Source organism: Malaclemys terrapin, chromosome 7, assembly GCF_027887155.1.
Source record: "Malaclemys terrapin pileata isolate rMalTer1 chromosome 7, rMalTer1.hap1, whole genome shotgun sequence".
Lineage (NCBI taxonomy): Eukaryota > Metazoa > Chordata > Testudines > Emydidae > Malaclemys > Malaclemys terrapin.
The window spans coordinates 40,046,001-40,334,358 of NC_071511.1; the positions used below are offsets into that span (position 1 = coordinate 40,046,001).

The window sequence follows — 288,358 nt, forward strand, 5'->3', positions numbered from 1 at the left end:
GTGCATTAACACATTACTGTAGTTTACTCTGCTTTGGTGCATTTGTGCTGATATGTTTAATGATACAAAAACTGTGAACCAAGTGGGAATGTTTGAACCAGTTAACTACTCAGTAAGTTTTAGAATAAAGGGATACTAAAATCCTAATGACTATTTAGATTGAAATTCTGTTATCAGATTTACACAGCAGAGATGTACTCTGATATTATCCCTCTCTACATGCACACACATCTGTGAGCTTTATACATGAAGGGAATTCTTATTCTTTGAATAACAGTAGTCCCTACAGACACCAACTGAGATTTTGGTCACATTGAGCCAAACATTGACTGATTGAACCTATAGCAAGTGCTGCTACTTGCCCAGAACACCATACTATTTAACGAGATGAGACAGATGAAATTGTGGAGAAAGATAGAATTATTTCCATTTTACTGATAGAGAATTGAGGCCCAGAAACAGTAAGGGCCAAGTCATCAGCTGGAGCAAACTGTGGTAGCTCTAGTGAAGACAATGGGTGCTCTGCCAATGTATAGTATCTGAAGATGGTGCCTTAACTGATTAAAGCTGGAGTTGATCTCTCAGAACAGCTCAAGGGGTAAGAATTTCACCCTTCTTGAACCCAAGAATAGGACCTACATATACAAGCCAAATTATAAATCTAAACATGTTGGACATTTAAGATCTCCAAAACTAATTGGGTTGTATTGTGTATGAATTACTGGACAAAATGTAAGCAGCTGGGGAAGTGGTACATCTTGTAAAATAATCCTGAAGCAGGATATTTTTTTTTATACTTGAAAAGATGTATGAGGGGTGGGGACACGGAAGGAGTAACTATACTTTATGGTTTAAATTGCAGCCTGGAGCAACTATACTTTATGGTCAAGTTATAAACCTTTGATAATAGAGGTTGTAAAGAAAACTAATTCTACACCATTGCAGCATACAAATGATGCTGTATTAATAATTTATGGCATACGTGTGATTTAAATATTTGCAGCAATAACTTCCTGTTTGTAAAGTCCTGCTATTTTGTCCATAAACAATATTTACTGTCTTTTCAATTGAAAAGTATTATGGTTCGTTAATTGATTCTCCTTTTTATACTCTTTCTAAGAACCTTACCAGATGTGCACTTTGGCAATGCAAGGATAGCACTGCTTGCTTTAGTGCAGACTGGTGAGATGAGATTTAATATAGTATGAAAGACACTGAGCATCAGAGAGAGAGAGAAAGTTTATGCTCCATTCTTGTCAGTGTAGTTTTTCTCTTGGAATATCTATTCTTTTGCTGTGCACTAGAAGGAACTAAAGCATGTGAAGCAGCCACGTTGCCTAGCAACTAGAGGTGACCAAACCTGTTTGGAGAAATAAAGGCTAAGGGGAGGGAGAGGGATCATTCACATACATTGATCTGAAATTTCCTGATTTCACTTTTCTGTAGAAATAAGACAGAGAATCATTTGCTGAGGCTTTTTCTATTAGTCTTATTTTTCTCCCCATAGCAAACATCCTTTCTGACTGTCTTGCTAAGCAGCATGCATCCAGCATGCATAATATTGTGAATGTCATGTGGGAAGAAATTTGTTGGCCTGGAAACCACAGAAAAGAAGGCTCCCCAGAGTGAATAAGATGCAAAATATAGTAGGGGGAACTTGGATTCAATCTGTTTCATTGTTTGAATGTAGAAAGCTAGATCCAGGACTAGCTCATCCCAGTTCTTCTGGCTGAGTTCTGCAAAGCCAGGTGGGATCAGGGCCGACTCCAGGCACCAGCTGACTAAGCACGTGCTTGGGGCTGCACCTTGGAGCGGGGCGGTGCTAGGATTTTTATTTATTTAGTTAGTTAGTTTGGTTCGGCGGCGGGGCGCTCGGGGTGGCTTGGCGCGGTACTCGGAGGGGGGTGGGGGCTTCGGGCGGCGCTTGGAGGGGGCGGGGCTTCAGGCGGCGCGGCGGCGGGGGCTTGGCGTGGTGCTGGGGAGGGGGTGGGGGCTTGGCACGGTGCTCGGAGGGGGGGGAGGGCAGTAAGGTCTGCAGCCATAAAGGTTAGAAAATTATCTTGACAACATGAACCCAATATACCTTAAAGGCTCAGAAATCAGAAAGGAAATAAAAAGATCCCTAAATGTATTCTTTAAAAAAATCTCATGAATCTTTGGGGCCTCACTTATGATGTTTGAATGCTTCAGGTTGTCAGTATTGTATTACCTCTCTGTATGTCCCCAGCCTCTGCCACTATTGGATATTAAACAAAAAGATGTGCAAAGGCACATTACTATTAAGGTCAGCTGTAAGAAATGCCTCATTCAGTTTCCAGCTGAAAGAAAGTTAGCATGGCTCCTTCTAGCCTGACCAGAGGAAAACTTTTGGCTCACCTTTTAGGGATTAATGCAGGGGGAAAATGAGTAAGGAAGTTTGTTCCATGTTGTTTACCATTAGATATCTTTTGAGTCTAATAGCATGTCTGACGTGGTTTTAATGAAGGTAGTAAAGAGAGCAGAGTTGGAACAGCAAACTCATTCCGCTTACACATTTTGCTATATACGACCAGAATCATCTGAGTCACTCCAGTAAGGGTTGAATTGGCCTTTGGTCTCAAAAGAGACCATTGTCTGTATGTAAGCTTCCAAGGATAAAGACAGATCTTGTGTGAAACAATAAGGGCTACATTAATAAAAATGTGTGGGCAGCTCATTTTGCCCCTGTGGTAAAGTGTGTGGAATGCATGTGTGTGTTTAAGCGTGTTAAAAAACTGCTGGGCTTTCTGTGTGTAAAGGCAGGGTAGGGACATAAAGTATTTTTTACTTTAAATTTTAGCTTATAGCCTGAGTGCTAGGTGAATAATCAGTTATCTTTGAAAGCACATATATAGAATAATTCAAGCTGACCTAATGCTGAGACTGAAATACTTTCCAGCCCCCCAAACAGCCCTGGCATCTTATCCCACCTCCTTAGAAAATGTCAGGGTAAACAGAGAGTCGTTGTAGTGAGCCTGGAAAATTAACAAGCACACAGTATGGTATGTTGCGGAGGGGATTAACTGGAGGTTACTAAGAGTACATATTTCTATTCAAAATCAGAGCCATGTACTAGTGTGGAGTTACTTCACAACATACTCATAAATGAAAATATCCCTGTGATTAAATCCTGCTTTACATACTCATGCCAGCAGTCCTATTTACTTCAGTGAGACCAACATTTATTTAGACCTGTCACAAACATAGGCCCTGATCCTGCAAGTCAGTTCAGCACTACAGACCTCTGTACAGAGGAACAGGGGTTCATTGTAGGATCAAGACCAGAGTTGATGCAGAAAACTTTAATGTGACCTGAAATATTTGGGGCCTGATTGAGAATCCCATGCAACAGGTGACATGGATGTGTGTCACTCAGACTTTGCTTCATAGGATTTTTTCCTCACAAGCAAGGCTTTCCTGTAGATTTGCTGCATCCCATAGTTCAATCTATTTAGCTTAACAGAAAGAAGGTTTCTGGGTGACTTGAGCACAGTCTATATCAGAGATCGGCAACCTTTGGCACGTGGCCCGCCAGATCCCAGATCCCTTGGCCAGCGCTGCTTCCTGCCATCCCCATTGGCCTGGGACGGCGAACCGTGGCCAGTGGGAGCCGCGATCGGCTGAACCTGTGGACACGGCAGGTAAACAAACTGGCCCGCCAGGGTGCTTACCCTGGTGGGCCGTGTGCCGAAGATTGCCGATCCCTGGTCTATATGTACCTATACGGGGAACATAAATTGGATAATACAGAGCTTGTCAGTCTAGCAGACAAAGGTATAATAAGATTGAATGGCTGGAAATTGAAGCTAGACAATTTCAGACCAGAAATAAGGCGTACATTTTTAACAGCAAGGGTAATTATTAGAACAATTTACCAAGGATTGAAGTGTATTCTCCATCGCTGGCAATTTTAAAATAAAGATTGGATCTTTTTAAAGATATGCTCTAGTTAAAAAGGAATCTTCTGGGGGCACTTCTGTGACCTGTGTTATTCAGGAGACAACACTAGATGATCAGAATGGTCCCTTCTGGCCTTGGAATCCATGATCTACTGAGTTCCAGTGCCCTAACTTTGAGCCCATTTTTGCTTCCTCAACCGCTAAAGTTCTCTGGTACTCTGGTGGGTCTCAAGATGATCGCATTCTACTATTGTAAACTGCCACCATGGTATTCAGTTATCAGGGACTTTGGATGTAGGCATTGCTCTAGATAGTCCAAATGCCTGCTTATGGCTTCACTTGGCCTTTGCGTAGAAAGACAATTGTGTGTATATGGTGGAAGTTGGGTAGGGGAACTGCTACCTTCCCATCCACTTCCTGTTCAGATTTGATTCATAGTTTGCTTTGACTGTGAACTGAGACAAATGTTCATGTCTTGAAAACCTGTGGGTTTTTTTCTTTTCTTCTTCTTCTTTTTTTTTTTTCTCTTTAAGTAGTGGAGGGGGAAGGCTATTTGTACCTGAGTAGAGTTTTCTCATCAACATTTTAATTTTTTAATTGTGTTTTTAAAGCCTGTTATCTTAGCACATAATTCATTTTAATAAGCAATCTGTGCATAGCACTCAGTATGGTTAACACAGGATCACCTTACAGCTGGGGTGTGATTAAAATATAGCCAGGAAAAGGGTTCGTGTTTATATCTGTTGTTCTGATATCTTTCAGATTTACATACAAACAAATCATTTAACAAATGATTTGTTAAATTAGGTTGATCCCCAATATGTTCCATTTAATAAGATAGCATTTTAATGTTGAGGCTGACATGATTAATCAACTTAGCAGAGCAACATTGCGCTGCTCTTCATCCAAACTGTCTTTTTAATTGAAGCTAATTTAAGCATGAGTTTTTGTAAATAAGGCATATAGAATCACATGCTATCTTGATGTTTTTGTGTAGGTCTTTGAAATGTTCATCTAGAGTTAAACCCTTTAACAGGGAAAGCTTTGCTGGTGGTGTTCTTGACCTTGGCATGTCCTCCAGAATTACTGAAAGCATTGCTGAATTGCTTTGAGGCTAATCTCAGTGAAGAATCCCATGTATATATGATGTCAGTTACATGCCCCAAGGCTGGGAAGGTAGCAAGTGCAGAAGAAAAAATAATATTCTCTGCATTTTGTTTCAAAATCTTCTCTAAAAATATTATTTTGTGACAAGAACAAATTTTACTTCAGCCTTTTTTGTTGGGGGAAGAAAGAGTGGGAGAAAGGAAATAGTTGGGGGTGGGGAGGGATGTGATAAGGAAATACTCAGACAAATATAGAATATTAACTCTTCAAATATATACCTGCTTAGCAGAAGAGGGAATAAAACAAACATGCACAATTCTTGCAGTAAGAGAGGGGAAGACTGCAAAAATCCAAGAATGTTACTGGTTCAGATTATACTGACTGATCCAGGGAAGGGAGTTACGTTAATGTGGGCTGTTCTGCTCAGAAGCCTAAACTGGATTAATTGTGTCTGTAATTTTATTTTAATATATATTACATTGCTGTTGCGAGGCTTCTATTTAGACAAAAGAGTTATGGGGAAAATGGAACATTTTGGTTTAAAAATAAAAATAAGAGCTGATCTGTAATCCAGTAGATTTTAAAATTCCCAGCAAGAGTGGTGTTTGTTTATGAGCAAATGGAATATACCAGCCCTTCAAGGTCACTTATATGGGCAGTGTTTTCATCCTGCTCTACACATTCTATGCAAATTGGGAGTTAAATATGTATTTCATAGGTGAAAGTAGAGATGTTTATTATTTCATTCTGTGGCAACTACTTCTAATAAACATCCAATAAATAGCTGCAGTATTTTGCATCCGGCATCAAACAGAACCTTTGAAAATACCAGAAAAGGAATTTCTGATGAAAAACTGGGATCCGTCAGTGTTGTTTCAAAATTTTCGAGATGAGAGTAGTGGATGTCTTCTCTCTTCATGGGCAAGGTTGCAAATGACAATGAAAAACACGAGACTAATTGTTCATATATTGTAAGAAATAAAAACAACCTTTTCCCATTTTACTACAGCTTTGTTTCCATTTAGTAAGTCTGTAATTGTAAAGTACTTGACCATGAGGAAAGAATGGTTTAAAAATATCAAACAAGAGGATTATACTTTGGCAGGACTGGCTGTCCCAGGGAATGAGTAATGGAATATAGGGTCTGTTGTTGCAAATGCTTACTTGTCCCAGGTTTCTAAAGAAACTTGGGTTTCATTCAAACTGGTAACATTACTAGAAATGAAAGGCTCTATGTGTCATGATCCTGCATACCCTTATTTATGCAAATACTCTCACTGATTCCTGTGGGGCTACTGGCGTAATTAAAGGTTTGCATGCCCATCTCTAGGTCACCAGTTTAAATCCAGTCAGAGTTAGTAACAGTGATTTGCCCTGATTGAGCAAGACTTGCTTGCTAGCTATCTGACCGATCTCAAAAAGTAGTTGTCAATGGGGGAATCATCACCAATTGGGAGTGTTTCTAGGGTTCTGCAGGAATCGATACCAACCATGATGCTAGCCAGCATTTTCATCACTTCTCTGGAATTAAATATAAAGTCACTGCTGATAAAAATTGCAGATGACACAAAGATTGACAGAGGAGTAATGAATGATGAGGCTATGCAGAGTGATCTGTATTTGCTTGGTAAGTGGGCCCATTCAAACAAAATGCTTATTTAATAAAGCCAAATGCAAAGTTATGCATCTAGGAATGAGGCGTGCAGGAGGTACCTAGAGAATGGGGGACTGCATCCTGGAAAGCAGTGACTCTGAAAAGGATTAAGCTGTCACACTGGGTAAGTAACTCAACATGAGCTCCCAATGCAATGCTGTGACAAGAAGGGCTAGTGTGAGCCACAGATGTACAAACAGGTGAGGAGGAGTAGGGAGGTGATTTTACCTCTATAAAGGGTTTTGGTAATGCCTGTCTTGGAATCCTGCAGGTGCCAATATTTGTGCATAAAAGAATGCCTAAAAGAACCACAGAAATGATTTGAGGATTGGAGAGAGTGCCTTACAGTGAGTGACTCTAAAAGCTTGACCAGTTTAGCTTATCAGAAAGAAAATTGAGAGGTGACTTAATTACAGTGTATGAGTGCCTTTATGGGGGGAAAATAGTGGGTACTAAAGGGCTCTTGAATTTAGTGGAGAAAGGCGTAACAAGAACCAATGGTGGAAAACTGAAGCCAGACAAACTCAAAATTGAAATCAATCTCTCTCATTGTTTTTTTTTAATTGCCTAATGTTTGAAACAAACTGCAAAGGATTTGCCATTTCTGGAAGTCTTCCAGTCAAGATGGGATACCTTTCTCAAAGATAGGCTTTAGCGAGGGCCGGCTCTAGGCACCAGCAAAACAAGCTGGTGCTTGGGGCGGCACATTTTTAGGGGCAGCATGGCCGGCGCCAGAATGCCGCCCCTAAAAATGTGCCCCGGCCGCCCTAGCTCACCTCAGCTGCTGCTGCCATGGCGCGTGAAACAGCTGATTGGCGCGCCGCTACTCGCCCTCCCTCCCAGGCTCTCAAACCTGGGAGGGAGGGGGAGCAGCGGCGCACGAATCAGCTGTTTCGCGCGCCGCAGCGGCTCGGGGTCTCCCCCTCCCTCCCAGGCTCTCAAACCTGGGAGGGAGGGGGAGATCCCGAGCTAGGCCTCCTCCTCCCAGGCTTGAGAGCCTGGGAGGGAGGGGGAGACTCCGAGTGGCCGCGGCGTGGTGCCGCTTCTCCCCCTCCCTCCCTCCCTCCTAGGCTTGAAAGCCTGGGGGGAGGAGGCAGGGCTGGGGATTTGGGGAAGGGGCGGAGTTGAGGTGGGGCCGGGGGTGGGATAATTAAAAAAGGGGGGGGCGGCCAAAATTGTTTTTGCCACCACTTCCCTAGGTAACCCATTCCAGTGCTTCACCACCCTCCTAGTGAAAAAGTTTTTCCTAATATCCAACCTAAACCTCCCCCTCTGCAACTTGAGACCCTTACTCCTTGTTCTGGTATCACTGAGAACAGTCTAGATCCATCCTCTTTGGAACCCCCTTTCAGGTAGTTGAAAGCAGCTATCAAATCCCCCCTCATTCTTCTCTTTTGCAGACTAAACAATCCCAGTTCCCTCAGCCTTTCCTCATAAGTCATGTGCTCCAGACCCCTAATCATTTTTGTTGCCCTCCACTGGACTCTTTCCAATTTTTCCACATCCTTCTTGCAGTGAGGGGCCCAAAACTGGACACTGTACTCCAGATGAGGCCTCAGTAATGTCAAATAGAGGGGAACGATCACGTCCCTCGATCTGCTGGCTATGCTCCTACTTATACAGCCCAAAATGCCTAGGTGGTGGTATAAACTCTAAGTGGTGGAGTCTCCTTCCTTAGAGGTTTTTAAGGTCAGGCTTGACAAAGCCCTGGCTGGGATGATTTAGTTGGGAATTGGTCCTGCTTTGAGCAGGGGGGTTGGTCTAGATGACCTCCTGAGGTCCCTTCCAACCCTGATATTCTATGATTCTATGAACCTGCTAAATTGTGTTTGACTAAAGCATAACTTGTATTTTGCTAAAGCCAGGGCCGGCTCTAGGATTTTTGGCAACAAGGGCACACTGTTGACTCATATCCAGTTTCTCTTCCACTGTAACCCCTAGGTCCTTTTCTGCAGAACTGCTTCCTAGCCATTCGGTCCCTAGTCTGTAACTGTGAATGGGATTCTTCCGTCCTAAGTGCAGGACTCTGCACTTGTCCTTGTTGAACCTCATCAGGTTTCTTTTGGCCCAATCGTCTAATTTGTTTAGGTCCCTCTGTATCCTATCCCTACCCTCCAGCGTATCTACCACTCCTCCCAGTTTAGTGTCATCTGCAAACTTGCTGAGAGTGCAATCCACGCCATCCTCCAGATCATTAATGAAGATTTTGAACAAAACCGGCCCCAGGACCGACCTTGGGGCATTCCGCTTGAAACCGGCTGCCAACTAGACATGGCGCCGTTGATCACTACCCGTTGAGCCCGACGATCTAGCCAGCTTTCTATCCACCTTACAGTCCATTCAACCAGCCCATACTTCTTTTACTTGCTGGCAAGAATACTGTGGGAGACTGTATCAAAAGCTTTGCTAAAGTCAAGGAATAACACATCCACCGCTTTCCCCTCATCCACAGAGCCAGTTATCTCCTCATAGAAGGCAATTAGGTTAGTCAGGCATGACTTGCCCTTGGTGAATCCATGCTGCCTGTTCCTGATCACTTTCCTCTCCTCTAAGTGCTTCAGAATTGATTCCTTGAGGACCTGCTCCAGGATTTTTCCAGGGACTGAGGTGAGGCTGACTGGCCTGTAGTTCCCTGGATCCTCCTTCCCTTTTTTAAAGATGGGCACTACATTAGTTTTTTTCCAGTCATCCAGGACCTTCCCTGATTGCCATGAGTTTTCAAAGATAATGGCCAATGGCTTTGGAATCACATCTGCCAACTCCTTTAGCACCCTCGGATGCAGCACATCTAGCCCCATGGACTTGTGCTCGTCCAGTTTTTTTAAATAGTCCTGAACCACTTCTTTTTCCACAGAGGGCTGGTCACCTCCTCCCCATGCTGTGCTGCCCAGTGCAGCAGTCTGGGAGCTGACCTTGTTTGTGAAGACAGAGGCAAAAAAATCATTGAGTATATTAGCTTTTTCCACATCCTCTGTCACTAGGTTGCCTTCCTCATTCAGTAAGGAGCCCACACTTTCCTTGACTTTCTTCTTGTTGCTAACATAGCTGAAGAAACCCTTCTTGTTACTCTTAACATCTCTTGCTAGCTGCAACTCCAAGTGTGATTTAGCCTTCCTGATTTCACTCCTGCATGCCTGAACAATATTTTTATACTTCTCCCTGGTCATTTGTCCAATCTTCCACTTCTTGTAGGCTTCTTTTTTGTGTTTAAGATCAGCAAGGATTTCACTGTTAAGCCAAGCTGGTCGCCTGCCATATTTACTATTCTTTCTACAAATCGGGATGGGTTTTTCCTGCACCCTCAATAAGGATTCTTTAAAATACAGCCAGCTCCCCTGGACTCCTTTCCCCCTCATGTTATTCACCCAGGGGATCCTGCCCATCAGTTCCCTGAGGGAGTCAAAGTCTGCTTTTCTGAAGTCCAGGGTCCGTATTCTGATGCTCTCCTTTCTTCCTTGTGTCAGGATCCTGAACTCGACCATCTCATGGTAACTGCCTCCCAGGTACCCATCCACTTTTGCTTCCCCTACTAATTCTTCCCGGTTTGTGAGCAGCAGGTCTAGAAGAGCTCTGCCCCTAGTTGGTTCCTCCAGCACTTGCACCAGGAAATTGTCCCCTACACTTTCCAAAAACTTCCTGGATTGTCTGTGCACCGCTGTATTGCTCTCAGATATCAGGGTGATTAAAGTCTCCCATGAGAACCAGGGCCTGTGATCTAGAAACTTCTGCTAGTTGCCGGAAGAAAGCCTCGTCCACCTCATCCCCCCGGTCTGGTGGTCTATAGCAGACTCCCACCATGACATCACCCTTGTTGCTCACACTTCTAAACTTAATCCAGAGACTCTCAGGTTTTTCTGCAGTTTCATACCGGAGCTCTGAGCAGTCATACTCCTCTCTTACATACAATGCAACTCCCCCACCTTTTCTGCCCTGCCTGTCCTTCCTGAACAGTTTATATCCATCCATGACAGTACTCCAGTCCTGTGAGTTATCCCACCAAGTCTCTGTTATTCCAATCACATCATAGTTCCTTGACTGTGCCAGGACTTCCAGTTCTCCCTGCTTGTTTCCCAGGCTTCTTGCATTTCTGTATAGGCACTTAAGGTAACTCGCTGATTGTCCTGCTTTCTCAGTCTGAGACAGGAGTCCTCCCCTCTTGCACTCTCCTGCTCATGCTTCCTCCTGGTATCCCATTTCCCCACTTACCTCAGGGCTTTGGTCTCCTTGTGAACTTAGTTTAAAGCCGTCCTCACTAGGTTAGCCAGCCTGCCTGTGAAGATGCTCTTCCCTCTCTTTGTTAGGTGGAGCCTGTCTCTGCCTAGCACTCCTTCTTGGAACACCATCCCAGGGTTGAAGAATCCAAAGCCTTCTCTCCGACACCACCTGCATAGCCATTCGTTGACTTCCACAATTCAACGGGCTCTTCCCAGGCCTTTTCCCTGCAGAGGGAGGATGGACGAGAATTCCACTTGCACCTCAAACTCCTTTATCCTTCTTCCCAGAGCCATGTAGTCTGCAGTGATCCACTCAAGGTCATTCTTGGCAGTGTCATTGGTGCCCACGTGGAGAAGCAGGAAGGGGTAGCGATCCGAGGGCTTGATGAGTCTTGGCAGTCTCTCCGTCACATCGTGAATCCTAGCTCCTGGCAAGCAGCAGACCTCTTGGTTTTCTTGGTCGGGGCGGCAGATAGATGACTCAGTCCCCCTGAGGAGGGAGTCCCCGACCACCACCACCACCTTCCTCCTTCTCTTGGGAGCGGTGGTCATGGAACTCGCATCCCTAGGACAGTGCATCTCATGCCTTCCAATCGGTGGAGTCTCCTTCTGCTCCCTTCCCTCAGATGTATCATCTAGTCCACTCTCTGCATTAGTACCTGTGGAGAGAACATGAAAATGGTTGCTCACCTGTATCTCCATTGCTGGTACATGGATGCTCCTCTTTCTTCTTCTGGAGGTAACATGCTGCCAAATTTCCTCACCGTCCCGCAGTCCCCTCAATATATGGGCAACGGGGTGACATTTAATAACCTGTGATATACAGGAGGTCAGATTAGATGGTTCCGTCTGGCCATAAGCTCTATGAATATGTATTTAACCACATGAGTAGTGTCATTGCAATCAGCTTGCTGGATCGGGGCCTGAAAGTTGCTACTAGTCTGGTAGACTTGTGTGAAATGTGTTTGTTGATTAATCCAATTCCCGCACAACATTGCAACTCCCCTCCTTCTTGGCACTTTCAGTGGAGAGGCTGACAAATGACTGATGTGGAGACTACTCATAGGTGGTCCCTCCTGACTGTAATTATCATATATCTGTGGAGTAGCATTGGGAAGCTTTTACTGCTACTTCCAAGGCCAAAAATGTTTAGCAGCAGTCATAAACGTGGAGGATGGGATTATCTAGAAATTGACACTTACAAAATTTTAATTAATTGGGTCCAAAATATGAGTTAAATGTTTCCTTATTTTTTAAGTTCCTGCATAGATTATTGCAGAAAATAGAGCAATCTGATATTTTTAAGCCAATCTAGATACTCTGCTTTGCAAAGAAATGCCTGGGAGGCATGTGTGGAGGATATACATGAATGAAGGAATTGCAGTTGATCCTGGAGCAAATATTAAACAGAGAAAAATTCTTAGTTGATGTGTCTGGAATTATGGGGTCACGCCATCAGTGTGATGGGGGTGGACTCCCCACACTAGCCCTGCAAGAAGAGAATTAGGTCAGGTGGGCCCAATGAGTTAATTAAACTACAAGCAGGAGCAATTTAGGCTGGAGGCAGATAATTAAGGACAGACTTACCTGTGTAGGAACAGAGAGAGTCTGTAAAAAGCCAGATAGCTGACTGCAGAGAGTGGGGCTGATGCTGGGAAAAGCTTCAGGGAAGTAGGCTGCAATCACTCCCTGAGCAGAGGCTGGCAAACCCAGAGAGGGGGAAGCCAGATATGTAGGAAGAAGTCCCAGGAAACAGCAGCAAGAGGTTGGATTGTACAGGGACTGTGGCCGCTTTTATAGGGTTTCTGGGCTGGAACCCAGTATAGAGGGTGGGTCTGGGTTCCCCTACCAGCCACTGGGGAGTGGCAAGGGCGTTGGAAGCACCAGTCAGCCAGCAGCTCTGGAAAGACTGTGAATTCCCCAGAAGGGGAGGACTTTAGTGATCTAGTACTTTAGTGCCCAATTTACGTTGGCATACAGCCACCACAGTTATTAAATCACTTGTGCGTGTGCACACTTGGCTCCTTGTGCTGATAGTGCGTATCCTCACTAGGGGCATTGTATCGATTGTACTGTCAACTTGGGGCATTGTGGGATGGCTCTTGAAAGCCAATAACAGTTGATGTAAGCAACACAATGTCTGCAGGGACACTGCGTCAACCTAATTACATTGACCGACTCTATGCCTCTCGGGGAGGTAGTGTTACTAAATTGGCATAGAGAGGCACTTATGTCGGTGGAAGCCAAATGTAAGTGAAGATGCTTCCACAGCTGGATCAACGCAAGGCAGCTTATATTGACCTAACCATATAGTGTAGACCAGGCTTTAATGTCCTATTCAGTCAGTCAATTTCTCTTAGGGCTTTCAACTCCCAAAGAAGGTGGATAGGGGGGATATTCAAGTTCCAGTTTCTAGAGCAGCCTTCACAAAACTGTTTCCACTCCTGGTCCAGCTCTCAGCATCAGCCTTGCTTCTTGGTGCCACATGCAGCTCATTTCCCCCCGTTCTCCTGGGCTACCAACATCCTTTTAAACTGTTCCTCCACTGGGAACATGCCTTCCAACTTTTGAGGGGCAGGGCATCCCTAGCCTAATATTGCTCTCCTCTCTGCACTGGTTCAGCATAGGGCCTGTGGACCCCATCACAGGAAGATAGTTAATGTGCAGAATGAGTGTCTAATGAATTAGAATTTCTGCATCCTAATCAATCAGTCGACCCAGTTCTGCTGTAGAAATCCTTAAAGCAATATCATAAGCTTACTAGAGTCTGTTGATATTGCAACAAATTGAAGGAAAGGAAATATAGAAAAAGTGCTCTTTATCTGCTGTGTAGGTTATAAGTGCATTCACAATCAGCTCCTTAACTAGATTAAGAATTTAATCTTCTATCCCTAACGCAAGCTCACAATGAAACTTTTTCTCCTGGAAAATAGGGTTGCCAACTTTAGTAGGATGAATTCCTGGAGATTTTATCACATGTCACAATCTTTAATTAAAGATTAATCTTTAATTCCTGGAGACTCCAGGACAATACTGCAGGGTTGGAAACCCTAATGGAAAAGCATTTCAGATCTCCAAAGTCCTAAAGCCTGCATGTACAGTTCAAACCACTGTTAATATCTTATTGCTGTGTCAACAGGTATTTTAATTCCAGATTCTTGTATGTGGTCTATAGCAGAGCCTTTGAGTGAAAGAATTGACTTTTCATGACTATGGATAGTCATGTATGTAAGAGATAAAAGCAAGTTCATTCTATGTGATTCCACTGACGGCTCATATGGAATGAATGAACCTGTGTCTTGTTAGACACATGCAGAGGGGTGGTGAAGGGAAACAATTGGAAAACGATCACTTTACAGTGGCAATGCTTCAGGACTTAACTCTGGTTTTTAACACTCTAGGAGAAAATTGGTCCAGGCATGTACACTAAGCAGCATCTCTAGAGTTTGTTTTTCAAAACCAGCTGGTTCCCAAGCCCTCAAATTTGTTCCAGCTGCAAAGCTCATGTGATGTGGTTATTAGCTTGATTGGTAGGCAAAGCAAGATGTTTTAAAGACAGTTTAATGAGGTAAATTATTGTGTTGCTGGGCCTAGTTTTAAAATACTTTGTGTGCAACAAATTCTCTTAGAACATTGGAAAGAACAGTCTATTCTTCCCTAGAATTCATTTTCAAAGTGGTCCTTAGTCCACATACAAGTGGACAGACTGTCCATATCCAAAGCAATGAAACCCCAAAGGACCCTATTAAAAAAGCTTGTAGAATCTCATGGTTCATTGAAACTTTAGAAGGAGGGATGAGCATCATGGGAAACTCTTCTTGGCCCTTTTCTGCCTACTGTTATTTGGGCAGAGGGGACTTTTTTGTTTATCTTCAGGATATCTCAAGTCATGATGACCATCCTGCATTGAAAGCTGAGGATGTTAAAAGAGGCACTGAACATATACTGTGATTGAGGGGTGGCCAAGAAGAGGCTGTATAGAGCATGATCCCTGGTGGACAGCTCTGGAATGATGTGAAGTAGTTTGTGGGAATTCAGGTGAATTATTTTCCCTGTTCACATATGTGCTGTTATTGTTATTAGTATTACAGTATAATCCAGAGTCCCAACTGAGAGTAGGTCCCCATTGTAATATGTGCTGTACAAAAACATAGTGAGGGACAGCTCCTGTCCTGAGGTCCTTTAAGTCTAAATAGAAAGAGAGACAAAGGATGGAGGGGAAACAGGAAGAGAGGTGGCTAGTGTACTTAGGTTTTCAGAAGCCTTTGACAAGGTCCCTCACCAAAGGCTCTTAAGCAAAGTAAGCTGTCATGGGATAAGAGGGAAGTCTCTCATGGACTGGTAACTGGTTAAAAGATAGGAAACAAAGGGTAGGAATAAATGGTCAATTTTCAGAATGGAGAGAGGTAAATAGTGGTGTCCTCCAGGAGTCTGTACTGGCCCCGTTCTATTCAACATATTCATAAATGAGCTGGAAAAAGGGGTGAACAGTGAGGTGGCAAAATTTGCAGATCATACAAAACTTCTCAAGATAATTAAGTCCCAGGCAGACTGTGAAGAGCTACAAAAGTATCTCTCAAAACTGGGTGACTGGGAAACAAAATGGCAGATAAAATTCAATGTTGCTAAATTCAAAGTAATGCACATTGGAAAACATAATCTCAACTATACATATAAAATGAGGGGGGTCTAAATTAGCTTTTACCATTCAAGAAAGAGATCTTGGAGTGATTGTGGATAGTTCTCTGAAAACATCCACTCAATGTGCAGTGGCAGTTAAAAAAGCAAACAGAATGCTGGGAATCATTAAGAAAGGTATAGATAATAAGACAGAAAATATTATATTGCCTCTATATAAATCCATGGTACACCCACATCTTGAATACTGTGTGCAGATTTGGTCGCCCCATCTCAAAAAATAAAAATAAAATTGGAATTGGAAAAGGTTCAGAAAAGGGCAACAAAATGATTAGGGTATGGAACAGCTGCCATACGAGGAGAGATTAATAAGACTGGGACTTTTCAATTTGGAAAAGAGACGACTAAGGGGGGATCTGATTGAGGTCTATACAATCATGACGGATGTGGAGAAAGTAAATAAGGAAGTGTTATTTACTCCTTCTCATAACACAAGAACTAGGGGTCACCAAATGAAATTAATAGGCAGCAGGTTTAAAACAAACAAAAGGAAGTATTTTTTCACACAACGCACAGTCAACCTCTGGAACTCTTTGCCAGAGGATGTTGTGAAGGCCAAGACTATAACAGGGTTCAAAAAAGAACTAGATAAATTCATAGAGATAGGTCCATCAATGGCTATTAGCCAGGATGGACAGGAATGGTGTCCCTAGCCTCTGTTTGCCAGAAGCTGGGAATGGGCAACAGGGGATGGATCACTTGATTACCTGTTCTGTTCATTCCCTCTGGGGCACCTGGCATTGGCTACTGTCGGAAGACAGGATACTGGGCTAGATGGACCTTTGGTCTGACCAAGTATGGCCATTGTTATGGCTTACCCAAAGTGGCAGACATAGGAATAGAACACAGGTTTTTGGATTACCAATATCATGCTCTCTCCACTGGATGACACTCCCTCTCCCAGTCAAGATTCACACGTGTCGAATATACCAAGTAAGGTCCTGCATGCATGTGATACATGGAAGGCCGGTTGAAGGGAATTGGCATTCTGCATGCAAAGCTCATGCAGGATTGAGTCCAGAAAGGGCAAAGTTGACGTACATTCATCTTGTCAACAATATTTTTCTATTTGTAAATGTAGAACATAGTGCTACAAAGTACAAACGTGCTGTACAGCCCAGCATCTCTAATCTCTGAGCAAGGGAAAGGAAAACAGTGATGCCTTTGGGATGACTAAAATAAATTATGTGGTTTCATGTTAAAGTATTTGCTCTGCAAGCAGATCTGCAGAAGTGCAGTGAGTGCACGTGTCTCATCTGAGCATGTGCAACTCAAAATGTGTGTGTGCAAATACACATACACTGGTTGGTGATCAGGGTTGCGTGCATGCAAATTCAATATGTGTAAAATTGCACCTTTTAAAAACCTAGTTTAATATGAACCAGTGAAATTATGTTGTCGATTACACTGATGTAACTTCTGGTCAGTTATGCTAGAGTTATAAGGGATACATGAGTAGAATATGGCCCAAGAACTTGGCAATTAGTTGCAAATGACATTTAGGGGGAACACTGAGCATTTGTACAGTGAGATTGCCAATAGTAATGAGTGGTGTTTTCAACCTTCTGTTAGAATATGAATTTATATTTGTGGTAATACATGGTGGAGGTTATGGTACCTTGACCTCATACATGCCATTGTAAAGATACACTTTTCTGGTGGTGTCAGTCAAATGAAGGGCCTGTACATAGTGGAACATCAAGAAGTCTGAAAAATAAGCAAGCAATAGGGTAGGAGAAACATCCATTCAGGAACATTTTTCATCTCCCACCTCTATTGAGAGACTGATGTTGGCTAATATAAGCACACTTAAATCTACAGACCATTAGTTTGATCCAAATGGAATCTTTCCATTAACTTCAGTGGTCTTTTGACCAGGCCATACATGTCATCATGTGTCCCTGAGCCTTTGGAGATGCTGATCACACTAACTAGTCCCTGGCTGTCTTTGGAAATTTTAAAAGAAAATCAATTAAAACAGTTTTCCAAGTTGTGTGTCTACTTCAGGCCACAATGCTGCAAGCTCTCTCGATATGAAACAGCCACTGAAGTTGGTGGAAGTTCTGCATGTAGAGAGCTTGTAAAAGGAAGCCCTCAGTGGATGTCTCTGCTATGACTGCAATAGCTACGACAGTGAATATGATTATAATTTTGAGGGTACTTTCTATTTTTTGTTTTCTGTAGGAGCTTCAGAAAAGGTTAAAGTCCCAACAAAGGCAGACGCCTGATGCAGTCTCAGTTGTGGTGGAGTCACTATTGCTTCACCATACTACATGGAAAATGCTCAGTTTTTGTCCCTACAACTGAAATGTATATTAAAGTTTCAAACAAATTTATTGATGGGTTGAGATTTAGCTCTTCGACTTTCAGAATTCATTTCAGTGAGGATGGGATACTCAAAAACACTCGCCACTGGCCTGACTCTGCTCTCATTGACACTAGTGGGAGTTTTACTTTCTCCTGCAATAGGTGGTGTTAGGTCAATGAGCAGTTTTGATAACCATGCCTATAGTGTACAATGTGATGAGATGGGAGAGAGACATCTTTTTTTTTCTAGCCATATATGCAATATTTTTTTAGCTTCATTTTGGCTTCAAAAGTAATTGGCCCTGAGAATGTAAGCAGTTTTTCATTTCACTTGTGGCAGGTTTTTTTACGTCAGCATGAGGGGTGAGGTTCGGTGTCTCTGCCTTTTTATAATGGCAGGAAAATGTCTTTCTCTCCTGCAATTAGTAATATGTGATTGAAAAAGAGCAAAGGGGATTGTAGTAGGTCCTAGCCGGGGCTCGACCCTTCCGGGCAGGAGGGGAGCCACACCGACTCACTACTCTGGGAACAAGCAGTCAGTTAGTCCTGAAACTCCGGCTCTTTGGTGCAGAGTCGGAGCAACCACAGTTAAAGCTCAGGAGCCCAGGCCCTGGATCAGGGCGGGGCAAACACAGTTAGCTCAGACCCTTGCTTGCTGGGCTGAGCGGGCAAATAGTTCAGAGCCCAGGCCCTGGATCAGGGCGGGGCAAACACAGTTAGGTTCAGGCCCTTGTTTGCAGGGGCTGAGCGAACAAATAGTTCAAAGCCCAGGCCCTGGATCAGGGCGGGGCAAACACAGTTAGGCTCAGGCCCTTGTTGCAGGGGCTGAGCGAGCAAACAGTTCAAAGCCCAGGCCCTGGGTCAGGGCGGGGCAAACACAGTTAACTCAGGCCCTTGCTGCAGGGGCTGAGCGAGCAAATAGTTCAGCGCCCAGGCCCTGGATCAGGGCGGGGCAAACACAGTTAAGCTCAGGCCCTTGTTGCAGGGGCTGAGCGAGCAAATAGTTCAGAGCCCAGGCCCTGGATCAGGGCGGGGCAAACACAGTTAACTCAGGCCCTTGTTGCAGGGGCTGAGTGAGCAAACAGTTCAAAGCCCAGGCCCTGGATCAGGGCGGGGCAAACACAGTTAACTCAGGCCCTTGTTGCAGGGGCTGAGCGAGCAAATAGTTCAAGGCCCAGGCTTCTGTAGCCGAGCGTTGGGTGAGGGGGAAGCCTGCCACCCGTACGGAGGGTGGCAGGGGGGAACGCAGGCCCACCCACTCCACTGCGTTCCAGCCCGGGGCCCTAACAGCGGTTGCTGCCGCTGCTGGTCAGTGGGGTATCCAGACCGCAACACACTGACATAGGCTCACACTCAGTTGCAGCCGGACCGGGGTCGGCTATCCCCGGGCTACTTCCGTGATCCCCCTCCCAGCCTACCTCGGTCGTTGCGCCGGGATCGGGCCAGTCCACCTGCATGGGCTCCTCTCTGCCCGGGCTCGGCGGCAAGTCTGGTAGCTCTGCCGGGAAGTCCGGCCAATGGTCCTCAGGCGGCTCCTCTGGATAGCAGCAGGGGCTGAGGGGTTCGGGTCCAGTCTCACCCTCAGGGTTAGCGGGGTTCGGTTCCCAGGGGTTCTCCCAGTGGCGGGCGTGAACGGGCTCCGGCGGCTCCTCCTCGTAGCGGGCCCGGGGTAGCTCAGGCCAGCTAGGGTCTTCGACGGTCTCCTGGCCGGGAGCTCCCGGCCGCACGTCTGCTCCCTGTGGTGGCTGGCCGCCAACTGAGCTCTGGCGGCCGGCCTTTATACTTCCTGTCCCGCCCCTTGACTTCCGGGGGGCGGGGACAGGTGGTGGTGGTCCCACCCACTCTGGTGCCGGCACGTGGGCTCCCTCTTCTGGGCAGGAGGGGAGCCACACCGACTCACTACACACCCCCCCCCTTAAGACTGGCTCCCGCCTGTCGGGGCCAGGTCCTGCCATCTCCCCCATGCGGGATAGGAAGTCCGCATTCGTATGGTCCTTACCTGCTCGATGCTGGACCGTAAATGCGTAGGGTTGTAAGGCGAGGTACCACCGCATAATGCGGGCATTATTATCTTTCATCCGCATTAGCCACCGGAGGGGGGCGTGGTCTGTGACGAGGGTGAACGGGGCCCCGAGGAGGTAGAAGCGCAGGGCATCGCAGGCCCACTTCACCGCGAGGGCCTCTTTTTCCACCACGGCGTAATTCCTCTCCCGGGGGAACAGCTTCCGGCTGAGATATACCACGGGGTGGTCCTTTCCCTCCACTTCTTGGGACAGGACTGCCCCTAATCCTACGCCGGAGGCGTCGGTCTGCAGGATGAATGGGCGTTTAAAGTCTGGGCTATAGAGAACCGGCTCCTGGCAGAGGCACTTCTGCAGTGTCCGGAAGGCCGCTTCACATTCGGGGGACCATCGTACCTGCCGGGGGCTGTCCTTCGTCAGAAGCCCAGTTAAGGGTGCTGCGATGGTCGCGAACTGGGGGATGAACCGTCTGTAATACCCAACGAGGCCCAGGAACTGCCGAACGTGCCGTTTGGTTGATGGGGTGGGACAGTCCAGGAGGGCCTGGACTTTCCCGACGAGGGGCTTGACCTGCCCGCCCCCGACGGTATAGCCGAGATAGTTGGTCTCTTGCCAGGCAATCCGGCACTTTTTGGGGTTGGCGGTCAGGCCCGCCTGTCGTAGGGACCTTAGGACCGCCGCAACCCGGGGCAGATGATCCTCCCAGCTGCGGCTATAGATGACCACGTCGTCTATGTACGCCGCCGCATAGTCCTGATGGGGCTGCAGAAGTTGGTCCATCAGCCGCTGGAAGGTGGCTGGGGCTCCATGGAGACCGAATGGCATCCGTGTGAATTGGTACAGCCCCGTTGGAGTGGCAAAGGCGGTCTTCTCTTTTGAGGTCTCCTCGAGGGGGATCTGCCAGTAGCCTTTGCTAAGATCTAAGGTGGTGATATACTGGGCCTCCCCCAGGCGGCCCAGTAACTCGTCTACACGGGGCATCGGGTAGGCATCGAAGCGCGAGATGGCGTTTACCCTCCGAAAGTCGATGCAGAAGCGGCGGGTACCGTCCGGCTTGGGCACCAGGACCACCGGACTACGCCACTCGCTCTGGGACGGTTCGATGACGCCCAGAGCCAGCATGGCTCTTACTTCCTCCTCGACCGCACCCCGCATCCGATAGGGCAGGGGCCGGGTCGTCTCTCGAACCACCTTTCCCGGCTCGGTCTGGATGGAGTGTTTGACCAGGGACGTGTGGCCCGGTACGGCCGTGAAGGTCCACTTGAAGGTTTGCAGCAGGCAGTTAGTCTGTTTACATTGCTCTTCCGTGAGCGATTGTCCTAATTGGGGTGCCGGGGGGTCATCCGTCGAGGGTACCTGGGGTCCCAATTCCGGCTCGGGCGGGCATGGGTTGATTAAGAGGCCCTCCCGGTCCTGCCACCGTTTCAGCAGGTTGACGTGATACCGCTGGGTTTCCTTCCGCTTGTCCGGTTGCCGCACCTCGTAGGTGACGGGACCGACCTTACGCACGACTTCGTAAGGTCCCTGCCACCGGGCTAACAATTTTGACTCACTAGACGGGAGGAGGAGTAGGACACGGTCTCCTGGTTGGAACTCCCGGACTTGGGCTCCCTGATCGTAGGTCCGTTTCTGCCGTTCCTGCGCCGTCTTTAAATTTTCGCGGGCCAGGGCTCCGGCCTGGGCAAGGTACTCCTGTAACTGGGTGACATATTTCAGGAGGCCCTGGGCTGGGGACGCTGACTGTTCCCAGGTCTCTCTCATCAGGTCTAAGAGGCCCCGCGGTCTGCGTCCGTACAGCAGCTCGAAAGGGGAAAATTTTGTTGAGGTCTGCGGGACTTCTCGGATGGCTAGCAGCAAGGGTGGAAGGAATTGGTCCCAGTGGCGGAGGTCCTCTGCGGGGAATTTCCGCAACATGCTTTTCAAAGTGCGGTTAAACCGCTCCACCAACCCGTCCGTCTGCGGGTGGTACACGGACGTCCGGAGTTGTTTGATGCCTAAGAGGGCACAGACCTGTCGCAACAATTGGGACGTGAAGTTCGTTCCTTGGTCGGTCAGTATCTCTCTAGGCAGTCCTACTCGGGCGAAGATTTTCAGCAATTCCCCCGCGATAGACCGGGCGGTAATACTTCGCAGGGGGATGGCTTCGGGGAACCGAGAGGCATAGTCCACCAAGACCAGGATGTATTGAAACCCCGCAGCACTTTTCGGGAGGGGGCCCACGAGGTCCATGGCGACCCGTTCAAAGGGCGTCTCCATCACTGGCATGGGGACCAGGGGTGCCTTGGGGATCCCGGGCGGGGCGACCCTCTGACACTCTGGGCAGGAGGCGCAATATTCTTTCACCTCCTGAGAGATTCCTGGCCAAAAGAAGCGCGCCAGGATTCGAGCGAGGGTCTTCTCTCGCCCCAGGTGCCCGGCGGCTGGCACATCGTGGGCCAACTTCATCACCGCCCGCCGGTGACACAGGGGCACTAACAGTTGGGTTTGTGGTTCCTGGGTGCGGGGGTCACGGTCCAGGCGGTAGAGCCGGTCCCGGCGTAGCTCAAAATGGGGCCACAGGGTGGCCCGCTGGGGGTCCACAACCTTCCCGTCTACTGCCGCGAGCTGCTCGTAGAAGCGGCTAAGGGTGGGATCCTCTCGCTGGTCCCGACAGAAATCGGTATCGAAGCGGGGCTGAGGGGCCGGCTCCGGCGGCGGTCCCGCTGCGTCCGTGTTGTCTATCTCGGTCGCTGGACCCTGCTCGGGGGTCTCGGAGGAGGACCCCAACCGATCAGCCTCCAGGGCCGGCGTGGACCGTAGGACTTCCTCAAAGGCCGGCCAGTCCCGACCGAGGATCACAGGGTATGCAAGATGGGGGGCTACCCCAACCACCAGGTGTCGGGTGATCCCCGCGATGGTTAGGGGGACCCGGGCGCTGGGGTATGGTCGGACATCCCCATGGATGCATTGTAGATGAATACATCCGAGGCGGTTATCACCCGGCGGTACCAGGTCCTTCCGGACCAACGTCTGGCCACAACCCGAATCGATCAAGGCCCGCGTAGTCCGTCCTCCGACGGCTGCCGGGACGGTCAGCTTGGGGTTCATGGCTGGCCTGGCTCGAGTGTGGCCCGCCCACACTTGCCCATAGCTGCAATCCATCTCCGGACAGTCTCGCCGGAGGTGTCCCATCTTCCCACAACTGAAGCAGGGTCCAAGTTCAGGTCGTCTGCTCCGGGGGCCTTCCCGGCTTGGGCTCCGGGGGGGGCTTCGTCGAGCCCTTGGGGGCCCCTGGCCCGGGGCCACTGGTCCGGTCCGAGGAGCCGGGTCCGCGTGCCGGGTCCGGGTCTCGCGGCGGGGTTCGGGCCTCGGTGCGGGGGGTCGTGGTCCGCTCAGGGGTTCCCCTTTCTTTTCGCCGCGGGCTGGTTCGGGCCCGGGGCGGCGGAAGGTGGGCCCTACTGCACCTTCGGCGGCTAGGAAGTCCTCCATTAGCGACACTGCCTGGGCCAGTGTCGTCGGCCGGTGGCGAAGCACCCAGGCGCGCCCTCGGGAGGGTAGGGTGTGCACGAACTGTTCCAACACCACCTGCTCGGTTACCTCCTCCGCCGTCCGGGTGCCGGGCTGTAGCCACCGTCGGCAAGCCTCTTTTAAGGTTTGGGCCACTACCCGCGGTCGGGCCCCGGTGGGGTAAGTCTGGCCCCGAAACCTTTGTCGGAAAGTCTCGGGACTGACGTCGAGGGCGTCCAATATCGCGGCCTTCACCAGGTCGTAGTCCCGTGCTTCCTCAGCCGCCAATCCCCGATAGGCCACCTGGGCCGCCCCCGTCAGGTAGGGGGCTAAGAGGGTAGCCCACTGGTCCCTGGGCCACCCGGCGACGAGGGCTACCCGCTCGAACGTGACCAGGAATGCCTCCGGGTCGTCGTCTGGGCTCATCTTAGTCAAGCGAAGGGGGGCAGCTAACCGCGGCATCTCCGCAGCCTCCCCTGCCGGCCCCGGTGCGGGGCGAGGGAGCGTGACCAGCAGCTGCTGCAGCTGGACTCCCAACTGCCGCACCAGCTGTTGCTGTTGCTCGAGCTGGGCTGTGTGCTGCTCCTGCTGCAACTGGAGTTGGGCGGCATCTCGCTGCTGTTGCTGTGCGAGCTGAGCGGCCTGCTGTTGCTGTTGCTGCTGCAGCTGGGCCGTCTGCTGCCGCTCCTGGCTCTCCGTGAGCAGCTGAAACAGCCGCTCCATATCCATCCTTAGAACGGGGGGGGGGCAACGGCCACTCCCCCTCTAGCCCCTTCTCACAGGGGCAGGGGCTCGTGCCCCACGTTGGGCGCCAAATGTAGTAGGTCCTAGCCGGGGCTCGACCCTTCCGGGCAGGAGGGGAGCCACACCGACTCACTACTCTGGGAACAAGCAGTCAGTTAGTCCTGAAACTCCGGCTCTTTGGTGCAGAGTCGGAGCAACCACAGTTAAAGCTCAGGAGCCCAGGCCCTGGATCAGGGCGGGGCAAACACAGTTAGCTCAGACCCTTGCTTGCTGGGCTGAGCGGGCAAATAGTTCAGAGCCCAGGCCCTGGATCAGGGCGGGGCAAACACAGTTAGGTTCAGGCCCTTGTTTGCAGGGGCTGAGCGAACAAATAGTTCAAAGCCCAGGCCCTGGATCAGGGCGGGGCAAACACAGTTAGGCTCAGGCCCTTGTTGCAGGGGCTGAGCGAGCAAACAGTTCAAAGCCCAGGCCCTGGGTCAGGGCGGGGCAAACACAGTTAACTCAGGCCCTTGTTGCAGGGGCTGAGCGAGCAAATAGTTCAGCGCCCAGGCCCTGGATCAGGGCGGGGCAAACACAGTTAAGCTCAGGCCCTTGTTGCAGGGGCTGAGCGAGCAAATAGTTCAGAGCCCAGGCCCTGGATCAGGGCGGGGCAAACACAGTTAACTCAGGCCCTTGTTGCAGGGGCTGAGTGAGCAAACAGTTCAAAGCCCAGGCCCTGGATCAGGGCGGGGCAAACACAGTTAAGCTCAGGCCCTTGTTGCAGGGGCTGAGCAGGCAAATAGTTCAAGGCCCAGGCTTCTGTAGCCGAGCGTTGGGTGAGGGGGAAGCCTGCCACCCGTACGGAGGGTGGCAGGGGGGAACGCAGGCCCACCCACTCCACTGCGTTCCAGCCCGGGGCCTTAACAGCGGTTGCTGCCGCTGCTGGTCAGTGGGGTATCCAGACCGCAACACACTGACATAGGCTCACACTCAGTTGCAGCCGGACCGGGGTCGGCTATCCCCGGGCTACTTCCGTGATCCCCCTCCCAGCCTACCTCGGTCGTTGCGCCGGGATCGGGCCAGTCCACCTGCATGGGCTCCTCTCTGCCCGGGCTCGGCGGCAAGTCTGGTAGCTCTGCCGGGAAGTCCGGCCAATGGTCCTCAGGCGGCTCCTCTGGATAGCAGCAGGGGCTGAGGGGTTCGGGTCCAGTCTCACCCTCAGGGTTAGCGGGGTTCGGTTCCCAGGGGTTCTCCCAGTGGCGGGCGTGAACGGGCTCCGGCGGCTCCTCCTCGTAGCGGGCCCGGGGTAGCTCAGGCCAGCTAGGGTCTTCGACGGTCTCCTGGCCGGGAGCTCCCGGCCGCACGTCTGCTCCCTGTGGTGGCTGGCCGCCAACTGAGCTCTGGCGGCCGGCCTTTATACTTCCTGTCCCGCCCCTTGACTTCCGGGGGGCGGGGACAGGCGGTGGTGGTCCCACCCACTCTGGTGCCGGCACGTGGGCTCCCTCTTCTGGGCAGGAGGGGAGCCACACCGACTCACTACAGGGATGTTTTGGCCTTAGTTGAACATCATAAAAGCTCATGTGCTTTAATCGCTTATTTAAATGTTATTCCCTGATGCTCTAATTGGGGAATGATCTCTGGGCTCATACAGTCCTTCACCTATCTACCTATCTCCCATTCCACAGTGAGAGGAAACAAAGTCAAAATAAATGGCTGGCTTATTTCTGCTGTCACACCTCCATTTAGAGTAAATATCTCTCTACAGGTCACGCTTTATTGTGAAGGATCCTAAAAGTTAATGCTTAAGGAAATTATTACGATATTATTTGGATTGTAGTTATTGAATGGGAATGGGAAATTAGGGCTGATAAAATAGGATTACCTTAAACTCCCTTCCTTAGCCTGAACTTTCTTAGGGTAAAAAGCTCTCTGAGCTACTTTGAAATTTTAATTATTATTCACTTTCACATGCCTGCATGCTTCCGTGTACCAGCTGGGAACAGCAGTGTTGTGGACTGGCTGTTTGCTCCAACCCTCTTCTCACCCCCTGAGTTTCTTCACCTCAGTCTCACTCCGCACCCACACCTGTTATCCTCTCTTCCCCTGCCCTGGTCCAGTAACTCCGTGGTGCAGAATTCCCCCCACACACACTTCCCTTCAGTGTCCCTCTCCCTTCACTTTTCTTTCCATTTACACTCCTGGGGGAATTCTGCACCACGGTGCATGCATAATTAATGAGCCATGCATACTTTTAATTTTTTGCGCAGAAAAAAGCTTCTGCTGAAAGGCAGCAAGGGTGCAAGGCAACATGGGGATGGGGAATGGGTTTCTGAATGGAGGTGGAGGGACAGGTGGAGGTGGAGGGATACATGGACATGGGATGCAAGTCATATGGGGGTGCAGGGACACATGGGGGCAGGGGCAGATGTGCCTGACTGAATGGGAGAGGCTGGGGTCAGCCAGGGTCTGCATGGGAGAAGGTCCCTAACAGTCCCTCCCTGCCCTCCCTCAAAAAAACCTTGTTCCATACTTTTTCCACCCATACCCAATAGCCCTCCAAGTTCACACGTAGGCTCCTTCCCAGCAATTATTTCTGTCTCCCTCAGCTCTTCCCTTACCCCTGACTCCCCCCAGCCTTTGCACTGCTTCTGGGGTGTGTGTGAAATATGGTTCTGTATTGTAGTTTAAATGAATTATTTCTCAGAGTTTTGTACTAAGGTATCTAATAAGAAATCTGTGTCAAAAAACATTTTCTGAATCTTTTTTTGTTGTCTGTATTGTTACAGACATATTTGCTGACAGGTATTTTGAAATAAATGGCCAAAAATAATTAAAACTGGTGTGATTATATTGTGTTATTTTGACAAATAGAATACGCAGAATGTTGCAGATTTTGAAAATATTGTGCACAGAATTTTTTATTTTTGGCACAGAATTCCCCCAGAAGTACATTTAGTTGATCCCCTTCTAACTAAAGTGACACACAAAATAAGTGCAATTAACCTGACATTTGCTGTCATCACATTGTTCACTTTGCTTGTGTGTTCTACACCTTCCCCCACCCTGAGTCTGTCTTGTCTTGTCTATTTAGATTTAAGCTTTCAGGGTAGAGATTGTCTCCTACTGTATGTGCAGTGCCTAGCACCCATTCTTGGGTTAGTCTTTAGGCACTACCTTAATAAACATGATTATTATTAATGAAATAGAAGAGTAATGCTGTTCAAAGACTGCTAGAAGCTGCAAGTCCTGGAAATGTCATGAGAGAACTTGTTCTCGTGCTAGTTCCAGCCCATCTGACTTGAAGAGTTGTGGAATCAGTCAGGTCAGCAAATAACAGGTTGGGTGCTTATCTAAACATAACTGAAGCCATTACTACTCAGGACCTATAGTTGGTAGTGCTTGAGAAACACTAATTAATTACAGTTGACAACAGTCCAGTGAGGAGATCCCCAGTTAGGGGAATTTGTGCCCCTTAGATCTAAGTATGACAGAAGCCCTCCGCACATGGATCTCCGAGTGCCCCATGGAAGGGGTGATCAGCTGCCTCCATGGCTAGTGCCTCCTCATTAATCCCCCATATTCCATGGCAGGTGACTGTGGTGTGTGAAGGGTCAGCCAGGCCCAGTATTACCCCTGTTTTACAGTCGTCAAGCAGACACAGGGAAAAGCCTATATTTTCAAAAATGTCAACTGCTGTCTCACATTGGGCTGTCAACACTTAGGGCTTGGTTGTTTTCGGTCTACTAAGTGACCACCCTCCAATCAGCTTCAGTGGCAGGGGTGGCTGCCTGGCACTCTTAAAAATAAAGCCTTACATGTCTCAATTTGGACACCCAAAAATGGGGAGGCACAAAATTAACAGGCTCCTTTTTAAAGGTAGGCTTAGGTGATGCCCCTCAGGGCACACATCATATCTGCTGCTTGGTAGAGACAGGATATGAACTTGTGTGTGCCCGAGTTGTAATCTTTTGCTTACTTCTCTAGATAGTACTGCTTCTTCCAACCTCTGACCCTTTCGAGGCTCACACATTGCTAGTCTTGACATCTCACTCTAAGAGCACTGCAAGCCCCAAACTGATGGGCAATCTCCAGCTGCCACTGCTTCTTAAGTGTTCAACATGTGCAACTGGATATGATTGGTTCATAGTGAGTTTAGTAGGGATTGTTGCTAAGCAAAGCATGAAATGTGTGTTCTATAAGAAAGGCAATTCTAGACCTGGCATTTTCATTTAATTATAAGAAAAATGGCTAACTATTAGCACCCCTGCTACCAACAAAGGAAATAAAAAGATGGCAAAGCACTGTCAACAATTAGTAGGGTTCATTTGTGTGTGAAGTCATTTCTAACTTTCCAAGTGAGTTCATGTGGCTTAAGAACATATTTTAGTCTAGATCTTCAAGAGAAACATGCATTGCTTAAGCCATTAATACAGCTGAAGAAATGTGTCATCCACTATAATTTATTCTCAATTTTTTTAATTGTAATTTCTTTCAAATGTTAGATTTGCAAGATATATTTGTGTTACAAAGTCCTTGATGTTCTAGTTTGTTTAAAATAATGAAAATAAAACCAGCCATCCGTGATCTAAGAATTACCAAGAAATACAATGTGATCTAATACCCATTCTTCTGTAGCAAACTGGCTTTCATTTTTAATCATAAATGCTGCCATTCATAGCTTTTGAATAATTACAATTTATAGCAAACTGCCTAATAAATGTACTGTGCTCTGAATGAAGGGGACTAGATTATTTCTGTCTTCTGTTGAAAAGGGCTAAACCAGAGTATCAGAGTTCTGGTACTTCAGTAAGAAAAATAGGAACGTTATGCCCAGTATGTCTACAGCAGAACCACAGTTCTTTCCTCTCTGTGACTGCTATTTTTCATTTTGTGCTGATGACAAGTAAAGGCATAGTTATATACTATGGGACTGGATTAACACAGTAGAAGGATAGCCTTCCCCAAACTCCTTGCAGAGCTCTGGCTTGAAGGCAAATAAATGAGCCAAATATGGATCTGACCATACCCTTTGAAACTAGGGGTACATAAGGAGGACATAATTACTTTCAATATGTTCACACTACAGTTGTGACCATGTTTTAATGCATGTTAATTAATCCAAAGGTCATATACTGCTATTGACTTTAGTGGAGCAGGATTTAGTGTCAAAGTTAGGTGACAACTTAATCTTGACCCCATATGAACTGATGGCCAAACTTGCATTTGACTTCACTGGCACAAGGATTAGAACCTAGGTGATAAATATGGCTCATATACAATAGAATGAAATGCGGGTGAGTTCCCCCGCTCTCCTCCCAGCCTCCGTCCCCACTTTCATTGCATACACAACACCGTATACAGCACAGTCACTTTAAATTATCAACTGTTATCTCAGTTCTTGAGTTGAATCTTAGCCCTTAGGAAAGAAAACAAGTATAAGCATTAAAAATCCTTGTATCTAGCTGCACATGTAGCAAGAATTTCCATAAGATGATTATTCCTGAATAATCACCAGCTCATTTTGCTGCACACTACAGTGATCACATTACCATAAATTTGCAAGGCAATTTCAGGTTTGTTTAAAAAACATGCTTGACACTCTTTTGTGAACAGCAACAAGCTAGTGATTGTTCATATGTTGATCAAGGTGCTATTCCAAAGTTACACATAGTGTGATGCCTTAGAGGTTAAATCAATTACAAATAACCATTCAAAATGCCAACTGGTTTAATAAAATTGCTCTATTTGAGGATAACTTGCAAGCAGTAGAGATGGCTGGAGGACACAAAATGTCATCCATGCTGATGATGGGTTCTGCTCGATAACGATCCAAAGCAGTGCAGACTGACGCATGTTCATTTTCATCATCTGAGTCAAATGCCACCAGGAGAAGGTTGATTTTCTTTTTTGGTGCTTCAGGTTCTGTAGTTTCCTCATCTGAGTGTTGCTCTTTTAAGACTTCTGAAAGGATGCTCCACACCACATCCCTCTTAGATTTTGGATGGCACTTCAGATTCTTAAATCTTGGGTTAAGTGCTGTAGCTATCTTTAGAAATCTCACATTGGTACCTTCTCTGCGCTTTGTCAAATCTGCAGTGAAAGTGTTCTTAAAATGAACAACATGTGCTGGGTCATCATCTGAGACTGCTATAACATGAAATATATGGCAGTATAGAGGAAAACAAAACAGGAGACATACAGTTCTCCCCCAAGGAGGTCAGTGTCAAATTTAATTAACGCATCATTTTATTAACAAGCATGGAAGCATATCCTCTGGAATGGTGGCCAAAGCATGAAGGGACATACGAATGTTTAGCATATCTGGCATGTAAATACCTTGCAACATCAGTTACAAAAGTGCCATGTGAACGTCTGTTCTCACTTTCAGGTGACATTGTAAATAAGAAGCAGGCAGCATTATCTCCGGTAAATGTAAACAAACTTATTTCTCTTAGTGATTGGCTGAACAAGAAGTAGGACTGAATGGACTTGTAGGCGCTAAAGTTTTACACTGTTTTGTTTTTGAGTACAGTTATATAACCAAAAAAAATCTACAATTGTAAATTGTGCTTTGATAATAAAGAGATTGCACTACAGTGCTTGTATGAGGTGAATTGAAAAATACTATTTCTTTTATCATTTTTACAGTGCAAATATTTTTAATAAAAATAATATAAAATGAGCACTGTATAATTTGTATTCTGTGTTGTAATAGAAATCAATTGAAAATATAGAAAAATATCCAAAAATATTTAATACATTTCAATTGCTATTCTATTGTTAACAGTGCGAATAATCATGATTAATTTTTTGAGTTAACTGCGATTAATCACGTGAGTTAATTTTGATTAATCAACAGCCCTAGTTCTGAATCATGGTGTACTGGAAACCTTTCAGCTACTGTGAAGTGGTTGCTTTAGAAAGGGGATTGTCCGTTTTTGGGGTATACTACTGATGCTGGCTTCACTGGATAGCAATGGAGCAGAAGCATCGATGGGTGATGGGGGCAGAAGAATGATGGATTTTCTAGTAAACACCTGACATACCCTGTAATGTCAGAAATGTTATTTTAAAAGCTGATAGGTGCTACCGGAGTGAACAATCAGCTCTGAGCTGAAGGAAATATTATCAAGCAGTGGAAAACTCATTAAAACCCCTACAAGTCTTGGGACAGGCCACTACTTCCCTATCTATCTATCTATCTATCTATCTATCTATCTATCTATCTATCTATCTCTAATTATACTGCATGCACTCAGGGGATTTCACATGTGTTATCTCCAGATAGTGCAACTTGGTGTTCCGTGAGAATGGGCTATTGTCTGTGTCCTAGTACCGATGCAAAATGTTGTGCACAATGCCAGTATAAGTTTATACACCAACACAGTTTTGTTGAACCATTTGTTGATTATGCAGCTCTTGGTGAAGGTTTATAGATGGTCTGTCTGTCAAAACCTTTCATGCAGCTTTACAGCTGTTTCTCAACAATGTTTTTATCTGAAAAAGTTACTGTTCTAGCAGTTTGCAAGATGCTACTTCCTGCAGCTGTTCTGATAGACAGCTTTTCAAGGTGTATATGGAGAAACCAATTCAAGGGAGATATTTGAAAAATGGATATTGAAAGATGCTCATACTGTTCTCCCCTCGCTTTAAAGTAGAGCTGGTTACTTGCCAGTCACTTGATTGCAAATTTAGCTCTTTGTCTGAAAGTTTGCTTGTGTCCTGCTCTTGATTCATATATGTATAGATATAGTCATTATTCATAATTCACTGAACAGATTATGTCACCAATTCAGCCTATGGAGTGTTTGTGTTCACTTAGAATATTATATATTCACTATTCGTTACTTGTGGTTGGTTGCTTAAGTCACATGGTATTGTTTTGGAAATGTTTTAGCTAGGGTAATAGCATAGGAAGAGTAGCAAATCACATGTTACTGGTGCAAGTGATGAATAATTTGACCACAGCAACATTAATGAATCAGATTCTGAGATTTTATTCACAAAAATATCCATGGAACTATTATAACCTTCAACCAGCTCTACTTCAAAGAAGCAAATAGTGGAATGTATTTATTAAGGCACTGCTACGTCCACTTATGAGAAGATGGGCTGAGCTGCAATATTTTGCATTTACATAGGTAAGATCCTCAGCTGGTGTAAATCATGCTAATCCATTGACCACAGTTGGAAAGCAAATGTAAGCTTGATAAAAGGAGAGAGAAGTTTATTTATAGTAGTTTGGAGCTGAGTACACCCTCTATCCCTCGCTTTCTGTCACATGACCACACTTCTTTCTTACCAGAAGAACAATCCCATGAAGAATGATGTGATACCGCATTTTCATTCAGAGCATTACTTTTTATTCCAGAATCTCCACTGAACAGGTTGTATTTAGGTGGTTCGGTTTTGGGGAGCCCTTATTTAAATTTGATCTTCCTCATGAGTTTAAGGGCTCATTCAGGCTCCTGACCAAGAACAATTGTGTAATGCAAACTTCAAACAACTTTAGGGGTCATTTGGGATTCTAATAAAGAGTTTGTTACAGATCCAGTTAAAATGAATCACATGCTGGTCCCTTATGCCACACTGTTATGGTGCAAGCTATACTCAGTAATTAAAACAAGTGATGAATGCTCCCTCCCCCGTGTCTTTTAAAGATTTTGTTAAGTCATTTGAGAACCTTGGTTACTGACTGAAATCTTCTGCTAATCTATAGAGAAAATCCAGTCACAAGGTAAACTTCTCCACAATTCCCCAATCCATTTGAACATCTGACTTGTGGCTGCAGCTGCCAACAGAAGTGTCAATTAATATTAGTTATGAAGGTGGATTTTGTGCTGTGTGGATAGTTATCAGCAAGAAACTGGGGTGATAACACCAACTCACAGTTCCTTCATTTATGTCCCTGTTCTTTTTATAGGCTGCCTCTCTCCTAAAGCCAGTCAGATAATGGGGTACTCGGTGGGAGAGTTGCTAAATATTTTGATGACAGTCTTTTTTTTCCCTGATGTTTGTTTTTGACTTTTTTTCAAAAGACAGAAAACCTAAAACCTTTTCAGTTATTGGTTGCTAAAAACTGAAACATTTTGGGCCTCAAAATGAAAATGTTTGGGTCCAAAACCAAGAATATGTTGGTTTTCTAACTTTTTTGAAGAAAGAAAACATTTTCATTTAGTCAGGAACACAAATATTTAGATGGAAATTTTTCAACAAGTTTATCATTCCAGCAGTTGAGATCTGCTGAGATGCTCTTGCTAATGGTCCCCTGGCCATTTAGAGTTGGGGTATTTGCTTCCTCCTTGGGTCTTTTAAAACTCTTAGTGTGCACTGGAGATTACAAACTAACACTTCTCTATTCACTTCAGTTTGTGGTTGAGTGGCTATAACTTTGTGAATTGAAGAGAGGTTTCTTTGATTGACTTGTTGCCTATTCTCTGTTTTGTTACTTGGGGCTTTACATTGTTGTATGTATATCCAGAGATCACAGTGGATTTAATATATTAAAAATAAATAAATCCACAGTAGGCAGCTGGTCACTACTAATCTAGGCTAGATTCAAAGCAATGACCTAAGGTAAAAGGCTCCAGGTGGCGGAATCAGGAATCCATGCCAGAGCCATGACCAAGTTGGAAGGGACCAGGGCTTCTGTGAGTGTCATATCAAACCTTGGACACTGTGTTGGGCTATTTAGAGACTTGGACACCTCTATTCCTAATAATTGTATGTGTGAGGTCATGCCACATGGAGGGAGCCATTTTATACAGAAACATGCCAGATGCTTCAGAGGGAATGAGCAGATCAGGGCAATTTATCAAATGATCCATCCTCTGTCATCCAGCCTCAGCTTCTGGCAGTCAGAGGTTTAGGGACACTCGGAGCATGGGGTTACGTCTATGGCCAACTTCACTAATAGCTGTTGTGGCACCTATCTTCCATGAACTTTTCCAATTCTTTTTTTAACCCAGTTATACTTTTCTGCGGCATCCATAACTTTCAGTACATTGCAGTAACACATGCTTTTCCATGTCAAAAGTTACGGGAGGGCCAAAGTTAGTTGTAAAAGACTGTACAAATGTTTTTTTGTTTGTTTGTTTTGCTGAATCATTCCCCTATAATGAGTAGAAGGTATGGGCCTCCAGCTCCATAGATATACCAGGATCCACAGGGCAATCCTGCAGGGCTTGGTCCATTTGCAGGATCCTACCTTCCCCAGAGTGCAGCTACAGCCCCTTAGGGCCACATGGAACCTAGAGGTCTGTTCTTCTGCAGTGGGTCTGAAAAGACACACTCTACATTCTTGTGGGTTTGCAGGGGGATTATGCTCCAGAGGACACCTTGACCCCTTGGGCCACAGCTAATTTGCCAACCTAGCACCTCAGACAAAGAAGGCAGACTTCACATGGAGTGGGTGGAGCTGTGGAGACTGATGTGGATAATTCCACTTTGGCTCAGTCTTTCCCCACCCAATCTGAGATGTTTGACAAAGAAAGAGGACATCTTTCTGCTATTTTTCACCAAATGTGGGTGGAATTATATGGCCCTGTGAGAATTTGTAAATGTTTAGAAAGACAAGTGTTTCCTTAATGTTTGTTCTGATTTGTTGAATTATGTCTATTTTGCCTTAAATTCTGTGCTTTTCTGGTGAAACTCAGTTGATGCTATTCTGTATGAGCAAATTCAAAATACTGTAAATCCTCTTATCTCCAAAACTGTCAACTTGCAGCAATAGTGCTGTTTTCATTGAACTTCCAAAAGCATTGGTCATGGTGGATCATAGGATTGTACTGTTTTAAGGGTAGTGGTTGTTAGCTGTTAAATTTGAGTTTTCAGATTTCTCCAGGCCAAAATAGATGATACATTTTTCCATAGCGCTGGTATCAGACTTTTAGCTCGGGATCTATCTGACATTCTTTGCAAGTGGAAGAAGTCTGTTCAGGAAGTGATAAGCCAGATATGATTTTCATTTGGGTTTTTAAATATCAGTCTAATAAATTTCTATTAAATGAAGAGAAAACAGCATTGTGATCTTTGACTCCTAGGAGCATCTTCCCTTTGGCATTTTTTCTTATTTAGAATAGCTCAGTTGTGAACTATGAAAAGCAAGGTAAAAAGGATAGAAGAAAAGCCGTGATAGGAAAACATATTAGTGGAAGAACTTTTACATACACAAAAGCTTTTGCCAAATGTGTGTTTTTTGTTTTTTTTGTTTTTTGAAAATAGAACAAAATGAATATACTGACTAGATCTGCTCAGAACAGATGTAAGAGTTAGCATTCCAGATATGCAGCACATTATATTTGTTCATCATAACAAAATAATAATGTATCCTCAAATAAAAAGAACAAAAAATAATGTAGTTGTCTGAAATTAACAATTATTTTCACATCATTTTAGATAACTTTCAGGCACTTTTGTGCAAACAAAATCTTGATTTTGGGGGGAATCACAAAATCGGAGTTTTAACTTTAAATGCAAAATTTGAGTTTTTGTTGATTTCAATATGAAAATTAATCTTTTCAAAAATTGAGGTTTTTGCAAAATATAGATTTTTTTTTCAGAATGAAATTAAAAAATATATAAATTGGTCAAATTTCATTAGATCTTCATTAATAAAATATGAAAACCTCCAGTTTCAAGGTTTTTGCATTTGATCATGACTGCTTTGCAAAGCCCGGTTTCATTGGATTGTTTTCTTTATTTTTTCATTATTCCCCGGTGCTTCTCAGGATAGAACACTCCCAAGTAACAGAGGGATTTTCAAAATCACTCTGTACTGATCTAACTCTGCTGTCATTGAACTCACTGGAGTTTTACTGCTGGCTTAAGGGGAGATCAGTTATATCAATGACAATGATTTTTGAAATTCCCAGCCAAAATAAACATACAAGGTAACATTTTCAGAAGCACCTGAGTGATTTAAGAGCATACGTACCACTTTCAAAGATGACTTTCTCAGGGTATGTCTACACTACGAAATTAGTTCGAATTTATAGAAGCCGGTTTTATTGAAATCGGTTGTATACAGCCGATTGTGTATGTCCACACAATAAAATGCTCTAGGTGCTCTAGTCGGCAGACCGCGTCCACAGTACGAGGCTAGCGTCGACTTCCGGAGCATTGCACTATGGGTAGCTATCCCACAGCTATCCCACAGTTCCCGCAGTCTCCGCCGCCCCTTGGAATTCTGGGTTGAGATCCCAATGCCCGGATGATGCAAAACAGTGTCGCGGGCGGTTCTGGGTACATGTCGTCAGGCCCCTCCTTCCCCCCGTCACAGCAACGGCAGACAATAGATTCGCGCCTTTTTACCTGGGTTACCTGTGCAGACAACATGGAGCCCGCTCAGCACAGCTGAGCTCACCGTCACCATATGTCCTCTGGGTGCCGGCAGACGTGGGACTGCATTGCTACACAGCAGCAGCTGCTAACTGCCTTTTGGCGGTAGACGGTGTAGCATGAGTGATAGCCGTGGGGCTGGCAGCCGTAGGGCTGCATTGCACCAGCCCCTTCCAGGCGATGGTATATTATGACTGGTACCCATCATCGTCGTACTGGAGTGGCTGTCAATCATGGCCACCTGGGCAGACATGCTACTGTCTCGATGATGACGGTTACCAGTCATAATATACTATTTTCTGCCAATTGCCCAATATTGTCTGCTAAGCACCCAGAAGAGGCCGAGGGCGATGCTGGGTGCTGGCGGACGTGGGGCTGGCAGACGTGGGGCTGCATTGCTACACAGCAGCAGCCCCTTGCCTTTTGGCAGATGATGGTATATTATGATTGGTACCCATCGTCATCGTACTGGTATGGCTGTCACTCATGCTGCAGCGTCGGCTGCCACCTTAAGATGTAAAAAATAGATTTGTTCTGTATTCATTTGCTTCCCCTTCCTCCGTGAAATCAATGGCCTGCTAAGCCCAGGGTTTCCAGTTTAATCTTTGGGGGGACCATTCTGTGTGACAGTTGTTTGTATTTCTCCCTGTTCCTGTACCTGTACGCCATGTCGTCACTCGGCCCTCCCTCTCTCCCTCCCGCCCTCCTTCTCCTGGTCCATCAGATACTACTTTCGCGCCTTTTTTCTGACCAGGCGCCATAGCTAGCACTGGGATCATGGAGCCCGCTCAGATCACCGCGGCAATTATGAGCACTATGAACACCACGCGCATTGTCCTGGAGTATATGCAGAGCCAGAACATGCCAAGGCGAAACCCGGACCAGGCGAGGAGGCGATTGCAGCGCGGCGACGAGAGTGATGAGGAAATTGACATGGACATAGACCTCTCACAAGGCACAGGCCCCAGCAATGTGGAAATCATGGCGTCACTGGGGCAGGTTGATACCGTGGAACGCCGATTCTGGGCCCGGGAAACAAGCACAGACTGGTGGGATCGCATCGTGCTGCAGGTATGGGACGATTCCCAGTGGCTGCGAAACTTTCGCATGCGTAAGGCCACTTTCATGGAACTTTGTGACTTGCTTTCCCCTGCCCTGAAGCGCCAGAATACCAAGATGAGAGCAGCCCTCACAGTTGAGAAGCGAGTGGCGATAGCCCTGTGGAAGCTTGCAACGCCAGACAGCTACCGGTCAGTCGGGAATCAATTTGGAGTGGGCAAATCTACGGCGGGGGCTGCTGTGATCCAATTTGCCAGGGCAATGAAAGACCTGGTGATAACAAGGGTAGTGACTCTGGGCAACGTGCAGTCAATAGTGGATGGTTTTGCTGAAATGGGATTCCCAAACTGTGGCGGGGCCATAGACGGAACCCATATCCCTATCTTGTCACCGGAGCACCAAGCCACCGACTACGTAAACCGCAAGGGGTACTTTTCAATGCTGCTGCAAGCCCTGGTGGATCACAAGGGACGTTTCACCAACATCAACGTGGGATGGCCGGGAAAGGTACATGATGCTCGCGTCTTCAGGAACTCTGCTCTGTTTCGAAAGCTGGAGGAAGGGACTTTCTTCCCGGACCAGAAAGTGACCATTGGGGATGTTGAAATGCCTATCGTGATCCTTGGGGACCCAGCCTACCCCTTAATGCCATGGCTCATGAAGCCGTACACAGGCAGCCTGGACAGGAGTCAGGACCTGTTCAACTACAGGCTGAGCAAGTGCCGAATGGTGGTGGAATGTGCATTTGGAGGTTTAAAAGCGCGCTGGCGCAGCTTACTGACTCGCTCAGACCTCAGCGAAAAGAATATCCCCATTGTTATTGCTGCTTGCTGTGCGCTCCACAATATCTGTGAGAGTAAGGGGGAGACCTTTATGGCGGGGTGGGAGGTTGAGGCAACTCGCCTGGCCGCTGATTACGCGCAGCCAGACACCAGGGCGGTTAGAGGAGCACAGCAGGGCGCGGTGCGCATCAGAGAAGCTTTGAAAACGAGTTTTGTGACTGGCCAGGCTACTGTGTGAAACTTCTGTTTGTTGCTCCTTGATGAACCCTCCAACCCCCCCCCCGACCCGGTTCACTCTACTTCCCTGTAAACCAACCACCCCACCCCACCCTCCCCTCCCCTCCCTCCCCTCCCCTCCCGCTTGCAGAGGCAATAAAGTCATTGTTTTTTCACATTCATGCATTCTTTATTAGTTCCTTACAGAGGTAGGGGGATAATTGCCAAGGTAGCCTGGGATGGGTGGGGGAGGAGGGATGGAAAAGGACACACTGCATTTTAAAACTTTAACTCTTATTGAAGGCCAGCCTTCTGATGCTTTGGCGATCATCTGGGGTGGAGTGACTGGGTGGACGGAGGCCCCCCCACCGTGTTCTTGGGCGTCTGGGTGAGGAGGCTATGGAACTTGGGGAGGAGGGCTGTTGGTTACACAGGGGCTGTAGCGGCGGTCTCTGCTCCTGCTGCCTTTCCTGCAGCTCAACCATACGCTGGAGCATATCACTTTGATGCTCCAGCAGACGGAGCATTGCCTCTTGCCGTCTGTCTGCAAGCTGACGCCACCTATCGTCTTCAGCCCGCCACTTGCTCTGTTCTTCCCGCGATTCAGCCCGCCACCTCTCCTCTCGTTCATATTGGGCTTTTCTCATCTCCGACATTGACTGCCTCCACGCATTCTGCTGTGCTCTATCAGCCTGGGCGGACATCTGCAGCTCCGTGAACATCTCGTCCCTCGTCTTACGTTTTCTCTTTCTAATGTTCACGAGCCTCTGCGAAGGAGAAACATTTGCAGCTGGCGGAGGAGAAGGGAGAGGTGGTTAAAAAAGACACATTTTAGGGAACAATGGGTACACTCTTTCATTACAAGGTCGCATATTTCGGCTTGCAGGCAGCCATCGTAGGCCACAGTGTTTTGGCTTTTTTAACCTTCTTAACATGCGGGAAAGGTTGCAAACAGCAGCGCATTTCCCATATCAAGGATGAATTGGGTTGTCCATTTAAAATGGGGTTTCAATGTAAAAGGAGGGGGCTGCAGTTTCCCGGTTAACATGCGGCACAAACACAAGTAAACCACCCCCCCCCACACACACACACACGATTCTCTGGGATGATCACTTCACCCCTCCCCCCCACCGCGTGGTTAACAGCGGGGAACATTTCTGGTCAGAAGAGCAGGAACGGGCGCCTCTGAATGTCCCCCTTAATAAAATCACCCCATTTCAACCAGGAGAGCTTTCTGGAGATGTCCCTGGAGGATTTCCGCTCCATCCCCATACACGTTAACAGACTTGCTTGCTTTTTTTTTGTAATGTTTACAAATATTTACAAAGTTACACTCACCAGAGGTCTCCTGTGTGCCCTGAGGGTCTTGGGTGAGTTCGGGGGTTACTGGTTCCAGGTCCAGGGTCACAAACATATCCTGGCTGTTGGGGAAACCGGTTTCTCCGCTTCCTTGCTGCTGTGAGCTACCTACAGTACCTCCATCATCATCTTCCTCGTTCCCCGAACCGTCTTCCCTGTGTGTTTCTCCAGTGAGAGAGTCATAGCACACGGTTGGGGTAGTGGTGGCTACACCCCCTAGGATCGCATGCAGCTCCGCGTAGTAGCGGCAAGTTTGCGGCTCTGCCCCGGACCTTCCGTTTGCTTCTCTGGCTTTGTGGTAGGCTTGCCGTAGCTCCTTAATTTTCACGCGGCACTGCTGTGTGTCCCTGTTATGGCCTCGGTCCTTCATGGCCTTGGAGATCTTTTCTAATACTTTTCCATTTCTTTTACTGCTACGGAGTTCAGCTATCACTGCTTCATCTCCCCATATGGCGAGCAGATCTCGTACCTCCTGTTCGGTCCATGCTGGAGCTCTTTTGCGATCCTGGGAGGACTCCATGACGGTTACCTGTGCTGATGAGCTCTGCGTGGTCACCTGTGCTCTCCACACTGGGCAAACAGGAAATGAAATTCAAACCTTCGCGGGTCTTTTCCTGTCTACCTGGTCAGTGCATCTGAGTTGAGAGCGCTGTCCAGAGCGGTCACAATGAAGCACTGTGGGATAGCTCCCGGAGGCCAATAACATTGAATTCCGTCCACACTACCCCAATTCCGACCCGCAAAGGCCGGTTTTATCGCTAATCCCCTCGTCGGAGGTGGTGTAAAGAAACCGGTTTAAAGGGCCCTTTAAGTCGAAAGAAAGGGCCTCGTTGTGTGGACGTGTCCAGGCTTAATTCGGTTTAACGCTGCTAAAGTCGACCCAAACCCGTAGTGTAGACCAGGCCTCAGTTAGGTTTAAATCCTCAGAGGGACTTAGGCAGCTAAGTGCCACTTCAGCTCAGCATGGCAATGTGCAAGTCTCTTCATGGATTGAGGTCTTGGGAGCCTATGTCCCACTGACTTTCAATGAGACTGAGGCTTCTAAAGCCAGATTTTTAAAGACATTTTGGTGCGTAAAGATGCAGATAGGAGCCTAGTGGGATTTTCAGAAGTTCCTATGCAAATTAAGCATGGAATCAATGGGAGTTAGGCATCTAATGGGATTCTCAAAAGTGCCTATCTGCTTCTTTAGGCACTTAAATACCTTTGAAAATCTGGCCATTAGTGCATAAGGCTAATTTTTAAAGGTGTTTAGGCAGTGCTGCTCTTAACTTTGTAACACCTAAATGATTTAAGAGCCTAAATCTCATTTTCAAACGGGATTTAATCACTTAGAAGTGCCTAAATCCCTTTTGAAAATGAGACTGAATTTTTTTAAATCAGTTAGGCATGGTGACACTGAGCACTGCAATGCCGAAATAACTTTTAAAATTTGGCCTCAGTCAATTTTGCAGATTGGACTTCAGCACTTTTGAATATTTTATCCAAAAAACAAATTTTATACAGAAGTGTAAAGGGGCTTGATACTCCACCGACACCATTTTTACATTTATCTGGAGTTACAGCTGATCTACAACAGTGTAAATGAGAAGGGAATTAAGACCACAATCCTTAGACTGCATGCATTGATATGTGCATTCATATCATTATAAAATGGTAGTCAGACATGCCGTATAGTGATGGAATTGTAATATACAGAGGGAATTGTAAACTTCAGTCAAGGGATGTCTCTTAATATGCGATGTGCAGTACCTAGCACTAAGATCCTGACTGGAACTTCCTGGAGCTACTGCAATTTGAATATTAAATCATAAGTCATTTTTCAAAATTCATAATGAAGAAGAGCAAAGTTCTTATTCACCAATTTCCTAATGGAGGTAGAGATGGATTTTCATAAGAATGTACGGGGAATATACCCACAGCAGGTACAGTAGCTCACAGAAAGATTATCCCCAGATATTGTTTTAAACTCTCATTAGGAGAGACTTTCTGTGGTTATAGGCAAGAGGTATTTTGCATGGACAGCACGGACTAGGTAAGGATCTAGGAATAAATTTATCCCAGGCATGAGCAAGCCCAGTTTTTATGTAAATCAATTGAAAATGTTCTCAGTTGCACCAGAGCTAAATTTGGCCATGAGATTTGAGCAGTTTTACAATAGTTTATTTCTTAAATGGCTTTCTCTGGGTCTACACCCAGCAAGAAAACAGTATTTAAACCTTGTAAGCAGAAAGCATTATTAAGTCTGTGTTTAAAAATAGAGGTTTTTTTAAAATGGGTTAAAATAATAACAACTATTAATGCCTAGCTCTTATGTAGCCGTTTCCATCCATAGATCTCAAAGTAGGGTGACCAGATGTCCTGATTTTATAGGGACAGTCCCGATTTTTGGGTCTTTTTCTTATATATGCTCCTATTACCCTGCACCCCCTGTCCCAATTTTTCACTTTTGCTGTCTGGTCACCCTATCTCAAAGTGCTTTAAAAGGAGGACAGTATCATGACCCCTGTTTTACAGATGAGGAAAATTGGGTCCAGAGAGGGAAAGTGACTCACCCCAGGTCACCTAGCAGACCAGTGGCAGAGGCAGGGGTAGAACTCAGCTCCCTGAGTCCCAGTCCAGTGCTTTCGCACAAGTACGGTTGGGATCTGATATTAAAGGGAATTAGCACACATAAGCTTCCCGTGTTTCACTGAGGCTTTCTATGGGCAAAATTCAGACCTGTTGCTTTTCATCAGTGCAGCCCCTTCAATTGCAGCAAAGGTGGAAGTGGTGGTGCAGACAGGGTGAAGACGTTTTTTCCACTGTGTTTCCTAACCCAACTTTGAGTAAATATATACATACACATACACCCCCTACAGCATTTCTTCTTTGTAACTTTATGTCCATAAAGCACCTTGTTACATGGGAAGTGTAGCCCTCAGCTATTCAGAGCTAAGGTGTTTTGTTTTTTTTCATATGTTGAGGGAATGTGTTTTACAAATTATTTCTATTTTGAGACTAGTTGTGTGTACTCAGAAATCAGAGAATCAAATGGCAGCACAGATATTATTTCCTAATGGAAATTATTTTAAAAGTTTTTGCTGCATTTGCATATCTTATAAGAGCATTCATTCACTCTGATAAAGTAGTCTCAATACTGGTTGTCATGGAAATTGTACCCGCTCTGAAATCTCTTGCTTGATTTATCTCTTCAAATTATACACTCTGTTTCTTTACTTTGCTTGCTCCAGAAACCAGTGTTGGTATGAGATGGCAGAAGAAATCAGGACTGTTGTTTTTCTTTGAGTATTGAATAACCTCTAGGCCTGAAAATGACACAAGTTTTTAAAAATAAGTTCTTAAGTATATAATTACATTCTAATCACTATTTAAGAAGACAATGCAGGCTAGGCATAGACACTGGAATCAAAAATCTTTTAAATACCTTTGTGGGAGGCGTGGGGAATTTCTCATTTGAAGCCACTTTGTAATTAATCCTCTTTATCCAGTTAGCTGATGCTTATAAGAATATGAATGGAGTTTTTAGGCTAGGCTGACACCAGCTCTCCTGCTGATTAAAGGTAAAAGCATCATAATGATTCTTACCTGCTTAAAACAAACAAACAATAAAAACACCCCAACTTGCCATTTTGTACTTGGTGGTTAAATAAAAAAATCTGTACAGATCTCTGTTAGAGCAGGTTTATTTTGTTTTGCCTCAGGGAAGACACCAGTTAATCAGCCATCCAAAATGTCTTTGGAGCTGAACAGAAAATGACATGTTTTGCTCCAATAGTCAAGTTGTAACCATTCCAGGACCATGCAGGCTATTGCAAGGTACTCAGGAGTATGGGAGGAGGCAGCAGACATCACTGAAGCAAAAAAAGATTTTTGTGCCCTGTGTTGCTGAGGGAGAGGGGGCACACAATTGGCTTGGAAGGCAAGGAAAACCTGGTGCTGGTATATCTTCCAGGACTGCATTCACTTGCGAGGACCTGTCTTCTATTACTCCTCCCTCAGAGCTGGAGCATTTCTTCCTCCCTGCCCCTATCAACTGGGTCAGCATCGGGAGCTCATCTTGAGACCTTCTCAGCCCCTAGCTACTCAGGTGTTTTTCCTCTCAGTTCACCTCTCCATTGGTCACTCTCAGCGGCCACGGATAAACCAGGCTCTAGCTCTCCATCAGTGCCAGTGGAGGCCAATGTCCATGTGGGGAGAAATGGTGTTTACCCTGCTGACCACTTCCCTTCTGCAGGAGCTGTGCCAGAGGAGAAGCAGCTTCAGAGTGCAGTGTGGGGTACTTTGGCAGTGGAGGTACCTGGGGAATGTCATGAACCAGCCTATCCTCTGGCTTCCCTGGCAATGTCCACTTCCCTGTTGGGATTCCTCACCTTCAGGATGCTGTTTGCTGACTAGAGTCCTCATGGTAGAGCAGGGATTGAGGTTGTCGTGTATCACTGCAGTCCTTCTCTAGGTTGACTCTCTGCCACTGGGAGCTCTTTGTCCTGGCATAACCTGGAGCCGAATCAAACTCAGGACAGCAGTGACCAAAAACAGCATATGAAACCATAGTAGTAGTGAGTGATGTTTTGACTGTCTTCCACCTTCGTGGTAATTTGAGTTGGTCAAAATATTTTGGCAACATATGTGGCTTTGTCAAAGCTGAGATGTTTCACAGATAAAGAACTGGTAAAACTATGAGTCATGATGGCATCTGGTGACTCCCACTCTAACAATTGCTTGGATTACTAATAATTACTTAACAATGGTACTTATAGCCCCTCTCTCATACATACACACACACACACACACACACACAAAAGAGTATATGTAGCAACCATGACAAGCAAGGAATTGTGGGAAAACCTGATGCACTCAAATGGTACAGCGACAAGGGCCATATAAGTAGGCCCCTAGCAAATTCATGGCCATGAAAAACGTATCACGGACCTTGAAATCTGGTCTCTTGTGTGCTTTTACTCCATACTTTACAGACTTAACGGGGGGAGACCAACGTTTCTCAAATTGGGGTCCTGACCCAAAAGGGAGTTACAGGGGGTCATAAAGTTATTTTAGGGTGGGGTCATGGTATTGCCACCCTTACTTCTGCGCTGCCGTCAGAGCTGGGTGGTCAGAAGGTGGCAGCTGTTGGCTGGGCACCCAGCTCTGAGGGCAGTGCCCTGCCAGCAGCAACGCAGAAGTAATGGTGGCAATACCATACCATGCCACCCTTTCTACTGTGCTGCTGCCTTCAGAGCTGGGAGGTCAGATAGTGGCGGCTGCTGACTGAGGGTCCAGCTCTGCAGGCAGCAGTGCAGAAGTAAGGGTGGCAATACCGTACCATGCCATCCTTACATCTGCAGTGCTGCTGCTGGCGGCGTCTCTGCCTTCAGAGCTGGGCTCCCAGCCATCAGCTGCCACTCTCCAGCTGCCCAGCTCTGAGGGCAGCCACTGCTAGCAGCAGCGCAGAAGTAAGGGTAGCAATACCGCAACCCCCTACAATAACCTTGCGACCCTCCCACAACTCCTTTTTGGGTTGGACCCCTACAATTACAACACCATGAAATTTCAGATTTAAATAGCTGAAATCATGAAATTTACTATTTTAAAAATCCTATGACCATGAAATTGACCAAAATGGACCATGAATTTGGTGGGGCCCTACTTATAAGTAACCAAATAGGTAGAAAGTGAATGAATGTTGTAGCTTTGGTGCAAATGAGCTGAGTTTGATCTAAGCTAAACTGTAGCCTATTGTCTCCATCTGTAAATCTTCCTGCTGCACTGGGGAATGGAGGAGCAAAAACCACCAAGAAACCATTAAAGAAATACTATTTACTGTGGGACAGAGGAAGTTATGTACCAAGGGCTTGATCCTGCTCAATACAGGAGGAGGACAAAGCACATGTAAGTGCAAAATAAAAAGTGATGAGGCCAGAGACCACGGGGGGAGTCTGACCCTGAGTAAGAAATGCTGCTGCATGGCCGCACAGTTGACTTCTAGCTGGTGTTGGGAAACAGGTATTGTATCACTAGTAAGGAAATGGCAATGCTAATGAATTGATGTAATGTCTCTCTGGAACTGACAATGCTAATGGTCATATTAAACCACTGAGCAAGCTAGGGATCTAAATGCTTCTAGAAACCTGCATGTTCTTGGACAGTTGATGATAAATATTGTGCCTTGTCTTTTGATCATCTTGCTTCTGGAGTGTTTCAATATTTCACCCTAGCAGGAATTAAGAGAGGAAAGTGTAGCTTAGCATCTTTCTAGCACAACAAAGATCATGTGTCCTCAGACCTGCCCAGGCCTCTCCCCATTTAATGGGAGCAAGTGCTGAGGGGACTCAGTGCAGATGATACCTTGCCATTCATCTTATTTATGCCTGGTGTCCTTACATAGCCTTCACTTACATTTGTAGTAGAGCACAACAACCATGTATACCCTGCTGTATGTCACACTTGGGTCTGCAAGATAAAGGCCCAAGCAGCATTCCCCAGTCATACGTTTATTGGATTAAGGCAGGAAGGGAAGAGGGCATTGGTTTGAGGTTGAAGAGCAAAGGAAGAGACAGTACAAATACCTAAAAATAACTAGAGCAAATGCATTGAATTCTATCATCGCACAAGCTTTATTCAGCGTGGTCTGCACAGTTGCCTAATGCGTTAATATTAACTTTATCCTGGGCACTCAGGAAAATGATCCCTAGCAAGAACTTAAATTTAGTAAAGTCTTGGCAGTCTTTTGTGGTAATAGAATTTGCTAATATAAGAAACCTTGAAGAAATAACAACTAAATATTTTTGACAGAAACATTTCATGAATTCTTGTAGAATTCACTGAATTGTTTCATGTGGAAAACAAAATTCCAAAAGTCGAAACATTTCATTTTGATCTTATCAAATTGAAACATTTTGATTTTTTTTATTCAAAATGACTTTTTGATTAAATTTTTATTTCCATATTTTAAAAAGGTGTTAAAAAACCCCTTGAAAATGGAATACTTTGTTTTGGGTTAAACTATGAGTTTGTCTACATGGGAAGTTAGCGTGCAGCAAGTGAGGGTATGAATGTACAGTCCGCAAGCTACTGTGCACTAACTCCCTATGTGGATATTCTTACCGCACACTAAAAGTGTCTTTGTGCCCATTAGCTTTAAAGTGTACAAGACTAACCCACCTGAGGACACATAAGTGCACACATAAGAGTGTTCATGTAAGGAGTTAGTGTTCACTAGCTTCTCTATATAGACAAGTCCTAAATGTTTCATTTGACGCTTTTTGTTTTGCTAAATTTTTTTTTTATTTGATTTCACTGAATTGAAAAACTGGTTATTCACACAGCTCTACTCAGGAGCCATTATCTTACCTCAGGACTTAAGTCTCATGGAATGTCTACACAACAATTAAATACCTGCAGCTGGCTTGCATCAGCTGACTTGCAGGACTTGGGGTGTGGGGCTGTAAAATTGTTATGTAGATGTTTGGGCTTGGGTGGGAGCCCAAGCTCTGGAACTCTGTGAAGGGCGGAGGGTCCCAGAACTCGGGCTCTAGCCCAAGCCGAAAGATCTACACCCTGCAAGCCTGAGTCAGCTGATCTGGGCCAGTCATGTCACTTAGGCACTTTGAAAATTTTACCCTACAGCTTAAAACCTTCAGCTAGGTTATTTTGTCAAGCATTGTCCTGACCTAACTCAAGGTATTTCTGGAACAGCTAACTTGTATATCCTGCCAAACTTTGTAGGGATATGTGGTTACTTTTCTTTGTAATTACTGTTTCCAGTCCCATCTGTTCAGAAAGATTTCTATGGGAGTTCTCGCAGCATCATTGTTTGCTAGGGCTGTTTCATAATGTGCTGTCTTGAAGCTGCTGGTATGGTTTTATGTAGCTGGTGTGATGATCCATGGGGGTACTGGAGAGAGACAGTAAGATGTATTATGCTTTAGAATAGAGATAGAAGTTTGAGCCCATTGTTTGAGGCTGTTAAGGCTAGGCAGGATAAAATAACAGAATATGTTTATTATTGCATTAATAACTGTGTTAATATAAGGAATACTTTATTTAAATGTAGACCCTCTCTTCCTGTGGGTATTCTGCAAATACATCACTTCCTTATTGTGACCGAGTGAATATCTTTTCAAGTACTTTACATTTATGGATTATAAAAATGTTTGAAAATGTGGCTCTGCTGCTTAGTTGTAATTGGTCAGATAAGTCACATAGTGTCTTTCCTCTCTGACTGCATAAGCATTTCCTGCACAAATCCTTACTTGTGCAAATAATCTAATATTTGGTTTCTGCATATATCTATGCATGTGGCTTTGAAATTTGCTTTCTGTGGAGGTTTATGCTGGTTGAATTTGGGCCCCCAAATGTGTGTCAGCTTCCCCCCCCTGTAAAATGGGGATAAATCAGGTTTCTCTACCTCATTATGGGTGTGGTGAGGATAAATATATTAACAGTTGAGGTGCTCAGGTACTATGGGGTTGGGCACCATATAAGTACCTGTTGCGGTGCAAAGGGGGGTTTATTATGGGCCAGGATGAGGACTTCCATATGCAATAGTAGATTGCAAGCCTTTGGGGGCAAGGATCATCTTTTTTGTTCTGTGTTTATACAGCGCTGAACTCACTGGGGTTCTGTTCCATGGCTGGGGTTCCTAGGTTCCACTGCAATATAAATAACAATAATAGTAGTAATAATATCCAAGCGAGCTTTCTTAGTTGTGATAGTTTGTGTTATCAAATACATTTTGTCGTCTTTGGTTCTGGAAAACATCAAATGTCAAGTGAATAAATTATGGTAAAATGCTCTCACGGTTAAGCTAAATCACTGCCTGATTTTGTTGAAGAAGGGGACGCAAATATGAATTAAGTGCCTTCTAACTATGAATAACCTTTCTTTGGTCCTTTAACTTTTTTTAATGACCCTGTAATATTCCTTTATGCTTCATCATCTCTCCTTTGTCCTAAGGCAGTCATGTGGCTCAGGGTTCACGAGCAAAATTGACATATTCTAGTTTAACACATTAAAATCACATCTTAACCTTTCTACAGCTATCCCCACTCTAATGTTGCAAAGGATGTAGTAATGAAATAAAGTGATAGATTTACCAGGGGTGAAATTCACCTCTGAGCCGAGGATTGTTTCAAGGCCTGTGTGTTATACACTGTTCTTTCCTGTAGTGGGAGTCTGCCTTCCATTGTCCTACAACAAGAAATATTACTGTACATTTAAAGAATAGGTGCACTCGTGTAATAGTGAATGTAATGATGACCTTCTGTTTGTAGTACACATAGTGCTGTATTTCAAAATGGATTCCAAAGCACTTTGCAAAGTCAGCAAGCTTGTATGTAAATGATGTACCAGGATCATTTAATCAACTAAATATAGTCACTTCTGGGGTGGAATGTGCATGGGTGTGGTTTGCTGATCAGTATTATGTAATGAAAATGGTGGGGGAAGATTGGTGTTTGCAAGACTGACTCTGTCATATGAAAGGATCAGGCAAGTGGCATCAAAGAGACAGGCACTATTCCCTTCTGTGCAGATATGCACTGGGGCAAGAGCTAGGAGTGTGAAGTGGGCACATGGGGCAAGTGGGCTGGAATCTCTGTGCTTGCAATCTGTGAATATAAAGGAGCTATTCTGCCTGCATGTGTTTTCCACACACTGCTGGGACAGATCTATCCCAACATGGCAGCATCTTTAAAAAACACCTTTAGCTGCTTCATAAGAAGGTTCAAGAGAAACCAGCAGTAGCCAGTAGAAAGATAATCTTCCCCCTCAACCCCACCTGGTAAGTTTCCTCCTGACCCTGAATAATCAGAGGTTGAGTTATGTTTTTGCGAACAGGGGCTGCTAACAGGGAGTTTCGCAAGGGAGTTTGGAAGGGGAGCAGGAAGGGGGCGAGGGTCCCTTGCCGGTTCTATCTGTTTTCTCTTTATTCCCCTTTGAACCTATAACCAACTACATTCAAAACTTCTTGCTTAAACAACCCTTTCAGCGGACAGGGGGCTGCAGACGGGAGTTTGACAGAGGGAGGCTTACGATGGTTAGGAAGACCCGCAACACCTGTGCCAGCACTGCTTCTGTCTCCTCCACCAGTGCCTGTAGCCAGACAGAGCGCCTGAGCATGGATGCTTCTACCCAGATCCTGGTGTGGTTTTGCAGAGACTGTAACTTGCAATTTCCACTTACTGATATCCAGGCTGGGGGGATCATCCAATGTGAGAGGTGCCTGCTGGTGGAATCTCTCAGGCAGCAGGTGGGAGAGCTACAGGAGGAGGTGGCTAGGTTGAGGAGCATCCGAATCCATGAGCAATTCCTCGACAGTGTCCATGTGGAGACAGCTGAGGTAGCTGTCCCAGTACACAGGACTGCTGATACACCACTGGTGGAGGAGGAGATGGCTCAGGGTGGACACTGGCAGCTGGTTACTTCTGGCAGCAGGCAGTGCTCCACCCCTGCTCCGAACCGTCCTGCCATGGTAATAGATAACCGTTATGCTCTTCTTGATACAGGAAAGAAGGAATCACTCCCTACAGTAAAGGAGGAGAAGCCTCGTACCCCTAAGGCTGGGAGGTCTGCTGCCACCACTGCGAATAGGAAACGTAGGGTAGTGGTGGTCGGAGACTCTCTGCTGAGGGGGACGGAGGCGCCCATCTGTCACCCTGACATTTCATCTCGGGAGGTATGCTGCCTGCCGGGAGCCCGTATCCGAGACGTTACGGAGGCATAGTCGAGGATTATCCAGCCCTCTGACTACTACCCCATGCTACCGATCCATGTGGGCACAAATGATACTGCGCAGTGTGACACTGAGCGGATCAAGAGTGACTACAGGGCTCTGGGAGTACGGGTGAAGGAGTTTGGAGCGCAGGTGGTATTCTCTTCGATTCTTCCTGTCAAAGGTAGGGGCCCGGGCAGAAACAGATGCATCATGGAGGTGAATGCCTGGCTGCGAAGATGGTGTCACCAGGAGGGCTTTGGCTTCCTAGACCACGGGATGCTATTCAAGGAAGGACTGCTAGGCAGAGATGGTGTTCACCTTTCGAGGAGAGGAAAGACCCTATTTGGACACAGACTGGCTAACCTAGTGAGGAGGGCTTTAAACTAGGTTCAACTGGGACAGGTGAGCAAAGCCCACAGGTAAGTGGGGAACATGGAGACTGGGGAGATGGGTCGGAAACGAGAGGGAGTGTGGGCTATATTGTCAGAGAGAAAGGAGGGTCAGGACAAAACTGGGAGGAAAGATCAAACCAGTATCTTAGATGCCTATATACAAATGCGAGAAGTATGGGGAATAAGCAGGAAGAACTGGAAGTGCTAATAAAATAAATACAACTATGACATCACTGAAACTTGGTGGGATAATACACATGATTGGAATGTTGGTGTGGATGGGTACAGCTTGCTCAGGAAGGATAGACAGGGAAAAAAGGGAGGAGGTGTTGCCTTATATATTAAAAATGTACACACTTGGACTGAGGTAGAGATGGACATAGGAAACGGAAGTGTTGAGAGTCTCTGGGTTAGGCTAAAAGGGGTAAAAAACAAGGGAGATGTCATGCTAGGAGTCTACTACAGGCCACCTAACCAGGTGGAAGAGGTGGATGAGGCTTTTTTTAAGCAACTAACAAAATCATCCAAAGCCCAAGATTTGGTGGTGATGGGGGACTTCAACTATCTGGATATATGTTGGGAAAATAACACAGCGGGGCACAGACTATCCAACAAATTCTTGGACTGCATTGAAGACAACTTTTTATTTCAGAAGGTTGAAAAAGCTACTAGGGGGAAGCTGTTCCAGACTTGATTTTAACCAATATGGAGGAACTCGTTGAGAATTTGAAAGTAGAAGGCAGCCTGGGTGAAAGTGATCATGAAATCATAGAGTTTGCAATTCTAAGGAAGGGTAGAAGGGAGTACAGCAAAATAGAGACAATGGATTTCAGGAAGGCAGATTTTGGTAAGCTCAGAGAGCTGATAGGTAAGGTCCCATGGGAATCAAGTCTGAGGGGAAAAACAACTGAGGAGAGTTGGCAGTTTTTCAAAGGGACACTATTAAGGGCCCAAAAGCAAGCTATTCCGCTGGTTAGGAAAGATAGAAAATGTGGCAAAAGACCACCTTGGCTTAACCACGAGATCTTGCATGATCTAAAAAATAAAAAGGAGTCATATAAAAAATGGAAACTAGGACAGATTACAAAGGATGAATATAGGCAAACAACACAGGAATGCAGGGGCAACATTAGAAAGGCAAAGGCACAAAATGAGCTCAAACTAGCTACGGGAATAAAGGGAATCAAGAAGACTTTTTATCAATACATTAGAAGCAAGAGGAAGACCAAAGACAGGGTAGCCCCACTGCTTAGTGAAGAAGGAGAAACAGTAACAGGAAACTTGGAAATGGCAGAGATGCTAAATGACTTCTTTGTTTCGGTCTTCACCGAGAAGTCTGAAGGAATGCCTAACATAATGAATGCTAATGGGAAGGGGGTAGGTTTAGCAGATAAAATAAAAAAAGAACAAGTTAAAAATCACTTAGAAAAGTTAGATGCCTGCAAGTCACCAGGGCCTGATGAAATGCATCCTAGAATACTCAAGGAGCTAATAGAGGAGGTATCTGAGCCTATAGCTATTATCTTTGGAAAATCATGGGAGACGGGAGAGATTCCAGAAGACTGGAAAAGGGCAAATATAGTGCCCATCTATAAAAAGGGAAATAAAAACAACTCAGGAAACTACAGACCAGTTAGTTTAACTTCTGTGCCAGGGAAGATAATGGAGCAAGTAATTAAGGAAATCATCTGCAAACACTTGGAAGGTGGTAAGGTGATAGGGAACAGCCAGCATGGATTTGTGAAGAACAAATCATGTCAAACCAATCTGATAGCTTTCTTTGATAGGATAACGAGCCTTGTGGATAAGGGTGAAGCTGTGGATGTGGTATACCTAGACTTTAGTAAGGCATTTGATACGGTCTCGCATGATATTCTTATCGATAAACTAGGCAAATACAATTTAGATGGGGCTACTATAAGGTGGGTGCATAACTGGCTGGATAACCGTACTCAGAGAGTTGTTATTAATGGTTCCCAATCCTGCTGGAAAGGCATAACGAGTGGGGTACCGCAGGGTTTTGGGACCGGCGCTGTTCAATATCTTCATCAACGACTTAGATATTGGCATAGAAAGTATGCTTATTAAGTTTGCGGATGATACCAAACTGGGAGGGATTGCAACTGCTTTGGAGGACAGGGTCATAATTCAAAATGATCTGGACAAATTGGAGAAATGGGCTGAGGTAAACAGGATGAAGTTTAACAAAGACAAATGCAAAGTGCTCCACCTAGGAAGGAAAAATCAGTTTCACACATACAGAATGGGAAGAGACTGTCTAGGAAGGAGTACGGCAGAAAGGGATCTAGGGGTTATAGTGGACCACAAGCTAAATATGAGTCAACAGTGTGATGCTGTTGCAAAAAAAGCAAACATGATTCTGGGATGTATTGACAGGTGTGTTGTGAGCAAGACACGAGAAGTCAGTTTCCGCTCTACTCTGCTCTGGTTAGGCCTCAGCTGGAGTATTGTGTCCAGTTCTGGGCACCGCATTTTAAAAAATATGTGGTGAAATTGGAGCGGGTCCAGAGAAGAGCAACAAGAATGATTAAAGGTCTTGAGAACATGACCTATGAAGGAAGGCTGAAAGAATTGGGTTTGTTTAGTTTGGAAAAGAGAAGACCGAAAGGGGACATGATAGCAGTTTTCAGGTATTTAAAAGGGTGTCATAAGGAGGAGGGAGAAAACTTGTTCACCTTAGCCTCTAAGGATAGAACCAGAAGCAATGGGTTTAAACTGCAGCAAGGGAGGTCTAGGTTGGACATTAGGAAAAAGTTCCTAACTGTCAGGGTGGTTAAACACTGGAATAAATTGCCTAGGGAGGTTGTGGAATCTCCATCTCTGGCGATATTTAAGAGTAGGTTAGATAAATGGCTATCAGGGATGGTCTAGACGGTATTTGGTCCTGCCATGCGGGCAGGGGACTGGACTCGATGACCTCTCGAGGTCCCTTCCAGTCCTAGAATCTATGAATCTATGAATCTATGCCATGAAGTATGAGGGTGTATTATGTTAATTATAAAAATCCTGGATATTGTTGTTACCTTTATGAATGTCTAACCCTGTTTTGAATCCTGCTAGCCACAGGCTAATTGTGCATTGGGTGAAAAAGTACTTCCTTTTATTAGTTTTAAATTTGCCACATCTCAATTTCAATGAATGTCCCCTCGTTCTTGTGCTATAAGAGAGGGTGAAGAAAAGTCCCTGATCTATCTCATCTGTACCATTTGTTATTTGTATACCCTTATTCTCCATGTTATTTCTTTCCTTTCTCAGATAAAAAGTTCCAGACTTTCTTTATATGCAAGTTTTTGCATATCCTTAATCGTGTTCATAGGGTTCACCTGAAAAAATATGTTTATAATTCATGGATCTTAATACTTGTCAAGGCTGACAAGAGACTCTAATAGGATGGACAAATCTCTGCATTAGTGGTGTTTGGGGGAGAATGGAATTAGGAAAGACATCTGCATTTTTTGTGCTGTATCTGTTCCATCAGCTAATTTAGAGTGACTTTTAATCCTAACTGCTTGATAGCAGCCAGGAGACTCCTCTGCAATCAAGAATTCCTTTTGAGAACCTTCAAGAACTTTCTTTACGTGCTGTAAAGTTTTCATGAAGAACTCCACACTTCAGAGGCTGCACAATTTCCCGAGACGCTTGCATTTCAGGACAATTGAAAAGGGATTGTTCAAAAATTAATTCCTCTTTATCAGTTGCCAGAATATAAGGTTAAAAGATGGCTTCGGGAGAGAGCTGTTTCAGCTGTAGTTCAGTTCCTTGATAAAGTGCTGGTGGAATGTGGTGGGTAAAAATATTTCTCTTTCACCAGTGAAAATGAACACACATAACAGAGAGGCTTTACTGGGAGAGGCAGAAGAGTACTTTATGGCTGGAGGTATATTTATTCTTTTATATCCTGTTGTGGAATAAAGGAAGCATGCACTGGTACCCAGTCTGCAGGCACAAGTGTGAGAATTTCTTATACAGATTAGGCATTTGTAAACCCAGCTTCAAGCTGGTCAAAAATTTTCAGTTAGTGTGGTTTTGGTAATTTGTCAAAATTGGCATGTTCCACAAGAATGTGTTGATTTGAAAATTTCATTTTAAAATAATCAAAACCATTTGAAATGGTGTTGGGTTTCTTCTGCATTCCCAATCCTATAATTCTTCTGTGAAGAAAACTCCCTTTGATTTCACATTGTCCATGGCATATTGTCATCAAAATCAATAGGTCATTAATAAGAAGTTTTAGTACAGTTTATACTGATGCCAAAAGTTAACTGATAAGGTACTTGTAGAGTACAAGATACAATACTGTATACTGAAAAGTCAGCACTTACTAACAGTTACTACACAGCAGTTGTGTATCTCAGGGATGCCACAGTATTTAGTTATACTTAGAATAAGAAATAACTATGCTGTCTCAGATAGCACGGCTGATAAATGTTGAAATGTTAATGGCACCCACTCTATGAGCCTGAACTTGCATTCCCATTCTGCTAAGAGATTTCCATAAAGTTCAGTGCCAGTTTTGATGTGTAAAGGAAACAGGATCAAGCTTTAAGATTATGCAGTCTCGTTTCATAATAAACACAAGTCTTCAATAGTGCTATGCTGAGGGGTCTGCCTATGTGTTGTAACTTGCAGGATTGGAACCCAACTTGTTATCAATCCAGACATAGGTGGGGTGAAATAATAGAGAATGAAATAAAAGCAGAGTCATGTATTTTTTTTATCATGATCAAACATCAGTTTCTTAAAATGTTTACACTACATGATTCTCCAATCAGGCAACCTTCTTATAGTAACTTTGTTCATGATTTCTGTACTTGAATTTTATACTGTAAGAAACACAAACAAAAAGTAATAATCAAATGCTCTTTAGCTACAAAATGACAGCGTTATGATTGTACCAGGAGATGCTGTCATGTGGTATTTTTCAGAGCACGAATGGATAGAGTACTTAGACCAGCCTTTGGTGCAAGGAGACATATTTAGCTATGTTATCTAATCAATGGGACCTCCCACAGAGCAACATTCCTAGAAGATGACTGACAGTGTTTAACAAACACAAGCTTCTCCTGCTGTTTTCTTTGGCAGAATTACAATTGCTCTTTTTAGAGCTAATTTTTTCACATTATGAATACAGTGGACTATGTATAACCACTTCTAATCCATGAAGTTAGGAGCCAGTTTTCTAGTAGCTTTCTAACAGAAAGCCCCATAGGAAGTCCTATTGTATGCAGTTGTTGCTGTCAACTAGTAAATAGATATTTTCTTCCAAGTGATAATGCACAGGAAGAAAGGGAACGAATTCTAGTTCAGTAAGAATAGTAATGTCTGTATTTTCAGAAGTCACCAATGATTTTGGGAGCCTCTGGTTTTGAGTGCCCAACCTGAGTCACCCAAAAAGGGGCCTGATTTTTTTTTTGACTGTAGGTGCACATCGCTTCCTGAAAATCAAGCCCCGTTCAGATGTCTCTAGTTGAGCACCCATAAATTGAGACACCCAAAATCTCGAGTGATTTTTTTTAAAATATAGGCCATTTATCTTGTATTTATAATAGTGTAACCCACAGCAGAATGTGTGTTACAGGTCCCCCTCTGTACTTGTTACACGAAGGATGAGTTTTTACAATGCCCAGCACCCTAGACTTGGCTTTTTTGCTTAGCTGTACAGCTCATGCTTTTAGGTCTGTAGATCCCCAACTCACTTCCCAGTGTGTCAGGCAAGAGGGCAGCCATCACAATAGCACTAATTAAAGGCCTGCATGTGTGACCTTTATTCACATTGAGTGGCACTTAACGGAGTGTGTGACTACTTTTGTGAGTAACAACTACTCAGCATGAATATGGATTCAAGGATGAGGCCTGAGGTGTTTTTAGTCCAAGGCTGGCATTTTTAAAGGGTCTGAAGAGAATTCAGTGCCCAATTCCTGCTCCTGCCTTCTTTACAAACATGAAGGCCCCTATTCAGCACTGAAGCATGTTAATTTACCTTGGCAATACTTTGACTTCATTGGGATTTAAGCTTGTACTTAATTGCTTTGCTGATTGGGGATGGGATTACCCATCTGCTTAAAGCTAAACACGTTGCTAAGTATTTTGCTGAATTGGGGCCTTGTATAGCAACTTGCATCAATAGATTCCAATATGCTTCAAAAATTGTGCTTACAGTGAGTGTCACATTACTGTGCAAGAAGTCCCATTGGTATCAGGCATTGCCCCTATATAAGAAGTGCATTCACCTCTTCTGGTGAAAGGTGGCACAGCACAGTGCTGCTACACATCAAATTAAGAAAGGGAAGGATCTAGTTGAAGTCCTAGGAAAAACATCAGTAGGCAGAATGGAATTACCTCAGCTGGAATTTCACCAAAACTGGGGATTAGCACCCCCTTGGATGAGACTTTCAAAGATTATCGAGAGATTTATCCACACACCCACCATTGACATGAATGGGAGCTGTGTCCTAGTCTGCCTTGAAAATCTTGATGCTAGTATATTCATTCATAACAGGGTGGTTGAATTCCTGCTTTAAATGCAAAACTCAGATCAACCTTAATTCAGTTGGTGCCTCCTTAACAAACACAGTTAGAATGGCAGTGAATGTGTGATATACATGGGAGCAATGGGATGTTGTTATCATATTTTAAAGGAATCGATGTAGGGTTTTATATATTAGGTTTGAATGGAAAGTTGGTTTCACAGTTAATTTTTATCTCTCAAATTGAAACATTAAGCATCCTAATTAAGTTTACACAGTGGCTTATTGAGTTTATTCCACAATTACACTCTGTTTGTTAGTCCTGAGGGACAAAAAAATCATTACTTCTCAGCAGAGTGCTCTGGGAGATTGTCTGGCATGTGATGTTGGACAGGTGAAGATTAAATGACTGCTGGATCCATGGGAGACCGATCCCTATAGATGCTGAGCACTGAGAGATGCTGAGTGCTTCCCTCTCCTTTCCCATTGCAGTCCAGACATAGAAGCCCATTGGGACTCTTTTCAGATGACTGGTGTATGTAGGTCAATGGGAGCTCCTTGAATAAGGTCCTGTAGCCTAGAAGGTTAGCTTGCTTGCTTGCCTTTATATCTTATGGTTTTGATTGTTTGTTTTATAATAATAGGTTTATAGATTTATATTAAAGTAGTTTGGCTGTAATGTAAGAGACCTACAGGCCATATCCTGTTTGTTAAGCTAAGGCAAAGTTAGCATACATATGTCTGAGACCTTTCACCTAGATAGATAGTGATAAGTTAAACACATAAGGTCCGTATATGGCAGCGACCTTTAACTTAGATAGATAAAGGATGCATTGAAGCAGGGGGGCATAGGGGCTTTCCAAAGTTCATGCCCTCTGTAAACAGGTACTCCACAAGGAAAAAACCAAAATAACGGGGAGAGCAAAAATAAAAATGTGTGAATGTTCTAATGTCATTATAATATGTATGTATATGTCATCAATACGTACAAACATACCAGCCTATGGAGTAAGTGTATCCCAACATTTTGGTGGATGAGGGAACTAAATTTGGATATAGAAGGAGGGCTCAAGCACTCATGCCCTATAAGAGGGGTGACACACCTGTGCCACAACTCACCTTTTATCTAATCTAATCTAAGTGTCTATGCCTCTAAGCTTCAAGCGTCTTTCTTAGTTTATTAGTCTTTTTTAATTTAATTTTAAATTTTAAGTCAGTTAGTTAAGTGAAATTCTAAGCCAGCTTCCATAGCTCTTAGCTCTCGCTTCTCCTAAGCTCTGCACCTCCCACTCAAGAATTGAGGATTCCGAGGCGAGGCTGGTCCTTGGTCTCTGATAACCAGGTCATCATGGCTCCCAGGGAAAGGAGGTGCTTTACCTCCTGATCTAGAAGGAGCGCATGTTCCGGGTCCTCCGCCAACTCCCTGACCGGAGGGCAACTGGGAGGGGGCGAAACAAACTGCAACTTGTACCCCAGGGATATAGTGTTGAGGACCCAGTGGTCCATAGAGATATGGACGGAAGGCAGGTAAACGATTTGCAAACCTGAATTTTATTAACTGGGGGGGGGGTTAACCCGGCAACAGGCCCGGTGACCCCCCGCAAGCAGTCAAAAACCCTGCTTTCCCATCCTCCTGGCCTTAGAGGTCCCCGGACAAGGGGCCAAACGGGATTGGCGCTGTGACCGGCGCCTCTGCTCCTGCTGCTTCTTAGGTGGGGCCTCATATCTGCCCCAAGCCTGTGGCATGGAGATGTGAGGCCTGGGTTTGTCCTTGGCTGGTGGGACGTACAGGCCCAGGGTCTGCAGGGTGGTACAGGAGTCTTTCATCCCATGCAGACGCATGTCTGTTTGATCTGCAAACAGGGCCCGACCATCAAACGGCAGGTCCTGCATGATCGACTGGGACTCAGCCGATAGCCCAGAGAGCGAAAGCCAGGACGCCCTTCTCATGGAGACAGCCGCAGCCATCGAACGGGCGGCTGTGTCCGCCGCATCGGAGGCCGCCTGAAGCACTGCTTTAGCCGCCGCCGCACCTTCATCCACCAAAGCTCTGAACTCCTTCCTGTCCTTCTCGTGGAGAGAGGGCTCAGATTTGGGCAGGGACCCCCAAAGGTTAAAATCATATCCGCTCAAGAGCACCTGGTGGTTGGCCACTCTGAGCTGAAAGATCGCAGACGAATAAACCTTTCTTCCAAAGGAATCTAGCCTGCGAGCATCTTTGTCCTTGGGGCTGGGAACGGGTTGGCCGTGTCTCTCTCAGTGGGTCACGGACTCCACCATTAGAGAGTTCGGAGTTGGGTGGGAGTAGAGGTACTCGTGTCCCTTTGTGGGCACAAAGTACTTTCGCTCGGACTTTTTAGAGCTAGGGCCGAGAGAGGACGGGGTTTGCCAGAGGCCAATAGTAATATTGGCCACCCCCGATGAAGTGGGAAGGCCACATGTCCCGGCTTTGAGGAGGTAAGGACATTAAACCATGTGTCTGAGGGTTCCTCCATCTCCTTGGCCTGGAGCTGGAGGTTCGATGCCACCCTCCTGAGCAGCTCCTGGTGGGCCTTGAAATCCTCCTGAGAGACAGGAGGAAGGGTGGCCACGGAGTCATCTGGTGCTGAGGAGGTCGGTGCCGCGGTGTCGTTGGTACCCGGTGGTACCGGTAGCTAGACATCCTGACCCGGGGCCCTAGTCGGTGCCGAAGGGTCGGTGCCCACTGCCTCATCATGGTGCGGAGGCGGGGACGTCGGCTGGGCCTGGGACACTCCCGCCACGGAGCGAATTCCCGGCGGTGCCGGTCCCTGGGACCATGGTGCCCACTGGCACCACTGTCCCTGCCAGGGAATGGCCTGGCCCTGGGACCCAAGGGGCCCCGGGAGGGCTGACGGGTCCCGCGGCACCGAGCGAGTCAAAGAGGGACGGCTGGGTGCTGAAGCGGAGGTTCGGGACGAGCGGATGGTGCCATACAAATGGCTGGAGCGGTCCCGAACATGACGTCTACGACCCCTGGAGGAGGAAGACAGGTAGGAATCGGGAGTGCTGTCCCTGTATTCTCTCCGCCCGTGGCCACGACGCCTTGATCCCCAGGAATGGAGGAGCTAAGCTCGCTAGCAGATGACTCTGCTTGCAGCGTGGAGATGTGCCTCGGTCTGCGGTTCGGCCCTTCCTGCCAGGACAGCACCTCAACCACGGAGACGTCCAGCGAAGGTTGATGGGCGCTTAAAGGTGGCTTCCCACGGGATCGGGGGCCCAATTGAGGCGGCACTCCTGGCACTGGAAGCGTCAAGATGTCACACACGGCTTGAGCTGCCTCCAGCATCAAAGGCATTCTCACCTCTGACGAGGCCCGCGTGGAAGGCATCGGAATACTCCGTTCCACCCGAGTTGGAGGTCTCGGTCCCAATGGGGATCGTGGGCTGCCCAACAGGGTTTTTCTCCCGGTGCCGCTGAGTCTTCCCTTGCTTCTTAGAAGGGGAGCGGTGCCGGCTCGTCGACGGCGCCTCGCTGCGCACCGACAACACGGTACCAGGCGCGGAGTCAGGACGGCACACCGGAGGCGCTTCGCTGCACGCCGAAGACACGGTGCCTGGTGCTGGGTCAGCTCGACGTGCCGGTGCCGGGGCCAATGCCGATTCCATTAGGAGCGCTCAGAGTCGGATCTCACTCTCCTTAGTTCGCGGCTTGAAGGAGCAGCAAATTTTACACTTCTCACTAATGTGAGCCTCGCCCAGACATCAAAGACACTGAGTGTGTGGATTGCTTCTGGGCATAGAGTTGTGACAAGAGTCGCACGACTTGAAGCCTGGGCCATGGGGCATGCCCCGAACCAGGCACCGATCGAAAGAAAGTTCAGCAAGGAAAGTTCAGTGAAACAGGATACCACTAAAGCTATAAACGCTGCAGACAAGGCTGGAGCACAAGTTCCGACTATCTTCACTGGCGGCAAGAAGGAACTGAGGGTCGGGGGAGCACGCAGCCCCCTTTATGGCACGATATGTCGGCACCACTCCAGGGGTCGCAGCGGTGCTCCCCCACTACGGATGCTGCTAAGGGAAAAACTTCCAGCACTGTGCACGTGGCGAGCACGCACACCTACTGTGGAATACACAGGAGCAATCACTCGAAGAAGAAATCTGATTATTTTACCGTTTGATTACTATTTAATTATAATTCCTTTTTATCTCAATAGTATTTAAGACTATATTGGTTTCAGGGTGAGTGTCCTGTCATACCCCCCGAGAGTCCTGTGCATATTCTGTGTAACCTGATTCTGGGACAAGACCTTATTATCTTCTGATCAGATTGATTGGTGAGCCTATAACCCATACTATCCAAATTAATAATATTAACCTCCTAAATCAGGCAACAGCCCAATGCAGTGTTTTGTGTTTAACATTTTTATCATCAATTGTTCTTCATATACTTGAAGCTAATACTACTTTGTGCTAGGGTCAAATCTAGTGAGCTAAGTGGTACTGGATAAATTGTTTACATACTTGGAGATGTAAACAAATGGCAAAGATTTGGAATTAACAACTTTATGTTCAAGATAAGATTCCATGGGAAAGACGGGACAGAACCGCCTCACTCATTATCTGGCTGTGCAAACTAACAAGGACAATAAGTTCAAACTTAAGTAGCATCTAACACTGATGAGCTTCTATTTTGAGAGAGAATGATTGAATTCAAATTAGTCTCCTTCTTTTATTGTAAAACAGCTGTGGGGGGGAAAGTAATCCACCTCTTCCTTTACAGCTTTGGCCCCAGTTTCAGTAAAGTTATGACTGCATGACACCCGTACAAAAGTGGAAACCAGAGGTTAGCAAGTCTTGTAAGGACAGTCTAGCTGAATCTTTACTGTTACTGAAGGTAGAGTTGGATGAACTCTTCACAGGGAACAATCTGAATTGTTGAACTTAACCCTTTCTCCCTGTCTGTGATCTGTGATGCTACACAAAGGACTGTCTTTTGCTGATGGGCTCTGATCTGGTTAAGCCTCTAGGTGTTGTTATGATACAAACAACAGGAAGTAATAATAAACACTGCAGGGACGGACACAAACATTTGTGGAATGAGAAGTGATGGGGATGTTAATATATGGATCATTAATTGGGCTTCAGCAAAATCATACATGGTCTTTTATTAAGGTTCACCGGAATGTTGTCACGCCTCATTAAAGTAATAGCTGCCAAATTGTTCTGAACTCTCTCCACTAAGACTAAGCTGATATCATTAATCTCATGTCATTGAAGACATGAGCTGACCATGTGTCATAAAGCTAGAGGTTGAAAGCCACCGAGCTCTCAAGCATATGCATTTATTAGTGATTTTTAAGAAAACTGAATTCTCCTCCTCCTTTGCCTTCCATTGTTTGCATCAGTCACTAAAAAAATGTATGTGGTACGTTTGAAGACTTAGCCAGTTTTGGCATTTGTACTTACAGTGACAAAATGCTAGTCTATGCAGAGCATTGGAGGAACATTGTTCTGACAGCCCATTGAGTTGTATATCTCCAAACTTTTCCTGGTTAATGTACCATGCAGCATGTTCCACCCCTACCCCTCGTGACCCCTCCCTCCCCTCTTATGCTGATGACACTGTTCTCTGAAGCACTATTTATCATGGAACATACCAAAGAAACACTGCTTTGAGCTGGAAGCATCCCAGCACCCCTGTCTGAAATGCTTTCAGCTGCAAACAATGGGGGAAGTATCTTCCCCTATGTTTATTTCACAATACTCCTCACCAGAAGAAATCTGGGTATAGCAGCACATTATTACATTTAATGTAAAAATGGTGGCGATTCTGCTAAAAAAGATTTTAGAAAGAAATGCTAGGGAGAAGGCAATAAAAATACCCCAATTAAGCAGCACCACTTCAATGTATAACAATTTGACATCAATACAAGGCTGCAGTCGGTTTTGTTTTAATTTGTGTGCTTATGTTAATGGCACCTTCTAATTAGGGTATCCATTAAACCTCTATAGTACTAAATTAACAGGGAAACTTTTCAATTAAATGTATTCAAATTGGGCAGCAATAAACGTGATTTTTTTTTTTGCACAAAGTAATGCCAAGCCCATTATGTTCAGTTGCACAGGATTGTACAGTTTCATTGTATATGATAAACAGGTTATATAAAGCTGAGCAGAGTAGTAACATACATTGATAATGTATTTTTTAAGATTAATAAAAGCTTCTGAGGAAGCAAATGTTGCCATACAAACACAAAGGTGTATGGAATTCAAGCATCAAAATGCAAGTAATGTGGAGAATGTAAAGATCTAAAATGAGAGGTTATTACTTGAGTATTACTATATTCTTAGGAATCTGTTGTTCTTTTTTGTTTTGTTTTATTACCATTTTATAAGAAACACTTCTAAATTCTGTGAAATGGAGCCCATAAAAGAGGAAGGCTTGAAAGCATGACAGCAGTGTAGTCATAATATCGTTTCTGAACATGAAGATTTATTTCAGACCATTCAGGAAAACACATTTTAATTTTTTTGTATATGTCAAAAATGTACCTTTATGGTAGGAACCTGCAAAATGCTGAGCATCAAAATTAAGCACATGATTGATGGGAATGAGTGTTTTTCTTTACTGGTACTCTCCCCTCCCAATCGGCACTTGTAGAATGGGTCTGGTCATAACGTCCATGGGACTTTGCATGTGCTTAGTTATACAGATGCTTAATTTTGCTTTTCTAGGTGAAAGCCATGACACTTGGCCACTTGCAGGACTGAGGCTGTGAACGTGACCTGTCTAGGATACAAGAGAGGTAGAAATGTTAAAACTTCTTAAGTTGATACTTAGCTATTCAGTTCACAAAACTCATGTAATCTATCATTGTCTGACACAGCATAGCACAAATTCTGATTCAACTTGTGTTGTTTTGTTTTCACTTTTTTTTAAACTGCAAAAATTAAGTGAAAGGACTTTTTATGTCAAAGCAAAATGACCTTTTTTGTTTAATTTCAAAATGCCTATTTGAAATAAAAACTTGTAGTTCAACATTTCTTGATGTAAATTTGAAAATTTTCACTGGAATTGACAGTTTCTCATCAAAAACCAAACCAAACAGATTAAATGAAACTGTACTTTTATACAAGAAAACTTTCCAGATGAAAATTTTTAATAAATTCTAGTATTCTCTGCTATTAGTTTGCCCAGCCCTAGAAGGGATTAATTAAATCAAGGTAATTAGCCTACATCACAATGGGTTTAAGTAACCGAGTGTGGAAAAGCAAGTGAATGAGGTTGTCATTTCAGTCATACCATTTTCCTGGTCAGTAATCCGGCTGGTATTTAGCAAGCCCTTTCAGTTTATAATAATATAACGTAATGGCTTGTGACTACATATATTTTTATTTTCTAAATGATGAAACATGTCAGACTTGTTCATATGCACATAGCAGCCCTCATTACCTGAAGTAGTGCAGACACACTTTTAGTTCACTTCCTGTTTTTCTGATGTTTGCCATGAGTTATATCCCCAATATTATACGTCTGTGATTGGGTAATTGTTGTGTTATCTGTGAACATAAGTTTGCCAATTGAGGCCCAACTGTTGTACTAAGCTCCAAACTGCAGCTCAAAGAAAAATGAAAAAAAATCATGAACATTTGAAAAAAAAATTTCAAAGCATGAAAAAGACGTTATCAAGTTGTTTTTGAATAACAGTTTCAGTTTTTATTTTTTTAAGCATCTTATCAGCTTAGTTGCATGGTGGGATTTTAAAAAAAAAATCAAGATTTCCAAAAGTCAAATGTCATATTTGAAAAATTGAAAAATCTTGATTAGAAATTTGTGACGTTTACAGAATTTCAGAACAATTTTTTTGTGAAAAATGCCAATAAAGGGTATTTTCGATTAAATATTTTTGTTAAAAATTAATCAGCTCTACTACAAACTACAGATATTTTGCATACAGGTTAGGGATGAGATCTCTCTTAACTGGTCTTAGAAATCTACTAGTTGTGTATTGATTTACCAGTCCCGTCTCTTGCAAGGTATGTTAAACTTGTTATACCAGCTATCTCTGGTAGAGTGGATTTTTTTCCCCAGCTTATTGTGTAGCTAAAAGTTGCAAGTTCAAGTCCTGATGTTACATGTATTCATATTACTGAAGTAAGCTGTCCTATTTGTACATGTGACCAAAGATTGTGATGCCTCTGACTCAGCAAGGTACATAAACCCATGCCTAAACTTAAGTACGTGAGTTGTCCTACTGAAGTATAATATAGCAATGAAAAGTATTGTGCTAATTGAAAGTTCTGCATAGTAATTGATATTGATGGAGCTATTCATTGTGACCTTTCTCCTTTATTCCTCATTTTCAATATGACTATGTGTGTATTTACCATTTCCAGTTAGTAGCAGTCAGTGCCAATATTCTGTTTTCACATAGCCATTCATTTGATCAGAATTAGAAATAGTAATTTTTTTTTTTAACATGTAACTCTTGTAATACAAAATCACCTCTGGCTGGAATACAGCCAGTGTGTTTAGATAAAGTACTAATTTAAATTTGTTTTTTCCATGCCATTAACTATCAAAAAGAATATCCATGTGTTTCAGGTTTTCCATTGTTTTGAGTATGTAAATATATGTGCATTTTTTGCTCTCAGCTATTTACTTGGTGTGTACAGGAGATTTTATCTGAGCAGATACATGTATTCACAAATGGGCTACCCTGGACTTTGATCTTGTTGGACAGATGAAATATTTTCATACCTGTCTTGTTTTATTTATTTATATTGTTTTGCCTTTTTTCAATGCTATAAAAACGAGCTAACCATGAGATATTTACTCTAGATCCTCATTCCTTTACATCAGAAATACCATCTTTTCCCGAGGGATTTAGCTGAACACACAATGTTTTCATTATCTGAACCTCTAGCCTTCAGTTACAATCATCATCTCTATATAAATTACCTTTAAAAAGAAACAGTTTATCCTTTATACAAATCATCCAGTTTCCACAAGTCCCTTTATCACAAAACTACATTATGTTTGATGGAAGTGCTAGTAAAACAGCCATCAGCACAGCCTGCCTTGTCACCACTTCAACTAACAGTTTAATGGACTTACTGTAACTTTGGAGGCGTCGCTTATTTTCAGTCAGCTACATGGTAGCTTTGCTACAGCCCCTGGTGTCAGGGAGCACGTGGATGTACCGCCACAGGGAAGTGTGCCTCTTAGGTTTGTCCACACAGTAAAGCTATGCACAGGCTGGCCTGCCGAGCTAGCTTGAGTCCAGCCAGCGCGGCTAACAATAGCAAAGAAGACCGCACAGCGTGGGCTTCTGGGCAGGTAGTACAAGCCTGGCGCAGATGCTGGGTATACACTCAGCTTGCTAGCCTGCTCTGAATTGTCTTTGCTGCTATTGTTACCCAAAGTAGCTGGATTCAAGCTAGCTCAGGTAGTTAGATCCTGCAGAGCTTTTGCAATGTAGACATATAAGGTATGTCTACACTGCATACTAAGGCCGGACTCTGACTCTGGTCTGAACCTAAGCCTGCTTCTGTCTACATGCAGATCAGTCTGGCTTGGGTAAGAAAGCACTCAGGACCTGGATCCCAGAACCCTGCTGGGGGGGTGGATCAGAGCCTGAGTTCCACTGTGATGTGGATCCAAGCCTGTCATTTTACAGTGTGGATACAGCTCAAGCTACAGATCTGAGTCAGAAATATGGATGTGTTCACATAGCTGAGAGACCCAGGCCCAGCAATTGTAAACTCAGGTTTACAGTGCAGTGTGGATACTCAAGAACTGGTTTGGAAACATTGAGTCCACAAGCCCCATGTCCCACAGTGCCGGGTTTAGTGAACAGTAATCACATGCCCAAGAAGCCCCTTTTCAGCGGTCCATCCCTATTCAAAGCACATAAGCACATGTTTAACTTTAGGCATATGCTTAAGTCATATTGACTTTGATGGAACATAACCATGTGCTTTAACGCTTTGCTGAATTTCAGCCCAAGGACGCCAAAGCAATGGGGAAAGGTGTCATTAGACAATGATTTTGTTCAGTCAGGCTGAGCCTGACTCCTAAAGGTCACAGCTCACATTTGATTATAGTGATGCAGGACAATGGACCTAATTAATCACTGTGCCAATCTTCTGTCTTTGATGGAATTAAGCCTTGGATTAATTTAATCTAATTGGTTTGGGAGGGTTTATCCTTAGCTGGGTTTCTACTCAAATTCAGTTCAAAGAAATCCAGATTTTAATTTAAGGACTCTGAAGCAGACATTGACAACTAAAGCGTTGTGATCCTTTAGGTACCAGCACAGTTCAGTTTGTTGGAAAGTGGCAGTGATTGTCCTTTGTATGCTAAAGATAAGAGTTTGTGCAAAGATATCATTCATTGCTAATATACAACAATTGGTAAAGAGCGAATTAAAAATGCTGGGCTCTGTCATTTTCAGGGCAAAGTTACTGTTTCCTTCAGTGTAAATTGGTGTTTCTTCCGCAGTGTTTTGATTAATTATGGTGGTCACTCATTCAAGGAAACATTTTTGACACAGTGCAGTGAACTGAAATGACCTAGAAATAATTCCCTAACAGAACCTGACACTTCTGTTTATCTCTAGATAGATATTTATTGTCTTGCTCAGAGAAGATTTTTGGCAAAATACTACTGAGTTGCTCTCAGGGCAGCTGCATACCATAACCTGCAATACCAGAATGCATTAAACATGCCAAGACATTTAATGACTTTCTGCACCGGAAGTTCTGGGATTTGGGAATGAACATTTGCTTGTAAAGATTCAGAGGCTGCCTGTTGTCTTGATGCTTGGAAACATACAGTGGCACCAAGAAAAGATGCAGCATCTTTTTAGGAATCAGCTGTGGCAGCATCAGACTCCTCCGCACAAATTGGTTGGCCTTCCCCTTCCCTGTAATATAAAACCAATGCTGAGCACAGATGGAAGCAGCTCATTGCTGTTATTGTCTTTAAAGAGCCATGCTGGTAAAACCTCATATAATCAAGAAACTGGGGTTAACAAGGGTGGGATCCTATATCTGAGGTGTTCAGCATATCACTGTCATAACTATAAAGGGAAGGGTAACAGCCCTCCTGTGTACAGTACTATAAAATCCCTCCTGGCCAGAGACTCCAAAATCCTTTTCCCTGTAAAGGGTTAAGAAGCTCAGGTAACCTGGCTGACACCCGACCCAAAGGACCAATAAGGGGACAAGATACTTTCAAATCTTGGTGGGGGGAAGGCTTTTGTTTGTGCTCTTTGTTTTTTGCGGGGGGGTTTGCTCTTGGGTCTGAGAGGGACCAGACATCAATCCAGGCTCTTCAAATCTTTCTAAACAAGTCTCTCATATTTCAAACTTGTAAGTACAGCCAGGCAAGGCGTTTTAGTTTTATCTTTGTTTTCTCAACTTGTAAATGTACTTTTTGCTAGAGTGTTTACCTCTGTTTGCTGTAACTTTGAACCTAAGGCTAGAGGGGGTTCCTCTGGGCTCTTTAAATTTGATTACCCTGTAAAGTTATTTTCCATCCTGATTTTACAGAGATGATTTTACCTTTCTTTCTTTAATTAAAAGCCTTCTTTTTAGGAACCTGATTGATTTTTCCTTGTTTTAAGATCCAAGGTGTTTAGGATCAGTGTTCACCAGGGAATTGGTGGAAGAGTCTCTCAAGGCTACCCAGGGAAGGGACTTAGCACACTGGGAGTGGTGGCAGCGGACCAGATCTAAGCTGGTAGTTAAGCTTAGAAGTTTTCATGCAGGCCCCCACATCTGTACCCTAAAGTTCAGAGTGGGGAAGGAGCCTTGACAGTGCACAGCATATCGCAATATCAGACCCCATAATGTAGGGAGAGGAGTGGAAACACTGTCTTGTTCACATGTACGTGGTCCCTTCTTTGTTCTTCATGGACTTCTGTAATTGGCGTAGAAGTTTAGGTGAGTTGTGCTGGTATAGGAAATGTGCTTATTGCAAAGGTTTTTGAAAATCCTTTTTGGAAAATAAAACCAACCTCCCAGACCTTTCAAATTCACCTCTATTTGGCTTTTTTAGACTTCATTGCTTTGCACTAAAGTCCTTGTGTTGTACAGAAATTGTGCTTCTGCAATGTAATAAACATGCCAATCAGTTGATTGAGTTTTTACATGTACAGGTTGGGTATTACTTGATTTGCTCCAGTGTTGTTTGTGCAGAGAAAATTCCAGGCCCAAATATAAAGATTGTTCTTGTAAAATTTGATCCTTTTCTATGCAATGTTGCTTTAAAATGTTCAGTAACTGAGTGCTCCAGTTTTTATTCTATGCAAAGACAGATGATTAAGATATTGCATTATGACTAAAGCACCATTGCTGGCAAAACAAATTAATTTCTAGTTCTTGTGACACTTCCTCATCTGTCCTGTCCTTCTCTAAGGCAGTTTTGGCCACATTTAGCACCATCAAGTACTCATGACTCACAAATAATTCACCAGATTACTTCAGCCTTAACGATCAAAATAAGCATAAAGATCTGCTATTAACCCTAATATCGACCACTTAAGACCTGGAAAAATGGCACCTGCTAGATTGAAAAATAGTATAAAATCTGTTTTATTATTATACTATCATGAATTTTCAAACCCTGCTCCTGGAAATTAAGAGATGATGTTTATACAAGTATATTTTTCAGAGTGTTTTACCAGTACACTCAGCAATAGTTCTTTATTTTCTATAGAGAAGACTGATAATCAAGGATGCTATTGAGATACCAATACACATATTTCTCTTGTAAAAATTGAGTTGTTTATGTCAGCAAATGGGGTGCTCAGCTGGGAACTGTACAAACTATGATCTGCAGCATAAAAGTGTAAGTCTGGAAATGACCTCACCTTCCTGAAAATATCATAAAAAATAAATTTGCATAGTGGACCCAAAAAGTGATTTTTACATCACTTGAAAAAAAAGAAAAAAAGAAAACAAAAAAACCCTGCTAGCAAAGAAAGCTTCATCGAGATATATTTTCACCAGTGAGATTTAGCATGTAAATTGATTGAAATTGTTTTCTGGGGAATAAGACTAACAGACATCTGTAGAGTGATACTTTAAACTATTTGGACCAAATTGCCACCCTCATTCCACCTGTTCTGTCATGTTGATGCCGCCTCAAATCTCTTTCTTTCTATAACCTGTGCTCCTCCCTGCGAGTCCCATGCAGGTTACTACATTGGCCTTATGCCTCTACACAGAGCAATGACCCTTTTCTTGAAGCCATTCTGGGATTACATAGATACACTCTCAATTATAGTCTAACAGGTTTATTCCCAAAATGTCATTTTTAAAAGCAATATTAAAAACATTTCCAGGTCTTGAAGCTACTCCGACTTGTACCAGCTGAGGATCTGTCCTGTTGTCCAAATTGCATACTCTTCCTGGTATCGAAGGAAACCCCTTTAATTTACTCAGGTATCTGTTATGGTTGGCACCAGAATAAATCTGGAACTCTCAAGCCTCCAAACATTGAAATCAGAGTTCACAGTTATATTCCAAGACAAAAACTATGTTAAAATGGAGTTAAGGTTGGGAGTACATATCACTAACTTAAGGGTGAAAAAGCATTACAGGGATATTATAATTAACCCCAAATCCAGGCATTCCAAACCCAGGAAATTTAGAATTAATGTTACTTTTAAAAGAAATCCAAACTTCTTAAGGTACCCGAACAACCTTAATACTGCCCTATAGTGACTCCCTTCAATATCCATATCATTATCATAAGGACATTTTAGTGTTTGTGGTCCCAGATGAGATGAAACATAAATCTTTAAAATATATGTTTGCCTCATGATGTCACTAACTACGCAGGTGATTTTAGATCTGGGAAAAGAAAGAATTAAGAAATTCAAGGTGCGGGGGGAACCCCAATAAGCTAAGAGTATCTGAGGAATGAGGCTAGGTTATTTCTAGTGTCTTCACACACACTTACCTTACTGGTCATTTTCCATCTTGAATTTTTTAGTTATTCCTTGAGAAAGGAGGGACAATTATCTGCTAGAATCTCATGGTATGGAAAATGTTCTCTTTGGTGCTGTAAGACCTTTACCTGGTGTAAATGGGTGGGTAAATAAGTTCCAAACTTAACTCAATGCTGCTCCGCTGATTTCCACAGACTCTGGATCTAGCCCATAGCAATAAGAAGTTTACTGCAGGCCCTCCGGAGCGCTTCATGCTTCGAGTAGACTTGGCTCAAACTCTAGATCTTACCTAGCCATTATCACTGACCAGTGGAGCACCCTTGTGAAACTCTAACCCTTAGGGCCAAATTCAACCATACTCTTTTAGTCTCATTTTGTTTAATGTTTAATTAGGAAACAAAGGGCCAGGACATGCTTGGCAACCTTCAAGCTGTTCTGAGGTAATATGCCACTGAATGTGCATCATCCAGACAATACCCTAATTAGGTCCAGGACAGCGGATTTTCAAAGGGAAGCTAGGAAAACGAGGAAACAAATCAGCTTTTCAGCCAGTAATGTGAGCAGGAGTTACAATACACTGCACACGCTTCCCTTCCCTGCAAGGAGCATTCTGGGTGATTGACCATTTTGCACCTTAGGAGAGAGTGCGCTTAAAGATTCAACTTTTGTTCTTAATTGATTGGCGTCAAGAATTTTGAGTGCTGCCTGCTCATATATTCATGCTGTTCATGGCTAGAGACACAGTGACAAGTCTGACTCCATTTGTGACCAGAGACTTAGGGGAAAATCCCTCCACATCCCCAACCAGGAATGGGGTGTTGGATTAAAAGTAATAATTAATACATTAATTATTTGGGGGAAAATATGGTCCAGTACAGACCCCGGATTTGGCTTGTATTATTAGAAAGAAATATGTCTCTCAGCCTGTTCTCTCAGCCTGCTGAATTTGTGCTAAGTGAAGCAGGCCTGTTAGTTTGCAAGGTCTGTGCTAATTGTAGAAAAACATTCAGAGACAAAGAGTTTGTCCTAAAAGTGATAAGATAACAACATGTTACAAATGTTTTTTCTGAATTCGCGAACAAGATTTGTTATTCCTCCACTTTTACATTCCTATCTTGCTTGTGACAAGTGGGATGGATAGATTCATTGGCATCTGTAATGCCCCAATGATTTGAGAATAGTTATGTTAAGTGAAATAGGGTGTGATTGTAAATGTATGTTTGAATGAGTAATGAAAGGTTGATATGCCAGCCTAATAAATAATATATAAATAATATATATTTATATATATAATATAAATAATATCATATAAATAATAAATAATAATAAATAATATATATTTATATATATAATATAAATAATAATAATAAGAATACGCAGAATGGCCAGCCTAATAAATAATACATAAATAATATATATTTATATATATAATATAAATAATTATTTATTATTTATATAATATATAGTTATATATATAATATAAATTATATTATATAAATAATAAATAATATATAAATAATATATATATATTTATATATATAATATAAATAATAAGAATAAGAATACACAGAATGGAAATAACCGGATGACCCCATAGGGCAAAAAGGAATCCACCCCGAACTACCCCAAGGACAGAGGGGCAGAAGAACCGAAGAACAAAATAACAACAAGCTGTCACTGCTGTGCCATCTGCATGATGGACTATCATTTTAAATGTGAGAGCCGTGATTGATTATCACTTCAAATGTGAAAACAGCATGACGAAGCAAACCCTATAGATTTGAATGAGGATGAATCCCAATAAAGACAGACTCTAAAAATGGAGAACTTTGAGTCTGGTTCTGCAACCACCCTCCAGGAGCATCAGATGTGCATCTGACAATGACTCGGCTCCACCCTCGTGTCCAGGCTTCCTGGCCAGTAACATGGCACGAGCAACCGCTAGGCTGGTAACGATAACAACTTAAGCTTGCAGAACATGTGTGTGTGTGTGTGTGTGTGAATAAAGGATAGTAGTTATAGGACACTGTATTTTGTTTTTTCATATCTGAATTTCAACCTTGTATTCACAATAAATGTGGCTTTTTGCCTGATCCCCTTTACAAGATCCTGTTGGTCTTTATTGGTATAACAATAGCCCTGAAATAGGAGGAGGAAGGAGTCAGGATGGGACGATCCTATGATCCCTGCATATACATGGCTGTAGTCCACAGGGTTTCTTTTTGTCCCTGTGCACAGAAGGAATTTGGAAGGCGAAGGTAGTAGGGGCCACTGGGTCCATTGCTGTTGCTCTGCTATTCTTGTGATGTCTGGGGTGGAAAGGTTCCTTCCCTAATGAGTTTCACAGGACTCCAGTTTATATGGACTGGGGACAGTACTCAGGATTTAGTCCTTGATCAGTTTTATCTTCCAGTGTCTCCAGAGCCAGAAACCTTTGTATTTAATAGTGATACTATCTCAGTTTTTTACAGTGTAATGTCCTGCATCCACAAGGAGCCCCAAAACAATCTTCAAACCAGTCCTGTAGCTTTTTCACAAACAAAACTCCTACTGATGTGAATGTGACATCTTGCTTGAGTAACAAGTGTGGATGTGACCCCATAGAACAAACTTTCAAAACTAATTTCACCTTGCAAAATATGTTTGTGTTCAACAAACCAACCAGTCTACAGCAGCGCTATACAGCTGATCAGGACAGTAAATGAAGAAGAATCCTGTATTCATTTAGTATTTCTGTCCAGCACAGAGAGTGACGTAGAAAATAAAACATTTACTACACGGGGTTAATAAAACTTTGGGTTTTTGTCTATTGCCATCTAGTCTACGGCTGAGAAAGAACACTTCCATAAAATTATGTTGGGAAGTGGTGTGCTGGATTCAGAGCAAATACGTTTTCTTTTGATTTTTACAAATTTCTAGCCCAATGTTGGTAACATATAGAAGTGCTATGTGTGCATCATTATAAGCAATAAAAAGCAATACTGTTTAGAGTTGCTGTGATTTTTAGTTTTCATTATTCAGTGCAATTTATTTAGATTGAATTTCAAAGCACTGTTGGCCCTGGGATCATCCAGATAAAACCCCTAGTGTGTCTTCTCCAAACCAAGCCCGTCTGCAATGGCAGCGTGGTGTCTGAACATCTCTCTGGATATCAATTGGCACTTTGAAAAATAAATTATTTTAATCCTATGCAGTCAAATCTCTATTAAATCCTCTCCATTAAATTAATTTAAAATGCATGACATTTTATTTTAAAAATTGCATTTTAAAATATGACCTGTTTAACTACCCAAACTGTGTGTGTGTGTGTGTGTGTGTGTGTGTGAGAGAGAGAGGTGGGGGGAACACACCACACATGAACTATGCATTCTCTCTGCCCCATCTAAAAAGTGTCTTATTTAGATACTTCTATGGAACCCATTATCATAATATCTGAGAACCAGATTTTAAAGGTTTTTAGGCACCTAACTCTGGCTGATTTCATTGGACATTAGTGGCAAATTTTAAAAAGTATTTAAGTGTCTGAGTGCCCAACAATCTTTAATGTATTTACCCCTGTGAAGAGTAAATTTCTTTTTACTGTGAAGTAACTGACGTTACTGTGCAGTAACTGACATTCTTTGAGATGAGTGTCCCTGTGGGTGTGCCCCTGCGCCTTCGCTCGGAGATTTTTACAGCAGTATTTGTACTGGTCGCGCATGCGCAGAGCCTGCCCTCGCCCCCGCTCTGAGTGTACCTTAATAGTACACGTGCACGACCGGTCTCCTCAGTTCCTTCTCTACAAAGGAGGCTACTCCAACTCTGAAGTAGAGGAGGGTGAGGAGTGGAGCACCCACAGGGACACTCATCTCAAAGAACGTCAGTTACTGCACAGGTGAGTAACCTCCTCTTCTTCTTTGAGAGGTGTCCCTGTGGGTGCTCCACTCCAGGTGACTTGAGAGACACTGCTTTTAAGGAGGTAGGGACTTCAGATTTGGTAAGAATGCGGTAGATAATACAGCTCTGCCTAATCGTGTATCAGAGAGAGAGGGCCTTGAGTAAGGGTGTAATGCTTAATAAATGTGTGTTCAGAAGACCAAGTGGCCGCTTTGTAGATATCAGCCAGAGGAACTTTGCGTAGAAAAGCCATGGAGGTAGCCACAGATCTATTGGAGTGAGTTATGATGCCGGCAGGAGGCGTAACTTTCTTTATCTGGTAGCACAGTCAGATACACTCAGAAATCCAGTTTGAAAATCTCTGGGTAGAAATAGGTGTCCCCCTGGAGTGCTCCGCAATGGAGACAAAGAGTCTGGAAGAGTTCCCAAAGGGTTTGGTTTCATCCAGATTGAATGACAAAGCCCTGTGTACATCTAATGTATGCACTGTGGAGTCAAAAGAATTTGCACATGGTTTAGGAAAGAAGGTTGATAGGTGTATCGGCTCGTTGATGTGGAATGACAAATGCACAGTAGGGGACAGGTTGCGGAAGCTTGGCGAGGAGCTAAGTGGCGGACCAAGTATGTGACTGAATGTGAGCGGAAGCAGTTGAAGGCTGTGCAATGAACTTTGTTCGGCAGATCCTGCCAAAATGTAATTTAGCATAGTTCAGCATGTTTTTGTCTGTAAACAAGTTAGCTTATATAACGAGTACAATTTATGAATGCAATGAATGTAGCCAGCTGTTGACCCCATGTAACCTTGAGATAAGTGCGGGGGGATATAGCATTGCAGCGGACTCCCTTCAGTGAAGTCCTGCCTGCCAGCTGTCCCGGACGGTCAGAGTTCCCCCGCAGCCCCTCCGCGCATCTCAAGAGGCTCCCCGCGCCGCTTGGAGTGTAAGTTCTTCCCTCAGTAAAGCCTTGCTTTTTACTCTCAGGCACCGAGTGTCATTCTTTTGCTGGTATTACAGCCCCTCTTGTTGGCACAGCACCTTTGGAAGAAACTTGGGATGTAGTCGGAGGGTAACCTTGTCCTTGAAAAATAGTGTATAAGGTGGGTCTGCCATGAGAGCTGCTATTTCTCCTGCCCGTCTGGTGGAGGTGATTGTACTAAGAATGCTGTTTTCATAGAAAGATGTAAGAAGGAGCAAGTGGCTAGGGGCTCGAATGGTTGTTGAGTTAAGCATGATAATACTAACTGAAGGTCCCACGGAGGGGTAGGAGGTTTAATGTCCAGGTATAGGGATTGTAGCCCTTTAAGAAAACACTTGGTGATTGGCTGAGCAAAAACAGAGGTATCGTCAATCTTGTCATGAAAAGTTGTAATAGCAGCTAAGTGGACTTTGATGGAGCTGAAAGAAAGGCCCGATTCCTTGAGGTCTAAAAGGTAGTTGAGTATGAGCCAAAGAGGTGAAGAAGTAGGAGGATGTTGTTTACTTGAGCACCATTGTGTGAATCACTTCCACTTGCAGAGATAAGTGATTCGAGTAGATTGTGTTCTGCTATGTAGGAGCATGCTTTGAACCTGCTCAGAGCATGCTAGTTTGTTTTGGGAGAACCATGTAGGAACCAAGCTTTGAGATGAAGCATGGACAGGTTGGGATGAAGAAATCGGCCATGTTGCTGTGATAGGAGGTTTAGAGTGAGGGGCAACAAAATTGGTGGGCGAAGTGACATTCTGGTGAGGAACGGAAACCACGGTTGTCTGAGTCACGACGGGGCAATCAGAATTACTGTGGCATGATGTGTTCATATCTTTGTCAGAACTCTGTGGAGGACAGGTATTGGGGGAAATACATATAGCAGGTCCTGGTCCCATGAGATCATGAATGCGGATCCCAGGGAATGTTTGCCCAGTCCTGCTCTGGAGCAAAATTTGGGACATTTCATGTTTTTCACTGTTGCGAAAAGATCTATGGTTGGGTATCCCAAAATGCAAAATATATTGCGGATGATTGTGTTGTTTATCTCCCATTCATGATCCCAGGGAAAGCATCTGCTTAATTTGTCTGCTGTGGTATTCATAGCTCTGGGAAGATAGGCGGCTGATGTTGTTCGCAAGGCTCCAATTCCAGAGCTTTATAGCCTCTGTGCAAAGTGAATGAGAGCGAGCTCCTCCCTACCTGTTCAGATAGAACATGAGGGCGATGTTGTCTGTCATTATCCGTACATGTTGGTTCCAGATCAATGGGAGGAAGTGAAGGCAGGCACTGCATATGGCTCAAAGTTCTAGGACATTTATGTGTAGGGAAGTTTTGGTTGAAGACCATAGCTCCTGAGCTGTGTGGTGAGATATGCATGCACCCGACCCTGTGAGGGATGCATCGGTAATCATTATGAGGGATGGAGCATCCTGTAGCAAGGGGACTTCAGAGCAGAGATTGGAGGGAACTGTCTACCATAGGAGAGAGTCTTTGACTCTGAAGGGTATGGATAGATGCTTGTTTAGAGCGTGTACATTTGGTCTGTAAACCGTGGCCAACCAAGCTCAGAAGCACCTCATGTTGTGCATTTTTGACCACGAAAGTGCATGAGGCCATGTGACCCAATAGATGTAGACCGTCTCAAGCAGTGACCTGAGGACTATTGCGAAGTTTCGTGGCCAGTAGTTTTATGGTGTTGAAGCGGTCGGGAGGGAGAGATGCTAATCCCGTCCAGGAATCAAGGTGAGCTCCAATGAACTCCAGGTGCTGGGTAGGAGCTAACCTGGATTTGTTTTTGTTTATTTGTAGGCTGAGGGATAGGAAGCAAGCGACGGTGAGTTGCGTGAATCAAAGCACTTCGTTGAGCATTGTGACTTTGAGGAAACAATCATCGAGGTAAGGAAATATTATGACCCCTTGTCTTGTGAGGTAGCCAGTGACTATGACTAGGAGCTTGGAAAAAACTCGGGGGGCGGTGGATAGGCTGAAGGGTAGCACCCTGTATTGAAAATGTATCGAGCCGAGGGTAAAATGAAGGAAATGTCTGCGGGCTGGATGTATAGTCACATGAAAATAGGCGTCCTGTAGGTCGAGGGTTGAAAACCAATCCAGCTCCAGCTCTGGGATTATGGTGGTGAGGGTAACCATTTTGAACTTTTGCTTTTTGATGAATTTGTTGAGATGCCTGAGGTCGAGAATTGGTTGCCATCCCCATTTTCTTTTCTGTTAAAACATAATGGGAGTAGAAATCTTTTCTTCTGTGTTGTTTGGGCACAAGTTCCACTGCTCCTAGTAGAAGGTGTTGTACTTCTTGGAGGAGCAGTTACTCGTGAGAGGAGTCCCTGAAGAGGTACGGGGAGGGAGGGTGGGTGGGAGGCAAGGATATGAAAGGGATGGAATAGCCAATTATGACGACCTCTATAACCCACTTGTCAGTGGTAATGTTTTGCCATTGGTGGTAGAATGGCCATAGGCGGGGTGTCCAAAAATAGGGACATGGGGTGTAAGTGCTGAAGTGGGAATGTTGTTTTCTATACCCTCGACCAAGGCTTCAAACCTGCTTATTAGTCGGAGCGGGTTGAGATGCTGCCGAAGAATTGGGGCAGCGATGCTGGTATCTGGGTCTCTGGAGTTGCTGCTGCTGTTGTTGCTCAGGTGACCTATGGAATTGCTGGGTGTATGCAGGGTACCGTGGGTGCTGGTAAGGTTGATATCTATATTGTCACCTTCTGGTCATAGGTGTTTGAATTCCCAGGGACCAGAGAGTTGCCCTTGAGTTCTTCATTGAGAGAAGTACGTCGTTCATCGTGGAGGCAAAGAGTTTGTCACCATCGAAGGGAAGATCTTCAATGGTACTCTGGGCCTCTCGAGGAAAGGAGGAGGAGGAGAGCCATGAACCTTGGCACATGACAACTGCTGTAGCAGTAGATTTTGCTGCAGTATTGGCTGCATCGAGGGATGCTTGAAGAGTGGTATGTGAGATGATTTGTCCCTCGGAAACTAGAGCCGTAAATTGTTGTTTCTTTTCTTCCAGAATTTCATCAATAAAGTCCATGAATTTGTTGTAATTTTTGTGGTCCTATTTTGCCAGAACAGCAGTATAATTAGCAATGCAAAATTGTAACGTAGAAGATGCATATACTTTGCGTCCGAGCAGATCTAATCGCTTACTGTCCTTATCAGATGGGGTGGATGGGGAAACTGGTGCTTGGTTTTTTGGTTGACTGCATCTACTACCAACGAGTTTGGCGCTGGATGTGTAAAAAGGAATTCACAGCCCTTGGAAGGGATGAAGTACTTGCGGTCTGCTCGCTTACAAGTTGGTAGGCTTGCAGCGGGAGTCTGCCAGATGGCCTTAACAGGTTCCAAAAGGACTGCGCTGATCGGTAATTCAATCCTAGAGGAAGAAGAGGGTTGCAGGATGTCCGTTAACTCATGCTGCTGTTCAGGAACCTCCTCCAAGCTAATTCTTAATTCACTTGCAACTCTTTTTTGAAAAGATCTTGAAATTTTGAGAAGTCATCTGAAGATGACTGGGGAGGAAGCAGTAGAGCTTCATCAGGCATAACAAATGGGTCTACTGGGTTGGAGACAGGTCGTGACTGATCCTGCAGTTGTGATGGTGCTGCCTGGATCCTTACGTCAGTGGCAGGTTCGTCAGCGGCGGTGGCGGGCAGGTGTCACGCCTGGCTGTGGCGATATAGCGAGTGTTGTCTCGAGGATAAGATGCCCATGGAGCCCAATATTGCCACTGTCGTGGAAAGGGCATGGGTGGTGCCATCCAAGGGTTCATGCACCACGGGGCAGGTTCCTGAGAGTATGACGAGGTGATTTTTCTATGAACTCTATTGATTGGAATCTGAGGGTGGGAGATTTGATATGGTGAAAACTCCCCCTGCAGACCAGCTTCCTCATCAGTGGAGGAAGGCTGGCTGGATCCTGACTGAGCATTTGGAGAGAAATAGGCATTAAGTAGGGGTGACTGCAGGATAGGTGACACCGGCAGGTCCCTCGGCTGTGTAAATTGAGGTGCTGGAGTTGAGTGCTGTGCAAGAGAAATCTGCTCTGAAGAAAGGTTCCTCTGCACTGGTGTCCTGAGCATTGTTTCATTGCCAGTCAGTTCAGTGGGAGATGGTGCTGGGAGAGCAAGAATAACCTGCGGTGGGTCAGAGATGTCGACATGTGTCAGCACCGCTTCCATCACGGTGCCGAATGGTGCCATGAGAGAGGCAGGCAACTGGAAGCCTGAAGCCTCGGCACCAGAGCTTCGCATTACCGCCGCAGCCATAGGTGGGTTTCGCACAGCACCGGAGGAGCTCCGTGTTTCAAAAGTGCTCAGTCAGGGAAGTGCCGGGAGGGAGGCTGTAGACCTGCCCGGAAAAGTCTTGTCCCACAAAGAACTCTTTGCCGGTGAGAGAGGGTGCCCTTTTTTTGAAGTCTTTTTGTCTTTCTTTGAGGTGGGGGTGTCACAACCCAATGCCCCCCTCCCATTAGGAAGTCCCCTGGGAAGATAGACCAGCACTGTATATTGCTAACACTGTTGCAAGAATCACAAAGCATTTTGCGGAGGGTTAAAGGTGTGTGAATGGAGAGTGGAAGATTCTTTTGCAGGAGTACGAGAGGCTGGGGGGGACGGGGAGAGAAAGAAGAAAGCAGAGAACAGTTAACTCAACCCTGCAGCTAGCAAGCTCAGTCCGAAGATAAGAAGCTGACTCCAGCCCAAGGCCACTGCTACCTGCCAAGACAGAAGGGGGGAAGTCGCTTTCTTTCTTTCTTAACGCTTTCTTTCTTCCCCTGAGTGACGTGGGGTCATTCCCAGCACTCTCTGCTGTTATTTTATTATTTTATCAATAAAGCTTTAAAATTTAAACAGTTGGTGTGCCTCGTCATCTCCTCCCCAAAAGATCCTGTGGCCCCAACCTGATCAATTGTGGCCTCAGGCAGATTGGTAACAAAAATCTGTCACGGGGGGGCTGTGGTGTGTAGTTGAGTTGGGACCTGGGTCTGAAGCTGGCCCTAGAGATTTCTGAAGGAGGAGCAGTTTTAATCTCAGCTCCCTGTCCTTACATTCCCTGGATTGAAGTTTGCTGCAGTGAGCACATTTGTGGGGATGTGGGACTCCCCCAAACATTTTATACATTTGGAATGGCCATCCGAAAGAGGGATGGCATCATTGCAATTAGAGCAGTGCTTAAAGCCTGGGGAGCCAGGCATGTCAGAAGCGGCTGCCGCTGACAAGAACAAAGTTTTTTTGTAGTTTTAGCGAGAAAAGACAGGAAAACATTATCTAATTACTACTGGTAACAAACTAACTAACAGGGAAGGTATATGAATAAAGGAAGAGAAAAGTCTCTAACGAGTCTGCTGAGCGCCGTCTCAGACCAGGTATGGTAGAGAAGGAACTGAGGAGACCGGTCGCGCATGCGTACTAGTAAGGTACACTCAGAGCGGGGGGGGAGGGGGGAAGGTACTGTGCATGCGTGACCGGTACAAGTACTGCTGTAAAAATCTCAGAGCGAAGGCGCAGGGACGCATCAACATCTGCAGTGGAGCACCCACAGGGACACCACTTGAAGAAGAACTAGGGATTTACTGCTATCCCCATTTTGCAGATGTGGAACTGAGGTACAGAGAAACTAAACCCTGGATCCTTGAAGGTATTTAAGACCCTAAGTGACTTGACCAAAATCGCAGAGGCATTCTGTGGTGGAACAGGGACATAAGCCCTAGTCTCCCAAGTGATATACTAGTGTCCTAACCACTGGACCATCCTTCCACTCAAAGTATCTATATCTACCAAAAGTTGTGTCTACATGCACACGCCTTTCAGTGCTGTGTAGAATACATACACTACACCTCCCCCAAGCATGGGTATAAATAGCAGTATAGTAGATGGGGAGGCACTGCCTAGGTGAGTAAAGACACACCTGAACCTTGTGGGTACATACCCTACACGGCTCTCTACTTACCCAAGCAGTGACTCCCCAGTCTATACTACTGTTTTTAGCTGTGTAGTGTCCCACAGCTACCTCCCTGCAGCAGGAGACTTTCCCTGTTGTGGGGACCTGCCAAAGCCTTTCCTCACTGAAAGGAAAGACTCTGGCAGGGGAAAGGCAGCAGAAAAAGGCTCCATCAGCTCCCAGATGCTTCCTCCCTGCCAGAGCCTTTCACTGACACATTACATGCCACAGGGTGGACACAGCCTGTTTTTCACTGTGGCATGTGGATACACATACGCTATATGCCACCACAAGTGGTGTGTAGTGTAGACGTATCCTTGGTCATCACTGAAATACACCTTCTAACAAAATGCTCCAATGACATACAACTCTAAACTGAATGCTGGGGTTTTGCTGAATGTATTTTTATTCTCCTGCAGAATAAAGAATCAGTCCCTGCAAAGTACATGTAAAACATGAAAATATCAATAACAGCTGTATTATTTTTAAACTAATTTTTGCACAGAAGACCAGCAATACATACATGAATTAAATCTTCACGAAAAAGATGTCAGCTACTGAAAGGCTTAAACTCATCCCCTTTAGGCTAACAAAGGCCTTTTCAACTCAAATCGAGAATAGAAATTTCAACAAAGGGGGAAAACAGTTATTATTTTATAAAAATCAGTAAGTATTTTTAGTTAGTCACAAGTCTTCTGCCTTTATGTCTGAAGCAGGAAGAAATGTCATATCTTATTGCATTCTAGGATTAGTTTGCTGGGTTGATTCCCGCATAGCTTAGAAGAGCAAAAGTAAGCCAGACAGGACAGAACTGACAAACATACAATACAAATGCTTAGAGGATTAGTCACTCACATTCATGATTCATTTCATTCTAAGGAATGGAAGGAGTGAGAGCAGTAGAATGAGGACAGTGGACTTCAGAAAAGCAGACTTTAAGAAACTCAGAGAACTGCTAGGTAAGGGTCCCGTACGAGAAAAGGATAAAGGAGTTTAGGAGAGCTGGCAGTTTCTCAAGGAAATAATATTAAAGGCAAAGCTGCAAACTAACCTAATGTGAATGAAAGATAGGAAGAATAGTACGAGGTCAATATGATTCCATCAGGAGCTCTTTAATGACCTGAAAATAAAAAAGGCATCCTACAGAAAGTGGAAAAATGGATGAATTGCTAAGGAGGCGTACAAAAAAAAATAGTACAACTATATAAGGACAAAAAGCAGAAAGGCTAAGGAAGAGCATGAGTTACACTAGCAAGGGACATAAAAGGCAACAAGAAGAGGTTCTTTAGACCTCTATTAGAAGCAAGAGAAAGATGAAGGAAAGTGTAGGTCTGCTACTTCACAGGGAAGGAAAGCTAATAATGGATGATATCAAGACACCTGAGGTGTTTAATGATTATTTTGTTTCTGTCTTCACTAAAAAGGTTAATATAGATATTCAAAACAATTAGAAAGGGGGAAGGACACAAGCGAAAATAGGGAAAGAATATTTAACTAAGTCAGATGTATTCAAGTCAACAGGGCCTTAGGAAATCAACCTATGGTACTTAAGGAACTAACTGAAACAATTTCAGAATCATTAGCAATTATCTTTGAGAACTCAGGAAGGACGGGTGAGGTCCCAGAGGACTGGAGAAGGGTAAACATAGTATCTATCTTTAAAGAGGGGAACAAAAAAGACCCAGGGATTTATAGACTGTTCAGCTTAACTTCAATACCTGGAAAGATACTGGAGCAAATTATTAAACAAAAACATTGTAGATACCTTGAGGCTAAGAGGGTTATAAGCAATAGCCAGATGGATTTGTCAAGAACAGATCATGCCAAACAAATCTAATTGTCTTTGGCAGGGTTACTGGCCTAGTGAATGGGGGGAAAGCAGGAGACATGAGATATATCTTGATTTTAGTAAGGCTTTTGCACAGTCCCATGTGACATTTACATGAGCAACCTAGGGAAATGTGGTCCAGATGAAATTACTATAAGGTGAGTGTACTACTGGTTGAATACCATACTCAGCGTAGTTATCAATGGTTTTCTGTCATACTGGGAGGGTGTATCTAATGAGGACTCTTGGGGTCAGTCCTGGGACTGATACCATTCAATATTTTCATAATTTACTTGGAGTGGAATGGAGCGTATGCTTATAATGTTTCCAGATGACATAAAGCTTGGAGGGAAGAAGGGGCTTCAGGCACTTTGGAGGACAGAATTAGAATTCAAAATGACCTTGACAAATTAGAGAAATGGGTCTGAAATCAGCATGCTCAAATTCAGTAAAGAAAAGTGCAAAGTATGTTGTTTTATATTCAAGTAATCCACTAGTCTTAATATTAATTCATGGCTAGTAACTTAACAACAGTCTTTATTAGATATGTAGTGATAACCATCTTAACTCAATCAGTCTAACCTAAAACCAACTTCCTGGAGATCCCATTCATTCTCTTAAAGCCACAATAACACCACCTCTTCTTTCAATTTTTTAGCACAAATTTATTCTTATATATATATATCAGAATTATCTTAACTTTCTATAAGTCTTTTAACAGGTCTCCTCTGAGGCAATGGCTGTCTAATTTCTATATTTGTGTATTATTTGTGGAAAAAGAAAATAAGAGAAAAAGGAGGATCTAGGGGTAAATGTCTTTAGGCCATTTTAAAGTTTTGAGCAAAAGGTAACTTTGATCCTAACAATGCGAGAGTTGTAAGTGATTCAGTTTTCGCCTTGCTTTAGTTAATAAAAATGGAATGCTGACTTAAGCAAAAACCTTGAAATAAGGTAGTGTCTGGAAAAAGTTTGTATAATCGAAGAATAACCGTTAGCTGTTGATGTATGTAATGGGAACCTATAAATACTTATCTTATGCTGCTTGTAGGGGGACGATCTGCCTAAGGTCAGGGGGACCCTCTGTCCGACCGCAGTCTTCCCTTGCAATTGCTTGTAATAAACTGTCTCTGACTTCTTGCTAGCAAACGCAGAGTGAGGACTTATTTTCTTCCACATATTGAATTTGTTCTTATTGCTTAGTGGAATTATGTCATTTTCACTTTCTTGGCGCTCTTGTTGCTGTACTTTATCATTTCTTGTTTCAGCTGAGTCTGGTCTTCCAGGTAACCATTGCAAATGTCTCCACTTTCATCTATACATTTAACCATTATTAGTCATGACATCATAAGATTGAGATGCTACCTCTTTTGTTACAGTAGCTTTCTGAGCCCAATTTCTACCATTATAGCTTCATATTCTATCATTCAGTTTCAAATAAGGTAGTTTGTGCAATCCTCTATCATGGCTCTGGATGTCACGTTCCTTTTTGAAATATTAACTAATGATTTATGCTCTATTTCTGCCAGTACAGCTCTACTAAATATAAATGTGATTTTTTTTTGCCTGCAAAAGCTAATGCCAAAGCATCTTTTTCTGTCTGAGTGTGCAGATATTCTGTTTTTGCCATATCTCTAGATTCATAAGCAACTGGTTTCAATGGATCACCATACTGTTGTAGTGGAACTGCTCCTAGGCCTTGTTTGGAAGACAATTTGAACATCTCTTACTATCAAATAGTTTTATACTGCTGCTATTTTTATTAGTTAATTAAGCTGCTTAAATTCTTGTTGATGTTGACAGTCCCAGATCGATTGATTATTTTTACAAAGTAAAGCCATTAAATCTGTTGTTTTTCTGATAGGATAGGTATGTATTTTTCTATTAAATTAACTATACCCAAAATGTTCTGTAAAGTTTCCTTTTCTTTTGGGTAAACAATATTATCAGTGGCTTGTATTCATTGTGGAGCAATCTGTAATCCTTGACTGGTCAGTATTTCTCCTAGAAACTTTAATTCCTGCTCTCTAATAACATTTATTTCAAATTCTGCTGCTTTTGCTCTAGATAATGCTTTAGTTAGTTAATCTCATAGCATGCTCTTCTAGAGTTCTTCCTCATTATTATATCATCTATGTACACTTGTGTGACAGCTATATTTTCAAAAATCTTTTGTATTTCTCTATGAAATACCTCTGGAGCTGAACATAATCCAAAGGGAATCTTTTTTAAAAGAGTAGCATTCAAAAGATGTGCTAAACATACATTGCAAGTGACTTTCTTGTGCCAATGGTATTTGCCAAAACCTATTAAAAGCATCTAAAGAAGAAAAGTATTTTCCTCCTATTTGTCCAAATATTTTTTTCCTATGAAATATTTTTAAATGTTCCTTTTTAACATACTACCTTAAGTCTTTTGGATCTAAACATAACCATAAGGATCTATCTTTCTTGTTACTATTATTAATGAATTTACCAACTCACTCAGCTCTTCCACTCTTTTAGTGATATCTAAATTAACTAACCTTTCCAATTCCTTTTGTAGCCTATTTCTTAAAAGCTAAGGGTATTTTTCTAGTTGCATGGATAACTGGTTTCTTTGCTTCATTTAACTGTATTTTATACATTGCATCCAATTTACCAATGCCAGGGCATAACTGTAAATTAACATTCTGTTTCCAGTATTTCAGAATCCTGAATAATCTAAAATCTGCCAATTAGATTTAGTGATGAATCTAAAATAGAAATTCCTTGTCCCTTAACTACTACAAATCTTATGTTTTCTAAATTATCTTTAGCTTACACCTGTAATTCATAAATGACATAAATGACATACCTATAACAGGATTTTTTTTCACCACTATACAATCGTAAATTAATATGTATTTGTTCCCTTACTACAGGTTTTACTTTTAGGCATTTTATAATTTCTTCTGAAATTACATTAGTTTGTGCACCTATACCTATTACATATTAAATAAATGTTCTATTAGTAGACAGTGAAACTGTCCAATCCTCCTTGTAGTTCAGAGTATTTCAAAATACCCAGAAATAAATTTTCTTAATCTATAATGACAGCTCTGTTTTTCTTACTCAATATCTTCTCTGAAACTTTTGAATTTTGAACTAAAGGAATATTTCTAATTTTTTTCAGACGTCTCAGTTTACAAAGTTTTGCAAAATGATTGATTTGAACATATGTTGAATATTATCTAGGTTGATGCCTCCTTCCACATCTAGAACATGCTCACATATTTTAACTTTCATTGGTTTCCTCTATAGATTTGTTTTTTTACTTTTTCTTATTAAGTTCATATTCACATCAATTTGTTTTCTTTCTAAAATGTGCAATTGTTGCTGATTAAGTTAATCAGATTGGCAAATTCTTACTGCTTTTTTCCAGTTTTCGATCTAGCTCCTCTAACAAAGTCTTTTTCTTACTCTGATATCTTTTTATACCCATCACAATTTGATCTCTTATCATTGACTCAGACAGATTTTGGAAATTACATGTCTGACTTCTTATTCAAAAGTCTCTTCATCCATTTGATTTCTGGAGTGAAACTGAAATATTTCCAATGTTTCATTCCTTTTTGGTAAACAATATTCCTCAAAAATTTTTAAGACAAACTCATTTTCAGCTTGTTCTCTAACATTTGAGCTCAAATGACTTATATAATGAAATTCCTTCAGTACTTGCAATATTCAAAAAAATGGCAATCTTTTGTTCAGCTTCCTCCTGAGTAAATCCTGATGCCCTTAAAATAAATCAAATTCTTCTTTAAAACTTTCCCAATTTTCTGCAGCATTTCTTGGCATTTTTAGAAGTGCAGGAAATCTTAATTGATCCATCTTATTCCATTCAAACTTGTTTTTCACTTCTGAGTCACTTTCACCTCAGGGTTTTTTGTTTTTAATTTCTTCTGGTTCTTTTTATCACTTACCCTACTTCTGGATCCATTTGTTGTTTTAATATTCAAGTAATTCATTGCTAGTAACTTAAGAGTCTTTATTAACATATATACAGAGCATCTTAACTCAATCAGTTCAACCTAAAACCAACTGCCTCCTCCCACTGTCAGCTCCCACACTCTGGAGATTCTATTCATTCTCTTTAGAGCCACAGTTGCACCATACAAAAGTACTACACTTGGGAAGGAAAAATCAAATGCACAAGTACAAAATGGGGAATAACTGGGTTGGTGGTAATACTGCTCCAAAGGATTGTGGGGTTATAGTGGATCAAAAATTGAATATTAGTCAACAATGTGATGCAGTTGCTAAAAAGCCTAATACTATTCTGGGCTGTATTAACAAGCCTGTTGTATGTTACCTCCACTGTATAATTGTCCCCCTGCTCACGACTTGTGAGGCCTCAGCTGTGTTCAATTCTGAGCACCACACTTCAGGAAAAATGTGAACAACGTGGTGAGAGTCCAAGGGAGAGCAACAAAAATAATAGGTTTAGAACAGTGGTTCTCAGCCAAGGGTACACGTACCATGGGGGTACGCAGAGGTCTTCCAGGGGTACCTCAACTCATGTAGATATTTGTCTAGTTTTACAACAGGCTACATAAAAAGCACTAGCAAAGCCAGTACAAACTAACATTTCATACAGACAATGACTTGCTTATACTGCTCTATGCACTATACACTGAAATGTAAGTACAATATTTATATGCCAGTTGATTTATTTTATAATTACATGGTAAAAATGAAAAAGTATACAATTTTTCAGTGCTAGTGCTTTTTATGTATCCTGTTGTAAAATTATGGAAATATCTAGATCAGTTGATGTAGCCCTTGGAAGAATTCTTAGTACCTCCAAGGGTACACATACCCCCGGTTGAGAACAACTGACCTACAGGCTTACTCAAAAGGTATTGTCTTCTGTCTGTTTTATGCTTTCTTCAGATTAGTTATAGGGAAACAAAGAATCATAGTTTCAAAAATAGCCTCTAAATTTTCACACTTTATCACTGACGTGCACATACATGCACATCAGAATTCTATTATTTAAGCATAGAAAACTACCAGAAAAAATCTAGTTGGGGCTTTTTGTGTTAACAGGCCAACAGTGAGGGATACTACTTAAAATATTGGACTAGCATTTGCATTTCATTGAGGAAAATTCAGTCATGGAATTTTTCTCTCTGGCCTGCCACAAGCATTCATGTTCATGCTGATCTTAGTTGTGTCAAGAGCTGGTGCAGCTGAGCATTGTGGGAAGGAGATTGTTGGCATGCCTAAAGGCTGAAAAATGGAAAAGGATCAAGGACAATTCTTGGTAATTGGCTCCCCAGGTGAACTGTTTTTTCCTAAGGTGATATGCAAGCTTCTTTCTGGTAAATTTTGGCAGGGAAGAGAGCTGGCCTACTTGTTATCTTTAGTACTGGTTGAAAAACTGGGGAACCTTATTTAGCAATCTGAAGATATGTTATTTACAGCGGTTTGGAAGATAAATGATTTTTTTGTACACTTGTAATTTTTCATGATCATTACAAAGTTTTTCTTTGCACTGTTGCTATTTCTCCATTTCCCCCGTTTGGCCTCCATTTTTTCCTTTTTATTTTGCCACAGAAAAGTGTGTGTGTTGGGGGTGGGGGGAGATAAGGGGGAAAACAATGAAAAATGGGAAATTCCGAAGAAACTTTGAGTAGATCTAGTTGTTTTCCGTTTTAGCCTCAATCTTGGTGAGGATTTTGTTCCCTTGGTGCCACCCAGGCACCACCAGTGTTTCAGAGACTTATTCTGGCTTGGTGAATTTTACCTTCTGCGCCACTGTGCACACAGGGGGAAGCGCAAGAAGAGTTTTAAATATTTACTCACTGAACTATCCCCCCCCACTAATGATTAAATGTCTGTAAAAATTAACCACTTAACTAATAGCTTACAACTGAAAGGGTTCTCAGCCGCTGGTTAAAGAAACGCGGCGGGGGGCAGGGGGGCGGCTAGATTCTCCTTTTCACTTTGGGAAGCAAAGCAGAACTGAACCAAATAGAATGTGATTGGCATGAGGTAGGTTAAAGATCAGCTGGCTCTGATGCATGCTCCCATGCACTTTGGGATGCTGTTGAAGCCCCTATGCCAGGGCTCCATAGGAGCCAGCCACCTAGCCAAGGATGCCCATTCAGGGGCCTGCAGGCCCATGACAGAACCATAATCAAAAAGCTTTGCAACATGCAATAGTGTCAAATCCCAGCTGCATCCAACATTGTGTCATGGCACAAAAGGGCAGGAGTGAACAGTACAAACAAGTACATAGCGCACAGCAGCAGCCTCCAGCATCTGACAACCCTTTGGTGCCTCTGAAAATTGAATATAGCAGAACAAGCTTTTCTTTTGCATGCTGAATTAGTTATAGCAATGTAACTGAAAGTGCAGCCACATCGGACTTGATCTTGATAATGCTAAACTGTCTTCTCTCGGTGTTTAGCCCAACTAAATAATTGTAGTAGTTGTACTAAATTTAAGGCATTGCATAGAGGGGTCTTGTGTTCCCAACACAGCTTCGGTTTTTTGGGGTATGAACACTAAAACACCAGCATTATTTTAGAGTTAAAACACAAGCAGTTCAAACAAATACTCCTGATATCCAAATATAAGAAGTTCATAGGGGGGCGTGCTGGGGGGGAAGAAGTGACCTTATTGGTATTTTCTCATCCAATTGCTGTCAGGATTCCTTCAGGAGAGGGAGAGAAAGTTCCTCGGGGAGAACATGGAAATATCACTGTGTTAACTAGCTATCCTTAAACTAGAACTGCTTTCCTTGCTCATGCCTAGCTCAGGGCCAATGCTACTACCTGCCCGAAATGTGGTGTTTGTCATGTGATGTTTAATTTAAAGACACTAGCCCACAAAATACCATGAATGAGATTTAGACTTGGTCAAAAATTTTCGAAAGAAACGTGTTTGGAAGTTGCCTCCACCCTCTCAAATAAGTTCCATGTTCTGATAAAATTGTAAAATAAAGTCATTTTCCTCCCAGTGTTTTTTTTAAAAAAAGGTGAGGGGAAGACCACCAATGGGGGAACAAATTTAATTAAAAAACAAACAAACTAGGAGCACATTAAGACTCCAAAGCAGGGTTATGGTACACTCATCATGAAGCCAGCAGCAGCCTCGCTGTTGAGTGTAGGCGTTGCTGGACTAGGACTAATTGGGGAAGTGCACCTTTGTCAGGTAAGGGAGTATATGCACCAGCTTTGAAGTAACTGTTTTTCAGAGACCCAGGCAATGGAGAAAAGCCAGGCCGGGGGTTAATGTTCTCCGGCTTCCAGTTTGGGGAGAGAGGAAGCTGCCATGCCTCTGTGTATCCCAGGCAGCATTTTAACATAAAGCTCATGTTAGAATGCTTCATTCCATTACAAATGGCATTCCCTTTGAAAATACACACGAGGATTGCCTAGTAATTACAAGGGTTTAGCTTTTCAAAGCTACCTAATTTTAATGGAACTTGCTTGGCTAAAGCAGCTTCGAAAATTTCAGCCAATAAGTAGATACTTTAGGCTTTTCCACAGCTTTTACTTCTGTGGCTTTTTTTAAATGCCTAAACAACACTGATGCGCTCAAACTATTTCTTTCACTGCCAATTTTTTCATTTTGATTTTTTTTTCTCTCCTGTGTTTCAACTTCCTAATGGATCAGCACCCACCATGAGTGCTTTGTTGTTGGTTCATTGTCATCTCTGATATGGTAAACTCCTGAAATGTTGTTGAAAGTCACTGCTGCATCACAGCTGGGAGCAATACATTGCTTTTTGTCAGCACCATAAACCATGTTGTTTTTTTTATTGCTTGGCAATGGAATAGTGTTTTATTTACAAAGAAGTATCAGGCTTGCATTACCCGATCCTACTTTGGTGAATAACTCTCATACAGGTATATACCTTGGGCCAGATTCTCCATTGCGTTATATTTTCTGTAGTTGTTTAGGCCTTAATACAGCTAAGCAGGTGCTAAAGTCCCTCCCTATTCAGCAAAGCACTTTAGCAGGGGCTAAATCCCATTGCCTTCAGGGCTTTGTTGAATCAATGTCTTATGCCTGTCCAATGTGGATACAAAATGCTTCCTATACAACTTGCAAGTAGGGTGACCAGACAGCAAGTGTGAAAAATCAGGACGGGGGTGGGGGGTAATAGGAGCCTATATAAGAAAAAGACCCAAAAATAGGGACTGTCCCTATAAAATCAGGACATCTGGTCACCCTACTTGCAAGGCAGTGGGGATCAGGCCAACTACATTCCCTGAGAACATTTGGGGAAGGGTTATTTACCGTAGTGAGGATTCCACAATTGGACCCTTTATTCTCTGGTTTTTACATAACTACCAGTAAGGCTGGTTCAGATGATATACTTGAATGTCAATTTGTCAATTGTATTGTGTGGTTAGCTGTTAAGTATTAATTTAAACTATTTATTCCAAATGAAAACCAATAATGGTGACAGTTGTGTGCCGCTGCTGCAAGAGACCTGAAATAAAGAAACGATTGGTTTGGGAGGGGTTATACAACATCTTTCCTGCGATCCTTGGTTATTGTGTAATTACAGGCAAATTATTGACTAATTTATAATTGCACCATACTGATGGATAAATACACATATACAGAGTGTGATAACACTAATTTCTTAAAAGTTTAAAACTTGCTTCATGGGATAGGAAAATAAAGCTATCTGAACAAACCTTGTTTTCATCTAGTGCAGGATATAAAAACATCACATCATTTAATGTATAATATAACCTTTATTTTTTTTCTAAACTCTTGGAAAGTTACATAACAACCGTGCTTTAATTATGACACCATGTATAGACATTTAAAATGCATCTTAATTTATAAATATTTTACATTTGGTCCATAGAACAGGTTGCAATTTACTAAATAATACTGTACTCTTTTAAACAGGCTCTGTATATATTTTAGAATATGCATATATTACATATATATTTTTATATAGAGATAGATTTGCTTGGTGTTCAGAGAATAATTCCTTATTGCAAAAAACATATATGATCATACAATAATTTTTCTTCTTTAGGGCAAATACTACAAAAAGATACAGCTATTCACAGTTTACACACAGTAGTTCTACAACACTATTTTTTGTGCTATATATGATAATAGTTTGTACAGTGCTCTGCTAAAGAGCAGGTCTGCCAAACATCTGTCATAATTGTTTACAATCAAACATTAAATACTGCATTTTTCTTAGAACAACATGGGACTTGATTACATTAAACAATAAAGCAAAAGTTGGAATTTTTCTTCTTAGTCTAATGAGAATCACAATTATCATGTGTATGTATGATTTTTTTTTCTAAACCCTGAAAACTTACAAGACTTTTGCATTTAGGTATGAATTCAGCTATAGACATTTAGAATGTATCTTAGATTTCAGAATATTTTTACAGTTGACCTACTGTATGAAACAGTTTAGAAGCTACTAAACAATACTTTGTGATTTTATGACATAGGTTGAAATATATGTATATATATATTTTCTACAATAATGTGCTTGACATTCTGAGAATAATACGTTATTGCAGGAACATATGTTTGTCACCTTCAGACAAAAACAACAAAAAACCCGACGTTCACAGTTAGTTAATATGTTTTTCACATAGTAGTTCTACATAAAATGAGTGCTATCTAACATCGTACGTTGCACAAAAGTTTGCTGAAAAAGCATGTTTCATTGCACAGTTCTGTCACAGTCATTTACAATCAAACATCAAATACTGCATTTCCCATAACTCTTGCCATCCTACTTATAGCTGCCAAATAAGAAACGCTGAATAGGGCCTGATCTTGCATTCTCTACACAGGAAGAACTTTCATTAGCTTCAGTGGGAGTTTTAGCTGTGTGGGAAATTCAGAGTAGAACCCATAATGGAGCTTTTGTATTATAGCAATAACCTTGTGCCTTCATCATCACCACGAACAATATGTATATCAATGAAAAAAATCAAAAGAATAAAAAATTTGTCTTCAAAGTGCTAGAGTGGTCCACAACTTATCATTTACTTGTTAGTTACAAACTGTTGAAAGACCTTTAAACAGACTGAATACCACAGTCCATGATCTAAAGCTCTAAATTAGAATTATAGGGAGATGGTTCAATATTTAAACTATTGTTTTGGTTTCTATTTTGGTGGCAATACAATATTCTTGTTAATGGTGTAATATAAACAGAAACACTACCTGGCTTCAACTACAAATAGTTTTGTACTGCTTTAACCTGGGAAGAGCTCATAATAGTTTCATATTATTATGCATTTTGCTAAAACATTAGAATGAAACATTTTGCTTCTACAATGTGTATCTGAAATTTATAAATATAAAAATAGAAATAAAATGTTTTTAAAAGATACAGTATATTTCACTATAAGACTATATTATGAGTTTGTGGAAGTAAATGCAGAAAGCCTAAGCGTAGATAATGTATTTAGCTAGTATGTAAGAAATTGTTTATACTGTATTTATATAAATATCAATCAAATTGAACATGTATCGGAGTGGTTTATAACATAGCTAAACTTAAGTTGCCTGAAAAATAATTAAAGAGAACCAAAAAAAGAATAGTGTTTGTTAATATGAATTTCAAGAGCGAAATTTTCATTGGAAATCACCTGTGTACAAAATTCTTGGTCTGTAAAAAACAGCTTTCAAATTTAATTGTACTTCCTGCAAAGTCAGAAATAACAGTCTTGGGATTCTGCTGTAAGAAATATTATCATTAAACTACTAAAAATCATCAGCACAAAACATCAAATTGTTATGCTAAAAGATAGATTAAAAATGTCCTGCACCTTAGTTTACAAATTCCAAGATAGTTAACTCTTATTGTGAAAGGATAAAAACATTAACAGTCTGTGGATTGCCAGAAAACATAACACTTCCAACATTTGGGCCCCCAAATGGTTTGATTGTACCCCCATCAATTCCCTTATAGTGGTGATGGTCTTTTTTTTTTCTTTTTTTCTTTTTGCCACTAGAGGTAGGTAATTATATTCTCAGACATAAATTTGTGGCCATATTCAACCATATTTTTTTTTCCAGAGTAGCATTTGTACCTCTCCAACACAGAAATTTAGATATATGCCTCTTTGTTTGCAGAGTTGCTCTGCTGGGCCTGGTCCGGACCATTTTCAGGATGAGTAATGTCTTCACTTGGCTGAATCATTATTTGGATGCGCTATTTAAAAAAAAAAAGAGTGAGAAGAAGTCACTGAATATTTCTAAACTTCACGTCCAATCTAAACATCTTTCTCTGGCCATTGCTGTTGAGAGAAACAATCCTGTCCAGTCCACCTGCTGATGCAAAGGTTTAAATATCTATGCAGTCACATTTGCTAAACATCTTAGTAACGAACACCATTAAAAGTGAGTATTTGGTCTTCTTAATCAGGACAGGAATGGGAATTATTTGTAAATGGAATTTGGCTTAATCAAGACAAAGGGGTTTCTGCTAGGCAAATCATACTTTTTTGGCAATAAATCTTGTTCCAATTATTGCATAAGATGTACCCAGACATCAACGTACTTTGATGGTTTTGGTTAGCTTTTGACATTGTGTTAACGAAAACAATGTTTAATGTAGGTACATGACAATGAAGAGCTTATTCCCCCTGTCACAATGCATGGCTTTAGACCTAACAGTGCTGCTAACTGTCTAACTTTAAACAGTTTGGCTTACATTGTACGATTGCTATACTTTTTTCCTCTCTTGATGTTTTTATTACTCAGGACATATTAAAAAAATAACGTGTTTGATCCTCAGTCACTTTCTGTAGCTCACTTGAAATCATAATCCTGCATTGGTAATGTCAAAGGTCCTGAGTGAGAGTTCTTTAGCAAAAGACTTGCAGGATTGAATCTGTGATCAGCAAGTAAGTTTTAGAGCTGGTCAGAAAATGGAATTTCCATTCTGTGGGAAATTCCAACATTTACACATTTGTTTTCATTCTGCAAAAAAGTGAAAAATAATCTTAACTAGAAAATTTCGACCCTCTACAGAAGATCACTTTGAATTTCGGATAAAGGTTAACATTGTTATAACTTTATCTGCATGGTTTGCCTATCTATACTTAGCAGTCAAACTCTATATTCAGTTACTACTTATAGTTTATAAAGGGTTGATAAATGATGTTTTAAAAATAGCTAATCAAATGTTATTGTTTGAGTCCAATTTATAACTACACAACGTCTACTGCTATTCTTTTAAACGTCTATAATGTTATTCATGTCTGTAATCATTTATCAATCCTTTCTAAATAGAATCTTAAGATAAAGGGTAACCAAGTTGGTGAACTTCTGTCATGGTATCATATAGCACCTCCGAAAAGCAGATCTGCTCCTAAGGTTCTATTTCCATATACATATCCCAGTACTAATAATAATTAGGGAAAAGAGATTCCAAAAATATGACACCCACCATCAGTGTCTCAAAAAATAGAAAGTTTTTCATAGTCTTCCATGAAACATCAGTGAGGCTTTAAGGCTGAGTAAAGACAAGTGTTTGGGCAGCAGATCTGAGCAATTCATGAGACATCACTAGTCAGCTGTGCTTAGGGTCATCTGTCTTCTTGCAAGGATTGCTGTTTATAAACTGACTTAAGGAATATTCTAGAAAATCTGACATGAATCTGACAAACTTTGGCTCCTACAGTCATGAAGGGAGGAAATATATATTCCTGCAATTTTGCTGAAGAAATCTTTCTCTAAAACAAAAATCACAATGTGTAAAGTATGTGGTCAGATAAAATCTATTTGGTGATGATGTTAGATCATTATGTAATGAAATATGTAACATTTTGCTGTTCTATAGGCATCTGCCCGATGGTCTCAAACAGCTTAGAAATATTAATGGTATAAGCCTCTAAACATCCCTGTTAAATTGGAAGTGCTGATATCCCCATTTTATAGATGGGAAAACGGGGCAGAGAGAGATTAAGAATACACTTGCAGAATAAAAAAAAAGGCCTTTATTCAAGTTGTTTAATTGAAAGATTAAACAATGGTAAAGCATAATTGTATTCAATGGACTTGATTTGGGGGGCAATTTCCCTGCCAGAATAGCACTTTGGGGCACTGGGCAGACAGACATAAATTAAAGCAGCCTCCAGGCTGCTCAACTATGTCAGGGGCCAGAACAGCTCCAAGATTGGGAGAACACAAAAGTGGGCTAAGGCTTCCTTTGCTGCCACCCTTTCCCCCTCAACCCCTTTCTACACCACAGCTTAACCACACCACTGGATCTAGGACAATATGTATGGGGATACTTTTGGGTAATCTCAAGACAGATTTCTCTCTCTCAGGTTCAGAGATTCAGGCCAAAAGGGACCATTATGATCACCTAGTCTGATTTCCTTCATGGCATGAACGATGAAACCTAACCCAGTGATTTTTGCATAAAGCCCATAACTTTGGATTGAGCTATAGCATATAATTTGGAAAGGTCTCCTCTCAAGTTACAAATCTTCAAGTGACAGAATCCACCACATCCCTAGGTCTTCACTTCCCTCATTTCTGGAGGACTTTGGCAAAATCTTTTAGAGTACAAATAATGATATTGCACAAAGCTTCTCTCCCTCCCCTAGGGAGGGGTCCACTTCAAGAGGCAGAACTGTCACTCATGTCATGGCCTCGTGTGACATCACTATCCCAGGGAAGTTAGGAGCCTATGTAAGTTTGAGGATCTAGGCCTTTCCAAATACACATTTATGATGTCACCTTCATACATGCTAAATGAGCCAGGAAGGGTAAAAACTAAACACTTTGCGTTGGCTTATATGTTGCCTTTCAGTGACTTTCTCCAAGACAGCAGGAAGTTTGTGGCAAGCCAGGAACAGATCCCAGACCTCCCGGTGAGGGGTCCTGTGCAGTGTGCACTGGCCTATTCTGCAGCCTTTGCTCATGAGAGTAGTCACACAAAAATATTAGGGCTACAGCATGTGGACTCCAGTTACACCATGCGGGATGTCCAGTCTCATCAAGAGCAGGGATATAGGAAGGAGTGACCAATTTTTATTTCCTTGTGGGAATCATTATCTGTATGGACTTCTGGGGGGTTTTATGTTCTTCAGCAGCAGCCAAATCCTTCACTCATTACACAGGGAGATTTTTATTCAACCTCACTGGGAATTTTGCCTGAGGAAGAACTGCAAGATAAGGCAGCAGAGCCCAGATTTTCCAGTCTGCTAAGGCCACTTGGTGCTGTTATGTCAACGGGGCAGGACAGATGGAGGTGGTGGGTTGGGGCAGACTGGGGGCTTGGTGAAGCTGAGCTCCACTGCTGTAAGTGCCCTTATGCCAGCACCACAAGTTAGAGCAGGATCCTGCTCTACATTGTGCTGAGGGCAGGCAGCCACAACCAACTCTCTGTAGCCCAGAGCAGGTTGAACACAGTGGAGAATTTGGGTCCAGATCTTCAGTAACAGGGAGGGATAGCTCAGTGGTTTGAGCATTGGCCTGCTAAACCCAGGGTTGTGAGTTCAATCCTTGAGGGGGCCATTTAGGGATCTGGGGCAAAAATCAGTCTGGGGATTGGTCCTGCTTTGAGCAGGGGATTGGGACTAGATGACCTCCTGAGGTCCCTTCCAACCTTCATATTCTCTAATCACAGCCAGAGCCTCAGATGGTATCCATTTGTCTAAAGCCACTAGAGTCAAGGGAGCTATACTGACTTGCTGCTGCAGATCTGGCCCCCAGATCCGTAGAACTACATCAGCCTTATCATTGATCTATTGTGCTACAGCTGCCTACTGTGTTAGGAGTAAATTGCACTTATTGGGCTAAAGATCGGCCATTTTGTTTGCCATCCTTGTACTTTGTAGCTGGCAGGCTTCCAGAGCTGACATTGTTATGGTAGCAAGCTATGTTAAGATCTGACGTCTTCAGAAAGACTATATGCTAAACTGAGGCCAGGAAGAGTAATCATGGCTTCCACATTCTTCCGTTCGCTGCAAAATGACTGAGCTAAGACAACTGATGCCAAGGCAACTAAGCTCACCAATCACATGTCAAGTATCACTGTACGTATAGCTTACAAAGTACAGTATAATCACATAAATAAAAAAGCCTTACCTGTTTTAAGGAGCCTTTTAAGGTAAGAAACATGTATGCCATGTAGCCTGGAATCAGCACCATAGACGAGAGAGCCATGAACCAGCCAACCCCTTGGCCCCATTTTGGGAAAACATAACTGCCCATCTTGAGAGGAGTCATTTGCACAGCGCTGAAGATAAACACTCCCTGAAAAAAAATGGAAAAAAATAATGAGACTTCGCTGTGACTTACATTCATCTCTGTGTCTTTCAAACCACTCTGCTGGACTTACTGGGCTCAATCCTCAGCCTGCCTCTATCCCCATGGAGAGGTGAGGAAAGGAAGGTAGGCAAAAAGTGTCCCCTTACTTCCCTGAATGAGTTACCCACATCACCAGACCCTACTTGGGGATGGGGGATAGCCGTCACTGCTGCAAGGTGGAAGAACCTTGGCTTGGCCCTCTCCACCCCACACTCTGTGCCAGCCAGCACAGCTCTGCCACTGCAGAAGGGGAACTGAACTGAGGCAGGGAAACAGCTGGCATGGGTCACTTCTCCCACAGAGCTAGGGGAAAGTAGGAACTGAATTCTGGCTGAGTCCCATTTTTGGCCCTGCCCTGCTCCAGTCCACCCCTGTGAGATGCCAAGAAGCATTAGTTTGAGGAATGGGAGGCATTTAACTGCTTTAGGCTTTTTACTGTAATACCCTGTAAAATGTTAAACAGCGTAACAGTTACTAAAAGAGGTGTGAACCTGTGATGTACATAGTGGCTACATTGGGCCAAATTTTGACTTGTGATGACTACTAGCTCATGCCAGAAAACCAACAGCCCCCTGTAGCAGGCTGACTTATCGGTCATTGTTTAGTGTCCCTTCAAAAACCTCCCAGGCAGGCTCCAAAGATGCTCCATGACCAGAGACCATGTTCTGGCCTAGGCGTTCAGCTTTGGTCTGCACGTTTTTGTACATAAACTCCTTGACCTTTTAGCATCCTCAATGCATATTCCCTAGGCAGGTTATCTCTACTCTTAGGAATAGATCCTGGAAGGTATGCATGTGTGGAACTTAGCCAGAAGACAGAACAATGCTTTTGCAGTATATATGATGACATAATTTAAGAGAAAGGTGTTCTTTCTTTCAAATTATATTAGGCCTTTTCCAAAGCACTTGCCAGAATTTGGCCTATAGGTTTTTAATTAAATGCACTTGTTAAAAGGACAGAGCATCCTACAATTAAACAGCTTTGGCAGATATTACAGCTGTTGGCCAGGTCAGCCATAACCATTCACTCAGGTCTAAAGCATGGCAGGTAGCATCTTAGCCCCAAAATGAAGGTATACTATGTTGACAAAAACTAACTGAAAAAGAACCATAGCTTTGGGTCAGCTACTCGCTAGTATAAAATTTCATCGCTACATTTAAGTTGATAGAGCTATACTGATTTATACCCTCTGAGGATCTGGCCACTTATTGAAGCTATAATTGCACATACAAAGAAAACAGGTTAGATTTTCACAAGTATGGCCAAATTTTGGTGTTTGTGCCTGCAGGGAACTGCTCATTCCCTCTTGAAACTGTGTTCCTAGTTCTTTCTTATTTCAGTTGCTGTCTATTGTATGCATTGGATTTAGGGGACAGATATATTGCATGTGATTCTTGTCAAGTTCTTACTCCTGTTCAATTACAAGAACAGAGGGAAGAGATCATGAGTGTGTATGTCTCAGTTTGGGTGAATCTCCCAACTCAAAAATGTTTTGAAAGATGACATTGCAATAGAAAGTTTGGGGTTTTTCGAGTAGCAATAACTTAGTCTAACTTTCTTTTAATCCTCTGTTTGTTTAAACAGATCAAAATCAAAGCGAAACATGTCAATTGACCTGAACTGAATGCTTTTTTGGTTTAGTGGTTCCCAACAGTGAAATTTTGACTCTCCATCCTGATTTGGGATGAGAGAATTTTTGAACTCCCCACTTCTCACTGGACAGGGAAACAGTTTTCTGTCCAGTTCTAGTGGGAGCGCAATCTATTGAAGCTTGAGGCTAAAGTGGAGTTGTTGCAGATTTTTGTCTATATCAAAGAGCAAAACATGGAATGGAAGGCCAGCACCTCCACTCACCAGGTACAATAGGACTGACTTTTGTTGGTAAGACAGAGAAAAGTTTTCAATATACCGCATGTGGAATACCATTTGCTTTGTACCACCCTGATGCCATCTTGTACTAATAGGACTTGCACTATCAAGTGATGTCCATCTAATCCCCCATTCATCATGTTGAAAAAATTACCTTTTGATATTTAATGCAGTCATTTTTCTATAAATTCACCAAAACAAAGTCCTTTCTTTCCTAGCCTGCTGCAATTGGCTAACGCAGCATACCTCGGGGGCAACCTTGTTAACTGAATCAAGAAAGAAAGCAAAGCTCACTTTGCTCACAAGTTCAATCTTTATTTGCAAAGGCCACACATAGAAAGTTTTGCCAAAGAGGGAAATGTAAGATGGCAGCTTTTAGATCACATTATCATCACCTGTGAACTCAATGTGAACAATGGATTCCCAGAAATAAAGATTTTTACAATGAAAAGCAATTATGCTCCCCTCACTCCTTCCATTGCAATTTATACAGTTCCCCAAACAATGTTTCTTTAATAATTATTCTCAGAGAATTGAGAGGTGGGTCACTGCATTTGGGGAATGGGTGAGTGCAAAATACTGGGTCAGTTCTCTTTAGTATTGTTGATCTGTTTGGCTGTGGCCTTCAGCTATTACAAATGATTACTCATTAATCCTTTAATGAAATGCACAAACTTTAACTGTACACATGCCTTATATATGATTCCAGAATCTGAATGCATGCATCTGTATGTGCACTGTGTCTTGCACACAACCAAGAGCCAGGTTCTGATTCCCTCACTCATGGTGAGTGGTATCTAAATAATCCTTCTGGTTTCAAATAGGACCACTGGTGAAGTAATGTGTTTTTATTTCAATGTAAGGATAGCATAATCTGTCTCTGAATATGAAATAAAGAACTTCTTTCTGAATAGGTGGCATCCCATAACCTCTAATTTATACAAGAAAACCAGATAGCAACGTTTGTAAAACAGGCATGGACTCCAGTAGCAAACCGTTAGCCTCCCAATTTGTAGAGTTATTTCTCCATCTAGGCCTTTGATCCAGCTTCTATGCACATACAGCCATACACTTTATATTAAAGAATGACATTAACATGATGCTATGCTGAAGCTTAAACTTCTCAGCAGTCAGGAAATCCCATTTATTTGAAAAGTAACTTTAACTTCACCTTTTGTATTTATGCATTATGCAGTTTTCATAACATTGAACATTACATAACATTGAACAATGTGAGCTAGAGGGCTTAAAAGTCCGAATTATATGTTTTTGTAATGAGTATAGTGACTTGTTATGAGCAAGCTAATGAAAAGTCCTTTTGTAACTTGTAAAACTTTCAGATTAATTGTAGTTTTTATAACATAATTGAAATTAAATGTAAATACATTTAAAATTAGTTTAGTGTTTCTCCCTACTAAATATAATATATGATGCAACACAATTAAATTTATAGCTTTTATTAATAAAATATTAGAAAAAGAACAGGAGTACTTGTGGCACCTTAGAGACTAACAAATTTATTAGAGCATAGACTATATGCATCTGAAGAAGTGGGCTGTAGTCCACGAAAGCTTATGCTTATCCTGTTCTTTTTGCGGATACAGACTAACACGGCTGCTACTCTGAAACCTAAAATATTAGATAATTTTGTTACCATATTGGCCATAACCATAAACAAAATTCATTAATTTGACCCGTAGAAAGGATTTGTTGAACCAGATGAGAAGGTTCCATCACGTCTGCTTTTATCACTGGCTTCAATAGAGTTACTGCAGATTCACATCAGTATAACATCTAGCAGAATTTGGACCATTAACTTCAAATGGGACTTCCTGCATGATTCATGTGAAAATGATGTGACATTTGATTAACTATTTTTGCATCTCTACATATTCAACTCAAATTTTTAAATGTTCAGTAAGATACTTAAGCATGTGTCTGATTTTAAGCAAGAGAGTAATTTCAGTAAAGTCACAAGCTTAACGTCAGATACATGCTTACATACTTTGCTGAAATGGGTCTATGCAGTTATTAGAGATGATCAGAAAATGTTTCCTTCCCTTACCTATGAGAAACATTGATAGAAACAAAATCATTTAATTCAAAACTTTCAGCAGAAATTTTAAACTTTTAATAAAAAAGAAAAACGCTGAAAGCTGAAAACGCTGAAAGCTGAAAACGCTGAAAGCTTCTGTTTTTTTAGCTTTTGGGGTTTCTAATAAAAAGTTCTTAGGAAAGTGGACACTTTTTGTGGAAATTTTCATTTTCGTCAAAACCCCAATTTTCCATTGACCAGCCCTACTGATTATGCCAGGAAAGATGAAATCATAACTCATATATACACAAGTGGGCAATGTTTCAAGATTTTTCTGCCTTATTTTTGTGGGTTTAAATCTCAATTTTAATACTGCATCAACATTGTCTTTGTGTTGCGAGCCCACAGAGACAATTAGCTTGAAGATGGGAAGGTTGAGAGAGGAAAAGAAAAATGGAGGGCTGAGACCCTTCTGATGTAAGGAGACTCAGCAATGTTCATTAAATATTTTCTCCTCAATTTAGCCCTCTATTTCCTCCAATTCGGTTAACCGAAACTCTTTCTAGTTAAAGAAAAGCTGCTGTTCTGCTCTCTCTGCTTATTAATCCTGAGAGAAATAAATATGGTTCATGCAGTTAAAGATACAGCTATAGTTCAAGTTGCACAGAAACCGTCTGGATTTGTCAGCAAAGCAGATACCAGCAGTTGATGACTCAATCTGGTGGCACAGTCAACAGTATTCCATAAAGGAAGTGACTCCAGCTTGCAGCACTTACATATTCTGTTGTCTCTATTTGTAACACCAGTGAATGAATATAGTTTACAGGAAGTGGGAACTTTTGGGGCATTCTAGACCTTGAAACAGGACAGCCTTATGTTTAACTGTACACAGGCCCGGCTCCAGACACCAATGCAGCAAGCAATTGCTTGGGGCGGCCAACGGTAAGGGGTGGGACGTCCGGCTCTTCGGTGGCAATTCTGCAGCAAGTCCCTCAGTTCCTCTTGGAGGGAAGGACCTGCCGCTGAATTGCTGCCAAAGAATGAAATGCTGGAGCCGGCCCTGACTGTACAGGATATACCATACACAATTTGCCATCTCCACCATCAAGCTACTTACCACTTCTGAAAGTATAAACCCTAGAATTCTGCAAGTCATTCGTTTCTTAGACCAATTCCAAAAGATTGGCATTCCAGGGGCCTGATTCTCCTCTCTCTTATATTGGTCTTAACGGTCAGGATTTGTATTAATGTGCTAAGATAGCATTACTATATTCTCACATATTGAAGTAATTTATATCCTTCATATCACAGTATAAATAATAATTTTGTTCCTTACTGCCACAATGATAGGAGTAAAGAAAGACCAGCAAAGTTTCCACCAGATGCAGGGTCTGTATCCCACCATCTCCTGGATGTTGTCATAAAATCTGTTAACACCTAGAACATAGAAATAAAAAGAAGAAATGCCAGATGATGAAAGCATAACGGGTCTGAGATAATAAAGACCCTTTTAATGCACATTCAGTAATGTGGTCAAGGAGCATTTCTCTCAAAGTCTATGAAAAACTTTGCAGTTAACTGAACAGGAGAAAAAAATGCATGCAAATGGCATGAAAAACAGGACTTTTATACATTATTCTCATTGCATCACACTGAGAAAGGAGGCTTTGTGTCAAATCAGTGACGTTGTACCCATTGCTGCCAGCAGTCAATTTAGCTCCAGGAGTATGCTGAAAAGTTCCTTAACATCATTAGATTGCAATGACAACACTATCACCCAGGTTAGCAAAAACTCCTCAAGCTTTGTTAGAATATAAGAGACTTAGTCTGGGATTTTTTAAAGAAGCCTTCATAATCTCAGCCTTAACTAGTAGGGGAGGGAACGAGAGTGTTCTTTAATGCCTTATATGGATGCATTAGTTGCAAACAGCAGTTTTTGTTTACATGTATGATGTACCACTATTCTGTCATCCTCCAAAAAGTGCAAACCTGCAGATCTGTGTATTGTCCTCATCTGGGATACCTACTGTTACATTTCTTTTTTATTCATATGTTGGATTCATATGGTGTATTGTTCCTTTCCATCCAAATATGGTTTATTCCTATTAAAGACCTCCAAAGCCCATTATATGCAATGGACTCCCACTGACTTCCGTGGGCTTTTGATCAAGCCCACAATGAAAATAAAAGTTGCTAAATTGTTCCTGTCTGAGACAGAAATGATGATTGTTACCATTCTGTCTTGGACAAGCATAATGAGGCAAATGGTAGTCAGCAAAGCCCTTACGTAAAGATTCACATATGGACATGACCATTTTTGGCATAAGCATGGAACTGGGGCCCCAACTCAATATCAAACTTGCAAACACCCAGGGCAGAATATGGTATACCAGGGGTCGGCAACGTTCGGCACGTGGCTCGCCAGGGTAAGCACCCTAGCAGGCTGGGCCAGTTTATTTACCTGCTGACGCGGCAGGTTCGGCCAATCGCGGCCCCCATTCACCGTGGTTCGCCGTCCCGGGCCAATGGGGGCGGTGGGAAGTGGCGTGGGCTGAGGGATATGCTGGCTGCGGCTTCCTGCTGCCCCCATTAGCCCGGGACGGCGAACTGCGGCCAATGGGGGCCGCGATCGGCCAAACCTGCCACGTCAGCAGGTAAATAAACTGGCCCGGCCCGCTAGGGTGCTTACCCTGGCGAACTGCGTGCCGAACGTTGCCGACCCCTGTGGTATACATTTTGTTGCCTTGCTTGTGTACAGGCAGCAACTTTTTTTCAGCAAGGCTTTTAATCTTCAAAAGAAAAAAAATTGGGCCAATCTGTTCTGCATTCCTGTGTATCACTCCAGCAGCGAAGACACAACTAGAGCTGGATTGGAAGAAAACGTCCTCATTCTAACACAGGATTACAAATAAATATGAAGACACACATGTAGCACTTTCCTTCACACAACTGCTGATATTATTCTCTGGGGTGTTTTAGAGAGGCGTACACCATAGACCAAATTCTACACTAAGATGTGCATAGCCTTCCAGGCCCTCGGGAAGTTGTACTCACGTGAATGAAAGCAAAATCTGCCCCCAAATTTAGGTAAACAGAATACTGAACAAAATGGGTCTTAAGTGAAATTGGCTCATCTTTTTCACAAAACTTATAGTCTCACTACCCCATGCAGCATAAAGAGACGAACACATCACATACCATAGCACCAGGATATAGAGATACACTCAAAGAATACAAGAAACAATAGGCTCATTCCACTTGCAGAGTAGTAGTCAAACAGCTTGAACACATATATTCCACCCTACGAGATATAAGAAACAAATGACTGAAGTTAGCACATTTCACCTGGTATTTGTTTTGAAGACAGGTTAACATTTCTCATTAATATTTTTGTAGTTATCTATTATTATTATTATTTTATAATTATTATTTAAAATTGTAGTTTATATAGTAATTTTCTGAAAAGCTATATAATGCTTAAGATTGTATTGATTTCCTTTTAAGAGATCAGTAGTTACCAAGAACTAGAATAATGTTAACTAATTAGCTTGCATATGTAAATTACAAACTCCTGATTGGCTCTGCACTTAGTAATTTTTCTGAACTAATTTGCAACCAGTCAATCATAATAAAAATGTTAATAATAATACTTTTTTGTTTCATAGTGTTGCCATTTAAGGATTTCAAAGATCCTTAGGAACGTTGGAAGAGATTCCCAACTGCGGTAAATCAGCATAGCTCTATTTACTTCAATATGCTAATCTTTGTGTCTTTAGCAAATCTTTAGAGGGTAATGATAGTTTTTGTTGATCTCCACTTTCTGCCCTCTTTAGTAGATTTCCTTATACATATATTAACCTTATAGCCACAGTGGAGGGTTTTTTCCATTCTTCAGCTTCTTAGTGAACTTGATTGAAACTATAAACATTGTAGGTAAGCTTGCAAAATAAAAATTCCTTTATATAAAACTTACCTGAGTAATATTGGACAGTCCTATCAGATAGGAAATAACGCACACTACAGCAATGAAGATTTCTCTTCGATTGCGTAGTAACTTTGGAAATTCATCCACCAAAGCTGTTATGAATCCTTCCACAGTACAGAACTGCAAGTAGAGTTACAGATAATACACAACACAATAAAACTGCGGTGTTAGATTTAGAGCAACATTTTCAAAAGCATTCAGCGCTGCCCTCCAGCTGCTCCCATTGAAGTCAATGGAAAATTCAGTAGGTGCAGTCGTAGGCCAATGCTGTATACTTCTGAAAATCCCTTTTACTGGTTATTAAAATCTATGCAAAAAATTATCCTTCTGGCACAACTCTTACAAATTAACATATGTTTCATATGTTCAAGTGTTGTTTCTTTTGTGATGGAAGAAGTGCATACAGCCTAAGCAAACAATTGTGCATGTGCTTGATTGGGATTTCTTACACACAGAACATTAAATAATGCATAAAATCTTGCCAGACTGGGCACCTCAATTGGAAGGTGAAAAACTCAGGGTTGGATCCTCATTTGGTGTATATCACCATAGCTCCATTCAGTCAATGGAATAATGCCAGTCTACACCAGCTGAGGATCTGAAACCCCATAGGGAAACTTAAGAAAAATTACCAATAGAAAATTATTTCTGTGATGACAACTGAAATCATGCAAGCCTGCCGTAGTGAAGTTATAGTCGTTTTTAGAACTGAAATCATGACTTAGCCAATATTTGCAGTTCTTCTTATTAATGAAACATTTCATGCACTATAACTGATGGAGGAGTTAGACAGAAAAAAGAAGAAAGCCTGACAGCCTGTGGACATATCTTGTTTGTAATAATATTAGACTATCTTCCTCAGCTGTTACAGTAGCCTAGAGACAAGATCTCTCAAGAATATTTTTGACCCAATTAATTTCACAGTAGTTCCCCAGAGTGAATGTTGTGGTTTATTGTTTTTCAATTAACTCCAGGCTTGATGAAGGAAATAGCAAAAGTAAGAATCTTTGGTTTCTTTTCATATCTCTTGGCAAAATGCCTTGCTTTTCTTTTTTGTTTTTTAAACACTTCTTGGCAATGGCTGCAATCAATCAGTTTGGTTATCAGAAAAACACAGAAGTTGGTTCTAATTAATTAAAGACTATCGCAGTACTAATCATATGTAAGCAGTCCTGCAGGTTCACATATGTACTATCGATGCCATATGATTTAGTAATCAAATGGAGAATTGTTATTTGCTAAGGCCCCTTACACTGCAACTGTGTTTATGGATCCCTGCATCTATGATGAACTTCAGAACGGCTTTATACAGGGATTTCATGCTTGTGACCAGTGGCAGAATCATGGTCTACAAAGGTATTTTGTAAATTAATGGAATTTAGAGAAAATGAAAATACTATCACTCCTTTGGCAATTAAAATATAAGCCATCTAGTCCCTTTATGTGCTGGAAATATGTTCTTGTAGCTGTATGAAGTTTTCCATTTTTTTTAAGCACTCTAAGTCCCGAAAAGATTTTCTCCAAAGTGTGATTCTTTAGCATCTTGTTTTTCAATACGGCAAACTGGCAGAACAGCCGAGCTCTGTACTGACTATTCATTCCCAGGTGAAATTGAAGATTAAGGTTAACATGTATAAAGTCCTTCCTGGTTTAGGCCCCAGTATCTTAGAGACCTGCTTCCTTTCCACACACTACAATGACAACTGTGCTAGGCTGTCTCTCTTCTGTTTGTCCCTCAGGTGTCAGAGACAAGGTTTTTCAGTAGTAGACATTTGCCTCTTGAATTTGCACCTATGGGTTATTCTTCTAATTCTGCAATTTACTACATTTAGAATGAGATGCAACATGGCCTCCTGGTCCACATCTTCTGCTAGTTGTAGGTTCTTGAGTCTCCTTCCACTTGGTTTACTAGCTAGACTTTTCCAGCTATCAGTTTAGCTGTTAAGTCAGGCGCTGCAGGGAGCCATAGTGTATATAATTCCTTTGTCAGGAAATATTTGTTGCATCTAAACCTTTAAACTATGTCCAAATATTGCCTCAGTGATGGACACCTCAGAAATGTTTATAATCAACAATATAAAATTGTTAATAATTAAGGAGGAGGCCCTTTTGTTTGGAGAGTACACATCCTGCATACTGTACCTACTTTTGTTGTAGCCGTTGACTCTGAGGTTTGGAACTAGCAGTTCCTGTGGAAAGGAAAGTGGCTCAGTACCAGTTGCTGGCCTTCAGAATATCCCAAACCCTTAGGTCCCCTCCCCCAGCTGTCTACCCCATTGCACTAGAAGTGGTCCTGTACTCAGTGATAGCTTACAGTGTGAAATGCACAGAAAGAGATACTGTCTGTTATTAGAAAGACAAGGTGAATCACCAATAAAAGATATTTACCTCACTCACCTTGCCTCTCTAATATCCTGGCACCAACATGGCTACAACAACACTGCATACTGTTTGTCATGTCATACATATTACAGAAAATAAAGTATTTTTAAAAGAATCAACAGTAAGCAACATTACCTGGCTGTCAATTCCAAGCATAAGCAACATGGAGAAGAACAGAATTGCCCACAATGGAGAGACAGGTAACTGTGTCACGGCTTCTGGATAAGCTAAAAATGCCAGTCCAGGACCTGGTAACAGAAAGAAGAGATGGGTTATTAATTGTATATCTTTATTTTAGCTTTTATACAATGCAACAGGGTGGTGAAGGTATTTGCACCCTATGGTACTTCTGTTTTTGGTTTGTTTGCCATTCTGAAGACTAATGAGGTGCAAGTTGGGGTGGGATAGCTATATCAGGGAAATAGAGAGAAAATAAACTCTGCTATAGAGAAAAAAGTAAGTGGTACCTCAGGTTCAAATGTTTTAAATTAGAAGTAGTTCAAAATGCTGCTCCTAAAAGGCTGCCTTCGTGAGTTTCGATACTGCAAATATGCTTGCCTCTCTGGGACAGAATTTGCATCATCTTCAGGCTCCTTGGTGAACTATCTCTGCCTTTAACCTACACTCAAACAGTTGGTGATAGCTGTAACTACAGCCAGAACAGTCCTTAGGAAATGTGGAGACAGTTCCCCTCTGATATATGCAGAATAGATAAAAGGAATATCAAAGATAACTCTGATAGAGATGTAGATTCACTTTCCAGTATTTAGAATAGGACCATTTGCTATTTCATGGAATGATTTCTATTGCAATATACATTACTCTAACATAAGAAGTATCTTCTGACAGTGGTCAGGGCCAGATGCTTCAGAGAGAATGAACAGAACAGGGCAATTTTGAATGATCCATCCCGTCGTCCAGCACCAGCTTCTGGCAGTTGGAGGTTTAAGGACACCTGGACCATGAAGTTGCATTCCTGGCCATCTGGATAATAGACACTGATGGACCTATCCTCCATGAATTTATCTAATTATTGTTTGAACTCAGTTCACAACATCCCCTGGCAACGAGTTTCACAGGATGACTTCGCACTATGTGAAAAAGTACTTCCTTTTGTTAGTTTTAAACCTTCTGCCTATTAATTTCATCTGGTGATGACTAGTTCTTGTGTTATATGAAAGAGTAAGTAGCATTTCCCTATTCACTTTCTCCAAACCATTCATGATTTTATCGACCTCTACCATGTCCCCCCTTAAACGTCGCTTTTCTAAGATGAATGGTCGCAGTCTTTTTAAACTCTCTTCGTTTGGAAGGTGTTCTTATTTTCTTTGCCCTTCTCTGTACCTTTTCCAATTCGAATATATCTTTTTTGAGATAAGGCAACCAGAACTGCACACTGTATTCAAAGTGTGGGCATACCGTGGATTTATATAGTAGCATTATGATATTTTCTGTTTTATTATCTATTCCTTTCCTAATGGTTCATAACATTCTGTTCGCTTTTTTGACTGCTGCTGCACATTGAGCAGATGTATTCAGGGAACTATCCACGATGACTCAAAGATCTCCTTCTTGAGTGGTAACAGCTAATTTAGATCCCACCATTTTGAATGTGTAGTTGTGATTATTGTTTCGAATGTGCATTACTTTGCACTTTTCAGCATTGAATTTCAGCTGCCATTTTGTTGCCCAGTCACCTAGTTTAGGAAGATCCTTCTGTAATATTTTGCTTTCAGCTTTGGACTTAACTATTTTGAGTCATTTTGTGTCAACCGCAAATTTTGCCACGTCACTGTTCACTCCTTTGTCCAGATCATTTATGAATACATAGAACAGCACTGGTACCAGTATTCATGGTCTTTTTACTATGAAGCTCAAGGGGTGGAAGGTGAAGGGGGAAATGACCCTTATTAAAAAAGGAAAGAGTGTGTTTTTGTTGTCCTAGCACACTGGGAACTAGCTGTTGGTAGGCTGATGGAGAAACTCATAATAGTCTAAAGTAATCATAGAAATAAAATTGGAGTGCCTCTTCCTAAAGTGGATATCCTAGTTATTAACTGTAAATTTAATATAATCTTTATTCAGCTTTCACAGAAAATAAGTACATCTGTGATAACTGGCAGGGACATATTGTAGCTTTTGGAACAGCAAAGCAGCAAACAACATTAGATATCTGAATGTTATCATCTTCCAAGATGCTTACCTTCCAATATCCTCATTGCATATACTTTGATCTTTGCTGATCAGCATTATTAAATATGATTGGAATGCCTCCCACATGGCAAAAATCCCAGAAAGAGAAATATGGCCTTGCTTTTGCTGTGTTCATATGCACCAATGAAACAGAGTAGAGGTTGTGATGGTAGTGTCTTTAAAACTCTCTTGCTTCATACTACTTTTTACAAAATGAAATTGGAGCATTTAGAGAAAATGGTGTCAGGAATAAATACATCAAGACTCAAAGACCAAATATTTCAGATTGCAGCTTGCAATCTCGTCAGAAAAGATGTCATGTATTATCAAGCCTACGTGTTTAAAAAGAATATTAGAGGTGGTCCCAACCCAATATAGCAGATCTGCATTGCTCCATAATTTTGGGTTGTGGATTCTGAACTAGGATCTGCATCCAAATTTAGGGGTTAGTTCCTATCTCTGGATCAGACCAAAAATCCCAGCTCCAAACACCCTTGAACTAATGTGCATATAATATACCATGTATGAAATCCACATGTGGACCCTAGTTCCTGTCTAATAATAATGATGGCCTACACCTAACAAAAGGGAGCAAACATTATTCACAGCTTAATCCAAATCACACTCTGATTATATATATAAAAAGCAGGATATGAACCACATTTTTTCCAGTGTTGCTTCATGAGCTGATAAGCAAAACAGAGTCTGCTTCCAAAATCAAATCCCAGCAGGAACATGGAACTGCCAAACCAGATATGGCTATTGCACAGCATCTGTAGTGTAATTGTCAAATGAAATATACATAATATTCCAAAAGCCAGAGACATAGCAAATGTCATAAGATGCCTTTCCCAATTTATGTAGCCTATCTCCTGTTTGTGAAATCTAGGGAATGCCATCTGGCTGGTATTTTTCATTACTATTTGCATATTTTATTATACCAACATCGCCGAGAGAAGTAGCATTACAGCACTATACAGAGCAGAGAGTCATGTGCTCTCTGATTCTACAGAAAGGCTTTTTACAAGAGCAGCTGCTGATAATATTGATTAAAATCGAAGTCCAAAGACAGCCATATCATAGTTTCATGATACTGCATATTACTTTTTCAGAATCAAGGAGATGTGAAGCTCTGAATATGTGGAAGAAAAAAATATTGACAAATAAAATCCAAAACAAGTACCATGTATTAAGTCCTATATCAACATTAGAAGAGTTTGCTTCAAGATTAGAAACCAACACAACTCTCTGAACTAGTCCACTTCTATCTTAACTCTCTCTCCACTGTCCAAACATCATTGGGTAAAGTAGTATTTTGGGGAAAACAAACAAACATAATTATGACACAAAATAAACATTACTAGCCCATTCATGATCTCTTAGCACATTAACTGTGTTTTATTTAACATGGAGTGCTTTTTTGTAAACTGGGTCAAAAGTGGGTTTTTTAAAATTCAGGAAGGTCATTTAATAATTTCCCCATAACTGTATTGCTCTCATAACTATTCTGTAATTGTGGGTCATTCTGATATTTGTCTGGTATTTTAAAAATGTAAGAACAAAACTGTAAAGAGAGATTTCAGAGTAGCAGCCGTGTTAGTCTGTATCCGCAAAAAGAACAGGAGTACTTGTGGCACCTTAGAGACTAACAAATTTATTAGAGCATAAGCTTTCGTGGACTACAGCCCACTTCTTGCATCCGAAGAAGTGGGCTGTAGTCCACGAAAGCTTATGCTCTAATAAATTTGTTAGTCTCTAAGGTGCCACAAGTACTCCTGTTCTTTTTGTAAAGAGAGAATGACCCACATTGAAAACATTCTCGCTGTTTCTGTTTCCTTTCTGCTCATCTCACATTGTAAGGAAGAGCCCATGAGATCTTGCCAAGAATTGTTGGTGATGGTGATGCTGCTGCCCACCTTAGAACCTTTAGCATAGTATTAATAGGACTCACCTGAGATGTGGGAGACCAAGGTTCAGTTCCCTCTCCAGGCTTTAGAGTGATGCTCACTCTCTTTCTGGCCCAAGGAAAATTTAAGTATTTATCCACAGTGGAACAGCTTCAACAGGAGAGATTGAGGGAGCCCCCCTTAGCACAATGGGCAGAGCCCCTCTTAGCACCTGAGAAAAAGACCCCTGTTCAAATCCTCTCGCCTCCTCAGACAGCGGGGGGAATTAAACCTGAGTCTCCCACATCCCAAGACAGTGATCTAACCACTGGGCTAACAGTTATAAGCAGGGTTTGGCCACAACCACCTCTGGCTTGAATTTGAATGGGATCCGATCCAGTAGCCGGTGACTGAGTGTGAGTATCAGATCAGGCCCTGCATATGAGCTAGGCAAACAAATGCCTGTTTTCCCCTGCTCTGTGGATTGCTCTGGGACTTAGACTTGAGACAGGCGACTGGATGCCTAGAGTGAGGCAGCAATGCAGTTGCCCAAAGGCAGGAGGGAAGTTTTACTTCAAACACATAGGCCCCAAGTGAGTTTAGGTACCAACAGTGTTCGGTGGCAGCCTAGCAGGACTTTTGTGGACCACAGTAGAACCTAAAATGGGGACTTAAGTGCCTAAGGACCTTTGTGGATCTGAGCCTCAGGTGCCTCAGAATGCATTTAGAAGCCTAACATTTGGCACCCAGGTTTGGAATTGTTGGCAACTGTTCACAGATGCCACTGGAAATCTTTATGCAGTCACATAGAAATCAAATGCACAACTCAAGAAGGTTATTTCTCACACCATTGACTTTCACAGCCATCAAATGGGAACTTTACATGTCCTTACAGGTTTCTGGCTAATTCCTCTGTGCCTATATTCTGCTTAAGACAGTTAACATTCTTGCGATTCAAGTTCTATTCATAAGAAGACCAGAAGGGTATTTTATAATTGGGTTATTCATAATAACATGGTAAGACACACTACTCTGCTGTCCCACAGCCAGTGACTTACAGTTATCAGCATGTTCCTCCATGAGGTTACAGTTGCTGTGTATCTGTATGGATATCTGGAATGGCAACTGACTCGTGGCAACCATCAGTTCTAGTAAGCTAAGCTTTTTCACTTGAGGTCAAGTCAGTGAATTTCAAGCAAAATACAGCAGATTCCTGCTAACCAGGAGACCCAACTTATTGTCCTAATAAAACAATTGTCCTGATAAGGGGCCCAATCCTGCTCCCATTGCTAACAGAAGTTTTGCCATTGACTTGGAGAGGCACAGGGTCATGTCGCTAGAAAATAAGTCAGTAAGGAAAAAGTAATGACCATATTGGAAAGTTGGACAATGAAATAATGAATGAATGAGTAAAAATAGACAAACAGAACAGATTGTCGCTGCATTTCATCTGTATTTATTCTACTTTGGGAACCATCACAGCAAAGGGCTGGTGCGCAGATTTTCACACCTGTTTAACACCCAGTTAAGCACCTGACATGCTGAACGTGTCCCCATTTGTTAATATTGTCTCCTGTAAGTAGCAGTCCCTGTCATCCATTCTCCTTAGCACAAGCTGGATCCCTATAATCAGGGCCGGCTCCAGGCACCAGCGGAGGAAGCGGCACATGCTAAGGGATGGCATTCCATTCATTCTTGGGACGGCACAGTCCGGGCGGCTTTTTTTTTTTTTTTGCTTTGGCAGTTTGGGCTTTTTTTTTTTTTTTGATTGGGGTGGGAAAAATGGTAGAGCTGGCACTGCCTATACTGGACTACCTTGAGAGACTTGAAACAATTCATATTCATCTCTCTCTCTCTCTGTATGTGTATGTGTGTATAAGGTGCAACTGAGTTAACAAGAAGCTGAAGGGCCTAATAGGGGAAATATTAAATATGTTGATAATCAATCAGTAACAAATTAATCAAGAACCAATAATCAATAGCATTTTTAATTGCAATTACAAGTTCAATAAGTAACATTCCCTCAAGTTCAGATTTGTTCAACAACAACTGACTTGGGATAAGTCAGCTTTGATTGGATGTATTAATCAAACAGTTAGTAAGACAGCACATGCACAGAGAGGCATATAATTAACAAAAGCTGTGGAAGAACTTCCCTGTAGTTTCTCACAGCACGTGTCCAGTCTGCTGATGGTCTTTCTTCCTCATAATTTCTTGGGGGTAATTATGTCCTTGTTACCCTTCATTGTTTATTATTCTGGCCAGGGCTGTTCTGGCTGCCTAGGGCACCCAAAAATTTGGGGCACCCCGGGGTCTTAGTGTCCACCCTCACACTTGTTCCTATCTCTGTTCTGACCCTTCCTGCAGACTCCCAACACAGCTGGCTGCTGCAGCTTGGTGAGTCTTCCTCCAGAGGGGATATAGTACTTAAAAGTGAAAAAGCCTGCCAGACCTATTAGCACAATATTGAAACTGTTAAAGGGCCATTCAAGTGGTAATGAAGCCATTTAACAGACATTTGCCAACCTCCAGGTATATACTGTCAGTTTCTGAATTTACTGACAAAAACTGTTGTGCATTACTGTAATATTTACTTTACTCAGAACATGTTAGTCTACAGGACCTTAGTTTAAAATTTGTTTTAAAAATATTTAATTAGTGTGTTACTGAAGATTATAAAATCACATATCTAAAAAATCCTTGGATAGATTTTTAGATGCACAATCTGAGTATTCATCTTTAGCCTTAAATGCTTGGATCTTCAGACATATAGTTTTTTAAATAAATCCTTCAAAAGACCACCCTGAGCTAAAATACACATGTAAGCCTGGGCTGTCATCAGTCATAGGGGCACCAGTTTAATAATATTGCATAGGGCCCCATAAATCCTAAGGACAGCCCTGATTCTGGCCCCTGGCTATTGCCTCTTTTGGTACACACAGGTTGTGCAAACGTTCGGAACAAAAATGGTGTAACCAGCCTGATTTTGTTGGCAGCTCAGAACTCAGAGTAGGTTTGTGGAAACTTTCTCAATATCACAAGTTTTCTGAGTGAACCTGGGATGATTCATGGTTTAGCTCCAAACCAGGTGGAAACATGGACATTTCAACTAACCTTCACTTTTATTTTTAGTTCATTGAAATCAAACTAGCTGGGTTTGCTAATAAGTGACTAATTTCACTAACCTTCACTTTTATTTTTAGTTCATTGAAATCAAACTAAGCAAAAACTCAACAGGTGTTTCTAAAGTTCCCTGTTTCATTGCAACTTTCCACCTGTCTCAACACCTGCTAGTTAGTCCTTTCATATGCCCTTTACTGGATAATGTAATCCATTACAAATCTTGGAGTTACTATATTGTAAAAATACAGTTCAAAATAGGTTAAGGGTTACTACACAATGAAATTCCATTCTTCATTAGACATCTTTATCTTAACTGCAAAGCAGCATGGGAGGCTTGTGCTCCAGCAAGCCCTAAAACCTTTCTTGGACTATCTTAAGTGTGAACAAATAATTAAATGGAATTATTGGATAAAATATATATTGCTGTAAACAGACTAATGGATACCACTGAATTGCTTAAAGAAATAGGTTGCCTACCTGATGCTGCAACATCTGCAAGAGACCTCTTTGTGACATTAGCCATGAATCCAACAATGGAGAAGATGACAAAGCCAGCAAACATACTTGTGCATGAATTTATGCAGCACACTATGATGGAATCCCTGAAAAAAAGAAAAAGGTGCATTAGACTAATAAATAAAGCAATACTGATTACCTTCCAATACTTTCTATTATCCTCATGAGAGGAAGGATGATGGTCTTATGGTTAAGGCACTTGACTCAGCACTTCTGGATTCAATTCTTTGACATACTTTCTCTGTGACCTTGGACAAGTCACATAATTTCTCTGGGCTTCAATTCACTATTAGTAAAATGGGGATACTACTACTTTGGTCTTTTCTATTTAGATTCTTTGATCTTAGGATCCAGAAATGTTTCTTGCTACATATTTGTACAGCCCCCAGCACAGTGCAGCCCTGATCAAAGTAGGGATGACTAAGTCCTACTATAATATATATAACAATACGTTTACCTGTAAACATTGTTGTGGAAAGGGTTGTAACTTCCAAGAGCAATCAGTGAACCAAGACCCAAACCATAGGAGAAAAAAATCTGCGTGGCAGCATCAAGCCAGACCTAATTGCAGAAAGCAAATTTTTTTTACTATGCGTAGATGTACACTTTGATGGCTGCTTAGATACTTTGTTAATGGTGAGCAATTAGCATGGAACTTTGGTTTACAAGAATTAAATGTTTACCTCAGAATCAGAAAGCTTACTGAAGTTAGGAGTGATATAGAATAAAATGCCTTCCTTTGCCCCAGGCAGTGTCACTCCACGGAAGAACAGGATAACCAGCATGACGTATGGATAAGTAGCGGAGAAATATACCACCTAACAGAAAGAAACAAGGAATTGTAAGCATGGAGTTAGAATGGGCTCTTTACATTAACTTTCAATAGCTTTAGCTACTTGCTTCACAAGAATACAGTGATAGGAACCCAGATTTGTTTTTCAATCCGGAATGCTGGGCAAGGGTCAAATTTAGTGGGGAAGTGATGGTATACTGCTCTTTATTCCCACATACCAGGTCCAGAATCCTCTACTCACCAAATGTAAATAACATCCCCCTCCAACTGCTCTGCCACCTGCTCTTAGGGCCAGAGGCTGGGGAGAGGTCAGGGTTGCCCCTGAGGCACTGGTTCACACTGCTCTTGTCCTCATTGCTGGCAGTGTGAGCACCAGTGCTGCCATGCAGAGCTCAGCCTGGAGGAGAGCACCATATGGCTCTGTTCTTCCCATCCCATGAGCTCTATCCCTGATAGCAGAGATCTGCTCCTACATCAGGGAGAGGGGAGAGGTGGAAGACATTTGTGGGTGACAGAATTGCCCTGAATTGGTTCTTGACATCATCTGGCTTCCAAAAGCCCTGGGATAGGTTGTTGTGAAGTCAGGCCACAAAAATGGATTGGCTGCCTCCTGGGAAAGTATGAAAGGAGGAGGAGAAGGGAAATTCTGGATGGCAGCCATTTCTTTTGAACAGGCTAAGTGTCCAACTATCAGCTTAACCTGAAAGTGGAGAGTGAGAAGAAGGCTTTCAATTGGTCACATCAAAATTTATGTGCGAAATTCACTTCAGTGCCGTATGGTAACATCCCTAGAGTGGAGTCTGAATCTGACAGCTACACTATGGTTATGTCTACACTACCGCTGTATGCTCCAATGATTGATACACCCGGGGTTGATTTAGCGGGGTCTAGTGAAGACCCTCTAAATTGATGGCAGAGCTCTCTCTGGTCAACCCCGGTACTCCACCCTGAACAAGAAGAGTAAGGTAAGTCAATGAGAGAGTGTCTCCCGTCGACCCAGTGCTGTGTAGACACCGCAGTAAGTCGACCTAAGCTACTTGAAAAACGTAGCTGGAGTTGCATAACTTAGGTTAACTTACTGCAGTAGTGTAGACATAGCCCTAGTTCTCTCTTCAGATAAGTGGCAAATCATCTGAATGTCATCTTCAGTCTATATATGAAGGGAGCATAAGTGATCTCTCTCCTGCCATCCATCTCCACCCTCTGACAAACAGAGGCTAGGGACACCATTCCTTACCCATCCTGGCTAATAGCCATGAATTTATCCAGTTCTCTTTTAAACACTGTTATAGCCCTAGCCTTCACAACCTTCTCAGGCAAGGAGTTCCACAAGTTGACTGTGCGCTGTGTGAAGAAGAACTTCCTTTTATTTGTTTTAAACCTGCTGCCCATTAATTTCATTTGGTGGCCCCTAGTTCTTGTATTATGGGAATAAGTAAATAACTTTTCCTTATCTACTTTCTCCACATCACTCATGATTTTATATACCTCTAGCATATCCTCCCTTAGTCTCCTCCTTTCCAAGCTGAAAAGTCCTAGCCTCTTTAATCTCTCCTCATATGGGACCCGTTCCAAACCTCTAATCATTTTAATTGTCCTTCTCTGAACCTCTTCTAGTGCCAGTATATCTTTTTTGAGATGAGGAGACCACATCTGTACGCAGTATTCAAGATGTGGGCGTACCATCGATTTATATAAGGGCAATAATATATTTTCCGTCTTATTCTCTATCCCCTTTTTAATGATTCCTAACATCCTGTTTGCTTTTTTGACTGCCTCTGCACACTGTGTGGACGTTTTCAGAGAACTATCCACGATGACTCCAAGATCCAAGGGAGCAGACATGCACTCAACAGTCACTAAATTAGCTCCTTTCAGTTGTCTGTATTTTGCTGCCGAATGATCGTGTTTTATATCTTGTTGGTGTGCCAAATCCTGGTCCCCTGCACAAAGGCCAATGTCCTATGTGGGAATTGATGGTGTAGAATCCTGCACCCCAACCCAGCAGTAGACTGCATCTGCTGCTACAGACAATGAGCTACAGCAGCACATACCTCCATGGCACTTCTTCCCAAGACTTGCTAATTTGGAGAGGTGTTTTTTAATCACAAAAGGGGTAGTGGGCACAACATAAAAACACAGTGAAGCCCAAGGGTCTATGTTAAATGCTGTTCCCAGTCCCAGGCCATCCCCAGGGAAGTAGGGAGGGAGTAGTCCTTACCTTCCCTGCAGCACGACAGCAATTTTGTCTGGCTCCAGCAAGGGCTGTGCAAGGGGGAAAGGCTCTTTGTACCCTTTCCAACCTAGTGTGCAGCTGCATAAAGGCCAGGCCTTAGAATTATACTGTAGCTACATTTCAAATGCATGTAGTTAATGTACAGTGAATGTTGTTTTTGGTAAATACACTGCAATTATATTACTATCACCAGCGGATATTCACAATATAGGTATATAGTAATGAGAATACAGGAGTATTGGAAAGCATATGTCCTAGTGGCAGAGTTATGGTTTAACATAAAGACTTAATTGTCTAGAATGGGATTTATAAGTATTGATGGTCACAGAAGACCCTGAATGATAATATCCAAACTGTTGCATGTTTCAATTTTTTTGGCCTGATTCTCATTTATTCGAAGGCTGTTTTAACCTGTCCTGGCAAGGTAAAGGGGCCTCTAACTGGATGTAAACAACCTGCTCCCCTTTACACTGCCATTGTGGTGCAAAGAAGCCTTAGGGTAGCTAAGAATTAAGTCCTTAAACTATAACCTCTCCCCCAATACCCCACACACACAGAGCTGCTTCATTAAGCAAGGACTTACTTGTTGATCCAAAGTATGAAGTTGTGAATTTCTTCTTACACACAGGATTTTGTGCAAAGTACATGTGACAGGTACAGGTACATTACTAAACATATTGGGCCAGATTCACCAACTGTGGTGCAGGGAGGTGTACATCACATCTACATCCATTTTACATGATTTTAAATTGACCCATTTTTCGTGAAGCTTTTCATTATTTTTGTATGGACATTTTTAGTCATTGTTTGCAGTGCTGTTGTAGCTGTGTTGGTTCCAGGAGATGAATGGGCAATTGCCCACTTCATTTTAAGTGGAGTTCTATAACATGTGTGAACCTCTTATGCTGAACTAGTTGTCCCATCTTGTATTTAGCTTGGAGACTATAATTGCTTTCTCCAGACCTGGGGAAATGCTCTGTGAAGCTTGAAAGCTTGCCCCTTCCACCAACAGAGGTTGATGCTACAAAAGATATTCCCTCACCAATCAGGTCTCTCTCTCGCTCTCATTTTTAGTAATTATCAAGTAATTTTTGAGTAATTATCAAAACCCTTCAAACACTGTTACAAAATGCTTTACAAAGAAATCCAGGGCAAAAAAAATGGAAGATTTTAAACTTTGTAGTAGGGCAGCATTCAATATCTCAGAGGCATTTTCCAGAAAGATGTCTGTCACTAGTACATCTTGCCTTACGAATTTTAAAAATACTTGGTTGAGCAAAATAGACATAGTTTTAGTTTAAGAGCACTTACAACAGTTCTAAATCTTACCTTTCCTGTCCAGCCTACCCCCTTCCAGATGCAAAAATACACTAGAATCCAGGCAATTGCCAGTGTAATCGCTAATGGCCATCGGATTTGCCCTGGCTTTTCCAGTCCATCTGTCATTTGGTGCATGTTGCGTCTAGAATCAGCAAAAAGAATGGCGCATTGGACAACTGCTTATTCTGAAGTGGGTATGTATATGTATTATAACAAGCTGAACTATGTATATGCACACAAATGATGTATAGAGAGATTCTGCTCAGCTTACTCCCAAAATTCGACCACAGCACTTGTCATGTTGGTGGTATTTACTATACTGTAATTGGAGAAACAGCGCTCTGTGTTCCATGCGTTTCCACATTGTCTCCAAGGAAGAGTCTATTTAAAAAGAAAAAATATGAGTCAAGCTACTAAAAATGTTTTACAAGTAAACATTACCTCAGGTATATTCTCTTACTAGGAATGACAGCTGATTCGAAAGCTGATGTAGGTTGAGTTCTGCACTGCACGTATATCCCTGGGGGAATGTCTGCCATAAAAGTTATTTAACTTCTTCTCTATCATATGAATCAAATGTGAAAATGTTTCCTCCTTTCTTCACCATATCAGGCAAAAATGTTTCAGAATCAGCTAAGCCTCTCAAAATGTGAGAGTGTATTGACAGTTCTTTAAGCTATGGCTGCTCTGGAGAGGAGCTCAAGAGTCCTTGTTACATTAAAGGTAATGAAATGTGACTATTATTGAGCACACCATATCCAAAGGTTTCAGTTTTCCTCTCAGACTGAGGAGGAGAGATGTTTACAGGAACATGAACTACAATTGCTATTTTCCAGTGGCATTTTATACAACAGTGTTCCTTACTTTAAGAATTGATGTTTTGATAAAACCAGAATCTAATGACTGAATATCTGTGCAGGTAATTTTGGACAACGCTGATGTCAATAAAATATAAACCCTGTTGATAGTCATACTTTTGGAAGCCAGTGATTTTATATATTATTGCAGACTATTGCACAAGTTACAGCACACAAAGTGAGTTTATCAGAGACTTCATGGGAATTGAAAGTCAAAATACTCCAATTTAGACCCCAATCCTACACTCCTAACATATATCAGACTACCAACAACTTTGTTTCATGAAGAACATGTTATGCAAAATCCAGAAAATGTTATGTGCAAATAGAATATAGTCACAAACAAAGAAACTTGGTTCTTTAAGAGGACCAATTTCCCAGATCTGAAAGCAATCTTGAGCAGAATTGAGTGGGAGGAAAAAAGTAAAAGTGTGAATAATACTTGGGAATTGTTTTAGAATGCTTTAAGAAAATGTTTAAGAAAGCTGAAAGGTATCAATGACAAAAAATCTATGGCCAGTAAGGTTAAGGAAAATAGGAAGAAATTCTTTAAATGCATCATCAACTAACAAAATCCTAATATTGGTATTGAATCATAATCTCATAGAACCATAGAGTTAGAAGGGACTTTAAGGGTCATATAGTGGCCAAGATGAAGGATTTGTTGTGTCTAAACCATCCAAGACAGATGGCTATCCAGCCTCTTTTTGAAAACCTCCAGTGAAGGAACTTCCACGACTTCCCTAGACAGTCTGTTCCATTGTCCTATTGGTTTTACAGTTAGGAAGTTTTTCCTGAGATTTAATCTAAATCCACTATGCTATAATTTGAACCCATTGCCTCTTGTCCTGCCCTCTGTGGCAAAAGAGAACAATTTTTCTCCATCTTTCTAATGGCAGCCTTTCAAGTATTTTAAGATTGCTATTGTGGCCCCCCTTAATCTCCTCTTTTCCAAACTAACAATACCCAGTTCCTCCAGCCTTTGCTCATATGGCTGCATTCCATCCTTTTGCTCATACTGTTGCCCACCTCTGGATCCTTTCCAGTTTCTCTATGTCCTTTTTATACAGCGGTGACCAAAATTGGACACAGTACTCCAGCTGAGGCCTAACTGGCGCCAAGTAGAGTGGTACTATCACCGCCCGTGACTTGCATGCTATGCCTCTATTACTGCAACCCAAAATTGCATTTGATTTTTTTTACAACAGCATTGCATTGTTGATTCATGTTGAGGTTGTGATCCATCACAACTTCCAGATCCTTCTCAGCAGTGCTGCTGCCAAGCCAGTTATCCCACATTCTGTATTTGTGCATTTGGTTTATCTTCCCTAAGTGTAGCACCTTACATTTGTCTTTGTTGAATTTCATTTTGTTGTTTATAGCCCAGTTCTCCAATTTATCAAGATCCCTTTCAACTTTAATTCTATACCCCAAAATGTTTGCAACCTCCCCTAGCTTTGTGCCATTTGCAAATTTGATCAGTGTGCTTTCTATTCCTATATCCAGGTCATTAATAAAGATATTAAATAACACTGGACCCAGAACAGATCTCTGCGGAACCCCACTTAAGACCTCCCTCCAATCTGACATCATTCCATTAATAGTTACTCTTTGTTTGTGGCTGTATAACCAATTATGTATCCACTTAACAGTAGTTCTGCTGAACCACCATTTCTTCAGCTTACTTATAAGAATGTCATGTGGGACTGTATCAAAAGTCTTGCTAAAGTCCAGGTATATTATGTCCACTGCATTCCCCCTATCACCAAACCAGTTACCTTGTCAAAGAAGAAAATCCAGCTGGTTTGGCATGATTTGTTCTTATTAAATGCATGCTGGCTGCTAGTGATCACTCCTTCATCCTCCAACTATTTGCAAATGGAATGTTTTATACATGGCTCTAGTAGCTTCCCAGGTATCGAGGTCAATATTATATTTGTTCAATATTAGATAAGGATGGTAAAATTGTCTATCATGAGTGAAAAAAGAAGACGTTTTCAATAAATATTTATGTTCTGTATTTGTAAAGAAGCAGGATGTTGTATTCACATCTTACAGCAGGGGTTCTCAAACTGGGGGTCGGGAACTCTCAGGGGGTTGCGAGATTATTACATGGGAGGTAGCAAGCTGTCAACCTCCACCCCAAACCCTGCTTTGCCTCCAGCATTTATAATGGTGTTAAATATATAAAAAAGTGTTTTTAATTTATTAGGGGGTCACACTCAGAAGCTTGCTATGTGAAAGGGGTCACCAGTACAAAAGTTTGAGAACCACTGTCTTACAGCGATAAGGAAATTCTTTCTATTCCATTAGTAAATGGAAAGGGTGTTAAACAGAAATTGTTAAAGTCAAACATTTTTAAATCAACAGGACACCCATAAGTATTAAAAGAATTGGCTGAGGGGCTCTCTGAATCACTAAAATTAATTGTTAATAAATCTTGGAACACTGGGAAAGTTCCAGAGGACTGGAAAAAACTTTATGTTGCACCAATATTTTAGAAGAGTTAATGAGATGACCTAGGATATTACAGGCTGGTTGGCCTGATATAAATGCCGGGAAAGATCATAAAAAGACTGATATGGGATGCAAGCAGTAAAGAAATAAAGGAGAGTCAACAAACAGATTTGATGCCTTTTTGAGATTACAGTTTTGCTTGATTAAGGCTGCTGTATTAACTTAATAGACTTAGACTTTTGTGAAACATTTGACTTAGTCCCATAAAAATATCAGCACTATGCAAAATCAGTATAGTGCAAATTAAATGGCTCAATAACTGGTTAGCTCAGTGGTTCTCAAACTTTTGTACTGGTGACCCCTTTCACATAGCAAGCCTCTGAGTGCGACCCCCCCAATACATTAAACACTTTTTTATATATTTAACACCATTATAAATGCTGGAGGCAAAGCAGGGTTTGGGGGTGGAGGCTGACAGCTTGCGACCCCCCATATAATAATCTCACGACCTCCTGAGGAGTCCTGACCCCCAGTTTGAGAACTCCTGGGTTAGCTGATATATCTCAAAGTAATTACTGTATAAATAAATGGGGAATTTTCCTAAGGGGTGTTTCTAGTGGGATTCTACAGGAACCTGCTCTTGATTCAGTGCTATTCAATATCTTTTATCAATAATCTGGAAGAAAATATAAAATCATTTCTAATAACATTTGCAGATAACACAAAAAATGGTGGAGAGGTAAATAATGATAAGGACAGGTCAGTTACACATACTGTCCTGGACTGTTTGGTCAAGTACACTTTTGTTTGAACAATGTGCACTTTAATATAGCTAAATGCAGTCATATATCTTGCAACAAAGAACTTGTTTGGGAGACAATATTTTGATATGGAGTGACACTGAAAAGAACTTAGGGGTAATGGTAGATAGCCAATTGGACAATAGTTTCCAGTGCAATGCTGTGGGTAAGAGAGCAAACAATCTCTGGATGCATAAGAGGAGGAATTTCAAGTAGGAGTAGAGAGATGGTATTACCTATGTATACAGCATTAGTGAGGCCATTACTGAAATATAGTGTCCAGTTCTGAAGTTCCCATTTCAAAAATAATATTGAAAAACTGGAAAGGGTTCAACAAAGAGCTGCAAGAATTATTCAAAGTCTGGAAAATATGACTCAGAGTGAGACACTCAAGAACCTCATTTTATTCAGTTTATCCAAGAGAAGGTTAAGAGGTAACTTGATCATGGTCTACAAGTATCTACATAGGGAAGACATTTCTGATAGATGTAGCAGAGAAAAGCATAATAAGATCCAGTGGTTGGAAGCTGAAGCTAGACAAATTCAGACTAATAATAAGGCCCAACTCTTTTTTAGCTGTGAGGGTAACTGACCATTGGAACAACTCACTTAGGGACATGGTGGATTCTCTGTCACTTTCAATCTTTAAATCAAGACTAACAAATATGTTATAGCTGAAACAGACATTATGAGTCTGATGCAGAAATTACTGAGTGATGTTCTATGGCCTGTGTTATACAGGAACTCAGACTAGATGACCATAATTGTCCCTTATGGCCTTAAATCTATGAATCATGAAAACACCTTAAGTCCCTAACTAAGGCACTTGTCCAGAAACAAGATGCAAGTTCTGATGGAGTATGTATTCATTTCAATTCAATGTGTTTTGAAAGTGGCTTTACCAAATTGTTTTTTCTACCCATTTTTTTAAATTTATAGAAAACGAAAGTTTCTTAAATACGAACTATAGAAAATAACGAGAAGCAAAGTAAAGCTTCCTTAGAAAAGCCAAGTCAAAAGAGACTAATGGAAGCTGAATTTCCATTGTGGCATGCACAATACTGAACAACAAAACATCATCAACAAACTGAGCCAGATTCTTGACTCTGCCATGGCTCCTTTCAGCCACTTCATTGGCACAAATTAGTCATACAGCTGTCTTAACTGACCTCCTTAAGTTTTCCCCTATGTAGATGGTTCCTCGATAATACAGAACCATGCTTCTGCATTGGTGTGGGGCATGGTTGGAGTGCCACTGCACTCTGGCAATCCAGGGCTTCCAAAAGACCTCTCTGGAGTTACAAACTGCCTTGAGGCTGCTCTAAAATGCACTGAGGGGAACTGAACCGATCTCAGGATTGGGGAACCCCAAAGATGCAGAAAAGCTATCTTTGTCCTCCCCCGTCCACGGTCTTCTGACGAACAGAGCTTGGCCAGCCCAGAGAATCTGGGCCTCTATCTTATAACAACATGGCAGCATAGAGAAAAATGTTTCTAAAGAGGAGTTGTTGTTCTGTGCTCACCAAGTGCTACATTGTTGTTTGTTTCTTTCTTTCTCTTTGGGGGAGAAGAGTGGAGCATCTTGGTAAATAAGGAACACAAGATCAGATCTGTTTTACCTACGCTTGCTCTGAGGAGAACTAAATGGAAGGCATCTCCTACAATCTATAGATCACACATATGGGTGGAATACCACTTAAATTTCCATGAAATTCAATTCAGTATATAGTGGAAGAGAATGAAGATTGATTTAGACTGCGCTCTACAAGAAGTGTGTTGTCCTGAGGCAAAACTCTCATTCATTTTAATAGGAGTTTTGACTGGGTAAGAACTTCATAAAAACTGCATGAGTGGGTCCAGTTGTACAGCAATGGTGCTTAATACATTATGAATAATAAATATGAAATTAATAAGTCCAAAATTTCAATGTGCCAACTGTAGATCCAGTTATAATAGACCTCTATTTTAGTGATATTGCTTGTTGACAAAAACAATACTCAACTTTAGAGCTCATTTAAATCTTTCAACTGAAATATTTTTCTAATGAAAAATAGGGTTTCTTTGAACACAGTATTTTGCATGAAAATGTCTTTTGACAACATTTTTGGTCTTTTGACAACACTTCTGGTCTTTTAAGGGGAAATTTTGAAATGAAACAAAACTTCTTTGAAACTGAAATTTATTTTGTTTCAGTTTTTGAAAACCAAAAACATTTCAAATTTCCTTCTCCCCCCATTTTTCTGTCTTCCTTCTTTTTCCCACTAAGTGCAACAAAGTGAATAATGTCCAAAGTTTTTTTTTTCCTCCATCACTTTTTTCACTGTATCTTTTCAAAACTTTGTTAACATTGGAAAAGTTACAGAGTGGCAAAAGGAAAAATGAAACACTGCAACATTGCCACTCTAACTCTTCCAAAATTAGAGAAGTTACAGAATAAAAAAGGAGAAAAAGGAAGAGAAAAAAAGTGGTGGGTGTCTAGGGGACCTTAAACCTCATTCATTCCATGCAATCATGATTGAAAATAGAGAGAAAAAATCTAAAATTCCCACATTTTGGTAATTTTTGGCTTTTAGAAAAACTGAATCCAAATGAAATTTTCACTGAGTTTCATTTTGTAATATTTTGAATGAAAAGCCCTGAATACATTTTTTTTTCATTCTAAATTTTTCTTGGGAAAAAGGGAGTTTTTGTGTACTTTGTTTATATTTTTTAAACTTTCTCTACTTAAATATAAGAGGTTCCGTTCAATTTAGTTCTCAAAAAAATATTTTTTAAATCTACAAAGATGTTTACAAGGAGGTGGATTGGATTAAGCAGCTATCAGCAACAAGTTTTTGCTTCTTCTATTAAAACAAAAGTACACACACACTTACAGTAGTAAATGAATTATATAGGTAATATATGGCCCAAGAAATAATCACAATGTAGTAAATATTTAGCCAAAAGGACAGGACAGCAGCTGCTAACCCCACGCCTGCAGGAAAACAAAACAAAACAAAACAAAGTGAATATTAGAGATTTTTCTACTATTCTTAGCAATGTTTTTAACAACATCAGCACTAATATAAATGGTGACAGTTGGAAGGGGAAACATCATATACAGAACAATTACATCGTATTGATTTATTGATAATGCATCCAGTTGAAACTCTAGACGTAACATTATAACAAGTGGACACTAATTTTAGGTGATTCATGTTTTGGGTACCCAAATTGAGATACCTGATCCCTGATTTTGTGACATGATAAACCCTTGCAGCTTCTATTGACTTCCACTGGAGTTGTGGTGCTTAGCACTTCTGAAAATAACAAAAACAAGCATCTCCTAGATGTCTCTAGTTGGCACCCCAAAATGAGTGGGTACTTTTGAAAACTGAGGCCTAGTTTTATGTGCAGTACTATGTTTCAATACATATGAAAAGCTCCCAACCCACATACCCACACTCTAATCATGTTGCTTCCTCAAGTAAGTCACCACACCTCAACCCTGGTCCCTCAGAAAATGCCTGTGGACATAGAATAATTATCCCCCAGCAGCCAGCAAACTCAGGCTGTGTTGGACCAAAGGCAGGGAGCAGAGTTGTGGGCTATCCACTGAGAATGCCCCACCCTCAGCTTCCCACGGGACCCCCTCGAGGGACTGTATGGTATTCAAGCTGATCTCAGAGGTACATGGGACCCAAACCATAAAAGACTTTGTCAACCAAAGTCAGTACTTTGAATTGTGCTTGGAGAAGATCTGGTGTACACTGTAGAGCACAGATGTAATGTGTTATCTGTGGGAAACACCATTATGTAAGCTGTAACCTGCATTGCCTGAATTTTCCAAGATGCTTTCCAGGTGTAGTTCTATTGCAGTAATCCAGACAAGAGGGGGACAAGGTGGAAGTAAGTATGGTATGGTCTGCATTCAACGGGGAAAGTCACATACACAGATGGCAATGCAGAAAAGCTAAAATGTGTACTGTAGTGTGGAGCAGAACTAACTTTTGAATACATATTTGAAACTTATTTCATTTCAGGTTTCACTACTAACCCAAAGTCCTAGCTCTGGGTGCTGTGGTTTCATTTACAACCAAAACAAAACTCACGGTTTCTCATTGTTGGCATCTCAAACCAGGAAAAACTAAGAAGTTTTGGACAAAGTTTTGCTCTGAGGTTCAAACAAAGTTATTCTATTGGGACCTCTAGGCATTATTGTAATACAAATAATAATATTAATAAAAAACAGGGGCTGAAAACCCATATGAACCAGGATAAAAGGAGATTGTCTGACACTGCTATGAACTGAAACCATTATATGTTATACCTCCTCAACATAGAACTATTCAAAACAATCTTTACTATTCTATATTCTATCAGAAATATAAATTTATAAGACTAAGTAAAACATTTATTCTGAGATTTTCAGAACTACTCAAGAAATGTGGATGCCCGACTTCTATTAATTTTAATGGAATCTGAGTGTCTAAATCCTTTAGATGACTTTGAAAGTTTCAGCCCCAGTTCAAAAAATCAGATGTTTCTTTAAAAAAAATGAGCAAAGTAAAAATGAAGGAACATTATCTGCTCTGTAAGTGCATTGAACAGTTTCTGTGACCTAGAAGTATCAGAACAGTAGATGTTAATACAAATCTCATATTGTACCTTTAAACATTGGAGCAAGCTTCCAGACTCCGAGGCCTCCTATAGATGTGAACTGACCAAGGGAACATTCCAAAAGAAATAGTGGAACTCCAGCAAAAATTAAAGTAAGGAAATATGGAATCAGGAATGCTCCTAAAAGGAATACAGCAAGTGGTCCATTACAGGGAAAAATTATCTTAAATCTACATTTTTATGAAGAGTCCAATACTTCCATACCTATTATACAACAGATTTTTTTCATGGTATCATTTTTATTTTGATTATTCAAAATAGCTAACATGCATGAATGACTTTCTGAACAACTATTAGCCCTAAGAAGTAGAAAGTCAAGGAGAAAAGAACTTCACCTAATATAATTTGGAATGCTTGCTTTTAAAATAGTTCAGGTGGCACAAAGAGGAAGGAAAGTAGCTGGATCTGGCTGGATGAGAATTACCCTGCCATAGGGAAGCTCACAGCTGGTGTAGTCAGCCCTCACGCCATCGCCCCACAAATTCATCCCAGGTGTAGTGGGTGAGGAGTGGCACTGCAATGTGCTCCAGCTAAGGCTAATTAAAGTTGCCAGCCCCCAGGCTGCTCTAACGTCCACAGGCCCCACAGCAGTGAAATCCACCCTGAGAATCAAAGAGCTATAACCAATTCTTTGATGGCACCCTCCCTGCCACACCAAGCAAACAATTAATTTTCTTATTTTTATAGGTGGAAAAAAGATTAGGAGCAACTTACACTTTAATGTTAAAATAAACATGTTGTGGGGAGGTCTAGTCTAAATATATACTGCAGGCTACAAGCATAAAATAAAATGTGTACCTCCGCCGTTCTTGCCACAAAGGTATGGAAATCGCCACACATTCCCCAAGCCAATGGCATAACCCACACATGACATAAGAAAGTCAAATCTTCCTTTCCAGGTGTCTCGGTCTGGAATATCTGTTTTCTTCTTCTGTACTTTCACTACCAAGGTTTTAGGCTTGTCATTGGTGATTGAAGCATCACTAAGTTCAGTGGAGATTTGTCCATCTGCAACTTTTGTTCCATTCGTTGCCATGTCTCTGGGTTTAGCTGGAGAGGCTCTGGCAGGTGGACGAGAAATTTCAGCACCAGTCCACGTGGACAGCAGCTTTGCGGCTCTTAATTACCCAACTAGGGAGCTAAGAGTTTGGTAAAATAAAACAATGCTGTAATGGTTTGTGATCGAATCAAAAATCCCAGAATCAGATTCTCTATTAATCTGTAAGACATAAGATCAAAACAGAATTCAGAAGTGCTTCTACTGTTTCCTCTTGTTTGAGGCCTGATCCAAAGCCTGTTGATATCAATGAGACAATGTCCATTGATTTAATAGCCTTTGAATTGAGGCCTTTCCTTATAAAAGCTTCTTTTGCTGTATGTTTTATCTAAGGGCTTGATCCTGCCTTATGGGAGGTTCGGTGTTGACTCAATGATAGCAGGATCAGAGATAAAATAGTGAGAGAGCAAACATGAAACTACATAGTCAGCTTCAGATCTCATGCTTCTATAAACATGCATTAAACAATTCCAAATAGCACAGCATAACATTTATCAGAACGTGATGGTCTATATTGACTTTATCTTATGCTCCAAGAAAAGCAACAGAGTGGTGGCAACAGTCATGAAAATTAAACAAAGGCTCTTCACACATCCCAAGTAATGCCCATGCTTTAATAAAGATTAGGAATATTTTTTCCGACTAGAATTTGGAGCAGTTTTGCCTGCAGAAAATAGGAGTTTAAAATTAATTTACAGGTTGGTCAGGGACCCAGCATTTCCACATTCCAGTGCATAATTTTGCTCCAAGGCATGATGTGTCAATAATGAAATCTCTGCTTTAAGAGTTTAAAAGAGGAATGTTTTCATTGTTCAAATTTTAATAAATCATTGACAGTCTACATTTACATGTTAAAGATTTATTCCCATGATAATTGCAGGTTCTCTTTATTTGCAGGGAGCCATCATGACTATCACAGTGTTATTTTCTACAGATAATTGCTGTCCTCTTATTATTAAGACGGTGCATATATAACAGCACCTTTCATCCAGGAGACTCCCAAAGGAATTTGCAAATAGTAGGTTATATTGAACCACAAGGCTCAACCCTTAAAGGATGAAGTAAAGTAAGTCACACACTTATATATTCTTACAATTAACAGCTAGCATACAGAGCACAGATTATTCACTCTACCTTGTAATTTAAGGTAACAGGCTATAATGATCACACCATCCTTGCCCTGTATTTTCTGGTATGGGTTACACCCTTGGGCCATTTAAACAGCATTTGCTAGTACTGAATCAATCATTCTGCACAGCTTTACCATGTCCATGTTACTCTTTTGTGGCCTGAGTACACACAGGAGAAGCAGCAGAAAATAGGCATGACTGTACTATAAATAACTTGTGACATCTCCTGCAAAGTGCTACGCATCTGCAATTCCTATTGACTTCAATGGCTTAATTTCAATTCAACCAACATCTTTAAGGATATGAGCTCTTGAATACTGAACATCCATACGTCATTTGCAAGGGGCAAATGATTTTAATAACGAGGGAGCTGAGCATGCATTCAGTTAGTTAACAATAATTAAAACTGAACTTTGGAATGAAAACAACAAGATTCACTGTAAAGTTATTTGGATGCTGCCTATAGAAATCATACATGTTGTTCCTGTGTTAGCAGTATGCGTGATAAAAAGCCCAGGAAGAACAAGTTACTCACACTTTTCTGAAATAAAAACAAACAAGACAGAGTTTATTGGCTTTACTCTGCAGGTTGTATTTATAATCAACAGAAATTGTAACTGACAGTTTAAAAGACTCTCAGTTATAAACAGTCCTCTGAAACTTTTCAAATATCACTGTACTTTCTATTCCTCTTTGATCCACAGGTCACATCCGTGAATAGAAAGATTTCATTTGGATAAATCACTTGGAGTTGTGCTGGAAAGAACACATCCATCAATCACAAATACATTTTTATAACATTATGTTCTTTTCTCTCCATTTTGCTGCTAGACTCAAATTGAGAATTACCAACAATTTATATCACTCTCTGATTAAGTCCTCCTCCTTTTGAGCTGCAATTCAGAGCACATCTCCTCTGATCATACATCTCTGGTCATATTTTAAATTACCATATTCTGTATTATGGTGCATGTCTGTTGGATCTTTCTGCAGGATTAGTTTCAAGCACTAAAAATATACTAAATATCCCATTTCATATTTAATACTTGATGGATAGGATTTGTTAAATACAAGTCAGCCAGGTTCATAAAGCATGTCCTTGAGACATGTGTGTCTTGCTCAAGATGTTTGATTCTTCTCTCCATCATATTCCATGCTTATGTACAGTTGTTTTGACTGCAGAGATCGGTGATGACATGTATCTCCAGCTTTCTCCACATATCAGATATTTCTTCCATGCTTTCCAGTTCATCAACCATTAGATTAAAATTAAAAGATAAATGCATTTACTTTGATTTTCTGGCTTGGAGACTTTCCTTTTGGTAAGGGCATCTGGTACTGTATCCATATTATTTGTAAAGGCTCCCATCTGTGTCTGCATGCTGCCAACTTTGGAGCGGGAGTGTGGGCCTTGGGAAAAATCAGTCTCCCCTTGCCATTTGGTCATGTTGGTGTTTGTTTGCGAGCACAGCAAACTTTGTGTTATCTCTGATTTTTAAGGGGGGGGGAGAACATCGTTTTGCCAACATCTGGACCAAAAATTGCAGATGTAGGTATCAGAATGCTGCTCCAGCTGGCTGTAAGCACTGGGTAACCAAGGATTAATCTTACAATACTGCAAGAGCACCAGTGAGATTGGCTAAAGATGAGCAGCTGTGATCATTCCCAGCATCTCCAATGTAGCAGACATTTCATTTACCATTTTGTACCATTGTAACACACAATAGCACATTTCTTTTCTAACAGCCTCTCTTTCTTTGCCACAGGCTCAGATCAAGGACAGTTGCTGCAAAGTGGCTTCTAAATCTCCATCTGCAGTTTTTGTGCTAGGATTTTTTGGACAGGCAAAATCCCCCATTCCCTAAATTTATATGCAAAGTTTGGATACCTAAACAACTAGCTCGCTGATTTGTATCTGTAAACAAAGCTTGCATGGGAAAATGTGGGATTTCTGTGCATGCAAAGACACATGTACTCAAGAATGAGCGTGTTTGTGTGTCAGTGTCAGATTCACATATGAGGTTGAGGTCATTTTGAAAATTTGGCCTTCCCCATCAGGGACACACTATGAAACTCATGGGTCTCACCACAGGCAACTCTGCTATTATGTAGTAACAACTGTACAATTTGCTAACCCAACCTACTGATGAAAGTACAGAACTGCAAATGTTACTTTGCTGATTTGCTGAACAGCAATGGATATTACAGGAAAATTAACTGGTATTGAGTGTTCTACTGCCTATTCAGATCTTTTTTATGTTGAAATATGTGGCATTTTCCATTGGAACTTCAACTGAAGCTGTGCTTTCTTGTCATTAACACATACTACGTGCTCAAGAAAGAGGGGGCTGAATCTAATGAAAGGTGAGGAAAAGGCAAAGTAGAATAGATACTCCTGCTGGGAGTATGGCTGAGATCTATGTCACTGACTCACCGCCATATCTTGCACCCCTGTTGGAAATGTCATCATGGTAGCCAAGGACTGTCTGAGCAAAAAGCAGAGAGAGACTAAACTATTTTCTCACCCCTACAGGTGGTGGGCCGTACAGGTCAGAATTACAATACATTGCACTATCTTTGGGCATTGTACTGTACCCATTTGTGCCTTTCTAAGCTTTCTTGGGACAAGCACTAAGCTCTTTAAAGCACTATGTATACATAATAATTGTCTGGTATGCCGAAAGGACAGGAGACACTTGATATGGATTTTAATCATGCCACAACTTTATTATATAGTTGTCTGGGTCTACCCAGCAGATAAGTGTTCAGTGCAGGCAAATCCATGTTTATTCAAATCATTACCCGCACCAGCCCCCCTTCATTTTCCATCCAGGTTACCCTCAGCCAACCAATAGCTTGGACCTTACCACCCACCCACCTCGTAGAATGGTTAAGGTGAGATATAAGAATGGGGTACGATTGGCTCCCTGCCGTACCAATCATAGGTGTCCCCAACCCACCTCCCCTGTTCTGTTCCTTTACTCAGCACCTCTTTTTAAGTCCTTTACCAGGCTACTTATCTGGTCACTGGATGCCTTCCCTATGGAGTACCTGCACTGGACATCCACCTCACACTTACAAAATAAGTTGCGACATATAGTCTACCACCTTTTCTTCTTACCAGAAAAGGTCCTCCCTGACACCAGCTCTGGGGAAGGTGAAAAAACGTCATTCCACCAAAGCCAATCTGGTGGTGTGGGAAAAATTCTTTCCCAGTCCCCCTAAAAAGGAGTGACTAGCACAAAGCCCACAGCAGGTCCTAACCCAATCTGATATTCGCCACCTCTAGGGGAGGGACGGTGGGTGCTGCCTTTCCTGCGGTATGGAAAAAGGGGCTTCCAATGCCCAGGACTTGCACCTTTAGAGCCTTCCGACCTCACATTCCTGTTCACCTTTTGCAGCAATTTCTGATCTCATTTCCCTTTCCCTCCCCCTCACTATAAAGCACTGCTGCCTTCCCTCTGCAAGCCCAGACAATGTTCCCCCCACTTTAAGTGCGGTGCGGTCATTTCTTCCGTTACAAATTCACACAACTTTATCATTGTGGGATGACTGCTTGGCTTCCTCAGATTCATTCTTTAAGTTTTCCATGCACATTGCTTTTTTGGGTTTTATTATCCACTTATAGAAAGAATAAAACTGCCTGTGCCAGTCAACAGAAAAAAATCAGAAGAGACATGTTGGGCTTATCAACCTGGACATTTATTTTAAAACTTTCACTTTAAAATAGAAATATCTATGCTGTGACACAATGGTCCAAATTCCCCTTCAATAGCTCAACTGAAGTCAGGGGAGTGATTAATTTGGCCCAGTATTCCCTGATTCTGGCAAAAAAGTATTGTTGGGGGCTAGTTAAATACACACGAATGGTAAAATATTCACCCTACTCCTTTATTTAGGGTTTAAGGTTGAGATTTCCCCAGGAGCCTTTATGGAGACAGGTGTCCAAATCTGTGTCCATCTCCCTTAGGCTGAAATTTTCAAAGGAACTCAAGTGAGTTGGAAAGTCTGTCTCAGGACAATGCGATGGTTTTCTGAATATGGGTGTGGTGCTTATGATAATAAGGAATCAAAGCTCCAGCTACAGTCAACCACAGGGTGGGAAGATGCTAAGCAACCTTAAACTGAGCAAGCTTGGGAACCCAGTTTGACCAATGCACTTCAATCCTGACCTATTAAAAAAAAAAAAAGGATGTGGGAAAGAAAATGGAAAGAACCATCTAGCAGCAAGCCTCTGCTCTTCCAGTATTCCCATGCCCCACTCTGAACTGCTACAGTTCCATGTCACACTGAGGGTGGACACTCCTGGGTGGCCCCCTAGATTCCTGTCTCACTGCCCTCATTGCATAGCAGAACCTCACTGGTTCGGATGCCAGGGAGTCTTCATGATGGCCGAGATGGGCATGATTTGCCCCTTCGTGCCCCCTCAAACAGTTCTTTGGATGCCATTTGAACAATCTGCATTGTGACCACATTCCTGAAGCACGGCTATTAGCTTAGCACAAACTGCAGCCAAGGTAATGTAAATAAATCAGGGAGTGGAGGGACAGGAAAGAGGTAGAGCACTATATTGCCCCTTAATTAACAAAAGGATTAAATCCCCTTCTCCAAAGCTGCTAAGAGATGTATTTCAAGGGTGCAAGAACTGGCCTCATACAACTCAAGCACACAGTGATATCAGCAACGTCTGTTACAAATGGTACCAAAAATCAAGAAGGTAGGATATGGAACCAATATGCTCTAGGAATTATTTTGGGGAAGATCTGTAGCCTGTGTTATAAAAGAATCAGATTAGATTATCACAATGGTTCCTTTTGACTTTGGAATCTATTAAACTGAACCATACACACAAGCATATGAAAAACCAAAGCTTCCTTTTAATGAATGAGCCCCCTATGTCAAGGAATCCATTAGCTTCACCCCATACTGTCCAGTGTCCCTCACTGGAGTGTAACAGCTCCCAGGTCCTGGCTCAAGGCTATGTTCTAACTCTATGAAATTCTAAACACCATTGCCTTACACATGCACACACACTGTTGGCCTGATCTAACTTTCATTGCCTCTTTCCATTGACTTGAGTGGTAGCAGAATTAAGCCTATTGTGAAAGCTGTTGTTAGAATTCTATTTGTATTGGTGAACTATGTTCAAAGGATATTGACTCTACATACACCACAAGTTTTTAGCTGTAAAACAAACTATGTGTAAGCAACATACCAAAGTAGACTTGGTGCATGAAACTGGGATTGCTGAATCTATTTGAAATGGTCACCTCCCATATCATGATATCCATGAGCAAGCTCCTCTTAGGGCCAAAATATCATAGTTGTCATTTACTGCCTGCATAAGTGACCTCTTTACTATGCAATACACATATGCAAAATACGATGCTATACTGCATGTACTATTTTACCACACACATTCATTTGGGACAGATTTTGAAAGGTACTTAGGTGCCTAAAGATGAAGATAGGGACCTAGTGGGATTTTCAGAAGTCCTCAACTCCTATCAATAGCACTTCTGAAAATCATCCTAGGTTCCTATCTGCATGTTAAGCACCTAGATACCTTTGAATATCTGGCCCTTTGTGGAACTCCTGGTAACGGATGTGATAATATTCATTTTAAAACATTTTGTAATGTAAATACTTTAGACCAAATTTTCAAGTGTAAATGCATTGGATGACTCTGAAAAAACAACAAAAATGCACATGTACACTATATGCTCACCTGTAATTGTAAATGCTTTTTAAGTACACTGTAACTACATCTTCTTACAGATTACTGGGTAACTGCATATTGGACTAAATGTCCATGTTGTCTGTGTATGAGCAATATTTAATCACCCAAAATAAAATAATATCCACTGTTGTATACCATATGTTTTTGAATATGATTTCTGTAGGAGCTATGTAAAGACAAGCAAATGATCGTAAAATGTGTTTGGAATATCTGCTAAACATTTCCATGCATATTAGTCCAGACCCTTTGCTAGTATAAATAGATGTCACTTCTTTGGATAGAGTTGTGCCTATTTACACGAACAGAAGATTTGGCCTCCTGTATTGTTTGATGGGCTACATGATTTACATTTCCTATTACAAATCTTGGAACTTGTCACAGACACCAGTAGTGAAGGAAATGCAGTTGGATGTGCAAGTCTCAGTAGGCAGGTACTCAGATTTGTAATGCTCTGAATGGCCATTCTTTTTAACAGAATTCTTTTGGGGGGCAAAATTCAAACCCTAGACTGGTCTTGCTAAATGGACATTTAAAAAAAAATTAGCCTATTGTGTACTAAAGTTACTCCCCTTGCAACCTGCCATCCAGTTTAGAGAGGCATAAATGTGCATTCTGTTATCATATCTGACACTAACCACCTATGTAATCACTTATTTTAGGCAGATGCAGATGTGCACTCTTCAAAAGCTAAATAATAATAAAGCATAGACAGGCCGTTCACTTATTTAAAACCTAATGGCTATCTCAAATCTAAGGCTCCAACATGGTAAGGAGCTCCCCTACACGTGGACCCTGCAGATATGCAGAGTCCCACTGAATTCAATGTGGAAATCCTTTGGGCCAAAACCGAAGATGGACATTGGCGATGAGGTTTTGCAGGTCTTGTGGTTAATGTAAAACTCCCTGCAGGTTATTCTGTGGGACAGCCACACTTTTCTTGCCCACAATTGTCCTACCTCTGACCTTTCAAGCTACCTCTACTATGGGTTTCAAAACAAGTTAGCTTCAATTTCCTTCCATTTACTTGATTGGGTTTGCCACAGCTCTTGTGAGCTCTCAGCTGGGGATCTGATGCTGGCATTAAGGATTGGTTTTGTCACAGTAATGCTGGGTTTCACAAAGCCATTTTATGAAATAAACAAAATAGGGGGAAAAAACAGTAAGCAGCAGTACTGAAAATGATGATTTCTGTGTGCTGACACCAGAGAGAAAATCAGGGTATAACAGAGCCCTCCTGGCTCCTGCCCCCGCTGGGCTGAGAAGGTCACACAGAGACCTTGGTGCAGTGCTCACCTGGTGTTTTAATTTACAGGTTATGTTCCCACCCCCTTTCCACCATACATATAGTCCCCTTCTTACAGTCCACCGGCAGGAGAGAGGGGGCAAGCGCGCTCTCTCTGCTTCCCCTCACTGCCCTTCCTCTACTGCCACTTCCCTCTTTCCAGCTTCTCCCTTGGCTTCCTTCCCCTGGGGCTTTTATCCAGCCCCAGCCCGATAAGGCAGCAGCTGTTCCAGCTTCCCCAGTCAGGGCCAGGTGATCTACCCAGCTCCAATTCCCCTCCCTTAATTGGAGCTAGACTGACAGAGGGGTGGCTAAGCAGTTTTCTGCTTAGCACCCTGTCACACAGGGGCCGCATTTTGCTTTGAGCAACAAAATGATGAACCAAAAAAAGGAAGGAATATTTCTTTTTCCTGTTTTTGGTTCAGATTTTTCAGCCATCTTCTCTCAAGCAGCAGTACAATAATTACACATAAGGAAAACCTCCCTTTCCATTAGAAAACTCTAAGCTGGAACTATGCAAGACTTCCTGATATTTGTTTTGGCCAGCGAGTAAAACAGAAAGTTGATGCACTGAAAGTTAAAGCTGTAGCCATATCAATGTTGAGACCCTATGGGTGGCCAAGTGACTGGGGTAGTGAAGAGGTGGCTTAGATCAAATTGATTTAAAATGTTTAAAAGAAAGATATATGCAGTTTGGAGCTTCACAATATCCCCAAATCTTGCCCTCTATCTTCCCAAGCTGCAGGAGAGTCATCTCAGACTAGTCTGCCTCTCTAGTGCTCCCAGCAGAAGGGAACAGCGGGTTACCATCTCATGCTTTGAGCATATACTTACAAGGTTCCTATTTGTACTTCCCCCTCTTATCACCCCGTAACAGACATTGCCTAAAACCTACCCTACTTAGCATCTATAAAATGAGCATATAGTCATGGTTGACCATTAGAGGAGATCTAATCTACCTGGAACCTTTTTCCGTATGTGTGTGGGGGGAGGGGGGCAATTGTCCCCAAATTGAGATGTTTGCTGAGTAAATCTTTTAAGAACCAGATTCTGTTCCTCTTACTCACGCTGAGTGGTGGCTTACTTCATAAACAGCCCTATCAATTCTGAAAGGACTATTTGCAGAGTAAGGTGCTACTCAACATGAAATATAATATCAGAATCAGCCCCTAAATTCTCTAGTAACATTATTGGAAAACACTTTATGTCAGATTTATAAAAGGATTTGGAACTCCAACGATGCAGGTAGGTGCCAGGGGGGATTTATAAAAGTACGTTAAGTGAGTTGGGTGCTTAACTCTTTCATTGGGAGTTGGCCACATAACACCCTTATGTACTTTTGTAAATCCTACCTGGCACCTAAATATCTTTGTAAATCTGGCTCGCTACCCTTTCTTCCCTGTTTCCCCTTTTGGTGCTTAATGCTCAGATTGAGATAAAGTAATTGCCATAATTCAGGAAGATTTTGCTTTGGAGAAAAGGACTAGCTATGGAAAGCACTCATCTGGACTATCATTTATTAATTACATCCAAAGTGATCTGATGTTTAATACACCTGATTATTTGGATAAGTTACCATTGTATTACAAATGGTTGAATCCATATTATCAGTATAGTATTAGTTGTGTGTATTACACTAGCACCTAGAGGCCTGAGCCAAAATCAGGGACCCACTGTGTCAGGCACCATATGGACAGAGAGGATTCCTGCTCCAGACGGGTTACAGTCTAAGCAGAAACAACAAGGAGTCCGGTGGCACCTTAAAGACTAACAGATTTATTTGGGCATAAGCTTTCGTGGGTAAAAAAACCTCACTTCTTCCATGCATCTGAAGAAGTGAGGTTTTTTACCCACGAAAGCTTAGGCCCAAATAAATCTGTTAGTCTTTAAGGTGCCACCGGACTCCTTGTTGTTTTTGTGGATACAGACTAACACGGCTACCCCCTGATACTTGAGGCTAAGCAGACAAGATAGACAAAGGGAGGGAGGGTCTTCCCACATCCACTAAGGGCTTGTCTACACTGGCACTTTACAATGCTGCAACTTTCTTGTTCAGGGGTGTGAAAAACACCCCCCTGAGCGCAGCAAGTTTCAGCGCTGTAAAGTGCCAGTATAGACAGTGCACCAGTGCTGGGAGCTAGCTCTTCCCCTCATGGAGGTGGTTTTCTTAGCATGCTGGGAGAGCACTTTAATGTTGCCAGTGAAGACGTGCCCTTAGTAGATTAGTGAGAGAGCTGGAATTACAACACAGATGCTTTGAGTCCCAGACCATTGCTCTATCCACTTGACTATACTGCCTTGCTACAGTCCTTCTAGGACTTCATTGCACACCTCTACCCCGATATAACACAACCTAATAGAACACGAATTTGGATATAACGCGGTAAAGCAGCACTCCGGCAGATCAAAACAAGTTCAATATAATGCGGTTTCACCTATAACGCGGTAAGATTTTTTGGCTCCTGAGGACAGCGTTATATTGGGGTAGAGGTGTATTTCTGATATGCATGATACAGTAGGTATAAAAGATTCTATATTATTTGCATTGTGGAAACACATAGAAGTGGCAATCAAACACCACGGTGGTGTTAGGTACCATACAGACACAAGGAAAAGATGACCCCTGCTCCAAAGGGCGTACCATCTAGGTAAGCTAAGTAATAGTTGTTTTTCTGCATTATTTAATTTTCAGCCGAAAAAATCACATGACGCTCTTTCTGTTCCTTGAAAAGATAGGTGCTAAAGTACTTCTGGAGCAAATACTCATGTATGCAAGTGCGAGGCAGTTTTGAAATTTATTTTTCATGAGCGTTCATGCCAGAAGAACTTCAGCCATTCGAATGGAAATCACATGTAAAAAGAGTGTGAGCAAATTCATTTCAAAGTTTGAAAAAATATTCACAGAAAATGTGTTGGTTTAGTTATCCATGTCATCTTTGAGTTTGTAAAGCAGAATGAAGCACTTTAACAAACCTCTTACTGAAGTCACAGGGCTGTTAGTTTTGGTTTAAAACTTGACCATAAGATTCTGGAGTATAGATTTGCAAAATTTTCTCACAGCTCACCCCATTCTACTGCACAGTAAGAGTAGGGAAAGCCTCAGAAAGTCAGTGAGACTCCACACCCACTGTGCTCTGCAGTAGCTCTCCAATACTTTGTGGTGTGGAGGGAAGATTCGGGGCAGGAGAGAAAGAGAGTGTGTGTGGCTAATGGGTTTATAATGATATGCATTCACTAGCCAAAATCCAAAACACAGCAGGAGCAAAGGGGTTGCTGCAGGTGCCATCTGTTAGAATAATAAGAAGTAAAACTAAGGTCCTGGCTGCTTAGTGCATTATAAATCCCAGGGATTTTTTCTTGTAGAGGTGATAACTTGGTACCCTAGCTCCACTTCAGTTAGTTGATTACTTTGTGCTTACCTAAAATTCCCCCTGCAATTTCAGTTGGAGAAGGATTTCTCCACTTAGGCCTGGTCTACACTAGGCGTTTATGTCGAAGTTAGCGCCGTTACATCGAATTAACCCTGCACCCGTCCACACCGCAAAGGTATTTAGTTCGACATAGAGGTCTCTTTAATTCGACTTCTGTACTCCTCCCCGACGAGGGGAGTAGCGCTAAATTCGACATGGCCATGTCGAATTACGCTAGGTGTGGATGGAAATCGACGCTAATAGCTCCGGGAGCTATCCCACAGTGCACCACTCTGTTGACGCTCTGGACAGCAGTACGAGCTCGGATGCTCTGAACTGCCACACAGGAAAAGCCCCGGGAAAATTTGAATTTGAATTCCTTTTCCTGTCTGGCCAGTTTGAATCTCATTTCCTGTCTGGACATCGTGGCGAGCTCAGCAGCACTGGCAACGATGCAGAGCTCTCCAGCAGTGATGGCCGTGCAATCTCAGAATAGAAAGAGGGCCCCAGCATGGACTGATCGGGAAGTCTTGGATCTCATCGCTGTGTGGGGCGATGAGTCCGTGCTTTCCGAGCTGCGATCCAAAAGACGGAATGCAAAGATCTACGAGAAGATCTCTAAAGACATGGCAGAGAGAGGATACAGCCGGGATGTAACGCAGTGCCGCGTGAAAATCAAGGAGCTGAGACAAGGCTACCAGAAGACCAAAGAGGCAAACGGACGCTCCGGATCCCATCCCCAGACATCCCGTTTCTACGAGGCACTGCATTCCATCCTCGGTGCGGCCGCCACCACTACCCCACCAGTGACCGTGGACTCTGAGGATGGGATAGTGTCCACGGCTGGATCCTCGGACATGTTAGCGGACGGGGAAGATGAGGAAGGAGATGAGGAGGACGAGGCAGTCGACAGCGCTCACAACGCTGATTTCCCCGACAGCCAGGATCTCTTCATCACCCTTACAGAGATCCCCTACCAACCCTCCCCAGCCGTTACCCCGGACACAGAATCTGGGGAAGGATCAGCCAGTAAGTGTTGTAAAAATCTAAACATTTATTTGTAACAGAACAGGAATATTAACAATTTAAAAAATGGGTTTCTCATGATTAGTTTGATTAGCTTAACGGTTCAGTCATGGGCAGTGCAACTATTGAAAAAAAATCTAGCAATGTCCGGTTTTGCATGATTGTCCTGCCCAAGCCGCTCTACTGGTTAGTCACTGCTACAGCAGCTACAGTAAAATGCGGTCTATATGTCCGGGGATGGAGCAGAAATCCTCCTGTGACATCTCGAGGAAGCTCTCCTGGAGGTAATTGGAAATCCGCTGCATTAGGTTCTTGGGGAGAGCGGCCTTATTGGGTCCTCCGTAGTAGGACACGTTGCCACGCCACGAGACTATCAAGTACTCTGGAATCATTGCTCTGCACAGCATGGCGGCATACGGCCCTGGTCTTTGCAGGCTTTCCCGGAGCATTCTCTCTTTCTCGCTGTCAGAGATCCTCATGAGGGTGATGTCGCTCATGATGACCTGCTTTGAATGAGGTAGGGGAATGTTAGTGTTGGGACTGCTTTGCCGTTCCTTTACAGAACTGTAACCGCTGGTTTGCAGCCACGCGGTGGAGGTGGGAGAGGGGCAGCCGAAAGGGATCGTTCCCGGGGACAGCCGCGAGGGTGTGGGACAGGAGCAGACTTCCTGCTTGCCGAATTGCTGGCAGCAGGGACTGACATTGATTTCAATGTGAAATGAGGCCATTGCTAATATTAAAGTTTTAAGCTGCCACAAGTCTACGGCTTACCATGTCTGCCTGCAACAGAAATTCCGTTCTCCTGAGAGGCTTCTCAAATGTGCTGTAGAAGACCCCAGGCACTGAATGCGAAGGCCGAGAATTCGACCTTGTGCTGAGTGCGCATGTGAGAGGTGCTGTGCATGGTCTTGTTAACAGAGAAAGACTATGTTCTTTGTTCACAACTACATTTATCTTTCTGAGGAATTCACTCCCTTTTTCCCATTCCCACAGCCCCATCTGCGACTGTCTCACAACCTAGCCTGTCATCACACTCCCAGAGGCTAGCGCGGATTAGGCATAAGAAGAAGAGGACACGGGAGGACATGTTCTCGGAGCTTATAGCCTGCTCCAGAGCCCAGGCAGCACAGCAGACCCAGTGGCGGGAGAACTTGACCCGAATGCACCAAGCCAACATGGATCGGGAGGAGAGGTGGCGTCAGGAAGACCAGCAGGCGACTCAAACCCTGCTTGGACTAATGAGGGAGCAAACGGACACGCTCCGGCGCCTTGTGGATGTTCTGCAGGAACGGAGGCAGGAGGACAGAGCCCCGCTGCAGTCCATCTCTAACCGCCCTCCCCCGCCACCAAGTCCCATACTCCCCTCACCCAAAGTGCACAGAAGGAGAGGCGGCAGAGTCCCTGCTAACTCTCACTCCACCCCTGCAGAGAGCTCGAGCAGCAGAAGGCTCTCATTCCCCAAAATTTGACAAGTTCTTTCCTTCCCGCCTGACACAAGCCCCCGTCCAAGTTTCACTTTCCCAGTTCCATGTTTGGTTGATAATAAAAAATACGTTTCTGTTAACTACTGTTTCCATCATGTTCTTTTGCAGGAGGGGGGGATAGGGGGTTGGTAATTCGACAGGACAGTCACCTTTGGCAGGGTATATAGTCGGGGGCAGGCACAGCAGCAGGGCACATACATAGTGCAGTGATGCAGTGACTAGTTACCCTGGTTAGTCTGGGAGGTTGTTTTCATGTTATGTGGTGGGGGGTGGGTTGCTCTGTGACTTTGTGGCAGGGGAGGGCAGTTACAGATCTTAAGCGGCGGTCCTTAGGCAGGATCACAGAGCCACACAGCAGGGGATCTGTAACCGTCCTCCCCCTGCCACAAAGTCACATAGACCCCCCCATACACACAGTCCCTATCAGGAGGGGTGACAGGCTCCGTTGAAACAACCATCCCACCGCAGCGGAGCCTGTCAATCCTTGAGTTTAGAAGCTGCATTCGCGCCACTACAGTACACCCGCTCTGCATCACAGTCTGCGTCCCAGTTTTAAAAAATTCCCGCGAATACAGTATTAAAGAAAACGGTGTGCTTTAACAAAGTAGAACTATTTTTATTTTGAAACGTGTGTTGGAAGTGGGGTGAAGGGGGTATGTAACTGGATAGGATAGTCAACATTAACTGGGCAAAGAAATGGGGGCAGGTTTAGCTTCTCAATACACAAACTTTAAAGTCACAGGTTACCCTGCTCACTCAGGAACTTTGCTTTCAAAGCCTCCCGGATGCACAGCGCTTCCCGCTGGTCTCTTCTAATCGCCCGGCTGTCTGGCTGTGAGTAATCAGCAGCCAGGCTATTTTCCTCAACCTCCCACCCCGCCATAAAGGTCTCCCCCTTGCTCTCACAGAGATTGTGGAGCACACAGCAAGCTGCAATAACAATGGGGATATTGGTTTCGCTGAGATCACAGCGAGTCAGTAAGCTTCTCCATCTCCCCTTGAGACGGCCAAAAGCACACTCCACCACCATTCTGCACTTGCTCAGCCGGTAGTTGAAGAGTTCTTTTTCAGTGTCCAGGGCGCCAGTATAGGGCTTCATGAGCCAGGGCATTAGCGGGTAGGCTGGGTCCCCGAGGATGACTATAGGCATCTCCACATCCCCAAGAGTTATTTTGTGGTCCGGGAAGTAAATACCTTGCTGCAGCCGTCTAAACAGACCAGAGTTCCTGAAAACACGAGCGTCATGAACCTTGCCCGGCCATCCCACGTAGATGTTGGTAAAACGTCCCCTGTGGTCCACCAGTGCTTGCAGCACCATGGAAAAGTAGCCCTTTCTGTTAATGTACTGGCTGGCCTGGTGTTCCGGTGCCAGGATAGGGATGTGAGTTCCATCTATGGCCCCACCGCAGTTTGGGAATCCCATCGCTGCGAAGCCATCTATGATCGCCTCCACGTTTCCCAGGGTGACTACCTTTGGCAGCAGTACATCAACGATTGCCTTGGCTACTTGCATCACAACAACCCCCACGGTAGATTTGCCCACCCCAAACTGGTTCGCGACTGACCGGTAGCTGTCTGGCGTTGCAAGCTTCCACAGGGCTATGGCCACTCGCTTCTGGACAGTCAGGGCTGCTCGCATCCGGGTGTCATTGCGCTTCAGGGCAGGGGACAGCAACTCACAAAGTTCCAGGAAAGTTCCCTTCCGCATGCGAAAGTTTCGCAGCCACTGGGATTCATCCCAGACCTGCAGCACTATGCGGTCCCACCACTCAGTGCTTGTTTCCCGTGCCCAGAATCTCCTTTCGACGGCATCAACATGACCCATTGCCACCGTGATGTTCTCGGCGCTGGGTCCCCTGCTTTCTGAGAGGTCTGTGCTACTCTCAGACTTCAGGCCATCACCGCGTTGACGTAGCCTCCTCGCCTGACTTTTCTGCATCTGCCTCAGGGAAAGGTGTATGATAAGTTGCGAGGCGTTGAGAGCGGCCACAACTGCAGTGATGGTTGCAGCAGGCTCCATGCTCGCAGTGCTGTGGCGTCCGCGCTGTCACTGACTAGAAAAGTGCGCGAACTGATTTCCCGCCGGCGCTTTCAGGGAGGGAGGGCGGGAGTGATGGACGGATGACGACAGTTACCCAAAAGCACCCTGGACACCTTTTTTTTACCCAGAAGGCATTTGCGGCTCCACCCAGAATTCCAATGGGCAGCGGGGACTCCGGGAACTGTGGGATAGCTGACCACAGTGCACCACTTCCAATGTCGACACTTTCCCCGTTAGTGTGGACTCACAAAGTCGAATTACTGTCCTTAGTGTGGACACACACGTTCGACTTTGCAATATCGATTCCAAAAATTCGATTTAAGTAAAATCGAACTACTCTCGTAGTGTAGACAAGGCCTTAGGGAAGTAGCAGTACAGGGCTGCTGAGCAGTGTTTAAAGGCTGCCACCTTCGCGTGTTTAGTGTTTTGGATATCCCGATAGTGAAAGGAGCTTACATATAGGTCAGTCATTTTTATTTCTCCGATGATGCCAATGGCCATAGCTGTCTTATACATTTCTTTTTAAAATATGGCTTTTGCAAGCTGGTTGCCTGGTTCGGGAAGGGCCCTGCTTTAGCCATTGCAGCCAGTGACTATGCTGGAGGATAGAGAGGTAGAAGTGCTCTGTCCCAGGGGCAGTTCCTGGAAGGATTCTGGCTGACCCCACACAGGCATATCCACTCATCCACCCACACAGCAGCAGATGGTACCCCGAAGCACAGCAAGCCCACTCTGCTAGGCAGAGAGAAAGGGAGAGAAGGTCTGAAGGCTCCACCAGCAGCAGCTCCAGTGGATGGAGGGAGAGGAAGCCCAGAGGACATCAGAGCAGCTGCTGTGCTGATCAGGGAGAGGCTGAGGAGAGAGAACGCCTAAGGCTTGGAAAGGAGAAGCTTCAAGCAAAGGCTCCTTGCAGAATCATAGTAGTAAGGGCAATTCCTGCAGGCCACTAGAGAGGAATTTGCCATACGGAGCTAGACTGCTGCATGCCAGCACTCCCTTTTGTTGACCCCTTTTCTGAGTCTGCAGGGAGCCTGCAGTCTTCATAGCCTGGCAGATGCAAGATGGGAAAGAACTGACCCACCTGCCTCCTCTGTGGGAAACCGGCCCACCTTGCCTTTGCCCTATAGCTCAGTCTGGTACTGTAATACAGCGATCACATTAGAGCAATGAATGAGCATAGAGTCACGGTGCTAATAAAAACTGTGCACCATCTACTGCTGTGTGTGAATCTCCTAAATCCCTGATGACATAAAATACTGCCTTAAATTAAAATGGGATATAAAACACTCTGCCTCCTTTTCTCATAACATACTGATCAGACCTCCAGGCTTTTGGTTTGTTTGAGATCTAGGAGCATTCCTCATTTGCCAAAGTGTAAAATTGTTCTTTTTGCATCAGTTTATTGCTTTGGACAATATCAAGAATGTTTAAAAAAGAAATAGAAAAGACTGACTATTGTGTATCACTTATTTCTTTGATATAGCGCACCATGTACAGTATATCACTGATGAATATGCTTAATGTTGGAAAATTACTAGTCATTAACTGCTAGCAATTATGAATATTTTATGGAATGTAAGTTATTTTAGTGAAGAACATAAATTACCTGTATAAACAAGAATTCCTTTACCATTAATTACTACTTTTAATTGCAATAGGGTTGAAATTCTGAACATACATATTATTTATAGGCAGGCTCGTAGTACCACCTATTAAGGTTTCCTGACAATTTCCATTATAAGACACTGTTTTCATTTGCTTATAATTTTGTTGACTTTAACCACTTAAGATGAAATTTTCTCCATACTAGGTGCCTGCTTGACTCCCTGTTCTCAGTGACAGTGCCTGGCTTAGAGCAGCTGAGAGCAGCCATTACAAGTAAAGTCCTTCTGAGTCTCTGTAGCCCTGAGCAGTTGCTCTGTGGGAATGGTACACATGTTGTCTGGACTCACAAAGGAGCTGTGAGGGGATGGAGCATGATCAGTTGCTCTGTGGGAATGGTACACGTGTTGTCTGGACTCACAAAGGAGCTGTGAGGGGATGGAGCATGATCAGTTGCTCTATGGGGATGGTTTATGTGTAATCCCGCCACATGTAGTAGCTGTGAGAGGATGGTCACGTCATCACTAGGGGCCGTGAGAGCCTCGAGCATGCTCAGCGAGGACAGAATCTTCTGAGATTTTAGCTGCTAAGCTCCAGCACATCTCTACTGAGTATATGTGAATTGCAATTTTTAAAAGGCTTCTGACTTGGCCAGATGCGGTCAGATTTTCATGGGCATGGCAAAAGGCACATCCCTGATACAAAGGCCATCCTCCTGCCAAATTTCAGCTCCCTTCTCCTGAGCATGGGGATGACAAAACTATTTAAAAAAAAAAAAGGTCACCAGAATTTTTAACATAGGCAAAATAATGTAATTTTTATTAGCCTCCTTCTTAGAAACATTTTGACTGAAATTTTCCAAACAAATCTTGCCTGTGCTCTCACTGACTCCCTTGCTGGCTCTCAGGGAGGAGGAAGCTGCCTGATTTGAATGCAGAGGGAACAAAAGCCAGACATGGGAAGGAGGGAAAGGAGTAGATTGGGACAAGAAGTCTGGTGAGATTGGAACTGGAACTGGGAGGGCAAGGGGGGATTGGCTGAGAAGAGGGAAACACTGAAATCAGATGAGGAGGTTGAGGGGGAGACTGGGACTGGCTGGACAAGGAGACTGGGACTAGGAACCAGTGGGGAGGGAACAGGGATAGTGGGCAGAATGGGAGATGGATTTAACAAGGAGTTTGGGTGCAGGGGGACAACTGGGCAAAGAGAATGGGACAAGGAGACAGTGAGAGGGGAGACTGGGACATGGAGCAGGGAAGGGAGTGAAGGGGGCAGGAGACTGAGATTAGATAAGGAGCCCAGGGAGGGAGACTATGAATGGAAGCCAGTTTAGGGTAATAGAGAGACATTTTGCATGATGATCCCAGGGGGGGGGGTGTAACTGGAGCTAATTAGGTGAGGATACTGGCGCTAGGTATGGGGAGGGAGAGATTGGGACTCTGGCAGCAAGCCCAGTGTGGGAAACCAGGACTGGCTGGGCAAGGAGACCGGAACTGGGGTGAAGAAGTGTAGACTGAGACTGAGGACTAGGTAGGCAAGGAGCATGGGACTGGGACAGGGAATCTGGGGTGGGGAAGAGACAGGACTGAGTCAGGAACAGGTTGGAGGGGATGGGACAGAGGGGTCAAGCTTCTGAGGAACAGGCAGAAGAATGTGTGCACACTAGAGCACACTTCCCTCTAGAACCTGGAATGGAACCTTTTCTCTGTGCCAACAAAGTTGTGACACTCACTGGCAAAGTGTCTCATCCCCCTCTGATGGTGGTCACATGGAAGATGACAACCTACTACTGCTGTCAGTTACTCCGTTAGCTCAAGTGGCAGAATTCAGTGCAGTGGATCTAAAGAATCCAGCTAGAGTTGGTTGGAAAAATTCCAACTAAAGATTTTTACATCAAACTTTGATGATTTGTTAAAAATCAAAAGTGATTCATGGAGATGGTTGAATTTTGACAAAGTTCTCACAGAAACCAGGCATTTTTCAAAACATGCCTATTCAGATAGAAGACTGCCTGTTTACCTACCAGCTCACCCACCTGGATCCTCGGCAATACGTCTGCCAACCTGCCTCTGAGTCAGGGACTGTAGGGCTTAAATGGTCTGTGGCAGCCTGCCAGGTGGACTGTCCCGGAGCCAGGGCTCCATTCTCTTTCACAAAGAATTTTGAAATTTGTAGTTTTTATTCCAAATCAGAATGAAACCACATCCCAAAATATTGAAATTCTCCACAAAATCAAATTACCATTCTCCACCCAGCTCTAGGTCCAACCCTGCTGCTGAGTGTCATTATGATTAAATTTGTTTTTTTCTGTTTGCTGTTTAGAAACCAAGGAAATCACACACACAAAACCTATGTTAAAATAACATTGTTAAGGTTGCAAAGTCAAGCACAAAAAATTAGGAAATGCCAGAATTAAGGTTCCCTGTGCAACCTTAATTCAGCCTTCTTGCACCTACACACTGTGATAATGTCTTTAATTGCATTATCACATCCAATATTTTCCACTGGGCCCCTGCCACATTCAGTGCATGGAATGGACCTGCTATGGGGAATCAATCTAGGCTGTGTAGTAAAGGAAGTTGTTGTTTATAGGATCCCTGGCTCATTTGGTGTAAAAGTTGGAAGGTGTAGGGCGAATGAGGCAGAGGACTGCAAGAAGCAAAAGGACAGTCTGATGGTTAAGGCAGTTGAATGCTGCCCTGGAGAACTGGATTCTACCCCTGCCTCTACCACAGAGTTCCTACGTGATGCTAGGCAAGTCACTTAAGCGTAGATGCTGGAACTAGGAATGCTGGGGGGGCTGCCGTACCCCCGGGCTTGAAGCGGTTTCCATCGCATACAGGGTTTACAGTTTGGTTCAATGGCTCTCAGCACCCCTGTACTTAAGCCACCATTTTCACAGCTGGTCACTAACTGCATGCTTCTCATTGCCTGGGTGATCAATCTAATATCCTGAAGTGTGATTTGCAGATGAGCTCAGTATTCTCGACTGCACCTGAAGACAGTGGGAGCTGGGCTCTGAACATGTGCACTGCTTTATAATGGTAAATTCTCTGAAAAATCAGTCATAAGCATCTCAAGTTGAGCACCCAAAATTAGTGTGAATTTTTGGCTGACGTGAGTTCTGTACCTGTAAAATGGGAATAATACCACCCTGTCCACTCTCAGGGGTGTTGTGAAGATAAGGTAATTAACATTTGTGAAGCACTTGGAGACTATACTGATGAGCAGGGCCGGCTCCAGGCACCAGGCACCCAAGCACATGCTTGGGGCGGCACCTGGTAAGGGGCGGTGGGGGAAGCGTGGCGCGGCATTCTGTGGGGGGGGGCACTCCGGCGGCGCGGCACTGGGGGGGCGGGCTCCGGTTGCGCGGGGCTCGGCGAGGGGGCGGCGTGGGCATGGCGCTGGAGAGGGGTTCCGGCGGCGCTTGGCAGGGGCGGGCTCCGGCGGTGCGGTGCTCGGCGGGGGGGGCGTCGCAGGGCTCGGCGCTCAGCGGGGGGGGCGGCGCCCGGGGGGGGCGGCGCGGCGCTCGGCGGGGGGACTGGGGGGCGGCGCTTTTTTTTGCTGCTTGGGGCAGCAAAAAAGCTAGAGCCGGCCCTGCTGATGAGCACCATAGGAAAGCCCGTGAGGTAATGAATAATTCTGTCTTCATAGTAGAGTGTGAATGCTGTGCAGTAAATAAGGCCTGGGGCCACACATCGAACAATGAGGATAGTGCAAAATATTGAATAGCTGCTCATTTAGTGAGCACCATGCACCCTGTGTACTGAATGAAGCAGGGTGTGTGTGAAAAAATGCAACTTTAATTCTGGTATTTCCAGATCATGGCCTGGCCTGCATTTTGGCATAAAGGAGCGAAGGTGGTATATGGTGAATGTGCAGAGAAACAGGGCTAGGGTTAGGCTCTGCAGAGCCACTATGTTGCTGCATCATAGAGGTGAGTGGAAGAGGGCAGGAAGGGGTGGAGCCCTGCCTCCATCCCATCCCACCCAATGCACCTAGTAGCAAAGTTATGCCATCGAATCAGGGAGCATATGCAGAGATGGATATAGACCTGGTCACACTTTGCTCCTTCCCCAGAGCAGCTGAGAGACTGGGAGATTCTGACTTCCCGAGCAGCACAACAATACTAATTGGTGACCCAACCCTTCATTTGTATCTAGTCAATTTATTTATTTTTAATGTAGCTATCAGACTACTTTGCAGAGCTGCATTTGGGATATGATTAGCAGGTCTTTAAGCGTGAGCAGAGCTATAAAGCTGACAAGTTTTCACAGAGTAGTGCCAAAATGCAAATATATAGCACCATACCAATCCAATAACCTCCATCCTTCTAAATGCAATTCTGTTGTGTCAGCAGCACTTTGCAGAAACTGCCACTTTTCAGTGACTTACAGCTCCATGAATAAAATGTATTTTGTGCTGAAACTTGATCTTGTGCATCATTGCAAGGAGCAGCACATCCTGCTAATGGTGTAGCAGCAGCGGCTGCTATACATGCTCCTCTAGCTCTCAAACCCACAGTCTAGCCCTAGGGTTGCCAGGCATCCGGTTTTCAACTGGAACACTTGGTCAAAAAGAGACCCTGGCAGCTCCAGTTGGCACTGGAGTGTGGTTGGCAGCATAGCAGGGGCCCAGGGCTAAGGCAGGCTCCCTGCCTGCCCTGGCTCCGCGTGGCTCCCAGAAGTGGCCACATCTCTGTGGCCCCTAGATGCATGGGGGGCCAGAGCAGCTCTGCACGTTGCCCGGGCCCCAAGTGCCAGCTCCGCAGCTCCCATTGATCAGGAACTGCAACCAATGGGAGCTGCGGGGGCGACGCTTGTAGGCGCGAGGGCAGCCACAGCATGCAGAGCCTCAGTGATGCGCCTAGAGTTCACAGGGACCTGGCAGTCGCTTCCTGGGAGCCGTGGTAAGTGCTGCTGGACCCCGCAACATCCTCCCACATCCCAACCCCCTGCCCCAGCCCAGAGCCCCCTCCTGTACCCCAAACCCTTCATTCCTGGCCTCACCCCAGAGTCCACAGCCCCAGCTGGAGCCCTCACCCCCCCCCCACACACGAACCCCCTGCCCGGAGCCCTCTCCTGCTCCCTGAACCCCTCATTTCTGGTCTCACACAGAGCCTGCACCCCCCACTCCAGAGCCTATACCCCCCGGAACCCCAACCTCCTGCCCCAGCGGGGAGCCCTTTCATGCACCCCAAATACCTCATCCCCGGCTTCACCCCAGAGCCCGCACCCCCAGCCAGAGCCTCAGCCCCCTTCCGCACCCCAACACTGGCCCGATGAAAGTGAGTGAGGGTGGGAGAGAGCGAGCGATGGAGGGAGGGGGAAATGGAGTGAGTGAGGGTGGGGCCTCAGAGAAAGGGCGAGGCCTCATGGAAGGGGAGGGCAGGGGTGTTCGGTTTTGTGTGATTAGAAAGTTGCCCATAGGATCTGATTCAAACTATTGTACCCAATGGAAAATTCACGAGGTTGTCCCTGTGTGTCATCCTGTAAAAACGATGAATTATATTGAAATTACATGGGCCAAATTCAGACAGGTACAAGTGAAAAAATGCAAATTTGGTGCTATATTTTCAGTATTGCCAGTCCAGAGTTTAAAAATGAGTCAGGACTCAAAAATATCATGAGACTGGCTTAAAAATTATGAGATTTTTTAAAACAGTATTTTGGGTTCTTATTTGCCTCCTCATTATTGAGCCTTTAGGGCCGACTTGGGCTACATTTACTAGCTTTTCTGTCACCAGGTGGGCTAGAAACGTACTTTTTCTAAAAAAACCTAAAGCTGAGATTGTTCCCACCTAATCACAGCACAAGAGTTCAGGCTTCAAGGAAAATACCAAACATCATGAGAACTGGCAATGCTAAACTTCTGAGCCAACTGACTGGAGCAGCCATCTTGCTGAATGGCATTATTATTTACAAGTTGAGATTCTGGCCTCACATTCATGCCTCCCTGGCCATATCCAACTATAAATGTGGGGATATTTGGTTTTATAATTTTAATCTAAGAGAGTAGCCTCGGATCATTTAAGGGAGAACGTTGCCTTCATCATCTATTCATTATTCATAAATATGCAGGTTTTCAGCCTCGTAATAACACGGATGGTATCAAATGGAACCTAACAACCTATTGCTAGCATCTGCTCAAAAGCCCCGGAAACACTGTGGGCCCAAATCTTGCTACCATGCAGTTGAGTAACTTTTACTCCCCCTGAGCAGTCCCACTGAGAAGGGAACGATGGGCTAGTGCAGTGGTTCTCTAACTTTTGTACTGGTGACCCCTTTCACATAGCAAGCCTCTGAGTGTGACCCCCCTTTATAAATTAAAAACACTTTTTATATATTTAACACCATTATAAATGCTGGAGGCAAAGCGGGGTTTCGGCTGGAGGCTGACAGCTTGCGACCCGTCCCCTTCCCCCCCCTGGAATAACCTCACGACCCCCTGAGGGGTCCTGGCCCCCAGTTTGAGAACCCCTGGACTAGTGGTTAGGGACCTAGCTTGGGAGAGCAGCTTTCAATTCCCTGCTCTGCCACAGACTTCCCATGTGACTTTGGGCAAGCCATTTAGTCTCTCTGTGCCTCAGTTCCCATGTGTTAAATGGGAATAACAGCACTGCCCTATCTCATGGAGGTGTTAGGATAAATATATTAAAGTCTCCTGCGCTCAGCATAGATACCATGGTAATGGTGTCTATACAATACAAAAGATAAATTGCAGGAAGTCCATACTTAGCAGCATATGGAATAAGGTCATTTTCCTTACAGAAAATATTTTGCCAGCAACACACTGCTACCTGTTACTGAACATGCACTAGTTCAAAATAAAACTGCCTTCAAATAAATTCACTGTCTCTTAGTTGACAAGATCTAAAACTGTTTGCAGTGTGGTTATAGCCATGCTGGTCCCAGGATATTAGAGAGACAAAGGGGGGTGAGATAATATCTTTTCTTGGACCAACATCTATCGGTCAAAGAGACAAGCTTTTGAGCTTCACAAAGCTCTTCTTCAGGTCACCTGGTCTCTCTCAGAATCTAACATTGGAATTCCCATATTTACTTACCCTGATAAACATACCCACGCACATTTTCTTGGCTAACATTTGAACTCCCAAGCATAGATGACCATAGTTTCCTCACACCGGAGGCCCCATACTCAACGTGACTGGTTTGTGGAAGAAATTAACACAAACTTATCTAACTTTTATCCCACAATTCACATGCAAAGGAACATAAAAATGAATGGCATCACTCAGTCAATGAGCAACCAGCTACGCACGTGTATATTGGGTTATTTGATAAAGGCCCTGATCCAGCAAAGCATGTAAGTATAGGAGTAATCCCACTAAGTCAAAGGTTAAGCATGTGCTTGAGTGTTTTGCTGGAGCAGTGCTGTAAAGGCTAGAGGGTTGTATGCTCAGCAGGTAAAACTGGAGTAGCTCTGTGAATTTCAACTGAGCTACATCAAATTACACCAGCTGCAGATTTGGGCCATGAGTGATTTTATAATATAAAAAGAGACAGCACGTGAAGAGTGAAGACAAAAATCAAAGGGACTGGACAGGAGCAGAAAGTTCAAGGTTTACAGCTACCAGACTGTGCGTTTGGTACAATGGTTTTGTACTTGCATTTTGGTTTGATTTTGTGCTTTGCATGTTTTTACTAGAGGGCTTTTCTGATTCTGTGGAGTGCAAATTGTGCATTCAATATCCAGAAACATAATTTTGTTCTTTAATATTAAGTGATATAGCTGCTAGGATTGAATGTGGTTTTTCAAGTCTGTGGCCCTGGTCCTGCAATGAGTTGTGAGGAGCTCCATGTGGGTGCAGGGATCTGCTCATGCAAGGCTCATTCCAAGAACAGGGTCCATGTCATCAGGTACCGCCCACTGGCAACTCTAGGAACAGACAAGTGGAAGAACCTTGTGGCCTATTGGGATCCATTTGTGCACAGTAATAATTCAAACCAGTTTATTTCTCTGTGGTTTTCACAGCTGCCAGCAGACAGCAGATGGCAGACAACAAAAGTGGTGATGAAATGGTGATTATGTACCAAGCAAATGGGTACAGCTCTTTTTAAAGACTGTCCACATTCCACCATAAACTCAATGGAGAGATCAAAATGCAAATGCATCTCATACAGCTCTATCATCCTACTGGATGTTCGGCCACTTCCACTTCTTACTCAAAACTTCTCCCTTGGACCTTTTTAGGCTCTGAGCTCTTGGGCACAAAGGCCATGTCTTCCTCTCTACTTACATGTAAAAATCAATTGCAGTGATGCATAAATGGGGATGCACTAGAATGGAGGCTTACAGGCCCAGTTCTGCAAAAAGCTGTGTTTCCTCAACTCCCACTGAATTCAGTGTGCACAGGGTCAGCCCCTACTGGAGGAATGAATTTTCATGGACAGGAAGTAGTAGTTCCCAACAGCTTTGGGGCTTGGTCCTACAATCCTTTTTTCAAGCCAGGCTTCCATTGGCTTTAGTGGGAGTTGAGGTAAGATTGGGCATTGAGTTGGAGAAATGACATTGATTAAAAAGACTCCTTTTCTAATTTTAAATTTCATATGGATGCAGATCTGAACTTCCCTGAAGCTGACAGCATTTAGAAAGGAAGGGGTGGGGGTAGGCTTGGTTGATGCTAATCTCTATTTCCTAATGTAGAAGTCTATCAACTGACACCAGCTGCTGTTAAAGTAGTTTGTTCCAAATGCTTCTAATGTGTTATTTAGCATGTATAAATTTTAGACCACAGCTTATCATTTTAAATAGCACTATTTGCTGAGCATTACAAAGACCAAGCCTTTGCATTATGCACTCATGCTTCATCCACGTTGCTGTGTTTTATATTACATACAAAAACCAGGTTATAGGCACACATTACCACATATGGCTATTTTTGGAGAAACCAGAAGGGATATGCCCTCAAACAAAATTAAATTTGATGGTTACCTTTTCAGCTACTGCTTCAAGTTAAAGTCAATTTTCTTTCTATTTTATTTTCTTTGATCCTCAGGCTTCAATCCAGACCTCCAGGTTTAAATGGGATTTCATTTTGAAATGAAAGCAGTTTAACTGGGAGCAAGAAATCCCCCATCCCCTGTCAAATCAGGAATTTAAAACCGTGTGCTACTGAAGTGTCTAGCAATCTATAAAACTTTCTGGCTTGAAGTGATAAGGACAAACAATCAGTAAGCTTGTTCTGAAAGTAAGAGATAAACCGAACAATTTGCTTTCTTCTTGCTTCAAAAAGTAGAAGCTCAAGATAAGTTTTCAAATTTTGCAAGCGGTCAATAGGTGAAAACTGGTCATCTTTTTCTTTGAGTGATGACTGAATTTCATTACTCTATTGACAAAGCAAGGTATGTGTTTCTCTTCTGTCTCAGTTATTATAAGCCTGCAGTACACTTCTTGTGAAGAAATTATGGGCCAAATTCTGCTCTCAGTTACACCACTGTCACTCCAAAGTGATATTACATTACTGAGTATTTTATTGGTTGGCAGTACAGTCTGTATTATATCTCTTAAAGGATATTATCTATCTCAGGTCAGTTCCTCAAGGTGTTGCTCAGTTATTATTTGGGCAAAACTGCCATTGATATCAGTTTTATAGCTGTACAGTAGCTTCAGCAAAGTTTTTGTTAGTTGGGACATCAAATACCCCCTCACCTCCAGTAATTAATCATTTTCATTAAGCAGAGATGGAGGTGACTCCTTTAGTAAATGGAACAAAGAATTGCTAAGATACTAGTTAGAATAAAAAGCAATAATCTACAATATTTGCAAAATAAAATAAAACCACTTCATTTACTATGCTGTAGCTAGGGGTTAAAATTTCTCATGTCATGAGGGTATGAATGAAAAGTTATTTTATATATTAATTTTATTTTATTTATTTTATACATTCCTTTATAAAATACCTAGGTGCAAATACAAGAGTTAATAATATCACACATGGCAAATAGATATGGCCATAAAGTCAGATAACTCCAGCTCCCACTTTTCCTTCTAAACCATCAATGAAACTGGTAGCAACAAAGAAACAAAGATAAGGACTTCATCCAGCGAGCACTGACACATCCATGAGAACACAGCAGTTCTGAGCTGATGGCTTGAATGCGGCAACTCAATCGGCCACAATTTGTCAGTTTAACTTGAATATGCAACACTTGCTCGTGTGCTGGCAACCCCTGCGGCAGCCATACAAGTGCAGCTAGAGGCTGCATCCCCAAAACTAATCCCACACTTGCTGAGCAGAGTCCCCAAAACCCAAGCTGGTGATGCTGTTCAGTACCACATAGACTCAATGCCCACTTTGGGGGAAGATAAATTAGGCTCATAAGCAATCTATGGAGGTCAAAGTCAAAGGCTCATAACCCTAGGACAACTAGATATATTATATGGGCAAGTGAAGTGTCAGGTTTCCTGCTCACCAGACCAGGCCAACAGGGTGGACTGAATGACTATCATAACAGCCTGAGTGGTCTCAGCAGTAAGTGGAGAAGGCCTGAGCACAGCACTGGAACGGAGAAGCTATTCAGATGGGAAGGGGCAGGACAAGGGGAAGGGGCTGGGTCTGACTGAGGTCAGCTACATAAACAATGGCTTGTAGAAGATGGTGGGACTGAGGAGAAGTGCACTACTGAGCTTTGGTTTCAATGCGCTGTCCATCTGTGCTCTGATCTCAGGTCTGTCTGTTCAAAGGCAGTATTTTTTGCCAGTAAGGCAAGCAGATGGTGCAGGAAACATTTAGATTTTGATTTTTAAGAGGCAGAATAATGTTTGCAATTTACAGGCCAAAGTCAGATGGTTTAAAGCAAGAGAGAGATGGCTTTGTTCGGCCTTGTGTACATGGAGAAGTTTTTTTGTATAACCCAGGGTATTAAGTTGAACCAACATAGTTATATTGGTATAATCCCTTTTGGTGCACTTTGATTCTAATATAAGGCCAGGCCTACATGAAAAACTTTTGCTGGTATAGCAACATTCATTAGGGGTATAATTTTTGCCACTTCTGTACTGGCAAAAGCTCTAGTGTAGACACATAGCATAAAGTGCTTTTGATGGTATAGTTTATTGTATAAGCTATGCTGGCAAAATCACTTTTTTGGCAGTACAAGCTTCATTGACACAAAGGTGGTGTGTCAGCATAGCTATGCCAGCAAACCTTTTCAAGCATAGACCTGGCCTAAGAGTGCCTTAGGTTAGCTAATGTTGGTTGCTTTAAGCTAACCCACAAAATAACCTCTTATGTCCATGCATCCCCACTGACATTAGCCTTTAACTTGCAAACAGTTATGCCGGTATGACTATAGTGGTATAACTGGTAAAACTTTCCTGTGTAGACAAATCCTCACTTGCTGTTGCTGCATAACATAGTTTGATTTCATTTGGGAGAGAGATGGTCTCTTCTCTGCTACTTTTTAACAACCTTGTAATTGCAAGGTTGGCTGCGTTTGCCAATGGCCAGGAAGTTTAATTTGCTAATTTGTCCTTGATTGGCAAGCTAATTATTTTAAATGCAGGTGTATGAAAACTACTCAAAAATATTTGAAAAATATCTGGAACACAGGGCACCCAATTGGGTTTTCTGAATTAAAAATAAATAAATATATCCATCATCCTGAATCAAATGAAGTCTGCACATGCGTAGAGTCAAAAGCTGATCCCCTTCCGAGAGTGTGGCTTTATTAACAATGAAATTAACAATAACAGTAACAAAATACATCTCCTATCATCTCCCCAAGTTTAGCTGCTCTGAGGGTTTCTATTTCAGGACCACTCAGCCCACCCCCTAGATGCTCTTTCTTTAGATAGCCACTCCAATTTCCCTTACATCTAGGTGGGGCTATAAACCACCTGCCTCTGAATCAGCAGAACTTATTTAGCCCTTTTCCAGAAGGATCAATACCGGTCAGTGGTTACCTCTAAAATTACTCTTAAGTATCATGAAATCCACAACAAATGAGTGTACACATGTGGGTGGAATTTTCAGAAGAGCTTAGGTGGCTTTCAGTGGGACTTGTGCACCCAAATCACATAGGAACTTTTGAAGATCCCACCCTTAACCACCAGCCCATCTGCCTTTCAGGGTATATTGCTCATGGTGGAAATACTATTCTCATTATCCTTAGCACTGCAGTGGTATCAAGTGGATCTTAATCAAAACAATCCCATGCCAATTTATATATCAAAGCACACTCCAGGAGCTGGTGAAGAGGTATATGAATTGTCCAACTGTAGATGCTTTCCATCCTAAATTAGTGCCTTGAAATGGGACCAGGGACAAGTTTGGGACCACAATCACTTAGTAACCAGCAGCAACAGCAGGCAGCACTTAATGGAAGATTGTGCTAGTGCTGCTTTGTAGGATTAGATTGAGGCTTCAAACCAGATGGCCATTATCCATAATGTTGCTCAGGTATTAGAATTTTCACTTACATTTGAAATAAGTTATGACAATCTCAGTTCTGACTCACCCTCTCCGACTGGTGGCATTGTCATTTATATTAAACTAAATGGGCGATGGACACACTGGAAATAGGAGAATACAAGTGAGAAACACTGGGACAATAATCCGTAACAGAACAAATGGAATGCAGAGAAATAAACGCACTCAGACAACCATGAAAGCAACAATATTCCATTTTAATTTACTTGAGAAAATGAGACCACAGCCTGGAAACCACATTTGTATTCTTAGCTGCCTGTGGATATTAGATGAGAAATATTATTCCTCAGCCTCCCTCCAGCATCTCCAAGTTATTTAACCTGTGGTTGCGCTATTTCTCCTGCCCTCCTCCTGTCCAACCACAGCTTGATTTGGAGACATTCAAAGACATTGTTAATTGAATCCTTCTGCAAGGGCGACTCATGACAAAATGCTACTAGTAATAGCTCAGCTAATATCTCAGCACTAGCCGACACAACGATGAAACCTCAAAACAGGACCAGATGTGAGAACTGATGTCAGAAAGGCACACACTAGGGTAGTAGAAAAAAACTAGGGCAGTAAGAGATCTCACATGTGATCTCAGGGTTTCCTGGTTACAATAATGATATTTAGCTCTTCTATTGCACTTTTTATCAGTAGATCTCAAAACACTTTACACAGGTCGTTAGAATCATTACCCCCATTCTACAGATGGGGAAATTGAAGAATGGAGAGTTGAAGTGACTTCCCCTAGTTTGCCCAGCAGGCTAGTGGCAGAGCCAAGAATGGGACCCAGTTTTTTTAAGTCCCAGGCCAGCGCTCTGTTCACTAGGTCACACTTCCCACCGCTAAGAAAGCACATTTTTTTCTGGATTACTCTATTGCTACTGCAGAATTTATCCCCTTGCTTCATATTGTGTCTAGTATAGGCAATGTGGGTCTGCCTAGCTTCAAGTAAAACTTCTTGATTGAGTGTACTGGGAGTTTTGCCTAAGGACTACAGGACTGGGCCCTTTGCTTGCATTTGATGAGCTAGTGTATAAGTGTGTTCAAGTACCTTACCTCTTCCTATTGCTATATAAAGCTACACATGTGTTGTGTTGCTGAAAGGTTAAACAATAATTCTGTTAAAGGACTGGTTTTCTATCTGTGTACAAGTTGCATGTGTATTTATTATGTGCTATTAAGTCTGATGTTATTAAAAAGGTACAAAATGTCATTTATGATGTACACTCTACAACCTTTGAGATTATTCATCATTTCCCACCAAATGAATATGTTTTGTCAATGGCTCATTTCATTTTTAGGGAACTAGCTCAGAGATATGATCTTTAGACTAGGGATAATTCTGAAGAATTCAAGATCTCTGTGAAAACCAAACAACTTGAACATCCTCTTTTTATGAGCTTTCAGTTTTTGCCCAATGAAGGGCTACATAATTGCCTGCAACTGCAGTTCCAACTACAGCAAACCATATGTAGCATCTCTCCCATGGAAACATTTAGTGCTAAGACTTAATTAGCCTCCCTGATTAAATGGCAGTTCATAACCATTACTTCTTTCAACTATGGAGTGCAGTTTCCCTTGAATACTCTTCTTTCCACGATAAATGAAGACCATTCACCATGATGAAGTTAGAAGAACAGCTCCCAGCCTCATTTAAAATCTTCTGTGCAAAACTTCCATTCCTGAGCTTTGTCTCACTGACTCTCTGTGAGACAGTATACTACCGATCACAAACATCACTGTTATACCTTAATAGGGAACTTCAGTACTTGAAAAAGTCTCCCACAGACAGCACAATTTCAAATGGCGACTATACAGAAAAATGAGTAACTGAACCCCAAAGTATCTACAGTCCTGAAACCCAATGTACTCCAACTCTTTCCTATGCTTGCTTAGTACTGCTAAAATATCATGACGGAAGAAGATTTTCTCTTTATTGGGACAACTGGGATTATGGCAGCCCTCAGGAACTCTGAATTGAAAGGATGAAGTTAAGCAAAAGTAGCAGTAACCTTAAGGGATAAGACCAGATTTTTAAAATTTTTAGGCACTTAAAGATGCAAATAGGTGTCTTGTGTGATTTTTCAAAAGCATGTAAGCACCTACCTCCCACCAGTGGTCCCTCTCTGGAATATTTAACTTATAATGAGTTGGTGCTTTTGAAAATCCCATTAGGCATCTATCTGCATCTTTTAGCACTTAAATACCTTTAAAATCTGCCCCAAAATCACCATTTCAAGGTCTTTGTTTGTGCCTTTATGACTCTTAAAGGGGATACAAATTAATCCTAATTTAGTACTAACTAGATCATTCCCATAGCTAACCCTCATGGATATGGTGACAGCATTTTTCTAGATAATACCTCTTCATACAGTTTAACTGTTCTTATTTTCTAATTTAGCATTAAGATGCAAATTTTAATTTAAAATAAAAATATAGAAGGATTAATCTATGATCGCATGAGCAAATACTGTAAATGTGAGCAAAATTTAAACCAAAAATCACTAACAGTAAAGCAATGGATAGGAAATCACAACCTATTCAGTTCCATGATGCCAAATTCCAGCTGGTGACAGAAGAACATAAGAACGGCCATACTGGGTCAGACCAAAGGTCTATTTAGCCCAGTATCCTGTCTTCCGACAGTGGCCAATGCCAGGTGCCCCATAGGGAATGAACAGAACAGGTAATCATCAAGTGATCAATTCTCTGTTGCCCATTCCCAGCTTCTGGCAAACAGAGATTGGCTGTTAGTTAATAGTCATTGATGAACCTATCGTCCATGAATGTATCTAGTTCTTTTTTGAACCCTGTTATAGTCTTGGCCTTCACAACATCCTCTGCAAAGAGTTCCACAGGTTGACTGTGCATTATATGAAGAAATACTTCCTTTTGTTTGTTTTAAACCTGCTGCCTATTAATTTCATTTGGTGACCTCTAGTTTTTGTGTTATCAGGAGGAGTAAATAACACTTCCTTATTTATTTTCTTCACATCAGTCATGATTTTATACACCTCAATCATATCTTCCCCTTAGTCGTCTCTTTTTCAGGCTAAAAAGTCCCAGTCTTATTAATCTCTCCTCATACGGAAGCCGTTCTATACCCCTCATCATTTTTGTTGCCCCTTTCTGAACCTTTTCCAATTCCACTATATCTTTTTTGAGATATGGTGACCACATCTGCATGCAGTATTCAAGATGTGGGCATACCATGGATTTATGTAGCTGCATTATATTTTTTGTCTTATCATCTATCCCTTTCTTAATGATTCCCAACATTCTGTTAGCTTTTTTGACTGCCGCTGCGGATTGAGTGGATGTTTTCAGAGAACTATCCACAATTATTCCAAGATCTCTTTCTTGAGTGGTAACAGCTCATTTAGACCTCATCATTTTATATGTATATAATCTGTACATGCCAGCAAACCTTTTGCCAGAGCTGCAATGTGGGCAGCAGCTCTCCTGATTTCAATCACCCTACAGAAAGGCTGCTAAGCATTATAATTCCATTCACATAACTTGTTTGGAGTCCACAGATCTGATTGGGACTTTCAGAATCCCAGGTAGTGTAAACAGAACAATGATGACAGAAGGAATCCCCAAGAATAGTGTTGACAACTCTCATGATATTTCATTTATTTCTTAAAGCTTCAGCTCCTGTGATTACATTCAGCAGGGGGGAAAGGTAAGTTTCTAGCCATCATGGCTGCAGAGAAAAGCTCGGAAACATGAACCTTTAAAGCTCAGATGCCAGACAGCAAGTTTCCCAATCTCCTCTCCCCAACAGTAGGCGAGAGTAAATCTTGCTCAGAAGAGGGGGAAGGAGGAACAAAGAGAGTGGGATGAGTGTTGTGCATCTACATGAATCCACCAGTAACAGTAAGACATCATCACATATGTAAGAAACATTGTGGTGAATCCTGGTGGGAGGGGTTGTTGGGGAGGTGTTGGGGGCACAGGAGGAGTGGAGTGTTGCGGGGGGGGGGGTGTTGAAGGAGATGTTTATTTCTGAGGACATGTTGGAGGTTCAGGGGAGCCAAGGGGTTGGGGACAGGAAGAGGAATGAGAATGTTATGGGGAAGAGGGAACGTTCTAGGAGTTACATGAGAAACAGTTCTATAAGGACAGTGCAGGGCTATTACACAGCACACCGGGGCCAAACATGATAGGATATATGATAGAGGAAGACGTATTATAAGAGGAGTGGGGGCTTTGGGGGGCAGAATGAAGCAGAGGGACTCGTGAAGGATAGTTTTGTAGCGGAGTTAAAGGATTTTTGGACAGCCAAGCAGAAAGGATACTCCTGTAGCTAGCTAGGGACTAGGACGCCAGCTCTGGACCTTGAAGTTCTTAAGCATTTAAACTTTTAAGCACTCCATCAACTTAGCTCTGGGCTGCCTTCCCAGCCCCTGGCCATGCACTGAATAAGCAGCTCTGTCCAGGCTCCAGGCGACAGACAAGCAACAGAGGCTCAGTGGGGACTCCAGGAGAGGGTTTTCCTGTCTTCTCCAATGCACCCAGGCTTCCTATGTCTTTCTGGAGGGTAGTGTTGAGAGCCAGAGAGGATTAGAGACTGCAGCAGGATCCCCCCCCCGCCTAGGAACCAGGCTGTACCTGAGGGCTGCAGCCTGGTCTATGAGGAAGAGGGAACCCCTAGGCTATGCCAGAAGTCCAGCTGCAGTACAACTCTTTCAGTTTACACTACTTGCACTCCACTCCTCCCTGCAGCCCCTACTCCTTCCTGAGATCAATTCTGCTAGTCAGCCCTTATTCCCTATTTGGGAAGGGAGGTTCCAGGGAGAAGGAGATGAGGCATCTGGGTGTGTCAAGGAGGGAGCAGGAGAAGGCAGCAGAGCAGAATCAGGCACATCTCTCAACATTCACACATCTGCCTTCCTCTCCCAGCCCATTATGCCTGCCCTCATCCCCACTGGACTCTCAAGGATAAGGTGTGTCACACATGGAACTCTGCAAACCTTGGCATCTGTGCGGCAGGATGGACTGAGGGGGGAGGCAGTGGAAGCATTGTGGACAACAGGGACAGAGAATATAGAGGAGATGGCAGAAAATAAGAGGATTTAGGGGAGGAGCCAAATGCCAACGAGCAGTGTCAAAGGGGAATCAGGCTTTAGGGGTCAGTGGAAGTCTTCAAGTGTCAGGACCACATAGCTGACTCCTCAGCTTGCCTGCCTGCCTGCCCACCAACCCAAGTGAAAATCATTCCATTTTCAAATCCTGAAACCATGAGGAATTTTTGGTTTTGAATTACAAGGCCGGGGTTTGTAGGTGTGTGTGTGTGTGTGTGTGTCAAGATTTGCCGTAAAACTGGACTCTGGCTGCCACCCTAGTAAGTGCAGAGCATCTTTGAGTTTGCAGGCTTATTGCTAACAGAAAACAACAAAGGAGAATTATGCTATGGCAATATTCTTTCATCGTGCTGAAATATTATCCTGGGAGAAGTGAAATAACTGTGCGCCAAGGATGAATACTTCTTAATTTGACAATAGTCTAGAATACTAGCCAGAATGCTAGAACAGTGTCAGATGGGATATAAAGGAGGGGTAATTATGAAATTTAGCATTTAAAATCCCATCTGGATGGATTTTATAGTCAAAATGTCTTCTGGGATTTGGCCAGGCCTGCTCACATTAGGCCCTCAAAAGCCTGCAGGTCAAATTTACATAAGGGCAATTGCTTATTTACATAAATTTGAATATTCAGTGCCTGTTAGGAACCAAAGTACTTTTTTTCTCCATATCTTCAGGGAGAGATGGCCTGTTTCCCCTGCAGCAACTTCACAGCTAGCTCTGCTTCCTTACCCACTCCCTCTCTTCCTCTTAGAGCCCCAATCACTCTCACTGTTCCTCCTCCCCTGAGATCTCTGAGCCTCATTCAGGCTCCCACTTGTGTCCCACTTTATTAATTATATATATATATATAAAATTAATCAAGAACAATGTGCTTCCTTACTATACCTTACTATATTACTCTGAACAGCAGGGGCGGGCGGAGTCTCTTCTTCATAGCCTGCATGGACAGGACTCATCTCTCTATTGCTCCCATTCTGTTCAATGTCAATGTTTCTATTTGCAGCCCTGAAGTCCTGATATTTTTTTGGAGGCAGGCCTAAGAAATCTCACAAGAGCCTGAGGTTAGGCACATGTATGTTTGTGTAGAAAATGTGCAATGCCTCATTTATGATTTTAGTATAATTTCAGTTACTTGGCAGTGGCACACAGGACTGCTTGCTTGATATTAGAATCTCTGGGACAACATCAAGTACCAATTACATAGCCTCATTGTTGATCACCCCTTTTGATTTTCAGACATAATTTATCCAAACTGCTTCAAAGCCAAACTGTCTAATACACTTCTCCCTAGGAATTCCAGCACGCACATTATTCCACATAGATACTGCTTTATACGCTGGGTGGATTCTTTCGATGACAATATTCCTAACAATAAGTCCATGTTTTAGATGACATACAAAAGTAACATCATGATAATCTGTGGCCATAAAAGATCCCATGGCATTTTTCTAGAGTTAACCCCAGACCCCTGGCCAATTCCAACTCAGGTAATTACATTCTGTCTACTTAAATTTCCCCTGTGCTGTTAAGCAGCTGTTGTAATCTCAAAAGATATGACTGCAGTTGTATCCAGGTTATTGGAAGCTCCTAAATCAAAGCACTGAGACTTAATATTGAGTAACATAATTATGAGCTTTATTGCTCATGTCTAGGGGGTGACCAGAGGTCCCATTTTTAAAGGGACAATCCCATTTTGGGGACTTTTTCTTATATAGGCGCCTATTACCCCCCACCCCGTACTGTTTTTTCACAGTTGCTATCTAGTCACCCTACTCATGTCTACACTACATAGATATTCACAAAGCTCTTATTAAACACTTTTCTGGCATCAGCTGGCTGGATCTAGTAGAAATCATGGGATGAATTCTCTACAGACACTCTTTTCCCCAAAAACCTTGATCAGGAACCTCCAGGGCATGTCAATAGTACATTACAATTGGCTTTCAGTGCTGCATAAAGTCATCCTTATCTCCCTCTCTCACAAGGGTGTATAATATTTTGTTACTATAGAAGTCCACAACAATTAACATGATGTTTTATTAAAAGAAATAATTCCGAAGAGAGGTAATTGTTCTAAACCAGGTAAGAATTTAATTTTTCTTAATTTTCCTTTTGTTTTCTGGTTCTATTGGGAAGTGGGTCACCACATTTGATGGCAAAGAAAAAGCAAAATATTGAACCACACCAGAGATCAGGCTGCTTAGTTCTGCTTCATTACAAAGCAGCTTATTTTGCAAAGATACAAACAAGAGAAATAAGGATCAATGACTACAAAGACAACTAGAAAATGTTTAGCAGATGACAAAATCATTCTGCATTAATCTCAACACTCACTAACTCCAAGCAGCTTGGAAATGAGGGATGCATTTATGCTTTGAAAAGTGACTGTAAAAATGGCATCTCAGATTCCATGTTTATTGTGCCTGATTTGCCTTTGCTCAGTTTACCAGTAAAAAAGAATGGTTTTCATACCAGCAGCCTTACAAATGCATCCTGGGATCTGAAAACAAAGCTGTGTGCGTTCTGGCTCACAATCCTCATCAAGGCTGGGAATCTGTTATGTTGTCTCCATTTGGCATGGACTTTGTGATTTTTGCAATTTAAAACAGATTGATGGATGTTCCATAGACCTGTTTGGAGCTGCATTAGCTTACTTTTAAAAAAAATAAAATTTCCAGCCTATGTGGCTATTTAGACAATCTTCCAAACATGAATCAAGTGTAACTAATACAATGCTTCCCAAGTCCTACCAGCCTGCAGAGCTTCAACAGAGCATTCCATAGTCTATGTGAAATATGGATTTTCCTTATTTGAATGAAGGTTTTGCTAATTTTTATTAAATCTGAAACACAATTTAGTTTTGGATGCAGCAAAACACTTAAGCCCTGATCCAGGAAAGTGGCTAAGCACTTCTTTAAGTTAATTAAAATCAATTAGTCTTTGACTTAAAGTCAGCTTTGATTTAAGCCAATGGGACTTAAGCACATTCTTAAAGTTAAGTAAATGCTTCAACTTTTACTTTACAGAATGGGGCCAGACAAGTGATGGCTGCTCTGGTGATTAAGGCACTAGACTGTGTCTCAAAACATCTTGGTTCAACAGATTTCTCTTTGTCACAGGCCTCCAAGCAGAGACTTGCTTTCTGGGCAGGTCCCATCTCTGTATCTGAGTTGCCATTTGTAAAATGGGGATAATAATTCATCTTTATTATTTCATTAACTGTAACCCCTAGAACCTCAACCATAGACCAAGACCCCACTGTGCTAGGCACTGTATAAACACAAAGGTAATCACGGCTTCCCACCACCCTTTGTTGTCTTATTTATAAGATAAAATACTGTAATAATATATATATTTTTTAATGTCCTATGATTTGTTTTGTTCAGCTATGATTCTGATTCTTCCCGACTTTCTGCTATGACACAGCTGTGCATCTTCCATACTTTGACATGACAAACTGCCTTATGTGTAATAATGGCACTGAAACCATGGAAGTCATGGGTTTGAAGCTGGGTTAGTTAATGATTCTGCAAATGATGTTCCAATCAAAAAATAATCCAGCTCACTCTCCCAAATTTATATTAGCTTTGTAGCAAAACAGGAGTAAAATAGTCAATAAAGCAAGTAGTGTTGTTGTAGCTGTGTTGGTCCCAGGATATTAGAGGGATAAGATGCGTGAGGTAATATCTTTTATTGGACCAACTTTGGTTGGTGAAAGAGACAAGCTTTTGAGCTACACAGAGCTCTTCTTCAGGTAAAGCAAGCAGACTGGTTCAGAACTCCCATGGGAAGCTGATCTGGTCAGTAAGAATGGGTCCTTTTTAAATCAATTGCTTTTCTACTCATATTCTAACCATAGCTGCACTACAAAAAAGAAATATAAAAAAAAGGAAAAGCACACATATTGTGCAATAAACCAGCCTAGACTAAATCGGAACCCTCAACCTTCAGATTCCTCCCTTCTCTCTAATGGAGAGAACTATATTAGCTAGGAGCCCGGTAAGATAAAGAAATAGCTTAATTTCTATGCGGGAGGGGTGGAAGGTTTAAAGGGTGATATTATAAAAGATCTCTAGCAGAATCATACATATTCAGAAACCAGAAATCAATGTAAAGGAAGAGACAGAGACCAGAAGGGGCAGTGTTCTGGTTACCTTCATAGTAAGTGGCACAAAGTTCTGAGGTGTTACAGCAACAATGAGTAGGTCAGTGACAACATTTATGTCACAGTTTCATGTTAATTGCACCTGTTTTCACCTTCTGTGGTCTACCAACGGCACTCACTTAAAGGATTCCAGTTCCCAGATGTCACCTCTCTTGAACAGAGATCAATGTCACTCCTTCCTGACCAGGGGTCTTAAGGCTGCTCAGATCCCTGGATTTACATTCTGATATCCCCAGCAAGCCAGACTGCCTAAACAGGCCAGTACCTGCACTTTGCTAGCTCTTTGAAGGCTATGACCAGTGTACTGCCTGCAATTACACATTACCACAAGCTTCTTCAAAGAAAGCACATTTATTCTTAAGCATTATAGAGAAACTTATTAAAACAACAAAAGTTCCTACACACATGCTATAAAGCTCACTAAAGGTCACCCTAACTCCACCCTAGGGCTCTGGTAGGTTTTAGTCCTTCAAAACTTGTTTTATCCCTGTGGGTACAAGTCCATCTGTCTTAGATCCAGAATGAGAACACAGGCTGAGCAGATCAGTCGTTTCTTTAATCAGTTTGGGCCTTTGATTTTGGCCTTCTGCAGGTAACCAGCAGACAATGACCATCTCCCCAAGACATAGCTTCAAAAGGCTGGGTTGTCACATAACCAGAGGTGAGGAATTTTCATTAACAACTCCCTAGGGAATCTCCTGGAAATCCATTTAACTTTTATTGTCCCCCAAATCCATCTTGTCTGGTACATTTTCAATATAGTCTTTTGAACTCCCAGTTCTAACATTGGTCACATGCCCCCCATCCCCACCGAAAGGTTTCCTACAATCCCAGCCAACAATAATACATAAACTTAACATAATGTGATCTTTCAAGAATACTGCAGGAAATTGCCACATCCATCACATTATGGTAGCAATGAGCAGATCAGTGATAACATTTCCTGACAAAATCCCAGCACCCAAGATACAACTAGGACAGGTGGCCCTACTTGGCATGCCTCAACTGGATTTTTGTGAGTGGTGAGGACAGAAACAGGATAGCTTATGTTCCAGCCCCAAAGAACTTACACTCTGAGCATTAGACAGGATGATAGTGAGGGGAACAGGGGTGTAGCAATGAGATGAGGAAGGATAAGGATTACAGAAATACAATGACAGAAACTCGGTATATGCACATGCATATCTTCATGGGTCAGTAAATTTTGTTTGTTCTATAAAAATTATGAGAACAAAACTGTAATACAGTGAACATAATTGACTCACATATTGTGGGTATTTAATTAAGCCTATAACAGCTCAGTGACGCTAGCAAGATAGACAGAATAATGCTATACTATTGGAATAATGAGAGACAGATTTTAAGTGCTCTGACCAAAGCCACACAGCAAGGCAGTGGCAGAACCACCATAGTGCTTAAGTTTCCTGGTTTTCACAATTAAGGTAAACCCACTGGACCTACTCAAGAATCTTAATTCAATAGGTTTTTAAACCAACAAAAGCCATGAAATTCAATATTAAGCTGTGATGCTGGCAGTCCAGGTGCCAGCTCATGCCAAGGCCCTGGGCCTTACTGAACACTGACCAATGCATAGCTGGAAACCACTCTGGTTCACATGTGTTAGTATTGTTGAAATAGATATTAGAGTTATAAGAACATATATAATGTTTAGACTTTACTGAATGCTTGTAGGATGATGCATGTATTAATCCTACTTATAATATCTGTATCCTGGGTTATAAAGTAACGTTTAAATGTTTGCTCTGTAACTATAAAAATATTTGCTAAGACTGTAAATTCCCGATAGTCAGGGGAAAAGCATTACCAAGTGTGAAATGCTAGTTTACAAGAGGCGTTGTCTCCTCCCCAACAAAAGAAGGTCTACAGACATCAGACAAGTCATTGTGGACAAAAGACTTTTGTGATTGCTTCCCCCACTCCTGAAGAGAGTATGTGCACAAGTCCATGTCCCATCATAGCTTGAATGCTGAGAGAAGGGAACAAAAATGTCTGTTAAAGGGAAATTGTTATCTTTATGCTGTCTGCACTCTGAGGAGCAAAGATTCCTAAACATAAGCGAGAGATCCCCAAGCTGCTTGGCTTGGGTTAGGCATAAAGGACATAAAACTTGCTTATTATAGAAGCTTCTATTACCTTTTGAACTTAAGATTGTAACTCATTTGTGTGTATGTTTACTTGCTTTAACCATGTAAATAACTTCTCGTTTCTTTTTTCTAGTTAATAAACCTTTAGTTAGTTTGTCACAGGACTAGTTACAAGTGCTGTCTTTGGTCTAAGATCAGAGTACAATTGACCTGGGGTAAGTAACTGATCCTTTTGGACTGGAAGTAACCTGAATATTGTTGTGAATTTTAGTGTGAGGGATCATCTATCACAGAGGCAGACTTGCCTGGATGGCATGATAGATCAGAGTACCCCAGGGGAATGTCTGTGGTTCCCTATTAAGGCTGTTATGGTGCTGTAGGAGTTCACATTTGTTACTTGATTGGTGAAATCTAAGCATAAAACACACAACCAGTTTGGGGTTCGTGCCCTGTTTCTTGACCATCCACCCTGAGGTTGGTGCTCATGGTCATGAGCCACTACAGACAGCATGACATAAGGTTTCCAGAAAGATTTTGCCCTTTCCACATACATATTACACATACACCGAAGCCTAAATTCATGTGCTGGTGCACAACCCCAGCACAGAAACAGAGGGGAGGTGGCTAGCAACTCTGATCCTGGAGTTGCTGGATAATAGCCAGGACATAGGAATGCCCTATAAATGTCACCTTCTATTCCCTCCTATCCTTGGCATGGCCCCTGCATGAGATGTGGGCAGAGAACCAGACAGCAGGCAGAAGTATTCCTCTTTAGGGACATTTTGCATCCATTAGTCCAGTGCAGGGGTGAATTCCTCCCCTACAGCAAAACTAGAAATGTTCCACTTAATAGAGAGAGTGATAACCTAGACTCAAGAAGCCTGGATTCTGTTCTCAGTTATATATCCACATCCTCACTCAATGCTGATGGCCTAACCAATGATTCTGGAGGCCTTTCATGGCCTAACCAAGGGAAAAAATGAGTCCAGTGAGTCTGTAATTTATAAAGTTATGTATTCTGAATCACATTGCTCCTGCAAATCCTCCAGCCCAAGCCGTCTGAAAGAAATATGATCTCTTCTTTGGAAATGGAATTAATCCTGGAAGGGAAAGGATTGTTAAGCCTAATACTTGTCACAAGCTGACAATGTCCCACACTGAAGTGCTGGGTCCACGCTCATTGGTGGCATGAGCAGATGCAACTCTTTTGATTTCAGTGAACAGACTCAACTCCACAGATGACCAATGGAATTACACCTGCTTATGTCACTGGGAAGCTTGGCTCCTTGCCAAACTCAGGGCCTTAATTCTGCCAAACAAGTAACATTTTAAAAGCAATTGCTGCACCTGTGCATCCCTGTGAATATAGGACATAAAACATAAAAAGGAATCCATTTCTTCCTTTCATTTTCTTTGGTCTTTTCCTCATTCCAATCTCGAGGTTGAGCCAAGCTACAGAATTAAGAATGTTACATTGATATCCATTTATCTGTATTTACTTTTTCACCAGTGATTTCCTTTCTGAAATATACGCTACCCCACATCCCCACACCCAAGTAAAAATTCTACTTCTGAACATCTATTTGGTTGTGATTGATTTCCTGTGTCTTCTCTTCAGAGGGAAGCTCTTATCACACTGTAAAATATTGCAAGCAGGAAAGATACATTAGCTTTTACGAGGCAGTGCCTTCCCAAGACAGCAAGCATTAAGCCTGAGATAAAGATACCCTTGAATTAATGCATAGAAAGCATTATATAAAAGTGGTCCCAAATGGCTATACATGGTAAAAAATATAAATGGAGAAAACAAGCAAATTTGCTTGGTTAATACGTATCAGCTACTTTGTGTGCAGTGCATGATACACATCTTATATGATTGTTCTTTCCTTCCCCAATTTATCATCTGACTAAAGCTATCAATCAGTATAACAGAGCCAGCCAAGATTCACTACCATCCATTAAAATTAATTGTGCAAATTAAGGGTCTGATCCTATTAAGGGCAGTGTATCCACAAATTCCACTGAGGGCACTCCGCACATTGCAAGATTGACTTGGAAGGGACACTGACTGATCAGAACAAGTTTTTACAAAACCTAAGACCAAAAGAAATGCTTCCATGATAGATCTATTTATTTAAATACATTAAAAATGTAAACAAATAATATACTCCTGAGGGAATTCTGCACACACAAAAATAAAAATTCTGAACACAAATAAAAATGGAGGCTCCAGCACAGCAGTGAGAAGTGCAGGCCACCGGCTGAACAGAGGTAGGAGATCACCGTGCAGCCCCCAGGCCTCCCTACCCAGGACATGGACTCGATGGTGAGGCCTGCCCCAGAAACACCCTGGGGCCCTGCCCCTCCACACCAGACTCACCAAGATAGCAAATGAGAGGGACAGAGTCTCACATGCCCACCCAGCCCTGGCCTCCAATCCAGGTATGGGCAGGCAGGCTCAGCCCAGAAGCATCCTAGTGTGGAGGGGCTTAGAGTGGGGGGATCCAGAGGTGGGATGAAAGGATTCAATGTGATGCAATCCAGGTGTGGGCAGCTCAGTGTGGGGGGTCCAGGTGCAGGGGGATCTTGATGCACAGGGGCTTGTTGTGAGGTACTGGGTGCAGGTGGAATGGGACTCTGCATGGGGGGTCTATGTGAAGGTGGTTGGAGCTTTGCGGTGGGTCTTGGTGTTGGGGACTCACTTGGGGGGTCTAGGTGCTGGGGGAGTGGGGTGGTGGAGGTTCAGGTGCAGCTGGTTGGGGCTCAGTGGGGTGGGGTCTAAGTGCAGAGGGCTCATTGGGGTGGTTCAGGTGCAGAGAGATGGGGATTCAAGCGTGAAGGTGGTCTGGATGCAAGGGTGGGGATCTGAATGCAGAGAGAGGGGCTTGTGGGGGTTCAAATGCAGAGGAGAGGCACTCTGAAGGGGTTCTGAGTGCAGGGGCACTCCAGATGCAGGGGGTGAGGCTTGGCAGGGTGAGAGTTCAGATGCAGGCTCAGTGGAGAGGGGGTTCTGAGTGCTGGGTGGGGTGAGGCTCAGCAGGGGGTATGGGGGGTCTGGATGCACTGGGGATTGGGCAGATGAGGGAGTAGCTACCCATACACTGATCCCTCCCTCCCGCAGCTGAGGAATGATGGGTGCAGAAACTGGTGGTGGGGGAGCTTTCTGCAGACGGAGGAAGGTTTCTGGGGGGTGTCTGACCTGATTACAGATGCTTCTTGCAGGAGAAGAGGAAGTCCGATCTGCCCCCACCCCCATTTCAGCCAGGACTAGCATCTGAGCTTGGTGCAGGTTACGAGCCACTGGCTGGAGTGTCCCCAGCCCTACAGTGATTTCTTTCTCCACCAGCTACTCTGGGCACCCGAAATGATGTGCCTGCACTGCTGGGGAGGGAAACATGACCACTTTTGCGGCTTCCCTTTGCTTCCCTGTCAGAAGTCATTTTTCTTGAGGGAAACAAAGAAAATGGTGGGGGACATGAATTTTGCATGTGCACAGTGGTATAGAGTTCCCCAAGGAATAGTAATACAAACAGCCATACTGGGTCAGACCAATGGTCCATCTAGCCCAGTATCCTGTCTTCTGACGGCGGCCAATGCCAAGTGATTCAGAGGGAATGAACAAAACAGGCAATCATCGAGTGATCCATCCCCTGTCATCCACTCCCAGATTCTGGCAATCAGAGACTAGGGACACCCAGAGCATGGGGTCGCATCCTGACCATTTTGGCTAATAGCTATTGATAGACCTATCCTCCATGAATTTAACTAATTCTTTTTTTAACCCTATAGTTTTGGCCTTCACAACATCCCCTGGTAAAGAGTTCCACAGATTGACTGTGCATTGTGTGAAGAAATACTTCCCTTTGTTTTAAAAATTGCTGCTTATTAATTTCATTGGGTGACCCCTGGTTCTTGTGTTATGAGAAGGAGTAAATAACACTTCCTTACTCACTTTCTCCACACCAGCCATGATTTTATAGACCTCAATCATATCCCACCTTAGTGTCTTTTCCAAGCTGAAAAGTCCCAGTCTTTTTAATTTCTCCTCATAGGGAAGCTGTTCCATATCCCTAATCATTTTTGTTGTCCTTCTCTGTAGTTTTTCCAATTTTAATATATCTTTTTATGGATGATCAGAACTGTATGCAGTATTCAAGGTGAGGTCATACCATGAATATTTTTAGTGGCATTATGATCTTTTCAGTCTTATTATCTATCCCTCTCCTAATGCTTCCTAAACATCGCTAGCTTTTTTGACTGGCATTACACACTGAGTGGATATTTTCAGAGAACTATCCACAATGACTCCAATATCTCTTTCTTGAGTGCTAACAGCTAATTTAGATCCCATTATTTGGTATTTAAAGTTGGGATTATGTTTTCCAACGTGGATTACTTTGCATTTATCAATACTGAATATCATCTGCCATTTTGCTGCCCAGTCACCCAATTTCATGAGATCCTTTCGTAACTCTTTGTAGTCTGCTTTGGACTTAATTTAATAAGCATCTCCCTGCAGCATATGTGGCCCAAATACTGCAGCTAGAGCATGAGTAGCTGAATGGGAAATTGGTCAGAAACCGAACAGTATATATTCAATAGCTAAGGCGAGACAAACACAAAATGTAAACAAATGCTTTGCTTCGCCTTAACTTTCATGTCTGCCATTGAAATGCAGGCAAATAATAAAATCAGCTCAGGCATTACTTATAACAGAGGGGCTCATACTGCCCTCCACTTCTCTGAATGGAGTGTAGCAAAACAGCGCTGTTGTATCCTGAGGAGAAGGGACAAGGGCCAGGCTCACTACATGCTCTCTCCTTTTCTCTACCCCACAGTAACCCTTACATCCTTACTTAAGTAGTTTTAACAATCCTAGAATGACAAGGGGAGGAGCCATTGTCAGCAGTTCTGTGCCCTTCCCCCCTGGTGCCTCCAGGCAATGGCTAGCACAGTAGTTATCTATGCCTACCTCACTACTGGCTGAACAAGTAGTAATTCAGGACTTATCTTACATTGTCCCCATTCTGAAGGGGACTTTGCTCAGGTATAAGGTGTCAGGAGAGAGCAGTGGCCAGAGGAGGCCAAGTGGGGATGAGGATTCTCCTCCCAGTGGATTCCCATGATATATGTGTGGGGAAGCCATACACCCTGTCTCTTTTGCAGTCCCAATAGTCCCTCACACCTGAATGGATTTCAAGGAAACTATGATATGTGTTATGGAGTTTGAGCCCCCCCAAACCCTCTCCCATGGGTATAATCTGGCCATGGCTAAGTGAATCTGTTTTTCGAATCTGTGTGTTTTAACCGGACACTCTCTCTGGGAATTTCTTCAGTGCCATCTTGGGGAGAGGTGCAAGTGCAAGTGGTTGGAGATATTCTGCTCAAATGCTTCCTGGTCCCTGAAAGGGTTGTAAGCCGGTGGGCAAAGTCATCAGCCAGAAAAGTAGAACAAAGCACCCAGCTCCCTAGTTCAAGACCGTTTCCTCCACACTGGCTTTATTTTCCAATGGGAATTCCAAAATAAAAGCAAATAAATAGGAAATAATTACCCATGGTTTTCCCAGCTTCCACTAGCTGGAAGGGGAGAGAGCCACACTAGACATTGCCGACTAGAGACCTCTGCTACCACTGCCTCAGAAGCAGGAAGCCTTGTATCTGGTTTCCTGCAGTGTACATGATTAGGTGCATGTGACTGACCTACAACTACAGCTCCCAGTTTAAAGGGCCCTACGGCCATTAACAGGTGCACTGGCATATGTGTATTTCCCACCCAGCCCCTCTCCCCCAAAAATCAAATGCCCTGTTACAGGAGTATGTGCAGGAGCAGAATCTGCTACATACTTTAACAAGGTCTAGCTTGACTCCCCACAGTATCAGCATGAGACTACTCGTTAGTATAGAACAATGGTTCTCAAACTTTTGTACTGGTGACCCCTTTCACATAGCAAGCCTCTGAGTGTGACCCCCTAATAAATTAAAAACACTTTTTTTATACATTTAATACTATTATAAATGCTTAAGGCCAACGGGGTTTGGGGTGAAGGCTGACAGCTCACGACCGCCCATGTAATAACCTTGTGACCCCCTGAGGGGTCCCGATCCCCAGTTTGAGAACCCCTGCTATAGAAGATGAAGGGATGAGGGGGTCATCCAGCCACATTCCCTCCAGCATTCCTGGTAGTGCAGATACTCCCACAACTTTCTCTCAGGGAGCTCACTCAGGGGTTCTGGCTGTTTTCTGCACAGGTGCCCCCAACCCCCCCCCCCCGTGCAACCAAGCAAAACAAGTAAAAATATGACCTTCTGTAGGATTGTACTACATACAGAGAGCCCAATGCTGCATTCTTTGCATACACAAACAACCAAATAATTTTCAGCTATGATGGGAACACTGGTTCATTAAGAAAATAACTGCAAGCAGTAACTCATATCACAAAGGCCAATGAGCTTCCATCACGTGGTAACAAATCAGAATCACACTGGAATCAGTAACTACACATGAAAAGGTTCTACTTTCTATTACCAATCCTGTAAACCAGTTAGTCCCCAGTCTCTTCTCTCAGATTTTAAAAACAAATCCACCCCTCTTGTCTGCTTGGTCTCAGGAAATTTTCAAGAGCGACATCTCTCATTTAGACACATGATAACTTTTCAGATCCTGAGTTTGAACAGCGCCTCAGCTTGAACTCCAGTTTTGCACCTTCCATTTTGCAGATGCAAATAACGACAGACACAGATTTGTGTCCGGAGTTTTATGAATGCTTAAGTGAAGCAGTTTGGTATAACTACTTGACTGTTCCTCCATAGAGATGCTGAGGCAAACAGGTAGTTCCCTCTCCCCTCCCCCCCCCCCCCCCCAAAATCCTAAAAGTGAAAAACACATTTTACTGAAAAAGTGTCATAGTGCTGAAAAATATAAATTTAATGCCAAATAATGTTTCTTTTTGCTCATGATTAACTCTTTGTTGGGATTGTTACCCATCAAAATTTCTGATGAATTTCAAATACATTTTACATCAGTACTTAAGTGTTGAGAAAATCTCACTCATTGCACCACAGACCTATAAAGCCCTACCTACACGCTGATATGGATGCCCATTCTAATTTGATCTCGGTTTTATCATGTTGTTGGAAAAGGACACTCATTACTAAGCAATATTCCTTAAATTGCTTTCAGGTCTGCTTATATTCAGTGCAAAAAAAAAAAAAAAGTATAAAGTCCATGACTAATTCATCACCTACTTCCCTGAAAAATGGAGGGAAACTCAAATCAGAGGAAAGCCCGTTTCTTTAGCGTTACGCATGCAAGCTGTAGTTTTAAGAGGCATGTATCAAAAAGATACAGAATAACTAATTATGTGGTTGCATACGAACCACAAGATATGGTGGAAAAATTGGCGATGCTAGTTTGGTATAGTTAAAAATACAACAGTACTAGGACATCTCCTGTTCATCTCTATCTTTTCAAAAGCATGTCAAAGATGCCCTAGTATACGTCATGAATAGAATGTCAATAAAAGGCCACCACAGAAATCTATGGTGCAATGAAGATGCATTTCTCAAAGGAACCAAAGGGACTGAGATGCCCATGTCAATGTGCATTGGGTACTTCTCTCTCTCTCTCTCTCTCAAGCTCCTTTAAAAAAATCCCAGCCTGCATTATTTTAAGGAGTCAGCTCTGAAAGACTAGATTTAATTGTGCGTCGGGGGTAAGGCTGGCATAGACTAGAAAAGGGAGAGCCAAGGGCCCAAAAAAGGATTACACCTGCCAATCATACATACAAATGATGTTCTAATTTTAAGACCCATTGGACCAAATCCTAAAGTCCTGTATCAGGTAAAATTCCCATTAACTTCAGTGAGGGCATGCAGCATATCACAGGCAATGTTCAGCACCTTGTAGGATTTGGCCCACTGTATGCAAACTCGTTCAATGTATAAAAGAGATAATCCAATGCATAAAACGGTTCAGCCCGTTTATTTTTAAAAAGTCAAATCACCAAAACAACATGACAAAACTGCAGCCTTAAAAAAATGTAAACATAAACGTGCCAGTTTGTAAGGCTCAGTAAAAAAAGATATGTTCAAAGGCATTTTCCCTAATCACATGAAAACAGCTATAAATGACAGTGTTTTGTAGTTCTGTTTGCTGGAGGAAAAGAAAAAAGTGTTTAGTAATTGGTCTTTCAAGGATGCAATATGAATCCTGCCTGTTACATCAATATGTATTCTGTTTTGTCCTTACATGTGCTGTCACTGAACAACGGTCTTTAGGAATGAACCATAATGTTGCAGATACATTTATCTGAAAGAGGCTTAGGTATTTCAGAACATAGTAATTTATCAAAATGTTATTGTGCATGTGCATTCTATGCTACTGGATTTCCAACCTGTGATTACACAAGCTACAGCTTCTTTTTGGTTAGGAAAATCGTTGTAAATATTTATTTGAAATAGAGAGCTTTGTTCTATTTTGAAGACAGCTTTCCTTTGGCTGTCACTAATAAAAAAATGTTTGAAGTTGTTAGTTGATGGGCCTGCATTCACACCATTAAGAATAGGCAGACACAGCCTTCTTAAGCAATAGGCACACTGGAGACAGATAAAAAATCAACTCCCTTTTTGCCAGGGCCATAAAGCCCCACAGTGTTATTGTATTGCACCAGTATTGTAACAGATGGAATCACAAGCAGAAACTTCATTGCAGCGGCACTGATGGCACTTTTAAAATAACAACATCTGAGGCCTGCTGCTGTGGTCCTTCTTAGCTGCACATAAACTTGTTGGGCTAATTTGTCTGCTAGAATCCCTGGTTGCAGCACCATTCAATTCAGTTTAGCCCATTTACACCAGCAGAGCATTTACCCTGTTTACACCACCAGCATCCTTCCCTTATAGTTACTGAGCTGTTCAGATGTGAAATTGACAGCTCAGGAAGGTGTCTGGAACTGGGAGGAAGATTAATTTTTTTCCCCTCTGGGTAGAGTTGTCCAGTGGTATTTCTGCCATTGGAAGAAGAGAGATTTGTAACTACAGCTTTAGGATAATTTCATTGCAAGACCTGCACTAAGATAAACAAACAGAACTATTACTTCAATAAAAGTGTGTGGAAACAGAACAAATACATATTTTTATTAATTCTGACTGATCATGTCTTCTTTCCCAAACAGCAGTAATAAAGCAGATGAATCTACAGAGACATTCACAAAACAAGTTGTACACAGAGTGTATGTTGTCCACATAAATCCTCTTTCTCTACTCATTCTCTTCTGTGCTGAAATGAACAAATCCAAAGCTGATGCACAGTGGGAGCAGCAGATATTAATTCAGTTTGCTTTCAGAGACAAGATAGCATCTGATATGGATATTTGTTTAAGTGTAAAGAGATGTAATAAATAATTGTGCATTATTTAATCTTACCAGAGACAGCTTCAGGAATGATTGTTCTTAATTTTCTGTCTGGTGTAGAACACTTACAAAACAGTTAAAAAAACTGGGCATGTTTAGTCTTGAGAAATGAAGAGTGAAGGGAGACCTGTTAGCAGTCTTCAAAGAAGTTAAAGGCTGTTATAAAGAGGACTGTGATCAACAGTTCTCTATGGGTATTGAAGACAAGAAGCAATGGGCTTGATCTTCAGCAAGAGAGATTTTGGTTAGATATTATGAAAAACTTTCTAACTATGAGGGTAGGCTTCCCAGGGAGGTTGTGGAATCTCCGGTCATTGGCGGTTTTTAAAAAAAAGTTGGACAAACGCCTGTCAAAGATGGTCTAGGTTTACTTGGTCCTACCTCAGTGCAGGGGGCTGGACTTGATGACTTCTCAAGGTCCCTTTTAGCCATACATTTATATGATTTCTCAACCCATATACATATAAATGGGTCAAATAAATATATATATTTGGCCCATTTATCCTCCTCAAGGGCAAACTCAGAATCAAATGAAAAGCAAAACTTGAAGCTTATTTGCAGTTTATAAATCATCCTTCTGTAATCCAAAATATTACAGCTTCAAATTCTTCTCTCAGACCTATTCTACTGAACTGGAACAGTGCTATACTAGAAAGTGCATTAGGAAAAAGAAAGGTTAAAATAACTACAACTAAATCGTCTCCCTTTCTCTGAAGCCAAGAAGGTGCCCGACCCAGTGGAATCGGGATGGTTCTACTGCATAAAGGAGGGAGAGGGTCAGAGGATCTGTGACTGTCAAAATGAATACCCATTAGCCATTCTCCATCACAAGGGATCACATTGGCAGTTGCAGCTACTTTAGCCCTTGTTTGTACTAGTGGACACAGAGCAGTTCCTGTGCTGCTCTCCACCCTAGGGAATTGCTTCTTTCACTACTTCCAGCACTGGCAATAACATACACTCTAGCTTCTCACACTGGACACAGGGGCCTGGGCCTCAATGACATGTTATGGTCCTCATCCAAGTCTCACAGATGACAATGGAACAATGGCTGAATTCTTTTGACTGTGACCAGCACTTCACAGTACTAATTATTCCTGTGGCCTGGCTACTAATGAACTTGGTATATATATATATAATTTAAGGGAAGTATTTCACCAAAGATGCAGGTTAAAACTTGAGAAATTAAGGCAACAAATTCCCTGTTTCCCTATCTATGTCCTGAATTAAATAAAAGTTTAATCACACATATGGCTCAGTATTGCTCCCTCTGAAATCAATGGGAGGTTAGCCATTGATTTCAGTAGGATCAGCAGCACAACTATATCCATACTAAAGCAACCTCCTTCGCCAAAAACATTTTTTCAGTTTTAAATAGTTTCTCCAAATTATTATAATATTTTCTCCAAACTGTTCTCCTAAATCAGAACTTGTTTGCACATAATATGGAAGAAAAAAAATCAGTTAAGTACATTTAGTGTGTCAATAGTGAGCTAATGTTTTCAGAATAGCCCAGTCTTTCTTGATCTGTGCTGTAGAAGACTGTAATACAACCATCAGCACAGTAATCTGAATCTTCTACTGTTTTCCTTTATGCATATTTATTTGTGTTAACAATCACCAGGATTTCAACAACTGAAAGTTTTCCACTACACGCATGGAGCGAGCTAGCAGCCAATTCTGATTATTATATAGGAACGTCAATAAACCTCAAACTATGCTGTAGCAAAAATAAGCTGTGGTAGCTTTCTATGGAGTCTGTATAGAATGCATTTCAAGACATCTGCAGAGCAGTAGAAAACTCTGTAAAGAAAAGATATGACCTCTCATCTCATCTAAAATAAATGGGAACATCAGGGCATCTATTGATGGAAAGAATTCATTTGCAACCTGCCAGCACACAACAATACACAGCTTCCTAGCAGGCAGATATATACATATGTTCATTTAACTGCTGCCATTCAGACATCTCAGACACTGGTTATTGGTGAGGTTCTTTTCTGTAACCACTATGACCAACTTACTCTGAAAACAACCCTGGCTTTGTGTTACAGATTTGATGCAATTTTCTGCAACCTGGAAAAATACAATGGATTTATGTAAGAAAACGAAAACACATACTGTGTGATTCACTTGTGAGCATATTTATTCCTCAAACATAAAATGGCACTCAGATTTTTCAAAAGGAAAAGCTTCTAGTTCTGTATGCAGAACACAAAGTAACTGGGTCCCGAGTCTGCTAACAATAATAGTTAGGACTTATATTCTTTTCATATGGCCCACAGACATCCATGAATTTTTACAAAGTATTTGCTTTTTTCAGCGCCTAATACAAAGTTTTGTGCATGACAACCAGAATATGCCAAAAACACTACACATGACTGATACTGCCTGAACAAGAGGGCAGGTCTTTTAAAAATTGGCCAAATTCTGAAGTCACCTGACGCAACCTGCTGTGATCAGCAGCAGCAGCGATCCCTCAAGGTTGAGGATGATCTCTTTCACAGGTTTTATTTTTCATGGGTCCTTTGGTGACCAAGCAGTCCAATCCTTGAACCACAGGCTCATTGGCAGACATCACAGGTGATGTTGGAAGACAGGGTTGGGCCGCAATTGCTGCGTGACAGTTGTCTTTACTTTCTTTTCTGGTGTTTTTCTGTGACCCGGCAAGGTGATTTTCCTCAAAAATGGACATTTCCTCTCTGACATGTCTTTGCCAGTTATCCCTATCCTGGGCTGCTGTTTTCCTGTGTGTGGTGTCAATGCCACATCTCTTGATGTTTATCTTGAGGATATCTTTAAAGCGTTTCTTTTGGCCTCCCCATTTCCTCTCTCTTTTGGTGAGTTGGGCATACAGCAGTTGTTTTGGTAAGTGTACGTCAGGCATGTGCACACAGTGCTGCTCCACCTCAGCTGGTGCTGGATAATCAGGGCCTCAACACTGAAGATGTTGGCCTCTGTGAGGATATTGACATTAGTGCAATGATCCTCCCGCTTTATGTTGAGGATTTTCTGAAGAAAGTGCTGGTGCTGGCATTCCAAGTTTTTCAGGTATTTTCTATAGGTCACTCAAGTCTCACAAGCATAAAGGAGAGTTGGGATTACCACCGATTTATAAACTCAAAGTCTAATGTGTGTTCTGATGTTATGGTTGTTGAACACCCGGCAAGACAGTCTGCCAAAGGCAAGGCTGGCATAGCAAACTCTGTGCTGGATTTCAACCTCTATGTCTCCCCTCTGTGAAAGATGGCTGCCAAGACAGGCAAAGTATTCTACATTTTCCAGTTCTTCTTTGTCGAGGTAGATCTTCCTTGCTGGGTCTGATGATTGACTGGGGACTGGCTGGTGGAGAACTTTTGTTTTGCCGATTTTCAGAGTTAGCCCTAGGCTTTTGTAAGCTTCAGAGAAGCAATTATGGATCCTCCTTTGAGTGTGCAACTACAGCACAATCATCTGCGTACTGGAGTTCAGTTATTGTTGCCAATATTAATATCGGCTGTCATACACAACCTCCTTCACAAACAGATGTAGGATGGAAATCTGAGTCTCAATTTTAAATGCTAAGAAAGAGAAAGAAGAAGCTCTATAATATGTTCCATTAGCTATGTCTCAGCCTCCTCTTCCTGTTCTGGGAAGAAATCAGATAATTGAAAGGTCCGAAGGTTTCTCTAAATTGTGTTTCAATTTTGTCCTTGTGTATCTCCAAATCTTTATTTATGTCAAACCAGACTTCACTTAGATTGTGATAATCTATCATCTGCCAAGCCCCTCTCAATCCCTCTTCAATTTTTTGTAAACTTAATGCCACTCTAGAATTTCTTGTTGTGTAAAATAATCAAAACAGTCTTCATGGTAAGTGCAAATTTTAATATACTTGTAGTAATCAAATGCAAAGACACAGTCTTCCTTCAGCGTTCCACTGAGTGTCACTGTAAAGCTGAAGCAATAATCCTCTTTTTCAGTCAACCAACCATGAAGATGAAGTTCCACTATGTGCTCTGTACACTCTTTAAATCCCAAGGAGAAAGCAATAACACCTAACACACTCAGGCACCAGGGGCCTTAAATGATTGACCTAAGTAGTATTCTTAGCTTTTCCTTTTATTTTTGTTTGAGAAAATGGCCAAAAAAAAAAAAACCCCACAACAACAACAACAAAACCCACATACTTTTTCCCTGTGTTCTTAGACGGCTTCTTCAGTAACTTGGACACTGTGGCCCAGATTCTCAGCTGGTGACAATCAGTGTTGCTCTATTGATTTGGGTGGAACAATGCTACCTTACAGCAGCTAAAAATCTGGCCTACTGTTCTGTGGTTTTCTCTTCAAATGGGTGAATGCATTTTTCCATGTTTAGTTGCTTGAACCTATTGTCAGGTCATTTTTTTGTGTCCAACCAACCATTTTGCTTCTGATTCTCTTAATTTTCTTTAATTTTCCTTCACCTCCATCTTTTGGAGCATCTAGCAGTGGAACTGCAAGTTTAAATCTGCCTGGGAACAGTGTCAATCATTTCTTTAAATTGCATATTTTGTGCTACATTGACAATGTTGTTAGTATAAAAGAAGGTTGCAACTTTTTTATCTTTGCCTTTCACTTGTTTTCATGGCATAATCACGTGCCCATCCTTGTCTTTTTTTTTTTTTTTCAGTGTGTTGACGACAAATGGAGTGTGCTCCTGAATGAAGCTGATGTTGAAGTATGGCTGGCAGGCTTGGAAGAGGCATTTAAAATGCCCGCTGAGGCTACATTTCAATAACAACAATGGCTTGAAAATGTCTAACTTTTGGGATCATCAAACTCAAAGTTCTGGTCTTGAACATCACTAGAAAAGTTTCATTCAGTGACACATTTGATCTTGAAGAATGTGAAGACACTGATTTTCTGCGTCTTTTGAGAGGATCATCTGTCCTTTCTATTTTGTTATGCAACTCTTGAAAGTGTTTACATTTTACTTCAGAAAGTGCATGTTTGTATTGGTTCAGTTCTGTCACTTGATTCTTACAACTTTAGGTGTGTTACACACATGTATACACAGGTGTATGGGAATCCCTAAACTCTGATCTCCCTTTTTGCAGTATTTATTAGCAACTTTTACGTTCACTACCATTAGATTGACAAATAACCACTGTGGATTCATCACTGTGAAGACTGAAAAACAAGATGGCCAGATAGCTTTACAAAGACCTACAAGATCAGATGTCAGACCTACTTTCCACAAGTTTCTAGATTCAAGCCCCCTCAATAGTTTACAATTGCAAGGCACTGCAGTATACTCAGAATACAGCAGTCCCCATTCTCAAAGAAGTGCAGAGACTACTCCCTCCTAACAGTAAGGTAGCAGGGAGGAAGCAGGCTTATGGCCTCACATCTCTTCCCAACATGCTATGGAGCTGGGTGTCAGCACATCAGGGAGCAGACTGCCAACTGTGCCAAAAATACTGGTGTATGCAATGTCAAGATCCTCTGTGTATTCCATAAATGCATTGGGGGGGAATTCACCCTTTTGATCCCAGTTGGCTATGCTGATTTTCTGTAATTCTGAGAGAGAGAGAGCGAGCGAGCGAGCATGTGCACACACATACACACCACAAGCAAAGGCCTTCCTAGGGCATGTTGTTGTATTTCATATCAGTTGAAGTAAGCAGCTCAGTCTTCAAATTATCCAGGTTTTCTCATTTGACATCATTAGACTGGGTACTAGGTGAGCTGCCAGAATACAGTTGGAATGACTCTGCCCCAAATGTTAGCTGCAAATCTTGGGAAGAAATGGCCTATAAAGGGTGAATCAAGCAAAAAAGCAACATCAGGAAATAGAAAACCACGCTGCTAACTTAGAGCTGTCACTAATTCAGATACAGATGCTAAATGTTAGAAAGGAAGCGGTACAATAGTGGCTCATGCTCTAGAGGTGATAAGGAAGTGACAACAGTTAACTGTGCCATTACCACATGTCAATGCCAAGTTAAGAAGACATGGCACTGTGTTGTTCCTATGACTGACCCCTATTTTCATTTGGGTGCACAGCCTTTGTTAAGCTATATGTCACAAGTGGCATCTTATTTCAGCCTGTTAGTTTGTTTTCCTCATGGCAAAGGAATCACTTGTCTTCTGGGCTTTGAACCAAAGAATCTAATTGCTGGACCCACTGCTAAATGGAAAGCCAATGACTCTTTTAGCAACTTTTATTTTATGGATGACTAAACTTTCTAATCAAAGCACCCAGCTTAAGCAGGGTCAAACAGAACATTGGGAAAATATCTAAACGTAAGAAAAGATGCAAACTGCACTGTGTGTTCACTGAAAATTATACAGATATGTGGTTAAGAGCTGGACTTTTTACACGGGGCCTGATTCTCCACCCACTGACACAAGTGGTCTCATTAACTTTAATGAGACTGCTTATGTGAGGAAGTACTCCTCAAAATGAGTAGAGATGCAGATCTTGGCCAAATATGTGTATAATTGTGAATGCATTAGAAACTCAGTTTTTACTCAAGCAGAACTTCCATGGACTTCAATGGTTCTGATTTCAATATAAATTCGGCATAAGAAGAGACTATAAGAATTTGGCCCATTTGTGGGATATACAGTCATAGATACATGACAACCATCGGTTCCAATGGTTGTGAACTCTGCAAAAGGAATAGTAATCTTAATGGTTCTACTTAAACACATCTTGCATCTGAAGAAGTGAGGTTCTTACCCACGAAAGCTTATGCTCCCAATACTTCTGTTAGTCTTAAAGATGCCACAGGACCCTCTGTTACTTTTTACTTAAACACAGTAGGTTCTGAAAGCAACAGATCCTTGTAAGTCTTTGAAATAGAGTACAAACACAAAAGGTTATTCTTCATGAGAATATCTTATGATGGTTCGAATGATCCAAAACAATGTAACAGTGCCTCAAACAATGGTGTCTTCATTCTGAATTAAACACTAGCAAGAATTTGATCAGACATTTAATATCAAGCAAAAACAGATTTAATGTGTGAAAATATTAGTGCCCAAAATCCAATGACTTCAAATAGACTTATAAAAGATACCAAGAATTGTGGTTTTTTTTTTTTTTTTTTTTAAGTTTAACCTATTTTATTAGGAGTTTCATAAGTCAGCAATGAAATTAACTAGGCACTTTGCTAGTTGGCAATGGAAGGATTTAAGAACAGGTTTAATAGCAAAAGGAAGAATTGAATTCACAGAGTCTGAGCACTGCATTCTAAAATTACTTGTACTAATGAACTAAGTTACACAACCCGGTAAGTAATTATTGGAGATAACTCACATTTCCAAATCTATCCTCTCCAGCAGTCATCTCAAACTGATAATATTCCATAAATAATCAAAACAAAACAAATAACCCCTGATATTTGTATCTGTGCAGGGCTGATGCCATAAAACAACATAAATTCAATTTCAATGTTACAGCTATACTTCTGAGAGTGAAAAATTACATTCAAACAATGCAAGAGTCCCTAAACTGCATGCAACTGACCCAAAAGGTTTATAAGATGAACAGTGTCAAATATTGCCTTAAAAAGTCAAGTTATAAAGAACAAGGTAATGTTTAATTCAAACCTATGACTGGTATAGGCAAGTAAGTGTATGGTTTACCACACTCTCCCAGGGGTTCAGCACTGGGAGTGCAGATTAATTTGCATTCAGATTCCCTAGGATGCTCTGAATCAGTCAATGTCCTGAATAAGACCAGTCCCTGGCAAGCACCACCCAATCTTGGGCAGCAGTGGACTCCCTCGTAGAACGAGGCTTAAAGGCACATTGTGGTGCTGTGACTCCCATGGGGAAGATTTTCTTCCTCCAGGGTCATGAGTCTGAGTTACTGCCATGGAATTAATCTGACTGACAAAGTGCACCTAGGCAGGGAACAGATACTGCCTCAGATTGAACACAATGTCTTTGAGCTCATGGGCCCAATTCTCATCTGATGTAACTAAGTGTTGCTTCACTGACTCCAATGGAGCCTTGCTGATTTACACCTACAGAGGAGCTGGTCCTACGTGTCTTTTTTTTTTTTTTTGGCCAACTATTACCTTTTCTTAAGTTAGGACCCAGAAATCACTGAACATGGAACTTTTAGTGAAATAAGTCATTTTTTAAAATAAAATTCAGACACTTTTTGATTAAATAACCAATATTGTGAAAAAGGGCCACTGATGAATTCTTTCCTGAGTGAATGATCCATCTAGGCAAAGGCCTTTTGATATTGTGATAAATGTGAATGTCAAGCATTAAACAAACAAAATTAAAAAACTGACTAAAACAAACTAGATTTGGCCAAGCGGGATATGTTAAACCAGAAATTCCACTGATTTTGGCTCCCTCTTTAGCTTTTGAATCATTTGTGAACATGTCCTGTTAACTGTGAATGTTCACCAAATATATTGAATGAATATAGTAAAATGTCAAACAAATTCTAATCTGGCCAATCCTAGACGAGTGTACACCGATAATGATACAAAGAGGAGGAACACTGAGGAATGAGGACAATGTAGAAGACATCTGAATGACAGGATGCTTTGCTAAATATTATGGGCCTGATCACACACCCACGGAAGTCAATGGCAGAATTCCTATTGGCTTCAGTTGCGCAGGATCAGCCTAGACGTGCCACCTGAAGTGGTTTCCTGAGAGCTAAGGCTCGTATTCCACAATGGTACTTAGGCACCTAACTCCCACCTGATTTAAATATCTTTGAAGATCTGGTCTAGGTGTACAAGTTAATGATTTTAATTTATTTCACCACTGAACACCTGGGTCAAATTCTGATCTGTTGGAGCTCACAGACGAACTGGAGTTTGGTGGTCTTAGCCTAGTTACCACATAATTTGGTATCTCTAGGGATCTGCTCAAAAGAAACCCAGGACTCTATGTGTAGGGTTAATCCAGATCAAGAGCCATGTGGGGAAGCAGGCACAGTCCTGCTAATAGAAGGTGAAATTTATAGTAGCTCACAAGATCTATGCACCACTTACATCTCATTCGAGCCCCATTTTGAGGATTTAAATGGGACAGAAGTGCCTTGTGCTGTCCCTCTGCACACAGGAGAATATCCTTCAGTAGAGGCGTTGTTTTAGCCAACACAGTTAGCCCCTCATTTCCAATGTGAATTAGAGGACTAAAAAGAGTCACAGTGTGAATATTGGTGATGAAATATCATTTAACTCAATTAGAAAAAGCCCACAGTAATTGTAGGATCATATCTGATATAAACTACCCTTATAATAATCCCCTCCCCCCCCCAAAAAAAATCAAACCTAAACAAAATACAGTTAGTTTTCAAGGTACTCTAAATTCATAAATGGTTTGGATGCAGTTAGTCTGCTTAGTAAGCCACAATTACTTGGTAGCTGAAACGTGCATTGTAAAATGCATTTACGTGAATACTCTAAACTCTTGCAATCAATATGCAGCACAGATCTCTCCACTATAGCAGGTACATTATCTTGTATGGCACATGCCCGGTTACCAAGGCAACCAGTATCCTTCAACCAACTCTATTATTATGGCTATTACAGGCTTTTAGAATCTCTGGTGTCCAAGCCATCACTCGGGGCTACTTTGTGTTAATAACCCTCAAGTATAGATGCAAGCAGAAAAGCAAAAAAATACAGAAAACTCTGCTTTGCTGATAAACAGTATTAGAAGGCAAAAGGTGGCCTGGGAAATTAAATTCCATCAGTTAAGGGGAAGCAACTCTTATATAACAATCTTTATTAAGTCAGACAAATGTAGTGACAGTTCATTGCAGACATTCAATTCTGAAGATGAATCACTGTCTCAGTAAATCTGATGGTAGAGAATGGATACGGTACGAATTATATGAAAGAAAATCTTTCTGCAAATCTGTAGCATTGCAATATTAATTTCTCATTACTGCAGATATCAAACGTGCCTATGAAAAAGGATTGAAGTAAGCTATAAATGTATCAACAAAATGAAGGAAGAAAATTATTTCGATTTTACCTTTTCATGTTGTCTATTGAATTTGGAGAGTTTTGATGTGCTACTATCAAATTTATTATCTTTACAGTATAATCTGAATTTGATTAATATAAATTGTCCCAGAACACTTTGGGAAAACATTCTATATCAATAATTGCCCAGGCCATTTTTGTATATAAGCTTTTCCACATCAAAGCATTCCTACAACCTCATTATGCTCTGTAGAGCTTAATTCAAAGTCTCCCTGAGCCACCAACCAGGGAATTTCAGGCAGAAAATAAGTAACCTAATTTATTAAAACAATCCTTGCCAAATCATCCCATAACTTGCTAGCTAGAAAATGTGAACTACATGCTGGGCAGGGTAGGAGGGATGATGCTTTCAAAGCAGTGGTTTTGTGGGCTCTATGAAAAACTCAGACACACTCTACACTAGGAAATTTACCGATTGCAGACAAAAAGGTTTCTGAGCTTGTGCAGAATATGACTGATTCCTATTTACCTTTAAACTGTGCTCAGCACTGTTTCAGAAACCATGGTTATACTGAACTAGTTCTGAACATATTTATCCTTGACTATGCTGGCCACATCTAGCACCAGTTGTCAACAAGAGGCAAAATGCCTACTGTGAGCCGCAGAGTCAGTCTGCAGAGTTAACACCTCATTGAGATGAACAGAACCATTCTGCACCTCTCTCAAGATCCATTCCCTCCTATAGGGCCGTAGAAGAGCCAGCATGGTTCCAGGGTATAGAGAGGGTGGGGACAGGACTTTGAAAGCTCACGCATCAGATGCACAAGCATTTTGCCCTGTGGAGTCCAGTTCCACATGCGATCCCTGTGCACTCCTTGAGTAGCAGCTGGGTAGTGGCTCCACTCATGCAATATGGCCTATCGTGTGCTCAGGTTGGATTTACAATTTGAACTTTAAGCAGTTCACAACCGCCTACTGTTTCGGGCTGGTTGGCTATGGATACATGAAGACAGCACTAAACTGGGGTCACATTTGGAAGGATTTCTTTCCATTGCCTAGATGAAAGTTCAAATACTCCAGAGGTTGATGTGAAACTTTCCTACGCACCCTTGGCCAGTGAGTTTGTTAAGCATTGAGAAAAGTCAACAGAAAAATCACTTCATATGTTCACCAATAACATTAACATCATACACTTCTGACCGATTTATCAGTCAGACTTGAGCTTGATCTCCCTTGCTGCCCATATGTTTTGTGCCTGCAGTTAACAGGAGACAATCTACTGCTTAGTCTGCTAAGCACCCAGTTTCAGGCACAAATCTGGTACATAGCTGTCCAAGTGGTAGATATGTGGCAACAATTAACTACAGGCACAATTTCTGCATTGCAACAGAAGCGAGGCCATCGTGTGAGCTATATAAACTTAAAACATCTTTAAAGTTTGCACTGAAAGCTCACCCTGTCCTTCAATTTTCAGGTCAGATTCCAAAGTCCTTACTCATACAAAACTCCTAGTGAAATCAACAGGTCAAAGCTTGCTCTTAAGTTACACCAATATAGTCCAGAGCAAAATTTGGCCTGGAGTAAGAACTTAGGGCCATGTTGTGCCTGACCATTACATAAGTGAACAATGAGGGGTAGAGGGCACAAAGCGCTCCCCAATCACCCCTACGCAGGCCAGGTAAGAGCTGAGCAAAACTGGGGATACTCTGCATGCTCCCTCTCTGTGCTGCAGGGAGAGCAAGGTATTGCTAAGGGGATGGGGAGGAGGTGGGAGATACCTTGATCCTTCCCTCCCTCATATGCACCTCAGTAAAGTCAGATGCCTGGCAGCCCAAAGGGAAGTAAACTAGTAAACTGTACTCCACAAAGAGACAATAATGGTTGCACAGACTTTGTGCATTCAGAAGTGCCCCAAACAAGAATGGCTCATTAGTCACCCGGTACTGTGGGATGTGTGCACTCTGAACAGTCAAGCCCTTAAAGAATCTGTCCTGAGTAAATACTGCTATCATTCATTTAAAACATTAAAATGTTTAAAAACATTAATAGTTGTAGCTTATTTATTATGTTGTTTATTTTGTTGAATTAATAGTGGCTTGATATATACATAAAATTAGCATTATTATTAGCATTAATACTAAACAAAATTAGGATTCAGAATATCGTAACCTTTTGCACTCTGCTGAAAAGGAGGAACATATCAAATGAATAAAACACACCTACTACTTGAGGGTCCATCCCCCCACTACCCTTCTAGTTAGATAAACACATAATTTAGATAATAAAATGTTTATTTTAGTTTCCGGAGGTTTCGGGATTATAAATATTTTCCCCAGCTGCATATTCATCAAAGCAACCCCCTCTGGTCATTCAGAATTATTTAAACTATAATTAAAAGTATTCATCTGATTGTATCTACCCCTCGCTGGTGTTTATAACATTTACTCGTACATGAGGCTGCAAAGCCTCTGCATGTTTTCAGTAATGTCTGTGCTGATCATCAGTGCAGTAGTAGGAATCTGTGCATCTCTGCCCTGCTGAATGTCTCCTTAAGGCTTTCAATGGCCTGAAAAGAAATTCAGGAAAAGAGAAACATACCAAACAGTGCCCCCTTGCTGTTGACCAAAGATGGAGGCCATGTTTTTAATCCTAAAATGTTTTCACCATCTAGGATTAGAGTTTCCACTTCACTATAAACATTAGAAAGAAAATGAAGTCACTTGGTGGAAAAATGGGATTATAGTAGTGAGAAATTTAAAAGACATACCAGACAGATACCATCCCCCTGTAGGCAGCATATCAGTTATGAGATTGATGTTATACCCCCATTTTAGCCAGAAAAATCTAGTTAGCTAATAACAGTCCCAAGATTCTGGTTTGTAAGGAAATCTTAATACATCTCTCTGACCCATAAAGTATCAATTCTGAGTTCTAAAGACACTTAAATTGCAATAGAAATGTCACAATTCCACACACCACATAAAAACAGTACACTTTTACATGGCATAAGTGTAGAATACACATATCTGAAAAAAGGTGCACATCTTGGGATCAGTTGTGTTATTTTATTTAAACAAGAGAGATGTACAAGTCAATGGAAGTTTTGCTTGCACAAGGAATGCAGGATCACCCCTTGTGATAGCAAATCTTATATTTCTGTTTTCTCCCTTAAAAGCCACAAAGAGATGGAATGTACCAGACATACAGTCTGTCTGAAAAGGTATGTTTACTTTTTCAAATGAAACTTCCCAAGCAAATAGGTTTCTGACATGTACTCTTGCTTCTGATTGAATATTCAACCATTCCAAAAGAGGCTTTTCTACCTTTTTACTGTGCACAGTTTTGCTTTTGTCACATTAGTTTATGGAGCTATATAATTAACTATTATATACACACTGGGCAGACACTACAAAGGCAAATTATTCCAATATTAAAATGAAATTAATATTTTTTCTGTTTAAAAAAATCTTTACTGCCTTCCTTATGTATCCTTATTATAATATCTGCTGTGTTTTTAACAAGTGGTGTAAAAAAAAGAAAAGTAAAAAACTTGATCAGATTTCCCCATATTTTAAATTAAATATTTTTCATAAAATATGATAATCAAAATCATATAGCTTAAAATACAGAGGTGGGACTTGATTTTATTTATGGTATTCTTTAGAACTGATGGATCATTTAAATTTATATTTATGGACCTATTTTTAAACAAGGATCATTCTATAGTTTAGGTTACACTCAGGCTTAAGTAACAAAGTGTGAAGGTTATAAAAAATAAATCACTGGATTTCTTGCTAATAAAATTGTGAGAGTAAAAGTTAAACATTTATTCACAATTTGAAATGACTAAAAATATACTGTAGTGTTTTTAATTCATTGTCCAGCAACAGATATTCTTTTTGAGAAGTGATTCAGTGCCTGAAAATGATTTCAGAACAATAAACATGAAAATGAGTCTCTTGCTTATTGAGATTTAAATCTTAAAGTTAAATTGTCAAGACCTACATCTGAATCTATGTAGTGGATAATGCCTACTTCAAGTCAGGTAGAAATATGGTTTTGATTTATTTACTCTATTTTCATGAACAACAGTTGCACATCTGGGTTTCTTAAGAGCAAGACAAATATTCAATTTACAAAATGCTGAAGTGAATACTGGAAGTGGTTTAGCAGCTAGTGTGCAACATTTCCCTTTTACCACAGAATCTACATCTTTTGTACATTCCAGGTTTCCAAATGAAAATACATTTGACGGGTTTTGTATTGCAGAACTATGAGTGAATCAATATGAAAGCAGAATTATAGCTAAAACCTGCAGAGTCTTTTCATGTTAAAAGCTGATCACACTGGCAGTGTGAGAAATTGGAACAGAAACATACAAATCAGAATTTAAATTGTCTGACTATGTTGGGCCTGTTACCCTGGGCTAAATCCAAAGTATTACCACAAAAGCTAATGAAGTTACTCCAGCTATACCAGTGTTACTGAGCAGTATTTAGTCCCTGGCTTGCAGATTACACCATTACCACTGCCGATGCTGTCAGCATCCTCATTTTTACAAACTTGTGTATTTGCCTCATTTTAAATAATTGTTAAAATCATTACAAATTAATTTTGCATAACCACAAAATATCCCTACAAAATGCTAGTGGTTCTTTGCAATCTCACACATTTCATTGCTAACACTACTATTTTCAAATCTTTTGAACTTCTTGGTACTTTTGAATTTGTGGAGGAAAAAACCTAAAATAACTTTTTAATCATTTTCAGCACTAGTAAGTTTAGGACCAAATCCTGAAAGAAAATTTCCCCTGAAGTTAACAGAAGTTTTGCATCAATTAGTCAAGTTGATTTGCTCCCTAATCTAAGGAGACATCATAACTTTTGATTTATCTGAAAGAAACACACTTGTAAAGCGGGGCTATACATTTTGTTCCTATTAAGTGAACCAGTAAAAACAGCGTGAAGAAGTCTCATGTTCTATGATGAATTCCTTTATAGAGTAAATATGGACAAATACTAAAAGATGATTTATGAACAGTAGTAACCTATTCAATGTCTACATTTATTCTGATTTAGAGCCTAAAACAAAAATGGAAAACAAGCATAACATTTGCTGCTTACTCATATCCTTTGCAGATTAAGATAATTCTTTAGAGAGCAAATGGAACAGAATATTTCAGTCACTATACTGGTTTTACTTTTTAAATCTATTAATTTGTGTTAACTATTAGACATAACGTAGATATAGTAACTGCTGATTTGCATGAAGTTCTGCTTTACATCCTTTTGGATTTTTACATAATATAATACAAAAACTGCACATCTTGTCTACTATCATTACATCAGTACAATGACAAGACATTACTGCCTCATTTTCATTTTCTTCAACAATTGCCACAACTGACCTTGTTTTTCCAAAATGAATTCTGTCACAGTAATGAAAATGTTCATTGTCCTTCTCTGTTTGGCCAAATCGGTGCAGTCATCTCATGTTCAAGAAGGTCATTATTGCAGTAACAGTCATCATGCTTTGATAGTCTCTAGTAGAAAGCATTCAGAAAAGGTTCTGAGATGCTTGGCTTTCCATATTTTATATAACCAAATATGTCAGTGCATTACAGCACAACCATGTAAATGTCATTGGTCATCATCTAAAATTCAGTCAGAAGGCATAGATGTTTCACAAAGTCCAAACCCATCTTTTGTTTTCAATGTGCAATTCAGGCACAAGCTAGAAGATTCACAGCATGTGGCAAATCCTGAGAGGAGAGTGAAAAGAAATTTCCATGGAATATTATCAAATCAGGATTCTCTCTAACACTAGAGTTCTATTGTTCGTTCATACTTGAGTCATTCTAGAACAGGTTTACAGCTCATGAAAATTTGTTATTTCATGCAAGATGGGTGCAGACAGGCTTATGGGATTTATTTAGAAATTTATCTGGCACCAATAACTTGTGGGTGCCTACCATTTATGGATTTAATTATAAAACAACCGTCCCCCTTGCTTGTTAACAATGCACATGTCCAATCACTACTCAACAGTTCCTAATACAACACTGGTGAACTACAGAAGTTGACAGGCTTGCTGATGTAACATTTCTCTGTCTTAAGTAAATAGGTTGATCTCATTAATTCAACTCAACACCAGCTCTTGCATTGAGATTAGCCTGTCCACGGTTATTAAATCATTGGCTTCTTTTGAAATGTAGTTCCATGAAGCCATGATATTTACCAAACTTGGTGGTTGTCTTTGAGAATCAAAGATGAGAGCAGTAACTGCAATCACCAGGATGGGGATTATAAGAGGTGGGTTTCATTCTTTAATACCTTCCAAACCCCAATAAAGAACCAACAGCAACATGAAGACAACCTCTTTTCCCTGTCTTTCATCATGCACAATACTTGTTGTATAAAGAGAGATATAGCAGAATTTACACACACACACAAATGAAATAAAAACCTTCCAAGTTTATTAAGAACAGTTTACTTAAGCTGATAGCTGAATCTCAGAATTTTTTCAAATTTATCATATACAATTAATGAGTAAGATAAAAGAGTATGTATAAAATCAGCTGCATATGATTTATCATATACTTATAGAATTCTATAAGTATTTACAGATCTGTGCAAAAATATCCAAGCTGCTCTATAAACCAGCAGCCTACCCCAGCCATCATTTAAATGACACGTCTTTCCTTTTAAAACCCTTACTTTAGGGGGATAAACATGATACCAAAATTTTGTACTAAAAATTAAAAATTGTATCAGATTACCTTATGAAAAACAATGAAATTTTCTTACAGAAATTTAAATGAAGGAACAATTCCATTACAAACGGGGTTTACTATAATCAGAATTACAATGTCCACACAATAATGCACTGAAAGATTTTAGGATTGTTGCTCTGCTTCTCAATAAACCGAGTTTCATTAAGTCTAAGTTCATGATAGGAGACTTCTGCTGTATTAATACAACTATATTAGAGGTTCAACTATTTCAATTAGAGTTTATAGTTATCAATATAGAAAACTAACATTGCAATTATCATCAGATTATACCCAGTTACAGTTATAGCTAATATTTTGGTTTGATTGATAGTTTTTTGGGGGGGAAAGCTTTCAAATATATTTGTGCTTAATGATCAACATTTGCTAACCTGGGTGCCTAAACTTAGGTATCCAAACCCGTATTTGGGTACATAAATAAAAATGGCCTGATTTTCAGAAGTGCTGAACTTCCACAAATCCAAGTGAAATGAGTGTAAATTGAATATGCTCAGCACCTTTGAAAATCAAGTCACCTTTACTTAGGTGCCTACTCATGGATTTAGCAGCACCAGGTTTGAAAATATTGGTCAATGTCTACACTTCTAGATACGTTCTCCCCATTTGAAGTTTCATTATCTAAGTCCTTAAATTCTAAGGAGATCAGGATCAGTCCATTGCTCTTACATGTCCCACCCTGACTTCCAAAAAGGAATGTTTTTTTTTGCTGGAATTCAGTGTTATTCACTGGAATTTGCCACACAGGTCAGGAAATTCCCTGAAGGGAAGGGAGAATTTTAAGACATGCATATCAAATCTCATTACTGTTCTTTTATGAGAATCAATCAAATGAAGGATGTGATGATGTCATTATGACATCATCTACTTAGGGATTAAAAATCATCGCTTCTTGGCAATTGAACCAGTCCAACAGAGAACAAAGAAAGCACTGGAAGAGTTATGATCTGTTCCATTTACTGTAGGATAAACTAATCATTTAGTCCTGAAAAACAAGGCATGTTGTAGTTTAATTCTACCTGTTGTTTCAAATAATAAGATAGTTCTATTTTTCCTATACCTTAGGTCAATCCAACTGCTTTTTTATTAGCCATTTGAGGAAAAAAACAAGTAACAAATTTGTTCCATTCCTGGTATTTTCTTTTGGTGTTTTTTTGGCAATTTCCAAACATGTAATGCCCCCAAACCTTTTTTCTACAGATGAGCAGCATCTGCCTCTAAGGAAAAAGCTCATGCGCTGCATACAAAGGTAATCTTATTTTTTTTAAAAGAAAGACATCTTTATTTTAAAATAAACCCCAATAATCTCATACTTCTGAAATCAAGCGGCCCTAAGTCCAACAGCAGAAAAGTAGAAATTACACTAGCTATATTAATTCTAATAAAATAAGCTAGAAACATCCATTCTACAAGGCTCTGATATCTGTAGAGATTCTATGAAGCTTCTTTCTCCCTTAAAAGAAAAAAAGCTTTGTTCATGAAAAAGAAATTTGTCATGCTATTTCTGGTGGCTATTTCTGGGCTTCCAAAAAGGGTTAGATGCCTGGAATCTATGCCTGACCTGATTTTCTTTAAAGTTCACTCATCTCTATTGAGAACATAGATTTAAATCTAAGTTCAAATGCAGCTAAGCAAAGAAAATAAGTTAACTGAAATTACAACTCTTGGAAACACATTAACAAGCTATAAGTATGTTACTAAGCTATCTCTATGTTTTCAAATCAGTGTGTTTTTTTAATTCTAGACCAAAACTGAAGCACAATCATGTTGATTTAAAATGTTATCTCATCTTCTGCAAAAAAATACTTTTATTAAGACACTCAGAAAATTTTATGTCATCATATCTAGAGTTTCATTGGATGAGGGTTGCATGTTTTCCAAATACAAATGATGCAGATAATATCCAAAGAATGCTCAACTTACTCTTGAAAAAAACCTCTGCTCTTCATTTTTGTTCAATGAATTTCTTTATAAAATATTGTAGTTTGTTAAATCTAAACAATTACTCTGTTCATTTAAAAAAAATAAATTATAGTTCACCAATTTTTATCAAGAACTGTTTCATACATAACAAAGGACTGACAATATGCAAGTTACATTTAACATACAAGAAAACATCCGTATAGATATAATTTTTTTTGTTAAAAAATCTAATTTCCAGCACTTTCACTGTACATATTGTTAAACAGACACACTTCACTCTTTTCAAACATTAACACCATCAACTGAAGTTCATGAACATATTTAGCTGAATGAACAATTTCTCTTTAAAATCCAGATGCAGACTGCTCTGTCAACCATTCCCATAGCATCTCATTTGAAATTTGTTACTTCATAGAACATTTGTCACATCCCAATGCATTGTTTAGAGAAAATATTCCAACCACTACCATCTAGCTCTCCAATACCACCTCACCATCCTTCCTCCAACAGTGAAAAAAAAAAAACTCAAACAAAAATAAAAAGATGGTGAAGAGCATCAGAACCATCAACGGCTATTTTTTTGTAAACAGGTGAACTATCATGTTCATGAAATAAAAGTGACATAAACAGTAGCTCTTTCGTGCAAGAATGATATTATTTTAGTCATTCAAGTTAACAACACTTATTTGTTTCATGTTGACAATTTTTTGATCTCTTCACCCTGTCTACTTCAATAGAACAAAGATTTTGCGTTAACAAGAAGTCAGTGTTTAGATTAGTGAATAACAAAATGAGGAACAAAGAGCACTGATTCAGTTCTTGCTAGGGGCTTAAGAGTGCCTGTACCTAACTATTTCTGCAATCCAAAATGTACAGGTAAAAATCAGGTTAGGCTGGGGGTTAAACACCTTCAAGCAGTTACCTTCTGGGGAGAAAACTGGGAACAGGAATGACTTTACACTGGCATTAGGCAAATTCCTGTTCATTGACCTTCATTACCAAAGCTCTTGGCACAGAATGCTCGGGATGCTCCTAGATGCCACTGTTGATAACATTGTGGAGGAAAGCAACGTGACAGGGTGCAAATAGGGAGAAAATGGGAAATGTTCAGCAAATAGCTCAGCAAGAAGACAAATCTATGTGATAGGCTGATATGCAGTCTTCCTAACAGGTGTCTGGTGGTTGCTTTACATACATATAATAAATAATGTATGCATGTGCAGCAAAGGTAGTTGCTAACTCTAAATCTAAAACCTGGTCTTTTAAATGAGGGAATAGTCCTCTAAGATTTGATATAATGAAATCTAAGATTATAGCCACTACCAGGATAACAGTTTCAATTCCACCTTAGTTGCCTTTTTCTAGTCACCAAAAGTCTTAGATTCCCTTTTTGCAACTGTCCACAATTTGATATTGTTGCATATAAGCTCCCCTCCCCCCCCCCGCCCCCAAGATGTAGCTACCTGCGGTAAAATTATAAGTGTTCTTTTTCAATGGGAATAGAAACTGAGCTTGATATTTAGTTCACCCTGTAGAAAATCCTAAATTTTGATCAAAGACATTTTTTGCACATCACACAAACCATTAAGATAGCTTGTGAACCAAACTTTTAGAAACATCTCACCCATTACACACTAGACTGTTTGTGTTTTCAAAAATGCTGCATTTCAGAACTGCACAAGCAAACAAAAATCATTCCCAAGACATCATACTCCCCACAATGTACCACAGGGTGCAAGTAAACTTCAGGCAAGTGTCACAGACACAGTGATCTCGCTCCAGCCTCGCTGACACGGAGCTGGCCTTAGAGCAGATTCAAGCGGGAGGCATGAGCAGGACAGGTAGATGCCACAGGTAGAGGCTATTCTCAGGGCAGGACCGCCGGGTCCCCGTGCACTACAAAGTGCCAGTAACGGGCTCGCTGGGGGGCTGTCGTGCCCAGAGAGAAACCCTGAGTGTAACGGATCCAACCGCCACCGCAAATCCCGACACTTCTCCGTCCATCCGGCCCCGGCTCCAGCCAAGCACCCCGGGACGGCGGGGCGCGGAGAAACCGCCACACACCTACCTGCCGGGCTCCCGAGGAGGCTGCTGCAGCCGCCGCCGCTGGCCGATGTGCCGGAGCCCGCCCGCGCTGCTCGCCCTGCCCGACAGGACTGTTCATTGAAAGCTCGGCGCCGGCTGCACACTCCGAGCTCTGGCTCGCCCTCCCCGCGCAGCACGCGCGAGCCCACCCGGAGGAGGGGAGCCGGGCCGAGCGGCCCCGCCCCCACTGCCTGGGTCCTACACCTGGGTGGGGGGGGGGTGCGGGTGCCAGCCCCTGCCACCTCGTTCGGGGGGCCCGCGCCGCCGGGCCGGAGCTTGGACCCCTTCCGAGAACGGGGGGCGGGTCTCTAGGGCAGCCCCCGGCCCGGCCTGGCAGGGACCTTGCACCAGGCACGCGCCCAGCGGGGCGGCCTCGAGGGGCGCGTGCCGGCCGCCAGCCCGTGCCCCCGGGCAGGACTGGGGTAGGGGGCGCAGCGCTGGTGGTGGATGGGGCAGCTGGGGCAGGGGGAGCCCCGCTGGGAGGGGTGCTGCTGGCGAGGTGAGAAGGCGGCTCAGCAGGTGCAGATCAGAGACAGCTGCAAGGGGGGGGAGGGCAGAGGCGCCGGGGGGTGATTGTGGGAGCGGGGCAAAGGAGCTGCTCAGAGGGCAGCAGGCGGGGGTTTGTGGACCCCCCACTGGAACGAACAGAGGTGGTGAGGAGCCAAGTAGGGGAAGATGGAGGGGCCGGAGCATAGGGTGACCAGACAGCAAATGTGAAAAATCCAGACGGGAGTGGGGGGTAATAGCAGCCTATATAAGAAAAAGACCCAAAAATCAGGACTGTCCCTATAAGATCAGGACATCTGGTCACCCTATTAAGAGATATCCCCCTTTCCACCAGGAGCAGTAGTGGGATTTGCGGTCTACACAGCAGACTTTTCCCAGGCAGGAGTGGCCCTGGAGGGGTGTTTGGTAGATTCGGTGGTTCTAACTGGTGGAGGGATCCAGGTCTAGCTCTCTGGGAGAGTCTTTAGCACAGCTACCTCTGACCCTCTAGTGCATTTGTCTAGCTGTCAACAAGCCCAGATCATCCATCTTTTTCATGGCATCTCAACCCAAAGAGCACATGGGCAGGGCCGGCTCCAGGGTTTTGGCCGCCCCAAGCAGCCAAAACCAAAAAAAAAAAAAAAAAAGCCGCGATCGCGATCTGCGGCGGCAATTCGGCGGGAGGTCCTTCACTCCCAGGCGGAGTGATGGACCCTCCGCCGAATTGCCCCCGAATACCTGGAACTGCCGTCCCTATCCGGAACGGCCGCCCCAAGCACCTGCTTGAGAAGCTGGTGCCTGGAGCCGGCCCTGCACATGGTCATTAATCCTCAATGCTTCCTTATTCAACTTTCCTGACAGTACAGTAAAGGGTCTTCCCTGCCTCCACCGACCCTCCACCCAGGAAACATTCCTCCAGCAAACTAGCCTAAATCAACGTTGTTTGCTTTGTACAGTAACTCCTCACTTAACGTTGTAGTTATGTTCCTGAAAAATGTGACTTTAAGCAAAACGATGTTAAGTGAATCCAATTTCCCCATAAGAATTAATGTAAATGAGGGGGTTAGGTTCCAGAGAAATTTTTTTCACCAGACAAAAGACATTTTTTATACACACACACACACACACACACACACACACACACACACACACACACACACACACACAATAAGTTTTAAACAAACAAACAATTTAATACTGGTACACAGTGATGATGGTTGTGAAGCCTGGTTGAGGTGGAGGAGTCAGAGGATGGGATATCTCGCTAAATGATGAACTGGCAATTCGCTGAGCCCTCAAGGGTTAACTCTCTCACACTGCAAGGCAGCAGGAATGGAGGGAGATATGTGCATTTCCCTTAAGTACATTGCCTTGTTAATTAGATCAGCTTGCTGCGAGGGCAGCTGCTGCAAGAGCCCTCTCTCCTGAGCCCTGCTCTATGGAAGATGGGGTAAGTAGGGTGCAGGGGGAGGGGGACACCCTGACATTACCCTTCCCCAGCACAGCAAGCAGGAGTGTTGGGGAGCAGCTGCAAGGCAGAGGGCAGGAGCAGCACATGGCAGTGTAGGGAGGGACACAGTTGAACTGCAGGCAGCTGCAGCGTAGGGAACTTAGGGGAGTAGGGAGCTGATAGGGAGGGCTGTAGGTCCATCCTGGTTCCAAGCCCCCACCAGCTAGCTGCAACAGGCTGCTCTTCCTGCAAGCAGTAGACAAAGCAGGTGGCTGCCAAAGGCCATTAGAAGGGAGCATTACACAACTTTAAACGAGCATGTTCCCTAATTGATCAGCAACGTAACAATGTTAACTGGGACCACTTTAAGTGAGGAGTTACTGTAATTTAAAAAAAAAAAAAAAAAAAAAAAAGGGCACCCTCATGTTTTTCATGCTCTGCTACATTCTTCTGTTCAATTTAGTCCCCCTGCAGAAGGCCTCCACCCATAGAGATGTTCAGGAAATGGTTTTTCCAGCTCATTAAAATTTCTTAATTTCAAAAAAATTTCCCATCCCACATTAGGACAAAGATGAAATCTTGAAAAATTTAATGAATCACAATTTTTTTAAAGTAGTTTTGATCAACTGAAATATTTTGAAATTATTGAAACAATGCTCAGATTTTTTTTTAAACTAGTTACCTTAAATTTCTAAATGAAAAGTTGGTCCAAACCCCACAACCAAAATTTTTCAGTTAAGAATGTCAAAACAAGACCTCTCTGCAATTTAAAAACTTCTTTCCAACCTTTTTTTGAGTTGAAAAATTAATTGAAACTGACTGTTTTCCTGAAAAGTTTCAGTTTCAACAAATCGGCATTTCCCAATGACAAAATGTTTTAGTGAAAAATTCCCAACCAGCTCTATTTATAAGTCATTTATAAATATAGTACACAGTCTTCCTGGTCAAAAATGTCCAACTTAAAAGCCAAATGTTCTCCTATGTAACTGATTTCATAAACTACAATTAGACTATAGATATTTGTGAGAAGTGACAACATCTAGAAAAAAATACATGTTGTTGGTGTTGACTCCCTGAGGGTCCATTTGAAATGAGTGGAAGATGTGACAACTAGTAACAGGATTTCAGCAAGAGAAATTGAGGACATCTTACAGGGTTTTTTCCAAGATAAGTCAGTTTGTGTTATTTCAGATAAGGTCCTACTTTTGTTCATCTTTGGGAAAGCTGCTTTCTTTCTGCAGCTATGTCAGCTTTGTTTTTACCAAGCTGCCAAAATAGGCACATTTTATGAGTACCTCAACCATGATTTCTCTATTCTGCCTATCCTTCAAAAAGAAGCAAGTAACTGAAATGTGTGTCTAAACATCATAGAGGTGTTTACTCACCACCATTTACTATATGGTGATATTTTCTGATCCTCTGAATTCAGCACTAACAAAACATAGGGTAAATGGCATACCAGATTAATGCTGTTGTGCTGGAAGAAGTTACTAACAGGGTAGCCTCTTTCAATATCTTTAATCACTGGTGCTGACTGTTTCTTGTTACAAGAGAGAAGGTGGTTTGGGAAACTAGTCAAAATGAAGTGATGGAGATACAACCAACCATGGGACATATACACTAAAGTTCTTACAGTAGGCCAAAATCTGCCTTGAAGCATGTATGAGTAATTCCTGTTGATTTCAGAAGCTATCACCTGCAACTATCATTCAGTATTTTGTCCTCAGATAAGACCATGGGAGTTTTGCATGAATAAGTACTTCAGTATATGGCCCTAATTGCTTTCCCCCTCCCCATACACATTTCTATGGTGACAAAATGAATTTTTAGTTTTCTTGAGCAAGTTGTTTACATAGGTTGTATGGCAGGCACCATGTTTGAAGAGTACTTAGCCTGTCCAGGGCAGAACATCTTTTACTGGGCTTACACACTGGAGCCCTGATCCCGATTGTGTCCTCTTGGCACAACCATCATATGCCTAACATGTTATGGATGCTACGGGGGGGGGGGGGGGGGGAATAATGATAATATGCTTTAGAAGGACTTCTAAAGAGGAAGACATTCATGCATGTCAGTTCTAGTCATGAACTTGCTTGAAATTTGCTGGAAAGGACAGCAAATGTATGCATACATTAGCTCTGCTCTTCAAGACCATGTGGCCGCAAGATTGGATTATTATTGTTATGGCTAAACTTGGCCATTGATTGATGTGGAGTCAGCTGCTTCTTACCCTAGAACAATAATGAACTAGTCCCCATTTTTATATGTTTACATTCCACAGCCGTCTCCATACATTTACTGGAGGAAGGTAGGGGAAGAGAAAGAAATTTGATCTGGAGGTGGTGTCTTCCCAAAATGGTTTTTTGTCCATATCTATTGGATTCCAATAGCAATTCAGATGGCTGATTAGACCTACAAAGTAGACAGGTCTTAAACCATTAAGACTTTAGATGCCTTTGGGCATATCAGCTAGGCAACTGCTTCCCTCAATGGGTACTATCCCTTTAAGGAGACACAAAGGCCAAATTCTCTGCTGGTGTAAATTGGTGCACTGCATTGAAGCCAGTGGAGAAATGTCTGTTTACACCAAAAGAGATTTCAGTCCAGAACATTTAATTCAGTTTTATCAGAGCAGATCTCTCCTTTTAGAAGTGTTCTTGGGAGATATAGCCTACATGAATTCTTACCACCACTCTGCACCTTTCAGTCTCAAAAGTGAAATATCCCTTGATCTTATTACAGCCTATCCAAAAAAAGATACGAAGATGGCATGCTCCAGCTAGCCCCAGTGGAACAGTGGTTGGCTGCTGTCTGGAGGAGCCTTTTGTATGGCAAGAGTAATACCTTCTTCAACATTGCTCTGTCTATATTTTTAACATTCAAAATTGAGATCTTAGTCTCTAGCAGTCATCCCTGATGCTCCTTTCCACTAGACTATGTGAAGCTCTCTTAACAGGGTTAGTGTCTGAGCTCTACATCAGTGTATCTTCACTACAGAGCTTCTCCATCTCTCTCCACAACACAGGAGGGGATTGCTTGGGCCTGGAATTAGATGGCATGTAGGGCCCTATTCTCCTACTGAGGGATTAAAGTAATTCCCATTGCAGTGGAAGAGTAAATCCCATATGTTATGTGGTGATGCTCAGGGAATCATTGCAATGTCCTGAAGGTCAAACAACGTTCACAGTGCCTTCTAACATCAATGAATCAGTAACAAACAATCTGTAACAGCTCAAGAGAAACCAATATCCATTTCATTGTCATAAATTTGTCAAATAAGGAAGACTGGATGCCTTTTCCCTATATTCTTGTTCCTTAATGGATTCCTTCAAGCAGAAGGTATAGGTGGGTGGATTGATAGGCTATTGTTTGTCCTATCCCCCGGCAACAAATCCACCCAGCATTTGTGAACCATCTGGCCATAATCTATCTTCTAAATGTTTTTTCCTCTCTCTGTAGACTCTCAAGACGTTTGGAGAATCAATATTTAAAACATGTTCAACAAACAGCAATGTAAACACTGATGTTCAATACTAGGGAACATGGATAGAGGGGCTCGCTCATAACATTGCTTAATCATCATTGTGATACACAAGTAGTTCTGCATGGGCTGACAGATTGCTCAGAATCATCAGTGACTTGCTTATGAGTTTTGATCTCGTAACTATGTTAACTCACTTTAATATTGTTGCCCATTAATTATGAGTGTTTGTTGTGAGTAATAATTGGATTGTCCTGTTATCTTCTAATAGGAAAAAAAATCAGCCTATGTGGTCCCAGATGATATTAATATTTTAGCTGGTGTCCACTTCCCTTACTTTTTATAGTACCAGGGAACTAATAACACTGGTTTGTTGACATATTTGTTACTTCAGGGGCATATAGGGTCAGATTCTTCCATGGATCAGAACCTTACTCCATGGCTAGCCCAATTGCCTTGCCTAGGCTAAATTCAAGCTATTCTGGTTGACTTCGTTTTTTATTAATTTTGGTGCATATTCTGATAATCTTACTCAAGCTGAGTGGTCCTTTACTCCTTTAATAGTTTTAACAGCCCATAGCTGAATTCTAGCTATTCTCAACAGATCCCCCGAGAAACCTTCAGAATATGCAAGGCACAAAGGTGGCTATAACAGTGTCACTATCTCCACAACCACCTCTCATGGCCCAGGATGGTGCTGCAGGTACCCTCCCTAAATTTCCCTCTGAGGTTCCTGGAAAGAGTCTACTCACAGCACAAGTCTCATCGAATATTGTCCCTCAGTGGAGAGAGAATTTATTCAACACAGTTAAGCTCCCAGAGTGAACACCCTTTTACTCAACTGTAGATTCAAGTTAAACAGCCCTTCTTCCTGAGACTATATAGTTCCAGTCCTGACCTCCCTGATGGCAGGTTCACCCCTTTAGACCAGAGTTTCATAGTCCTCCTTCTGGGACTGCCTCCTTTCAGTCCTGGCCTTCCTTGTCTTACAAATTCACTGCTTTATACCATGGTTTCACAGCCGTCCTCCTAGGGACTATGGCCTGGACCCACAAAAGAACTTAGGCATTGAAACAGAAAGTGTCATAGCTCCTAACTTTTAGACATTTAAAGAAAATCCAACCACTCATCACAGGAACAACACTGTGATCCACAAAGCCTGAGTTAGGCACCAAGGCTCACTCTACAATGAAGAGAGAGAGACAGGTGCCTTAGAATGTGAGCTACAAAGCCAGCACGCTAGGCAGGGAGCCACCAGTGGGAGATGCTGACAAGAAGAGTGTGTCTTAAGTCCCTCCCCTCTCATAGAGGTAGGCAGGGAGGCACCTGGTGTTATTTTGCAAGCCACAAACAGGAACCCATCACATGGAGTCAGCCAGCTTAGGCACCTAGGTAATTTCTTGTATGAATGGGCCAGGTGCCAGCCTCACACTACACAAAATGGCTGGAGGAGGAGGAAGAGATGGCAATGGCAACCACCCTATAAAACTTAGTCCAGAGATTGCAGTACTCACCTGGACTATAGGAGAGACAGGTTCAATTCTCCCCTCTTCCTGGAACAGATTCAACAAGAGAGACTGAGGGAGCCCTACATCAGACTATTCCATAGTTCAGTAGTGAGAGCACTGCCCTGAAGAGTGTGGGAGACACCTATTCAAATCCTCTCCCTTCCTCTGGCAGATTAAGAAGGTTTTCATTGAGACCTTGAAAGAAATTATATTGCAGCAAAACAAGAAATACATATCTTGCTTTACACCACAAAAACAGAGCTCACAACAATCATCCAGGGAGAAGATAGTCTTCACCCATTGAAACACCCAAGAGTTATGGGGGAGGAAAACTGAGTTTTTATCTCCTTGCTGAGCTTTCCTGAATGATGTAGGAATGCAGCAGGGTTCATCCTCATGCAGAAGAACTAATGGTTCAATCCCAGAAACCATAGCTTTCACAGGACCTTTGCACTGGTTCCCTACTCCAGCTCCTTAGTAGAGCAGCTCTGTTGGAACTGCATTGCCAGGAACTCCCCATCTGGTTGCTGCTTCCAGAATCTTCATATAAGCAGGAGAGTTAGGATGGATTGCACAGGGTGGGGTTGGAGGCATGGAAAAGCTAACATGACAGGAGGTTGCATGAAATTTTCTGCACTGTCCCCAGAGGGAGCAGCACTGATCTCACCCACTCCTGTCCCTGGATGATGCTGAGGTGGTGGCTAACCTTTTCCCTGTGGGACAAGGGCGATTTGGATATGGATGAGACTCAGTTATCACTCTCCAGGTATTTATTTTCCACTCTGTTCATCTAAACTGAGTATGCAGTAATGTGCATTTAACGTAAAATGTTCATGGGCACTAAGCAATACAAAGAGGGAAATATGTTAGAATGCTCTTTGCACCAAAACTGTTGATATTCTCAAGATCTGTGACAGTTCCATTGAGGAAGCTGAAAATTGGTTTAATCTGGAAGCTGTTAGCTGTAGGCCTAGAGGAAACAAAGTCAGTTGTTTTGTTAAATACAAAGCAAACTGGTACTTGTGCTGGCAGCTATCAAAACTCTTGAGGTCATTGTATTCACACCACTTTTAATACTGTTAAGCACTACACTACAAGCTACAGGAGACAACATGATAGAGGAAACAGATCGTTGCTTTGATCACTCTAATTGTGAACTGTGCAAATAATGGCAGCATGCAGTTTGACACAAAATAGTTTTCTGTTTCCAGCAGGCTATCTCCTAGCTTCATTTTTCATATTAAACACATTTGACAATCAGATGAGAATCATGCTTCCATAAACAATTGAGTATTTGGATCAGGCCTCTGTGGCCGTATTTCTAGCAACAACTAGCCATGGTTTCCAATAACATAGTTGAGTGTCAAGGCTTGAAGCCACAACAATTTGAACTATACCTCAACACATCTCAGAAGCTCAGACTTAAACCTGGTCAACACTAGGACAGAAGCTATGAAAACACAGGTGTTACACTATGTGGTGCTAATAATTCAACAGATGATCCTGAACCCCACTCCAGGCTGAGGGGAGGTGCGCTAGCTGAGTCATAAGATCCTGACCACCTGCATTCATTCAAAATCCAATGGCAATTCTTTTCCCAAGCATGGGGGTGCTCTCTCATGTCCTCCTGCCCAATGTGGGTGATAGTATTCCACCTCTCTAAATATCCCCAGTCATTTCCACTGGATTTGGCATTTTTCCATCACCTGCTGCCCTACCTTGTTGCATAGTTTATTCTGTTCCGATAAGCAACTGCTGTGTTCCTCCCCAGAGGTGGCTGCATTTCAGTGACTGAAGAAAGGACACAGATTTGAACATGATTGTATGGATATAATTAAGAGCAACATTTCACCAACTTTTTGTAAAGAGCTTTTGGAACCCTTGGGATGAAAGGCACTATAATAAGTAATTTGTTTTAATTATCTTGTGATTAAAAACAGCATGAATATGGGTCACCCTTGTAGCTATTGTCTTTCCCCTTCTGAAGCACAGTAACAGAGTCACACTGTAAAGAAATCTTTACATCAGATAAACTTGGTTATTGACTTGGAAATATTGAGAAGTTATAAATTAATGTGGTGTTTCTTAGGCCTTATTTTATTCAAGCACAAAATGCAAAAGCTGGAAAAATACCCAGTGGCCCCTATCCTCATTCAATTGGTGCCAAAGGTGGTTGCAGTACATTACTGGCTCAGTAACTGAATAGCGATTGAACTGAAATTAGACTTTGGTCAGAGGATTCTTAAAGCAGAAATCATGATGTGGTGACTGACCAGCTTCATCTCAGCAGAACTTTATTATTTGACCTCTTTTCCCCCACTCTACACCATAGGCTGAATTTCTAAGGGACAGTGCATACAAGTATGGGAACAGGACAGTGAGAGCTAATTCTGAGGACACCTGCATAACCTCCCCCCCCCCCCTTTGAACCAGGTTTTGAGGATTACTGCAGCCCTAAGTTACCCCGGCAAGATCCTCATTAGGAGCACCTGTGGCTGTGAAACCTAGCCTTGGTGGACGCTACTGGAACCCAGGTTTGATTTTAAAAGATTATTAATTTGGAGCCTGATCAAATCCCACTGAAGTCAATAGAAAGCTACCCACCAACTTCAGTGGGCTTTGGATCAAGTCCCTAATGATAATTGCATTGGAGCCCAACAATGATGGATGCTACTGGAACCAGCATTTGGCCTTAATAGACTATAACAAATAATCTAATGATCACCACAATAGCTCTTTTTGCCTTTCTATAGCATAAAAATGCATTTATAATGTTTCATTACATTTTCACATCCCAGAAGAAGAGAGTTGGCTAGAGTCACATTTTAAAAAAATAACTCACAACAGTCTTGGCTCTCCCCTATTTGACTTTAATAACATGTGGAAGGGAAAGAAATTACTGCATACAGAAATGTACAAGCAACTCTAACTATAGCAGAGACAAGAGGAGATCCAAGAATATCATCATCATGAGATCAGAATTTAAAACGATTGTGACTAGAGAGTATCCAGGGACTATTAAGAGATTTGCATGGCCGAGGAAGCAGCAAGAGGACAGTTCTGTCAAGCGCACTGGCTACGAGGGTGATGGCAAAGCCAAAATTAGCAGTCTGTCTATTTCCTGTCTGTCATCAAAATAAGTTCTCTAAGCAGACGATCTCTTTCCCAACTCCACTCTGATGCAAACCATCCAGATGTGCTTACCACAAAAACAGACCTTTGTGGATAGGGAAAAATCAGTCCATAAGAATTGGATAAAGAGATTATAGTCAAAAGTAAATATTACCATTTACAATCATTATGTAAATCCAGGACCAAATTCATCCGGGGGTGGGGGGGTCAACTGTGGCTTTGTGGAAGAGTTTAGTGCACTCTTCCAGAAGAATACATAGTAGGACATACATCCCCCAGCATAACTACACAGATGTCACAGGGAAGGCACTCAGATGCCACAGTGACAGGCAGCAGTATAAAGCCCCCAGATAGATGTACTGGCTGGCACAGAAACAAGGGTCCACCCATTCCCCACTCCTTCACCTGCAGTCCCTGTCTACATGCACAGGAATGGTTGTAGCAGCTCCCCAAAAGCCATTCCTCCTCCATACGGCTATTCACATTATGGATAGTCAGTACAAAAAGAGTAAAGGGGGGCACCTTATGCTTTACTCCGCTTCCTAGACACACAGGATGGGCCGCAATCTGCTCCACAGAGTGTACCTTCATTGATAGAAGTGAACTTACCCCTGGATTTCATTTGACTCATTGTGAAAGGCATGTTCTGTTCCCACCCCTTGCAGCCCAGTAGTGGCACTATCGGTGTGTCCCCACCATGGCTTTCCCCCACACCCCCATGCCCAACTGGGATATCAGTAAGTTCACTTTGAAGGATCTCAGTGAAGGGAAATCAAAACAAACAAATAGCAGTCCTTTTAACAAGGTCTCAGAGAAGGTGCATTTGTCACACAGTTCATAAGGTCCTTACCTCAGGATCCTGGTTCAGAGCTTCCAAACTTAGAGAGTCCTGAAATAAGAGATTCTGATTGCCTCAGCATTGCCAACCCCAAGTGTTCAAAAATCATGAGACTGGCTTTAAAATGATGAGATTATCTACAAATAATAGATTTGGTGTTCTTTTTATTTCCCTTCTACTTTTTGAGCCTGTAGGGTGTGTTGGGGTCACATTTTGAAGCTTTCTCCACAGCCACAAGAACTAAAATTTACTGTTTCTTCAGGAATGAAGGCTGAAATCATCACATATCCACTTGACCCCAGGAGCTGGGGCTTTAAGGAAAACAATAATTATCATGAGACTCATGACAAAATCATGAGAGTTAACAACACTGTCTCCTAGCATGTGAGAGCTCACCACCCCCTTGCAGTCTGCATGGCTACTAGTCCCCTCTTTTGGGGAGCTGCTTGTTCCTATTTAAATAGCTCTAGGGCAGGGCAGGGGTTAATTACCCTTGATTATGTCAGGCTGTCTAGATTGTAAGCACCAGTCAGTCCATTAAAGGGGTAGCACATTCCCTCAACCCCATATACTGTACTTCATTCAACTCTATTTCCCTTTTTCAAAGTGTCAGCTTTGTAACTGATTATTTCAGTTTCTGATAGCTTGAAAAAAATCCTGGGAGAAGTTTTTTTGGTTCATTGATCATTGTACTCTTGGGTGTTATTGGATTGCGCTAATGGGAGATGTGCTGAAAAATCCACTTCCTCAATTGACCAAGTTTCTTATACTATTTAATTGAAGAAAATCCAGTTATGTCTTGTTGTTTTGAATCTATATGAGTATATTTGAGTCTATATGAACTTAGTGCATACCCATTAGCATCTGTAAGAGTCCCACATTCCCACAGTGTGACATTTACCCTTGCACAGATTGCTAGCACACTTAAATCTCATGTAAGCTCTCAAACTGGTTTAAATGGGATGTAAGTGATGTATAAGCTTTGTTCTGCCCTTTGGAGAAGGAATGAATTTCACTCAGTCTGAGAAAAGTACACCTCTGAATATGAGTGCAATCTGCCCTATGCAATTGAGCCCTAAATATTTTGTAGCTTTCCATACCAATAATCAGTATATGCCTGATGTGTGACCATGTTCCATGTCAGGTCTTCTGCCTCTGGATTTCCAACATCAAGAACACAAACATCACTGCTGGGGTGGGGGAGGGGAATGCTCTGGGTTGGCTTAAAGCCCATTATAGCTAGTAGGTGTAACTGTTGCCTTTGATTCAGGGTAGGTGTAAAAAGCAATTGAGCTTCTTGTTGGAACTACATACTTGAAACAATAGGACCACCACCCAAACAATAGGCACATGACAAGGTTTGAGTAGAAGCTAACCCATGTGGTCCACACAGTTTCTCTGGGGATTGATATAGCAAATATGGTGGCTAGGGCATTTAGTGGTGGAGCTGTTTGTACAGTGAAAAACCTCTCAGAAACAGACTTGGAAGGACCAGAAAGCCTAGGTGACTGCCAGAACAAGTACTACGAGGTGTGGCCCTGGGGAAAAAAGAACTTTTTGGATAGAGTTCTGGCTGAAAAAAGGCTTGGAATTGCGAACAAAGGAACTAGTTTCTATTGTTTGATTCCCATTGTGTTCAGGAAAACACAACTTCATGTACATATTTTGTAAATGAACAATACTTCATCAGAGTATTGACTCCATCATTTTCTCCTTCTAATGGAAACAACCCACAGGACCCTGAATTTTGGTTAATCCCTTGGGTCAACAAGAACAGGACATTCAACAAAACTGAAAGGAGTATTAAAAATTGATAAAAGGAAAGACTTTTTCACTCAGTGCCTAGCTAGACTATGGAGCTCATTGCCACAAGAATTTAGTGAGATTCAAAGAGGGATTGGACATTTTTGTGTATGATGAGAATATACAGAACTGTAACAGTTAATATGAAAACAAGTTTTTGAAGGTATATAAAAAAACACCTCAGAATTCAGGGTTTCCACCAACCTTTAATATTAGGCAATAAAATGAGTCCTTCTTGGGAGGCAGATTATCTCACTGTGACACCAGGGTACAATCCAGACTAATGAGTAGCTGTGTCACCCCTGCCCTGTGAGCCTGGGGTGCCCTTTACAATGCCTTTCTGTTCACAGACAGCCTCCAGCATGTCTGTGTGTGTGCTGCAGCCAGCCACACCATGGCTCTTACCAGCCTTAAAATTACCTCAGTGTGACTCCAGCTCACTCCCAATCCTAGATTTCCCCCCAGAAACGTATGTCCTGCACTGCCCAGCCCTCTCACAGACAGTACAAATATATTAAGTCTGTTATTCCTTGAATGGAATAATATGAACACAACTTGTTACCCCAAATTGAGTTAGCCAGACACTTCAACTTGAACACATTGATTATAGTTAATAAACTTGTTTTATCTAAAGAGAGATTTGAAGTCACTACAAGTAATGAGGCATAAAAGTCAGAAATGGTTACAAGAAAAATAAAAAGTAAATGTTTACTGGTGCCCAATTTAACAAATGATATTAGATTCACAGCGAAGTTCTCACCACATGTTTTCAGCAGTCTTACTGACCAAACTCTTTAGATCAGGGCTCCTCCCCCAGAGTTCATTGTCTGCTTCCTTTGTCTCTTCAGGCACAGTGAATGTGATGGGCAGAGAGAGAGGGGTGCTTTGGGGTATTTGTCCCTCATTTTTATACTATCAGTCCCTTTCTTGAAAAAGATTTCCAGGTGAGAAACAGAAGCCAAAGATTCTATGTGGAAGGATATTCCCTGGGGTTTTTTTCCACCTGTTTGAACTTCCTTTGTCCTCCCTTCCTGCTTAATGTCTCAGATTACTGCTTAAATGCAAATTAAGGCAAGCACACATACCTTTGTTTAGGACAGACCTGTTTGCCAGAAGCTGGGAATGGGCGACAGGGGATGGATCACTTGATGATTATCTGTTCATTCCCTCTGAAGCACCTGGCATTGGCCACTGTCAGAAGACAGGATATTGGCTTAGATGGACTATTGATCTGACACAGTATGGCCGTTCTTATGTTCTATGTATGCCAACTTTTATTTGGGCAGCACTGTGGGGTTTGGAACATGTGTTAACACCACCATACAGGGGAATCTTATAACTTCACATTCAATGTTGCCACACGTACTTGATTACTGACCAGCAAATTATGAGTTTTCAAATGATACTTTGCAAGGCATACTTTGTACAAAGATTATTACAATAATGTGCACAGCATGAACACAGAGGTATATTGTCACACTCACATCTGCCTATTACAGGGTTCTTGCACCTTTCTCTGAAGCATCTCGTACTGGCCACTTTCAGAGGTGAGATATTGGACTAGATGAACTGTGGGTCTGATTCAGGCTGGAAATTCCCATGTTCTAGTTTCAAGACAAATGTTGGGTAAAAAAAAAAACACAAGTGTGTTATCAAATTTCCTTAACTCCTTCGCTTATTAAAACAAAACCTCTTGGTGTAGTTAGCACCATTTTTGCTCTTTGTTAGCATTTTGTGTTTCCTTGTCAGGTTCTCCTGCACTACTGCAGTGCTGCAATGTTGAGGCTGCAAATGCTGCCAGGGAGCATACAAAGACAAATAATATGGTTTTCACTGTTTTTCTTTAATACCCTGACAGCCTTTTAATATTTGCTTTTCTGATATCTTTTATCTGAAAACATTGTAAATTACATCAGAGGGTAAGTGCCAGGGAGGGAGAAGAGCTATGGAAACTAAAGGATAAATTGGCACAAGAACAAAGAGGGGTAAACCGGGTAAATTTAGGTTGGAAATTAGAAGGTTTCTAACCATCTGAGGAGTGAGGCTGTGCAAGAATCTCTCAATTGAAGTAACAAGGGCAAACTTAACTAGTTTTAAGATGTAACTTGCTAAATTTACGAATGTGGATAGCAGGGGACTGGACTGGGTGACCCCATGTAGTCCCATGGACTAGAGGTCCCATCTAGGAGATCCCAGCTAGACCCATGTCCTGTCTAACATACATTTTGGATTGATAGGCTATTTTCAAAACCTCCTGAGGGATTTGAAATCCCAATTCCCATTAATTTCAATGGGGGCTGAGCTTTGCAAATCTCATCCATACTCTGACATTGTCCCTCTTTAAATCACCCAGAAGGCTTACATTTCATGGCTGAGCATGTCTTGCTTGTTTCTCAGCCTTAGCACCATAACATGGAAAAGGTCTAAAGGTGGTGTGGAATGCTTCCTTCTGAGCCAGTACTGAGCCAATACCCAGCATTGTGTTTTGGGAACGCTGCTGTGGGAGGTGTCATTCACATACTGCAATGGCTAAGAACCTGACCAATTATGGTCAGTGTGTTTTCCTTTCCATTGCTCTTTTCACCAGAGGAAGAATGTTAAGCTCCAGCATTCTGGCCAAATTCCAGTTTAGGTAATTACATGCTGTCTACCTATATATTCCTTGAAGCTGTGACTGTGTTTCAGTTCTTGCCCTAAAATCTTGTGTGGTCAGGAGCTTCTCTAGCTATAGGCATATGAGGCAGCTGTTAGAGCAGCAGCTGCCTAAGGTGGCAGACTTCTGGGAGAAGCGATTTTGTTAAAATGCTCAACCTACAAAATGTATTGTCGTCTACATGGCTCTGCAAATGGGACTAGGGGGTATGAATTGCAGATCACGCTAACTGCTCCATGTAGTCCCTGCTGGTGTGAACTAAGAAGCAGGGCCAGCTCCAGCATTTCTGCCGCCCCAAGCAAAAAAAGCCACAATTGGTGGCGGCAGTTCAACGGCAGGTCCTTCGCTCCTAGAGGGAATGAGGGACCTGCCACTCCCGAATTGCCACAAGTGCCGCCCTTCTCCCTTGGCCGCCCCAAGCATCTGCTTGTTAAGGTGGTGCCTGGAGCCGGCCCTGCTAAGAAGTACCTAGTTCACACTGATGTAGTCCACAGGACTGTGTTAATGCACAATAGGTACCCTTTAGTTTGCACCAGCAAGATCTACATGGAGCATTGAGAATGCTATGCATTAGAGTGCTCTGCAGTTCAGAGCCCTGTAGACAGTCTGTGGCACTGAGGGAAGTGTGAGGAGGAGGTAGCACAGTGAAGTTTTGCATGGGGCAGCAGATTGCCTTGAGTGGCCTCTGCATAGGGTTGCTTTATACTGTTGAATAGTTGTTTCATTTCACCCCCAGGTTTGGCTGCCTTGCTGCAGTGGATAAAGTGATTCCTATATATATATTGGAAGTAGGTTGTAAACCACTTTGGGATCCTTCGAAATGAGAAGTCCTGCCGATAAGTAAGATATTCATTACTCAGGGCTGGATTGCTCCTTTCTGAGTAAAATCCCACAAGAGAAGGCTGCAAGAGAGTAAATCTGGAAGATCTCAGATCTGTATATTCCATGCACACAATTTATATGCCTGGGTGCCAAACAATGGTCAATTAGTTACTAATATGTGAGTTAAGTTGGAAAATATTCTTAATGCAAGATAGGAGCTCATATTCAAATGTTCAGGGACTTTCATTAGAGGAACATGAAACAAATAAACAGATTAGTCACACCTGCACGTATGAATTTTGAGATTTATCAGAGCAGCCCATGCCTTCAGCCTTTTAGCTCTATTTCAATCTAAGGTTGTCAATACTATTAGAAACTGCATTCCAATACGGCACACCATGAAAAAAAACCTATGCATGTAGTTTTAGTAAATCAAAGACATATTGGACAGATTCCCTCAATACAAGTCTTTAGAAATGACTGACCAAGCTGATCTGTATTATAAACTGATCATAGGAAACAGGCAATACAAAAGTAAAAATCTGAACAAATATGCCCACCAGTTAAGATGTATTAATGTAATTAAGTTACAATGTGAATGAGACTAAAATAGGATCTTGACCCTAGAAAATATCAAAGATTGGTCGATGAGATAAGATTGACATGAGAGAAGTCCTGTCCTGTCAGTGCCATTGGAAATCTCCTCCCCCCCCCCCCAATCACCACCTTAACTGGAAATGAGGAAGTCATAGAAATGACACTACTTATTAGATACTGAAGAAGGGATTTGGGCCATATACTAAATCCTATTGACTCCCTCCTTGGGTAAGGCACGCCTTCCTATTGGCAATCAGGGATCAAAAGGGGTTAAGGCACTCCCCAGAAGGCAAAATTTTAGAGCATAACACCATTTCCTGTGACATCATCATTGCCAGTTAAGGTGGGACTTCTGATGGCATTGAGGGGGGTAGGCCTTCCTGTTAAAATGGGACTGTCTTTGAACACCTCCAGTTAAGGGCAGGACTCACTGCCTGTCATCCTTATCTCACCCGTCAATCTTCATGACATGTGGTGGTGGCAGCAAGATACTGCTGATCGAAAGGGATTATTCAAAAACAATAATTCCACCAAGTTATCATTCCCAGCTAGTCAAAGGGAGAAGGCTAGCACTGATAAGAAAATGCTTTCTATACAGCTTAATTCACAACACTAATTGTGTTCCTTTTAACTGTACAGCCAAGCTTTGCTGAGCTACTGTGAATTCAGTCAATATTTATTTTTAAATACCTTTTTTTGTCAACATCTCCCTAAACAAACATGATAAACTAGTGCAGGAGGAAGGATTATCCTGTGGTTAGAAACAGTAGTATTAGCAATTCCATGTGGACTCCATGAAGCTGGACCAAAATCGTGAAGCAAAGACTGTGGATTAAGCTTTATAATTAACTAGATAGGAAAAATTAATAATACAATCAGTACAATAGTCCCAGTATTTTTTGAAAAGCAAGCTAATGGTTTTCACACTGCCTCCACATTTTCATTGTTTAACATATAATGTTCTAACTGGGTTCACTCACCACTTTGGTGCCTTCTTGTGGTCAATATGGGAATTAGCTTTGGTAGCCAGTGTGCCCCCTCCAGTGGTGCTCTGCCCATCACCTCTTCTGCTCCTGGACACATGTCCCTCCAAGGACCGCATTATCTTCTTCAGTGACTGAACACTTTGACCATGCCACACACTGTGCTCCCCCACTTCCAGGGGACGCCTCTGCAATCCCTGTCCAGCTACTTTTCTCAGTGGTGACTGCAGTCTACTGTCTAGCCTCTTCTCCAGCGGCAAGTTGGGGGGACCTGGGTCCACCCTCTACTCCAGGTCCCCAGGGACCCTGTAGAAGGCCGCTGCTTACTGCACCCCCTCTAACTCCTCAGTAGATTTCCCTGGGCAACTTCCCTGCGGACCCAGCACCCTCTTTGCTCTTGCCTCAGGGCCTCAGCTTGCAGATCCCTGCTGCCTTTAGCTCCCCAGGTCTCTGCCTGCAGCACTGCTCTGTCCAGGGTGCTAGCTGCCTTCAGTCTGCAAGGCAAGCTAGTCCTCCTCCCTCCTGGAGCTCCAGGGAGTGACTGAAGCTGCTCTGCCATGCAGCTGTTCTTATAGGGGCCTGCCGGGCCCTGATTGGCTGCTCCCCTCAGCCCTTCTTCGATTGGCTACCTTCTGCACAGCCTCCCTAGGGCTCTATTAACCCCTTAGAGCCCAGTGTGGGGCAGGTGCCCCATCACACATGGATTTTTGTATTGCATTTAGTAAATGCATCATAAAAGTTGTCAGGGGGGAAGATGTGTAGGGAAGTATTGGGCTTTGGGTGCATCAACTGGATGTTTTTGCTAAAATGATTTACCATCAATGAAATAGATAACATCACATTGGGTTGAAGATGGGTTCCCATCTCTCAGAGCTAGCAATTCAGGCTGTCTGCAGATTCAAGAAAACAACACTGCATTGGCTTACACTCTGGTTACATTTTCAAGGTTATCTTCAAAATAATGTTTTAATGAAAGCTGAGATTCTAGAGTGCGATTAACCAATAAGGGCAAAGGGGGTTTCCACAACAAATTACATGATCATGCAATGAGTGAGAAGACTGGGATATATTCCTCTATCTTCAATGAAGTTCCTATTTGGTTTTCAGTAAGTTTACAACCCAGTTCTTCAGCCCTTCTTATTCACATGTGTGATCATTGTACAAGCAGTCCCACTGACTTCAATGGCAGAGATGTGGATACAGCAGTAGAAAGAAGAGTAGATTAAGAGAAAACACTGTCAAAAGCTGCAGTGCATGGCTAATGCCTACAGCATTTGGAGATCGGTCCTATTAACATGACTTTGAATTTGAGATTTAATTTATTAAAAAGGAAAATATTCCACAAAGGATGAAGTGATCTGGAAATATATTTTCACTGCGCTCGGATTAATTTTCCAGGGAAAAAAATCATTTTTCAAAAAAAGATTTTTTTAAAAAAATGTTCTAAAGGTTTTCAAAGCGGAATGGTAGTGCCTCTGGTAATGAATTTGCAATCTCAATTTCTTTTGCAAATTAAAGCTAACCACAAATGGGTCATGGATGCAATCCCACCAAAACAGCATTCGTTTTACGAGCAGCCTGGGTGTTCTACTGATGTGCTTTTTGATTCATCATGAGCATCCAATAAATATAAGACCACTTGAAAATGCAGTTCTGAAACTAGTTCTGTCTGGCAGAGCAGGAGGGAAAGGGGAAAAACAATTAAGTAATTAAAGAGAACATTGATTTTACTCTGAGAACTATTAAATATTATGTATTTCATTTATGACTTGAATTCAAATGTTGAAGATATGTTTCTATGTTAAGTTGATTTTTGGGGCCTGATTCTCCACTGTCTTGCATTCTCATTTACACCTGTGTAAATAGGTCTTCTTTGGCCTGAATTCTTCATTTTTCTCAGATCTCTTCACACTGCCAGATCCATGTAAAGAGGCCTTTGCATAATTGAAGATCCGGCACTGTGTCTTTTTAAAGATACAGGGCCTGATTCTCTATTGTACTGCCCCTTGCGTAATTATTTACACTTGTGCAAAGTGAATGCAAGAGTTGGTGTAAAACGTGACCATTGGTTTGAATGAGTGAATGGAAAACATTTGGTAGCATTTTGCATTGACTTTCCGCAGGTCTAGCTAATTAACTGAGGTTCAAGGTCCCTAGTGCTCACTAAAGGAAAGGACAAATAGCACAAATGTAATGTTTGATCCTGAGAGCAGTCAGAGTCTTCATGGACAGTTGGCATCCCCAGGAGGATCAGAGGATCAGATCACTGCAGGATCAGAGCCTTAGGCAGGTGTAGAGTTGGTAGATATCATGTAAGCCTCCTCCCCATAGTTCTGTCATACATGTCATACTCCTGTTATTCCACTTCTCATTCCATTTTAGGAATAGGGAGGTTTCATCTTATGTACAAAAGGGGCACCGGGATGAGAGTAAGCCCATTTTCACTTAAGACCTAATGTGGACATGGACTTCAGACTAGGATATGTATTTTGTAAGCTCAGCTGATACTAGGTGAAGGAGGAGTGTTAACAGTAGATGACTAGATCTTGCTGCAGTATGCTGCTCTGTGTTAAAAAAACTGTCTTTATTATTCAGCTGAGGCAGAGAAAAAATTATTCAAAAACATTTCAAATGTTAAAAGAAAAAAATAAGTTACAGTAGATGTTAAATTGCACCGGCTTCCAATGGTGTTTCCCATGCACTTGCTAATACAAGGAATGGGGGAATCAACGGGAGATCCTTACCCTGTAATTTACTAATGGCTGCACACCAGAGTATTGCAGCATTTTGGAAAAGAAAGAACCATCTGCTTTGACATCCTGACTCAAGAGCAAGTTGGTGGTACAGAAAATGTATACACACAGAGCAAGAAGTCAAGTATACAGAGAATTGGTATGAAATCTCAGAAAAGCCAGACACAAAGCAGCTGCAATACCTCAGTCAAACTTCCTTTTCTGGGCCCAGAGCACAGTTGAATTCGCTAAGCAATCAGCACAAGTGCACAGTAGACATCTCTAGGGGGTGGTAGCACCTGCCGTTTCCTTGCTTTCCTGACTTCGCTCTGCTTAGCCATCTGTAGAAATGCACCTTCCAGGTCTACCAACTTTTTTGCCCTTTATGAACCTAAAATATATCTAAACACATCACTAAACACCTTGGTTGTATCCTATGCAATGGAATATGCAAGTACTATCAGTACCCCCACTATTAGAGTTCATGTCCCATACAAGCACCTCCAAGCTAGTGTCCAAGTCTCATGTGAGCAACAACACATGGCAGTAGTCACGTCTAAAGAAAACACGCAGCACATTGTAGTGTCTGACTTTTTGATTGGCTTAAGGGATAACACCAGCCATACAGCTAGTCAGCTTGGGTTTAAAAGCTGCATTCTAACTTATCTCCCGCCACCAGGATCAGTTTAAGAGGAGTCACCTCTTCACCCATCCTCCAGACACTATTTCCTTAACTGTCTCCACAAACACATGCACCAGTTCAGAATGCATTGTGTGTTCTCTCCCTCACCCACTGCAGGGCTCAGTCCCCAGAAATTTACATGGCACAGGAGTTTGTGACAGATGGAGAGGAGAGGTCACTAACTGAATCTAGGAGCCCCAAACAATTGTTTTCACAGGAATCCCCATGTTTGTCTAAACTGGTCTTGATCATGGCTGTGCTTTTTACTGGACTGGTCCCTGCAGCTGGCCATGTCTCCCTGTATTGTTGTGTTCTCTAGCTGGGTGAATAAAGAGGATCATTCTTTCACCAGTGAGTATTTTGGCCTCATCTAAACTACTCATGTGACACTACACGATACTAAGAAAAATGTGGCAGTGGGCAGATATGTTAACATATGCCGGGGTAGGCAACCTATGGCACACGTGCCGAAGGTGGCACACAAGCTGATTTTCAGTGGCACTCACACTGCCCAAGTCCTGGCCACCAGTCTGGGGGGCTCTGCATTTTAATTTAATTTTAAATGAAGCTTCTTAAACATTTTAAAAACCTTATTTACTTTACACACAACAATAGTTTAGTTATATATTATACTTATAGAAAGAGACCTTCTAAAAACGTTAAAATGTATTACTGGCACGCGAAACCTTAAATTAGAGTGAATAAATGAAGACTTGGCACACCACTTCTGAAAGGTTGCCGATCCCTGACATATGCCAATTATTTTGCTGTACTGAATATATAGTAAATTCAAGTTTTAAACACGATTATAATTCTTAATTAACCAATAACTGACCCAGCAACTTAATCCCCACCCATTCTTCTTCTTATTTGAACCGTATTAATAGTGTACTAGTTATGATGCAAATTGTCTTAGTATGATGCATAACAGTAGGCCAAGACTTTTGAAAGTGACTCAAGATTTTTGGTGCCCAACTTTAGAAAACTTAAAGGAGCCTGATTTTCAGAAAGTGCTGAGCACCAACTTTTTGAAATTCAGGCTCCTTTAAAGTTGGACACCCAAAGTCACTATTCACGTGTGAAAATCTTGGCCATGGTATTTTAGAAAAGGCGGCAAAAAGATAGTTGATCTATGTAGCATATGGCTTTGAAACAATGCTTCTAAAATTCCCTATTAGTGGTCTGATGGCTTTATAAAAGTTTAGATTCAAAACTGGTCTTGAAAATTATTTGGAGAAGTCAAAAGAGCCGCTTGTTAGAAATGGTGCATGTTTGGGAAATCCAAATGAAATTCTATACATCAATAATTTGAAAATAGTGCTCATTAAGGCATCTGCCCATATGAAGATAATCTCTTGTTTCCGGTCATAAGAGAAATACTTTTTTTTTTAAATGCCCTTAATGTCCTACAGTTATGAGCTAGCTTGAAACAGAGGGCTGATAATATTAACTAGCTGTTTACATGAAGGAAAATAAAACAAAAAATTAGCATAGAAATTTGCTTTGGATTCCAAACTGCTTTCACCCTTTGTGGATTTGGAATTACATTTCTCAAACACCACCACTTTGTTTGAACAACAATGAAAACAAAACTAAAAGTGAACAGTGTGATCCTATTCTATAATCCTCATCCTGGAAGCCAAATATTTGAGGACTAAGCCTGTCCTCAGATATGCACATGTGTATCTCAAACAATAATTAATTGTATTTTTTTAAAAGGAGAAACAGGAATGCACAGAAGCCAACGGTACATATCCATTGTCCAATCACCCCAAAGCCCAAAGTCCAACAACCCAAAAGTCTCTGTCCCTTGTCAGTGCCCGCCCCAGAGTTCAAAAGTCCCACCCACTCATTCTTTCAAAGAAGCGAGTGTAGTTGCAAGGACTGTGTGTCAATCTTTACTCCAGGAATGCAAAGGAATCTCAAAGTAGGTTGTAAAGTATGTAATAATTTATTGATACCTAGCTTTTCTACAGTGCATATCATCAATAGATCTCAAGGCACTTTATAATCTATATGTAATGTTCTAGCTTCTGGGAGTTTTGCAGGTAGAAAAATTTTAGGTGTGGTTCCTAAATCTCTTGTTTCTCTTGCTAGATTCATTTTTCCAGTAGCTTCCCCCCAGTTATTCTGCTCTTCATCAGTCTCAAAAGCAACAGTTGGCAAATTTTACTGCTCTCTGACAAGATTAAATAATGCTAAGCACCTGCTCCTCTTCTTTACTGTCTGCAGGAGTTTATTACCACTTCATGAACAGACTCAGGAGCCATACTGCATGATTAATGGATGATGTCTACCACACACCGCTCAGATTCCTAGTCCAATAAGATAAAAATGAAGGATCATATTTAATAAAAAACCCAAACCAGCCATCTTTGTCTCATTTTTGCATATTAACAGAAACTAATTCAGAGAGGGGTGAGTTTATGTTACAAGTTATAGGAATTAATGGTATTTTTCTCTCTCTTTTGGGGGGTGATTTTCAAACGCACTCAGTACTCACCACACACTTCTCATGTCGATGTCGATGGGAGTTTTAGCATTATCTTCAATGGGAGCAGCATTAGGCCAAACAGTGCTTTTGAAAACTATTCTTGGGTTTGGCATTCCTCCCTAGTAGCTCAGTGTGAGATCTCCTCCCCTGTGCACATCCAGGACTCATGGTCCTCAGTAGAGCTGGTTGGGAATTTTTCTCCGAACCATTTATTCAGCAAAAATGCCTATTCATCAAAATTAAAACTGTTCATGAAACAAGCGATGAAACGTCCAACTCAAAAAAAATTGGAAAATAGGTTCAAACAATGGTTGAAACATCCCCTTCCAACATTTTCAAACTGGAATTTAGACTAAAATCATGTTAAAAAAGGGGGCAGGTGGTCAAAATCAAAAGAGAGCATTTCAAAATTATTAAAATGAAAAATTTTGTTTGAACTGATTTGAAATTATTTTTGGTTTTTCATTAGCAACATTTTTGAAATTTCAACTTTTTATCCTAATTCAGGATGAGAAAAAAAATTATATCAAAAATTTTTGCAACATGTGAAATTCAGTCATCCAGCCCTGTCTTCACTATTTACATCTCCATTCTGAGCTATAGCCAGCATCTGACCAAATTTTATTCGATGAGGAACACATTAATTTTCCATACCGCCAAAAGTAGAGGATGATCTTTGGAAACACTTAAGACTCTTGAATAAGGAAGGTGTTTGGGAGATGTAGGTAAGCTGGAAATGTTTCCAAATCCCAGTCAGCACAAGATGCTGAAATAAATATTTTCCCTTGTGCCTAAGCGTGTACTGTTTAGATTGTGGGTCATGGCAATGTGAAGTGTCAAAATAAGATTTTTAGGTTTAATAGTAAGAAGCATGAAAAGCTATTTTCCATCATAATGAAACATGCAGCCATTCTCAGAGTTGTGTTGGGCATGGACCCATGTCAGGTTGCTGTTACTGCTGGAGATAAACTGTGGAGGTGGGACCATGAAGCATCTGGTGTCACCAAAGGTTGTGAAATACTCATCAACTGCATGAATAGGGCTGAAAATCACATACCACTGTATATCACCCCTAGTACCACCCAAGATCCCCTGTGGAGTAGCTCATGTGGAAGAGTTATTCCCCGCAGGCTCAGCGAGTGAAGCCTGCTAAGAATGGCCAAGATATTAATTCCACAACCACAAAGCACCAAAGAAATGCACCTGCTATTTTATCATTATCCACATTAGCTACCTTTCACTTGCCTCCATATGGGCTACTATCTTTGGGAAACTAAGCTGGTGCTGGAGGGGTCGCCTAGAGCTGTTTATTATTGCTGTTTTTTCCTCATTTGGACAGAAATGTGTGTGAGAAAAAAAAACAACAAATGCTTTTTGAAAAAATGTGGTCATGGTTGATCGTGTCTGCGCTGCTTGTCAGAGGCCTGTGATTACATGTCCAGGTGACTTAGAGCTTAGAAACAAGGATGTAAATTAGTTGGCAGATAAGGCATGTTTAAAGCAAAGCAAAATGTCAAAACAGCAAGCCACGAGGACAGTAGCAGAAAGAAAAGGGTTATGGGATGTGGTGTTAACATGTCATGAGCGAAAGCAGCAAACAAAACTGGGGAATATTAAAATACTTAAAATTATCATAGTAAGGAAATATCATTTGGAGGAGTGGAGGCAGAGTCACAAGATATAATAATAAAGAGTGATTATACAGAACTAACAGGCACTGTCATAGGAAACAATAGCAATCAGAAGCATTGCTGCAGAGATGTTTTAATAACGCAAAGGTCATGCTTATATTAGAGGTCCATTCTGAACTACACTGGCCAACTGGTCTTGGAAAACTTCGTAACAATGATGTTTTGGCAGTATTATCGAAGTAAGGATGAATGCACAAGCTCGTCCAATGCCTGCCCTTACCTGATCCTGAGGATAGGCTACTTCTGATTATAATGAATATTATATAGAGGTGCTTCATCTTCCAGATGCTTCATATAACAGCGTTGCATTGCTTCCTTTGAGGGACCTCCTCTTTATTAGCATCCCCTGGAAAATTTACAAGAATACAGTTGAAGAATATATACCTAAATGCTAGGTGAAAACTGTTTACAAAGGTGATGGAGCAAGCGCTAAGAAGTTAATTTGCTGAAGACAAAGTTGGGATTTTTCAAAGTCCCTGAGAGGTCCCGATGCCCAATTTCTACTAAAATTAATGGAAACAACTATCCAAATCCCCTTGACAGTTTGAAAATCTCAGCCAAAGTCGATCACATAATAAAGTAATGAAGTTAGCAAGATTTCTTAATTTTCTCTGTTCTCTTGTTTACTCCTTGATTCGTCCCTGTTAATATTTGTTTAGGTGCCTCTATGCCACTGGCATTCCAGGAGTTTGAAAAGAATTCAGATCCCCATTAATAGATCATATTTAACACCATGCTATTAAAATACTAAAATCAGCTCAATGAGCAGGGCGGAAGTATTTCTGAAATAGGAGGCTTTGTTTCAAACAGGGCAGGTCTGGGGCCCTTCTCATGTCTCCAGGACAGCATTCCTCAGGCTCAGTGCTATGGAGGTGAAACTCTCAGTTCTCAGGGACCTAGGACTTCTGATATTAGAAAATGAAGCAGTACATACCAGCAGGGGGGCAAAACTCTTGAAGATGTTTACCACTCAGTACCTGACCCAGTTTTCCAAAGCAGTACTTCCATTAAAGTTGATAAGAGTGCTGAGTGCAACTCTATGGCAGGTTCAGGCATAATTATAAGCTGCTCAGTTAGTAACTAAACTACAACAAGCTGGGCTACCGAAAGCTAGACCAGCAGGGACCTGCCAGTCATCACTTTTCCAATGGCTTGTGTTGAGCCGTCTTTTGGGATAACTTAGGAAACATTTTCCTTAAGGTGTTTCTCTCCCTATGGGCTATTCTTATGAAAAAGCGTAGCTTCTTCCTTACATGCTAAGAGTGGGTAAGCCCTTGGCATTAGATTTACATTACCAGACCTGATTGCCTATGCAGTACTGGGAATGAACATGGAATACTACACAGAAGGGAACTGGCTCCTCAGAATGCCATGGCTGACCTATCATTAGACATGCAGAGCTGCTAGGAAGCAGCCAACGAACCATGAGCAGTAGCCCCTCTCAGAGTCTATGCAGTCCATTGAAACCACCAGGGACAAATTAGCCCTTTGGGGAGGGAGAATGGATATGTGGGAGCTGCAAAACTCATTTTTAGTTTTAACAAGCATTTTAAAAAGTTCTGACAAGGAAGAGAATGTAGAATCTTCCCCCCAGAGACGGGGGTGATGGGCACCATATACGCACTGGTTATAGATAAAACTAAAAAATGCACTTTCATGTTATTCTTGTAAACTACTTCATATAATCAGTATTTATGTCTGCAATCATTGGGCCAAGTTTGTCAGGCAATGGGAGCTCTGCTTGAGAGGACAGCAGAATTTGGCTCTTAGAGATGGAATTCATGTATCTGCAGACAGAAGGATTTGAAATCAGGACGTATCTTTGTTTCATGTTTGTGTACCGAGTTTTTCTTTAATAACATAAGGGGGAGGCTTTAGAGCATCCACACCAGAAATTCTTTCAGTTTTCCTACATCCAACCAACTTGGGACATTCCTAAAAGATGATTTTCTTGTGAAATTTCTGTCTTGTAATACAAATCATATCTAATGTCTAGTATCGCATGAAAACACCTACTCTTAATTTTGGGCTGGTATTCTTTCTATTACTGTGCTACTAGGAGCAGTTAGCAGGATGTTATTTCAATAGTGCTCTAGAGAGTTTTATTGGTTCGTTTCCTTTTCTAAACCTGGTCTGATGTTGTCAGCATTGCCCTGCAGTTCTTCAGAAAAATGTGCATACAGCGTACCAGTTTTTTTTTCCTCAGAGAGAGATCTGATTATCTTTTAATTTCCTTATACAGTCAACATTCAGAAATAATGAAAGACTTGCTGCCTGTATTAGATTAACAATTGAACTATTTAAGGAAAGGTGGAGGAAGCAGGAGGAAGTGACTGAAATGAAATCTTCGATCTCTATGCTTACTGTAGCTACTATGTTCTATTGCTTCATCTCTGTTATCTCTTCTCTTGGGGGTTTATTATGCTGTAATTCATTGCCTATGTAAGGGAATAATTGGACATGTCAGTTCTTATGTATACCCTCACTTACAGTGCAGGGGTAGAGCATGCTTGCCCTTGCATGGCCATTTGAGGCCTCTCTGCATGGCCCATGTAAGTATTGCCCAGAATCTCAGTCTCTGCATTTGGGGAACTAACTGCCGCTGGTAGTAAGTGCGGCTGCCCTCCCCACCCTTCCTCACACACATCCTTAGAAGCAATTGGTCAGACCTTATCTCCAAACCATTCCCTAGGAGCAGTCTCCCAGAGCTGGCCAGTCACATAAGAGGAGGAGAGGAGAGTACACTCTACCTTTTAAATGGGAGTAGTAAGTTATTCTCCCCTTCAATGCAATGGGGACATCCATCCAGCAAAGCCCACATAAAGAACAGGAGTACTTGTGGCACCTTAGAGACTAACAAATTTATTAGAGCATAAGCTTTTGTGGGCTACAGCCCACTTCTTCGGATGCATACAGAGTGGAATAAATATTGAGGAGATATATATACACACATACAGAGAGCATGAACAGGTGGGAGTTGTCTTACCAACTCTGAGAGGCCAATTAAGTAAGAGAAAAAAACTTTTGAAGTGTTAATCAAGATAGCCCAGTACAGATAGTTTGATAAGAAGTGTGAGAATACTCCACATGGCTCCTGATGCTGCCTCTGGAGTGGTCTGCCTCAGGGGTTTTCAGGACAAATTATTTGGTGGCCTCAGAGTGTGGCCACCAACTCTTGCTGGTAGCTGCTTTCACACTTTTTTCCTAAAATGCTTAATTAGCTTTAGGAAAAACAAATAAATATGCACATAGACACATCCAAATCATATTAATTTATTGCTAGCTAGTAAGTCTGTTGAAAAAAGTAATATTAACAAACATACAAGTATCACTTTTCACAGCAGACTTACTCAGCTCCGGCAAGCCTGGGGACAAACTAAGCCCTGGATGGGTGGTCAGGGGAGGGAGTGGGGGGCCGGAGCCTGAAGCCCCACGGACAGGGGATGGGCCCTGAAGCCATGCAGAAGGAGCCCAGTGCTGGAGCCAAAAGCCCCACGGCCAGAGCCTGCCACCCCAGGGATGAAGCCCAAAGCCTGAGCACCACCGCCCCTGGGAAGGTGGGGTACTCCCCGGCTGCCTGCTCCTCCAGTTGTGCCCCAGGTGTCTCCAGAGGGGGGCAGGGCCCAACCCCTGTTGGCGGCCACAGCAACAAACACCAAGGCGGTGCATCCACGAGCAACAGGGAAGGGAGGCGCCACAGCTTTGCCCCCCCCCCCCCCCAGCCCAAGAGCCACAGTGGCCATATTTGATAAAAGTTGCTCTATGCCATCCTTCACAACAGACTGTACCTAACGGGATTAGTGACTAAGGTCTGGTCTATACTACCCGCCTGAATCGGCGGGTAGAAATTGACCTCTCGGGGATCGATTTATCGCGTCCCGTTGGGACGCGACAATCGATCCCCGAATCGGCGCTCTAACTCCACCAGCGGAGGTGGTAGTAAGCGCCGCCGACAAAAAGCGGCAGAAGTCGATTTTGCCGCCGTCCTCACAACGGAGTAAGTCGGCTGCAATACGTCGAATTCAGCTACGCTATTCACGTAGCTGAATTTGCGTATCTTAAATCGACTCCCCGCTGTAGTGTAGATGTACCCTAACACCGCTTTAATTAGACTGGGACAAAATTTAACTTTCACTGAATCCAATTCATAGATTCATAGATTCTAGAAGGGACCTCGAGAGGTCATCGAGTCCAGTCCCCTGCCCGCAAGCAGGACCAAATACTGTCTAGACCATCCCTGATAGACATTTATCTAACCTACTCTTAAATATCTCCAGAGATGGAGATTCCACAACCTCTCTAGGCAATTTATTTCAGTGTTTAACCACCCTGACAGTTAGGATCTTTTTCCTAATGTCCAACCTAGACCTCCCTTGCTGCAGTTTAAACCTATTGCTTCTTGTTCTATCCTTAGAGGCTAAGGTGAACAAGTTTTCTCCCTCCTCCTTATGACACCCTTTTAAATATCTGAAAACTGCTATCATGTCCCCTCTCAGTCTTCTCTTTTCCAAACTAAACAAACCCAATTCTTTCAGCCTTCCTTCATAGGTCATGTTCTCAAGACCTTTAATCATTCTTGTTGCTCTTCTCTGGACCCTTTCCAATTTCTCCACATCTTTTTTAAAATGCGGTGCCCAGAACTGGACACAATACTCCAGCTGAGGCCTAACCAGAGCAGAGTAGAGCGGAAGAATGACTTCTCGTGTCTTGCTCACAACACACCTGTTAATACATCCCAGAATCACATTTGTTTTTTTTGCAACAGCATCACACTGTTGACTCATATTTAGCTTGTGGTCCACTATAACCCCTAGATCCCTTTCTGCCGTACTCCTTCCTAGACAGTCTCTTCCCATTCTGTATGTGTGAAACTGATTTTTTCTTCCTAAGTGGAGCACTTTGCATTTGTCTTTGTTAAACTTCATCCTGTTTAACTCAGACCATTTCTCCAATTTGTCCAGATCATTTTGAATTATGACCCTGTCCTCCAAAGTAGTTGCAATCCCTCCCAGTTTGGTATCATCTGCAAACTTAATAAGCGTACTTTCTATGCCAATATCTAAGTCGTTGATGAAGATATTGAACAGAGCCAGTCCCAAAACAGACCCCTGTGGTACCCCACTTGTTATGCCTTTCCAGCAGGATTGGGAACCATTAATAACAACTCTCCGAGTACGGTTATCCAGCCAGTTATGCACCCACCTTATAATAGCCCCATCTAAATTGTATTTGCCTAGTTTATCGATAAGAATATCATGCGAGACCGTATCAAATGCCTTACTAAAGTCTAGGTATACCACATCCACAGCTTCACCCTTATCCACAAGGCTCGTTATCCTATCAAAGAAAGCTATCAGATTGGTTTGACATGATTTGTTCTTCACAAATCCATGCTGGCTGTTCCCTATCACCTTACCACCTTCCAAGTGTTTGCAGATGATTTCCTTAATTACTTGCTCCATTATCTTCCCTGGCACAGAAGTTAAACTAACTGGTCTGTAGTTTCTTGGGTTGTTTTATTTCCCTTTTTATAGATGGGCACTATATTTGCCCTTTTCCAGTCTTCTGGAATCTCTCCCGTCTCCCATGATTTTCCAAAGATAATAGCTAGAGGCTCAGACACCTCCTCTATTAGCTCCTTGAGTATTCTAGGATGCATTTCATCAGGCCCTGGTGACTTGCAGGCATCTAACTTTTCTAAGTGATTTTTAACTTGTTCTTTTTTTATTTTATCTGCTAAACCTACCCCCTTCCCATTAGCATTCACTACGTTAGGCATTCCTTCAGACTTCTCAGTGAAGACCGAAACAAAGAAGTCATTAAGCATCTCTGCCATTTCCAAGTTTCCTGATACTGTTTCTCCCTCTTCACTAAGCAGTGGGCCTACCCTGTCTTTGGTCTTCCTCTTGCTTCTAATGTATTGATAAAAAGTCTTCTTGTTTCCCTTTATTCCTGTAGCTAGTTTGAGCTCATTTTGTGCCTTTGCCTTTCTAATCTTGCCCCTGCATTCCTGTGTTGTTTGCCTATATTCATCCTTTGTAATCTGTCCTAGTTTCCATTTTTTATATGACTCCTTTTTATTTTTTAGATCATGCAAGATCTCGTGGTTAAGCCAAGGTGGTCTTTTGCCACATTTTCTATCTTTCCTAACCAGCGGAATAGCTTGCTTTGGGCCCTTAATAGTGTCCCTTTGAAAAACTGCCAATTCTCCTCAGTTGTTTTTCCCCTCAGTCTTGATTCCCATGGGACCTTACCTATCAGCTCTCTGAGCTTACCAAAATCTGCCTTCCTGAAATCCATTGTCTCTATTTTGCTGTTCTCCCTTCTACCCTTCCTTAGAATTGCAAACTCTATGATTTCATGATCAATTTCACCCAGGCTGCCTTCTACTTTCAAATTCTCAACGAGTTCCTCCATATTTGTTAAAATCAAGTCTAGAACAGCTTCCCTCTAGTAGCTTTTTCAACCTTCTGAAATAAAAAGTTGTCTGCAATGCAGTCCAAGAATTTGTTGGATAGTCTGTGTCCCGCTGTGTTATTTTCCCAACATATATCCGGATAGTTGAAGTCCCCCATCACCACCAAATCTTGGGCTTTGGATGATTTTGTTAGTTGCTTAAAAAAAGCCTCATCCACCTCTTCCACCTGGTTAGGTGGCCTGTAGTAGACTCCTAGCATGACATCTCCCTTGTTTTTTACCCCTTTTAGCCTAACCCAGAGACTCTCAACACTTCCGTCTCCTATGTCCATCTCTACCTCAGTCCAAGTGTGTACATTTTTAATATATAAGGCAACACCTCCTCCCTTTTTCCCCTGTCTATCCTTCCTGAGCAAGCTGTACCCATCCACACCAACATTCCAATCATGTGTATTATCCCACCAAGTTTCAGTGATGACAACAATGTCATAGTTGTATTTATTTATTAGCACTTCCAGTTCTTCCTGCTTATTCCCCATACTTCTCGCATTTGTATATAGGCATCTAAGATACTGGTTTGATCTTTCCTCCCAGTTTTGTCCTGACCCTCCTTTCTCTCTGCCAATATAGCCCGCACTCCCTCTCGTTTCCAGCCCATCTCCCAGGTCTCCATGTTCCCCGCTTACCTGTGGGCTTTGCTCACCTGTCCCTGTCGAACCTAGTTTCACCACAGTTCCACTGGATGATGTTTCTGAAACCCACCCCCCACACACACACTTAATCCAAAAGAAACCACCCCCTTTAGGGTGGGAGGACATGTGAGCACAAAGAACAGGTATAACTGAGCACCATGCAGTACAGCTGGAAGAAACAAGGAAAGAAGCCCAGGAAGGCCAACAAGAGAGGGCACTCAAGTCAGTACCAACATAGGAGGGTAAAGCATAGCCTCCAGCCAAGCTAGAATCAGAGTGCCTTGGCCATGTCATTATCACACAATGCAGCGAAGTAGCACAACAGCCAGAGCAACACCTTTATTATCTCTTTAGCACCTGATACTGAGAGACGCTGAGTACTCACAAATCCCATTGAACTCAACAGGATTTGAGAGTGCCCAGCACCTTTCAGCACCTAGCTTTTAGTATGGCAGGTAATGGCAGCTACTGCAGGAATCAGCAGCAGTGCCCAAAATGACAACCCGGTTGCAGGAGCCATACCAGCCACAGAGTAATAAAGAATGCCAGGGCCCCTTACACCTTCCAAGAAAAGAGCAATTCCTAACAGCAGGGTAATACACCTCTACCCTGATATAATGCGACCCAATATAACATGAATTCGGCTATAATGCGGTAAAGCAGCACTCCGGTGGGGCAGGGCTGTGCGCTCCGGCAGATCAAAGCAAGTTCGATATAACGCGGTTTCACCTATAAGGCGGTAAGACTTTTTGGCTCCCGAGGACAGCGTTATATCGGGGTAGAGGTGTATATATGTTCCTATGTAATGTTGGGTGAACAACAAGGGAAAGTCAGGTGACAGTCTCACAGCTTTAGCACCCAGGAAGACAAACCGAATGCCCACTCTTGTCAGTCTATTAACATCAGAAAAAATTGTAAACACAATGGAATTGAAAAAAAATCCGACCAATCAGAGTATAGAAAAGGTACGTGCTGAGGTGAGCCATCCGGCCTTGGGCAGCAGCACAGACCGCTGTTATAGTATGCAGAATCAAAAACAAAGTAAAAACCAACAAAGGTATCATTTTGGGTCCCTTCCAGTGCACAACTAGAAGCTGAATAAGTAGGTATTTTGGTCCCTTTGAAGGCTTGAGCTATCAGACTCCAGGAAAAAAATAAAATGACCTATGAATTTTCTATAATCTTTAGTCACAAAATCATAATCAAATGTACAAATGGACTGAGCTGAAAAAAGGCCTGTAACAGCCTCCACTTTGCCAGTGGAAGCCTGCAGCTGACAGATGAGACACAAAGCCTCATTCCCATTCTAAGTTTTGTCTATTAAAGAAATGTGGGTTGCATTTCTTTCATGCTTAACAACGTGCAACAATAGACCCACATGGTTGAGTGTCCTTACAATAACCAATGCTGGATACTTCGGAGGAAAGAGTAAAAGCCCCATAAATGAAACCAATAGTGCAGTAATGTATCTGACCCCAGCTGATGATTAGTCTAACTTCTAAACTTCATTGATAGCCCTTTTAATTTTTATCCTGTTTTCCATGTTCACTAATTATAAATCCTTATTTGAAACCTTTTGTCTCCATAATATCCAGTGGCTGTAAGGATTTCCCACACTAATGCCTCTGCCATATCTACTTTTTTTCTTCATTCCAAACTGAAAAGTCCTAGTCTGTTTAGTCTCTCCCTGTATGGGAGCTAACATGTCTCTCTAATCATTTGGGTACTTTTTTTCTGGACCTCCACAATTTTTGCTAATGAAGTGGCCTAAATACAATGCAGTACTCCAAAGACATGGTCAATTTATATAATGAAATTAAAATATTTTCCATCCCCTTCTTAATATAGCCTACCATCTACTGTGTTTCTTTGACCACTACTGCACGTTGCGTAAACATCTTCACTGAGTTATCCACAACAACTTTTTCCAGAGTTGACAGCAAATTCAGATTGCCCTTAGCCTAGTGCGCATTCACCATGCTCCTCCTGTTTAAAAATGACCCTTTGGTGCACAAGTTAGATTAGCCAGTATTTGGTACAGGAAAATGACTGACAAAAGGAAAGCGTTTGCTGAAGGTTCCATTTTCCTCACTCATCTCCTTTAACGAGGTTCTTGTGGTATGTGTGTTAAGAACTTGATCCAAAGCCTTTCCATTGGTCCAAAATCATTATCATTACTAGAGCTGGTTGGAGACACATCAACAGCACCATTTTCTGCTGGAATATGCAGTTCAGTTGAAATCAAAATGCTTTGAGAAATGGGTCAATTTTTAAATTTTGTTTTGGAAGAAGAGTGGGGGAAAACATTCGGTCAGTGTTGAAGTGTCCCATTTGACATGTTCAGAACAAAACATTTCCATTTTGAAATGACTTTTTATTTTGAATGTTTAAATTTTTGTTATGTTTTCTACTGCAAAATACAAGAAGTCAGAACTGAAAGAAAACATTTCAATCAACCTGAAACAGAGTTTATATATACACATTTTTAAAATATTCCTTTGTGGAGAATTTTGAATTTTTTGGTTTTCGCTCAGATTGAGAATAAAGCCAAATGTCAGTAGTCACGTGAGCCTTCATGGAACAGAACTTCCATCCGCCGCACAGCTCTAATCATTCCCTTCTTTCTCAATGGGAGAGTCTCCTGTCACTGTCTCTTAGGGCATGTCTACACTTGCAATTTAAAGTGGAAAAAGTCCCTTTTTTGCGCAAAAACTGTGGGATTGTCTACACTTGCCAATGACTTTTTGCAGTGAAACTCAGAAGTTTCACCGCAAAAAGAAAACCACCTCCATGAGAGGCGTATAGCTCTTACCGGTGATGGCTTTTGCGGTGATGTACAAGTGAACAAACGTTCTTCCTGTTTACAGAGCTTTTAGCATCCGTAGGATATCCCACAGTGCCTAGGTGACCACTCTGGCCAGCAGCTCTGATGCTCTGATGCCAGATAAACAGACCTGCACCCCTCCCCTGTAAAGCCCTGGGAACTTTGAAACTCCCCTTTCTGTTTTCTTGGCAAGTGCTCACTTGTCACCTGGCCAGGTGACAATGCCTGCTTCACAGAGCAAATGATCCCCTGCTTGGAGCAATGCTGAGCTACTGGAACTGATCAGTGTCTGGGGAGAGGAGGCTGTGCAGGGACCCAGGATGCCCCACAATCACCCTTCTTCCCACAAGACCTATCGTCAAAATGGAGAGAGCTGCACTGTGGGATAGCTGCCCTCAGTGACATGGAAGTGCTGCAAATGTAAACATATTCTGATGCCTGTGGAAGTAAGAGAGTACACAAACCAGCACTTTTCTTTCACCGGTTCACTATCACCGTTGAAACTGACAGTGCAAAAACTCTGCAAGAACACTACTGCGGTAAGTGGACCTGCGCTATGCAACTCCAACTATGTGAATAACGTAGCTGGAGTCGATGTACCTTAGGTTGAGTTACTGCGGGGTCTACACCATGGGGATTCGATGGGAGAAACTCTTCCATCAACTTACCTTACTCTTCTCGTTGGGGGTAGAATACAGAGGTAAACTGGAAAGCAATCTGCTGTCGATTTGGCGGGTCTTCACAAGACCCGCTAAATCGACTGCTGGTGGATTGATCTCACAGCGTCGATCCTGGCTGTAATGTAGATGTAGCCTTAGACTTAAACTCCTTTAAACATACCCCTCTGCTGAACACTGTGATGGAATACACAAGCCAGAGCCAAGCTGAAGGTGAATAACACTGGTTCTACTAATGGGAGGAGGAGGCGGTGATCCAAGTGGCACTTTGGGAGCAATAATCCTCACCAATCTGCATGGCAGGACCCATGCAGGGAGATCAGAATGACCTCGGAAAGACTCACCCTACAGATGAAAAAGAAACATTAAGCCTTGAATTTTGACATTACCAATGTCTCTGTTAACAATTTTTGACACAATGAACCAGATTAATATCTGTTGTAACGCCACGGAAGTCAATGGAGACACATCAAGTATCTACCTGGCCTCTTTGTGCTTTGAAGATATTGATAGACAGCAGGAAGATAAAAGAAGTCATAAGTAGATGAAAGGAAAGGATGCCTAGCAGGCCTGTTTGTTTCTTGTTTAGTTCAGTAACACTTCTTTGAACTTACCACTCAAAGAAAGAGAGAGAAGAGGGTTGTTGTAATGCTGAGCTGCCCTGCAGTAGTGGATGTTGTGTTTGAAATGGTACTGGTAAGTGAGGAGATGTTTACACTGTAGCAGGATGCTGTTTATACCATGGCAGGATGGTGGGGATGCTGTTTTTATAGTGGCGGGATGCTGCCTTTGTAGTAGTGTGACACTCTTGGTAACAGGAGCAAGCTGAGAGTTGGCACCAGCTGAGACATCCCAGCTGCCAAGTGGTTTTGTTGTTGTTCTGATTCTTTGCAGGGAGGCACGGAGGGAGAAAGCCTAAACTTTTGTTCTGGTGACATATCTTGCATTTCATGTTGTTTTGTTTTATGTTTAACAAATTGCTGGCATCTGGAGTCACAGCAGTCCTTGGCCCTGGAGTGATGTTTCCATCAGTGCTCCTCTTTCTCTTTGCATAATAATACCAGATCCAACTTCTCCATCCCTAAATGCTGTGTCTTACAGTCATAAACTGTGATTACTTTATGTCCTAGCCAGTGCTCTGCTTCTTTAATTTATTTTGCCATATGTATGATATATAGACCAGTTATTCTACTAGGGTTCTATCACTTCAGGGGCTTTGTTTCAGTTTTGTCTTCAAAAGTACGTGACCGGAGAGTTCAAAAGCACAGAAGGAAGACATCCACTTTGCCCATGTTGAGTCATTATATTGCCACATAGCACTCGCCAAGCTTGAGCCATTCTGTACCATTCACTATATCAAGACATCTGATGGCCTTTTCTAGGTACTCATCAGTACAGTAACCTCTGTGAGCTATGAAAATATTATCCATATTGAACAGATGGGGGAAACTGAGGCAAAGAGTGATTAAGAGACAGGCCCAAGGTCAGTCAGAACATCTGTGGCAGAGGTAGGAATTGAATATAGGTTTCCCAAGTCCCAGTTCACTGTCTTACTCACAAGACCATCCATCTGTCCCCACTAGCATCAACTCACGCTGAGTTCTTTTACTTGATCCACTATGACATTAAAGGCAGAATCATCACTTAGTAACATGAGCCCACTAACACCTAGCTATGTACTCATCCTCTTTATTTTCTCATCTATCTGGTTCAAAACCTTCACACAGCAGAAATGACCACATAATTCATTTTAAAATAATGAGGTCCTCCGATCAGATAGAGAGATGCATGTGTATTTTCAGAATGTAATTAACATTTTTAGTATCATGGAATTAGATTTAAAAAGACAGAAAACTATGTATTACATTTACATTGTTTAGAGCCAGAGAGTTGGCTGCAAACACTAAGTGCTGGGCACAGCTGGGAAGGGAGAACAAGGAAACCTCTTTGTCTCCCCACTCCCAGAACCCTTTTTATGCAAAACTGGCCCTGGCAAAGTATAGCATGGCCTTAGTGGCACTGTAAATTATGCTGGCTGATAAGGCCCACAGTTGCTGTTCTGGTAGTCAGGGATTGCCCTGGCTATTTCCCCTTTCTCCCATCCATGCTGAAGGTAAGTTGGATGCGATGTACGAGCTTATTTGGTGACCATGTGCCACTGGAGACTCCCCTTAACGGGTAGCATCCTCCACTGGCCAGATCTTCTGGGCTCAAGTGTTCTTTGTGCCAATAGACCTGCCCATTGCAGACAAAACAGACCTGAGACCCAGGCCAATAACTACCAGAAAGTGAATGTATCCTTCTCCTGATACCTATTGTACCTACTCCCAGAGAGTGTCAAAGCACTGGGGCTGATTCAAAACAGAGGCTAACTAAGCAAAGTAATGATTTTTAATTTCACTAAGAACATGTAAAATACAGGCCCTTTGAGCTAAATTCTCCTTGCAGCTGACCTGGTGCAATGGAGAGAAGGATTTGGCCTTTAGTATGAAGGGAAGGTATTAGTTCTGCCCATTAATTCCTTTGGAAAGAAGAACTCATCAGACCTTTCACATTGACAAACTGATGCATGACAACTTTCTGCCTTTAGCAGTTAGAGCTGGGTTTTAATAAGGAAATCCAGCACTTTGCTTTTTCTTCATTTTAATAGCAGGTATTAATTTCAGCTTGAGGGAATGGGGTGTATGTGCAGTATTTACAGTGCATAGTAAATCAAATCTGTTCTAAATATGAGACAAAGAGGTGGAGCTTAGCTACTACGGTCCCCAGTTTGGTACTGGTCACAGAGACAGCTAATCCAGGCAGCTCCAACCAATGGAACATTTTCCAGTTTACTGAGAGATCAGGCAGCATGCACCACACCTAGATCCCATCAATTGCATTTACAGGTGTAGTCTCCTAAAGGCACCGTCCACTACAGATATTTCCAAACCGAAAACTGTTCATCAAAGAGATTAGGCCACAGGACTTTGCTGCTTCTTACTCCATTTCCTCCCCTTTACATTTCACCTGTAATTCTGGATCAGATCTTCAACTCGCCACCTGTCACTCTCAGTGATAGAATTAGAGCTGTGTGAATAATGGATTTTTCAGTTCACTAGCAATTCCAAATAAGAAATAAATAGAATTCATTTCAGGTCAACTCACAACCTAAATTTTCAAAATTTTTAGTGAGTCAAAAAGTAAAAAAAAAAAAATTGTTCAGCAAAATGTTGTTTCTTTTTAAGTTTTCTAAAAAAAATAAAATTAGAGGTAATTTCAAAACAAAGGCCATTTTGAATCAAAAAGTTGAATTTTTTTTGAAATGTTGAAATGAAATATTTTGACTCCTCCCACGCCCTGACCTCCTCATAACTGGAACAATTTGCCAAAATTGACATAAATTCAGAAAATGTTTTGAGGGACCCAAATCTGCACTTTTCATTAAAAATAAAAGGCTTCGTTGTAAAATTTTGCCCAGCACAATTTACTGGCAGAAATGCTCGCAAAGTGAATTTCATACCAAAACATCTGAATGTTTCCTGTATCAGGAAACAGATATAATACCATGAGATTTAGGATACTGATTAAGTAGTAACTAGACCATTGTCTACATGCTACAAGTATCTATATGGGAAGAACTTTCTGATAATGGAGGGCTCTGTAACACAGCAAAGGCAAAGCAAGATTCAAACACTGAGATCTAAAACTAAATGAAGTCATGCAAGAAATAAGATGCGATTTTTTTAACAGTGAGGGTAATTAACCATTGGAACAATATATCTAGCTCTGTGGCACATTTTCTGTAAACTGAAGTTTTTAAATTGAGACAGGATGTTTTTCTAAAAGATGTGCTCTAGTTCAGATAGAAGTTATGGGCTTGATGCAAGAATTCTGGTGTGAATTTCTCTGGCCTGTGTTATGCAGGACTTCAGACTGGAAGCACAATGGAGTCCTGGTCCATGATTAAGTGCCACAGTAATACAAATAAACCATCATAATGGTTCATACTGGTCATAAAATCTATTACTACAGTAATGTAACATAGCTCATTAGAATTTTCACACTCAATCCATAAAACAAAAGAAGTGAAAAGATATTTGTCAAATTCTGAGAACAAGAAATTGTGATCTGCTCATGGTTACTTCATCAGGAGAAAAAGAGGCTAAAAGAGTCAAACTGGTCACTGAACATTGATCACTTTGTTCAACTAGTTTTCCAAAAGCAGACAACGGTGCCTGAGGTTTGCCATTGTGTAATTTGAAAAGTGGGAGAGATACCTACACATAACAGCAATCGTATGTTCTGGTTGGGACAATTTTTATAGTATTGCAGTTCTGGGTTTTCATTGGGTTTTTGTATAGACTTGTTGGAAAAAAAACATCAACACATTTCTATAGCTTTGTGAAAACATGGAATATTTGGCATATTCATGACAAACTATATACTGGATTCCTCAAAAATTAAAGTTTTTTTTAAAGTGAAAAACTGCCATGTTGCCATGAAAAAGCTGCTGTGTCTTGACAATGACAATCCACCTTGAGGCAAATTCAGAGGAGTTCACTATTTTGTCCATGGTTTCACTGTCATCCTAATAAATAAGTTAATAAATGCTAACAAATGTTTGCAAAGCAAAACTATTTGTTTTGCAAAGCGCTAGTGAAGTATGATCTCTCCATTCCCCCACCCTTCAAAATGAGATTCAGTTGAGTGAAAAGCTCCCCATTGCATTATGACAGCTAAACAGCTCCAATTGCATCAGGTCTATTCAATGATTCACAAACACGCCACTCCAAAAATGGCAGACACAGAAATTAACCCCTTCCCCTCCAAAACAAACAAACAAACAAAAATGGAAAATGCACCAGGGCCAATAGGGCACATTTTCAAACATGGCTTGTTTGTGTGACCATTTTTGTGCATTCATTTTGGCACCAATCTGTTCACAAAACATGGTCACCCATTTGTGCAAAATAGATGTGCGTCCACAAGGAGTTTTGTTCACAGAAACACAAACCGGGGCTGCAACTGTGGCCATAACTTTATCAAGTAAGTCTTCATACAGAATTTCCCCAAACTGGGTCTTTATAATTCATAACTGTTTTTTTAAATTGCATCTCATAATGAATGCCTTGGGTTTGGGGTAGCAAGTCCTTTCTGGTTTCATCAGCTTATGAATGACAAGCATTTTTGCCAGAATACTGAAATAGTGACAGATGGCAAGTAAATGAGGGATAAACTAACCTGCTAAATAATATGACATGAAATTTAGCGATTAAATTCCCATCTGGAATGCCTTTACACTTAGCTAGTCTTCGGGGGGTTGGGTCTGACTTTACACAATGTGCTGCACATTTCGGAGTCTGTAATGTGATTTCAAGCACTTGGCAATGGACTAAGGCACACATGACTGCTCGCCTGATATTAGAACCTCAGGGACCACATAAGGTAGCAATTACATATCCTCACAGGGTGCTCATTGCTGTTGGGTTTTAGGCACTATTATTGCAGGAAGCTGAACAGCCATGCTGCCTAAGAGATGTCTCCTGAAGAATATCAACACTACTATTATTCTTCCATCCTGATTCCAGCGTTTCGTGGAGTTTCACATCTTGATTACATTTTCATTTTCTGTAGGTGATTTAAATCTATTTTATGACCATCCTAAAACTACACAGGTTCTAGTTAGTTTTCTCATAAATCTGTAATACAGCATATGAATGCTAATAAATCTAATAGACACAAAGATCGAATATGCACTGTGTTTTATAGCTTGTAAGAAGGTCAACGTCCAGTGCTGTTTATTTCAAGGAGAAGCAACATTCTCTAGTGGTTAGGGCAGGTAACTGGATTCCTAGTTGGATTCCTTTCCTGACTCTGCCACAGAGTAACTCTATGACTGCAGACATGTCACTTGACCTCTCTGTGCTTCCATTCCCCTCCTCTAAAATGGCATTTATAAAATGCAGTTTTGTAAGCATCATGTATATGCAAGACTATAACCATTGCGTGTATTCTGGCCAAAACAAATAACATACGTCGTTTCCTAAACCAAACAACATTGGCCAGCTTCCTTGTGCAGCCATGCAGCAAGCACTCAGCTGTGAGAAAAAGCAGAGTCTGTCAGGGAGCAAGTGAAATGGCAGTCAAGACAAGTCACTATAAAGGAAAATGGACTGCTATAGCAAAAGTCACGCATTGTAGGGCTCTCCTAAACTGGAATACTGGTTTAAAAGTCTTGTACCTTAAAGCAACATATTGCTATTCATTAATGAGTTTGGACTTTGCCAGTATCATCATATATTAGAAAGCCTCTGTAAACTTCTTCATCTGTATCCACATCCTAATATGTGTGCTGCTTCAACCCTCCGGTTAAAGATTCTTGCCACTGAAGATGCAAGATTATTTTGGCCCAGGCCTTCCAGGAGCATTCATTTTTGTAGTCTATGCAGTGGTGGGAAAGAGTACAAAGCATGTAGGGGCATTGATTCAGAACCACTTTAAAGGGGTTTGTGTGGTTGACTGTGCACCTTTTCTTACGGTCCAGTGCTGCAGGCAAAACTTCTGTTGAAGCCTGGTGAAGAGTTGCAAGGAGATACTGACACACAAAAAGTTTGGCGGGAGTTGGAGCTCATAGCTGAATGTACCCAAGTATTGGGAGCGGTTATGATTTGTATCAAGGGATGAACAGAGATTCAAGCTAGTTTTATTTTTCAGGCTGCTCTGCCATATCTAGTAAATATAGTAATAATAGAACAAGACATACACAAATCAGCCATGATTAAGGTGGCCTGAAAATCTTCTTACAAAATTCCCATGTTAGCAACATGTACTGAATATACCCAATAGCCAGGGTCAGAGGGGTCACTCTATACTCCAGTCAATGGCTCGGGCCCCAGTCTGGTTTCTTTGCATGCAACGTGAAAGGAACAGCCAACAGTGCTGGTGCTGGAAAACTGGATCAGGCTTATAGACTGGCTTAAAGACCAGTAAAGTTAATGGGAGCCTTTTCATAGACTTCAATGAGCTTTAGATCAGACAATAGGGCCCTGATCTATCAATCAAATGAAACCACGGGACTACTCATGGTAGTAAAGTTAAGCATGTGCATAAGTGTTTGCAGGATGAGGGTCTATGTGATGGACACAGTTTGAGCACAGGACTGGGAGCCAGGAACTCCTGAGTTTCTAAATCCAGCACTTACATGGTTCCCCATCTGTGCCTCACTTTCCTCATTTGCACAACGAGGGTAACATCATCTAATATACATTAGCAGGGCTTTGTGAAGACTGAGCTCATGAGGCCTCTAACTCACACAGTGTGCATTAGGAGTAAGTCCATTGAAATCAGTGGAGTTAAACAAGTATACGTGTGCAGGCAAGAAGAGAAACACTCCCTGTGCTTTTAAAGCAAGTACAAAATATTCTTATATTTAAGGTATTACCCCGCAATTGCTAATTACTATTGCTACTATTGAGGGGAAAGATGATTTGTTTTAGAGAATTTCAAAGTTCTAAATATTGTTTATGTCAGCATTTGAATACTCAGCTCCTTCACATTCTTATAAACTAGTATGGTTCTTCTGATGGAAACATTATGTAGCCATTGTGTTTAGATCCCCCAATATTTTCATTAACCAATGACAGCAGCTTTTCCACGAGGACTTTATTTGTTATAGGGCCACACTGTTTAGAGAATGTTCTTGGTATATTTTATTTAACACACCTTGTGTCTTACTAATGCTTAGCTTAGCCAGCTGTCCTTGCAACTAAAAGGTTGAAAAAGCAAACAATACGTACTATAGACTGAAATCCAATGAAGAAAAGTGTGTTTTAATAACTGAATTATATTACTTCCATCACACCATAAATTGTGTTTATTTTCCAGGGTGTAAATTTATGTAGTGTTCAAAAATGGTTGCTTTTCATATTGACATAGTTGGTTCAGAAGAATCAAAACTATTTTGTTAAACATCAGCTCAAATACAACTGTTAGGAAAGGTATTGTAGGATCCTATTATAAGTCAAGAAAATGCTTTAGAAATAATTTATTTTCTAAATATAATTGGCTTAGCATTAGTTCATATTTCATATCCAAAATGTTACATGAGCAATCATTACAGATGAGTGCATTATCTTAAATAGGATCTCTTGTCTTGCACCACTGAACCATGCGTTTCCAATGTGGCCTTGTATACAGTTAGATACATTTGCATAGACACATGCACCTTATCTAGAAACTCTTGACAAGATGTAGAATTATCTTAATTGTTATTAATAATATTGAGGGGCTAACGAGTGGTGAGCAGCTCCAACAAGATAACCCGGCACCTCCTCTTACACAGTAATTTTATATACAATACTGTGATCTTGAAAATGAAACTCTACGGCACACTTAAGCTGGCTATTGTGTGATCACCCAGCAGAGGATTCCACTGAAGGGCTAATGACCATAAACTTCATTACCTGCTTGTATCTCAGGTAACCCTCAAAAACAGAACACATGCCTTCCAAGTACAATCACACTGGAATATCTGTATTTGCCACAGCATGCCCAGAAGTCTCACTACCAGCAGAAAGAGCATCCAAAGGCATGGTTCTGCAAATTGTTACTTGTGATTAGTTCTTACTCAGGTGAATACGCCCAGTCATTGGATCTACCAGCCTGATTAAATACTACTTGTGAGAGCAAGTGTTTACAGGGTCAGGCCCCCTGTCGGATGTTTCCTTTAATAAGGTTAGTAATTCATAACGGTCTATGAAAAGAGACTAGACTCTAGGTCAGGGGTAGGCAACCTATGGCACGCATGCCAAAGGCAGCACGCAAGCTGATTTTCAGTGGCACTCACACTGCCCGGGTCCTGGCCATCAGTCTGGGGGGCTTTGCATTTTAATTTAATTTTAAATGAAGCTTCTTAAACATTTTAAAAACCTTATTTACTTTACATACAACAATAGTTTAGTTATATATTATAGACTTATAGAAAGAGACATTCTAAAAACATTAAAATGTATTACTGGCACACAAAACCGTAAATTAGAGTGACTAAATGAAGACTCAGCACATCACTTCTGAAAGGTTGCCGACCCCTGCTCTAGGTTCTCCTCTGCTCAGTGCATGTGCAGGGAGGGAGTGCCAGACTGCCAGCTCCCTGATTTGCGTGGCTAGTTTGCAGCAGCCTCAGCATAAGGGTGAACAGCCTAGAGGCTGATCTAACACACACCATGCCCTCTACTCACACTCTTTTCCCCTGAACACTCCCCCACCCCAGAATACACTCGGCAAGGATGTAGAGACCATTGGTGCAGGAGACAGCTCTACCATCTTTGTTGGCTGAGAATTCCCTTGTGCCAATGGCATTCTGTGCTGACCACTGGGGACAGAACTTGGCTCTCTATTTGCTTAGAGATACCTACTTTGTCAGCGGTAGTAAATTGAAATCTAATGTTTCTTTTCCTCAAATACATATATTTTACAAATAATTTTAGGATAATAAAGCTGCACTGTTGAGTGAATATAGCAGACTCCTTCACATCATGGAGTTAAAATTATTGACAAATACAGTTCTACACCATTCGGTAATGTCTGCACAGCAAAAGCTGTGCATGGGCTAGCCTACCTAGCCACCCTGAATCCAGCTGGCACGGGTAACAATAGCAGTGAAGAGATCTCAGCACAGGCTTCGCTGTGTGGTGTACAAGCCCATCACAGCTTGCTAATTTGCTCAGATGCCTGTGCTGTGCTGTCTTCACTTAGGGTGACCAAATGTCCCGATTTTATAGGGACAGTCCCGACTTTGGGGTCTTTTTCTTATATAGGCTCCTATTACCCCCCCCCATCCTGATTTTTCACAATTGCTGTCTGGTCACCCTATCTTCACTGCTCCTGTTTCCTGAACCAGCTGGATTCAAGCTAGCTGGGGTTGGCTAGTCCATGCACATACCCATAGAGAGGCAGGGTCTTCCAGTGTATTGAACACAGGACTGGAAGTCAGGAGCTATTCAGTTCTTATCCAGGCTCAACTAATTGCATCTAGCCACACAAGCAAGTCTTTGAGATTCAGCTTTATAACTGTAAAATAAGGATTATAATACTTGTTTTTCTCTCTCCTGCCAGGGGCGGGGTGACTGAGGAGTACAGGCCTTCATTAGTTAAATGTCCGTAAAGTGCTTCAAAGCAGCAAAAAGTGCTTCCTAAGTGTTAAGTCTTATTATTATAAATGGGGATGAATAAAGTTATTAATGGGCTATTTGATTTCCTCAGTCAGCTCCACTAGCTAGTGTAACACAAGATTAATAAGCTCCCGCAAAACAACCAACCAAGTGTCCCATCCTAATTAACTCCAATGTACACCTGCTGCTGCAGCACCTTCTGCTGCTGAGTCCCAGGAAAGGGTCACACACAGTTCCTTGCTGTGGTGAATATGGCCTGCTTTGCTAATGCATTGAATAAGCCCCATTGATTCCTGTTTATTCTCAGTGGGGACATTTGGTGATTTGTGCTGTGTGTAACTGTCTAATCACTATTAAATATTTTGGGTGTCAATTGGCATGGATCCAATGACTCCAAGAGCCCTGGGCCAGTTTACAGCAGCCAAGGAGCTGGCCTGGATCTCAAAGCCTAAAACACAAAGCTTTATACAAATGTTGTTTCTTTCAGGGAAATTCCTCCCATACAGAAAGCCAGTGAATGGTCTATGCACAACTAAGGTGTTTAATTCCACCCATAATGCATTATACATTAAAAGCCTATTGTCCTCCATCTAATTTCTGACTGCTCTAAAGAAGTGAGTCAGTAGCAGTGCACTGCTTTCACTACGTGTCCTCCAGCAAGTCACTTTGCTTGTCCGTTTCTTCCCACTCACCCCCTTTAAAATGGGAGTAATATTGTGACTATTGCACAGAGGGGTTGAGAGTGTTAATCAGTTAATACTTTATAGAGCATGGTGAGATCCCCAAATGAAAGTGGGGTTGTTTGTATTATAATTAGCAGCATGTGCTCCATTGGGAACCAAAGAGTTGATTGGCTGGTGCCTCACTGTGGTGAAAAAAGCAAATTGCCACTATGTAACTGTTTATGGGCTAGTGCCTTCTGTTTGCTCCTTCAGTGGCTTTCAGAAGTTCCATTAAAATGAAGCAAGCCACATTTCCATTTAAATCACTATTTTACCACACAAGTTCAACAAGGAAAATAACTACATCAATTGACAATAAGCAGAGATTTAATTGTTGTGAGCACTGGTTTCTTAATAGATATACATGGCCTTCCATTTGCTGTGTAGGTGACAGGACTGTGGAATTCAAGTTGACCTACTAAATGTAAGTGAAAACAGAATATTAACACTTTCATAGAATTATAACACTTTTGCCCAATGACTTGCAGCCTGATACCTTACTTGATTAGCTGAAAATTTCAGGACTTTTTTTTTTTTTTTTTTTTTAAAGGAGAGAGACAATAGTTCTCTATGTTTAAATCAAAATTGGATGCTTTTCTAAAAGATATACTCTAGGAATTATTTTGGGGAAGTTCTATAGCCTGTGTAATGCAGCAGATCAGACTTCTGGCCTTAGAATTTATGGGTGTCATTGTTATCTTGGTTATACATTTATAAGTGGGGAAAAAGTGCCATGGAACTCCTATAACTTGCTTATTTGTCAGCAGATGCCCATCTAGCGTACAGCATATTGTACACAAAGAAGAACAAAGGAGACATCCATTTTCTGAGTCCTCTTGATGATGATTTTGCCACTTGCAGAGAACCCATGAGTGGATGGTAGATGAACATAATTAAAGGATTCTTTTAGAAATGTAGTTACACATCCAGAGTAAGCAGTAAATTAAATATGTGTTTTTGTCCCATAGAGGAACAATGCGTGTAGAGTTTGGTAATACAGCACCACTCACATAAAACATTTCCCCAATTGTTTCAGAATGGAACTACTATTTTAAAATAAAAGTGCAGGGCAAGGAGGGAAAATGTAATGTGATAAAGAAGTCTGATTACAGATCAAACACAGACAAGATTCCAAAGGCAGCTGCAATGGGGTCACTATACCACTGAAGGTGTGTTCAATATTTATTAACACATACAGCTGTTGGTAACATCTTGCCTCTTTCAATTTCACCATTGTTGGGTTTATTTGGGGGCTGTGCTTTTGGGCCTGCTCCATGGCTCCAGGATCCGACTTCAGGCCTCAGTTTAGCAAGGGACTTAAGTACATGTCTATCTTTAATGGACTACTCATATGCTCAAAAGTAGGTAAGTACTTAAGCATCTTCCTGTATCGGGGCCTCAATTATTTGAATTATCTTGTTTCAGGAATGTTATTGACACAACTGAGCACTGGTCAGCAGGCCACCTGAAAGAGTTAGTTCTTGCATTACCTTTCAAGTCACCTTGGGGTACTTCAGTACTATATAAAATCTCTCTCTCTCTTTTGTCTGCTGGTGTTTGTCACTGAACTCTAGAGAATATGAGCAGCACATACCATAAACTTGTATGATTAGTCTTACATTGATTTTTCCCTTACCCAACTTCATAACTTTCTCAGTGGAGGTTTCCTTCCATTTTTGGGGGGGTGAGAGGGGAGGGACAGGTTGACTGATATCTGCAAGCTTAAATATTTTTTTATTCTTATGGTACTCAGAACTGAGAGAGACAGACACCATGCTTCCTGTTCCTACTTGTGTCATTAGCTATCACACACAGTTTTCAGATTATGTGAAGTATACAATACAGTGCTGCAGTGAATGCTGGGGTTTGTTAGGGAGTTTCAAAAGTACCTAAGTGACTTAGGAGCACAACTTTCATTAAAAGTTGTGTCCCTAAGTCACGAAGGCACGTCTAATAATCGCTATTATATTAGCTTTTATACCAGCATAATAGGGCAAATCCACACCCCTAGTACTAGTGTCTTGGGTGGGTGCTAGGGAGATCCATAGGGCAAGGGGGTCAATTACTACAATGATGACAGCTATAGAACTACCTGAGATAGACAGAATGAGAAAAAGAAGGAATTCTCCTCCTAATACCTCGGTCTGGCAGAGAAGCTACTATGCTGAGGCTTCTCTATCCCACTGACAAGCGCAGACCTAACTCATTCCTGCCCCTCTTCAAATACGCCTTAGGATGAATTTACTGCTCAGCGAACCCTCACTGAACCAAGCTCTGTGCTGCACTGGGATGTGCACCCCCAACACTGTTTAGGCAAATCACATTCCCAACTTGTGCAGGGGAAAGACCCCTGCACACACATCCCAGGTTGCAGTGCAGGATTTACCCCAATATGCACAATTAACGGAATGCATCCCAATCTGAATCAAGCAGGGCAATTGCTTGCATTGGGTCTAGCTATTTGGATTTGAGTTAGGAATTTCATGAACAAAAACCTAGTTCTGGAATTATTATTTAAATAAAAAACCCCAATCCTTCAATATGAAAACTTGTTCCTCCATCTCCAGAATCAATATGAAGGCAACGATTTTTGCGGCTTTGTTGTCATGGAAACCATTTCTCCAGTCTGATATGCCTTACAGGGTTTTCAGACCTCTTCTTGTCAGCAATTACCATTCTGTCCTACATGCCGAATATTCTGCCTTTTAATTTCATGCTGTGAACCTTACTCCATGTGTGAATGAAGTCTGCCCGAATACAGCCAAAACAAAATGCCAGACAGCTCTATTCAGACCACTGAAATAAAAGGTACGCACACTCCTTCCTCTGAGTAAATATTGAACCAAATGGCCCAGAATGGTGGCAAGGGGCCTCATGCTGCTGCAGGTGCAGTCTTCCAGATAAGACATAAAATTGCAGACCCTGACATACTTGGAGTGCTGTGAGTAAAGAACATTTGTTAGCTACTGCTTGCATTTTCTTTCTCTTCCAGTCCTATGGCTTGTTGTTGTTGTACGGAGAAAGGCTGGTTTTGAGTTTAAGGCACAGGATTGGGGTCCTGAGCTAGCAAGGATTACGCACATACAAAGGCTGCAGGATCTGGCCCAGGAGTCAGGAGATCTGCATTCTGGAATAAAGACTTCTTGGGTGAGTCTCTGATCTTCTCTGTGCCTCAGTTTCTCCCCTATATCACCCAGGGATAATACTTTACATAGCTACCTATCAGAGATGGCAAGGGTAGAGCTGGACAAATAATGGCGTTTTTGGTTTGTTGACAATGTAGAAAAGTAAAGAAAAATATAATTTCAGGGCAATTAAAACGTTTAGTTTTGAATAAATCCATGTTGACCATTTTCCGACGACATGTTTGGGTTTTTTAAAAATAAACTGAAAAAGAAATTTGAAATGAAAAGTTGTTTCAAACTAAAAAAATCAAAACATTTTGATTTTTGTAAGCATTGGTTTTTGCTTGTTTGTTTTCTAAACCAAACAATTCAGTGACACTGACATGAATTCGTTAAACATTTCAATGTTACTGAATTTGCACTTTTGCCAAAATAACTTCAGCCAAAAAATTCACTCAGTTCTAGTTCAGAGGCTGAGACAGTGTGAAACACGGTGAGATCAGATGGAACATTTTATATAGATGTCGGTGTGTTATTAGCTATTATTGGTATTATAATGCCGTGCATTAAGCAGCTGTTATGTCAGAGGTAACTGTACATCTCATTGGTAGTTGGTATGATTCCTTTTTAAGTCATAGGGCCAAATTCAGAGGTAATGTGGCAGGTGCCTAAGGGATTTAGGAGCACACGTGTCATTGAAAGTGTAAATGGGACTTTTGCTCTAAACTCCTTAGACACTTTTGAAAGTTTCCCTATAAATGGCAGTAAACATCAGAAAGGCAGCTCACAGCAGTGTAAGTCAATGTAAGAGGGTATTAGTTACATATCAAGAGGGCAAAAATAAGAGTTATTACTAGAAAAAGTAACCAGCAGGAGGGAATAAGAAGTTGCCAGACGTGAGATGAAATGGGGAAGGGGAAAGAGGGCTGCTTTATCTTCTAGTCTCCTTTGGTTGCTTTTCATGCTAATGCCCCACTTTCCCTCAAGACTAACCTACTATTTGTCAATGCTAATTTACATACAGATGAATCTGGTAAAATGCATTATCTTCCAACAGGACAGGTGCCATATACACGCAATATAAATGCAAGATGATTCCTTTATTACCTCATTAGGAATGTGTGCCTGACAGGTTGTGCATTCAAAGAACTTGTTTGATAGAAAAATATATTGTGTACATTCCGTATTGCACTGAGAACCTCTGTTGTACAGCAGTGACCATATAAGAAAATGAACGGTTACTTTTAACTCATTTCTTTTTTGCTTAGATTACATAATTGTCAATTACATTTTTCTATAGATTGTCCAGTAATAGGCCGCATACACCAGTCTAAACGTATGTGTTCCTGTGAACAGAACTGATGTTTGAGGAACAAAACACCTGATTATTCAATGTACTTTTGTTCCACACTCCTGGAGGAAACTCAGACACACATTGGTAGTTTCTGTGTAATTAATAGTTAGCTAATAAGGCTAGCTCTGTAATTTGTGTCTCCTTTTTTAAATTGAAGTCAAATTGCAAACGTGCCTATGTGATTTAGGAGCCTACATCTCATTGAAGGTCAAGTACATAAGTAATTTTTGAAAATAGGTCTTAGGGATTTTGAAAAATTGACCCTGTCTCTTTGCTGTAGAATACAAGTTAATTAAACAAGCGTGGCTAACCAAAGGGAGGGTAACAGGGTGTGAACGGAAAATGAGCAAGCTAGCATTTCTACTGAATAGACACTATTTCATTTCACCAGGATGTCTTTTAAAGCTCCCAATGATGCTTTTTAATTTTAAAATGTCAGATTAGGCACCTTTTCTCCAATGAGTGCCTTGATTTAGAGAATGGTTTTATCATCAGAAATCCTATTCTTTTATATAAACATTGATCACTGTACATCCCCAACGTTGGATTCCCATTGAAGAACCTTTTACAGTCCCATGTTACTATTTGGTATCATGAAGATGCCTATTCTCCTAGGCCTGGGAGGCCATTTACCAGAGTAGGTGATGGCCCTAGCTGCTAAGTCCCAATTCAGCAAACCATCCCTATTCAGAAAAGCACGTAACCATGTGTTTGTCTTGAAGTACATGCTTAAATCCCATGGAGGTGCTTAAATTCATTCCTGAATGGGAATGGATTGAAGCATGTGCCTAAGTGCTTTGCTGAATCAATGCCCCAGTGACTAGAACCCTACAAGATGCTACTATTCTTATTACTGTCCCACAGCAAATGTGGCTTTTTAAATGATTACTAGTGCTCAGTTCCTGTGACACCAAAAAGCAGGTTTCTCATAAATTCCCATGTAATTAAACAGTGTTTTTAATTTAACAGAAAAAAAAATGAGCTTTTCCCTAAAGGTAATTGCCAATGAGCAATTGCTGGTTTGAAAGCCATCTAAGCTGCAGTGTTTTGTGTGCAATGTTTCTCACGGATGAAAGAGTGGCACCGACAGCATTCCACACACCCGGATCCCTAGCAGCATTGAGCGAAGGCCATGGAGCTTCACAAAACTGGGCAGCTATGGTTGATGTAGGTGTGTGCTGGGATGTCTGGGGATACTGGGTTACATGGGTGGGTGCCAGGTGGTGCTAGAAGGTGGTTGCGATGGATGGGTAGGTGGCTGGGTGCCAGGATATCTGGAGTACTGTTGGGTGAAGCCTAGGAGGATGAGAAAGAAGATGGCAATCAGCTGGGCATGGGACAGGTAGAGGAGCTTGAGGCTAGAACTGTGCCCTCCTCTGCTCCACTTCCATTAGCTGCCTCTGCCTCCTCTGCTCTGCTGTTGTCTCCTGCTCCCCTGGCTGCCTGCAGAGCAGGCACTGCAATGGGGAAAAGCAGCCACAGGGCCATCCTTGCAGCCCAGCCTGATGCAGGAGGATTCAGCTAGGCTGTGGGGAGGCAAGATGCATTGCCAGATGAATGAGTGTCAGGCATGATACATGAAACTCGGCTGCTGTGAAACCATCCTAGAGAGAAACCTACAGCACTCCCTGAGCAGCAGCTGGAATCCTTCCTATCATATCCTTCTCTTGGGGATGAGATAGATACACACTACTGTAATTTACAGACAACAAGGACTCAAGAAACCTTGTTGTTAGGACAATTCACCATTTAGTGAGTGCCTCAGATATACCTGCAGTGCAGGATGTGGGACATGGTAATGAGCACCTTCATGTGAAAGATACATTTGCCTGCTAATTCACCATATCATGCTTATGTTGGCAGTATCGCACATCTGCTCTCCATGAAATTCAGATAACTACATGCAGCAGATGGAGTTTGGACGTTCTCCCCTACAGGATGAATTCACCTGGGTATTCAAATTTCTTTCAAAAATATTAAGTTCAAGGCTCCAGGAATGTAATTTGTGAATCCCAGAGGAGGAGTATTACACTGCACTGCATACCATGTACAGATAACCAAAGCCTGATTCCCTTTAGCCTGCATTCACACCACTGCACAGGGAGGGCACAGTGCTAGTATTCTGAGCAAGTAGCAGTTGCACTGGTGTAAACAATTGCATGAAATGCAGCTGAATGGAGAACTGGGCCCAAGAATGCAGTACTCCAGCAGAGCAATGTTGGTGGAGGAGGATGGTGGTTTTGATTTTTTGCAGAGACTGCGGCTAGCATTTAAAAACATACATTATTCCACTTAGGACCCAGTTACTAGAGTCGATGGGAGTTTCACCCATGTTGGATGCATGATAGGCCCTTATTTATGCTATGCATGTGGCCTTCAGATCAGATACCAGGGCAAATAGAATAGGTCAGTTAAAGCATTGACTGCAACAATTAGGGTGACCAGATGTCCCAATTTTATAGGGACAGTCCGATTATTGGGTCTTTTTCTTATAGAGGCTCCTATTACCCCCCACCCCCTGTCCCGATTTTTCTCACTTGCTATCTGCTCACCCTAGCAACAATAGTCCCTAAGGTGATAATGGAAACACTCGCAAGCCACAATCTTTCAGAGTCATTGGCAAGTGCTAGTCAGTCTTTGTAAATTTTTTGGCTGTTGGTGTCTTTGTCCTCCCATTTGTTTAAAAAATGGTGTTACTTGCGGAAAACTCTTAGGCCCTGTTCCTACAAACCCTTTGTGCCTGTGCTTCTCTTTACAGACAGGAGCACTGCCCTTTACTTCAACAGAACTAACTGCATCCATGCATGTGCATCAGTGTTTGCAGGGGCAGGGCCTTAGTCTCTTTAAAGTGAAATATCTCTGTATATATACTTTTATTAATTTTGTCCATTTCTTACGTTTCTTATGACACAAAATTCAACAAAGCTTTTCCAGTGTACGATGTCACTTAGTAAACTCGGCAGTGTTCCCCTCCTGCTGTGGGATGGCCTGCCCTTGCAGCTGAAGAATGAACCGCTGGATTCTCCAGTTCTAACAGTCCATATATCACAATCTTCCTCACGGAAGAGACCACGCGGGGGAAGTAATATCTTTCACTGGACCAACATCTGTTGAGAGACAAGCTTTCGAGCTTACCAAGAGCTCTTAACTCACCCTCCTTGTCTTGCACCTGACACCAACACAGCTACAAGAACTCTGCGTACAATTTTCCTCACTGACAATCTGATGGTTTTTGTGTACCATGGCTTTAGAGAATTGCATTTTGCCTTCCCAAATTTCTGCTGTGTTTTCAGCTGCATTAGAAGTTTTTCCCTCCCACTCTTAAAACAGTAGCATGACATTGACAGGCATTATTAAATAGCTGCTGTGTTCCATCCCAGTCGGTCATGGGTGAAGTATTCCCTTTTCGTATCATTATTTATAGTGCCTAAGGTATGCATAATCCCTCCATAAACATTGTAAAAAAAGTCTTGAGGCCTGCTAAAAGGTGTATCATCAATTACTATATAAAACAATAAGAAGTCACTCTGGAAGACATTTGTACAGGAGATTGATAACTTTTTATAGGAGGTCAAGTTTTGGGCCAAAACTACTTGATAAACCCCTAATTAATGCTTTGATAGGAAAGAAAAGATCCTTTAAGTTGCTATGAGCAATTGGGAAGGATGCAAGACAGTATTTTAATTGTATAAAAAACATGCCCCCAAAATATAGAAAATCAGGAATTTCCCATTTAATGTATGTATTATAATAAATAAGGTTCATGTTCTCCCCTAAGTTTTTTCTCTGAATGTTTAAAACACATTTCATGCCCCCTTGCATGTAACTAATTATAAAAATGGGGCTTTAATTATGCACAAGGGTTTGGGGTTTCTTTGGTTTCAAACTCTGATTTATTTTCAATCTAATTTCTTCATACTTTGCTTGAGGGAATGGGCCTGATTGTGATCTCCCTTACAGTGATATAAATGAGGAATCACTCCACTGAAGTTCATAGAGATACTCTGGTATAAAACCAGTGTGAGATCTACATAAGGCCCATTAACTTCCCCACTAGCTTCATCCCTCTGAGACTTACAGACAATGAAAGCAAGAAAACCTAGGGCAGATGAAAGATTAGCCTCTGGATCAGCATATGACCCCTAGGCTATGGAATGCTTTGAGATACAAACACTGCCATGAGAGGTATAAAACATGCCACGTCCCAGGAGGAAAAGAAGAGGAGATGGCAGACATAGAAGGCTAGTGCTCCACAGAGAAGATGAAGTCTGCATGGCTCACATCCCCTGTTATTTTCAGGGAGAGGATGATTACAATTTGCATCCTGCTCAGCCAACATCTGCTGCCAGCACTGCTCAATAGTCCTTGTATTTACTTTGTATTTTGCCTCTGAATGTTGCTTGATGACATTTCCTTCCCAAAGCCTTGCAGTAGGGGATCCATTCCCAAGCCAAGAAGTATGCTGACCTGCAGCTTTTGATTCCACCCATCACACAGCTAGTGTCGGGTCATTTCCTTGGGCAGGCACCCTTGCATCATCATTCTCATAGAATTGATACCTCTGCCTATGTGGGGTTCTCTAGGTCATAAAATATATTCACCTCAGGTCATGCTGTCCGGAGTAGTTCATGATTGTGAGTGCCAGTCTCAGGGCAGGCTGTCAAGAAGCAGGGCAGAGACCCCAAACTGGTGGTGTGTTCTATAATTAGATTTCACCAACCCAGTGACAAGTGTGAACTCCTAAAGCAGATGTTGAAGGGACAGGCCTAGAGGCAGCAGGGCCAGCACTGTCCCCCCTGCTGGTTAGGAAAAGGAAGGCACATTTGGAAGTCGACCTATCCATGCCCCAGCCAAGGGTCCATTTCCCCCACCTTTTCCAGCCTTTTCCTCCAAAGGGCTCCCTGTCCCAGGGTTGGGCCTCACTCCTGGAGGGCATCAGCCCCGGGGGAACACTGCTGCCACTAGCTGCTCCCCCTAAGCTAGGTTGTGCATGTGGGACTCCATTGCATTTGGTTGGAGGCTGCTCCAGGAAACCAACACCAATGATAGTGCTCAGGCACAGTGTTCGCTTAAGCAGTCTGAACTAAGGGGAAAGCCCAAGTGCTGGGTCCCCCATGCTCAGTTTCTCTTGTTAGGAACAAAAGGATTCCTATAAAGGGTATTGGTCCACTACTAAATGGAAATGGTAGAACTGTCAATAAAATGCAGGTAAGGCAGATGTGTTCAATAAATATTTCTGTTTTGTATTTGGGGAAAAACCAGATGATGAAAAAGTTTCAATTCCAACAGTCCCTCAGGAGGTTGTTAAACAAGAGCTACTCTAAGTTAGACATTTTTAAATCAGCATCCAAAAGTTTTAAAAGAGCCAGCTAAGGAACTCTCTGGACCATTAACGCTGATTCCCAATAAGTCTTGGAAGAATGGAAAATTCCAGAGGGCTGGAGGAAAGTCAATATTGTGCCAATATTTAAAAAGGGTAAATAAGGTGACCTGGATTATCATGGGCTTGTCAGTTTGACACTGATCCGGGGAAAATAATGAAATGGCTGATACCAGACTCTATTAAAAAGGAATTAAAGAAAGTGATATAATTAATGCCAAATCACATGGCTTTATAGAACACAGATCTTGTCAAACTAATTTTTTGGCTGATAGAGGTAATATTGTTTATTTAATATACCGAGACTTCTGTAAGATATTTAACTTGGTACCAACTGACATTTTGATTATGAAACTAGAATGATACAAAAATCATCACCATGCATATTACGCAGATTAAAAACTGGTTAACTGATGGGCCTTAAGATGTAATTGTAAACAGATGTCATGAAGCCCCTCTCTTCCCCCTCTTCCACATTTCCTGACTAGTGCATGGTAACAATTTGAGATAGTGGAGAAGAGCACATATTGTACGCTTACATGAATAAAATACTTTGAGATCCTCCAGGACATAAAGGTGCTCTATAGATTCAAGGGTGTGTGTTGTGTTGTTCTTTTAAATGGTGATTGATATATTTCCATTTAAATAGTCTTATTTCCATTCAAACTGTATTTTTGTTGGACTAATCTGTGGACATAAATTTTGCATTTTCTCTCAGAAGCTGAAGACATGTTCCAGGGGACTAACCTATGCTCCTCCCTCATTTACTTAAACTAGCAGCAGATTCTGGAATGTTGAGATCAAATCACTGTTTCTAGGGCAAGGGTCCGAGATGCCATGCAGGGCCAATGGAGCTTTTGTTCTTGTGCATTGTTTTCCATACCCCTCCTTCTTACTTCTTGCTTACATAGGGTAATTAGATACAGATGTTGTTTCTGTTTATCCATTTGCCTTTTTTTTTTGCTCAGTGTGTTCTGATGAACTTCCTTTTGTTAGTCACATTTTCTCAGTCATTAACCATCAGTTTCCAAGCTAGCCTGGAATTTATTTACTTACACACTCAAACACAAATGAAGAAATGTAGAAAGAGCTTTTTTGTGCACTTTTCCAGGAGTGCAAATGATTTCACCTTATGATTGGTTGGTATTTATGCTGCTGTTGAGAACTGAGATATTGAAGTTACACAGGGGCACGCTGCTACTGAAATGCCCAATGACCTCTGTTCCTCAGAAATTTTCAATCACAGGGCACCACAATGGATAGGAAAGTTAGGTCAGTTGAAGTATACAGCAAAAATCAATAATGAATAATGCTCTGGGATTATTTGACTAGTGTCTGGCCAACCACTCCAGCTGCTCTGCATGGCTCATGAAGTGCAAAGAAGCCACAAAGCCTCCCTAATCTGGCACCTGAGGATTTGTCCACATTAGGGAGCTCTCGGCTGGTGCACAGCCAGTGTAGTTGACTGTACACAAATGCCCTCCTTACTCCACCCAAGCATAGGGGGCATGTCAGGGAAGGAAGAGATTGTAGATAGGGTTACCATATTTCAGCAAGCAAAAAAGAGGACGGGAGGAGCCCCGCCCTAGCCCCGCCCCTGCCCCTCCCACTTCCCGCCCCCCCAGAACCCCCAACCCTCCCCCCGTTCCTTGTCCCCTGACTGCCCCCTCCTGGGACCCCTGCCCCTAACTGCCCCCCAGGACTCCACTCCCTATCTAAGCCTCCCTGCCTCTTGTCCCCTGACTGCCCCAACCCTTATCCACACCCCCACCCCCAGCCAGACCCCTGGGACTCCCACGCCCCATCCAACCACTCCCCGCCCCCTGACAGCCCCCCCCAGAACTCCCAACCCATCTAAACCTCTCTGCTCCCTGTCCCCTGACTGCTCCGATCCCTCTCCCCACTCCTGCCCCCTTGACAGCCCCCCCCAGAACTCCCAACCCATCTAAACCTCTCTGCTCCCTGTCCCCTGACTGCTCCGATCCCTCTCCCCACTCCTGCCCCCTGACAGCCCCCCCCCAGAACTCCCAACCCATCTAAACCTCTCTGCTCCCTGTCCCCTGACTGCTCCGATCCCTCTCCCCACTCCTGCCCCCTGACAGCCCCCCCCAGAACTCGCAACCCATCTAAACCTCTCTGCTCCCTGTCCCCTGACTGCTCCGATCCCTCTCCCCACTCCTGCCCCCTGACAGCCCCCCCCCCAGAACTCCCAGCTCCCCACCCCCCTGCTCCTTGTCCCCTGACTGCCCCTTCCTGGGACCCCTGCTCCTAACTGCCCTCCAGAACCCCACCCCTAAGCCTCCCTGTTCCTTGTCCCCTAACTGCCCCCTCCTAAGACCCCCCCCCAACTGCCCCCCAGGACCCTACCCCCTACCTGTACCCTGACTGCCCAAAACTTTCTCCACCCCCCCCAAAAGCCCCCCCCCCGTTTCTTGACTGCCCCCTCCAGAACCTTCCTGCCCCCGGTCCCCCTTACCCTGCTGCTCAGAACAGGGTGTTGGGCTCTGTGCAGCCGAGCCGGACACGTGGCTGAGCTCCCCAGCACAACAAAACCCGGTCCCTGGCCCTGCACAACAAAACCCGGTCCCTGGCCCTGCACAGTGCTGCCGGACCGGGTTGCAGGAGAGGCCAACTCAGAATGCAGGGCGGCTCCGGCTCCTCTACAGCTGCTCAGGAGTCCAGCCCGGGATTTTTCTGCAGCCCTCCCAGCCGCTCGCTCTGCCGGGGGAGGGGGAAATCCCGGACATTGTGAGTGCTTTACAAATTCCCCCCGGACGCTATTTTTAGCGCGAAAAGGAGGACATGTCCGGGTAAATCCGGACGAATGGTAACCCTATTGTAGACAACAGAGTAAATTGTCCCCTGGCAATCCATGGCTGACATACCAGTCTCTGGGTGGCAGGTACAAGCAGCCCTGAGGCTTTGGGGTGGGTCTAGATACCATGCCTCTCACAGGACAAGTTTTACAAGCACTAAGCGTTGATACAAAGCTTCAGAATTCTATGCAAATCAATGGGCACTGGATCAAGCCCTTAGCAACTAGATTAAAAAAAGGGCACCATCAAGTTACTTCAAACACTGGAAGCTGAACAGAGATGTAATGTAATCTATGTGTATATGTTGTGGATCTCTATTGGTGACTAGTGTTTGTTCCACACACCACAAAGCAAGTGGTTATCCAACAAATATAGGCTGGGAGACAATCCTTGCAGTCATTGGTTAAAGGCAGTACTGAAAAAGAGTGATGGGATGTACAGACACTGGAACATTGTAGATAAACTAGCTGCAAACATTTAATATCTTGTGAGTGTTTGATTTCCTTTAAGAACAGTGGCTGGAAATGGGAAGAACACAAAGGTTCTATCCACTCAAAGGAAATCAGCTGGCAGGCAAACATTGTGATACTTGAAAGGAAGAGTGGAAAAAAGCAGGAGGATGCATATTAGAAAGAATGATAACTGCTTGAAAAGGCAGAATTTTTTGTACTAACATAAACAGCATACTGTGCAAGAAGAAGATAGTAGAAATCTGTATGCAAACCTGCAGCATGGCTAACTGCAAGCATATGTAGTAACAGATTCAATTTAGCTATGGCTCCCAAGCTTTGGCAGCAGCAGGCAACTATGTGGAATGCTAAATAGCAAAGCAAAGAGTTTATGAAAAGGAAAATTCAAAACGACAGAACAAATTGCAGCTTGATGAGGAAGGACATGATGGGGTAAACCTTCCATTAGCAATAATGGGACTTGTTTGTCTAAATCTGCACACACTGAGAAAGAAGTGTCTAAGGAAAGAAATGCTATTTATAATTGGGTTTTCCCAGAGAGGTAAATACACTGAGGTGAAAAAATAGTTAAAAAATAAAAGTCAAAAGAGAACCTGCTTAATTTCCTGTGTGACATATTCTTCCAAAAGAAGAGAGAGCCTTAAAAGACAGGAGAAGAATCTTGAACTGTAAATCTAAGTAAGGAAAACTTCTTAGCCTAATGATTCAAATCATCCACTTGCTGGAAAACTCTGATGTACAAGACAAAACCAAAAAGACTTCACTCTTATCAAAGAGAACTTACTTTAAATACATTTCAACTGGATAGTGCACCAACAGCACACCCCATTTGTGAGCTATCACATCATTTGGCTTGCAAATGGTTCTTTAGAGTAGTGGCAAAGCGATGCAAAAGAAGTGACATTCAGCAGTGTGCAATGGTTTAAAGCTATGCTGGGAATAGCTAGCACCCTATGTTGCTAAAACAAAGCTCAACAAGGGCACTTACGGTCCTCTGTTTAAGGCCCTGATTCAGGAAAGCATCTCTATTCAGCACAGTGCTTAAGCACATGCTTAAAGTTAAGCATGTGCTTAAGTACTGTCCTGAATCTGGGCCTAATTCTAGCACAATGTGGCAGCACAATGTAGATGGAGCCAAACTGGGTTAGACTATGGCTTTAATTTCTGCAATAGAGTTACATATATAGAATTACTGAATTCCTTTGTGAAATCTGACTTGGTCTTTGTTCCTTTCAGTAGACGAGAATCTATGGCTTTGTGTCTATCTGCTTATTTCTTTGTATGTTCCTGTTGGAGATTCCCCAAGCTACTGTGTCTCATTTCTCCATCCTTTTTTCCCAGGGTGGTTCAAATATGGTGTATTTATAAAGAGTGAATAATAGGTTAATATGCTACTTTGTGTTCCTTCAGTGTCACTCACTATTACATGTGACTTTCAGTAGTGTTAGCAGCCTAATATGGTTCAGGTCAATGAGCCATTTAGTAAAAGCCAGTTTTCCCATTTGCTGAGTTGATGAATTAGTCTTCATCATTTAGAGCTCCTTGTTTGCATTGGAAGCATGCCAGTTCGGGGTCCAGGTCCGGATACTTTCTTTAGCATGTGTGTTTTATGGCTTAAAAAACATATTCCAGTAAGAAGTGCATGTAAGATGTCCAGGCAAGCACTGTTATAACTGTCAAATGCCATTCAGTACCCTGGAGAATTTTGCTTGCTGAGCCAAGCTGGTCCTTCTTCTAGAAAACTTCTCAAACTACCATGCTAAATAATTTTATAATTAATATCCAATATACGCCTTCTCCTCAATTCAACTCTCCTCCATTTTCCCCCTTGTGCTTCTCCTTTCCCTAAGACACTCTTCCCCTTTCTTCTGCTTCTCCACCTCACCAGCAGAAATACAACTTGATTATTTTAAATGAGTGGGGTGGAGGCAGGAAACATTCCTTAATATCAGTTTTAGAGGAAATCTTCAAAAATGTTTTTTTTTTTTTTTAAAAAGGCTTTTACTAATAAATTATCAAAAGAATTCCCCACACTGAAAGTTAATACCAGCTTGGTGTCAGGGGGAAGGAGGAAAGTCTATTATATTAAATTAAACTCTTGGGAAATATCAAACAGACAAATTGCAACACATGAAAAAGAAAATTTCCAAGCTGGACAGAAGCTGATATTTGAGAATTCTGAAGTAGCATTGCTGGACTCCCACTTGGAATCAGATTTAAAAATTTTGAATCCTCCTCTCTCTCTCTCTCTCTGAGATAAGGACATCAAACACTTACAAAATGTTTTGACCCACAGGCTGGAGCTCCTACCAACCCATCCAGTCACAGGGTGTTTTATTGGTGGGACCTTTTTATTAAAATAATTTGTTTTTATTGCCAAAAAACTTGACCTTTATTTTAAGTGGTTTAAATTCATCAAGTCTAAGGGTAATCTCCCTGGATTCCTTTTTAATTCCCAGTTAAACATCATGTTATAATAGCAATAAGGCAGAGAGTACATATCTGCAATTGAGAGTAAAACACATTACAGAGCTGTGATAATTATCCAAAAATCAAGCATATTAAACCTAATCTAGTCAGAGTTAAGGTAAAAATTAAAATAAATCCAAACATGTTAGGGTATGAAATTGCCATATTAAGGCATCCAAACATCTTTAACTTCACCCTATATCTTTTAAGGGCATGGTTACACTTGCAGATGTAGAGCATTGTGAGTTAAACCAACCTACGCAGAGCACAATAGGGAAAGCGCTGCAGTCTGTCCACACTGACAGCTTCAAACGCACTGACGTGGCCACATTTGCGGCACTTGCAGCGGCACTGGGAGCGGTGCATTATGGGCAGCTATCTCAGAATGCAAGTGACTGCAACATGCTTTTCAAATGGGGGGTTGGGGGTGGAATGTGACAGGGAGTGTGTTGTGTGTATGTGGGGGGAGAGAGAGTGGGTTTTTGGGGTGCTGAGAGTGTGTCAGCATGCTGTCTTGTAAATTCAGACCTCGCTCTCTCTCTCTCACTCAAAGCAAACAGTAAATGTTTGCTTTTTCTCGGAGCTGATAAGCAGCCGGCTTCTCCGAAAAGGAGCTTTGAAAGGGCATTTTCGCATTCCTGAAGCTGATTTTACAACATCGACAAGAGTGGCCACTTGACTTAAGGGGATTATGGGATGTTTCCAGAGGATGATCACAGCGCAGTAATGCAACACCTCATTCACACTGGCGCCGCAGTGCTCCAGCGGGGTCAAAGCAAACATTATTCCACTCGCCGAGGTGGAGTACCAGCAGTGCTGTAGCTGCAGAGTCAGAGCGCTCTACGTGCCTTGCCAGTGTGGTCGGGGAGTGAGCTATGGTGCCCAGGGCTGCTTTATTGCGCTGTAACTCGCAAGTGTAGCCAAGGCCTAAGTCACATTAGCTTTACTTTTTGGTTTTCTTTTCATATTTCCCTCCCCTCCTCACTACAGGACCAGCCATCTGCATATTCATCTTCCCAGTAATTAATACAAGGAGAGTTACCAAAAGTGAAACAATTTCAAGCTAACTTAAATAAACAAGACTAACACCAACTCTCTGCCCTCCCCCCCATTCCCCCCACCTCAAAAAACCCAAACAAAAAACCCACCAGGAGTGGCTTTATCCTCTGGGATAGGAATAAGCTTTTGTCTGATCTACTATCCTGAAAGACATAAAAATTTGGCCCTATACATCTTAACATGTTTATTTCGTCTACATTTAATGCCAAATTTGTAAATTTTTTAAAAAGGTATTTATGTATCTAGTGGGATTTTTACAAATGCCTAGGTGCCTAATTGCCATTGAAACCTGTCTTATTCTTCTTTATGCTTAATTCTGGAGAATGAGAAATGAGATAAGAAGTCAAAGGGATGGGACACTGCCCTAAACTTTCCCTGGATTTGGTTTTAATCTTTCACAGAAAGCTTCCCAGTCTGTATTTGTAACTCACTACAACTTGTCAGAAATCCTACTGCATGTACCCAAGAAGCAGTGAAACATAGATTGAGTGAAACAAAACGATTTGTTTCATATGCATTGACTTCTACCCAGAGTTTCATGGACTACTGTGATAGACCCAGACCAGTTGGGAACAGCAGAGTGGCAGAAGGGAGATATACTGGCCACTGGATAAGTAGTTTTCTGTTCCCTGAGTGACCAGAGCAGGGGCTGCTCCAGGCTAATAGACAACCTGACTCCAATTAACCTGCTAGGAGTCAGGTGAGGCAGTTAAGCACCTGACTCTAATTAAGGCCCCTCTGATGCTATAAAAGAGCTCACTCCAGTCAAGCCAGGGGGAGCCAGAGGAGAGGAAGTGTGTGCGAGGAACTGGGAGCAAGAAGCTCAGAGTGAGAAGGTATACTGCTGGAGGACGGAGAAGTACAAGCATTATCAGACATCAGGAGGAAGGTTTGGTGGTGAGGACTAAGAAGGTGTTGGGAGGAGGCCATGGGGAAGTAGCCCAGGGAGTTGTAGGTGTCATGCAACTGTACCAGGAGGCACTCTAAACAGCTGCAGTCCATAGGGCCCTGGGCTGGAACCTGGAGTAGAGGGCGGGCCTGGGTTCCCCCATACCTCCCAACTCCTGATCAAACACAGGAGGAATTGACCTGGACTATAGATTCTGCCAGAGGGGAAGGTCTCTGGACTGTTTCCTGACCCACAGGGTGAATCTGAAGCGAGCAAATCTGCCAATAAGCGCAGGACCCACCAAGGTAGAGGAGGAACTTTGTCACAACTGGTGTCAGGAGTGGGATTTGGGGTGCACAGTGCGGTGGAAGAAGGAGGGTGATTAAAAAAAAAAAAAAAGAGAGAGAGGGTTTATTTATTTTTTCAGCACAATGGATGACATAGTGCGGGCACTGATACAAGCTACGGTGGCCCAGCAGGAGGCTACCCATGTCCAGGTAGCTGCCCAACAGGAGGCAGTGCGGCTGCAGCAAGAGACTAATCGCCTGCTGATGGACCAAGCTGCTTAAGACCGAGCTATGTTGCGAGAACTGGTAAGCCAGGTAAAGACCCTTACAGAGCTGAACCGTGGCCATGATGGGATGAGGCTCATATGGGCCAGCCATTGGCCGCAGAAAATGATACGGGAGGATGATGTAGAGGCATACCTTCTGGCCTTTGAGAGGACAGCCCTACTGGAGGCCTGGCCTTGAGATCAATGGTCTGGCATCCTTGCCCCATTCCTGTGTGGGGAGGCCCAGAAGGCCTACTATGATCTGCCTGAAGAGGCTGCAGCAGACTACCCTCAGCTGAAAGCAGAGATCCTGCCAGATCTGGGGTAACGACTGCAATGCGGGCCCAGCGGTATCACGAGTGGAGGTACCAGGAAAACAAAACCCCACGGTCCCAATTGTATGACCTCATCCATCTCGCATGAAAGTGGTTGCGAACTGAGTCCCGGAATCCGGAAGAGATACTAGAGGTTCTGGTCATTGACCAATACATGAGGGGACTACCGCGAGACCTTCGGGCCTGGGTAAGCCAGAACGAACCCTGCACCTACGATGAGGTAGTCGTATTGGTAGAGAGGAGGAGGACGGCGCGGGAGCTGACCTGACCAGTTAAGGAAGAGGCACCCCGGGTTAAATTAGCAGCACCAAGCCCCAAAGCTCAGGTAACTGGGCCACCAAGAGGGCCCAGGTGGAAAAAGAGGGGCTGAAGGCCCACTAGAGGCCATAAAGAGTCGGAGCACTGAGGGAGAAGAAGATTGGGATGTTAGACTGCCCAAACCAAGAGACCTGGGAATGCCTACGACTCCATACAGATGTTATGCCTGTGGGGAGTGGGGACACATAGCTGCACAGTGTCCTAATGCTGAGGAGCCTATGCAGTGTAACCTGGGGAACTGGGCAGACCCCTGCTCCCTAATCCACCTTGTGAGGGGTCTCACTAACCCCACGTATGTATACCAGACCAGTGAAACTAAATGGGGTAGAGACCACAGCACTGGTTGATTCGGGGAGTGCTATCATGCTTGTCTTGGGGAAGCTCGTGAAGCATAGTCAGCTGCTGTGGGCTAAGCATACGGGGATAACCTGTGTCCATGGGACAGTTGGTTACTACCCCACCATCCCAGTAAAAATCGAGATTCAGGAGAACACTACTGAGGTAGCAGCAGGTGTAGTCCCTAAACTCCCATACCCGGTGCTCATAGGCAGGGACTTCCCAGGGTTTGGAGACTTACTCCCAGTAAGGGGATTGGAGAAAGGGGGAAACCCTGAAGTTAGTGAGGCATCTACAGTAGACTGTCAACCCCCAGTCTTCTCTGAAATATCCCCAGATTTGTTTTCCACTCCCAGACAGTGTAGAAAGACAAAAAGGGAAAGGAGGGCAGGTAAGGCCTTGGGAACCCGAAAACTGAACCAAAGCCAGAGGGTCGCTCTCGTAGGTAGGCGGACCCGAGCAGCTGAAAAGGAGGCCATGCCCGAGGGAGAAGCACCTGAGTCTGACCCCCACCCTAATGCTTCTGAACCAGTAGAGACAACAGAGACTGGCCCCCTAGATCTCGGGCAGATTAGCCCCGGGAGAGGAAATTTTGGACGGGACCAGGCAGAAGACCCAAGGTACAACAACATTAGGAAGGAGTTGACTGAAATTGATGGGGTCCCCGTGGAAGGGAAAACCCAGGGACTAGGACCCTATTTCATAACAAAGAAGGATCTCTTATACCGGGTTGCACCAATACAGGGGCAGAAGGTACAGAAGATCCTAGTACCTCAAAAACACCAGAATGCTGTATTAAGTCTTGCCCATAGTCATCTTTTTGGGGGACATTTGGGGGGGTAGAGAAGACCCTGGCCAGGGTTCTACGATGGTTCTTCTGGCCCGGAGTACATGAAGTGCGGAGGTACTGTGCGTCCTGCCCGGAGTGTCAGCTGCACAGTCCCTGTCCCCACTTGAGGGCACCTTTAGTACCCCTTCCCATCATAGAGGTCCCCTTCAAGCGAATAGCCATGGACCTAATGGGACCTCTGGAGAAGACAGGCCGGGGCCACCAATATATACTTGTTATTTTGGATTATGCTACTCGCTACCCAGAAGCCGTCCCCCTGCGAAACACGGCCTCTAAAATGATAGCTAAGGAGTTGGTGGGGATCTTTGCCCAAGTGAGGCTATCAGAGGAGATATTAACAGACCAAGGAACCCAATTTATGTCAAAGCTCATGAAGGACCTCTGTACGCTGCTCCATATACATACCCTGAGAACTTCAGTCTATCATCCGCAGACTGATCGGTTGGTAGAAAGGTTTAACCGAAACTTCAAGGCTATGATAAGGAAGATGGTAAGTTGGGACGGGAAGGACTGGAACACCCTACTACCTTACCTTATGTTCGCTATCTGGGAGGTACCTCAGGCCTCAACTGGATTCTCCCCCTTTGAGCTGTTATATGGGCGCAACCCCCGAGGCATCCTGGACATAGCCAAGGAAATTTGGGAGGAGAAACCCAGTGAGAGGAAGAACATAATAGAGCATGTGCTACAGATGAGGGACCAGATAGCCCGGGTCACTCCCATAGTGAGGGAGCACCTAGAAAAGGCTCAAGAGGCCCAGCAAACCTACTACAATCGTCAAGCCAAGGTTCGTCAGTTTCAGCCCGGTGACCGAGTAATGGTACTGGTGCCCACGGCCGAAAGTAAGCTGTTGGCCCAGTGGCAAGGGCCCTACAAAATAGTTGAACCCATAGGGGAAGTAAATTACAAGGTACGACAACCGGGACGTCGAAAACTAGAACAGATATATCATGTCAACCTTCTGAAACACTGGCATACCTGAGAAGCGTGCACAGTGGTTCAGGAAGACCTACACCCAGGGAACAAAAACCCTGGACAGGTGAGGGTGTCTCCCGATCTAACAACAGCCCAGAAGAAAGAGGTAACTGAGATGATCGCCCAATATCAAGATGTATTCTCAACAAAGCCGGGTCGCACAACTGGGACATATCATCATATAGTCACGAACCCTGGGGCCAGAGTAACAATGCGGCCCTACTGGGTGCCAGCAGCCAAAAGGAAAGAAATAAAAGCAGAAGTCAGGAAAATGCTGGAGATGGGGATCATTGAAGAATCTCAGTCAGTGATCCAGCCCAATAGTGTTGGTGCCCAAACCTGATGGCACCAAGAGGTTCTGCAATGACTTCCGGCGACTAAATGAGATATCCCAGTTTGATGCCTACCCTATACCCTGCATAGACGAATTAGTAGACTGTCTGGGGAATGCCCGGTACTTAACGACTCTAGACTTGACAAAGGGGTACTGTCAGATTCCCCTAGCTGAAGATGCAAAGGAGAAGATGGCGTTCTCTATACCAGAGGGTCTTTTCCAGTATATGGTCCTTCCTTTTGGACTATATGAGGCCCCAGCTACCTTTCAGCGCCTCATGGACAAGTTATTACACCCCCATGCCAGCTATGCTGCGGCCTACTTGGATGACGTGGTGATTCATACCCCAGACTGGGAAACCCACTTGTAGAAGGTGGGGGCGGTCCTTGATACCTTCAGGCGAGCTGGCCTTACGGCAAACCCTGTTAAGTGTACTGTGGGGTTCACAGAGGCCAAATATCTTGGCTACGTGGTAGGAAAAGGTCTGGTGAAACCTCAACTGAATAAGTTAGAGGCCATCTAAAATTGGCCATGACCAAGTAGTAAGAAGCAGGTCCGAGCATTCCTAAGGGTGGTGGGGTATTACCGGCGTTTCATTCCCCATTTTGCCACAAGGACAAGTCCCCTAACGGATTTAGTGAAGGCCTGTGGTCCGGATCCAGTCAGATGGTCCGACACAGCAGAGAGGGCATTTGCAGGCCTACGGACTGCCCTCTGCAGTAACCCCGTATTGATAGCTCCGGATTTCACCAAGGAATTCATCCTTCAGACAGATGCATCCGAGGTCGGGCTAGGGGCTGTCCTGTCGCAGATGGCTGGGGAAGAGGAACACCCAATTCTCTACCTCAGCAGGAAACTCCTTCCGAGGGAACAAAAATATGCAGTGGTAGAGAGAGAATGCCTCGCCGTAAAATGAGCCATGGAAACGCTGCGTTACTACCTGCTGGGGTGCAGATTTGTCCTCGTGACTGACTATGCCCCTCTTCAATGGATGCAACGGAACAAGGAAAAGAACACAAGGGTAACCAGGTGGTTCTTATCCCTCCAACCTTTCCAGTTCTGCATACAGCACAGAGCAGGGAGTCGCCATGGCAACGCCGATGGCTTATCACATGTACACTGTCTGGCGTCCCAAGCTGCCCAACCCTTGGTGTTGAGCAGGAGGGAGGGATATGTGATAGACCCAGACCAGTTGGGAACAGCAGAGTAGCAGAAGGGAGATATACTGGCCACTGGATAAGTAGTTTTCTGTTCCCTGAGTGACCAGAGCAGGGGCTGCTGCAGGCTAATAGACAACCTGACTCCAATTAACCTGCTAGGAGTCAGGTGAGGCAGTTAAGCACCTGACTCTAATTAAGGCCCCTCTGATGCTATAAAAGAGCTTACTCCAGTCAAGCCAGGGGGAGCCAGAGGAGAGGAAGTGTGCGAGGAACTGGGAGCAAGAGGTGTGCAAGAAGCTGAGAGTGAGTAGGCGTACTGCTGGAGGACTGAGAAGTACAAGCGTTATCAGACATCAGGAGGAAGGTCCGGTGGTGAGGACAAAGAAGGTGTTGGGAGGAGGCCATGGGGAAGTAGCCCAGGGAAGTGTAGGTGTTGTGCAACTGTACCAGGAGGCACTCTAAACAGCTGCAGTCCATAGGGCCCTGGGCTGGAACCAGGAGTAGAGGGCGGGCCTAGGTTCCCCCCATACCTCCCAACTCCTGAGGAAACACAGGAGGAATTGACCTGGACTATAGCTTCTACCAGAGGGGAAGGTCTCTGGACTGTTTCCTGACCCACAGGGTGAATCTGTGAAGCGAGCAAATCTACCAATAAGCGCAGGACCCACCAAGGTAGAGGAGGAACTTTGTCACAACACGTTCACCTATCCATCCTGCATATCACTGCACTGCAGACATATGGACCTCTATCTCCTCTCCACATATACTTCTAGTTCCAGACCTTCCACACATCCCCACATTTGTGCTACATGCCCTACAGACTCACTGTTCCACCCCATGCCATCTGTAGAGCCAGGAGTTAAAGTAGACAGGAATGGAGGGTAAAAGAGAAGAGAAAACAGGTTCCCCCTTCTCTGGTAAAAGCCTTGGCTGGTGTGGTATGAAACCCACCCCTTCTCCTGCTTCAACCTCTGGACTAACCCTATACCACCCCCCCTCACACCATGTTTTCTGGTCCATGTATTCCATACCCCTCTTCAGATCCTCTCTGCAAATGTCCTATGCATGAAAATGGCAGGGGGAAATGTCCTGCCTGTCCTATTTCACCATGTCAAATCTCTGCTAAAGGCCTGTTTCTTATGTGATATCCATAAGAAGGCAGCTGGGTATAAATTATGGGGGAAAGTTATAACAAACAAAGGTGGGGGGGGGGGGACCCAAAGCTTTTACCATTCTGGATTTTCCTGTATATCCTATCTACAGCTGGTTGGAAAACACTTATTTCTTCCACAGAAGAAAAAATCCTAAAACATTTTTCATTTTGGTTGAAATATACAGTGAAAAATGTTACATTTTTCAGCTGAAAAACAAAACATTTTCAATTTTCTGTCAAAAATGACTTTTTTCAAAGGCATTTTCTATCATTTTCATTTTGCTGAAAGCCAAACTTTCTGCCAAGAAAAAAAGTTGATGAAAAACCAGCCCAAATCCTGTCTTCTGTGTATCTTTTACATACATTTTCTGGATCAAGGCTATGTTTATTCTGTAGCATTGTAGAGCACTACCACAATGATGCTAAGCAAATACTTAATCCTTAAGACAAAAATGATCCTCTATCATGTATAACCCTCTCTGCAGACTCTGCTGCTACCCACAGACTTCTTCACCCATTCGCAAATCAAGAACCTACCTGCCACTTTGAAGATGCTATCATATGTCAAAATGTTAAGTCTGGTGCAAAGGTAGAGAAAAAATGATGGCACTTATCTGACATTAGAACAAACTCTGGGACACATATGTCAGCTGTTAGCAGCAGCCATTTTTTATTGGAGGGTAATCACACACACCCTTAAACAATGTCTGCATTTCTGACTTATCTGTGGATTCACTGAGTTACTTGCTTCATTGTTTCCAACATTATACCAGTTAAAGGTTGTGTGGATGTTGGCAAGTTCTGTGAGACTCCCCGCCCCCTCTCCCCCCCCCCCCCCCCCACGAACTAGCCAGAAGCTACCCTTCCCACCACTAGAGGGTCTAAATTAGCACTGAGCTGGAATGGACTATCACTGCTTCCGGCAGCAGGAATGAGGCAGGCCCTAAAAGCTCTAGGCATGACTACCCATCTTCTCTGGATATACTGTATGTTGATACCCAAAAAAAAAAAAAAAAAATCACTTTAAATTACCGGAGAGAAAGAAAAATCCCTACTTTCTTATGGCTATTATTTTCTTACCATTACCTGTGCTCTACCCCAAGGTTTGTAAGGGGTAGGATTGTGTAGTCATTTCTTGCTTACTTCTCCACATTTCCCATTATTTAAAGGCAAGACAGAAACAGGGTGCCCAAGTAAAATGAAGGTTTTGGACTCCCCCTGCACAAGGCTATGTGGTCTGACCACTGCGCCCTCACCTCCCAATGTGGGATGCCATATTGAAATGTCTGCACAAAGGGAGTATGTATACATTTAGCTCAAGTCACTGTGTGTCTCTAAAGCCCTCTGCTATTATAAGCAATTACCCTTCATTTCATCCTAGAAACTGCTGTCCTAGATGTACTCTTGTTCAGCCTGTGCGTGTCTGGGGTAGGAAGACAGGAATCCACAGTGGAGAATAACATCCCCTTCTTTGTTTTTGTTTTAAATGTTTGTTCCATAATTCATCCAGTTTTTGAGTTACACATAGAATCTGCAAAGATCCCTGGGAACTTTGAGTAAGTGCAGGTTCCAAACTGATTGTGCTACCCCAAATGCCAGCATAAGGTCCCAGTGCTGCAATGGACTCCATGTGAATGGACACCTGGCACCCACACAGACCCCTCACCTTCTAAAAGGCTCTGCGCTGCTGCAGGGGTCCATCCAGGTGGAGTCCATTGCAGGGTCAGGACCTTTATAAGTAGTGACTGAAATCCTGATCCCATTGCATGGGCCCACCTAGCTTCCCCCTGAAATTTCAGTGCAATATAGTATTCTTCTGCACATCTTGTCCCAAACTATCAAGCAGTGTTTCTGTGCACTGAAAACTATCTGCTGCTATGGAGCTAGATGCATTTCAGCAGAAGGTGAAGTGTCATGTATAGATGTCATAGTAACATCTATCGCACAGCTGGGTGCCTTAATACCCCAAGCTAACATTTGTAATGAATGCACATTGAGTGTCTCAGATAAAAGGTGGGGTGGAAATGTAAAGTATTAGTTATTATATTCAAACCACCTTTTAAAACTAGATCAGAGGTAGTTTTAGTAATTCAAAAGTTACAAATCCGATTGGGATCTAATTTCGCAATAAAAAAAGTTGAACTTGGACTGAGGGCTTTTAATCTAATTTTCAAGGCTGAGCTACAAACCCTGGTTTATGAAGGAAATTCAGCATGTGTGCACATACATACTCGTATGTACAGTGGCACCAAAAATGCACTAGCTTCTACACTTACTAGAAGTTGTTGAATGTCCCTAACTGGCCCTGGATTCAACAGGGGATTAAAAATGCTCAGCAGCACCATGCAGAATGCAGCCCACTGTCACTGCACCACAGAGTTCGAAGCAGCATTGCTCATCCACAGAGCTCTCACGTTTTCTTCTTCAAAGTGGTGAGAGACTAAATCCTAGACCAAAAGGGCCAGTGGCACTGGGCTGAGATGAAATGCAACTGGCAGAGTGACAGTGACCACTAATGGGCAACCAAGTGGAAGAGTAAAAGCACACGGGAATATTAGAAGCACTAGACTTTGGTTTTAATTGGGAGGGGAAGCAAAGGGCAATTCTGATGCTCTAGGCAGCTTCTGTTGATTAATACAACTAAGCCTGTAAATGTAAGTTCTAGTTTAAAGCCAAAACATGCATTTTTGCAGGGTTTATTGTATCTAATACGGTGCCACAGAAAAGTTGGACTGGGATTTCCAGTGACACTAAGCTGCTAAATATGGGGGGGAGGGAAGAGGCAGCAGGGAAATACTACTGTGCTTTTTACTGTTAAGGATGTTCTGTTTGATGTCTGGTGCTTCTGCTCCTCACCAGTATGTTTCATAGGATCTTCCCATTTGTGCTCTTCAATACAATAATATTATAGGTACCAGCCCCCTCTTAAAACCAAACCAAAAACACGTAAAGTGCTAGGCTTCCTCTCTCCATCTCCACAACCATTTGTGCGTGTGCTCTGCTGAGGTCTGAAAGGATTATTCTTGGAGTCAGGGCGTAGAGCAGGGACCTAGGACTCATGAGTAAAATTCCCCTCCCCATAGGTGGCTTTCTATATGAATTTCACTGCCTCCATTTACCCATTGGTAAAATGTATACTCTACTGCTTCACCAGAGGGACAATAATGTATATAAAGTGCTTTGACATCTTTGGCTGAAAAAAAGAATTGCTCCATAATTGTATTTTATTGTGAGAATTAGAGTGAAAGTATTTAGAAATCATATGAGTTCAAAACTTTCTTCTTCTCCAGCATATGCCCAGTGAGAGCCAACCCAGGAAAGAGTAGGAGACAAAGAGACATCTGACTTATAAGAGACAGTAATGTCTATATGCCGACCAAAGTATCAAGCAATAGCAAGCTAGGTCAGGAGACAAATATTCTACTTTGAGTGGTAGGAAGTTATCCATCATGCTGGAGATACTATACCTTGCTTAGCTTATGTATCCTGTGGTCATACTAACATCTATCTACTCAAATATTCACTGTTATTGTTTGTATTTTGGAAAAGATGCATGAGGATGACTTCTCCCTCATAATTCTTACTAGCTACAGTCCCACTGAGCCAGTCTGATTGTTTCATTAAAAGGTTTGTTCCTTTAAGAGCTCCTGACATTTTGTGACTGCTTTGGTCTCCTGAAGGAGAGCATTGCAGGGGAGATCAGAATAAGGGAGTAGGAACTAGACCATTATGGATACACGATAGGAAGTGCTGGGAGCAAGCCAGCACTGTTTAGAGCAGGGCAGCCAGAAGACCAGCAAACTTTGGAAGCAAGTTCTGTTAGCTCTTACAGTGTGAGCAATAGCCCTTTGCATAGATGTGAGAGAGGGCAATGCCTCTTAAGTCACCCCAAGGGTGACTCTCTACAGCAATTCTCTCAAGTCTATTTAAACATGTCAATTCCACCACCACATGCGACTCCCATGGAGCCAGTTAGTCTAGAGAGACTCCAAAAAGTCCTGTGCTGATTTAGTACAGAAGAGATATTCTGTGAGTAACCATTGCTTGTTGTGGTAAGACAATCAGCAACATATCTAGAACTTCTTGCCTCCATGAGACATACTGTCCTACAGAGGTTCCCAGTCACAATAGAGAGTGTGGATAGGTCTGCTATCGAAAAGGCAACATCTGAGAATCCCAAATGTATTTTAGATCTGGCCAAATATTGAATTTGCCACACATCATGGTGGAGCTACGGTTTCAATAAAATGGAAGCGTGGCCAATGATATTAGTAAGATGTATTGCACAGCTGACAGTCATCAGATAAAGGGTCATCATAAGATCCTAGATAGTTCCACGAATTACCTAGATTCAGCTATGATCCTCAAAAGTTACATACATCATTTCCATTAAAAGGAGTAACTTCCAGCAACTCTAATTCACAATATCATTTACTAACTGCCGGGCATTATCTATGGATAAGACTTTTAACCAAAATCCGTTCTTCATGTTTGCCAGGGCTTGCTGGCACTGTGCCCTGGCACCTCTAGGCTTGGTAGTTTATTGCCTCAGCATCTCTGGGCTTGGGGCCTCAATTATGAAAGTAAAAAAAATTTGCTTTGGCCCCGGTACCTCTTTCATTACAAATTAAGCACCGTCTGTAGACCCTTAAGAGAGATGAATATTTTACACAGTATTGGCCCAATCCAGTTCCTAATCAAGGATTCCCATTGACTTCAGTGGAATAGAATTGGTCCCTATAAGCCAGATGTGCATCAATAGGTTAAACTTTTCAGACTGTCAACTTCTAAAGGGTGGATTCAAGTGCAAATTCTTTTCCCGTAGTACTGCTGGTGGTTTGTTTCATACTACTGGGATTGCAACTGCTCTGAGAATGGGGCTCATGTTTCCTCTGGAGCCATAGGAAGTACTGAACACATGCTTGTGGAAGACATGGCATGGAGGAGAGGTCTAAGTACATAGGTGATTTCTGTAATGATGGTTGTGATGTTACACTCCATATTCTTTATGGAAGTATGCTTATAATATGGATATAACATAACGGAGATATTTTATGCAAGATGAATCTTGTAAGGTATCATTGGAAAGGTTATAATTTACCTAATGTGATTATCCAATTTGTATGCATGTGTCATTTCTGTATCTAAAGTTAGGAATATGGACTATGTAACAATTACAATTGGGTGTGTATTTGGAAGACACCCACCAGACGGCAGGCCATCTGATTTGATGGGCCATCAGGAACAACAAGACCATGAAGATATTAATCTCTCTCCTGCCTGGGAGGCATCCGGGGACATAACTGTGACAATACTAGATGCATCCGAAGAAGTGGGCTGTAGTCCACGAAAGCTTATGCTCTAATAAATTTGTTAGTCTCTAAGGTGCCACAAGTACTCCTGTTCTTCTTTTTGCGGATACAGACTAACACGGCTGCTACTCTGAAATGTGACAATACTAGGTCAGATGGTCTTGTCACCTGATACTAAACATTATCTGGGACTTCTTGTAACTTTCCACTGAAAGGGAAGAGGGGTCAAGTTTGGGAAACAAAAGATTTACATAAGGTGGGAATCCTATTTAAGGATGGGGAGGAAGGAAAACAGGACTCCTCCTCTCCATGGCCTGTCTGCCCAAGAAGAAAGACTGCAAAAAAGACACCTGAAGGGATGGCAAGGGGGGAGTCCAGACTGAGACAGAGTCTAGTCTGAAAAGAAATATAACTGGAACTCTGAACCACAGAAACTTTGCAACCTGCCTAAAATAACATTGAGGGTAAGATATTTCAAAACCTGTTTCTTAAATATATTGAGCTTAGCTTGTGTATTTTGTTTTATCTGCTTTGTTCTATCTTATCACTTATATTCACTTAAAATTCACCTTTTGTAGTTAATAATCTTATTTCTTGTTTATAACATAACCCCATGTATACAATTCATAATTGGGGGTGGGTGGGTAAGAGGCTGTGCATACCTTTCTCCACATTGAGGGAGGAGGTGGATTTCATAATATAGCTCTGGGTCTGCACCCCAAGGGAGGTGGACACCTGTTTGCTGGGGCAAGTCCCTTAAGCTGAGCCTTCCCAGAACTGATCTCAGTATCTGTTTTGTTCTGCAGTTGGGTGTGGCCCTGCCTGTGTGTGTGCTGGAGGAGGCTTAATAGCTTGGCTCAGCAAGACAGGTAAAAAGGGTGCCCAGGTTGGCATAACTGACAGGTTCAATGGTATCTCAGCACATCCGGTGACATCCTAAGGGGGGCAACCTGTCACAATGAGGATTATAACTACTTGTATTTTGGTAGTGGTCCAAGAGACCAAATCATGGACCGCACCCCATTGTGCTAGGTGCTGTACAAACATAGAACAATGAGGAGGGAGACATTAGCAAGGTTAACATTTGGGACAGATTGATATAAGCTCCTTTCAGCGGAGAAAATAGTGGTAAAAAGGCCACCCAGAAGAAACAAAGACCCAATTGGAAGGCCATCACCTAGCAGTAAAAGTAGGGCCAGGTTGTCTACTACTATACACATAGCATAAGGCAAAGGGCAAAGCAAAAGAGTTGAGCATTAAGTAGATACACAAGTGTAATGGCATGAAATATTAGCAACATGCATCAACTTCACATGCATTAAAGCATACCTCCAGGTGCAGACCCCAGTTCAACAGTGATGCCACTCAGGCACAGCCCTGCACTGGGTGCTGTGAGGAGCTGCAGTCCTGCCTGGCACACAGGGGGAGCACACCCATTGATACACCTGTGATGTTGTGCAGTCTATATGGTTTTATAAAAACTTGATAATAAGTCAATATAATGTAACTGAGAAAGTTTTAGAGAAAATACGGTAATAAGTGAATGTAAGTAACTGGGATATGCCTCATGCAAAAGGTCTCTTGTAAGGTATCATTACAAAGCTTATAATCTACTGAGTGTGATCATCTGATTTGTATAAATGTACCACTCTTGTATCTAAAACTAGAAATATAAAATGTAACTCTGAGGGCCTATTGTAATTGTGTAAAGTGTGGACCATTAATGATGGTTTGGAATCTTGATGACTCCCATTGTCTGCAGATGGCTGTATTTACCTGCGAGTCTTCCTGTATATGTGTGTGCTGGCAAGTGAGTAATGAAGTCTTGCAGTGACACGTGATCATGTCACCTGAACTGGAATCCATCTTTAACCTGGTGCTTTTCCAGTGAGGGGGGGTGGAAACCCAGAGAGACAAAGAGTTCCCGCCTTATGCAAAAGATATATAAAGGGGGGAAGAGAAGAGAGAGGGAGGAGCCATCATGAAGAATCCCCTAGCTACCACCTGAGCTGCAACAAGAGCTGTACCAGGGGAAAGGATTGTGCCCAGGCCTGGAAGATGTCCAGTCTGAGAAAAACTTACTGAAGCCTCTCTGAGGGTGAGATTATCTGTATTTGGTTTGATTAGGCATAGATTTGCGCATTTTATTTTATTTTGCTTGGTGACTTACTTTGTTCTGTCTGTTACTACTTTGAACCACTTAAATCCTACTGTCTGTATTTAATAAAATCACTTTTTATTTAGTAATTTACTCAGAGTATGTATTAATACCTGGGGGAGCAAACAACTGTGCATATCTCTCTATCAGTGTTATAGAGGGCGAACAATTTATGAGTTTGCCCTGCATAAGCTTTATGCAGGGTAAAACGGATTTATCTGGGTTTAGACCCCATTGGGAGTTGGGCATCTGAGTGCTAAAGACAAGCACACTACTGCGAGCTGTTTTCAGGTAAACTTGCAGCTTTGGGACAAGTGATTCAGACCCTGGGTCTGTGTCTGGAGCCAGACGGGAGTGTCTGGCTCAGCAAGACAGGGTTCTGGAGTCCTGAGCTGGCAGGGAAAACAGAAGCAGGGGTAGTCTTTGCACATCTGGTGGCAGCTCCCAAGGGGGTTTCTGTGATCCAACCCGTCACAACACCCTTAACCGGATGCAACTTAATTCCTGCTGTACCTGGGCTGCTTCACAGGTGGGTGCTGAGAGGGGTTGAGCAAAGTTACACCTACTCATCACCCCCTAGGTGGCACTGCCAGCTGCAAGGATAGTAGGAAAGGAGCAGCCTCTGTGCTGCCTTGTGCATAGGAACAGCAATTGTGCCTGCCCCTTATGTAAGCTGTACAAGGATTGAGGGGGAGGACACTCCTGCTGCTGCTTCCTCCTGTCCACTCATGTAAGGGCCATGTACACTCTGGTCGCTTAGTAAAATGGAGTTACCACATAAAACAGCAAATACAGTAACTTCTTAAAATCACTAGAGTCAGCACCATGTATGCTTCATGAGGGGTAAGTGAATATTTTCTTGCCCACCCACAGGCAAGCTATGATTTTAGAACCCCTAAGAAGTGTGTTTACACCAAATATCATTGAGTAATTCTTGCTTTTCTTTACCACATGCTTGTAATGCTGTGCTCCCTCGTCCTTAGATTCAGGATTGCACAGATGGCAGCTGAGAATGCTTGGGAGAGGTGGGAGGTCTGGGGGCATGTGTGTGTGTTTAAGTTAAACAGCAGGGCATCTAACAAATCCAATCCCATGTTATTGGAAAACAACCACAGGAAACTCCAAATGTGACTGGAATTTGCATACTCAGAAGGAGAGCTAATAATGTAGGTGCAGAAGAGGAGTTATTCAAAAATCCAATGGTGACATTTTTCTTATTTTGCAAAGAGGGGGTGTTCACCCCGGTGTCCTACCCAACTTCCAGCCTGAATAATTACATCCTACCTAGCAAAGCTTCCTCCCGCTATTTCAACTGGATGGTGTAAGAGTTCCTCTGTTCTGAATGGTTCTCAGCAGACCTCTGGATGGATGAGGATATGTACGTATCAATTATTACTACTATGGTTATCAGAGGGTTTGTTCTGAGGCTAAAGCCTCTCCAGGTGTTCAGGGTAATGGGCTGTTAATTGGTGAGTGGGTGCACATAACTCAAAGCAGAGAGTTGCAGGGCTCTGGGGATAAAACAGGGTGGATGTGGAGCTGTATAATCCAAACAGAAGTCAAACTAAATGTTATTGCTGTCTGCTGAAGGCCTCCTTGAATAGCCAGGTTTTCAATACGTGCTCACCGTGGAGAATGGGATAGTCCTAAATGCTCTCTCTCTCTCTCTTCGGCAGTGACTGAATTTGGTAGCTCACAAAGGAGAAAGTCAGCAATGTGAACACAGCCATGGATTACAGCACATAAGGTACTAAGGAAGGACTGGACTAGGAAGATAAATCCAGGTGTTATAAAACTTGGATAACACTTTTTAAAGTAGTGGTCTGGAACTCCATTAAGGCTCTGATAGCTGAAAAGTCACCTGATTAAATTGTCAAATGGTCACCCTATTAAAGATCAAGCGGCTTGATTGCCAAGTTTGTCAAATTGTACACAAACTGTTTGCATGACAGTGCATGTAAACTGGGGAATGATACATGCAGATACCCAGTCAGACATTTACATCTCACCTATGCCATCTCACCCATAGACACTCTCTAGGCACACTGTGGGAGGCTGACAGTGGTGCTGTGAGTGTTCTGTGGCTAAAGAGAAATAGTATGGAATTATGTCCAGAACAATGGATTTGGGTCCAGTAACGTGAATGCTTAGTATTGATATAGCTAGTTTCCTCCCAAGATCTCAAAACACATTAATAAAGAGGGCAAAGACTATCACCATTTTAGAGATGGGGAAACTGAGGCACAAGCAAGTGAGGTGGTCTCCCCAATGTCCCACAGCAAGTCAGTGGCTGAGCCAGGAACAGAACCAAGTCTTCTGATGCCTAGTCCCACTGCCATATGCACAGGGCTACACTGCCTCCAAGGGCTCTTTTACAGATAATGACAAAAGATGAATCCTTGCTAATATTTGAGTCAATCACCATGACTCTCTGAGATCTGGACCAAACACAAGCTGGAACTAAAGGTCCTATTAAGCCAGTACTGATAGTAAAAGAGGAAATGGTTCCAATTATTTTCCTTGGAGCTGTGATGGTACCATTGCCATGTGGAAATCTAAATTAGCCACTGGACCAAATTACACTCATATGCACAATCACACTGACTGCAGTGAGGTTTCAAGTGTGTAAAAGTGAACAGAATTTCTTGTGTTCTCCCACTCCCCCACTTAAACCATAGTGCATGCTTAGCTCGCTATTTGCACTTGCTGACAGAGCGATTTCCAAGCAGGTATCACTTAAAGAAAGAAGAAACCTGGAGATTTCCATATTAAACTATGCTTTAAATTAGGAATACAGCTACTTGTCCAAGAGAACACAAAGGCAGCAACGGACACAGATATTACCTTGTCCTGGCCAGCTAACCTCTCTTAGCCATGGTAACTGTTCTGTAATATATTGGTCTGAATGGTGCACACAGCTGTACTAGCAACAAGGACAAATGTCTGAGAAAAGAAAACAAACACAACATGATCGCGCTGGATAAAAATGCAACTGACACCACATGAAGCTAATCGCCCACTGCAGCTGTTGTGGCTTGGAAGAAAACCAAATGAAGAGCTCTCTTAAGAGGGCTTTTGTTGTCATTTTCCTTCTAATGTTAACCTGCTTTTGAAAGCAGGGGGCATTTTCTGTCAATCACATTAGAAGAGTCATGAACGTGGTTTGACATGAAAAAAATTGCAAACTACATCTTGAATTGACTAAGAAAAAGGGGCCTGTTTAAAAAATTAGGCATGCAAGTGTATGTGTAAAATGGATACCTAATTTGCATGCATAATTGTGATTGCACATGCAAATAGAGTCGTTGCTGCGACACATAGCTGATTTTAGTTGTATGCTTGCACAACTGCCTGATTTGTGCAGTCACAGTAACTGTACTGATATTTTGAGCAAAACCTGCACACCTCCAGCTCCCACCCAGCTGCACACCCATGCCCTGAATCTCTTCTTACTCCATTAACTTCACTGTAAATACTCCTGATTTACAACAAAGTCAGTGAGAGGAGATTCAGGCCCCTGAAATTAAAAACAAAAACAAAAAACCCACACCACAGAAACAGGCCTGCAATATAGGAGCAGTTGGGGGGGAGGGGGGAGGAAAAGAGGGTTGTACAATTCACCAGGAAAATAAAGCCCTTTTTCTTGATCTACCTAAGATCCATATAGTAGTTTTCTTTACCAACATTAAAAGGAGCAAATAGCCAGCCAGCTCTCACAAAAGGTGATGCTCATTCTATTTCTAGAGTGACCCTTTAAAACAGTGCAGTCTCTGGACCATGGGCATGAAACAGCAGTATACTGGTCTTTCAGATTCTTTGTGATATGGTCACATACGCACTTCTGTTTCGCGCCCTCTACTAATGCCATAGCAATGATATTTATTGTTTGAGGGTATGCGTTATATGATGATACTGTGTTGCTCTTAAGTCTGATTTCTCTGGAGTCGTTAGGAATCTCCCTTAGCACCGTCAGAGAAATCCATTCTGCAACATAGTTAAAGTGATATCAACATTAAAATTCCTCTTACTCTCCATTAGGAGCACTGATGGGAGGAAACAGAACACACTATATTATTTAATACCTTTCAGACCCGATAAACTGCTAATTAGTGGAGGGCAGATTAATAGTTCTCGTGAATACTGAATTACTGTAAGGTTGCTTTGGGTCAGCAAATTCTCTCGTTAACCTGACACAGAGAACCAGACTTCAATACCAGCAGATTAGACTTTAACAGAATCTATTTCTATGGCAACTGCTTAATACTCCGCCCCCCAATAAAACTTTATATATTTGCTATTTTGTAGGTAAAATGAATTTGTCTACATTAAATTCAAGAAAATATCTTGGGTTAGGGACGAGAAAAACCAAACTTTCCTTCAGTGGTTTTATCTGGTGGTTAAAAGTTTAGGACTCAGATTTTTCTGAGGCAGCTTCATGTCTTCTGGGCATAATTTCATATCTACCAATAATTCTACCCATGTTTTTGCATCCAGTGTAAATTGTGGGTTCAAGGAGTAGGGAGCTATGTAACGGCCTAACATACAAGTTAGGTACCTTTAGGAATCAAGTATGGATCTGATATAGGCTTCCACAGATCACCATGAGCACCATAATTGCACCTGCAACACTGCACAGCAAGATGAAAACTTTTCCTGTTTTTATTGACAATTTTCTGAGCACTCAGGTGATACAGCAAAGGGTGCCAATAAATGCTGAGATCAGTGAGACAGCTAAGACTGGATAAAACTGTGACCCTGGAGTTTGGTAGTGACTTCCTTAAATAAGGTTGAAGCTACCAGAGTACCCCATTATAAACTTTTTTTTTCCTTTTTTTTTTTTTTTTAAACCTTGCATGGGTGGCAGAGCTAGCACTAGGCATAATCAGATTAAGCAATTGCTTAGGGCGCCGAGCAGCTCAAGGGGGACCCCTATTCGCTTTTTTGTATGTGTTGTGTGTGTGGGTTCCCAGTGGGCTAGCACTGCCTCTGATGGGTGGTAATAAGTGAAGGAGGACTACATGGCATGAGGGAAGTAACCACTGTCTTTAGCAATTCATTTCTAGACTTCTGAGGGTGGGGGGTGGTTATTCTACAGAAATTATAAACACTTGCTGGGTGTTGGATAGAATCCACTGAAGTGCAATATTTCCTAAGTGTTTGTTTATGAATATACATCTACAGTGTCATTTATTGACTGTAATGTGTTCTTGGACTGGTTATTTTTCAAACAGTTGCTTATTTAAGAATTAAACACATACACTCACTACTTAAACCGTGTGGTCTGGCCAATGATTGTAAACATATTCCCCACCTAAAGGCTCCTGTATGCTGCCAGAGTGGCCTTTAGTGTAAATGAGAATCTGGCTCATGGTGTTTAAGTGCTGCATAAACAAACAATCTCCATAACTCCAACCTGAGTAATAGTATCTCCCAACTAATAGATGTGTGGACTGAGTCTTGAAGAACTTCAGTCATTTGCCCAGCTCAAGCAATCAAGGAAGCGATCATCTGAGGTGGGATTAGTTCCCAGCTCCTAGCACTGTGCCTAACCCATTAGACCACATTGTCTGTCGTATCTCCAATGGCTGGATCCTCATCCAACAATCCAGCCTGCGGAAGGGGCAGTGCATATCTGGGCTGCCCCAGGAGAGGTGTTGTTCCCTTGCTTCAGAGGGGTAGTGAACTGGGTCAGCCTGTTCATAGAATATCAGGGTTGGAAGGGACCTCAAGAGGTCATCTAGTCCAACCCCCTGCTCAAAGCAGGACCAATTCCCAGCTAAATCATCCCAGCCAGGGCTTTGTCAAGCCGGGCCTTAAAAACCTCCAAGGAAGGAGACTCCACCACCTCCCTAGGTAACGCATTCCAGTGTTTCACCACCCTCCTAGTGAAATAGTTTTTCCTAATATCCAACCTGGACCTCCCCCACTGCAACTTGAGACCATTGCTCCTCATTCTTCTCTTCTGGAGACTAAACAATCCCAGTTCCCTCAGCCTCTCCTCATAAGTCATGTGCTCCAGACCCCTAATCATTTTTGTTGCCCTCCGTTGGACTCTTTCCAATTTTTACACATCCTTCTTGTAGTGTGGGGCCCAAAACTGGACACAGTATTCCAGATGAGGTCTCACCAATTCCGAATAAAGGGGAACGATCACGTTCCTCGATCTGCTGGCAATGCCCCTACTTATACAGCCCAAAATGCCGTTAGCCTTCTTGGCAACAAGAGCACACTGTTGACTCATATTCAGCTTCTTGTCCACTGTGACCCCTAGGTCCCTTTCTGCAGAACTGCTACCTAGCCATTCGGTCCCTAGTCTGTAGCAGTGCATGGGATTCTTCCGTCCTAAGTGCAGAACTCTGCATTTGTCCTTGTTGAACCTCATCAGGTTTTTTTTGGCCAATCCTCTAATTTGTCTAGGTCCCTCTGTATCCGATCCCTACCCTCTAGTGTATCTACCACGCCTCCTAGTTTAGTGTCATCTGCAAACTTGCTGAGAGTGCAGTCCACACCATCCTCCAGATCATTAATAAAGATATTAAACAAAACCTGCCCCAGGACCGACCCTTGGGGCACTCCTCTTGAAACCGGCTGCCAACTAGACATGGAGCCATTGATCACTACCCGTTGAGCCCGACGATCTAGCCAGCTTTCTATCCACCTTACAGTCCATTCATCCAGCCCATACTTCTTTAACTTGGCGGCAAGAATACTGTGGGAGACCGTATCAAAAGCTTTGCTAAAGTCAAGGAATAACACATCCACTGCTTTCCCCTCACCCACAGAGCCAGTTATCTCCTCATAGAAGGCAATTAGGTTAGTCAGGCACGACTTCCCCTTCGTGAATCCATGCTGACTGTTCCTGATCACTTTCCTCTCCTTTAAGTGTTTCATAATTGATTCCTTGAGGACCTGCTCCATGATTTTTCCAGGGACTGAGGTGAGGCTGATTGGCCTGTAGTTCCCCGGATCCTCCTTCTTCCCTTTTTTAAAGATGGGCACTACATTAGCCTTTTTCCAGTCATCTGGGACCTCCCCCGATCGCCATGAGTTTTCAAAAATAATGGCTAATGCTCTGCAATCTCACCCGCCAACTCCTTTAGCACCCTCGGATGCAGCGCATCCGGCCCCATGGACTTGTGCACGTCCAGTTTTTCTAAATAGTCCCGAACCACTTCTTTCTCCACAGAGGACTGGTCACCTTCTCCCCATGCTGTACTGCCCAGTGCAGCAATCTGGGAACTGACCTTGTTCGTGAAGACAGAGGCAAAAAAAGCATTGAGTACATTAGCTTTTTCCACATCCTCTGTCACTAGGTTGCCTCTC

At 42.5% G+C, this 288,358-nt stretch overlaps 1 protein-coding gene and 1 long non-coding RNA gene across 7 annotated transcripts; one reads left to right on the forward strand and one right to left on the reverse strand.

Moving 5' to 3' along the window:
• The first annotated feature begins 76,155 nt into the window (after positions 1–76,155).
• On the forward strand, positions 76,156–79,236 carry LOC128840970 (uncharacterized). The gene is made up of 3 exons (XR_008445753.1): positions 76,156–76,215; positions 78,051–78,137; positions 78,981–79,236. It is a non-coding gene; the product is annotated as an uncharacterized LOC128840970 (long non-coding RNA).
• Positions 79,237–92,746: 13,510 nt separating this feature from the next.
• Positions 92,747–226,880, reverse strand: SLC6A1 (solute carrier family 6 member 1). 6 transcript variants are annotated; one of them, XM_054036118.1, is made up of 15 exons: positions 226,825–226,880; positions 131,238–131,658; positions 130,428–130,559; positions 128,654–128,754; positions 121,938–122,047; positions 121,676–121,808; positions 118,001–118,135; positions 117,775–117,878; positions 117,279–117,403; positions 109,735–109,847; positions 107,206–107,337; positions 106,431–106,533; positions 104,569–104,669; positions 99,107–99,274; positions 92,747–95,216 (listed from the first exon to the last, which is right to left on the reverse strand). In XM_054036118.1, the coding sequence occupies exons 2-15, from the start codon at positions 131,473–131,475 to the stop codon at positions 95,112–95,114; spliced, it is 1,800 nt and encodes a 599-aa protein (XP_053892093.1). In that variant the 5' UTR covers positions 131,476–131,658; positions 226,825–226,880; the 3' UTR covers positions 92,747–95,111. The 6 variants fall into 6 exon arrangements, with proteins under 6 accessions (XP_053892093.1, XP_053892094.1, XP_053892092.1 ...); XM_054036119.1 differs by lacking the exon at positions 226,825–226,880 and adding an exon at positions 220,905–221,262 and having other exon boundaries at positions 131,238–131,578; XM_054036117.1 differs by lacking the exon at positions 226,825–226,880 and adding an exon at positions 220,905–221,262.
• Between the last annotated feature and the right edge of the window lie 61,478 nt (positions 226,881–288,358).

Coding starts and splice junctions, on each gene's coding strand:
- SLC6A1 (XM_054036118.1), bottom strand. CDS start 131,475: ATGGCAACGAATGGAACAAAAGTTGCAGATGGACAAATCTCCACTGAA. Junction 130,560..131,237: donor TTGTGGCAAGAACGGCGGAG/GTACACATTTTA, acceptor TATTCCTTTTAG/GAGCATTCCTGATTCCATAT. Junction 109,848..117,278: donor TGCAGATGTTGCAGCATCAG/GTAGGCAACCTA, acceptor TTCTGTTACCAG/GTCCTGGACTGGCATTTTTA.